Genomic DNA, 237336 nt, shown 5'->3' with positions numbered 1-237336 from the left:
TTGATAAGGAAATTTTTGTGACCTATACAAATCTGCTGTTAATGATGAAAGTTTACAGATGGATCAGAGTATGCTGGAACTTGCTATGCACAAATTTTCAATCAGTGAATGTCACTGAAAGTCATATAGTACTTGGTATGTAATTTTGGTTTGTATTAAGAAAGTTTGTTTATAATATTTCTTGCCATAGTGATACATTTGTCCTTAATCATGCCTATTTGATGGTACTAGGAAAGAAAAGGGTAGAGATTAATTCTTGCAAAGTATATGCAACAGTGGAACAAACTATGCCATTTACCTCTTACCTCTTACTTTAAGGCAGAATTGCAAAACGTTTGAAATGGCTTTTCTGTACTACTCTGCTCTGATGAGAGCTCATTTACCACAAGAAGCCTTATAAAATATATTTTGTAACAACCTCATAAATACTGTACCTAACAAACATGATTTGTATTAGCTCTGTATAAAATATTTTTGTGGCTTAGGGTTTTTTTTTTTTTTTAACATACATCTTTTTATAACTTTCCAAGAACTAAGCACATTATCTGATAATTGTAAATTTTGTCAGTGCTTTAGTTCAGGATGGGCAATAAATTATTTTTAAAGGAGGTCTAAAAGTGGAAAGAATGGTTCGATTTTATAAAATGAGTTGCTAGTTCATTACAGCTTTTTCCTTTTGTACATATTTTGCAAAACATTTGCCTCTTGCTATTAATATTTGCTTTGTAAAATTTACCGACATTTAATAAACATTTGTAAATGATTCAATACTACAACGTTATTTAAACTAACAGTTTGCTACTGTAAAGTGTAAAGCAGATGCTGAAAGTCTGAAAGCAAAAGTTTTATCGAGGGACTGACTTAAGACACAGAAATCTACTTCAGCAGAATCCCCAACAACACTTGGCTTGAATATTAGTCTAGAAACTTCTTACTAGAAATGGAGATGTGGACTTCTTCCAAAGAAGTACTCAGACACTTAATATATTTTGACATGGGCATTGGGAAAGAGAAACTGCTTGTTTTTCTCTTTTAAGGTCGCTGAAGCTGTATTAGGGTATACCTGAGCTTAGTTCATCCAGCTCAGACAGTATTAATAATTCTGTTATGTCTGTTGTAATTAATGTTTGAAGACAAACCAATGTTTACCACTCATCTTTTTTAAAAAAAAAATTTAGATTATGATTTACAGAAAAATTTCAAGACAGTACAGAGTTCCCCTATACTCCACACCCCTTATAATAGTTCCCATAATTAACATCTTGCATTAGTTCGGTACATTTGTCATAATTAATGAACCAATACTGATAACGTTATTTACTAAAGCCCACACTTAGTTCCTATTTCCTTAGTTTTCCCCTGACGTCTTATTTGTGTTCCAGGATCCATCCAGCACACGACTTTACATTTACTTGTCATGTCTCCTTCAGCTCCTCTTGGTAAATTAACAGATTTCTGTTTTTTGATGACCTCGGCAGGTTTTTTTTTTTTTTTTTAAGACAGGGTCTCCCCTGTCGCCCAGGCTAGAGTACAGCGGCCCGATCTCGGCTCACTGTAGCCTTTGCCTCCCAGGTTCAAGTGATTCTCCTGCCTCAGCCACCCAAGTAGCTAGGATTACAGGCGCATGCCACCACACCTGGCTACCTTTTGTATTTTTAGTTGAGATGGAGTTTCTCCATATTGCCCAGGCTGGTTTCAAACTCCTGAGCTCAAGTAATTTGTCTGCCTCGGCCTCCCAAAGTGCTGCGATTACAGGCTTGAGGACTTTGGCAGTTTTGAGGAGTATTAGTCAGGTATTTTGTAGAATATCCCTCTGTTGAAATTTGGTGTTTTTCTCATGATAGACTGGATTATGGGTTCGGGAACCACAGAGATAAAGCACGATTCTCATCAGCTCGTATCGGGCGCACCTTGTGTGTTTACTACTCAGCGTTTCCCTTTACACTTTCCGTTAAGTTAGCAGTTCTCAAATCACTTTCGGCATGTTTACGCCTTTTCTTAACAACTAGCATGTATAGAAACCTATGGCTGCATGCAGTGCCTCACGCCTGTAATCCCAGCACTTTGGGAGGCCAAGGCTGGCGGGTTACCTGAGCTCATGAGTTTGAGACCAGCCTGGGCAACATGGTGAAATCCCATCTTTACAAAAATTAGGCAGGCATGGTGGCATGTGCCTGTAGTCCCAGCGACTCGGGAGGCTATGGAGGTTGCAGTGAGCCAAGATGGCACCACTGCACTCCAGCCTGGGTGGTAGATCCAGACCTTGTCTCTAAATAAATGATAAATAGATAAAGCTGTGCTTATACTTTTAGTCCCCTAAACAGAACGAAGGGCTTTCTCTTGGTATTGCAAAGCAGGTGTCAGGAAATGTCTGGAGATAATGGTTGTACTCCTGGGCTGGTTTGTCTCCAACCTCTCTGGCAAATCAAAATTCTTTTCCAGGGCCTCACCTCTAACATGTCAAGAAAAACTGGGATAGAAAATTTGGACTTTGAGTCTAAATATTAATATCTAAAAATCTGTGACTTTGGAAAATGGTCATTAAATTCTGGGAGACATTTAAGATCTCTAAAAATTGAAACTAGACTCACTTGAGCATTTGAATCCCCAAACCAAGAGGTCATTTAAAAAACAAAAACAGCCTTTCTTATGCTATTGTTGGAGCAAAGGAATATTTCTCTGTGTAAAAAGAAACAGGTGGGTGGATCACCTGAGGTCAGGAGTTCAAGACCAGCCTGGCCATCATGGTGAAACCCCATCTTAAAAAAATAAAAAATAAAATTAAAAAAAAAACAAAACAGAACACAACTATTTGTAGCAAAGTGTTTTGGCACAATCCTGGTTAATTGGCACCATGGAATGTCATGTCGGTTCAGGATGCTCTCCCAAAATGACCTGTTTCACTCCCTTCAGTTCATGTTCCCTCTCCACTTCACCAGCTGGCAGGAGCAGAAAATCAAGCGTGTCTAAAGCTGCAGTGTAGGTCATTACGGAAGAACCATCGACTTTAAAAAAGACTTGATAGCTTCTGTTTTCCTATCACGAATCTTCCTGGGGAAAAGAAAAATCAACATACTCCTCCACTAAGTATAAATGTCAATTCTGGACACAGCTTCCCTCAATATTCCAGGAAAGGGAGACTTTTCGGTCCTAAGAATGTAGGAAACAAGGTCTACAGGTTAAACCGGAGGTCTGTTTTGGTGACTCGGAAAATTTGGCAAATCCTCAACAGATGACCCAGGGCAGTGTTTTAAAATACATACTGTAGGCCTCACATGGTGGTTCACGCCTGTAATCCCAGCACTTTGGAAGGGTAAGGTGGGTGACTCACTTGAGGTCAGGAGTTCGAGACCAACCTAGCCAACATGGTAAAACCACATCTCTACTAAAAATACAGAAATTAGCCGGGCCTGTGGCGGGCACCCGTAATCCCAGCAACTTGGGAGGCTGAGGCAGGAGAATCGCTTGAACCTGGGAAGCAGAGGTTGTAAGCAGTAGACCAAGATCACACCACTTCACTCCAGCCTGGGCGACAGAGCAAGACTCCATCTCAAAAAAAATTAAAAATAAAAATAAAGGCCAGGCATGGTGGCTCACATCTGTAATTCCAGCACTTTGGGAGGTCGAGGCAGGCAGATCACCTGACATCAGGAGTTCGAGACCAGCTTGGCTAACACAGTGAAACCCTGTCTCTGCTAAAAATACAAAAATTAGCTGGGTGTGGTGGCATGCACCTGTAGTCCCAGCAACTCAGGAGGCTGAGGCAGGAGAATCACTTGAACCCAGGTCAGGGAAGTTGGAGTGAGCTAAGATCGTGCCTCTGCACTCCAGCCTGGGCAACAGAGTGAGACTCCATCTCAAAATAAACAAATAAAGTACACGCTGTAATTCTTCCTCAGAAATTAGTGGGGCCTCTGAAATAGGTTATTGTGATTGGAGTAAGGGCTATCCATGAAAATGCCGCTGCAAGAATATTTTACAAGTATTCCTTTTTCTTTGAAGCACACCAAGAAAACAAAAGGCTCAAACAAGTATGTGATACAAATTAGCCATTCAATGAGGCTGTGTTAGGGTCCTCTGTTTGCCACAAGAATACTGAGGGACGTTGTGTCCAGAATTGGCATTTATACCAAGTGGAGGAGTATGTTGATTTTTCTCTTCCCCATGAAGGTTCGTGGTAGGAAAACAGAAGCTATCAAGTCTTTTTTAAAGTCTATTATTCTTCCGTAATGACCTACACTGCAGCTTTAGACACGCTTGATTTTCTGCCCCTGCCAGCTGGTGAAGGGGAGTGAGAACATGAAATGAACCGAAGGCCAAGCACTGCTGACCTTGGAGAGAAAAAAATCGTCATTTCATTTTACTTTCCTGTTGTTCTACATGGAAAATCCCCAGTTCTTGTAAGCTTTGTGAGATTTAACTAGCTGATTTCACCATCAGACTTAATTGAAACTTTATTCTGAATAAATGAACCTCGCTGGGTGCTGGTGGCTCACGCCTCTAATCCCTGCATTTTGGGAGGCCAAGGCAGGTGGATCACCTGAGGTCAGGAGTTCAAGACCAGCCTGGCCAACATGGTGAAACTCTATCTCTACTAAAAATACAAAAATTAGGCGTGGTGGCACATGCCTGTAGTCCCAGCTACTCGGGAAGCTGAGGCAGGAGAATTGCTTGAGCCTGGGAGGCGGAGGTTGCAGTGAGCTGAGATCGTACCACTGCATTTCAGCCTGGGCAACAGAGTAAGACTCCAACTCAAGGAAAAGAAAAGAGAAAAGAAAAGAAAGAAAAAGCAAACTTGGCTCTATTAATGAAATTACAGATTAAAGCTAATTTTCTGCAGGCAATCCTTGCATTTGTAGCAGGTTATAGTTTGGGGGAAGATGCCATACACTGATATAAAAGGGGAATACGGCCGGGCGCGGTGGCTCAAGCCTGTAATCCCAGCACTTTGGGAGGCTGAGGCGGGTGGATCACGAGGTCAAGAGATCGAGACCATCCTGGTCAACATGGTGAAACCCCGTCTCTACTAATACAAAAAATTAGCTGGGCATGGTGGCGCGTGCCTGTAATCCCAGCTACTCAGGAGGCTGAGGCAGGAAAATTGCCTGAACCCAGGAGGCGGAGGTTGCGGTGAGCCGAGATGGCGCCATTGCACTCCAGCCTGGGTAACGAGCGAAACTCCGTCTCAAAAAAAAAAAAAAAAAAAAGGGGAAATACAATCTAGATGAAGAGCTGATGCCCAACTTAATGGAAATGAGAAGCATGAATCTAACACAGGAATATCGGATATTATTCCTTTCTGTAGTGCATGTGACAGAAGGGTGTTCAAACCCCCTGTATGGCATCCATGCCATTTAGGATCCAGCATCCTTCCTTCCTTCCTTCCTTTCTTTCTCTTTTCTTTCTTTCTTTCTCTTCTTTCCTTCCTTCCTTCCTCCCTCCCTTTCTTCCTTTCCTTCTTTCTTTTCCTCCCTTCCCTCCCTCCCTTTCCTCCTTTCCCTCCCTTCTCACCCTTCCCTCACTCCTGCTCCCTCGTCTCCCTCTCTCCCTTTCTTTTTTTTTTTTTTTTTTTTGACAGTCTTGCTGTGTCACCCAGCTGGAGTACAGTGGCACGGTCTCAGCTCACTGCAACCTCCGACTCCAGGGTTCAAGCGATTCTCTCACCTCAGCCTCCCCAGTAGCTGGGATTATAGGTATTCACCACCACGCCCAGATAATTTTTGTATTTTTAGTAGAGACAGGGTTTCACCATGTTGGTCAAGCTAGTCTCAAACTCCTCACCTCGTGATCCACCTGCTCAGCCTCGCAAAGTGCTGGGATTACAGGCGTGAGCTCTCGTGCCCGGCTGCATCAACCTTTTTCTAACCAGCCTTCCCCTCCAGCTTCCTCCACACCAACTAAACTAGATGGCTCCTTTGCCCCACACCTCTTCTCTCTGGTTCTGTTGGCCACGTGGCAAATCCTATTCGTCCTTCAAGGCTCAGTTCAAAGGATTTCCCAATTGCTACCCATCCTGGGCTAGAAGCAGTTCTTTCTCTGAGTGCTTATCCCATGTTACTGCTTTTTCAGGGCACTTAAATCACTCTACATTATTATTATTATTATTATATATTGAGATAGGATCTCACTCTGCCACCCAGGCTAGTGATTGCGCAGGGGCACAATCATATCCACTTCCATCTCGACCTCCCAGGTTTAAATGATCCTCCCACTTCAGCCTCTCAAGAAGTAGCTGGTACCACAGGCATGCACCACCACACCTGGCCAATTTTTTTTTTTGGAGCGATGAGATCTTACTTTATTGCCCAGGCTGGTCTCTAACTCCTGAGCTTAAGCAATCTGCCCACCTCAGCCTCCCAAAGTGCTGGGAGTATAGGTGTGAGCCACCTCGCCTGGCCTTTCTACCTTATTTTGAAGCTATCATATTGTTCATAGATTCTCAGCTCCTTTACTCCACTGTGCTGTGAACTCCACATTGCTACACAGATGCTCCTGTTAAGCTCTTTGAGTGCCCATCGGACTCATCTAATTCAATTCTCAATCAAATTGTGATGAGAGGCTGGCTGTGGAGGAGTGGAGAGAATGCCACCCCACCAGTATGGAGTCTGGTTCTCCAGTTTTATAGTATATGAATTATATCTCAATAAGCCTGTTAAAAGAATTTGAAACTTCAGGCCGGGCATGGTGGCTCACACCTGTAATCCCAGCACTTTGGAAGGCCGAGGCAGGTGGATCACGAGGTCAGGAGATCAAGACCAGTGTGGCCGACATGGTGAAACCCTGTCTCTACTAAAAATACAAAAATTATCTGGGCATGGTGGTGCATGCCTATAATCCCAGCTACTCTGGAGGCTGAGGCAGAAGAATTGCTTTAACCTGGGAGTCAGAGGTTGCAGTGAGCCGAGATCACGACACTGCGTTCCAGCCTGGTGACAGAGTGAAACTCTGTCTAAAAAATATATATATATTTAAAAAAAAGAATTTGAGACTTCAGTCACTCCACAAAGTTAGCAAAGAGACTAGAAGTAAAGATGGCAAAAATGTTCGCTTTTCTGAGTTATGGGAATCACAAAGTATTTTGTCTTCTTTACACTTTTCTGTTTTCTAAATTTTCTACAAAGAGCATTGGTTTCTTTTCTATGAAGAAAAAACTTAATAAACATTTAGAGGCCAAAGGTGGACCCTGCATTTGATCAGCAAAGAGCATGCCTCTCCTTGCTTGCTTTACAGGAGCTCACCTGCTGCGTTGATTTCAGTCATCACACGTGTAACTGTTTTCCAGTCTGACTTCTAGATTAGATTGTTAACTCCCGGAAGTCAGAGATCACTCTATTTGTCTCGCTCACCTCTGAATCCTCAGTCTAACAGCTCGATGGATATATATATATATAAGTGCTCAAAAAGTGTCTGTAGAATTTAACTGAATTTGTCAAATGTCTACTACATCACCCATGTGCTGGACACTTTGGGTGATAAGAAAACAATCCGCATATGGAGTTGAATTAAGATGCTTACAGTCCAACAGGGGAGAAAATATAGGTGCACAAATACTTAAGCCAAGATACCATTTGAGAGGATTAGATAAAATGCTCCAAGCCTTCAGCGAAAGGCAATTTCTTCCATCTGGGTGGAATCAGAGACACTTTCTTTTTCTTTTTCCTTTTTTGAGACGGAGTTTCACTCTTTGTTGCCCAGGCTGGAGTGCAATGGCACGATCGAGATCTCGGCTCACTGCAACATCCGCCTTCTGGGTTCAAACGATTCTCCTGGCTCAGCCTCCCAAGTAGCTGGGACTACAGGCGCACGCCACCACGCCCAGCTAAGTTTTGTATTTTTAGTAGAGACGGGGTTTCACCATGTTGACCAGGATGGTCTCAGTCTCTTGACCTCGTGATCCACCTGCTTTGGCCTCCCACAGTGCTGGGATTACAGGTGTGAGCCAACGCACCCAGCCTTTTTTTTTTTTTTTTTTTTTTTTTTTTTCTGAGCTGGAGTTTCACTCTGTTTCCCAGGCTGGAGTGAAGTGGCAATGATCTCGGCTCACTGCAACCTCCACCTCCCAGGTTCAAGCAATTCTCCTGCCTCAGGTTCCCAAGTAGCTGGGATTACAGGTACCTGCCATCACACCTGGCTAATTTTTGTATTTTTAACAGAGATGGGTTTTTGCCATGTTGACCAGAGTAGTCTCAAACTCCTGACCTCAGATGATCCGCCAGCCTTGGCCTCCCAAAGTGCTAGGATTACAGGTGTGAGCCACTGTGCTTGGCCTTTTTTTTTTTCTTTTTTGAGACAGGGTCTCGCTCTGTCACCCAGGGTGGAATGCAGAAGCGGGATCACAGTTCACTGCAGCCTCAACCTCCTGGGCTCAAGTGATCCTCCTGCCTCAGACTCCCAAGTAGCTGGGACCATAGGTGCATGCCACCACACCCAATTAATTTTTTTTTTTGAGAGTCAGGGTCTTGCTGTGTTCCCCAGGCTGGCAGAGATACTTTTGTGGAAGAGAAGGTGTTTGGGCTGGAGCTTTAAAGATGTCTTAAATTTACCTAGATCTAAGACGCAGGAAAGGCTGCTTGCCAGATGGTGGAACATTGTCAGTAAGAAAGCTAGGAGTTCTTTCATTTATCTAGCTTTGATCAAGCACCTTTCATTGAATAGCCTTCTTTTTTTTTTTTTTTTTTTTGAGATGGCGTCTCACTCTGTCACCCAGGCTGGAGTGCAGTGGTGCAATCTCGGCTCACAGCAACCTCCACCTCCCAGGTTCAAGTGATTCTTCTGCCTCAGCCTCCCGAGTAGCTGGAATTACAGGCACGCACCAACATGCTAAGCTAATTTTTTTGTATTTTTAGTAGAGACGGGGTGTCACCATGTTGGCCAGGCTGGTCTTGAATGTCTGACCTCGTGATCTGCCTGCCTCAACCTCCCAAAGTTCTGGGATTACAGGCATGAGCCACCGTGCCCGGCCTGAATAGCCTTCTGTAAGGTGATGAGGGTAAGGAGGAAAAACAGTCCCCTGATCCCCACCTGCCAAAAGTTTAGTAAGGGAAACAAAAATATGGGAGACTGTGATACAAGAGGAGTCAGACACAGGTACGGAAGGGAGTCCTAGACAGAGGGTATTGCATGTGCAAAGGCACTGAGGCGTGTGGGCTTGCGAGTTGGGTGGCAGCAAGAACCCCAATCAGCTGGAAGATAGAAAGGTGGTGGATGAGTAGCAAGAGGTAATGCCAGGAAATGTCAGGGAACATGTCATGGAGGTCCTCACGTGCCAGATCAATGCCCGTGGCTTTTATCCCATGGGCATAAAAAGCCAGTAAGCATTACAAGAAGTGGAATGAGGCCGGGCGCGGTGGCTCACGCCTATAATCCCAGCACTTTGGGAGGCCAAGGCAGGAAGATCACTTAACGCCAGAAGTTCAAGACCAGCCTGGCCAACATGCTGAAACCCTGTCTCTACAAAAATACAAAAACTAGCCAGGTGTGATGGTGGGTGCCTGTAATCCCAGCTACTTGGAAGGCTGAGGTGAGAGGATCGCTTGAACCTGGGAGGTGCAGGTTGCAGTGAGCTGAGATCACACCACTGCACTCCAGCCTGGATGATAGAGCAAGACTCTGTCTAAAAAAAAAAAAAAAAAAAAAATTAGCCATGCATGGCACACTCCTGTAATCCCAGCTACTTGGGAGACTGAGGCAGGAGAATCATTTGAACCTGGGAGGCAGAGCAGAGGTTGCAATGAGTTGAGATTGTGCCGCTGTACTCCAGACTGGGTAACAGAGGGAGACTCCATCTCAAAAAAAAAAAAAAAAAAAAAAAAGAAGCAGAATGACATGACCTCAGTGATGTTATGGTAATCCCAGTGAGGGTGACAATTGGCCAGAGGCAAGAACTAAATTTACGGCTGCCGAGGTACAGGAAAAGCAAGATGCCTGAGCTTATATATTAGCAATGGAATTAGAAGGAGGTGAATGTAAAGGATACTTCAGGAAGAAAACTGGACAGAGCACTTGGAAGCTGCAGGTGGAAGGAATGAAACCTAGCAGGCTCCCCAGGTTTCTGGGGGAGCAACTGGGTGGAGTCATTCCTGAAATAGGACTTCTGGGGGGAGAAACAGCTTTGGGTGGGCCAGGTAGGCTCTGAGGGAAATGCTGAGTCTGAGGTCCTTTTGGGGTATCCAGCTGCAGCTGGATCTACAAATCTCAAGCTCAGTGGAGAGGTTGGATAAATAAAAGCACAGAATGTAAGCTACACGCACAGTGGCTGAAGTTGTGGGTTGGAGGGAGATTGTCCTAGGGCAGTGGTCCCCAACCTTTTTGGCACCAGGAACCAGTTTCGTGGAAGACAATTTTTCCATGGACCAAGTGGGGGTGGTGGATTTGGGATGATTAAAGCACAATACATTCATTGTGCACTGTATTTCTATTATTATTACATTGTAATATATAATGAAATAATTATATAACTTGCCATCATGTATAATCAGTGGGAGCCCTGAGCTTGTTTTCCTGCAACAAGGGTTCCTGTCCCATCTGGGGTTGATGGGAGACCGCGACAGATCATCTGGCATTAGATTCTAATAAGGAGTGCGCAACCTAGATCCCTCAAATGCACAGTTCACAATAGGGCTTGCACTGCTATGAGAATCTAATGCCACCGCCGATCAGACAGGAGGTGGAGCTCATGGTAATGCGAGAAATGGGGAGCGGCTGTAAATTCAGATGAAGCTTCTCTCTCTCACCCACTGCTCACCTCCCGCTGTGTGACCCGGTTCCTAACAAACCATGGACCCATACTGATCTGTGGCCCAGAGGTTGGGGATCCCTATCCTAGGGGACTGACTGCCTAGAGTCAGGAGAGAAGTGGGCTAGCAGGAAACCTTGGCTTCAAGAGTAGGACGGAGAACTGTCCAAGTAGGAGCAGCAGAGAGGCAGATGCTCTCGGAGGGAGGGAGGGGTATCAAGGAAGCCAAGGAGGAAGTCGAGGAAGAAAGACAGAGACAGAGAAATAAAGCAAGTGACAAGATATTAATTGTTCGTTATTCTATTCTTAGGTGTTCCTGATTCTCTTCTTTCGAATTTTGTGTAAGTTTGAAGCTTTTCATCATAAAAAAGTCAGAAAGAATAGAGATCATGCCCTTATTGGGGAAAGGTTGTAAACGTAGTCAGTTTCAAAGCCTGGACTTGAGTAGGGTCCACGCCAGAAGGCATGAAGGACTGAGTTATGCGGCTCCATGACATCAAGAGCTTTCATCTCAGCCAGAAGCCCCTCGTGGCCTCATTATAATGAAGCCCTGCGGGCCAGCGCTTTCTTGCCAGCCTTACTGTGCTCCATTTCTTTAATGGCCTTTTTGCTCAACAATAAAAGAGATCCAAACTGCTGATTCCAGCATAGGACATAACTCACTACATTTTTTTCACTCAAGCTTTCAACTCTAATGGATTTTCTTTTTCTTTCCTTTTCTTTTCTTTTTTTCTTTGAGGCGGAGTTTTGCTCTTGTAGCCCAGGCTGAAGTGCAGTGGCAGGATCTCAGCTCACTGCAACCTCTCCCTCTTAGGTTCAAGTGATTCTCCTGCCTCAGCCTCCCGAGTGGCTGGGATTACAAGTGCCAGCCACCACACCTGGCTAATTTTTTTGTTTGTTTTTTGATTTTTTTTTTTTTTTTTAAGATGAAGTCTCGCTCTGTCACCCAGGCTGGAGTGCAGTGGTGTGATCTCAGCTCACTGCAACTTCTGCCTCCTGGGTTCAAGTGATTCTTCTGCCTCAGCCTCCCGAGTAACAGATTACAGGGGTGTGCCACCACGCCCAGCTAATTTTTGTACTTTTAGTATTGATGCAGTTTCACTATGTTGGCCAGGCTGAACCTTGTTGGCCAGGCTGGTAATTTCTGTATTTTTAGCAGAGATGGGACTTTGCCATGTTGGCCAGGCTGTTCTCAAACTCCTGAACTCAGGTGATCTGCCCGCCTTAGCCTCCCAAAGTGCTGGGATTACAGGGGTGAGCCACTGTGCCCACTAATGGATTGTCTAGAGAATTGCTGTGCTGCTTTTTTTCTTTTATTTTGTAAGATTCTTTAAGGAATGAGTGCTTCTCTAATTGGTAAATTTGGGTGATTATTTTCTTATCACCAAAAGGGTGCTTCTAAAATTGGTAAACATGAACATGGACTTTAGCATAAGAGGGACTTGGATTCATCCAGGCTCTGTGTTTACTAAGCTGTGTGATCTGTAATCCCTGCTACTTGGGATTAGCAGGTGTACACCTGTAATCCTGTCTACTAGGGAGGCTGAGGCAGGAAAATTGCTTGAACTTGGGAGGCGGAGGTTGCAATGAGCCAGGATGGAGCCACTGCACCCCAGCCTGGGTGACAGGGTGACACTCTGTCTCAAAAAGCAAAAAAAGAAACCAGAAACCAATGTGTGAAATTCTCGGCTGTAGCATCACCTTTGCCACCCTGCAGTGATAGTTGAGCTAAAAGTCCCCCGAGAGAGAAGTTGTGTTGATGATGTTTGGAGAGGGAGGGTGGAAATGGAGAAGTTCAGCCCTATATTAATTGGATCTGTCAGTAAAATTCACAAGCACCCAAACCGTGTGGTTGGCGGAGCACCACAGGTGTAAATTATTATTAACTCCATGCCTGACAGAATTCAGCTCTCCTCTGTTTTTACTATAGGAAAACACACAATAGCTGGTTTTTTCAATTTTAATTTTTTTTCTTTTTCCCTCTGTGAGTCAAGTAAAGAGAAATAGCTATTTTTTAAAGATAGCATTGTGTTCATGCAGGTAATAAACATTCCTCAACGATGAGGGTTTTAACCCTGCCCTCCCATCCCCTCTCTTTTCTTCTTTTTTGAGAGAGTCTCACTCTGTTGCGCAGGCTGGAGTGCAGTGGTGTGATCTCGGCTCACTGCAACTTCCGCCTCCCAGGTCCAAGCCTCAGCCTCCTGAGTAGCTGGGATTACAGGTGCCCGCCACCATGCCCAGCTAATTTTTGTACTTTTTAGTAGAGAGGAGATTTCGCCATGTTGGCCAGGCTGGTCTCGAACTCCTGACCTCACGTGATCCACCCACCTTGGCCTCCCAAAGTGCTGGGATTACGGCATGAGCCACTGCACCCAAGCCTTAACATTAATCTTTCAACACTAATTCAGGCAAGATTAATAGAAAGAAAATAGGGTCCCAGATTGCCTGGCCCCAACCCCATCTTCTTCTTTTTTTTTTTTTTGAGACGGAGTCTCACTCTTATCACCCGGGCCAGAGTGCAGTGGCTCGATCTCCGCTCACTGAAACTTCCACCTCCCAGGTTGAAGCAGTTCTCTTGCCTCAGATTCTGAGTAGCTGGGATTACAGGCACACACCACCATGCCCTGCTAATTTTTTGTATTTTTAGTAGAGACCAGGTTTCACCATGCTGGCCAGGCTGGTCTCAACCCCATCATCTTTTGGCTTTTGGAGAGCGAAAAGGAGGTTGTGCTGTGGTCTCCGCCTGAAGCTGGCTCACCAGGGAGCCCTCCTGGACTCATAAAGGAGGAGAACAAACCCTGGCAAACCCCACTGGCCAGAGTGGATTTGCTAGAGTGACAGGCAGCACAGTTAATTCAGTAAGGCATTTGTAAGCATATCACTTCGCAAAGGAATAAACAATGCAGGAATCTGAACACAAAGATGCCAAGTGAAAGGATTGGGAGTAGACCTGCCTATTGTGTACATTTGACTCTGTTTTGTGCCCTAAGAGTTACATGAGAGGCTGACTCTTCCACGGTGAGAATGGAGAATCCAGGGAGGCTTCCTTCAGGATGAAGAGTGAGGAGGGAAAGCTGCCAGGATGCAAGGCTGCTCTGGGGACAGGGTCTTCTCTCCTGCCCCCCACTCCAGCCCTGTGTCTCTTTCTCTGTTGTCCAGTCCTCTACAAATTGTCCAGCCCACTGCAGGAAGACAGTCTGATGGATTCAATGCTTTGCCCCATTGGAGGAAGTCCTCATGGGCCACCCATCAGCCAATGGACTTGTTCTGGTCACATGTCCTCCCCTGATCTCCAGTGACCTAGGAGGTGCCCAGTCTGGCTTACCCGGCCACCTTCCACCTCTGGAGGAGGGCAGGCATCGTGCATGTGTTTGCAAAATACATTTGATTTTATAGTGTAATTCTGGACAGTGGTCTTGGGACTCTGTCTTCAATAGCAAGGATCATGTGACCAAGCCCCCATTACTTTTCACATTTCAGCTGCCTAATTTACTCCTAAAATGTACTCTGTGTGCTGAGTGGGGAAACTCTGAACTGGTTTCTGAATCTGGGTCTAATATCAGGGGACCAGCCTCACAACTTTGAGCAAGCTGCCACTTCTTAGGGTCCCAGTTTGCTCCCCTGTGGCACAGCGGGGTTAGGAGGGAGGAGCGCAAACTAATGTGCCATCATCTTGTGACTGAGTTGGGGTTTTGAAAAGCTGCCCACGCGTCACCTTTCCAGCCCAGGTTCAGCTCCCCGTCCTGAGACTTCCTACTTCCGCCCACGGCGTCATCATCTTCTCCCCACCCTCCTCAGAACTGTCTTGACCCTTGACACTCCTCTTTCCTGACGCCACCCTACCCACGCTTTACATCAGTCACCAAATCTCAGCATCACAGTCTGAGCGAAAGGGAAACTTCTCATCTGACTCCTCTGATGCACAGAGATGGAGCTGAGCCATAGAGAGAGGGGGTGACTTGCTGGGGTCACATGGTGACTTCATGGCGAGGCTGGAGACCACAGTCAGGCCCCTGGGATCCACTCCTATCCTGACTGCCCATCAACAAAATGCTTCCTGAGGATGAGGCTCTCTCCATACTTCCGTCCCTTCCTCAGTCCTGCCCTCGTCTCCCCTCCTCGGAAGGCTGCAGAAGCCTCGTGGACCTTCTCCAGCCAGCCTCTCTGCCCACTTCATTTGGGTCATCCCTGTGGAGATAGCTTCAATGTTTCCCAGTCACCCAGAAGCAAAGTCCATCTGTTGGCAAGCATTTATTGAGCATCTATTATTATATGCTAGCGGCTGAGGAGTCGAAACTGAACCAGGCACAGGCCCAGCCTTCAAATCAGTCTGGCCCATGTGCTGCCTTGGCCTGGCATTCACATTTCTTTTTCTTTCTTTCTTTCTTTTCATTTTTTTTTTTTTTTTTTAGACTGAGTTTCTGTCTTGTTGCCCAGGCTGGAGTGCAATGGCTCGATCTCAGCTCACCACAACCTCTGTCTCCTGGATTCAAGTGATTCTCCTGCCCCAGCCTCCAAAGTGGCTGGGATTATAGGTGCCTGCCACCACACCTGGCTAATTTTTGTATTTTTAATAGAGACGGGTTTCTCCCTCTTGGGCAGGCTGGTCTCAAACTCCCCATCTCAGGTGATCCGCCCACCTTGGCTGGGATTACAGGCGTGAGCCACTGCGTCCAGTGGTATTTTTAACATTTTTGTTTTTCAAGTTTAATTTAATTTTTATGTATTTATTTTTTTGAGACTGGGTCTCACTTTGTTGTCCAGGCTGGAGTGCAGTAGTGCGATCATGGCTTACTGCAGCCTGGAGCTCCTGGGCTTAAGTGATTCTCCCACCTCAGCCTCCCGAGTAGCTGGTACTACAGGAATGAGCCACCACGCCTGGCTAATTTTTTTTTTTTTAAGTAGGGTTTTTCCCTATGTTGTCCAGGCTGATCTTGAATGCCTGGGCTCAAGTGATCTACCTGCTTTGGCCTCCCAAAGTGTTGGGATAACAGTCATAAGCCACCGCGCCCGAGGGCTTGTGTTTTTACCAGACGTTACTCTCCGTGAGTCATCCAGCACTGTGCCCTGCATGGCGACATGTTTGCTGTTCGTGTGGTATGTGTCTTTTTGGCATACAGAATTACCTTTCTTGGCTTCTTGGAACTGCGTATAGGTTACATGAGCAATCATGAGGCCACCACCACCTCCACCAGTTTGGAAATAGAGAACTAGGATTTCCTTCAGAGAGAGGGTGGTGAGGGTTCACAGTTAAAAATACAGGGTGCTTAGTTAACTAGAATTTCAAATGAACAACAAATAACTTTTAATATAAGTATATCCCATAAAATGTATGGCACATGCTTATACTAAAAAATTACTCATTGTTCATCTGAAATTCCAATGTGACTGGGAATCCTGTATTGTTCTGGCAATTACAAAACTGTAAAACTGTAAAACCAATGCATACGGATTAGAAGAAATATAAAGTTCTAATGTAAAGAAATGTAAAGTTACCTTAAGAGATCAGAACGTTCTTTAGCAAGACTTGGTTACAACTGGAGTATATAAAAAAAGGCATATTTACAAAAACACTTCTAACCTCTTTTAACGTATCTTAAGAATGTGGCAATCAGAAAGGGGGTTGGACCGGGCATGGTGTCTCACACCTGTAATCCCAGTGCTTTGAGAGGTCAAGGTTGGAGGATCACTTGAGCCCAGGAATATGAGAGCAGCCTGGGCAACATAGTGAGACCCTATCTCTACAAAAAAACAAAAATTATCTGAGTGTGGTGGCCTGCCTCTGTAGTCCCAGTTACTCAGGAGGCTAAAGCCTCAGAGTCCGGGAGTCTGAGGGTACAGTAAGCTATGATCATGCCGCTGCACTTGAGCCTGGGTGACAGAGCAAGACCCTATCTCAAAAAAAAAAAAAAAAAAGGAAGGAGATTGATCAACAATAGAAAATGAAAGGTAAAAGAGAAAAACAACTTTGGGCTGGGTGTGGTCGTTCACCTCTACAATCCCAGCACATTGGGAGGCCGAGGTGGGTGGATCACTTGAAGTCAGGAGTTCGAGACTGGCCTGGCCAACATGGCAAAACTCCATCTGTACTAAACACACAAAAATTAGCTGGGTGTGGTGGCACATGCCTGTAATCCCAGCCACTCAGAAGGCTGAGGCATGAGAAATTGCTTGAACCCAGGAGGCAGAGGTTGCAGTGAGCTGAGATCGCACCACTGCGCTCCAGCCAGACTTTGTCTCAAAAAAAAAAAAAAAAAACTTTGGTCATTCTCCTCAACACCATATGTGAGCACCAACTTCCAGGCGGAGATGGCTCGGATCTTATTGTGGAGATGGACTTGCCAAGTGTCTTAGTCAGCTTGGACTGCTGTCACAGAGTATCATAGGCTGCATGGATTACACAACAAGCATTTATCATTCACGGCAGAGGCTAGGAAGTCCAAAGTCAAGTGCCAGCATGGCTGGGTTTCGGGGAGGCTCTCTTCCCGGTCCTCAGATGGCCAACTTCGTGTTGTGTCCTCACACGGCTGTGAGAGAGAAAGAGGACGCATCAAACTTTGAGGGGTAGGGACCATTATGGTCATCAACTAATTACCCATGTTTACCAAGAAAACTTATTATAAATTGGCTTCCCAGCTGGGTGTGGTGGCTCATGCCTGTAATCCCAGCACTTTGGGAGGCTGAGGCAGGTGGATCACCTGAGGTCAGGAGTTTGAGACCAGCCTAGCCAACATGGCGAAACCCCGTCTCTACTAAAAACACAAAAATTAGCTGGGCGTGCTGTACTTGTAATCATGTGTAATCCCAGCTACTTGGGAGGCTGAGGCAGGAGAATCGCTTGAACCCTGGAGGCGGAGGTTGCAGTGAGCCGAGATCATGCCACTGCACTCCAGCCTGGGCAACAAGAGCAAAACTCTGTCTCAAAAAAAAAAAAAATTGGCTTCCCATGCCTCCTGGGAGTGAAGGTGCTGATCTATGAACCTACGTCCCCAGCCCTCTGAGGGTGATAATTCAATACAAAGCCATTGGGGTTTTTCTATGGCATTCTCTCTATTGATGTTGATCCATTCTTTTATTCTTTTTTTTTTTTTTTTCCCAAGACAGGGTCTTGCTCTGTTGCCCAGGCATGGGCAGTCCAGTAGCATGATCTTGCTTACTGCAGCCTTAACCTCCTGAGCCCAGGCGATCCTCCCACCTCAGCCTCCTGAGTAACTGAAACCACAGGTGTGCACCACCACACCTGGTTAAGCTCATCCATTCTTGCTGCACTGGGTCACCCCCAGGTGACACTCAAGGTCAGTAAGTCATGTTTCATTCCAACAACTACACTTGGTTTTTCTGGATCACTACAGCAAATGGCAGATTCCACTTCTTCAGGGTGTAAGTGCGTAATAAGAACAAGTAGCATTTATTGAGTGTTTACTGTATCTTATGTAATCCTTATTACAAAAAAAAACCTCTATCCCAGTTTTAGAACTAAAGAAATAGATTCGGACAGGTTTCATAATCCTTTCTTCCCGGTCCCACAACCTAAGGGGCACAGCTGGGACTCCATCCCATGGCTTTCTGATGCCACAGTGCCTGTGCTGCTTACCGTTATGCCTTAAAAGCATGCAGAAGAACTTTAAATGTTGACAACTATCTTGAAAATTTAGAAATCAAGCCCAAGAAGACTCCAGATAAGCAATCCAAATATTAAGGAGGAAAAAAGATTTAACCTTGAAAGAAATATTATTACACCCTTCTCAGGCTTTTGTTTGTTTGTTTGTTTGTTTGTTTTTTGAGACAGGGTTTCACTCTGCTGCCCAGGCTGCAGTGCAGTGGCATGATCTCAGTTCACTGCAACCTCCGCCTCCCAGATTCAAGCAATTCTCCTGCCTCAGCCTCCTGAGTAACTGGGATTACAGGTTCGTGCCACCATGCTCAGCTAATTTTGGTATTTTTAGTAGAGACGGGGTTTCAGCATGTTGGCCAGGCTTGCTTTTCAGTTTTGAAGCCACTTTATAGCCATTCACATTAAGCTGAATCTTCTCATGTTTGTGTTTTATGATAGAATCAAAGTTATTTGAATTACCATTACAAATATTTTACCCTGGCTACAGGCCAGGCCCTGAATCAACAGAGGTGCATACATAAAACAAGAGAATCTAAATGAGAGATAACGTAAGAGAAGAGCTCCAAGGAAGCAAAAAGGAAGAGGCTCATCAAGTTATTATTTTTTTTGAGATGGAGTTTCGCTTTTGTTGGCTAGGCTGGAATACAATGGCGCCATCTCGGCTCACTGCAACCTCCGCCTCCCAGGTTCAAAGCAATTCTCCTGCTTTAGCCTCCCGAGTAGCTGGGATTACAGGCATGTGCCACCGTATCTGGCAAATTTTGTATTTTTTTAGTAGAGACAGGGTTTCTCCATGTTGGTCAGGCTGGTCTTGAACTCCTTACCTCAGGCGATCCACTCGCCTTGGCCTCCCAAAGTGTTGGGATTACAGACATGAGCCTTAAAATTCTTTAAGTGTCTGGGTGTGATGGCTCACGGCTGTAATCCCAGCACTTGGGGAGGCTGAGGTGTGTGGATCACTGGAGTCCAGGAGCTCAAGACCAGCCTGGGCAACATAGCAAGACTCCCTCTCTAGAAAAAATATTAAGATTATCCAGGTGTAGTGGCACATGCCTGTAATCCCAGCTCGGTGGGAGGCTGGGGTGAAAGGATTGCCTGAGACCAGGAGGTCAAGGCTGCAGTGAGCTGTGAGTGCACAGCCTGGACAACAGAGTGTGACCTTGTCTCTTAAAAAAAACCAAAAACCAAAACAAAACAAGTCACTGCATTGTTTTAATAAAAATATATGTATCTTATGGGCAGCTCATGCCTGTAATGAGCCAGACAACTTTGGGAGGCCAAGGTGGGAGGACTGCTTGAGCTCAGGAATTCAAGACCAGCCTGGGTAATCTAGTGAGACATCTGTACTACAACTCAGAACGACAACAAAAGATGAGCTGGGCATGGTGGCGCAGTCTTTGCTGCTGGCTGAGGCGGAAGGATTGCTTGAGTCCAGGAGGTCAAAGTTAAAGCGAGTCCTGACTGTGCCACTGCACTTCACCATGGGTGACAGAGAGAGACCTTGTCTCAAAAAAAGAAAGAAAGAGATAGGTACATAGAAGGATAGATATATCTGCAAATTATTCCTAGGAGCAGCCCAGGCCTAGACAGTTAAACCACCCAGAGTGACTCACATCAACAGCCCCTTTTGTCAGCCGGCATTTCCGTAATTGGAACTTGTGACCAACATGTCCAGCCACGAGGATCTATCACAAGCACTAGTCTCCAGAGCTGGTTTCTGAGGAAAAAAAGAACCTGTTAAATGTCAGGCTTTGTGTTTTTGCCTTTGGGCTTTTGCCATGCCTGGTTATTGGGCACTTTCTGGTACTAAACAGTTAGTCGAAAGGAGCTGTTCCAATGTCTTATTTAATTCCCTCATTAACCCTGTGGCCAGAGGTTCCTATTGTCCATACTCCTGGATAAACGCACTGAGTCCCAGGGAGGTGAAGTGCCTTGGCTGAGGGCCACCTGGGAGCTGGTAGTGCCTCAGCTTCAACCCACGTCCGTGGACTGTGGAGTCTGCGTTCTCTCGCCGTGGCACACAGGCCTGAGCCTTGGGAACGCTGTGAAGTAGGTCGGCTTCCCCCTCTCGGAGCCCCCACTGGGCAGAGCCTCAGTCCCTCAGGGCCCCTCTAGGTGCCTGCTTGGCTGACTGGGCGGCCTGGAGAGAAGAGTGACCCAGAAAAGCAAGAGGAGAGTTTCCAGGAGGACAGAACACAGGTGCTATCAGGTGCCAGGAGCAGCGTACGCCACACTTGGCCCTACTCTGCTGTGGCTTTGTGTCTTTAGTACGTGCTGTGCCCTCAGCCTGGGCTTCCCTGAACTGGCCGTTCCTACCCCTCCAGGACTTAGCCCAAAATCTTACTTTTTTTTTTTTTTTTTTTTTGAGATAGGGTCTCACTACATTGCCCAGGCTGGAGTGCAGTGGCACAGTCTTGGCTCACTGCAACCTCCATCTCCCAGATTCAAGCAATTTTCCTGCCTTAGCCTCTCGAGTAGCTGGGATTATAGGTGCCCACCACCATGCCCAGCTAATTTTTGTGTTTTTAGTAGAGACGGGGTTTCGCTATGTCGGCCAGGCTGGCCTTGAAGTCCTGACCTCAGGCGATCCAACCACCTCAGCCTCCCAAAGCACTGTGATTACAGGTGTGAGCCACCATAGCTGGTTTCCAAAATACTAATTTTTCCCCTAGAATGGAAATACAATTATTATTCAAAATATAAGAGTAATATTAAAAAATAAAAAATGTTTTAAAACTTTTTATATACATGTGTAAAATTTATATGCATACTATATATATCAAATGTGTGAATGTATGTATTCTTATATTAATAAACACTTAAACTAAAATATGTAAATTTATGTATAAAATTATAAAATATGGACACGATATCATACTATGTATATGTTTTGTAACCCTCATTTTTATTCACTAGAAAATAAGTGTGTTTTATATGGTAAGTATAGATTTACATGATTTTTTCAAGGTAAATAGTTTAAAAATATAAAACTAGTAAATGCTCACTGCAAAAAACAAATATTGCTAAAAAATATCAAGAAGAAAGTAAATAGCACAAAAAGTCCTTTTTTTTTTTCTTTTGAGACGAAGTCTTGCCCTGTCACCCAGGCTGGAGTGCAGTGGCACAATCTTGGGTCACTGCAACCTCTGCCTTCCAGGCTCAAGGGATTCTCCTGCTTCAGCCTCCTGAGTAGCTAGGATTACAGGTGTGCACCACCATGCCCAGCTAATTTTTATTTTTTTATATTTTAGTAGAGACAGGGTTTCACCATGTTGGCCAGGCTGGTCTCGAACTCCTGACCTCAAGTGATCCACCCACCTCAGCCTCCCAAAGTACTGGGATTACAGGTGTGAGCCACGGCTCAAATTATATATACAGTTTCAAGACTTTTAAAAAAGTTTCAGCAAGATCTTGGGGACATCTTTTCATGATAATACGCATAGCAGGAGATGGATCTTTTTAATGACTACATAATATTTTATTGTGAGACCATAACTTTATTGAATTTATTTGTAAACATTAGTGGTGAGCATCCATTTTTCAGCTGTTCAGAATTATAAACAACACTGTGATGAACCACTCTTATACATGTATTCTTTCTGAAGTAAGAAATAAATGGACTGAAAAATCAGAATGTACAATTCTAGAGGTCCCACACTGTCAAATTATGTTGAAAAATGTGCACCATGAAAAAGTCTAAAAGTTCAGCCAAGGTTCACATGGGTTATTTCTGGGCAAAAGGACCAGGCATGACTTTGTTCTTTTTCTTATTCTTCTGTCCTCCTCAAATTTTCTATTATAAGTTTGTCCTTCATTATGTTGATGCAAGTTGGCATTTTTACATTGCACAAGAATATATGGTGTTAAACCACGCAAGTGTCGCCTCTGATGACACTTTCTTTCCAGTTCCTCACTTGCTCTCATCATCTGCCACAGGGCTCTCAGGGACCCACCAGCCCTGTGCCTAAGTTAGCACCAGCAGGAACCCACAGGTGTTCAGTGGGGAGTCACTGACTGCCTTGGAGAAGTGAATATGAGACAAGGTGTTAATGGCTCATGGTCCTAGGGTAACCCCCCTCGGCTGGCACCTGCATTTAGCACAGAGGTGAGCCAAGTGGTTTCCAGCTTGTGGGAAAGAAGCCTTGAGGGGTCCTCAAGGGCAAGGAGGCCTTGTCCCGCTCAGTTCGATCAGATACCTGCTGCGGCTGTGCTGCTTCTGGCCATAGGTCCCTGTCTTTGTTGGTTCCCTGCACTGACCTGGCCAAAAGGAAGCTGCTTGCTTCTGGGCAGCAGCTGTCCCCTCCCTCCCCCAGAACATCTAAAAGGACACAGAGGACGTCTTCAGTATTTCCGTAGAGGTCACAGTGAAGTGGGCTGCTGTTTGGTTGGTGCTGAGACACTTCCTCTTTCATTTATGTCTTATTCAGGCCGCCTCCTCCATCCCCCTTGGAGACTGAAAAAGGGGAACTTGAAAGAAAAACTGAAAATTTCAGCCCAAGCTACAGTGCAGGAAACCATGCTGTCATCTTGAAGCGGAGGCTGGGGTGGTCACCTAGAGGATCACGGCATTCTCCAGGGGTCACTGAGGCCACCGACCCAGGCTTTCTTTTTCTTTCTTTTTTAATATAGAGATCAGAGTCTTGCTAGGTTGCCCAGGCTGATCTCAAACTCCTGAGCTCAAGCAGTCCTCCCACCTCAGCCTCCTGAAGTGCTGGGATTACAGGCTTGAGTCACTATACCGGGCCTGACATGGGACCTTCTTCCTCTCCTCATCTGAACTTTCTTAACTCCCACTCAAGTCTTCCTAAATGCCACGTGGTATCCTTGGGACTCCTAATTCTTATTTGTTCAGGAAGTGAAATGATATTCTTAAAGTAAAACCCAAAATCTGCTTTTGCTCAATTCTTTGACTTTACTATATTTCTATGCCGTGTGTGTGTGTGTGTGTGTGTCTGTGTGTAGAGAGAGAGAGAGAAAGAGTGCCTATATACACACATATGTATAGACATACACACATACACATCGGATTGTGGTAGCTTTTGGAAACTCTGAGGCACAGAAAGTAAGTTGCCTGACAAGACATCAAAGAATTGCAAAAGAGGCCACAGCACCAAAGGCCTTACTGACTGCTTTGCGATTTGTAGCATGACTGCTGATAAGCATCTATTTGCTTCAGTAAATAGAAGTTGAAGTAGAATCATAATATTTGTTCCAGGAAACAGTAACTGAAGTCACAAATCATAAATAATAAAGCATGAAAAATCTTCTTTTAACCTAATGGACTAAAAGATTTCTTGCTTTTTTCATTTCTAATGGCCTCTCTCCCTTGGCACCGCCAGAGCTGGCCCATTAAGGGTGAATCGAGCCTCAGTGTGCAGGCAGGACATGGTCCAAAGGATCATTTGTAAGTTGGTTGTTTGGATCAAAGAATGTGTTTTTCCCTGGAAACCATTTTTCTCAGGGTGACTGGGTTCTCAGGTTCGCTTGCACAGTACTGTTCAACTTCTACTGAAGCTGAGCTCTGGGTGGTTGAGGGCGGGTTCTCTGCAGTGCAGGAGGGAGAAAGCAGGTCAGCTGCTGCTCCTTTGCATAGAGCCCTGGCTCTGAGCACAATTGAAGCAAAAGTAGTTTTCTTTTCCACTTTCTCAACTCCCTTTTGGCATCCAGGTCCAGGACCCTAGTCCCCGGATTGCAGCACCCTCCTCTAATGTGCCTTACCCACCTCTGGGCAGCTTGCCTGCTGAGGGGGGCCTGTGACCCCAAATTACCTACTTGTTCCTGCTTCCTGACCAATCAGACTTCCATTTCCTCAGGGTAGTTGATATCAGCTAAGGACCAGAGGATAAGTAAAAGGAGCAGCTATGAATTCACACTAGCATGTGAATCATGGAGAATCTCTTAACCCTCTTAATGTCTTCTCATGTTAAAATGAATTAGTTGTGAGGCTTGAGAGTCCTTGTGGGGCAGTGTGGGTTAGGGATAAACGAGGTAGCTAAGGATTCAGAATTCACACACACATTAGTGGGACTCTTAGGCTCTTTACTGCACCTGTTTCCAGAACACTGACAGTCAGTTAAGAAATGATCCTACTCTGGAAAAAAATAGGAGGGTCATAGAGAAGAAACTTTCAGGTTCAGACACGGGAGACTCCCCTCAGTGAATAAGCTGGTTTTCTGCTGGATAGCCTCTGAGAATAAGCCACATTCAGGCACACAGAACCCCCCACCAGCTTTTTGTACCTCATAATGAAACCTTAACAGATAGCCGAAGATTACCAGATGTTTATGGAAAGTTCTAACATGAAACAGATCAAAACAGAGGAAACAACAGAACAAATCTTCAAAAGTAGTACAGTTACTAGCTATAGAGAAATAAGAAAAGACATTTTATCCATGAAATGAGAGGATGTATTTTAGACTGTTTGGGATGCTATAACAAAATACAATAAACTGGATGGTTTGTAAACAACAGAAATTTATTTCTCATGGTTCTAGGGTCTGGAATCCAAGATCAAGGTGTTGATTTGGTGTCTAGAGAGGGCCTGCTTTCTGATTCAGAGATAGTGTCTTCTTGAAGTGGCCTCATGTGGTGGAAGAGACCCACTGGCTCCCTTGGGTCTCTTTTATAAAGGCACTAATACTATTCATGAGGGTTCCATTCTCATGACCTGATCACCTCCCAAAGGTTCCCATCTACATATACTATCACATTGGGAGTTAGGTCTCAACATAAATTTTGGGGAGACACTGACATTCAAACAATAGCAGGGTGAAAAATAAAATAATCATAATAGGAAAGGGATTTTGGCTATGAAAAAGCAGAACAGTTGAAAGTAACTATTCAAAAGAAAACATAGAAAATAATTGATTAAAAACTTCAGAACATAGTACAAAAAGATGAAAAAACGTGAGACAGAAGAAAATTTGAGGATCTATTCTGAAAGTTCAACATCCAGCAAGAATGGAGGGAAGGAAATTATCAAAGAAATAATACCAGAAAAATTCTCAGAATGAAAGGATAAGAGCCTCAGTATCGAAGGCCCCGATAAGTGAGACACAAAATGAATGGGAAGAAAGGCTCAGGCTAAGGCACATCTTTATAACCCTTCAGAATTCTAAGGATAAAAAGGAGATCCTAAAATCTTCCCAAAAATGGATAACATACAAAGGACTAGGAATCAAAATGGCATTGAACATCTCAGTAGCAACATTGGAAGTCAGAAGACACTGGAGCAAACTATATAATTCTGAGGGGAAGTGATTTGCAAGCTAGAATTTCACACCAACCCAGATAAATTTTCAGCCAAGTATGACGGCAGAATAAAAACATTTTCAGAGGGCAAAGATCTCAAAATATTTTCTCTATATACCTTTATTCCAGAAGGTTCTGGGGATGTGCTACCGAAACCAAAGGAGTAAGCCAGGAAAGAGGAAGACACAGAATTTAATAATTTAAGAAGCAGGGGATCCAACAGAGCAAAGTGTAGTTGCAGTCATAGGAAAAGCTATGCAGCAAGCCCACTGATGACCAGTATAGATAGGAATGGGGAGATGAAGGTACCCAGAAAAATGTAACCAGTATGCATGGGTCATGTAGAGAAGCATTAAAAAAACAAAGTAAAGAATCAGAGAATCATAAAAAATGAGACACATGAATATTATATAATTTTTTTAAGAAAATAAATAATAGAAATCAAATGATGATTAACTCCAGGCAAAAATAAAGAGGTTCTACAAGAAAAAAAGTATGGTTATAGTATACTACTTGGCTCTGCAGTGCACAATGTTTGCATAAGCATCATAATGTAAACACTGACCACCAGAATCAACCAAAATTTGTGATATAATCACAAGAGGAATGAGAGGTAGAAAGTATGATGTATGAGATGTATGTTTTCTCTCATGGCAATAAACAGATGCTACCTAAAATTAAAAGATCAAGAAATCATCCAGGTGTGGTGGCTCACGCCTGTAATCCCAGCACTTTGGGAAGCCAAGGTGGGTGGATCACCTGACAGGAGTTCGAGACCAGCCTGGCCAACATGGTGAAACCCCGTCTCTACTAAAATACAAAAATTAGCTGGGTGTGGTGGTGCGTGCCTGTAATCCCAGCTACTCGGGAGGCTGAGGCACAAGAATCGCTTGAACTCAGGAGGTAGAGGTTGCAGTGAGCTGGGACTGCACCACTGCATTCCAGCCTGGGCAACAGAGCAAGACTTCGTGTCAAATAATAATAATAATAAAAAGATGTTCTCTAATTGTCTACATTTTACAAACCAGTGAAGAAATGAAAAAGAGGTCAATTAACTGGCACAGGTCCCATGAGTATAAGTGAGGGTTTTGGGGTTCAAGCACAGAACACCTTCACCTCAGGCTGTCGGGAGATAGGCACCCAGTCAAACGCACATGTAAGAAAGCTCACGACTTCTTAAGCACTGAAGCAGGAGTTGGTGCATCAGTATTCTCAATTTCAAACTTTGAGAACAGTCATGGTACGAAAGCATTTTATTAAAGAGTGGGTTCAGGTGAGAGTGGATATGGGCACTGTGTTCAAAGCACACATTTGGAGATTTCAAGATCCAGGAGGGAGAACCAATAAGGAAGGGCTGAGGAGATCCTCGAAGTTGAAAGGTTCAAACACACAGAGTTAATATCCTCTAAGGAGAGCCAACAACGGGTTAGGAGTGGAGAAGATAATAAGATAAGTGCTGAAGACATCAAGAAAATGTGCCTGTCTTTCCCGGAGACTGGGAAGGAGAATTTGGAAGAGGAAAATCCAGAGGATGGTAAAATGGCCTGACTTCAAAAGAACTGAGACCGGGTGCGGTGGCTCACACCTGTAATTCCAGCACTGTGGGAGACCAAAGTGGGTGGATCACCTGAGCTCAGGAGTTCGAGACCAGCCTGGACAACAGGGTGAAAATCTGTTTGTTTGTTTTTTTTTTAAGAGAGGTTACTTTTGTGGCCATAGAACAATAGCTGGAAAATAAATACAGGGGCTTAGTATTTTTCAGGGAAATGTGGGAGGTTCTACAAGAAAATGTGGGAGGTTCATTTCAGGGAAATGAAGTGGTGTCCAGGGAAGGAAACTGGATGTCCCTTAAGGTGAGGTATTGAAAGTGAACCAGTGGGAGGTTTGGGGAAACAGGTCTGTAATGGAATTGGGCTTCCTCAGGGCTCCTTTGTAGGAAGCTGCTAGGACCAACAGATCATGGCATGAACTGGTGAAGAAGGAACTGAGTTGGATAGGAAGGGAGGTGTGGGGGTAGAGCCGTTTAGAGGTCCACAACTTCAAAGGGAGAGGGGACGCTAGTTAGGTGGCGATTTGTAACTGGGATCACTCAGTGGCATTACCCAGCCTGGCCATCTGCCGTGTCCTAAGGCCTGATGGGCGCTGGGATGCAGCAGGAGCTGTACGCGGGAGTGTCCAGGGACTGTGAGCTTCGATCCCTCACATTCCCAGGGCCGAAAGGGGTCCTCTCCTCTTTCAGATGACAATGCCAATGCACTAGGTCCGGGCGCGGTGGCTCATGCCTGTTATCCCAGCACTTTAGGAGGCCAAGGCGGGCGGATCACTTGCGGTCAGGAGTTCGAGACCAGCCGGGCCAACCTGATGAAACCCTGTCTCTACTAAACATACAAAAATTAGCCCGAAGTGATGTTGGACACCTGTAGTCCCAGCCACTCCAGAAATTGAGGCAGGAGAATTGCTTGAACCCCGGAGGCGGAGTTTGCGGTGAGCCGAGATAGCACCACTGCCCTTCAGTCTGGGCTACAGAGCGAGACTCGGTCTCAAAACAAAAACAAAAAGAAAAAAAGAATAGCGAGGCCCAGAGAGGTTGAACGTCCCACCCCAAGCCACAGAGCTAGCTAAGCCCAAAGGCCGGTCCCGTGGTGCCTTTTCGACCTCACGGCCTCCCCTGAGCATCTAGGTTTCGACCTCGGAGCGCCAGAGGCGTGCCCACACTTGCGTGTCTGGGTTTCAGCCTCCGCCGCCCCCAACAAGTAAAGAGGGGAAAGTCCTGCGGGTGACGTCCCCGGGGAGTGCTGCGGCTCTACGTCAACCTGAGGTGGCCGCCGACTCATGTGGGGCCACCCTGGTTGCGTTCGTCACGCTGGGGACGCCTCTCAAACCCGCAGCCCGCCGAGCACGTTCCCACTTGTGCGACCCCGGCGACCGGGACGCGTGTAGGGCTCTCGAGAATCGGACCGCGAAGCCTCCGCGAGGGGCAGGCGGGGAACTGGCGACTGCGGGGGCGGACAGCGGGGGCGTGTAGTTCCCTCGCAACCCTCTGCTCTGGAAGAAGCAGGCCACAGCCGCCAAACTCTGCGCCTGCCCGGCGGCCTCGCGCTACGGGACGTGGCGCGAGAGGGTCGTGAGCTGGGCGGGCCCACAGGGCGTGCGCGACGGAGCGGCGCAGAGCGTGGCGCGAAGGGGCGTGGCGCCGGTGGGCGTGACGAGGCATAGTGCAAAGGGACGCGATGCGCACGCGCATGAGGGCTGCCGCAGGTGGGTGGCGTCCAGGCCTGTTGGGTGAGGGCGTTTCGCGGGTGCTGTCAGAGCTGGGCTGGGGCCCCTAGGCAGGGCAGCCGGGTCGTAGAGGCGGGGGCCGGTCGCGGTCGGTGGAGAGGGATGAGGATGTGGGAGGGGACGACGTGGCGGAAGCCGCGGGGACCGCGGGGGCGGAGTGCCTCTGGGGAGCCAGGGAGGGCCTTTCCCGAGAGTCCTAGGGGAGACGAGGCGAAGCGAGAGTCTCCGGGGGAACCCCCACTCCACCCTCAGCCGGAGACTGGGTCGTGCCTGCATGGGCCAGAGCCCACAGTGCGAGTTGCCATAGGCAACCAGCCAGGGTGGCCAACTCCTCCGGGTTTGCACGGGATGTTCCGGTTTTGGGACCAAAGCATCCCAGGCCTCCAGCCCACTGCAGTGACTGCATCGTGCGCCCTGTGCCCGTCTTCTCCCACAGCGTCCCTAGATTAGGCTTGGGAGGCGAGAGGAGGCCTCCTCACCTTTCACTCTGACTTTTTAATATTAAGATGAAGGCACACTCCGTAACATCTTTCCGGCCAGGCCCAGACGTGTTCGTCCTTGTAAGATAAAAGCTTCCATGGGAGCCTTCCTTCCTAAATCAAGGTAGGTAGACTACAGGAAGGTACATCTTGTTTTATAGTTTGTCCTGTAGAAGTCAGCTTTCAGCCCAGTTGTGTAGGGGTGAGGATAAGCCTATGTTCCTATGAGAGCTTTGAGTACAGAGACATTTGATCTGGAATTTCAGCCATCCTTGTCAACCGCAGAATTCAGAGGTTCAATCAGAACACATTAGCTTAGGTTTTCCCATTCATTGTCTACCATTAAACTGGGAAAATCTAGATAATTAGGAAATATGACAGAGATGATCCAGACAGATGTTCAGTTTTTTCCTTGTCTAATTAAAAAAGCCTCGTGGTGGAACATCTGACCCATTCAAGAGGAAGGATGAAAGCGCTACATAGGAACACGATGTGAATGGAAGAAACCTGTCATTGTGAGTCTGGCTTTTGATTAGTCATCTGATGTCTTCCCTCATGTGACGTGACTTTGAGGCCATAAACTTCAGTGGCTAAGCTGTAGCTTCTTATCCTGCAGTTAAATTACAGAAATGATGGGGCTTACATTAGTTTTGTTTTTATTTGATGTTGAAGATCCTTGAGTCATATTAGAAAGGGTGAGTAGTATTTTTCGTGAGGCCCTAATGAGTTAACTCATAGTATTATTATTCATAATTAATTTTTTTTTGAGACAGAGTTTTGTTCTTGTTGCCATACTGGAGTGCTGTGGCATGATCTCAGCTCACCATAACCTCTGCCTCCCAGGTTGAAGGGATTCTCGCCTCAGCCTCCCAAGTAGCTGGGCTTACAGGCATGTGCCACCATGCCCAGCTAATTTTGTATTTTTAGTAGAGACAGGGTTTCTCCATGTTGGTCAGGCTGGTCTTGAACTCCCGACCTCAGGTGATCCACCCACCTCGACCTCCCAAAGTGCTGGGATTACAGGTGTGAGCCACTGCACTCGGCTAGTATTATTTTTTTGAGACAGGGTTCCTGTTGCCCAGGATGGAGTGCAGTGGCACAATCACGGCTCACTGCAGCCTCAATGTCCTGGGCTCAGATGATCTTCCCACCTTAGCCTCCCAAGTAGCTGAGACTACAAGTGCACATCACCATGCCCAGCTAATTTTTTGTAGATATGGGGTTTTGCCATGATGCCCAGGCTGGTCTCAAACTCCTAGGTTCAAGCAGTCCTTCTGCCTTTGCTTCCCAAAGTGCTGGGATTATAAACGTGAAACACTGTGCCAGGCCAATACTATTATTCCCCAAAAGAAGGAAATTGGGTGTGAGGTCATGCTCCTGTGGTCACCATGAGGTTTTTTGTGTTTGTTTGTTTTGGACTCTTGCCCAGGCTGGAGTGCAGTGGCACGATCATGGCTCACTGCAACCTCAAGCTCCTGGGCTCAAGTGATTCTTCTGTCTCAGTCTCCCTGGTAGCTAGGACCACAGGTGTGCACCACTGTGCCCAAGGAATTTTTAAATTTTTTGTAGCGACAGGGTCTCACCATTTGTGCAAGCTGTACTTAAACTCCTGACCTCAAGCAATCCTCCTATTCCAAAGTGCTGAAATTATAAGCATGAGCCACCACGCCTGGCCACCACTAGTTTTTGTATGGGAGCAGGTTTCATATAGGATGGAGGAATGGATTTTATGATTTTCTTTTTAATTTCTTAGATCCCCAAGAAATTGATTTGACATGAGGAAACCACTCTAAGTTTGACCACTCTAAAGCATTAGCAGTCAGTCATCTCATTCTAGGGAGAAATCAGAGCTGTATATGGAAGACAGTTAAAGTCCACAATATGGTTATGTATTTTTATATTTGACTACTTGTGTTTTTTTTTGTTAGATGCAGATAGTACGGCACTCTCAACAGACACTAAAAACAGCTCTCATCTCAAAGAACCCAGTGCTTGTGTCACAGTATGAGAAATTAGATGCTGGGGAACAACGTTTAATGAATGAAGCCTTCCAGCCAGCCAGTGATCTCTTTGGACCCATTACCTTGCATTCTCAATCAGATTGGATCACCTCCCACCCTGAGGCCCCCCAAGACTTTGAACAGTTCTTCAGTGATCCTTACAGAAAGATACCCTCTCCAGACAAACACAGTATTTATATACAGTCCATTGGTAAATACTGGTAATGTGCTGGTTTTGGTTTGGTATTGCAATGGTGCTGTTGTCAGGAATAGTCCGGGCTATTGGTCTGATTCAGATGGGCAGTTTTAGGATTATTTTTCATATTCATTGCAATGGTACAAGTTTTGTAGCCAAACTGACTGACAAGAGAGCATTTTGTTTCTTTTTAATTCATATCAACACCAATGAATGATAAAGATGTATTGAAAATTTAGAGTTGTATTTGTTTCTAATTTGAATCCTCTTCCTCATAGACTGGGTATAAAGACTGAATAATCATCTTAAAGTCTGTCTTTAAATGTTCTTCCATATTACAGGATCTCTAGGAAACACCAGGATTATCAGTGAAGAATATATTAAATGGCTCCAGGGCTACTGTAAAGCATATTTCTATGGCTTGAGAGTAAAACTCCTAGAACCAGTTCCTGTTTCTGCAACAAAATGTTCCTTTAGAGTCAATGAGAACACACAAAACCTACAAATTCATGCAGGTGAATTACACAACTTTGCGATTTGAACTCAGTAAAGGAAGCATGTGTATATAATATGCACGCATACATATATATATTTCTTTTTAAATAGGGGACATCCTGAAGTTCTTGAAAAAGAAGAAACCTGAAGATGCCTTCTGCATTGTGGGAATAACAATGATTGATCTTTACCCAAGAGACTCCTGGAATTTTGTCTTCGGACAGGCCTCTTTGACAGATGGTATTCTTATTGTTGTTAGGAATTTCTTCAAATTGAGAATATTTGAAGATGTCAAAAGAGGGAAAAAAATTCCAACCAAGAATCATTTTGATATTTAAAACTGTATAGTATTTTCAGTTGAGACATCATGCCATAATGAGAAGGGTGCTGTTGGTAGATTCTGATAATCTACGTTCCAGTTTGCCATTCACTACCTACATGACCTTAAAGGTAACAATAACCGCCCTGGTGCGGTGGCTCACACCTGTAATCCCAGCGCTTTGGGAGGCCGAGGTGGGCGGATCGCCTGAGGTCAGGAGTTTGAGACCAGCCTGACCAACATGGAGAACACCGCCGCCCCCCCCGACTAAAAATAGAAAATTAGCTGTGTGTGGTGGCACATACCTGTAATCCCAGTTACTTGGGAGGCTGAGGTAGGAGAATTGCTTGAACCTGGGAGGCAGAGGTTGCAGTGAGCCGAGATTACACACCATTGCACTCCAGCCTGGGTAACAAGAGTGAAACTCCATCTCAAAAAAAAAAAAAAAAAAAAAAAGGTAACAATACAATACCCACATCATGGAGTCATTTTGAGATAATTTACATAAAAGTGCCTGTACATAAAAAGTGTGTCTCAAAAAAAAAATGTATATATATACCTGGCATATATATAGGCATTCAGCATAACAGCTAGTAAATGTCAGTAATTCAGTAGCAAGGTGAATTAAACCAATTACAGTTTGAACTATCATTAATGGATATGAAAATCTTGCTAATTGTTTTTCAATTCTTTTCATAGTCATCTTGCACAGATAGAACAGCCATAGACTAAGTGCATGCTTCTTCCTCATCCTACAGCGTTTGTTTTTTGTTTTTTATTTTTTTTAATTTTTTTTTATTTTAAGAGAGAGAGAGAGAATAGGAAGGAGGAAAAAGGAAGAGAAAGAGAGAGAATGGGGAGGAGGGAGAGGGAAAAGAAAGAGGGAGAGAGAATGGGAGTATTGCTTTCTTGCTCAGGCTAGAATGCAATTTAGTAATGGGTATTGAAAGCCTCTTTTATACTGATAATTATACTTAATGATGTAGTCAGGAAGGAATAAGGGAAGAAAATAACAAACAGCCAACCAATATTTCATTTAAACCTATGAAATGCTATGCGATTACTGAGGAGTGATTTACTTCCAATTATATAGTCACCCTTGGAATAGGTGTGAGGTGGTAATGTATGTTTTGTGTATTTGAAGTGGAGAGTTCTATAAATGTTTATTAAGTTTACTTGTTCCGGGTCTGAGTTCAAGTTCTGAATATCCTTGTTAATTTTCTATCTCGTTGATCTATAGAATCGTTAGCTCTTCTTGTTGCATTGATCCTTTTGCCATTATGTAATGTCATTCCTCGCCTCTTTTGATCTTTGTTGCTTTAAAGTCTACTTTATCAGAGGCGAGAATTGCATCTCCTGCTTTTTGTTTTTTAGTTTATTTTTACTCTCTGTTTGATTGGTAAATCTTCCTCCTTCTCTCTGAGTCTTTGTGTATTGTTGCATGTAAGATGGGCCCGGATGCAGCATACCGATGGGTTTTGGCTTTTTATCCAATTAAAATACATATAAATTTAATACCGGCGTTTGATGCTAGCTGGCTGTTTTGCCCATTAGTTGATGTAAATTTTTTATTGTGTTAAAGTTCTTTGCTTTTTGATGTATTTTTGGAAAGGCTGATATTGGTTGTTCCTTTATATGTATAGTGCTTCTTTCAGAAGCTCTTGTAAAGCAGGCCTGGTGGTGGTGAACTCTCTAAATACTTGTTTGTTCGCAAAAGATTTAATTTTTCCTTCACTCATAAAGCTTAGTTTGGCTGGATAGGAAATTCTGGGTTGAAAGTTCTTTTCTTTAAGGATGTTAAATATTGGTCCCCACTCTTTTCTGGCTTGTAGGGTTTCTGCTGAGAGATCTGCTGTAAGTCTGATAGGTTTCCCTTTATGGGTAACCTGACCTTTCTCTCTGGCTGCCCTTAGTATTTTCTCCTTCATTTCAACCCTAATAAATCTGGCGATTATGTGCCTTGGGGTTGGTCTTCTTGAAGAATATCTTTGTGGTGTTCTCTGTATTACCTGGAGTTGAATATTACCCTGCCTTGCCAGGTTGGGAAAGTTTTCCTGAATGATATCCTGAAGAGTATTTTCCAACTTGGATTCATTCTCTTCATCACATTCGGGTACACCTATCAAACGTAAATTAGGTCTTTTCACATAGTCCCATATTTCCTGGAGACTTTGCTCATTCCTTTTCATCCTTTTTTCTGCATTCTTGTCTTCTCGTTTCATTTCACTGAGCTGGTCCTCGACTTCTGATATCCTTCCTTCTGCTTGATCAATTCGACTGTTTAAACTTGTGCATGCTTCGCGAAGTTCTCGTATTGTGTTTTTCAGCTCCATCAATTCACTTATATTCCTCTCTAAATTGTCCATTCTCGTTAACATTTCGTCAAACCTTTTTTCAAGGTTCTTAGTTTCTTTGCATTGGGTTAGAACAAGTTCTTTTAATTCACAGAAGTTTCTTATCACCCACGTTTTGAAACCTGCTGCTGTTATTGGAACACAGGTGTAATCTATTAAGCCTTGTTCCGTTACTGATGAGGAATTGCAATTCCCTGTAGAGGGAGAGGCATTCTGATTTTGAGTATTCTCTCCCTTCTTACGCTGGTTTCTTCCCTTCATTATATATTTGTCCGTCTGTCGTCTTTATAATTACCGACTTTCTAACTGGGTCTCTGACGTCCAACTTGTTGATTCCCTGCGCCGAAATCTGAGCAATCCACTGAGCCGGCCAAAACAGCGGTGTTAAGATTGATGGTGTTTTTCTGCCCGGGAATCTCCGGACTCTGCACCAAGAACTGGCGTGCTAAGGCACCAGCAAAACCGCCACGCCGGCCACAAGAGTCGCCCTGGCGACCCGTGGAGCTCCTCCACTGGAAATCTCCTGGTCCGTGAGCAACTAATATTCGTCTGAAAGTGTGGCGTCCTCTCGTTCTTTGCACTTTCACTGGGAGGTACGTGCCCGAGCTGCTAATCATCAGCCATCTTGGATCTCTCTTGTTTTTTGTTTTTTAATTTAAAAAGTCAAAACTTCCATCTTTGATTTGAGATATGTAATAAACCTTGACTCATTAGGAACTGTACATGGTAATATTGAGCGTGGGAAAGGTTCTGGAAACAGGTCATATTTTTAGCCTTTTTTTGTCATCTCTCTGCTTATCTTCGCCTCTCCCCTTCATTTTTGCTCTTCTCTAATTTCATCCCCAAGAATCCGAGACAGACTTGAAAGGGAAAAGGCCCCCAAGGGCAGTGGTCCATTAGTGTTCTGGGAGTGAGGAGTAAGTACCAGGGACTATCCTGAGAGTTAATTGTCTGTCCAGATGTTGCATTCACCTTAGGATTTATGTGGGGTGGTAAGCTTTTTGGGACAAATGTTTCTACTAGTGGTGGGGACCGTAGGGTTATAGAGCCTCTTCCCTACTCCTTTATTCTATTCTCCATTTACATAAGGTTTGTTGTTGCCCACCCTCCTCCGTGGTCCTACCAACATGCACTCTTGTAGACATGGGTCACTACTCTTACTGATTTTGGTGGTGTGAGGTAGCTTTTTATCATAAGTTTTCTCTTTTATTATTAATCTTATGGAAACATTAAAAAATAATTTATCTACCTTTTATTTTTCTTTTGAGACAAAGTCTCCCTCTGTCACTCAGGCTGGAGTGCAGTGGTGTGATCATGGCTCACTGCAATGTCAACCTCCTGGGCTTAAGGGATCCTCCTGCCTCAGCCTCCCGAGTAGCTGGGACCACAGGACCACTATACCTGGCTATTTGTTGTTGTTGTTGTTGTTGTTGTTGTTGTTGTTGAGATGGAGTCTCCCTATGTTACTCAAGCTCATCTCAAACTCCTGGGCTCAAGCGATCCTCCCGCCTCAGCCTCCCAAAGTGCTTTGATTACAGGTGTGAGTCACCACACCCAGCTAAAAAAATAATTTTAAAGTCATATGCTCATTTATCTAGCTATTGCTGGCTAATTTATCTTATATATTTGAGAGGTCAGGAAACATTTCCCCCAAACTGTTTTTACTTTAATTCTTTTTTTGGTAAGTTTCTTAAATATTACATGATGCAAAAGATTTAAACAGGAAAGTAGCGGGAATAGGCAGTGATAATATCTTAACACAAATGGTCTTGTTTTTTCCAAGTTTACAAAGGTTGGTATTTTTAAATTGAGAAGCATTGACTATGAAAGAAAATAATCTTCTATTTGTAGGATTATTGGAAGAAAGACATGTCCTTGCTAAAAGTATTACTGTAGTGAAATATGCCCACACTTGATTGGCCAGAGGAGGTTACTTGTGATACATGAATAGATTCAGTCTTTTCTTAACATGAATAGATTTAGTGTTTTCTTAACTTCCAGAATGCTATCTTAACCTGATTTTTGAATTATCAGTCTACACTTTTTGGGTAAAGGGAGGTGAGGAAGTTGATTTTGGATCAAATTAGATTGGACAAACCTACTATGGGTTTGTTTTCTTTAAAAATGTATTACTTTATGCTAGGATTACAGGCGTGAGCCACTATGCCCAGCCTATAAAAAAAATGTATTACTTTAAAATAACTGAACTAGAGGCATAAATAAAAGTGAGAATGTAAACGAGTCAAATTATGAAGCCGAATACCCTGTAGAGTGAGTTATGTATCAAACCGCGTTCCCTGTGCTTGCAGAGATGGTTGTTATAACTCTAAATGTAACACAGGAAGTCAGTTAAAAGGGTATTTATTCTGGTCACCAGACACTAGTGACATAATAGAGTTGTGCTGTTCTTTGAAAAGGGGATGGGGGTGGAGGCAGGGGAGGAGGTTATTCTGTCTAAAGCCATGGTTTAAAGCATGGCCTACAAGACATCAGGGGAAGTTGTCCTTAGTGTTGTGTGAGGGAAGGCCAACCCCTCCAGACAAACGTATAACAGATCCATTTAGTGTGTCCTTAAAGAGTGAAATCATCACTGCCTGTTGTTCATGTGATTCTTTTGTTTTTTTTTGAGATGGAGTCTTGCTCTCTTACCAGGCTGGAGTGCAATGGCACCATCTTGGCTCACTGCAACTCCGCTGTTTGGGTTCAAGCCATTCTCCTGCCTTGGCCTCCCAAGTAGCTGGGATTACAGGCACCCACCATCATGCCCGGCTAATTTTTGTATTTTTGTAGAGACAGGGTTTCACCATGTTAGCCAGGCTGGTCTTGAACTCCTGATCTCAGATGATCCACCTGCCTTGGCCTCCCAAAGTGCTGGGATTACAGGTGTGAGCCACCACACCCGACTCGTGATTATTTTTTATGATTCCGTTTTGAGTACTTGATTTGGAGTACTTACTACTTTCAGAAAAAGACTTCTTTTGTGGGAAAAGACTCTCTGAAACTTCAGTTTCTCAAGAATTTGACCTCAAGTCCATTAAGTTTTACAGGGCAAGGCAAAGTGGATAGCAGCACACGATTTTGATAGGGGAATCTGGGGCAAAAGTCTTTGTTGGCAAACTGTAAGTACATCAGATGGTGTGGACACAGTGACACAGAGGTGCACTCACTGGCCAGATGGGCCAGGAGGCTCTTCTTTCTTTGGTCTTTCCTCAGGGACCTTACTCTCATTCTGTCACCACTTGTCCTCTTTTTGTAGGTGTGGGGATATTCAGCTTTGCCAGGTATGGCAGTGATTTTTATAGCTTGCGCTATGAAGGCAAAGTGAAGAAGCTCAAGAAAACATCTTCAAGTGACTATTCAATTTTTGACAACTATTATATTCCAGAAATAACTAGTGTTTTACTGCTTCGATCCTGTAAGGTAAGTTGTTAAAATCTGACAGGACCATGTTTTAAAAGAGATCTTTGTTCCCTAAATTGGATAGTGTCAGTCCTAAGGCAGTATTATAAATGAGTTTGTGTCATTTGTATAATTTTGGTGCATAGTGCTTGACTGAAATGATCAGTAAAACAATTTAAATGGATACCTTCATATTGAAATTTATAATATCAGTGCCAGGTTCTTGTACTAATTACACACAGCCTTGGCTGTACCCAGGTCCTCTCTATTAGTGTAATTCCTGAATTCTGGTGTGAGCGGGTAACCTGCTTTTTCAAGCTACTGTGGTCATTGGGCAAAGCTGCCTTCCCCAGGCCTTTGGAGGACCTCTGCTCTCTGGCCTCTCTGGGAGCATGGGCCTTCCTGCCCTGGGCTCCAGGATACCCTGGACTGTAGTTGTCCTGGCAGTTCCTGATCTCCCCAACTCGGTTTTTTCAAAAGCCTATCTCCCCTTTCTCCAGAGCCAGAGAGATAGGCTTTTCCTTTAGCTAGATAAATTCGGTTTTCACCTGTATTATTTGAGAACTACATTCTCAAAGTGTGTTCCATGGGCCCCTGTGTCATTGTCACCTGATGTTCTCGTTAGCATTCAGATCAAGCCCCCTTTCTCCCAGACCGACTGAAATCAGCATCTCTAGGGGAAGGGCCCCAGAATCTGTATTACAACGAGTACCCTAGTTTAGATCAAGGTTTCTCAACTAGGGGTGATTTTGCCATCCAGGGAATATTAGCAATTTCTGGAGACATTTTTGATTTTCACAATCAGGGAGGGAGTTCTGTTGGCATCTAGTGGGTAGAACCAGGGATGCTGCAAAGCGTTGTGCAGTGCACAGGACAACCTCCCACAACCTGGTATTATCTGTCCAGCATGTCAGCAGTGTTGAGGTTGAGGAAGTGTATAGCAAGAAAAGCAATAAGACATTTGGGAAAATGAGGGATTATTAAGTCTTTGAAGGTTGGACAGGGTGAAGTTTTTGGTGATAATGTAAGAGAGTTGATTCCTGTTTTTCTTGGAAAAGCAAGAAAAAGAAGAGATGCGTAGCTTAATGTGATGGTGGTCTTATAACGCCTCAACGTGATTGTGCTGCAGACTTTAACCCATGAAATTGGACACATATTTGGACTGCGACACTGCCAGTGGCTTGCATGCCTAATGCAAGGCTCCAACCACTTGGAAGAAGCTGACCGGCGCCCTCTAAACCTTTGCCCTATCTGTTTGCGCAAGTTGCAGTGTGCTATTGGCTTCAGCATTGTAGAAAGATACAGAGTAAGTTGGGGGCTGGACAGTGTAAACGGGGGGAAGTGGTTATCTCAGTAGCAAACTGACATTTCTATTATATCCTTCTCTAGAGCTATAATTTATCAGAGGAAATTAGTGTAAAGATTAGCAGGAAGCTGCGGTTTAAAAAAAAACAAATGCAAAGAAATGCCCTTCTGAAAAACTTCAGCTTGCCTTTGAGTGATTTATGCTAACAGTTCGATGAGGAGTAGTGGAAGAAGTTTCTCTACTTCTCTTCCATTTAGGGCAAGAGAGCTTGACTTTGCAGAAGAGAATAAATACAGATACGTGTGGCAAAGTTCATTTTTTAAACCCTGTAAGTCTGTGCACAGGATTTATCTTTCCAAATATGGGACAGAGGTATGATGTTCATTAGGAGAAAAAAATGATTTTCTTTAAAAAGGAAGAAGGAAAGTACCTAATCTCAGTGTGCGTGTGTGTGTGCCCACACATGCCCACAAACATTAGTGTACATTCATGTGGCTACTCATGGGTATGACTGCACATTCAGGTGACTGCACAGAAATGTCTACACACGTGGTTTCACGTGCATATGTCTACCCATGCCTGTGTGTACACTTACATATGTATATATGTACATATCAAATTAATATCATGCCTTGTGGAATACTTAGCAAGTTGAGAAAAAATAATATCCTATCATGCTAGGAAAAAAGGGTAAGAATTAGTGTATTTCTTTTCATGTTTTTTCAGTGCATACTTTTGACATAATTTGTAATTCTGTGTGTATTTGGTAGGTGCCCTTTCACTCAGTTTATCATCAGCATTATTTCATATTCATACCATAATTATCAAATGCAGCATCTCCTTGGGGTAATATGTCACCCCATGATCTAAAAGCCAATATTCTTCTCTTGCCTGATCTGTTTTGCTGCGGTTTGTTAGAACGCACGTCTGCTGTGTTTTCCCAGGCACTGGTGCAGTGGATTGATGATGAATCTGCTGGCACACCTGGAGCAACTCCAAAACACAGTCGTGAGGATAATGGGAATTTACCGAAACCCATGGAAGCCTTTAAGGAATGGAAGGAGTGGATAATAAAATGCCTGACTGTTCTCCAAAAATAAGGACCTTCAAATAGGAGTGATTGAAATAAATAACTACTTGCATGTAATGCTTCCATTTGGGTGGAATACTTCATTGGAATAAACTACTGATCTTGTGCTGTGTCAGAGTAACAGAATAGAACCTTCTTTCAGATGCCTGAATTGAAATGAAACTCATTTTGAATAATAAAAACTCTAGAAACTCTTTGTCTTCTCATCTTACTAACCTGGTCTGTGGCAGCAAGCATATTATTTCCATGCTCCAAATCTGTGTATGTCTCACAGGAAAGCTGGCACTAGTGGTAACGAGTTAAGTGAATAGCTTGAAAAATATATGTCCCAAGGAGCCAACTAGCATCATTTCCAGGGGGTGATTTCGATTTTAGAAGAGGTACTCCCCTCTGTTAGGCCCAGCCAAATCACATTTTTGGACAGCCATGGGCTGTGACCTTCTCCACCCACAGCCCTCCTCCTCTTCCGTGAGCCTTCCTTACTCTCTGGAGTGCATTACCTCTTTTTTTTTTTCTCTTGCTGGTAGTCACCTTATCCCTGAAAGAATTAACAGCTTGTATCAATTTTCAGCAGCTTAAAACATGACCTTTCGGGAACATGTGTAAGTGAAAATAACAATGGTGCTTACGCAACCACAACACTTTTGGTGGTGGGAGTTCCGTTGCAGTTCTCAGCTATAACAGTCATTTATGAGGGATCTTACAAATAGTTTGTAATGGTACTTATATTTGTGAATATTGTACTTTTTCTATAGATTGATAACAAGTTTCAGGTTTATTTCAGTAATAATGTCTTTCTCACCTTCTTACATTGTGAAGTGTTTACTTGCAGGAAAGAGTTTAATGGGGTTATCTGTTGGGGTGCTATGAATGCTGATGACGGCTTGCAGGGTGTGAATATCAGCCCCATTGCTGCCGGGGTGGACAGGTGGAAAACCCCAGACTTGACAGACGACCTCTGCCAGGTAGATGTATCTTAGAAATCTAGAAATTACAGTGAATATTTCATGGAATGCCAGTGAGCAGACAGCATTTCCTGCTTTCCTATCTTATCTTGAGGGTAAGACTTAAAGGTATTTTTTTTTTTTTTGCCATTTGAAATCTAGATTATTTCATTGTTTCATGTATACAGTATGATGTAAGGCACACTTTATACCTGAGTCAGCGGCTTCCCTTGGATTCATTCTCCTACTTGATTAAACCCATTTAAGTCATTTTAGAAAATGGTAGTTTGCTATTCAAATTAATTGGAGAGAATACTTGGTCATTCTGTTGCCAAAAAGAGACTCTGATGGAGCATGGTGTTTTATGGATTCTGTTACTGATTTCCTCCTTGAATAATGTACTTGAAAAATTATTGTCCATTTGATTACATTTTCTTTCTTTCTTTTTTTTTTTTTTCCGCTGTAAGGTAAGCACGGTTTTAGTCCTGTAGGTCAGCTTTTGTCACAAACTCTTTTGAACCAAGATTTGCCTAGGTGAATAAATCGGGGATGACAGTTGGCTGGAGAACATATAAGGTCCATTTGTGTCTACTTTGCACTGTGAGATTAGGAAAAGAATCATCTAACAAATCGTTCACTCTTGCTAAACATTGAACTAAACAAATTGTATATGATGCATTTATTCAGCAATCATAAGTGCTGTGTATATCGTATATATTTTTGGACAATTTCTTAGGGTTAAGCTTAAAACTATAATTTGTCTACTGCAACTAAATGTAGTTTTTCTTTTTTCTTCACTAATGAATGGCTGTCAGTATGAAAATCTTTGTAGTTTTAAAAGATAATTTTCACTAAAATCCAAGCAGATCTTGCTCTGCAAATGCTGAATGAACAAAGTATTAAGCTAATAAAGAGGATTAATAATTTTCTACTGTCTAAATACTCTTATATCAGTGAATTTGGAATGCTGTTCATTTATGTCATAGATCCTAATCCCGGGCACCGGTGGAGTTACTGTCTCTCCAGTCAAGAGATTTTTTTCAGGCCTCAGGCTTTTCACGGGGAGGATTAAATAGGAGAATTTGGCGAGGATTACCCGTCAGTTCTTGTCCACATTCCCCTGTTTGAAACACACATTCCCCTGATATGAATAATTTACATTTCAAGCCCTAAGAGGGACAGAGGGCCGCGTTGCTCCCCCTTGGGAGCAGGAGTGCTAAAATCGAAGCAGGCAGCTGCGGGACCGCTATAGCCTGCCCTGCGCTCGGGCCCTTCCCGGGCAGGAAGCGCGTCGCTGTTCCCGGCTGCGTCCAGGCGTGTGCGAGGGCGCGGGCCCAGCAGCTGCGAGCTGCCGGCGCGCCACCTGTTTCCGCGCCCGGGGACTTCCCCCCGCGGGGCTTAGCAGTGTGGGGTCGGTCGCTTGGCTTCCCCTGGCGTCAGCGACCCAGAGTAACCTTCTCCACTGCAGCCTGACGTGCGGGCCCGCCTGTGTGGAAGAGCCACGTGTGCCGCGCTCTGGGCATGGCCTTGGAAAGTCAGGACCGCGACGGCAGCAGAGCAGTGAGTGGAATCATCTCTCGGGTAGAGCATTTAAAAAGCGCTTCATTGAAGAGTTTGAATCACAGTCTCTTTCTAGGTGCTGATATCTAGAGTAGCATTGTCCAACAGAAACATAATACAAGCCACATAGGTAAGCGTAATTTTTCTAGTAGTCGTATTAGCAAATGCATAAAGAAGCAGATGGAGTTAATTTTAATAGTATATTCTGTAATCCAATGCATCCAAATACGATTTCAACTTGCAATCAATATCAATGCTGAATGAGTTATATCCTTTTTTTTTTTTTTTTTTGGTACGTCTTCAAATTCCTGTGCGTATGTTACACTTGCGGTACATCTTACTTCCAATTGGCCACATTTTCAAGTGCTCAACAGCCCCATGTGGCTTGTGGCTACTGTATTGGACAGTGCAGCTCTAGACCAGTACCCAACTCTAGTCTACCTGGAAAAATGTACCCAGGATATTGAGTTACCAGGAGACGAAGGCTTATTTCAGGAAAAGGTCATGCACGTCTTCTGGTAGTACAGCCAGTGCTGACATTCAAGTTGAAAGGGTGTAGACACTGTAAGGGCCTCTGGCTTCAGTGTTAATTCGTTTCTTTAAAAGCTTGATACTATTCTGTTGCAGATTTTTTTTTATTGCATTTTTAGGTTTTAGGGTACATGTGAAGAACATGCAAAATTGTTGCATACGTACACACATGGCAGTGTGATTTGCTGCCTTCCTCCCCATCACCTATATCTGACATTTCTCCCCATGCTATCTCTCCCCAACTCCCCACCCCCTGCTGTCCCTCCCCTATTTCCCCGCAACAGACCCCAGTGTGTGATGCTCCCCTCCTTGTGTCCATGTGTTCTCATTGTTCAACACCCACCTATGAGTGAGAACATGTGGTGTTTGATTTTCTGTTCTTGTGTCAGTTTGCTGAGAATGATGGTTTCCAGGTTCATCCATGCCCCTGCAAAGGACACGAACTCATCGTTTTTGATGGCTGCATAATATTCCATGGTGTATATGTACCACATTTTCCCTGTCCAGTCTATCATCGATGGGCATTTGGGTTGGTTCCAGGTCTTTGCTATTGGAAACAGTGCTACAATGAACATTCGTGTGCATGTGTCCTTATAGGAGAACGATTTATAATCCTTTGGATATATACCCAGTAATGGGATTGCTGGGTCAAATGGAATTTCTATTTCTAGGTCCTTGAGGAATTGCCACACTGTCTTCCACAATGGTTGAACTAATTTACACTCCCACCAACAGTGTAAAAGTGTTCCTATTTCTCCACGTCCTCTCCAGCATCTGTTGTCTCCAGATTTTTTAATGATCGCCATTCTAACTGGCGTGAGATGATATCTCAATGTAGTTTTGATTTGCATTTCTCTAACGACCAGTGATGATGAGCATTTTTTCATATGCTTGTTGGCCTCATGTATGTCTTCTTTTGTAAAGTGTCTGTTCATATCCTTCACCCACTTTTGAATGGGCTTACTTGTTTTTTTCTTGTAAATCTGTTTTAGTTCTTTGTAGATTCTGGATATTAGCCCTTTGTCAGATGGGTAGATTGCAAAAATTTTTTCCCATTCTGTTGGTTGCTGATTCACTCTAATGACTGCTTCTTTTGCTGTGCAGAAGCTGTGGAATTTGATTAGGTCCCATTTGTCTATTTTGGCTTTTGTTGCCAATGCTTTTGGTGTTTCGGTCATGAAGTCTTTGCCTGCACCTATGTCCTGAATGATTTTGCCTAGGTTTTCTTCTAGGGTTTTTATGGTATTAGGTCTTATGTTTAAGTCTTTAATCCATCTGGAGTTAATTTTAGTGTAAGGTGTCAGGAAGGGGTCCAGTTTCTGCTTTCTGCACATGGCTAGCCAGTTTTCCCAACACATTTATTAAACAGGGACTCCTTTCCCCATTTGCAGATGGCTTTTTACCTTCCCCTCTTCGTTTTCAAGGGCCTGGTATTGTCTTCAAATGCATTTCCATGTTTGGAAAGTGGAGTCACAAAGCATTAATAATGTGGAGATTGTTTAGTCCATTTCATGGAGGAGGATGCATGCCTGCAGCAGCCGAGTAAACTTGTGTGTCATTTAACCAATGGCAAAAATGCGATCAGATCCCAAGTCTCCCTACTGTTGAGTTATTCGTTGTTTTCACTGTGCTACATGACCTCATTGAAGTAAAATATTACCAGCCAGAACCTAACCACTTTTTCCCCCAGGTTGTTTACACAAGGGGTTATACACGATTAAACTTTCAATTTCTTTTCTGTTCAAGTGGAGTCGACTGAGGTTGCTCAAAGTTCGAGAAATCAGTCTATGTACTTCTGCCTTAGTACCAAAAAAGAGAGGTGTGGTATTTATTTATTTTTGAAATAGGGTCTCGCTCTGTTGCCCAAGCTGGAGTGCAGTGGCATGATCACGGCTCACTGTGGCCTCGACCTCCCTGGCTGAAGTGATCCTCCCACCTCAGCCTCCCAAGTAGCTGGGATTACAGGTATGCACCACCATGCTTGGTGTATTTTTTTAATTTTTATTTTTTTAGAGATGAGTTTTTTCCATATTGTCCAGGCTGGTCTGGAACTCCTGAGCTCAAGTGATCTGCCTGCCTTGGCCTCCCAAAGTGCTGGGATTACTGATATGACCCACCGTGCCCGGCCAAGAGTTGCAATATTTAGTTAGTAAAGCTCTTGCAACTAGTTGAGGTATTAAAATAAAGTATTATGAAAAAAAAGTCTACTGGAAAATAGTTTAGTTAAAACAAAATCTATTGGGGCAATATGTTAAAACTCACAAACCTCCATGCTTACCCCAGTATTGATTTCGTTCCACTGTCTTCTTTAGGGTCTCTTATGGATCAGTTTTTGCTTCTCTACAGCTGAGCCACCCGTATAGGATGATACTGCTGGACACTCTTGAGACCCATCCCTCCTCAGATGCTGAACCGGTGGGTTCTGAGCACAATGCGTTCAGTGTCCTATGGTTATCCAGCTGTTTCATAGCAGCACAGACTCTCTTGAGCTGTAACTGTCAATAGATACCATTTTTTTCTCTTGGGCAACTAAAGGGGAAAGAAGTCTATAACTTGTTCATTCATTCATGTGTTTTTTCTTTCAACTATTTTCATAGAGTACCACCTACTGGGTGCCAGGTCCTACTCAAAGCCTTAGGAATATAGCAGTGAACAAAGAACCCCTACCCTAAAACACTAGTGGATGATACAGAGAGTCAAGGAGTAAACAGATGCTTTATTTTATTTTTTTAATTTTTTTTTTTTGAGACGGAGTTTCACTCTTGTTGCCCAGGCTGAAGTGCAATGGTGCGATCTCGGCTCACTGCAACCTCTGCCTCCTGGATTCAAGCCATTCTCTTGCCTCAGCCTCCTGAGTAGCTTTGATTACAGGTGCCTGCCACCACGTCTGGCTAATTTTTGTATTTTTAGTAGAGATGGGGTTTCACCATGTTGATCTGGATGATCTTGAACTCCTGACCTCATGATCCGCCCGCCTCAGCCTTCCAAAGTGCTGGGATTACAGGCAAGAACCACCGTACCTGGCCTTATTAATTTTTTTTTTTTTTAAGACAGAGTCTTGCTCTATCATCCAGGCTGGAGTGCAGTGGTGTGATCTTGGCTCACTGTATCCTCTGCCTGCTGGGCTTAAGTGGTCCTCCCACCTCAGCCTCCCAAGTAGCTGGGACTACAGGCATGTGCCACCACACCTGGCTAATTTTTGTATTTTTTGTAGAGAGGGGTTTTACTATGTTGACCATGCTGGTCTCAAACTCCTGGGCTCAAGCAATCTGCCTACCTTCTCCTCCCATAGTGGATGCTGTTATAACCTAATATCAAAGTAAACAGATAGAAACAAGTACCATTTTGAACAGGATAGACAGGAATGCCTCCTTAGGGACGTGGCATTTGGAAATGATCAAATCGAAGGGTCACCTTGCGTACACATCTCAGGGAAGGGAGTACCAAGCAAAGGGAACCACAAATACTGGTGCCTAAAGCTTGCAACAAAAAGAACAATAAGAGAGTTCAGGCGCAGTGGTTCACACCTGCAATCCCAGCACTTTGGGAGGCCAAGGGAGGTGGATCCTGAGAGGTCAGGAGTTCAAGTCCAGCCTGGCCAACATGGCAAAACCTCGTCTCTGCTAAAAATAAAAAAAAATAAAAAAAATTAGCCAGGCATGGTAGTGGGCGCCTGTAATCTCATCTACTTGGCAGGCTGAAGGAGAATCACTTGAACCTGTAGGTGGAGGTTGCAGTGAGCCGAGACTGAGCCATTGCACTCCAGCCTGGGCAACAAGAGCAAAACTCTGTCTCAAAAAAAAAAGAAAAAAGCCAGTGAGGCTAGTGTGGCAGGAGCAGAGGGAAAAGGAATAGCAGCAGGCAGTTCACACAGGGCCCATTGCTAAGGATTTATGTCAGGCTTGTGCTGTAAGAGGATTACTGTGGCTGCTGTGTGGAAAATTAAGGTGGGGGTGGCATGTTGCAAGAGTGGAAGCAGGCAGGCCAGCTAGAAGACTACTGTAATAATCCAGCTAAGATGATATTGGCTTGGACCAAGGGTCCTGGTGCAGTTGGCAGAAGCAGTCAGCTCCTGGATATATTTAGAAAGGAGAGCCAATTGCATGTGTGGAGGAGTGGGTTTGAGGAGGAGGATCCAGAGTTCTGCTGAGGACATTTTAAGTTGGAGATGCCTAGTTTATATCCATGCCCTGCCACGCAGACAGGTGTAAATCAGGAGGTCAGGGACAAAGTTGGGACTAAGAATGGGAGGTACCGGTGCAGAGAAGGTACTTAAAAGTTTTGGTTGAATTCTAGGGTATATAAGTTGTTAGGGAAGTTAGTATGCTTGTTCTTGAGTTGCTGGGAAGGCATATAAATGACACAAATGCATGGCCACAATATGTATTTTCTCAATAATATTTGGTGAAATGTTCTGGGCGTGAGGTTTGGCATCTAATTTTCCCTGTAGGAAACTGATAGTCATTGAAGTAGTTTTGATTTGGGCGTGAGTTGTTACATGGAAAGCGAAGTTGTAAGTTCTCTTGCCACTTTTCTTGTACTGCACCTTTAGAGAGTCATTACGAGAACTGAACACTAGGGGGACCCAGTTTCCTTACTTATGCAACCAGCTGTAGGCTATGGTCACCCTCCCTTAGGACACATGCAATATAAACACAAATCTGAAAACAAGGGCCGCTTCTCTTTTCTCAATGCAATGTATACTTATAGCAGTGATCATTTTGCGTGTAACATGTCTGAATTCCTTAAATAGGTCATTTTAAGTAATGTGCATAACCATTACAATTTTTCTGAGACAGGGTCTCACTCTTTGCCAAGGCTGTGTGCAGTGGTGCCATCTGGTCTCGCTGCAACCTCTGTCTCCTGGGCTCAAGTGATCTTCCCACCTCAGCCTCTAGAGTGGCTGGGACTACAGGCCTGAGCCACCATACTTGGCTAATTTTGGTTTCGCCATGGGGGCCAGGCTGGTCTTGAACTCCTGGGCTCAAGCAATTCACTCATCTTGGGTTCCCAAAGTGCTGGGATTACAGGCATGAACCAACATACCTGGTCACCATTTAAAGATTTAAAGGCAATGGCTTCTAAACTCTAGTTCCCTATTTGTGAGCTTTATATTTGCCACCTTGTAAAAATAAGGATAATGATTCCTTTTTTATTTCTTTTTTAATTTTAATTCTTTGAGATGGAGTCTTGCTGTGTCGCCCAGACTGGGGTGCAGTGGCACAATCTCGACACACTGCAACCTTCACCTCCCAGGTTCAAGCAATTCTCCTGCCTCAGCCTCCTGAATAGCTGGAATTACAGGCATGCACCGCCATGCCTGGCTAATTTTTGTATTTTTAGTAGAGCCAGGGTTTCACCATGTTGGCTAGGCTGGTCTTGAACTCCTGACCTCAAGTGATCTGCCTGCCTTGGCCTTTCAAAGTGTTGGGATTACAGGGGTGAGCCACCATGCCCAGCTAATTTTTGTATTTTTAGTAGAGACGGGGTTTCACCATGTTGGCCAGGATGGTCTCGATCTCTCGACCTTGTGATCTGCCCACCTCAGCCTCCCAAAGTGTTGGGATTACAGGCGTGAGCCACTGCGCCTGGCCATAGAATCAATTTTCTATTTTATCACCAGGCATTAAGCTAAGGGAAAGGCAGATAAATGCTCAAAAGCTGTATTACATGTTATTGGAGTATAAAATGTATAACTTTGTTAAAGGGTTTGGATACATTTTGCATTAGTTACAGATACACAGGTCTTAAAAGAGTAGATGATCTTAACTCATTTTTATAACTAGAATAATTTCACTTCTGGGGAGAGAAAGTCTACACAAGGTTTGTACGGAAACTTTTTGAAAGTCAACAAGCTTAAAGCAGAATCTTTTTAATCAGGGGAAATGAAAACGTAATTAACAAATGTGTTAACTATAAGGCTGGGTGTGGTGGCTCACGCCTGCAATCCCAGCACTTTTGGAGGCCTAGGCAGGCAGATCACTTGAGGTCAGGAGTTCGAGACCAACCTGACCAACAAGGCAAAATCCTGTCTCTACTAAAAATACAAAACTTAGCTGGCTGTGGTGTTGCATGCCTGTAATCCCAGCTACTTGGGAGGCTGAGGCAGGAGAATTGCTTGAACCTGGGAGGCGGAGGTTGCAGTGAGCTGAGATCGTGCCACTGCACTGCAGTCTGGGTGACAGAGCAAGACTCTGTCTCAAAAAAAAAAAAAAAAAAAAGGTGTTAGCTGCTTGTTCTTTCCTCTTTGGGGGCAGTTATGATCTAAGAATTACTTTGACCACAACGAATCATTTCCCATGGGTCAGGACTGTTAGTTCTCAGAGTTTTGCTTCTGGTGATACTGACCTGTGCCTGTACAGATGTGTGGTGAAGGGGCGGGAAGCTGTGGGCCACAGGCCAAATTCAGTCCTTTATTTATTTATTTATTTTCAGTTTGAGAGCTAATGATGTGTTTTTTTTTTTTAACGTTTTTATGTAATTAATATAAAAAATTCCTGTATGAAAATCTTGTGAAAGTCACATTTCAGCATCCATAAATAAAATTCCATTGAAACACTGCCATATTCATTCATTTATATATTGTCTGTGGCTGCTTTTGACCCACAGTGGCAGAGTTGACTAGACCGAGGTCTCATGGCTGCAAAGCTTTAAATATTTACTATCTGGACCTTTACAGAAAAAGTTTGCCAGCCCCTGGCATGTAGAGTTTGTGCTGTTTACTTACAGGTTACAACAGTCTGTAGAACGATTCTGTAACAGTGTCGTCTTTAACTATTAGGCTTACTCTACCATGATATCATTCCATTCATGTATTTCTCATTAATAATTAAATTCCATTACTGCTTTCATTCTTATTTCAATTCTTAGATGAGAATATGCTTCATTTGATTATATTGTTTTTTATTTCCCTCTCCTGTTATTCATTACTTAATACTTCCCTTGAATTAGTTAGTCTTTTTTTAAGGTGCTTTAAAATAATTTGTATGAAAGACTCAACATAAAATAAAATTATCCTGCTTTCAATGACCCAAAAAATAAAAAAAGACATAAAGTTCAGGCCATGCACGGTGACTCACGCCTGTAATCCCAGCACTTAGAGACCGAGGCAGGTGGATCACCTGAGGTCAGGAGTTTGAGGCTAGCCTGGCCAATGTGGTGAAACCTCATCTCTACTAAAAATACAGAACATTAGCTGGGCATGGTGGTGGGCATCTGTAATCCCAGCTACTCGAAAGGCTGAGGCAGAAGAATTATTTGAACTTGGGAGGTGGAGGTTGCAGTGAGCTGAGATTGTGTCATTGCACTCCAGGCTGGGCAGTAAGAGCAGAACTCTGTTACAATAAATAAATAAGTTCAGCAGATACTTCTTGGGAAACTGTATGCGTCTCTAGTAGAGTTAAAAGGTTTTGCAAAAGATAAACATTAAAAAATTATTTATTTGGAGTGAATCTTTGGTGAGATTTTATAACTTTAATTGCATCAAACACGGAATGCTGTGAGAGTCAATAAGAAAATCTTGTAACAGAAGAAAATCAGTCTCTTTAAATAAAAAAGCCATAAATTTATTGCAAATCTAGAAGTACCAGAATGTCACTAATACAGAACAAATCAGCAATCTCGTTTTCATTTTCCTCCAAACATTTAAAACCTTGGTTATTGACGTACTGAAATTGGCATACATTTTGTTTTCATGCAGATAACAGAATAGACATGGAGCAGATCCCTCAGAAACAGTTATAAATATTAAATCGTATTGAACATTCATAGTAAAAAATATGTTGTAAAGTGCTGAAGTCATGTAAGTCTGCAAAACTGCCACAAGCTCAAAGTTCTTCTCAAGCAGTGACAGAGATTTGCTACATCCACCTTGTTTTAGGTATGCCTGTTTTTGACAGACTCTTTGTCATTTCCTCCCCCACCCTCCCAAAGTTTTATAGATTGTCCTATTTCTATGGCTGATAAAATGCTATACAAAATGTAGCAGGTGGTGATGAATTATGCCACTTTCATTTCAGTGCAGAGAAATATTCAAGCTTGTGTGTACCTGTAACCAAACTAGGCTTGTTATGTTTTCCCCCTGAGTTGTCATAAATTAACATTAACGATGAGTAAAGATGGAGCAGCAAGCATTGACCATCACCTGCAGGGTGAGATTGCGGTAAAATAGGTGAGTAAAAAGTCACCTATTATCCTGACACTTGCCCTCTTTACAGAAAACTGCTAATGTGAGAAATACTATACATGTAGTGTAACTCCAAAAAAAAAAAAAAAAAAAAGAAAGAAAAAATACAACAAACAATGACCACTTACCCGATACCTCTGGCAACTTAGAACAATCAAGTCAAGTGTTATAGAAGATGTAAATTGCAACTTGTAACTCACTATTACATAAATGTCTCTGTTCCCCCATGTGAAATACAGAAATGCTTCAACAATTAGATGTTTTTTTCTTTAAATCAGAAATGCTTAAACAGTTTAATGAAATATAATTCTGATCAAAGAAGTTCCTCAAGTATTCTTCGATGATAAAACACATTAGTTTTGAAAGCTAAGGCGATTTGCTATCCATTATTTTTTCCGCTTTAAATGGCACATGTTGCCCTTAATCAAATGGAAGAATCATGACAACTTGGCCTTTTATGAAAGTATTTTTACAAGATAAGATGTATTCTGTGAGGCATTTAAAGGATTGCAGAAAGGAGGTAAAAATGATGTCTCAGATTTTATTTCTTTTGCTTATTTTAATCATCCTCGAATAACTTAATAATAAATAGTGGTTTAAATTAAAGACACTACAGTCACATATTTCTGCATAACTAAAAGCAACAGGAAACACATTTTTAAATGCCGTTTTGTATATTCTGTGCTGAAATACTTCTGGTAAGGACTGGCCATACAAAGAAGTGGTAATCTTCACATTTATAAGTTCAAGTTATAGAGACTTAAAATTTGTTTATTCGTAAAATATTTGGTCTTAAACTGTACTTCATTTCCATGTAGTATGTGGAAAATTCAGAGGCTGTTATTTGTTAATGGGAACCGATTGAAGTCTTCTTTTTTTTTTATTTTTGGCTGGCCAATTTCATTTCAATGACCTAGGCTAGATGTTGTTTTATTCAAGATAGTAGTTGATTCAGACAAGACCATAGGAAGGGAAAGAAGAAAAAGAAAATCATTTATCCCATGTGAAAGCTTTTACAACCACTTTGCCAGTTCATGTCACTATTTTAATATCGGAATGTGAACCAGAGTCTTTTTACATATCTTTCGTATTGCTACTGAATACAGCCAGATTTATATATGGAAGAGTGCTTGGTTGTTTTTTTGTTTTGGCTTTAAAAACAAGCAAAAAGGAAAGCTTAAAAAAAAAAAAAGATGTTGGTAGTGCTCTCCACATACACATTCCCTTTAAAATGCAGTTTTGAAAGTAGAGTGGAGGGGTTGGCTCCTTTACCTGCTGTGTTCCCGCTGGGCCCACCCCACCCCTCTCCAGCCAGCAGTGGCTGTTGTTGTAAGAGACTGTGTCATACTGGCTCCATTTGCACCTGAACTCTGTGCTCATTTTTTGCAAGATCCATTTCCAGAAAGTCTTCAGGTATGTCCTCTAAAGTCTTCCCACGATGGCTCACTACCTTTGTTTCACCTGAATGAGGATGCTGGCACAGTCCCACCTTACATGGTCTCACCAGGGCGAGGCACACAGCAGCCAGGGCCATGCCAGCTGCGCAGGAGTAGAAGGCCCTGCTGTAGATCTTACTGTGGTCCACCAACAAACCTGGAAGAGAGCATGGCACCTGTTAGCAGCGTCCTTCCTAGACATAAGCCCTCTCACCCAGGCGACCATCACATTCAGAAGCCTCTCTGTTTCATGGCCTTCCTTGTTTTCTTTTGTGTTTCTAAAGAAAAATGGCTGTTGGCCGGGTACAGTGGCTCAAGCCTGTAATCCCAGCACTTTGGGAGGCCGAGGTGGGTGGATCACAATGTCAGGAGTTCGAGACCAGCCTGGCCAATATGGTGAAAACCTGTCTCTACTAAAAAATTAGCTGGGCGTGGTGGTGCCTGCCTGTACTCTCAACTACTCAGGAGGCTGAGGCAGGAGAATCGCTTGAACCTGGAGGCAGAGGTTGCAGTGAGCTGACATCATGCCATTGCACTAGGCGACAGAGCAAACACTCTATCTCAAAAAAAAAGAAAAAGAAAAAGAAAGAAAAAGAAAAATGGGTGTTAAAGGCAGAAATCTTTGCTAGACTGGAGAGGAGAAAGAGACAAACAATATACTTGTTCTTCTTGGGCTAAGTCTGTCCTACCAGAGGATCTGAAACCTGGGACATTTAGATGCATGCTTATTTAAAAAGGTAATATTCTTCGGTAGGAAGGAACTGTATTATTTTCACTTGAGTTCACTTTAGGTTTTTTTTTTTTTTTGGGACGGAGTTTTATTCTTGTTGCCCCGGCTGGAGTGCAATGGTGCAATCTCAGCTCACTGCAACCTCTGCCTCCCGGGTTCAACAGATTCTCCCACCTCAGCCTCCCAGATAGCTGGGATTACAGGTGCCTGCCACCATGCCTGGCTACTTTTTGTATTTTTAGTAGAGAAGGGGTTTTGCCATGTTGGTCAGGCTGGTCTGGAACTCCTGACCTCAAGTGATCCACCCGCCTCAGCCTCCCCAAGTGTTGAGATTACAGATGTGAGCCACTGCACTTGGCCCACTTTAGGTATCTTTTAACAGGGGGTAAGATTTCTAATCACAAACACTTTAAAAACCTATTTGGGATCTAAGATATGAAACATACCTATGTCCCTCCTACAAGGAAATATCTGTACAAATCAATTAGGTATTTACAGAATGCTGCTATCAATCCCCAGATACCTTTCCTAAGAAGGGAAGGTGACTTACAGAAGCCCATTCTATGATTCCAAAAGTCAGGCGGGCTATGAAGGTGATAAATCCATGAGTTCCTGTGTAGCATGTAAGAAGGCAAGGTGATAGAAAAGACCTGCGCCAATCTGAACTACAGGCACAGCTTCCAGTCTTGATTCGACCACTAATTTACCATATGAGCTTTGACTTCAATTCTTTGGCCTTCAGTTTCCCCATATTTAAATTAAGAGGGCTGGCTCAGGTAATCCCTAATCCCTGACAGCTCTAAAATTCAATGGAAGTATAAAATAGCAGTAAGTTTTTATATGGCTTCAACGGGAAGCTAGCACAATTCCTAAGGGAAAGTAGACAAGCATTTGTATTTTGTGTATTTAAATTACCTGCAAGGGGCGGTCCAGCCAGTCCTGATATGCTCTGAATGAAGATGTAGACCCCAGCTGCAGAAGACATCTTCTCAATGCCCACGACATCGTCTTCAGCAAGCAGTGGAATGTGGGTTCCTCCTATTGTTCCAACCATAAACCCAAAAAATACACTACAGGACATTAGACCCCAGAATTCAGTAGCAAACGTAAAGGCAAACAGAGACACAGTCAGTAAGATGACACAGATGAGCTCAATGTAAATCTTACGAATGGGCTCTCTGTTGAGGACAAAACCAGCTCCGATCCTCCCGAAAACTTCTGCGATGGCCATCGTAGATAATAAAAAAGCAGCGCGGTCCTGGTCGATGCCCAGACTAATGCCCAAAGGAATGATGTACAAGGAAGGTGCAAAGAATCCCAGTGTTGCAAAGAGACCAAATAATGCATAACAAATAAAACTTTTCTCTTTCAAAATGGAGAAGTCTAATAGCGGGGCTTTCTTTTCACTTGGCTGGGGGCTGGCCTTCACCAGGACCTGCTGCATGTCAGCCTTCAGCTCCAGTTCTGTGTTAGTGTGGCTAGGCACATTTTTAGGTGAGGTAGTTAGTTCTACTCCTGAGTCAATGGAGTCTATTGAGGTTCGCGTTTTCTCATTTTCAAGCATATACTGCGCTTCTTTCCGATTTTCCTGGACGACTACTTTTGGTGACTCTGGTGCTCTGATGATGATTGGTCTGAGCAGTGCTCCGAAGACGACGATGTTTAACTGTAGCAGGCCCACGAAGAGGAGGCTGTATCTCCAGCCAATGTTCTCCTTCAGAGCCATGATTGCTTGAATAGGCAGGAGTGAAGAAGAAATAAAATCTAAGGTCAATAATGGACTCAAGACCCAGGAGAAACCATCAAGAAGAAATATGGATCTAGATTTCATTATAAGTTTTGTGGAAATTTATTATACTCAGCAGTATGAAGGTACTCAATTTTTTTTTTTTTTTTTTTGAGATGGATTCTTGCTCTGTTGCCCAAGTTAGAGTGCAGCGGTGTGATCTTGGCTCACTGCAACCTCTACCTCCTGGATTCAAGCAATTCTCAGCCTCCCAAGTAGCTGGGATTACAGGCATGTGCCACCATGCCCAGCTGTTTTTTATGTTTTTAAGTACAGACAGGGTTTCGCCATGTTGGCCAGGCTGGTCTCGAACCCCTGACCTCAGGTGATCCGCCCACCTCAGCCTCCCAAAGTGCTGGGATTATAGGTGTGAGCCACGAAGGCTGCCTGGCCAGAGATTTTGTTTTGAGATGATCTACACACAGATAAGAAGGCTGTCTTGGGAGAAGTTTTCAATTATTAGCAATACTCGCACCTCGGATAAATCTCACTGGCTACGATACTGCCACTGCGCAAAGTAGAAGCCTGTCTTTATTAGCATAATCTAAATCCACATTGAATGTAGCTCTTTTGAAAAAGTAGAGGACATGACAGGTGTAAACAGTTGCAAATCATTAGATTATTCTGGAATGCATGTGTCCAGAAAGCCCTACCATTGCAAATGTGCCCAGTTAGGAATTCAAACCTATTATTAAGGTGGTCTGAATTCCTAAAGTGGGGGTTAGGGAGGACAGATCCTAAACATGAGCTGGAGAAGAGATGGTAAATAACCTCTCCCTATGCATACACTTAAAGTCATCCATACTGTTGGCAAAAATTGCTGCAGCAAGACCACCTGAGTGGGGTCCCTCACCACATGAATCCTTTGACTATTGTAGTCCACCTACCTGGTGCGAAAGCAAACACAGCGAAACATTCTCCTGTGGAAGCAACCGCAGTGACGATGGAACGTCTTTTGCCAAAATATTGTGACAGGATGGTTACAGTTGGGAGAAAACTAAAGCAGTATCCCAAACCTGTGGAGGAAAAGCCACAAAAGCCAGTGAGCCCCACACACTGCCAGAGACTGGAAGGAAGCATTCAGAGATCTGGGACTGTCACTTCTGCTTTTGAATCTATGTTCTGGGAGCTAAGTAATTCATTCTGCACAAAGGTGATGTTGCAGGGAAAAATGGGCTCCATTAAAGGCCCGAATAAACTGCAGTGGTTGTTTCGGGATACTAAAAGGATAGAAACTTTTTTTCAAATATATATAATTCACAATGGATGAAACTATTATTGCATGAAATTTTATATAAGATTTGTATCTAGAAAGAAATAAGTCATTTCATATGTGCAGATACATAGGAAAAATTTAGTCTGCAAATCTTAACGACTGTGTGTGTGTGTCTATTATCTATGAGGAATATATGGCCTCCTTGTACTGTTCATTTCACTTTATTTTTTTTTACACACAGGGTCTCGCTCTTTTGCCCAGGCTGGAGTGCAGTGGTATGATCACAGCTCACTGGAGCCTTGATCTCCCAGGCTCAAGTGATCCTCCTACCTCAGCCTCTAAGGGAGCTGGGATCACAGGCACACACCACAATGCCTAGCTAGTTTTTTAGTTTTTGTAGAGAAGGGGTCTCCCTATGTTGCCCAGGTTGGTCTCAAACTCCCGGGCTCAAGCAATCCTCCTGTCTCAGCCTTCCAAAGTGCTGGAATTATAGGTGTGACCCACCATGCTGCTACTCCTTTTAAATGGAAAGAGGTTTTCTTAGGCTCCCAAGAATAAGTCTGGCATGTTGCACTTCCCCTTCAGCCCTGGATACTTAGACACTGATCTGAGAAATACTGGCTACAGAAATTCATCTTACTTTGTAAAAGTGACATCTTTTGGCTGCAAATACAGCAAAAGAGAAGTTATCATCATCATTGGTGAAGATCAAACAAAAACTCTTGGGCACTTGAGAATAGGTTCCCAGGTCCCCTGAAGTCCATATTGCTCAGTTCAAAACTACTGATCTGAGACACTGTTCATGTTAAAGAAAAAAAAAAAGAAAGAGAAAGAAATAATAGTTTGGCTTTAATTTCCTCCTTCCCCTTCCTTGTTCTTCAAACTAAGAACTAGTTCTAGAGAACTTCTGAGCCAAAGAGGAACACTTACCAGAGATGATGCCGATGGCGACATACATATGAGAAACTTCTTGTGAGAAGGAGGCGGCCACCATCCCGGTGCTGACGAGCAGCCCCCCCAGCATCACCACCAGACGGTGTCCGAAACAGTTGCTCAGGACTGTGGCGAGGGGAGCTGCCGAGAAAGAACAGAAAGTGGTATTTTAACAAGCAGGCTTTAGGGTTACTTCCATCCATAAGACTCCTTCCTCTACGTCTTGCATGTGGAGAGATGATGTCAAATATAAATACAGCTGGGCATGGCGGCTCATACCTGTAATCCCAGCACTTTGCGGGGCTGAGGAGGAGGATCACTGGAGCCCAGGAGTTTGAGACCAGTCTGGGCAACATGGTGAAACCCCGTCTCTACAAAAAATACAAAAATTAGCCAGGCATGGTGGTGAGCACCTTAGTTGCAGCTACTCAGGAGGCAGAGGTGGGAGGACTGCTTGAGCCCAGGAGGCAGAGGATGCAGTGAGCCAAGATTGCACCACTGCACTCCAAACTGGGTGACAGAGTGAGACCTTGTCTCAAGAAAAAAACAAAGCCAAACCATAATACATTTCATGCAAAGTCAGTGCAGGAATTATTTTATTATTTGTTCAAATTCAACACGATTTGTCAGGCTCCTGAAAGAAAGCCAGACTAACAGTGTAAAACTTTTACCTATATTTTTAGATGACTCTGACTCACCATGAGCATCTATAAAATTAGATATATATTTAATTTATATTATTCTATGATAAAAATTGGTTTTCCTATGATTGCTTGAATCATTATTTTTTCTCTACCCTAATGCTTTGGATTCTTTTTCAAAAGCTCCATTTGGGGTCAGATTCTAGTTAGTTTCTTTACAGGATAGAAGAATGTGAATACTCAGTTATGCACTCCTGAAGGAGAATTGCTATGGGATAGATAATTGAAAGTGAATCATCATTTGCTCAGCTTCTATAAGCTGTATCCCCCGGGACATTGAAATCTGGCAAATTAGTTTCCTAGTTATAGGTTACTTAATATTAACTTGAGAACACTGACATAAGTGAGCCATTGAGAGCTGGGTCGAAGAATAACATGATAGAAGAGGAAGTGGGTAAAAAGGATGCCATTTTTTGGCATTAGTCCATGTGTATCTACTATGTTAACTATTAGAATACAAAGTAATCTTGGATGTAGCTCATAATAAAAGCACACTCATCGTTTTGAGCCAGGATGTTGGCTCAAAGCATTAACAACTAAAATAATAGCATTTGGAAGAATTATCTTCTGGTATAATAGTATTCAATGGAAATTTTGCATTGACTACATTTTTATTTTTGTTTATAAAAGACCTAAAACTTAAGCTTTGGGATTTTCTTTTTATTTAGATTGCCAAATATAACATTTTAGTCCTAATTCATTTAAATTATCTTTCTGAGAAGGTAATTAAGTATTCCACAATTTAAAAATTAAGATATATTAACACTTATTAAAAAAAATTTTTTTTTGAGATGGAGTTTCTCTCTTGTTGCCCAGGCTAGAGTGCAATGGCACAATCTCGGCTCGCTGCAACCTCCACCTCCCAGGTTCAAGCGATTCTCCTGCCTTAGCCTCCCGAAGAGCTTGGACTGCAGGCACCCGCCACCATGCCAGGCTAATTTTTGTATCTTTAGTAGAGACGGGGTTTCACCATGTTGGCCAGGCTGGTCTTGAACTCCTGACCTCAAGTGATCCACCCACCTCAGCCTCCCAAAGTCCTGGGATTACAGGTGTGAGCCACCATGCCCAGGCATCAGCAACTTTCTGATATTGCTTCTTAGACAGTGACTATATCCTCACCTCCTCACAAAAGGGGATTGACTGCTCTCCTCAAAGGAATCTACAGAATCCTAAGAGATTGCAGACAGCAGATGTTTAATACATGTGTGTTAAATTGAAGGCTGTCATAGCTGGCAAATAAGGCTTTTTCCTTCAGTGCCTTTTATTTCTTGCCAATCCTCAATGCTCTGAAACCCCTGTTAGTTGAGGCTAGGAAGGACCAACTATCATATCCGGGAATGAATGCATCAATCACACCAACTACCATTACCTAGGCAGGCAAATTAAAAAGGGTCTGCACTTTTAGGTAGGCTGAGAGATGTACTAACCTGAAAAGGTTAAGACAAACACACAGATTGAGATTATCCATGAGATTCTGCTGTTGGATTCATTAAAACTGTCCATTAAGTCATTAAAGAAGACACCAAATGTCTTGATGATGCCGTAGGTGAAGACTTCAACAAAGAAAAATGAAACAGCTACCACCCAGCCCCATCCTCCATCAGGCACTTGAGTATACACGTTGGCTTTGGAACAAAGCTTTAATTTATTTTGGGTCATTCTTAATCTGAAATAAAAAGTTAAAAAACAATTCAGATCAGCAATAGCATGAGGGTTGATGATTCTCATACTCTTTAGCAAACATGACAGATAAGAACTACTTACCCCATTTCTTAGGTTGTTGAATCTATCTTATCTATCTGTCTATCTATCTATCTATCTATCTATCTATCTATCTATCTATCTATCTATTTTCTGAGACAAAGTCTTGCTCTGCCACCCAGGCTAGAGTGCAGTAGCACGATCTCAGCTCACTGCAACCTCTACCTCCTGGATTCAAGTGATTCTCCTGCCTTAGCCTCCCAAGTAGCTGGGAGTACAGGTGTGCACCACCATGCCTGGCTAATTTTTTTTTTTTTTGAGATGGAGTCTTGCTCTGTTGCCAGGCTGCAGTGCAGCTGCATGATCTCAGCCCACTGCAACCTCTGCCTCCTGGGTTCAAGCAATTCTCATACCTCAGCCTCCTAAGTAGCTGGGATTACAGGTGCCCACCACCACGCCCCACTAATTTTTGTATTTTTAGTACCATGTTGGCCAGTCTGGTCTTGAACTCCTGACCTCAAGGGATCCACCTGCCTTGGCCTTCCAAAGTGCTGAGATTATAGGCGTGAGCCACCACACCTGACTGGTTGTTGAATATTTCAATCATGTACAAGTAGTGTAAAGCCTTTGGATAATTTTATGCATATATACATATACACGAATCTTGGTATTGTACATGGGACCCCCTAAAAAGAAAGTTAAATGTGAAAGACAAATAGACATGAAGAACCAGGGCAGAATATTTAGAAGCATATTGGAGGACACTGAATGGCCTCCAGACCAAGTATTAATGTTGACCTTGAAGGAGTCAACTTAGGCAAAAAAAGACTGCACTGACCATAAGGAATGTTGATCAGAAATAAATCCTAGAAAATGGAGGCTGACGGGCATGGTAGTGGGCGCCTGTAGTCCCAGCTACTCAGGAGGCAGAGGCAGGAGAATTGCTTGAACCCAGGAGGCAGAGGTTGCAGTGAGCTGAGAGTGAGACTCCATCTCAACAACAACAACAACAACAACAAAAAAAAAAAAAGAAAAAAAGAAAAGAAAATGGAGGCTGAAGAGCAAACATTAGCCATGCATCCAGCAGCTTCCGAGTGTCTGTGATACCATATGCATCTCTGCTTCATATCCCTGGACACTGCGATCACCCAGCCAACTCTTCTTCCCCCCATTTCCCACTCAGTAAGCAATATTCTGATTATGATTTGGTGTCCTATGTGCAGGTTCCTACACAGACAAGAGTGTCACTATAAATCAAAATGTGGGCATTCTGTCTTCTGGGAGTTTGTTAAGCAGGAGTAATTTCCTCAAAGTTGACCACCCCTTGGTGTAGTAGGAATCAAATTTCCAAGTTCATGATGATACTCTAGAATACGGTGTCTAAATAAAGTACTATTAGACAAACCATCTGGGCACCAATTAACTGGGTTACCCCTGACCTCACTGTGCCTCTCCATTCAAACTGCAACAAATATCAGAACAAGCAAAACTGTACCTAAACACCACTAAGAAGACACTGACATTGACATTGGTTCATCTTAAGTCTTCTGGATTGGTCTCTAGCACATGAATACTGTCTTTTTCAAAGCCTCTGTAATTACATATACTTTGAAATGGTCGTGTATTTTTAGCCTAACTAAAAACCAATGATACCTATAATAATCAGTGAGTCCATGGTCTTAGAGTTCTCAATGGAAACCAACAACCTCAAGTTTAAGAATTCTTTACATACGACCCAAAGCAATCTACAGAGTGGATTCCTCTCAAAATACCAATGACATTCTTCACAGAAATAGAAAACAAAAATCCTAAAATTTGTTTAGAACCACAAAAGATCCTAAAGCCATTCTGAAAAAAAGAACAAAGCTGGAGGCATCATACTAACAGACCTCAAAATATATCACAACACTACAATAATCAAAACAGCATGGTACTGGCATAAGAACAGACACACTGACCAAAGGAACAGAAGAGAGAACACTGAAACTAATCCATATATCTACAGCCAACTGATTTTTGGCAAAGTGCCAAAGACCTTCATGGGAGAAAGTTTAGTCTCTTCAATAAATGGCAATTTGAAAACTGGTTATCAATACAAAGAATTAAACTAGCCCCCCACCTTTCACCCTATACAACAATCAACTCAAAATGGATCAAAGACTTAAATATAAGACCTGAAACTATAAAACTACCAGAAGAAAATATAGGGGAAACACTTTAGGACATTTGAGGAAAGATTTTTATGAATAAGACTGAAAGAACACACACAACAAAAGCAAAAATAAACAAATGGTGCCTGCCTGTAATCCCAGTTACTCAGGAGGCTGAGGCAGGAGAATTGCCTGAACCCAGGAGGTGGAGGTTGCGGTGAGCCGAGATCACGCCATTGCACTCCAGCCTGGGTAACAAGAGCGAAACTCCATCTCAAAAAAAAAAAAAAAAAAAAAAAAAAAAAACAAACAAAAAAAAAATTAGCCGGGCGTGATGGCATATGCTTGTAATCCCAGCTACTGGGGAGGCTGAGGCAGGAGAACTGCTTGAACCCAGGAGGCAGAGGTTGCAGTGAGCTGAGATTATGCCACTGCCCTCCAGCCCGGGTGACAGTGCAAGACTCCATCTCAAAAAAAAAAAAAAGAAAATTATCGGGGTGTGGTGGCACATATCTGTAGTCCTAGCAATTTAGAAGGCTGAGGTAGGAGAATTGCTTGAGGCTGGAGGCTCGAGGTTGCAGTGAGCAGTGATACACTACTCCACTCAGGTCTGCGTGACAAAGACCCTGTCTGAATTTTTTTTAAAGTTGGCAGGCGTGGTGACTCATGCATGTAATCCCATCACTTTGGGAGGTTGAGGTGGGTGGATCCCTGGAGGTAAGGAGTTCAAGACAAGCCCGGCCAACATGACAAAACCCTGTCTCTACTAAAAATACAAAAATTAACTGAGCGTGGTTGTGCAAGCCTGTAATCCCAGCTACCCAGGAGGCTGAGGCACAAGAATCACTTGAGCCTAGGAGGCGGAGGTTGCAGTGAGCCGAGGTCACACCACTGCACTCCAGCCTGGGCAACAGAGTGAGACTCTGTCTTAAAAAAAAAAAAAAAAAAAAAAAAGAGGCCAGGTGTGGTGGCTCACGCCTGTAATCCCAGCACTTTGGGAGGCTGAGGTGGGTGGATCACTTGAGGTAGTTTGAGACCAGCCTGGCCAACGTGGTAAAACCCAGTCTTTACTAAAAATACAAAAATTAGCCAGGCATGGTGGCACACGCCTATAATCCCAGCTACTCAGGAGGCTGAGGCAGGAGAATCGCTTCAACCTGGGAGGCGGGATTAGAGTGTGAGTCACCGCACCCAGCCTGCTCAGACTTTTTCAATGGCTTTCCTCTTTCTGAAGGATAAAATCCACTCATTAAGGACAGGTTTGGTGACTCACACCTGTAATCCCAGCACTTTGGGAGGGTGAGGCGGGTGGATCACCTGAGGTCAGGAGTTTGAGACCAGCCTGCCCAACATGGTGAAACCCCATCTCTACTAAAGATACAAAAATTAGCTGGGCATGGTGGCACATGCCTGTAGTCCCAGGTACTCGGGAGGCTGAGGCAGGAGAATCACTTGAACCTGGGAGGTGGAGGTTGCAGTGGGAGCAACCTGGGAGCTGAGATTGTGCCACTGCACTCCAGCCTGGGTGAGACAGCGAGACTTCATTTCAAAAAAAAAAAGAAAAAGAAAAAAAATCCACTCATTAGTCTGACTTTCAACGTTCATTGGAACCTATCTATGTAGCCTTATTTCTTCTGGTTCTAAGACTTGACTTACCTGCCATGGTCAAAGCCGCGTCCTCCTGGCCCTCTAGTCTCTACCCACCTGGCTGTGGCCATGCCCTCTCCCCACACTGAGACCCTGCTCCGTGACATCCTTCTTTCCTCATAATGCTTCTCCAACCAACTCCATCTAAGGTCTCTCTTCTTCAGGCGACAGATATCATTTAATGATGAGGTATTATTTACTTTTATGTATCTTACTTGCTTGATAAAATTATATACTCACAAAACCTGAGATCTATTTCTCTTTGTACAACCCCATGCCCCCGGACCCTGCCTGTACCTTGTACACAGCTTGTGTTTATTTTTGAAACAAAATACCTATCAAGTGCCAGGTCCTCTGCTTTCACGGTACGGACACTACAGCGAAAAGGCTAAGAGATGGTCCCTGCTCCATGGACTGAAATATTTGCTGATGATAATGCTAAGGAAAATTAATGCATCTGAAACACATCCTATTTAAATGATTCATCCACAGCTTGCCAGAGTTCAGCACATTTTTGACAAGCAGTCAGGACTCAGTGGGTACTACATCCAAGGTCAAATTGGCACAATTGTTCTAACCCAGAAAGGTGCCCAGAAGGTCTGAAGAGTTTCAGTGGAGGGCTCAGGACAACCCTGAAACAAAATGTATAGTGATACAATTTGATAAAGGCCCTAGAGAGATGTGGAGTGCAGTGGCACAGTCATAGCTCACTACAGCCTCAAAACTCCTGGGCTCTTGGCACGTCCAAGAAGTGAAAAAAAGAAAGAAAAAAAAAAACAAACTCCTGGGCTTGGGCTGGACGCACTGGCTGACACCTGTAATCCCAGCACTTTGGGAGGCTGAGGCGGGTGGACTGCTTGAGGGCAGGAATTCAAGATCAGCTTGGCCAACAGGGTGAAACCCTGTCTCTACTAAAAATAAAAAAAAATTAGCCCGGTGTAGTGGCGTGCACCTGTAGTCCCAGCTACTCAGGAGGCTGAGGTGGGAAAATTGCTTAAACCCAGGAGGCAGAGGTTGCAGTGAGCCGAGACTGTGCCACTGCACTCCAGCCTGGGTGACAAGAGTGAGACTCTGTCTCAAAAAAACAAAAACAATAAAACTCCTGGGCTCAAGTGACCCTCCACCTCAGCCTCTCGCGTGTCTGGGACTAGAGGTGTGTGCCACCATGCCCGGCTAAGTTTTAATTTTTATTTTTTATAGAGACAGGGTCTCACTATGTGGATGTGGATTGCATTTAGATGAGTGGGACAGATTGCAGTTTTTGTATGAGCCGAGATTACCTGCTGTCATCAGAAGGCTCTGTCCGGCCAGCACTGAAGTTCTGGTGCTAGCTGCTGCCTTCCTGTCTTCCCTTGCCTGTGTCATCAGAGGTTTACACGTGCAAAACGGATGGGGTTAGGATCAATCTGTAACCCCCAAATGGAGTTAGAATTACTGAATGTTAAAGCTGAAGGAGAAATTTGAGTTCCTCTTGTTCAATTTCTCTTTGTAAAATCTTACTCATTTTGCAAAATAGGAAAACTGAGCCTTAAGAGGTGAAGAGACCTGACTGAAATAGTCCAGTATTGAATCTCCTGCCTATCCAGGGCTCCCGCTATACAAGCCTACAGGAGAGCATTTTATTTTTTATTTTATTTTATTTTACTTTTTACTGCATGATTTATATAAAGAATTTATTTTATTTTGAGATGGAGTCTTGCACTGTCACCCAGGCTCATTGTAACCTCTGCCTCCCAGGTTCAAGCAATTCTCCTGCCTCAGCCTCTTGAGAAGCTGGGATTACAGGCACCCACCACCGTACCCGGCTAATTTTTGTATTTTTAGTAGAGACATAGTGCCTGGCCCCTCCCTGGTGTTTAAAATGCTCTCCAGGCTGGGTGCAGTGGCTCATGCCTGTAATCCCAGCCCTTGGGAGGCTGATGGGCAGATCACTTGAGGTCAAGAGTTGGAGACCAGCCTGGCCAGCATGGCGAAACCCCGTCTCTACTACAAATTCAAAAAATCCAGCTGGGCGTGGTGGCAGGCACCCATAACCCCAGCTACTTGGGAGGCTGAGGTAGGAGAATCACTTGAATCCAGGAGCTAGAGGTAACAGTAAGCCAAGATTGCCCCACTGCACTCCAACCTGGGCAACAAGAGCAAGAATCCATCCCAAAAAAAAAAAAAAAAAAGCCAGAGAAGGAAGCGTTTCACATAGAGATTGTGAAGAAACTTTTTTTCCCAAAGAGAAAAGCTCACTTGACCCCCATGAGTAAAGAAGTCTGTAAACTGTTTTGCCATTTACCTGTGTGACCTTGAGAAAGTCACTTCACCTCTCTGGGCTGAGTTTCTCATTAGTCAAATTGGAGGCTGGCCTGGCGAATCACCCTTGACAGCTGATACTTTTGCATTTAGTACTGAATTCTATTAATCAAGTGATGGCTCAGGTGAAGCCTGGTGGCCCAAGGAAACTGAGGTAGGAGAGAGTGTAAACGTTAGATGGTTCCTGCAAACATAGGTGTAAAGTAGCTAGCTGGTCATTGCTTAGCTCTATTCTATGACAGCTGCTTCGAAGATGGTGGACTTTTCTTTTTCTTCTTCTTTTTTTTTTTTTGTATTCTGTTTTTGTTTTTTGAGACAGAGTTTTGCTCTTGTTGTCCAGGCTGGAGTACAAAGGCATGATCTTGGCTCACTGCAAACCTCAGCCTCCCGAGATTTTTAAATAAATAGAGATTTATTTTTTAAAAATACCTATTTTTTTTTTTTTTAAAAGAGATTATAGGCACCCGCCACCATGCCCAGCTAATTTTGTATTTTTAATAGAGATGGAGTTTCATCATGTTGGTAAGGCAGGTCTCGAACTCCTGACTTCAGGTGATCCGCCTGCTTTGGCCTCTCAAAGTGCTGGGATTATAGGTGTGAGCCACCACGCCGGCATTCTTTCTTTCTTTTTTTTTTTTTGGAGACAGAGTTTCACTCTTGTTGCCCAGGCTGGAGTGCAAAGATGTGATCTTGGCTCACTGCAACCTCCACCTCCTGGGTTCAAGTGATTCTCCTGCCTCAGCCTCCCAAGTAGCTGGGATTACAGGCATGCACCACCACGCCCAGCTAATTTTGTATTTTTAGCAGAGACGGGGTTTCTCCATATTGGTCAGGCTGGTCTCGAACTCCTGACCTTCAGGTGACCCACCTGCCTCAGGCTCCCGATGTGCTGGGATTACAGGTGTGAGCCTCCGCACCCAGCCTCTTTCTTCTTTTTAAATAGAGATAGGGTCTCCCTGTGTTGCCTCAGCTGGTCTGGAACTCCTGGGCTCAATTGATTCTCCTGCCTTGGCCTCCCAAAGTGATGGGATTAAAGGTGTGAGCCACCTCGCCTGGCCAATGGTGGACTGTTTATTTTTCTTTCTGTTTCCTTTCTGAGCCCCTGGTGGGTAGTTAATTCCTTTGCTTTTTTAAAAAAAAAACTCTGCTTTATGTCTGTGCTATTCTACTCTAGCTAGAGCCACATATAACTTTTACCTGCATTCTTGAATTTTTGGACAGAAGCTTTCTTTTCTTTTAATAACTGAGATCTCCATCAAGGAAAGACCCTGAACCCAGTCCTACCCCAAGGTTTACGCCTTTATCATCCTAAAGCATTCTATGTCCTATCATATTTAGCTTTTAAGATAAGACCAGGTCGGGCGCAGTGGCTCACGCTTGTAATCCCAGCACTTTGGGAGGCTGAGGCAGGTGGATCACGAGGTCAAGAGATCGAGACCATCCTGGTCAACACGGTGAAACCCCGTCTCTACTAAAAATACAAAAAAATTAGCTGGGCATGGTGGCACGTGCCTGTAATCCCAGTTACTCAGGAGGCTGAGGCAGGAGAATTGCCTGAACCCAGGAGGCGGAGGTTGCGGTGAGCCGAGATCGCGCCATTGCACTCCAGCCTGGGCAACAAGAGCAAAACTCCGTCTCAAAAAAAAAAAAAAAACAGATAAGACCACAATATAAAGTAATAACAGGATAACCTAGTTTCTAAGCCTTCCTAGGTAATTAATATCTGCACTTTGCATTTAGGATTGCACAGAGAAGGTACTTACAGGGCAGTTATCAGCTCTTTCCTGACCCAGTCTCTGGCTCAGCACTTGGCACATAGTATGTGCTCAATAAAAGTTCACTAAACAAAGTATGAGTTTTGGGGAAACTGTTGGTATTTAGGAGTACCTAAAGTAATGCACAGATACTCATGCCTTATAAAACTGAGTCATAAGGGGAGGAAGTGCTTGGTTGCAGAATAAACCCCTTCCTGGGCTCCTTTCTTTTTCTTTCCATTCCTTCAGCAGAAGGCCAAACCGTCTACCTCTGCAAACAAAGCAACTGAGGCCTGAATTTTGAACTCATTTATGTAGAAGCCTCTATAAGTTCCAGGATATGAAAATTTATGTGTCCACTTTGGTTCTGTGGCCATGTGAATTTATCCCTCCTGGGTAGGGATATTTTTCAGCCGTGTGGGGATCTAACTGGTGAGGCAAGCTGAGTTATCCTGCCAATCAACCCCTGCTTTACAGATGGTGGAATCTGGGCAGATCGCTTCTCCATTTTCAATGTCAATGTAAAATCAAGGTAAATATAAAAAAGGGAGTTGAACTAGACTCTGACGAACTTAGATCTCTTCCTGCCTTAAGAGCCTATACTTCTATGATAGCCTTTGACCCTCACTTGCTTTAATCCTTCTAAGCCCTTTGAAGGCAAGGCTCAAGAGCTGGTCTTCTTAAAGCTCTTAGGCCATTATTCGTTCATTTCTGTTTACCATTAACTGGCCGTACAATGTTATGGAGACCACTGAATCCCAAACTTCTATCATCTATAAAGCACGGGTTGTCAGGGCAGTGTCTCAAGCCTTTTACAACTTATAAAACTCTACAGTTCTGAATGGGGGTTCCTGGCAGCCATCTTCCCTTCACCCTAGTGTTCTTCTGGAGGAAGTACAATGACAGAATCCACAGGCAGTTTGGAGGATTTCCTAGTAGCATGTGGTTATCGTTTTTGTTTTGTTTTGTTTTTGTATATTCTTTTTTTTCTTCTTCTTCTTATTTTTTTTAGACGGGGTTTCACCATGTTGGTCAGGCTGATCTTGAACTCCTGACCTCAGGTGATCCGCCCGCCTTGACCTCCAAAGTGCTTGGATTACAGGTGTGAGCCACCACGCCTGGCTGCATGTGGTTATCTTAAGTGTCCCCTTAACTAAATGGGTATTGGCTGGGTGTGGTAGCTCATGCCTGTAATCCCAGCAATTAGGGAGGCTGAGGCAGGTGGATTGCTTAAGCCCAGGAGTTTGAGACCAACCTCGGGAACACAGTGACCCTATCTCTACAAAAAAATTAAAAAATGAGGTGGGAGGATTGCTTGACCCCAGGAGGTTGAGGCTGCAATGAGCAGTGATCACGCTACTGCACTCCCATGATGGGAGTGAGACCCTGCCTCTAAACAAATAAATAAGTGGGTATCTTGCCAAAGGCTTGGAAATCTGCTATCCTTGGGAATTTCACTGTGATTTAATTTGTTGAGAGAAGATTTGGCCTGAGGGCACGAAAAAATTGGATTATTGTAGACCATCAGAGTGTTATTCTAGGGTCACTTCAGAGCAAGGCTCAAAATGCAGGCTCTGGAAGGAAATGGGATGGCTACTGGTGTAGGCAGACCCCCCAGCGAACACACCGCGGATTTCTTTTCTTCTTAAAGGCGTAGCCTGGAGAACGGCTTTGACAAGTTGTTTCTGGCCCAAGTTGTCAAAACCAGTCTGTATTCGGCTAAAGTTCATTTGCATCCTCTATTTAAAAAAAAATTCCCAACCTAACCTGGATGGCTGCCTCACGATGTTGAATCACTGGCTACAACCGAGTCACCATTTTATAAGACTATGGTGTTGAAACCTGAAACCCTAATTTAAGTGTCCTCCTCAGGAGTTCCACTGAGGAAAGTCCCTTTTTGGAAACCACAGAAGGAAAACTCAGGGTTAGGGGTACTCATTAAGCTGGAAGGAGCTTTTCCACTTGACTGCATTGTTTATTTACATACTGCAAGTTCCTATCTTGGACACCCTTCCTTTCCTTATGAGAAGAGGTGTTTCTATTATATCATCTGACTGGATGTATTGGTTGACCCCAAAAATGCCACGTAACGGTGCTTGGGACATGGGGCGATGCATCGTTTAGAGATTTCAGCATAGGCACTTGCCATCTCTCTCTCTCTTTTTTTTTTTAACAAACAAGACACCTACCTTACCATGATATGCAAAAACAATCAGATCACTGAGAAATCTCATTCTCAGTGTAGAAACCATCTCCTGCGAGAAGGAGCTGGCACGAAGTGTCTAACCGTGCAAACAAAACCGGCTTCCAGGTTGACAAGTTGAAATTGCTCTTCCCCAGTTGGCTCCGGGGAGCTTTTTCTAAGACTGACGCCCCCCGTGCTTGCTGACATTTTATAGACCCACCTAACAAACTTCTATGACCTGTCTTGCTAGGGTTGGGGGAATAAAAAGACGACAACACCCTGGAAGGAAAGAACCCATTTCCTCTGCAAAACCATCTTCCCTTGCTACAGAACTGCTCGGCGACATCAGCGCTTCCCCGCGGTTTGCAGCCCGGGGAACCTTGAAGTTGCGCGGGACCAGCCGTCAGCCGCTGACAGTTGTGACCGTCCAGGTGGAGGACCCGCGCTCTGCCGGGAAATCCCTGCCTTCCATCAAGGGGGCAAACGGTGGCCGCCCCAGGGAGTGCTGTGTTTGGGGGTCAGGGGAGGCAGGGAGCCCCACTTTCCCTCGCGCTACCTCAGTGGCCGCCCTGCGTGCGCGCGCCAGCCTGGGGAAGGAAGGTACCTCTGACATTTCGCTCCTGCGACGCGCAGGCAACTTCATGCGGAAAATTCGCGGAGGGGCTGAGCCCGGAGCCCCCGACTCGCCCGACGTCCCGGAGCCCCCAACCCGGGGCAGGGGCACTCAGAGGCCATGCGTGCCTTTAGGTATCTTCCGGGACCCAACTGTACCAGGGTCACGGACATTCAACTCTCAGCTACCCACACCGGCGAGAGCGCGTCATCCCGGTGGTCCTGGGCATTCCTAACTGTCAGAGCGAATATTTTTGGGAATAACCTCTCCAAAATGTGAAGATGTTCAGTGGTCTCCTCCGCCTCCCATCCCCAAAAAAAGGCCCCAACACATATTTTTAAAAAAACAACCCACACCCCACAATCAAACTTTTAACATGTAAAATAATAAACCAACTCACCAAGTTAGAAGGGAAGAGAATAAACCCCAAAAGGCTCCCAATAAGGCGGAGGCTTGGCCTCCCCCTCCTTATAAGCCGCTCGGTAACATGAGAAAAGGATTAACCCCTTAGGGGGCGGCCCAGACTCTAGCGCAAGTTGGCTCCGGCTGGCGAGGCCGGAGCGCCGGGGCCCTCCACCCACTCCCGCGACTCGGGCACCCGAGCCACACCCTCCCCCCGCCCCCCACCCCGGCCGCCTGCGCCCCAGGCCGTGCGTGCTGCCGCCCGCGCCCCGGCCCCGCGTCGCTGCCTAGCTCTTATCCTATACCGGCTGCAGCCGGTCTCCGCCGGCCTCGGGGGCGCGCCGCCGCCGACCATGTGCTGCGAGCGCCGAGCGCAGCCAAGGAGGGGGCCGGCCTGGCGCGCGCGCGCCGGCCCACGTGGACCCGGGCCGCGCCGGGCGCGCGCCCGCCCGCCTGCCGCCTGGGCTGGGGGTCACGGAAGGTAACCGCGTCGCGGTCGGCGGCCGGGCCGCCCCCGCCAGCGTCGTCGGGGTCCTTGGCACAACGCCTGGCTCTCCCAACCAGGGCGCGTCTCTGCGCGCGTGACCCGCCCAGACCCCGGAGCTTTGCTGCAACGCTAGTAGGAGCGCGAGTGTGCAGGGGCGTTAGGGGCGCCTGCACCCTGTCTCGGCCAGGCGCCCGCGCACCGGTACCCCTTCCCAACCCCGGGCGCCTTCCCGGTGAGCCCACCGCCCAGTCCAGTCCGCGCCCTGAGGATTTAGGGATTTAGCGGGGAGGGGGAACGCGCGCGCCGGGGCTGGTCCCGCGCGGCGCTCGCGGCTGCGGCGGCTCCGCGCCCGCCCCGGGCAGAACAGGTTCCTTCCAGTTTGGGTGTGAGCGGCGCGCGCGGCGCCTGAGTTCCTCCTGCAGCGCCCACTTCCCCCAATTTCGTCAACTCGCGCACCCCCACAGTTCCCCTTCCGGCGGTGGGGAGGGAGTGCCGCAGTGGGCCTCAGGGAGAGAGCGGCCAGGCCGCTGCGGGTGCCTTGCGTCCCCGCGTTTGCTGCACCGGCATCGGCTGCAGCAACAGCATCAGCGTTGCGCGAAAGGAATGTGAGCAGCCGGGCTGAGTCAGCATCCCCGGCCCGGGGCGCGCGCGCACCCTCCAGGCAGAGGCGGCGTCGGCACAGGTGCACGGCTCCCAAAGCCGCGGGGAGCCTTCTGTAGAGGGCCTGAAGGTTTAGAGAGTCCGTGCCCCTCATCCCGAAGTCCCCGACCCCAAGGTCACTGTGAACTAAGCCGATGATGCATGCGAAACCTCAGTTAGAAGCTCATGGGGACAAAGCATGTGTCAGATCCTAGACATTTCAGAGCCTGCGGGGGCGCAAACTTAGCTTCTTGGTCTCTACCTCACATCCCGAGGGCAAATTTGGAAACTGCTCGGAAGCAAAGGCCATGTTATTCGCCTTCCTCTGCAGACTTTGGCACCGGCTGCTGCCTTCATTGGGGTTCGGAGAATGTGATTCTGATGTCAGAAACTCGAGAGAGCAGAGTTTGGGAGTGCTTGCACGGAGGGTCGCCACCGGGAGGAGTCGGCGATCTGAATTTTAATAAAAATCCTTCCTTGCTCGCTGATTTTCTCTCACCATTTTGGGATAGGCTCTCCTGGGTTAAATGCCGTACTTTGCTGTTGACAAGCTCTGGTCGTGTAAGTGGGGAGAAGATTCGTTGGTACAGGGTGCCAGTACTGGCCAGTACTGTACAGCCAGGGGTCTGCTGAGTAGTTTTGCAACCTTGTAAGCGTAATTTAACTTCATCGAGCGTTCATTTCTCCAGATCTGTAAAATGGGGATGAAGGTGGTCTTCCCAGAATTGGAGGGTTTAATTTATGGTACTTGTCAGGTGCGAATCGCAGTGACTGGCATTTGGTAAGGCCTCAGTACCCATTAGCTCATGCTGCTGTTACGATTTATGCTTTACCAAGGCAATTAATTGCTGACTCCACACTCCCTGTGAGAGAGCCTTTTTTGAGTTGTTCTTCAAAGAATCCACATGTAATGATATTTAGAAACTGATTTGAACACTTCATGCTAATGCAGGGCTGCCTGTAAGATGATCTTTGATATTTAGGATCTTAGACTTTAATATTTAGGACCTGTTATTGTACTCGGGATGGAAATGTCATGTGTAACACGACAACATATGACAGCATATTCTGTACATCTTAGTCTAAAGGTGCGGGCTGCCATTTATAACTGAATGACTCAAAACAAGTCATGTAAAATCTCTGTACTTCAGCCTCTTGATTTTAAAAATTACACAAATTATGCCTAAAGCCTTAGGAGTGAATAAATGATTGGGAAAATCACATCTGAATGTTTGAGCAAGTGAAACCTGGCTTTTGGGGAGCATGATTGTAATAATAATGGATTTTTGTTACTACTAATGTATTGCTATTCTTATATTTTATTAATATTAATATTGTTTGTTACTGTTTGCTTTGTCCTCAGCACTGTATTAAGAGCCATACATGCGATGCAATTTTAACCTCATCAGTAACCTTCTGTAGCTGACACTCATTATTCCCATTTTACAGATGAGGAAAGTTGAGGCACTGAGCCTGGAGGGATTGACCTAAGGTTACACCATGTTTATAGGTACACACCAGTGCTTTTTGCAACCAGAGCTCATCCCAAGATGACATTTGCCATCTGTGTTTGAATAATGGAGAGGTGGCTGGAAATCCAACCTAAGAACAGCCTTGCTAGTCACAAAAAAGTAACGCAACATGACTTTTGCCCACCCTAGTTAGAGGCTGGCTTCACCTTGTTCCCTCAATCCTAGTGAGACCAAGCATGAAAACCCCTGCTTTTTTAACTTCTCCAGAGAAAGCACTGCATTGCCATGCTAATCAACACCCCCTCGCCCCCAAACAAAACTAACTCTGTTTAGTTCTAAATAAGAACAAAAGAACCTTTGGAGTCTGGAGTACAAGACCAGAAAAATCAGGAAATCAAGTGAAGGGCTCGGCTCCCCTCTTAGCCTCTCCTGTTGTGTCTGCCTGATCCCGTGTGGCAGGCAGAGCCCCCCCAACCCCCAACCCCCACTTTCCTTTACAGTGGGCAAGGCCATCATGATGCCCTTAAGAAGTCCCCCGACATCTTCCTGGGGAAAGAATTGGCTCTTCAGAGCTGTCCCCAAGGCTCCCTCTTCTAGCCCTCTTGCTTAGGGTCATTTGCATAAGAACAGATTCTTTTGTGCAAAGTTGGCCTGCCTGTTCTCTGTCCACGTTTATAGTCCTTCAAGTCTTCGTGTTGGGTTGCTAGGCAGATATGACCCTGGCTTGCAAATAAGCTCACTGCATTTACTAGCCTGTGAGAACTTCAACTTGGATAAGTAGATTGAAAGGAATCTGGTCTGGAGCTCTGAGAGGAGGGTCCTGCAAGCCTGCTTTTGGGGGCTGACTCTTCAGGGCAACCATCAAAGAGGGAGAGTACGTAAAGGGGGCTTCTGTGGGAGGCTTCAATGGCCCACCCACCCTTCCACTCTTCCTCTTCCAGTCTCTGTTCCACCCACCGTGCTCCCACCCAAGGGCCTGTGTTCTGGGCAAGTGACTTGCATGCCGTCGAAGCAATTTCTTGCTGTAAAACTTTAATATCTGCTTCTCCGGTTGGCCAGGAACTTTACACTCCGTCATCTAGCAACCTTTCCAGTGAACCGCTGGTCCAGGTAGTTCTGCTAGGTTTATTTTGTGATTTGGGGTCCTCCCCTGCAGCTCCTCGCCCCGCAAAAATTTCATAGTTTGTAGGAAGGCAGGGCCCTTCAAGCTGGCAGATGCACACTTCTGGGATAATTTAAAGATTTGCCAAGGGGTTCTGAGGCACAATGATGAGATGATAATAATAATACTACAGATTGTGTGCATGGCTTAGTACTGTTGCTAAGTTAACCGAATTAACACATGCAAGGGGCTTAGCGCTGGGATTGGCTTATGGTGAGGTTCCCTAACTCTTGGCTGTGACTCTTTCAACCTGTGATTCCTGGGGGATTGAGGAGGATGGCAATCAGGAAAGCCTTCAACAGGCAGAGTAGACCTTGGGAGGACTGGCAAGTGGGTACTGAGCCAGGGGAGGGGTGAACAGCATCAGAGGAAGGTAGGAGGTGGGTGAGACCATTTTGTATTTGGGGACAGTGAGGTCACCTTCCCATCCATGTGTGTGGGGGTGGGTGATGATTGATTTCTGTCATGCCCGTTGCCATTTGGTGTAGTATCGATGTATCGCTGGGCGTCTGTCATTAACTCTGAAGTAACTTTTACTTGATCAGTACTGAACTTTGTTCCTAGGCTTCTCAGTCTTCATAGTTGACTGTTCCTCTAGTGTTGCCATCTATCACTGCTTAAAAAAGAAAAATAGAGAACATAGCTTCTGGGAGGCTTCTATAAAGTATCTGAAGCCTGTTGCAAAAGTCCTAAAAAACAAACCCAGGCTGGGTGTGATAATCCTAGTGCTTTTGGCACCAAGGCAGGAGGATTGCTTGAAGCCAGTCTGAGACCATCCTGGACAACATGGCAAGACAACGTATCTAAAACAAATATTTTTTTTTTTTCAGATGGAGTCTTGCTCTGCCACCCAGACTGGAGTGCTGTGGCACGATCTCAGCTTACTGCAACCTCTGCCTCCTGGGTTCAAGTGATTCTCCTGCCTCAGCCTCCCAAGTAGCTGGGACCACAGGTGTGCACCACCGTGCCTGGCTAATTTTTGTATTTTTAGTAGAGGTGGAGTTTCACTGTGTTGGCCAGGCTAGTCTTGAACTTCTGGTCTCAGGTGATCTACCTGCCTCGGCCTCCCAAAGTGCTGGAATTACAGGCATGAACTATCTGCACCCGGCCTAAAAAATATATTTAAAAAAAAATTAGCTGGGTGTGGTAGTGCTGTCACGCCACTGCACTCCAGCCTGGGTGACAGAGTAAGACCCTGTCTGCAAGCAACTAACTCAAAATCTCAGAACAAAATTATTTAAATCACATCACATTTAGGAGTGAATGCATGTCATATTAAACTGATGACGCAGTTGTGGGTCGTGGAATCTCATTGGCAATATTGGGAAGGGCTGTGTATGGGACCAGTGGCTTTTGCCCCGATGGAGTCAAGCTTTCTTTGGATAATTGAAGTTGCTCCACTTGCCCTGTCCTCAAGGCCCAAGGAATAAAAACCTGCTCATCTGCTATGTTTCTTACCTAAAGGGAGATGCTGACTTTCCCTATCTTGTCTAAACCTGTACTTCCTGTCCTGTGCTTCTAGCTAGGTTCCTGGGAACAATAGGCAATGTGAAGCTTCCATTTTAACCCTTTAGGACCAGTGCCTCTATGAGTTTCCAGATGGCTAGGGGACAATGTGAAGACACTACAGGGATGTTACAGGATTGTGTTGTGGGCAGGTGGGGAGGAGGGGTCCTGCCCTGCTGTGATCAGTGGGAGGCTGTGGAGATAAGTGAGCTTTTGTTGGGATACACACCAGGACCGGGTCCAGGGAGCACCCAGCCCTCCATCCTTTCCTCCCATGCCCATCATCCATCCGTCCATCCAACCATCCGTCCATCCAAGCAGCCTGTGCTCATCCATATCCCAATTCGTGAGCACTGACAAGGCTGTTGCTTCTCAGGCCACAAAACCACACCTCAGAGGATGTGGTTCCTTCTCTCATAGTGTTTATAGTTTAGTTCAGAAGGCAGGACATGTGTGGTTGTTACCTAAAGCACCATTTGAGCAAGTGCAATTTTACAAGTGAGAATTACAAGTGAGTGTCTTCCAAGAAAGAACTTAGAAAAGTCATTTAAGTTTAGGGGAATGATGAGATGAAGCTGGCAGGGCGGGGCAGAGCAGGCTGGGTTGTTGATGTTCATGTTACACGCACTCATTCAGCAAATACTGACTGAATAACTTCTGGGCCAGGTGCCAGAATTATGCAGTGCATGTATACAGAACATCCCTGCCCTTATGGTTTCTGCCCTGGAGTTGTGATTCTTTCTTGCTTGAGCACTTAGCTAGCAAAGCATCATGGAGAAAGAGTTCTTTTGAAATGTTTCTGATATGGAATTGTAACTTCCATTTTCAATTAGTTTCAACAAAGGGGAGATTCCCCTCACACCCACCCGACATCTTGACCTCATATATTGTCCCAAACCAGATTTGCTGGAAGGCAGCATGCTCCAGGGATGCCAGCTGTCACTAGAGTCTGCTCGGCTGAAGGAACCTGGCTCAGGTTTAGCCAAGATGGCACAGCCAGCTATGGGATTGTGTAACAAGGAACCATAGTTTGGAACTTTGAAAGTGCAAACTGGAATCACTCTTTATTTCCTCTTTGCCTTGTTTGTGACTATGGTGTTGTGTTTATAGCGTCTGTGTTCTCCAGGTTCGGAAACCAGCATCAGAGTTTGCTAACAAACAGTTCTGGCAGATTCAGCCAGTAGCTGCAGGGAGTCTGGATTTTGTCTTCTACACTCAGAATAGTTATGTTTTATTTTTTTTTTTAATTAAATTTTTCTTTTTTCTAATAGAGATGGGTCTTGCTGTGTTGCCTAAGTTGGTCTGGACCTCCTGGGCTCAAGTGATCCTCTTGTCTTGGCCTCCCAGAGTGTTAGGATTACAGGCATGAGCCCCTGTGCCTGGCCATTATGTTTTATTTTAATGTTAGTAAAGCTTTGGGCTTGCATAGCACATTTTTGGTGTGTTCTCATATTTATTATCCCTTTATCCTCAAAACAATAGTAGCCAGTATTTCTTAGCACTCATTGAGAACTTGGGTTGGAGTATTTCATTCTCACACTGTGTTTGGGATTGAGAAAGTTTGCTGCGGTTCTGTGTGTTTTTTATTTTTTCCTGATATCTAATTTCAGGTCAAAGCTCCATTTTTCAGGTAAGGGAGGAAACTGAGGCACAAAGAGATGCTGTAACATATCCACAATCACACAGCTAGCAAATGACTGCTAAATCCTGGATACATACTCTTTTCCAAATGAGGCAACACATCTCAAAAGTCAATTCCCCAAGAGGCAAATTTGCTAAGTCACTGCTTTACTAATGAGTTTTTTTTTTTTTCTAAATTTGGGTCTTACCCCTATTTCTGCCCCTACCTGAGCTTCAGAGATTCCCAGGTGAAAACTTTAGCAGGAATCTGTTTTGGGATGCTCAGGATGCCATAATAAAATACCATGGACTAGGCCGGGCACGGTGGCCCACGCCTGTAATCCCAGCACTTCAGGAGGGTGAGGCGGGCGAATCACTTGAGGTCAGGAGTTCAAGACCAGTCTGGTGAAACCGTGTCTCTACCAAAAATATAAAAATTAGCCAGGCATGGTGATGCACGTCTGTAGTCCTAGCTACTTGGGAGGCTGAGGCATGAGAATTGCTTGAACCCAGGAGGTGGAGGTTGCATTGCGTTGAGATTGCTCCATTGCCCTCCAGCCTGGGTGACAGAGCGGGATCCTGTCTCAAAAAGAAAAAAGAAAAATACCATAGACTAAGTGGCCCAAACAACAGAAATTTATTGTTTACAGTTCTGGAGGCTGGAAAGTCAAAGTGCTGGCCAGTTTGGTTCCTGGTGAGGGCTCTCTTCCTGGCCTGCAGGCTACCTTCTTGCTGTGTCTTCATGTGACAAAGAGAGTGAGCAAGCAAGTTCTCTGATGTTTTGTCTTGTAAGAGCACTAATCCCATCACCTCATGACCTCATCTAAACCTTATTACCCTCCAAAGGCGTATCTTCAAATATCATCACACTGAGAGTTAGGGCTTCAACATACAAATTTTGGGGGACACAAACTTTCAGTTTATAACAGAATAACATATTTCATTGAGGAAATAGAATGGATCCAGGGCAAGGATAAATCTACAGAAATAGAAAAGATAACACAAAGCACTGTTTTTCTTAAGAGAAAATTGGAAATGACAAAGGGAAACAATGGAACTTTTTTTTTTTTTAAGATGCTCTGTCACCCAGGCTGGAGTACTGTGGCACTGTGTCAGCTCACTGCAATCTCTGTCTCCTGGATTCAAGCAATTCTCCTGCCTCAGTCTCCCGAGTAGCTGGGATTACAGGCACCCACCATCATGCCCAGCTAATTTATATATATATATTTTTTATTATTTATTTATTTTAAGGCAGAGTCTCGCTCTGTCGCCCAGGCTGGAGTGTAGTGGCGCGATCTCAGCTCACTGCAACCTCTGCCTCCCGGGCTCAAGTGATTCTTCTGCCTCAGCCTCCCATGTAGGTGGGACTACAGGCGTGTGCCACCATGCCTGGCTAATTTTTTATATTTTTAGTAGAGGCGGGGTTTCACCGTGTTAGCCAGGATGGTCTCGATCTGACCTCGTCTATACCATAGACTAAGCGGTTCAAACAAGGGCCACTTTGGCCTCTCAAAGTACTGGGATTACACACGTGAGCCACCATGCCTGGCCAATTTTTATATTTTCAGTAGAGATGGGATTTTACCATGTTGGCCAGGCTGGTCTCGAACTTTTGACCTCAGGTGATCTGCCCACCTTGACCTCCCAAAGTGCTGGGATTACAGGCAAGAGCCACCACACCTGGCCGAAAAAATGGAACTTTGACAGATAAACCACTGATCAGGCTGAACATGACAAGGGGAAAGATACAATGCGTGAGGAGGGCCTGCCAAAAAAATACTGAACCTGGATCGGATCTCACCCTATATCTACAAACCAGTTTACAGGGAAACCAAGGGTCCAGGGAACATTTCAGTAGGGGATACAATGAGCTAAATCCAAAGTTTGAGAAATGTTTCAGGTCAAATAACGTGATTTATTTTCAAATCTGTTGCAGAGAAAGGAGGAGGGGAGCCATAAATGAAAAGAAAAGAGACACATGAACCAAGTGCAGTGTGTTGTGAACCTTGTCTGCATACTGAGTAGAACAAACCACCTGTTAAAAAAAATACTGATGAGACGATGGAGGACATTTGAATTCTGATTGCATTTTTGATACTAACAAATTGTTGATTTTTAGAAGGAGGGAATTATGGAATTGTAGTTACATGTTAAGAATTAACTTTTTTTTTTTTTTTTTTTTTTTTTTTTTTTTTTTTAAGAGACGGAGTCCTGCTGTATTGCCTAGGCTGGAGTGCAGTGACATGATCACAGCTCACTTGCAGCCTTGAACTCCTGGGTTCCTGCCATCTTCCCAGTTCAGCCTCCCTAACAGCTGGGACTACAGGCACATGCCACTATACCCAGCTATTTTGTTGTTATAGAGTGATGGGGTCTTGCTGTGTTGCCCAGGCTGGCCTCTAACTCCTGACCTCAGGTGATCCTCCTGCCTCAGCCTCCCAAAGCACTGGGATTACACATGTGGCCCACCATGCCTGGCCTGGGGTTTACTTTAAAATAATCCAGTATATGTGGAGAGGAAGGCAAAGAGAAATTGAAGGAGACAGCCAGTCTGACCATGTGTTGATAATTGTTGAATTGAGATGTTGGGTAAGTACATGTGAGTTTCTCAACTTTTGTATGTTTGACAACTTCCATAATAAAATGTTTAATAAGTGATAAGTAAATACAGCTTTGTAAAATGTTTAAAAATGTGGAAAACAGGCTTCCAGGGAGTGAATTTCAGACAGCTGACCTAGAGCTTTCTTCCTGATCACATCCCTCAGGATTTTTCTTCTCAAGTGGAGGATAGACTTTTAGAAAAAAGATGTTATTCAGAGGTTCATCTCCTCTCTCTGATCTGTGAGCCAGGACCCAGAAATAATTTCCGCGGGGCTACTGGGTTTTTAGATGCATGGCTTGATGCCACCTAGACTCTCTCAAATTGGCTCCTGCAACATGGCTTTCTTCTGTGACCATCTCAACAGGTGATTTGAGCCTAAAACTAGGCAGGATGTCATATGCCCCCTGTGGATTGGTTTCCTGCCATCGTTGGGTTCTCAGAAATGATACTGCCCCAAACGGTGTCTGGCATGAGGTCTCCAAGCTTTAAACAAAACAAATGGGGAAAAAAAGCATTTTAATTACCTCAGTGAAATTGCTCTCCAGGACTGGATAGAGGCATTCAAATATGTCATTTGCATCCTCTGTGGAGCTTAGACTACTGCCCTTTGGTCCCCACACTCTAAAAAAGCAATCTTTCCAAGTTGGGCCAGCCTCAAAATTACATGTCGGGGTCTAGGGGCAAAAGAAGAAGACGCGAGGATGTTTGATATGTACAGATAATAAAGAACCCTTTGTTCTAGCTACCTTGATAACTGGGTTTTCCTTTTCTCCTGTGTGGACTAGGGTGAGGCAACATGTAGGGAAGCGCTCACTGCCCAGGTAGTGCCAGTACAGAGTGTCCCCCCGAGCGAAGGGCCGCCTCCCGACATTTTGTGCCCTAGGCATTTTGCTTGTCTCACTCTAGCATTGTCTCCCACCTGGACTCACCTGGACCCACGCAAGGGACTCCTAACTCAGCTGCTTCTCTCATCTGCTGCGCTGCAGGGCATTTGTGTATTCTCAAAAGGGCAGGGATTCTGTTACAATGTAAACCAGAGCCGGCTGCTCTTGCTCAATCCCTCTGGCTTCCCATCTCTCGCAGCAAAAGCCTTTCTTTCCTCTCTGACTCCAATCCCTGCCCTTCCTCTTCCCATTGCTTCTGCGGTGGCTTCTTTGCCACTCCTTGCTTGTGCCAGACCTTTGCCTTTCCCAGTTTCTCTATCTTTCCTGCATGGCTTCCTGATGGCAGCGTAGCTTTCTCCCTGACCTCCTGCAGATCCTTATCCAAATTGCACTCAATGAGATTGTCCCAGACTGCCCCCTTTAACTTTGCAGCCCCCACCCCATGCCTGAGCTCCTTCTTTGTTGCTCTCCATGCTACTTAAATTTTATTGATTTCATTTCTCCCCTCACCCTCAAAAAAGTAAGTGGTGTGAGGGCAGGGATTTTTGTCTGTTTCATTCACGGCTGTATGCACCATGCCTGGTTTAAGACCTGTCAGTACACATTTGCTGGACAAATGACAGAATGCATAGGGGAGTTGCTTCAGATAACACGTGGGCAGTTGGTGCCCAAGGCCCCCTCTGACAGCCCCCAATGGCTCCTGGCCCCCATCCAGCATACAGACCATGTTCTGATTTGGGGAGTAAAACAACAGGACTCTGCCTCCCAGAGACCTACTCCCCGCTCCTCTTTTGTCTTGTTTGGCCTCAGCTCATCAGATGCTTTTGTCTCTGGAAAACCAACAGAACCCTCTGCCAGAAAGGTCTGCCCGACCTCCTTGTTATTTCAGCTGTTTTCAAGGTTCTCTAGGAGGATGCTTGGCCACAGGGAGGCCCGTGGGGAACCAGGATCAGGTGATGGAGTGAGTGGCTCAGGAAGCCCAAGGACTTCAGCTGTGCGTTTTCAGACACTGCTCAGCAGATCTTCAGGTTGCTGCATTCCATTCGCCTCTCAGTGCTTCTGGCCCACAGCCTGCCTATGGGTCATTTGGCTGTTCATTGGTGTCTTCACCCCTAAGCAAGCCTGGAAACTGAAGGGAGGTCAAACTTGAGCACACTTAGTGGACCTGCTTTAAAATGGGGGTCGTGGAGAACAGGAATCACGGGTAAAGCTGATTGTCAACTGAAGTTCACTCTACTCCTGCTTGGGAGCATGAGACATGAGAAATTGTTTGTGCTTGTGCTCAGCAAGGATCTTTCATAGTCAGTTGTACTCTGACGGAGCAGACGGGCCTTCGTCTTGAGATTTGTTGAGTGAGGTGGCCGAGTACCTTCCACCCCAGTGGAAGGAGGGGTAAACGCTATATTTGCCAAAGACTCTGCCTTTATTTATAGCCAGGAGGAGTGCTCCTTCTCTGTGTCTACTCCTTTCTGAGAGTGATGGAGAAAAAAAAAGCTGGCAAAATAACATCAGATAAGATCTGAGGGCAGGAAGCAAGGCCATTTTCTTTTTTTCTTTTGTTCTAAGAGCTAGATGCAATCAAGTGCTTGGCTTATATAGCAGTTGTTTGAAGGTATTGTTTTCAGAGACAGGGTCTTGCTCTGTTGCCCAGACTAGAGCACCATGGCATCATCACAGCTCGATACAGTCTTAAACTCCTGGGCTCTGATGATCCTTTCACTTCAGTGTCCCAAGTATCTGAGACTGTAGACATGCACCACCATGCCTGGCTAATTTTAAAATTTTTTTGTAGAGATGAGGTCTCGCCATCTTGCCCTGGCTGATCTCCAACTCCCAGGCTCAAGCAATCCTCCTACCTTAGACTCCTGAAGTACTGGGATTACAGGCATGAGCCACTGAGCCTGGCTATGGGACCATTTTCCTTATATTTTTGTTTTGTTTTTTTGAGACATAGTCTCACTCTGTCACCCAGGCTAGAGTGCAGTGGCGTGATCTTGGCTCACTGCAACCTCCACCTCACAGGTTCAAGCAATTCTCATGCCTCAGCCTGCCGTAGCTGGGACTACAGGTGCGTGCCACTATGCCCGGCTATTTTTTTTGTATTTTTAGTAGAGATGGGGCTTCACCATGTTGGCCAGGCTGGTCTCGAACTCCTGACCTCAGGTGATCCACCTGCCTCGGCCTCCCAAAGTGCTGGGATTACAGGCATGAACCACTGTGCCCGGCCCCATTTTCCTTATAGCACTTGAGCTCAAAGTTTGAGCTTAGATCTTAATCAAAGTCTGTACCTGGTCATCTGAGTGTCTGGTCTGCCTTTTCCATTTAGTTTAAAAAAGAAAAGTGGGGAAAGGATTAAATGTCTCCCTGGAGGTGTGGGTGTGAAGAATAATGCAATGGTGTGCTGGCTAGATTCACTTATTTCCATTCTATGAAAATTTAAAGTAATGATTCTCTTTGAAAATCCTCAATGGAATGTTTCATCATGGAACACTGAAGAAACACAATCTGTTTATTTATATTCCCACCTTAATTTTAGCTTCTTTCTTAAGTGATTTTTTTCCCCTGAAGTCTTGTACGTTGGATCCATTCTGAAATGGATTATTGACCAGGCACGAGGCTGCTCTAGTGTTCCAAGCTAAGAAGCTTTAAGAGAAAAAGTCTCTGGTATCTGTTTCACATGGTCAAAAGCCAATAGAATGAGCTCGGAATCAAGCAGCAGGTCCACAGGCATTTGTTAACCATCCTCCTTGTGCTGAGGCTCTTTCTCCTACAAAGGGAGATGTCTTTGGAGCCTCAAGATCAACAAATACCAGTTGAATCTAATTGAGTTTGAGATAATACATCTCCTTTTGCGAAACAGAAGAATTTGCATTTCTGAACAATTGGTTCATTGGCCTCCAGATGACATGACTGTTTACTTGGATTTCCTTTTATTTTGATTAAGGACGTATTTGCCCGTTCTTTTGGTTTTTATCTAGGTCTTCCAGAATTTACATACCTCCAACCACCCCCATCCACGTGGATTGACCAATTGGGTTGGCTGGCAAGGATGTACAACTGGAAAAAGCGTCTGTCATAACCCCAGCCCTACACATTGGTTCTCCTTTAATCTGCTCCATACATTGGGTGTTCAACTGAAGCTTTGTTGTTGTTGTTAATTTTAGACTAAAAAAAATAATAGAGATAAGGCCTCACTATGTTGGCCAGGCTGCTCTTGAACCCCTGGCTTCAAGTGATCCATCTGCCTTCACCTCCCAAGGTGTTGGGATTACAGGAATGAGCCACCATGCCTGGCCAACTGAAATTTTTATTTGGTCCACAATTTCAACTCTGTTTCTCCTTATTAAACTTGCAAATTGGCTAGAAGTGGCAGCTCATGCATGTAATCCCAGCACTTTGAGAGGTGAGGTGGGAGGATCACTTGAGCCCAGGAGTTCCACACCTGCCTGGGAAACATAGTGAGACCCAATCTGTATATATATAAAAAAATAATAAATTAGCTGGGTGTGATGGCATGCACTTGTAGTTCCAGCTACCCGGGAGGCTGAGGCAGGAAGATTGCTTGAACCCAGGAGTTTGAGACTGCAGTGAGCTGGGATCTGTCTCTTTAAAAAAACACAATAAATAAATAAATAAACACATAAACAAACTCACAAATTTAGGCCTTTTAGGGCTTTTATGTGAACTAGGGCTAATCTAATTTTATCCTTGGCTCTATTTGCAACCTGCAACTTAAAGTATAACCTTCAGTTCCCGCCTTTCAAAACTCCATCTGACTTGTCGCTTTTGTTTGTCCACTGAAGTTGAATCATCAGTTAGATTAAGCAGTTTCCTTTTTCTTCTTGTGCTAGACTCGTGATGTTTTTTGTTTTCCAGCACCTTGCTACTTAAAAGTGTGATCCAAGGACGAGCAGTACAGGCCTCACATGGGCTTGTTAGAAATACAGATCCCAGGCCCAGCCTAAACTACTGCCTCTGTGGTTTCATAAACATAAAATCCACAGCTGATTCATATGTACCTCCACATCTAAGCTGTACCACTGGTTGAACATGTCTTTAGATTTTCTTATTAAAATTACATGGCCAGGACGCAAAGGGACACACTTCCATGAAGAAAATTGTTTTGAACTTTTTTCTAACATTTTATTATGAAAATTACAAACATACAGCAAAATTAAAAGAGTTTTATAGTAAGCACCCATATATACTCTACCTAGATTCTATTATTAACTTTTCAAAACCATTTTCTTTTCCCCTAAGTTAACTTCTATCAAGAATTTTAGCTGGTGCTGGGTGTGGTGGCTCACTCCTGTATTCCCAACACTTAGGGAGGCCAAGGCCAGCGGATCACTTGAGGTCAGGAGTTCGAGACCAGTCTGGCCAACATAGTGAAACCCTGTCTTTACTAAAAATACAAAAATTAGCTGGGTATGTTATGGGCACCTGTAATCTCAGCTACAGGGAGGCTGAGGCATGAGAATTGCTTGAACCTGGGAGTAAGAGGTTTCAGTGAGCCAAGATTATGCCACTGCACTCCAGCCTGGGTGACAGAGTGAGACTCAGTCTCAAAAAAAAAAAAAAAAAAAAAATGTTAGCTGGCTATGGTGGCACATGCTTGTAATGTAGCTATGTGGGAGGTTGAGGCAAGAGGATCACTTGAGCCAGGAGTTCAAGACTAGCCTAGGCAACATAGCAAGACCAAAAAAATTTTTTTAATGTAGAATCATTAGGTTATAGCATGACTGTTACAAATAATCATGTCTTGGTAATAAGGGTCTTACCTCTTCTTCTAGAATTCTCAGTGGCACACTGAGAGTTAGCAGTGTTGGGGGGCTGGTCCTGGTCACACCCAGAACACTGGGCCTCAGTATCCTCATCTATACGGTGAATGGGTTGGCAGAGATTGTCTCTAATGCTACTTCCAACCCTGTAACTGTAGGTCCATTGCGAATATTATTATCATCACTATTTTTCAGGTGGAGAAACTGATGAACCAGTTAAATATTTGAATAAAAAGGAAAACATCTGTTGGCATGGAAAAGTGATTATTTCCTAAGCTACTGAGTAAAACACAGCTGCACTGGCAGTCTTAACTCTGTTTTCTTGTCAATTTCTGTTCTTTCAGGAAACCTTACAGAAACATGAAGCCCTCAACCATCTGGAACTGAGAAACTTATTCGGGGCTGACTGCGGCTTCTAGAACATCCAGGTGTTCTGCAGATGTGAGAACTCATCCTATAGTCACCAGATGGAGTCTCAAACAGCTGTAAGGCCTGTGCTGTGGCTTTAAGGCCCTGAATACAGAAGAGTCACTTTCTTAGTGGCTGAAGAGCAGTTGCTGACATTGATGTCTAACTACTGAACACAATCAGTCATTTTACTGACCATAGAAGATCAAGCCAAATCAGGGATTGCAAATTTCCTGATTCTCTTGAATTAGGATTCCTGATGGAGGCCTCATTTCTATAGCCCCCCACATCCCTGTAGCTGTTATCACTGCCATCACCACCTGCCACCAGCATCTTCTTGCAAACTTCGCCCTTGCTCCCCAGAGACTTCCTGCATTGGAAGTGAGCAGAAAGGAAACTCTCAGAAGCATCTCTAGTGGTGGCTGCCATTGCTCCAAACAATCGGAATCCTGCCTTAACCACCATGGGCTGGCTTTTTCTAAAGGTTTTGTTGGTGGGAGTGAGTTTCTCAGGATTTCTTTATCCTCTTGTGGACTTTTGCTTTGGTGGGAAAACAAGAGGCCAGAAGCCGAACTTTGTGATTATTCTGGCCGATGACATTGGGTGGGGTGACCTGGGAGCAAACTGGGCAGAAACAAAGGACACTGCCAATCTTGATAAGATGGCTTCGGAGGGAATGAGGTGAGTCTTGAGATGCCAGGGCAGCCTGTCTGTCTTCGGACATCTTACTCCTGTTCTTGAGAGGGGAAGGGGCTGTGCAAAGCACTTGAAGAGCCATTGATGGACCTGTGCTGATTTAATTAATTTATTAATTAATTTGGTTTGGAGCCAGCATAGCATCCTGAAGCAATCCAGCCATCTAGCACCCATCCATCTGTCTGGTAACATGTAATATGTGTTAGGAGCTAGGAATTCAGAGGTGAACAAGATAAAACATTTTTGCCCTCAAGTTATTCATTGTCTGGTGGAGGAGACAGGTTAAGAGGAAAGTAAGGGGCTGGGTGTAGTGGCCCATGCCTGTAATCCCAGTGCTTTGGGAGGCTCAGACAGGAGGTTTGCCTGAGCCCGTGATTTTGGGACAAACTTCTACAAAAACTAAACGCAAATTAGCCAGGTGTGGTGGCACACTCCTGTGGTCCCAGCTACTTGGGAGACTGAGGTGGGAAGATCACTGGAGCCCACGAGTTAAGTCTGCAGTGAGCTGTGATCGTGCCACTGCACTCCAGTCTGGGTGACAGAGAGAGACTCTGTCTCTTAAAAAATAAGTAAATAGGCTGGGCGCAGTGGCTCACACCTGTAATCTCAGCACTTTGGGAGGTCGCGGCGGGCGGATCACCTGAGGTCAAGAGTTCAAGACCAGATGGTGATACCCAATCTCTACTAAAAGTACAAAAATTAGCCAGGTGTGGTGGCGGGCACCTGTAATCCCAGCTACTCAGGAGGCTGGGGCAGGAGAATCGCTTGAACCGGGAGGCAGAGGTCACAGTGAGCCGAGATTATGCCACTGCACTCCAGCCTGGGCGACAAGAGCAAGACTCTATCTCAAAAAAAAAACAAGGTAAATAAATAAGTAAATAAGTAAACAAAGAAAGAGAAGTAAGAATTATAAGTAAGTAGCTTCTGAGCCCACATTCAGAGTTTTTGGAGAACAGAGGCGAGGGTGTGGAACACAATCCGGGGTTTCAAGGGAGGAGATGGCCTTTAGAGAGCAACGTGGAGTCTGTGAGGCCTGGGAGCTGTGACTCACTTGTTTATGAGAGGCGTGGCTTAGGTTTAAGGCATACTGAACTCTAAGGGACCACAAAAGAGGAGCGCCTATGCATCTGATGAGTCGAAGTGTTTAGAAGACAGCTATTGCAGATTTTTGTGAAAACGCCCAGCTCTGTTCCCTACTTAGATGGAGAACAAGCATCAGAGCTTTCAGAGTTCAGGGTTTTCTTCTTGGGCTAACGTTGGTCTGATTGTCCAGCTCGGATCCTGTCTGCACTGGGCTAAACTCCTCCATGTGGTTCAGGGGGCATCGTTCCAGCTCACTGCTCAGGGTGATGCATGGGGCATCTCCACAGAGTTTTGGCCACTTGCATCCTGAGATATGCGCCCTTGAGGGCTGGCGGTTTCTATGTCTAGTCTCACTCAGTTCTTCCTCACCTCCATCAAGGTGAACTTTGTAGAAATACTCTTCTGCTTCCACTCCCTCAAAGACATTTTTCAACCCTAAGGATAAAACCCAAACCCCAAACTCGTGTTCGGCTGGGTGGGGTGGCTCACACCTGTAATCCCAGCACTTTGGGAGGCCAAGGTGGGTGCATGACTCAAGTGAGTGAGTCATCACTCAAGTGATGCCAAGGACAGGAGTTCGAGACCAGCCTGGCCAACATGGCGAAACCCCATCTCTACTGAAAATAGAAAAATTAGCCAGACGTGGTGGCACATGGGAGAATTGCTTAAACCTAGGAGGCAGAGGTTGCAGTGAGCTGAGATTGCACCACCGCACTCAAGCCTAGGCAACAGAGTGAGACTCTGTCTCAAACAAACAAAACCAGAAAACCCCCAAACTGGTTTCTCTACCGCCCCTTCTCTCTTGCAGTGGTCTTCAGGTGAGCCCTCCCCTGTGTGGGCCTCATCTGTGTGATGGGTTCATCTTGGTGCACTTACTTCCTCTATTTAATTAGTTTCTACTTACTACTTAGGTCTCGGTTGCACGTGAGGGCCTCAGGAAAGCTTTCATGGATGCCTCGGGAGTTCTAGGGTTGAACAGCATCCTCCTAAAATTCATGTCCATCCAGAGCCTCAGAACGTGACCTTATCTGAAGATAGGGTCTTTGCAAATGTTACTAGTTAAGGATCTCGATGATCTCAGAATCAACTTAGGGTGGGTACTAAATCCAGTGATGTTTTCTTATAAGGAGAGGAGAAGACACAGAGAGATGGTGAGGTGAAGATGTTGGCAGAGGAGATTCAAACCATGCCTCTACAAGCCAAGAATACCAAGGACCACGGGCAACCACCAGAACCAGGAGAGAGGCATGGAACAGATTCTCCCTCAGAGCCTCCATGAGAAACCAGCTGGGCTGACATCTTGATTTCAGACTTTTAGTCTTCTGTTCTGTATTTATGTGTTTTTTAGTCAGAGTCGTGCTCCATCACCCAAGTTGGAGTGCAGTGGTGCGATCTTGGCTCACTGCAACCTGTATCTCTCGGGTTAAGTGATTCTCCAGCCTTAGCCTCCCGAGTAGCTGGGATTACAGGCATCTGCCACCATGCCTGGCTAATTTTTGTAGAGATGGGGTTTCACCATGTTGGTCAGGCTGGTCTCGAACTCCTGACCTCGAGTGATCCCGCCTTGGCCTCCCAAAGTGCTGGGGCTGCAGGCGTGAGCCACTGCGCCCAGCCTGGCCTATTGTTTCAAGCCACCCAGCTTGTGGTAATTTGTTATGGCAGCCACAGAAAACTTACACACTTCCGTCCCAGCTCTTGACTTCAGGAAGAAAAATGCTTCGTCTATTCTTTCCTGTTTATATTCCTAGCATGTAGCACAGTGCCTAGTACGTAGTGGACAATTAATAAATATTTGTTCATCAATAAATAGGCTCTAGGAGCTCAAGATGCCCTGGAATCTCACACCAAATTTTGCATGTAGGAATATTTTCCTGGGGAGGGAGTTCATCCATCCATTAGCATTTGCCAAATTCTCAAAAGGGCCTGGCTTGCCAAATGCTTAGGAGCTTCTGTTTCAGTGTCTAGCAGGTTAGTGGGGAAATATTAGTCCCATGATTTAAGCTGAGATGTGCGAGGCCTACCCATTTTTTTTGGCTTTATCATGTTCTGTCTCTACCGTCATACTCTCATCTTGAGCAGAAAGGGTGATTCGGGGGTCGGATGCCAAATGTGGTTCGCCAGGCTCTCCTTCTCCCCGCCTCTTTATGAAAGTGTTTCTCTCAGGCCAGGCACGGTGGCTCACGCCTGTAATCCCAGCACTTTGGGAGGCCAAGGCAGGTGGATCATGAGGTCAAGAGATCGAGACCGTCCTGGTCAACATGGTGAAACCCCGTCCCTACTAAAAATACAAAAAATTAGCTGGGCACGGTGGCGCGTGCCTGTAATCCCAGCTACTCAGGAGGCTGAGGCAGGAGAATTGCCTGAACCCAGGAGGCGGAGGTTGTGATGAGCCGAGATCATGCCATTGCACTCCAGCCTGGGTAACAAGAGCGAAACTCCGTCTCCAAAAAAAAAAAAGAAAGTGTTTCTCTCTATCTGAGCCTTGTGACAGTGGCCAGGTGGATGGCCCTCTGGCCCGAGGTCGACGGCTTTTCATTCTTCTTTGTTGACAGGAAAGCCGGACTTCCTGTGAGGCCATGAACTGATTCATCGCTGGTTTCTCCCACTGCCTAGTCACGGCCAGCAGGGAACTGTAACTTTCAAACACAAACTCATTGCCCAACAGGGTCTGGGGTGACTGGCTGGGACTGCACGCTCAAGCCACCACCCCTGGTTCTATTGTCTCCTTTTTATTCATGCATGAATTTCCTAGGGCTGCTGGAACAAATTACTCCAAACTGGACAGCTTAAAACGTTACTTTGTTGTTTCACGGTTCAGAGAGTCAGAAGTACAGAAATGAAGGTTACGCTGAAGGCTCTGACAGCATCCGTTCCTCACCTCTCTCCTGGATTCTGGTGCCTGCTGGAATCCTTGGCCTTCTGGGCTTGTAGACTCCTGTCTCTGCCTTGGTTGTTACGTGGAGTTCTTTCATGCCTGTGTCCAGACTTCCCTCCTCCAATAAAAATACCAGTCATTGGATGTAAGGCCCACTCTACTCCAGTGTGACCTTATCTTAAATTGATGACATCCATGAAGACTCTGTTTCCAAATAAGGTCATATCACAGGTTCTGGATTGATAAGAAATTTGAGGGGAACACTGTTTAGTCTGGTGCAGTTAGCCATATTACATCTATTACGTCTCTCTCTCTCTCTCTCTTTTTTTTTTTTTGAGACACAGTTTCATTCTGTCATCCAGGCTGAAGTGCAGTGGCGCAATCTTGGCTCACTGCAACCTCTGCCTCCTGGGTTCAAGCGATTCTCCTGCCCCAGACTCCTGAGTAGCTGGGATTACAGGTGTCCACCACCACACCTGGCTGATTTTTGTATTCTTTGTAGAGATGGAGTTTCGCCATGTTGGCCAGGCTGGTCTTGAATTCCTGACCTCAAGTGATCCACCCGCCACAGCCTCCCAATGTGTTGGGATTACAAGCGTGAACCACCGCACCCAGCCTATGTATCTCTTTTTCCTCTGCTTTTTAACGCAGTCTGTTTTGTGTAGGTGATCAGTCCGTATCTGTTGCACTGAAGACTAAATGTCATGCTTAAGAGGGCAGGAGCCAGAGAGCTTGAGCTCAATCAGATTCCAGCTCTGCCGCTTCCTATTTGTGACCCGGGCAAGCTGCATCGTCCCTTGGAGTTTTCCTTTCCTCTTCTGTAAGTGGGGATAATGATAGCCCTCTACCCCACAGGATGTTGTGGGGGTTAAATAAAGTAATCCGTAAGTCAGGTATGGTGGCACACATCTGTGGTCCCAGCTACTCCAGATGCTGAGGCAGGCGGATCACTTGATGCCAAGAGTTCGAGGCTGCAGTGAGCTATGATCACGCCATTGTACTCCAGCCTGGGCAACAGAGTGAGATCCTGTCTTGTAAAAAATAAAAAATTAAGTAATCTATATAAGCAGTTAGCATAGAGCCTAGCATACAATAGATAGGGTATGTTAGCTGGGTTATTTTTGTTATTGTTATTAGAAATGTTTATATGTAATGTTAGTGTGAATTGACTCATCTGCATGATAAAAGATCCAATAACAAAACTTGGAAGGATGAGGTGGAGTTCCAGTGACAAATTCCTGTTAATCCCTGTGCTGGCCGTGCATAGGGACCAACACCTTTATTTGAATCAACACAACAGCTGCAATAATAACTAACCCTTATCAAGTGCTTGCAAGGTGCCAGGCTCTAGGCATCACCCTGTTCTTCGTACCACCCTACCTTTCTCTCTCTCTCTCTTTTTTTCTTTTTTTCCTTTTTTTCATTACCTCCAGTGATGGCTATAAGCAACACCCTACCTTTCTCTTATATCACAGATGAGGAAGTTGAAGTTAAGTAACACACCCAGAGTTGGTAAGTGGCCAAGCCAATGTTCAAGCTCAGATTTCCTCATTCTAGAGCCTTACTCCTTCAGGGCTGGGCAGAATTGGGGAATTAGCAAAAATAATCCATCAAAGTTTGGGCCAGCTTTGCCATATGGGTGTCAAAGAGGCGGAGGCTAGGTGTGGTGGTTCACACCCGTAATTCCAGTTCTTTGGGAGACCGTGGCGGAAGGATTGCTTGAGCTCAGGAGTTCAAGAGCAGCCTGGGCAACATAGCAAGAATCATCTCTACAGAAAACCAAGAAATTAGCTGGTCGTGGTGGTGTGGTCCTACCTACTTCAGAGGCTGAGTCAGGAGGATCACTTGAGCACAGGAGGTTGAGGCCACAGTGACCTATGATTGCATCACTGCACTCCAGAGTGAAACCCTGTCTCAAAAAAAAAAAAAAAAGAGGAGATTGGAATCTCATCATTTTTTTTTCCCTTTGTTGCTAATGAAGGATTTTTTTTTTTAATTTTTTTTTTTTTTTTTAGACAGAGTTTTGCTCTTGTTGGCTAGGCTGGAGTGCATGGTGTGATTTCAGCTCACTGCAATCTCTGCCTCCCAGGTTCAAGTGATTCTGCTGCCTCAGCCTCCCGAGTAGCCGGGATTACAGGCATGCAGGCATGCGCCACTATGCCTGGCTAATTTTGTATTTTTAGTAGAGACAGGGTTTCTCTATGTTGATCAGGCTGGTCTTGAACTCCTGACCTCAGATGATCCGCCCGCCTTAGCCTCCCAAAGTGCTGGGATTACAGGCGTGAGCCATTGTGCCTGGCCTAATGAAAGATTTTTGTGCTGTTCAAGCATAACAGGCAACCTGAGAAATGGGATTTTATTTTATTTTATTTTTTGAGATGAAGTCTTGCTCTTGTCTCCCAGGCTGGAGTGCAGTGGTGCAATCTCGGCTCACTGCAGCCTCCACTTTCTGGGTTCCAGTGATCCTCCTGCCTCAGCCTCTCCAGCAGCTGGGAATACAAGTGTGCACCACCATGCCTCGGTAATTTTTGTATTTTTAATACAGACAGCATTTCACCATGTTGGCCAGGTTGGTCTCGAACTCCTGACCTCAGGTAATCCACCCGTCTTGGCCTCCCAAAGTGCTGGGATTATAGGTGTGAGCCACTGTGCCAGGCCAGAAATGGGATTTAGATGTCAGTCATCAAAATGGTTGATGTGACCTTTGTTCAGGAGGCTCACCCAGCTGGGGATGTGTGATGGCTGCAGTTGCAGGTGCCTGAGATCTTATCCCGCCTACTCCAGCTTCATCTCCAACCCTCTCATGTTCCTCACATTGCACTTGTTTCTGTTCCTTGAACGTATGCTTTTCCCTGCCTCAGGGCCTTTGCACTGGCTGTTGCCCCTGATTGGCGAGCTCTCTCTTCAGCCTTCAAGCAGCTGATCCCTTCTCATCCTTCTGGCCTTCACTCAGATGCCATGTTCTCGGAGAGGCCTTTCCTGACCATTCTTTCCAACATTGCCTTCCTTCCCCATGCACGTCTCCTACCTGTTCTCCTGTTCTTTTTCCGTGACCTCTATTGAAATGATCTTGTTTATTTATTTATTTCCTCTCTCTCCCATTGGAATATCACCTTTTTACACGAGTGACCTTATCTGTCTTATTTATGTCTTCAGTGGCTAAAACAATGCCTGGTACATGGTAAGTGCTGAAACAATAATTGTTCAAGTAGTTGGACTCCTGGATCTAAACTTCTGGGCATGAACACATGGGTTAACACGAGCATGAGAGCTGGAACCTGACTGCCTGGGTCTGTTACTTGCTAGCTCTGGGACACTGGGCTAGCTATTAAACCTTGCTGGGCCTCCGTTTGTTCATCTCTGCAGTGGGAAAATAATGGCACCTACATCACAGACTGTTGCCAGAAGGAAATGAGTTAAGTCACATAAGGCAGTAAAGAGTCCCTGGCACGTATTGGTGCTAGCTCTTATGATTCCCTGTGACACCAGCCCTGCTGCCCTATTCATTACATTTCCTCTGGCTGGAGGGTCAGGCCTGTTTTCTCAGCTTCTGTTCCAAAAGCACCTTGCTCTATGCCAGACTCTCACCCTTCCCCAGGCTGAGCTATAAGACTCATCTGTCTCTTAGAATCTGCTTGTTTCTTCTCATTCCTACACCAATCCCCAAGTCAACACTTAAAGGTCTCAATAACATTTCCCTTTTACTTTGTGGCCAGCACACACTATTTTTTTTTTTTAATCTTTCCACATTGAATTCCTGCAGGCACTATTTGTTTTCTGTTTGTTTTTAACCTGGCTATAGGAGATGCGATTTGCCCATTTTGTGCACAGAAAGGGCACCATCCATACCACAATTATGATGTCATTATTTGTTAAAGGAAAAAAAGGAATCCTTGGGGGAAGAGAAGTGGAATCTTCCAGTGCCTTCGTATTTTGGTGTCCCTTTTCAGACTTCTAAACTCCATTTACATGGAGATAAAATAGGGATGGTGGCCTAAAACCCCACAACCTTAAGCCCATTTACAGTAGACTAGGTCAAAGAGCATTCATGTCACCGTATCCCATAGGGAGAAACTGAGGCCTAGAGAGAGGTGAAGTGTTTTTACTATTACAGTCAGTTCTCCGCCATGTGGGTAGATTGTCTGCTTTGTGAGTTTGCTAGTTTAAAGACTGAATACATGAAAAATAATGATGAACATTTTTTTTATCTGTATGTGAGAAATCCAGAGCTACTGCTAATCAGCAAACAGCTCTTTATCAGAAGGCGTTGTTTTCTGGGGCTCCCCAGTGTTCAGAGATTGCTCCTGTACCCACCGCAAGGCCCCAAGTTCCCCTGCACATGTCCGTAGATTAAGCCGCCAACTTATTTTGCCCTTGACCTCTTGGGATATCATTTTGCCAATGTCCTGTGCAGATCTGAGCTGGGCTGTGCTGTTGAACACTAACCAGTTTAAAAATAAGATAGACAGAAGATAATTGAAATGAAATTTAAGTGAAAATGTCAGGGACTTTGTAATCAAATAAAACTTAACAATTTTAAGCAATTGCCCAGGCGCGGTGGCTCACATCTATAATCCCAGCACTTTGGGAGGCCAAGGCGGAGGATCACTTGAGGTCAGGAGTTTAAGACCAGCCTGACCAACATAGTGAAACCCCATCTCTACTAAAAATACAAAAATTAACTGAGTGTGGTGGCGTGTGTTTGTGATCCCAGCTACTCGGGAGGCTGAGGCAGGAGAATCTCTTGAACCCAGGAGGTGGAGGTTGTAGTGAGCCAAGATCATGCCATTGCACTCCAGCCTGGGCGACAAGAGCAAAACTCTATCTCAAAAAAAAAAAAAAAAGAAAGAAAGAAATTTAAGCGATTAAAATGGGAGATGAAAAGCAACTTGCATTACAATAGGGGATAGAGGGATGAATTGCTCGTGCTTTAAAAAACAGAATGGGACAAACACATTCTGTTGGCACCTTTTCCAGCCCTTCACGCACTCTGAAAATATTTATGACACTCTGAGAGCCCAGTCAATAAGCCTGATGATACAATGCTAGTTTGGTTGTTGCTGGCGGCACATCTCACACCCAGGGAAAGCCAATGCTGGTTTCACCTGTGATGTATAAGTGACATTATTTCTTGAAAATTCTCAGACTGGGGAAGTACCTTGCATACGACTCCTGGCTGGGTGGCTGGATTCAGGCAATGGCCTAGGATTTCTGAATGGGGATTTGAGCTCCTGGGCAGTAATGACTCACAGATCTTTTGGGAGAGAGAAGGAGAATGCCCAGTGATCATGAGAGAGAGAGGTGGTCACAGCCAGCGAAGCCCAGATACTTCACACTTGCTTGAACTGTCTGCCAGGCTGGCTCAGAAGTGCAGATGACAGCACACTGTAATCATGTTTACTTATGTATGTTGATTTGCAGTATGTTAACACTGCACCTTGATCTCGTTTCTTCCCTGCTTTCCTCCTTCTCTCGCCCTACTTTAATTTTGAGTCAGATCACTGTTGCTGCTGCTGCTGCTGCTAGGAGTTACAGGCAGTGGCTTAGCTAGGAAATCAAAGATCAATATTCGCCACGGGAAGGTCAGGGGCTCCCAGGGACTTGAGGCTGTTTCTAAAACGGGCCTCGGTGAGCAATGAATTGAGCTGTCAATTTAGTTGAACACTTGGTTTGATTTATGTTCTCAGAACTGGCTTTTTGCAAGAGTTCATGCACCCTGCTACCTCTCAGACGTCTTTTTCTCAGCCACCCTGCTGCCTTGGGGATTTGGCAGTAACCTAATGGAAGATGTGAACCAGGCTGGCAGTCACACCGCAGGGGCTTGTGATGAGATCTTGATGTCTGGTGGACAGTATGGAGATGAAGGCAGAAAGGACATTCTAAACAAGACCAATATTCTAAACGAGGACCCTTCCTCTCTCCTGTAACTCCTTTTAAGCTCTATTCCTACCCCTGACACAGTAACTCAGATTTGGGGTTGGGAGGACCTTCACTGGGGAGAAATCCTCTTATCCCATGACCTTCACCATTATCTCTAAGATGCCTGCTTTGGGAGGTCCCATCCTGACTTTTCTTTGTAAGCTCTTGGCATCATGGGACAGGTGACTTTATATTTTTGTACTTGGGTAAATAGGTCAAATAGACATCAAAATCGTGTCAGGCCCACCTTTCAACTGGGGCCAGGTAAGTGCTGAACAAAAGGGATCGCAGGTTTTTACCTCTTGGCTCTGTTTAATAGATGGGGACAGGCAGGAACACAATGACCTAGATGGTAGCCAATCTTAGAGAGAAGCAAAGGAACTGAAATATTAACCAGTGGGGCCTTGGTGCCAGCCTGCTTAACCAACTGCAAGTTCAAAGTAGCCTGTCCAGTCACTATTAATAGTTCCTCTTTTAAGCCTCCCAAAGACAGTCATTCAACAATGAATCTCTATGAAGAGCAGGTCATGAGACAGATGCTGGGAGACCCTAGCCAGCTCTGCCCTTGAGGGATCGATGGCCTGATGGCAAATAAGAAAAGCAGCCTGTAGGATGCAGAAAGGTACTGTGCTGTGAGATTGGAAACCCCTGGCATATCTCCTGCTCCTGTGCTTTTATAACATGAGATGGATGTGTCTGAATTGACAGCTTAGGGGATGGAACTAGCGTATCACTTATAGACTGGTCTCAGTCAAGAAAGAGAAAAGCCCATTGCAGGGCTTTTTACCTTTTAGGTGATAAAGCTTGCAGTGAGGAATCCTGTTAAAGATAGTGCCGTGGGGGCTACAGGAAGATAAAGTTCATTTCTCTAGAGCAAAGTCAAGAGGTCATCAATAAAGGTTATCTCTTAGGACTTGAATGCTGAGACTTAAAATGAAGGGAGAGGAGTGTGTTGTAGGCAGAAGGGAAGATAAGAGCAAAGACCCAGACCTGATTCTAGGGCCTCCCTGGGGCACTGTCCCAGGTGCTGGGAACACAGCTGTGATCCAGACAGCCAAAAGCCCTCACTCTCCAGGGAGTGTTGCATTTTAGCAATTGAGTATGGCTGGGCCAGGTGCATGAGGCTGGATGGAGGGACTGGACATCTGGTACAGCGTGTCATGTACATGTTTACAAGATTCGACTTAATCCTGCAGGCTGTGGGGACCCTGAATGACTGAAGTCATCAATCTGCATTTGAGATGGGATGTTCGAGCTTATCAGGATGGCCCACATGAGTGGCTGGAAGGGCAAGTTCCAGCTCAGTCACATTGCGGGGATATTCAGATGGCCCGACTTGGAATTGTGGCAATGGAGAGGGATGTCAGATTCAGGAGGCACGTAGATGCCTGTGTGTCTGTCACACTGTCATATACCTTGTGTGTGTGCTTCCTTGAACGTGAATGTGCATATATGTACAAGATTGTGAAAAGGAAAGGAGAAATTTACCAAGGACCATGACCAAGCTCAGTTGCCAGAAATCCTCTCTGGAAAAGAACAAGAGGCTGGATGTGGTGACGTGGCGGCTACTTGGGAGGCCACCCAGGAGGCTGAGACAGGAGGATCACTTGAGTGTGGGAATTTGAGGCTGCAGCGCAGTATCATTGCTTCTGTAAATAGTCACTGCACTCCAGCCTGGGCAACATAGCAAGACCCCATCTCAAAGAAAAGAGAAAGAAACCAGAACAAGAGTATAAACGGATGAATGAATGAATGAGTCAACAAAAGGCACCAAGTTCGCTATTTGTTGCCACATTTGCTTGTAGCTTACAAAGGGCCTGCGTATCCATTAGCTCAATAATCTCGCCTACAACCTTCTGGGGAAAAAGTCAGCTGTGTTCTCACTCAACAGAAGGCAACGTGGAGTCTGAGCTGCACTGGTTTTCTAAGTCGTAATTCAGCCACTTTCCAGTTCCCATCTCCCAACCCTGTCCCCCTACACACAAAGGCCACAGAAGATTTTCAAAACCTATTTTCACGTCCATGCCTTTAAATTATGAATGGAGCAAGGGCAGTTTTTATTCTAGTCACATAGCAAAGTAGAGAGTTGCCACAGAATGCCTCATCATCTACTTTAAATTCCTTGCAAATGAAGGCTGGACACGCTTAACTTTGCGACGTTATGTCTCTCCAGGGCTTTTGTGGCAGCCTTTCCAGCGCTCGCGTTCCCTGGTTCTAACACACGTAATTTATGCAATGGCAAGTTGCTTTGGTTTCTGTCTGGCTGTGTCTTAATTTGCGTTGATTTTCTTGTTAACAGGCTGCTGTAATGTCTGGCTCTGTATTTCCAGCTTTGCTTTACAACGTATTTTCAGACTTTAATTAGGACCCCTGATGGTGAACTGGCCTGAGCCTGCCCAGATAGACTTGGGAGAAAAGAAAGCTTTCCAAATAACAAGGTCATTTTATTGCTTATTAATTAGTCCAACCAAAGGGAGACAGTGGCCCGGAGAGGGGAAAGAGGTGACGTGCAGGCCAGTTCATAAAGCTGCATTTTTAGGGGTGGGTACAGCCTCTCCAAAGAATTGCAAATAAAGGAAATGAGATTGTTTCTGAGAGTTAAGCTATGAACTTTAACACGCCGTGAGGAAGGAATTAAGTCCTGAAAGCATCCGCTTAAGTGATTACGTGAAAAATGAACTGACATGTTTTTTCCAGTCAAACCACCTGAGTTTCTCCAAGTCGTGTTTGTTTGTTCACCAGATATTGCTGGGGCGGCCCTGCCCCACCAAGGTGCTGTGCTTGTGGCTGGAGTTACAACTCTAAGCTGCATCGCATGAAACCCACACCAGGCAAGGGAACTCAAAGCTGCATGCTGCTGTAGAAAATGTACGGTAGCTGTTCCCAAGATAAGGATGTTAACAAGTCCAAGGGGAGATTGCATTTAGGGCCATCGCTAAAATTGGGCAAGCAGGGATAACATTCAGGCAGTGTATTTTTGGCACTGACCAGCCGTATTTGTCAGCTTGGGTTGCTGTAACAAATACGACAGACTGTATGGCTTAAACAGTAAATGTTTATTTCTCACAGTTCTGGAGGCTGGAAGTCCAGCATCAGGGTACTAGCATGGTCAGGTTTTGGTGAGGGCTCTCTTCCTGGCTTGCAGATGGCCTCCTTCATGCTGCATTCTCACAAGAAGAATACAGTTCAAGGCCAGCCTGGGCAATACAACAAGACCCCATCTCTACAATAATAATAGTAATAATAATAAATTGGTGAATAAGAGAGGGCGGTCTCTTTCTGTCTCTCTCTGATGTTATCATCCTAATTACTGGAAGACATGGAGGGTCTGGGATGAGAACTGATTTCATTTTTTTTTTGGAGTGAACAGATTTCTAATGAGCATCTACTTAGTGCCATATCTTATCAATGTGATTTATAAATTCTCTCATTTGATCCTTGCAGGGACTTTATAAGATTAGCATTATTATCCTCACTTACATAGGAGTAAAATGAAGTTCAGATAGTTTGAGTCACTAGCAGACTCTAATTTATAAATTATCGGTCTTGGAAGTCAATGAAAACGGCTCAAATTAACTTGACGTTACTCTGAAGCCACAGACATACTTAATGAGAGAGACAAAGGACCGTCTTATTAATTAATGAATTACTATTATTGTAAAGATGGGATCTTGCTATGTAGCTCAGGCTGATTTTGAACCCCTGGGCTCAAGCAATCCTTCTACTTCAGCTTCCCCAAATGCTTGGATTATACATATGAGCCACCACGCCTAGCCAAGCCCTCTTTTTCCAAATGCACTCATCTCATCATGGAAGCTGTCCCCTCATTACCTTATCTGAATCTAATTACCACCTAAAGGGCATGTGTCCACATACTGACACTCTGGAGATTAGGGTTTCTACATATGAATTTTGGAGGGATACAAACATTCAGTCCACAGCACCAGGTAAAAGGAAATGGTGGCTCAGAGCCTTTGAGTATCCCAGACCCACGGTCCAAGGTCAATCCACAGACTGGGCACCGTGGCTCACGCCTGTAATCACAGCACTTTGGGAGGCTGAGGCGGGTGGATTACCCGAGGTCAGGAGTTTGAGACCAGCCTGGCCAACATGGCAAAACCCCGTCTCTACTAAAAATACTGAAATTAGCCAGGTGTGGTGGCAGGTGCCTGTAATCCCAGCTACTTGGGAGGCTGAGGCAGGAGAATCACTTGAAACCAGGAGGTGGAGGTTGTAGTGAGCTGAGATCGCGCCACTGCACTCCAGCCTGGGTAACAGAGCAAAACTCGGTCTCAAAAAAGAAAAAAAAAAGGTTAATCCACAGTGGAGAAAAGGCCCTTAAGCTTCACAAAGTAAAGGTCTTTTTTGATGATCCATATGAATTCTGTTAGCATTAATGCAATCCAAACTCACTAAGGCAAACTTCAGATTCTGATTTCCTGTGTAGCTTGTGCACAGGAAGAAAACATGTTGACCACACTGACACTCTGGTTCCTGTGCCCATCCTTGGAAGTCAGGTGGGTCAAGGGCATTCCTACATCTTTCTTGGGCTCATGTGGTTTGTGTGGATGTGAGTCAGGCTCTTGGGGCTGGCACCACCAAGCGTGAGTCTCGGGACCTTCCCAGTCAAAGATTGACTCCTGTAACACAATGACCTAGTTAACGTGGTACCTCCTGCAGACTGGCCCAGCTCCAGCCAGCCTTCCCTCATGTGGCTGTAGTGGAAAGAGCATAGGAATTTGGGTCGGAAAGTCCTGGGTTCAAATTCTGGCTCTGCCATTTCCTAACTGTAGGGGTCTGCAGTCTTCAATATGGCACAATGATGAGACAGGTCTTGGCGTAAGATGCATTGAGCTCATACCAGCTAAGTAGTCATGGAAAGCTATTTAAACTCTCTGCCTCAGCTTCCTTCTCTGTAGAATGGGAATTTAGATGCCTATTTTACAGAGTGTTTTAAAAGTTAGACATCATATGTGTAACATGATTAGAGTAGTAGCCACTTGGTACGTGGTAGACATTTTGTTACTATAAGACAAATAATGCTAATGCCTATTTATACCTTAGGTCGCGGCTTACACATAACTTGTTTTGATAAATGCTTTCCCAACACATAGGTATACATGCTTGGTACATTTCAGAACATCCTGTGCTTAATGTTTTCCAAGTCCTCTTACATAATGGAATTATCCATCTCCCTCACTGACCAGTGAGCAGATTGAGGGCTGGGATTTTTTTGTTCATTGGTATATCCTGGATCACCTACAGCAGGAGTTCCCAACCCCCAGGCCACTGGTATTGGTCCATGGCTTGTTAGGAACCGGGCCGTACAGCAGGAGGTGAGCAGCAGGTGAGTGAAGCTTCACCTGTATTTACAGCCACTCTCCATCGCTTGCATTACTGTCTGAGCTCTGCCTCCTGTCAGAACCAAAGCAGCATTAGATTCTCACAGGAGCTCATGCCCTATTGTGAACTGCGCATGCGAGGGATCTAGGTCGCACGCTCCTTATGATAATCTAATGTCTGATGATCTGTCACTGTCTCCCATCACCCGCAGATGGGACCATCTAGTTGCAAGAAAACAAGCTCAGCGTTCCCACTGATTCTACATTATGGTGAGTTGTGTAATTATTTAATTATATATTACAATTTAATAATAATAGAAATAAAGTGCACAATACATGTAATGCATTTGAATCATCCTGAAATCATCCTCTGCAACCCTGTCTGTGGAAAAATTGTCTTCCATGAAACTGGTCCCTGGAGCCAGAAAGGTGGGGGATAGCTGACCTGCAGTATAATAGCCAGGATTCTCTGGTTGTAAGTGACAGAAACCCAACTTAATCAGCCTAAGCACAAAAGAGGCACAGGTTGGGCTCGTGACCTAAGCCCCGAGAGCCTCTGTTTTTCCTCTGTGCTTCTGAGCCAATTGGCCCATTCTTTCAAGTTCCTCCATGTGACAGTCAAGGAAGCCCTTATCCCTCTGAGGTTGCTTGCTAATAGCTTGAGATTCCATATGGGGAAAAAAGAGCTGTTTCTCATTCTCTAGTTCAGAAAATTCCAAGTTTGAATTCACAATATCCCTGCTTGGCTCATGGGCCATGGGCCAGTTTGCTGAAGACAGAGGGTTGTGGCAGTGTGATTAGATTGCAGTGGAGTCCTGGATGCATATTGGGGTGGGTTGTAGTGCATCAGGGAACAGGTATCAGCAGCCCCATGAGTCATGTGGAAGGAGTAGCTGGAGAAAGGGTGGATGCTCCACAGTCAAACACAACCGATGGCAGTAATAGCGCTCAGACAACAGGTGGATGTCTACATTAGACATGAAAAGGCTGCGAGACAGTTTCACGTGCCTCTGAAGTCAAAGTCAAGGCCTATCCTCCCGGAGGGTAAGGAAAGACTTTGTCACAATAGTAGGTTCTGAAGGAAGGGTGGGAGTTTGAAAGGGCAAGAAGACAGTAATGTATTTTTTAGCAGAGATACAACAGAGTTAACGTGTTGAGTTGGAGAGTTGGGCGGGGCGTGAGGAAGGGAGGGATTCCAGATGTTCCAGGAAAAAGAATCCTGTTGAGCTGGATCCTAGGGACACACAGGGAGGTTTACTCATTTCTGAGGCCTGCTGTAACACAGGACCACAAATTGAGTAGCTAACAACCACCAAAATGTATTATCTTACAGTGCTGGAGGCTAGAAGTTCAAGATTAAGGTGTTGGCAGAGCCACATTCCCTCCAAAGTGCTAGGAGAAGTTCATTCCTTTCCTATTTCAGCTTTTGGGAGCCCCAGGCATTTCTTGATTGTGCTGGCATCATTTTCGTCTCTGCCTCTGTCTTCACATTTTTTTTTTCTCCCCATTCTTTGTCACTTTTATTCAGTAGTAGGTTTTTCCTCTGGGAGTCTTCCCTCTGGGAGTCTCTTTGTCTTCACAGCATTCTCTTCTCTGTATCCCTGTTCTTCTGAAATAAGGACAACAGTTACATTGGATCAAGACCCACTCTACTTCAGTATGATTTCATCTTAACTGAAAATTACCCTGCAATGACCCTGTTTCTAAATGAGTTCACATTCTAAGGTACTAGGGGTCAGGACTTCAACAGATCTTTTGGGGGGATGCAGTCTGACCCATGGCAGGCAGCCATAGCTCAGAGCCTGATAGGTAGGTTGAGCCAGAGCATAATGGATTATGGAGGCTGAGACTTGGGGCTGCAAAATGGCGTGACCAGTCGGCATGCTAGCATGGATTACAGGAAGTGCTTCTGGTGAGCGACAACCACCATTTTGATCTTGGGTGATGTCATTGGGAATGAGGAGGATCTGAAGGATGCAGGAAGTGGCAGAGAGACTTGAAGATAATGCCTCAGTCTCCACTGCCTCAGTGGCATTGCTTGACTGGGAGGGGGTGGACACAAGCTTTTGGAGGGAGAATGCAGAGCTTGTTTCTGTGTATGTTGAGTGTGAGTTGACATGTGACATATGTGTGGCAGTGAACATGATGCCAGGTTAGCACCAGCAGCAGCCAAGTGCCACTCACCCCTAGAGTTCCATCCACTCACAACCTGCTCGCTTATTGCCCCTTCCCACACTGAAACGTTCTCTTTCTCCCCACCTAGCTGGTGATGGCAGTAATCAAATTGCCTGCCATTATGTTGGAAACAGATGCTCAGTGCTGCAAAGAAAAGTCAGCACTGAGACAAAGGCTCTCTAAGCAAGGCAATCTTTACTTCCTGCAGAAAGGGTACCCTTGCCAGCAGTCTTGCCACGAGAGTATAACACACAAAGAAAAGTGGGACATATTTATTCCTTATGCATTTGGGGTAGTCCTTACTGCTGTATCTAATCTCTGTTGGTTGGAACCAGACCTCACAATCTAAAACTGAACCTGATTGGCTGATAACTTAAAACTTTCTTGAATAGGTAAAGACAATGGAGAAGTCCAAATAAGGAAGGGTCAGGAAGTTGCTTGTGAAAGGACTTAGAAAAATAATAACATAAATATCTTGGTTAAAGTACAAGGACATAGAATGTACTACGTGCCTGTGAGCATGTCTAACATAGGATAGGCCTTAACAAAGAGTTATTAGCAAAAATCAGGAAGGCTTTGAAGAAAATCTTTGAAACAAATTATTATTTTTAATAATTGTGATTTATTCTTTAACAAGAAAGGAAACTGAAGAGGAACTTTTCTACTTCCTATACATGAATTTTAAAAACCAACTTTGTGCTCGATGCTTTGCTAATTACTTGATGTACATCATCTCACTGAATTCTTCAAATAACTTAGTGAGGTAGGTCTCATTATGCCCATTTTGGGAAGAAGATAACTGAGGCTTAGATTGAGTTACTTGTCTAGTCTCACACTAGACAGAGTTGGGGCCGTATTTGGCCTCAGGCTTGTTTTTCCATGCTTTTAACTTTCTTATCACTCTGCTTCCCATAGCATTTTCTTTGTATTTTTCAGATAGGGCTCATCTTATTTTCTCCTATTATCTATGTATGGCAGTTCTGCTAGAGTGTAAGCTCTTTGATGGAAAGGGCTGTAGCTCCCCAGCTAGCTCTGTTGTGGTTGGTTGAACTAGACCAGAAGCTTGTAGGTGAAAGGTTTGAGATGGCAGGTGATATGCACGTGTTTTTTGGGAGGCAGAGAGATGAACAAAGGGAGGAATGTCCCATGGTGCCTTCAGGTCCACATACCTAGTTGCTGGAGGGATGAAGTCATGGTGCCTGCAGAAAACCCAGCTGAGGAAGCTGGTGTCCATACGGACTATGGCTTTCCCACCAGACTGGAAGAAACAGGTCTCACCAAGTAGAGTGCAGGACTGGAGCTGCTGATGGTGGAGAAACAGTGTTCCTGAGGTCTGGAATTATACCCCAGGGCAGTGACTAGGCAGACACACCTCTGATAAGGGAGCCAGCAGCAGCAAGAAGACAAATCTCTCAACAAGATAAAGTCAGATACGATCAGGGTGAGGGACAAGCTCAACAGTGCTGCTGTGGGTGTCACTGGGTCAGACAGACCTCCCCAGGAGGCGAAATGAGAGCTGAAGTCCAGCTGACCAGGACGGGCCAGCCCCGTGGAGACCACAGCAGAGTGATCAGGATGGAGTGAAGGGCCTGAGGCCAGAGCCAGCTGGGGGTGTTCTAGAAAAAGCAAACTCACCTTGGCTGGCTGGAGGGGAGACAGCTTGGGGAGGAGGGGCTTGATGCCACCAAACAGAGTCCGGATCACTGGGGTGGCGACTTCCCATGTTTCCCGTGCCATGTCACACCTGGAAACTAATATTTGTGTCCCTCTCCAAGATCCTCCACTGAGGCTGCCAGTGGAAGACTCTCCGCATTGTGCTATAAGGGGACTTCTTTTCCCGGAGCTGGGCAGGGAACAGACGGAGCCCACATAGGACAGCTCTGGTGCCTCGAGTTGCCCCAGGCCCCACCTGGCTGCCCCAGGGGCTGAGACAGAGCACAGTTTCAGAAAATCTATGGCTCATTTGGGCCTAACTGCTCCAGCTCCCCTACTGGGAAGCTGTGATAAAGGACCTGTAGACTGTGGTGACTTTGAATTTGCTTTGACTGATTTGCAGTAAGAACCCATGAAAGGGTTTCCAGCCAGGGACTAATTGCGGGGCTGTCTAATCTTTTGGCTTCCCTGGGCCATGTTGGAAGAAGAAGAATTGTCTTGGGCCACATATAAAATACTCTAACATTAATGATAGCTGATAAGCCTTAAAAAAATCACAGAAAAGGCCGGGCGCAGTGGCTCACGCCTGTAATCCCAGCACTTTGGGAGGCCGAGGCGGGTGGATCACGACGTCAAGAGATCGAGACCATCCTGGTCAACATGGTGAAACCCCGTCCCTACTAAAAATACAAAAAATTAGCTGGGCATGGTGGTGTGTGCCTGTAATCCCAGCTACTCAGGAGGCTGAGGCAGGAGAATTACCTGAACCCAGGAGGTGGAGGTTGCAGTGAGCCGAGATCGTGCCATTGCACTCCAGCCTGGGTAACAAGAGCGAAACTCCGTCTCAAAAAAAAAAAAAAAAAATCACAGAAAAACTCAGCGTTTTAAGGAAGTTTAAGAATTTGTGCTAGGCCGCATTCAAAGCCATCCTGGGCTGCATGTAGGCCATGGGCTGTGGGTTGGACAAGCTTGTACTTGTGCTAGGTGATACACATTTTAAAGAGGTTGGGTGTGGTGGCTCACTCTTGTAATCTCAGTGCTTTGGGAAGCCAAGGTGAGCTGCTTCCCAGCTAGCTTGAGATCATCTGAGGTCAGGAGTTTGAGACCAACCAGGCTAACATGGTGAAACCCCGTCTCTACTAAAAATACAAAAATTAGCTGGGCGTGCTGGTGTGCGCCTGTAATCCCAGCTACTTGGGAGGCTGAGGCAGGAGAATCGCTTGAACCCGAGAGGCGGAGTTACATTGAGCTGAGATGGTGCCACTACACTCCAGCCTATATAGCAGAGTGAGACTCCATTAAAAAAAAAAAGAAAAAAGTTTAAAGATTACTTTGGCTGCCCCATGGAAAATGAGCAGAAGGGGAGTTGCAGACAGGAATTGGAAACGGGCGGGGGAGTAAGTAGAGCTGCGGCTTATAGCTGGGGAGACTGTACCTTGCTCACCTCTGGACTGTGGTATGAATGGCGTCCCCTAGGATTGTTCAACATGATGGCCCTGGGGTCTGGGTACAAGATGATGGTAGCTTGGACTAGGACATGAGCAGATACGTGGAAGAGAAATTGATATATTCTGGATATATTTGGAAGTTGAGTTGATAGGACATGCTAATAATTTACCTGTAGAGAGGGAGAAGGGAATGAGAGCAACCTTGGATTACTGTGACCTGAGTGACAGGGTGGGGGTGCTCTTTACTGAGATAGGGAAGACTGGTATGGGAGTAGCTGGTATGTAGGGAAAAATCTAAAGAAGATACAGATAAACTTGTGGAAACTTGTATTTTAGCAGAGGCAGGGTTTCACTACGTTGCCCAGGCTGGTCTCGAACTCCTGAGCTCAGACAATCCACTCACCTTTGCCTCCTGAAGTGCTAAGATTACAGGCTTGAGCCACTGTGCCCAGCCTGACCCTGCATTTTCATATTTCACTGGGTTCCATGAATTACAAAGCTGGTTCTGTTGTGATGGATAAAGAGATGACACCAGTAAGCTTGGGGCAGCTTGTACAGAGCTACAAATTCAGACCAAAGTGAAGCCAGGGGCAACAGAGGCTTATGCCTTAATGCATGTGAAGTGCTTGGAAAAGTGCCTGGATTATAGTCATAATAACTCATAAGTGTCGTAACTCATAAATGTCAGCTGTAAGAGTAAAAAGAGTTGTTATAAGGAACGTTTAGGAGTGTGAGCCAGGTGGGTCTTTGTGCTTCAGTCTCAGGAGGAAGAGAACAGAAAAAGCTGGATAGAGATGAACATTTGGGGAGCAAAGGTGTGAGCAATAGCTAGAACTTGATTTGGATATCTAAGGGTAGCAGTTACTAGCTACCAGCCACATCAACGTCCTGGGCTCAGAAGTTTGGTGTCTGTGGTCCCAGTATGTGTGGCTGCCAGGGATGCTTTGAAAAAAACCTGTGGCTGGGAAATTTTACCCAAGGCCCCCAGTGATTGAGGGAAGAAAGCCTGCAGTGTTTCTTCCAGCCCCCCTTCCAGGGGACTCATGGTCAGGAAGGAAGAGCTGGCAGGGGTGGCGCCAGGAGCTCCCTGAGGCTCCGGAGGGAGGACCTCACCCAACGCGTGCAAACCCGCCGGTGCCTGTTGGCGCACACACCTTCCCTGCCCTCATTCTGTCAGACAGAGGGATCAGTGGCCAGCTTCCAAGACTGTGGTTTCAAGGCCACACCAGGCCTCCAGATGGGCAGGGCCGGGATCTCACAGTGCGATTTCACTGCTCTCTGATGATGTCCCTTTGCTGTTTGTCGCCTTGAAAAACAGCGTCAGGGAATGAACCCATCTTCTGGGACTGAGGCCCAGGTCTCTTTAGCAAGCCTTGTCATGTGGTACAAAAGCAAAGAGGATAGTGGCGTCATCTAAACAGCGCACATTTGGTAGCACCCCATTTATTCTTTGCTGTGCTGGGGACTTCATAGTGAACCAAACATTATCTTATGAGAGACACAGACATTATTCTGGCTGTGTATTGCTGAGTAACAAACCAATCCCAATCTTAGGTTCAAACAACAACCGTTTTCTTTCTCTTAGAGCCCATGTTTTTGCGGTGAGGAATTCAGGCCCTCCTTGGTTGGGCAATTCTTTTCCACTTGGTGTTGACTGACGTCCCTCACGGAATGTAGCAAGCAGATGGTCAGGCTGAGAGGTCTGAAATGGTCTTGCTCTCATTTTGGACATCTCCACGGGGAAGGTCTGAGCTGGGGTCACCGGCTGGAGCACCTACAGATGGTCTCTGCAATGTGGTGGTCTCTGGGTGGTTCAGCTTCTTATATGGTGGCTCATAGAGTGTTGCCAGACAGGAAGTAGAAGCTGCCAGTCTTGTAAGGCCTGAGCCCAGAAAATGGCATAGGGTCACTCACTGCCACATTATTCTATTGATCAGTGCAGTCACAAAACCCACACAGATTCAAGGGGAGGGGACATAGACCCCCACCTCTCAATGGGAGGCATGTCAAAGCATTTGTGGCTATCTTTCATTGATTGATTGATTCAGAGTCTCACTCTGTCTCCCTGGCTGGAGTGCAGTGGTGCGATCATGGTTCACTGCAGCCTCTAACTCCTGGTTCAAGCAATCCTCCCGCCTCAGCCCCCTAAGTAGCTGGGACTACAGGCATGTATCACCACACCTGGCTAATTTTTAAATATTTTGTAGAGACAGGAGTCTTCCTATATTGCCCAGGCTGGTCTCAAACTCCTGGACTCAAGCAATTATCACTGTTGTGGTTGAGTGTTATAAGAGATATGCTGAATGATATATAATTACATGGAGAAGAGGGACCCCGATTCCGTGCTGGTATGGGGGCGTGGCAGATAGGTTGCAGGAGGAGAGATCAGGGAGGATTTCATCGAGGTGCTAACATTTGAACATTTGATCTAGGCCTTGAAGACAGCTGGGATTTCCCAATCAATGGAAGTTAGGATAGTGGGGAGAGAGACATTCCCAGTGGTGGGAACTGCACGTGCAAAGGCACAGATGCATGGGAGCAATGTGTTGTGTTGGGAGCATAAGATGTTCAGGGATCAGGGCGGCAGATAAGCCCAGAGAAGCAGGAAGAGCACGATCGTGTTTTTGTTTTCTTTTTTTGAGATGGAGTCTCACTCTGCCACCCAGGCTGGAGTGCAATGGTGTGATCTTAGCTCACTGCAACCTCTGCCTCCCAGATTCAACCAATTATCCAGCTTCAGCCTCCTGAGTAGCTGGGACTACAGACACCCACCACCAGCCCAGCTAACTTTTGTATTTTTAGTAAAGATGGGGTTTCACCATGTTGGCCAGGCTGGTCTCGAACTCCTGACCTCAGGTGATCCACCTGCCTCGGCCTCCCAAAGTGCTGGGATTACAGGGGTGAACCACTGCACCAGGCATGTTTTTCAGTAAGGGATTGGTGTGATCAAATTTGCATTATAGAAAAACATTTGGGTTGGGCACTGACTCATGCCTGTAATCCCAGCACTTTGGGAGGCCAAGGCGGGTGGAACACTTGAGGCCAGGAATTTGAGACCAACCTGGCTAATATGGCAAAAACCCATCTCTATTAAAAATATAAAAATTAGCTGGGCATGGTGGCATACACCTGTAATCCCAGCTACTCAGGAAGCTGAGGTAGGAGAATCACTTGAACCCAGGAGACAGAGGTTGCAGTTAGCTGAGATTGTAGCATCACTGCACTCCAGCCTTGGCAACAGAGTGAGACTGTGTCTTGAAAAAAAAAAAAGAAAAAGAAAAATATTTGTATTAGTGTGGAGTGTGACGTGACATGAGATGACCGGAAGATTAGGCTTTTGTAATAACTTTGCCTCTAGCTCCTAAGGACCTCTATGGAGGCCGTGCTAGTGGGTGGCAGAGTGGAAAGGCAGGTCTGGGAGAATTGGTGGAACTTGGTGACCACTTGACATGGAGAATGAGTGGGAGTGTAGCATCTAGGCAGGCCTGATGGGTTCTCTGCAGGGATGTGGGGTGGATGGTGGTGGCATTGCTCCCTGGCTGGCAGGTGGGAGCAGGGTTTGGAGGGGAAGACACTGAGGGCAGCCCTGGATTATTGCATATAAGGTGCCAAGAAGAGATGTCCGGGAGGGGAGGAGAGGGGTCTCCACGTGAAATCTGAGCTGGAAATACAGATTTGGGGATCATCAGCTTTTAGGCATTAGTTTAGAGTGGGGCTATCTGAGACTTCCCAGAGTGTGTGAGTGGAGTAGAAGGAAAAAAAAGGGCTATAATTCCAGCACTTTGGGAGGCTGAGGCGGGTGGATCACCTGAGGTCAGGAGTTTGAGACCAGCCTGACTAACATGGTGAAACCCTGTTTGCTAAAAATACAAAAATTAGCCGGGCGTAGTGGCAGGTGCCTGTAATCTCAGCTGCTTGGGAGGCTGAGACAGGAGAATCACTTGAACGTGGGAAGCGTAGGTTGCTGTGAGTCAAGATCATGTCATTGAACTTCAGCCTGGGTGACAGAGCAAAACTCCCTCTCAGAACAAAAACAAAACAACAATAACAAGAACACCAGAGAGGGCTGGGGAGGGAGCCTGGGCACATCTAACATCTTAGAGATGGACAAAGGAAAACAGGCCCACAGTGGAGGGAGAACAGGAGCCATCAGGGGGGCCGAAGGAGGATGAAGACGGGTTTCCTAGAAGGTGAAGGAGGAAGGTTTCCAGAAGCAGGGCGCCGTCTGGATGATCATGACCCTGAACGGGCACCTGGTGATTAGGAAGCTAAGCAGCAGTTCTTTTCTCCAAAACCATGCATTCCTAGAATCCTGGCAAGCTTGCTCCCGGAAACTTCTGTCTTCAGGCAGGTCTCCAAGGAAAACCCCCAGGCATTCAGGTGCCGGGTTTTTCTCTAGATGGTTTTCAAGGTACAAAAACCTTGCAAAACCAGCTTCCCTGAATAGATCATTCCAGTGTTGTGTCATCTGATTTCATGAGGCCTTCCCCATGCCCAATTCGTACTTTCCTTAGTTCACATCGAACTGTTTTTGAAGATGTGCGTGCGTGCATGCATGTGTGTTGTCTACATGTGTTTGTCTGTGTGTGTGTCCCACACCTGTCTTTGGATGGTTAAGCCTCATGGCCTCTTCTCATGCCCAGGCCAAAATCATTTTTCTCTCCTCCCTTACATTAGGCCTGGGGGACTGGGCACACTTTCCTCTCTACTTTAAAACTTCACTTTATCTCTTGTGGGTTTCCTCCTTCCAAGATTAGCTGTGGAGTGGGTGAGTCTCCCCTGCCCCTTCCCTTCAACTTTCAAGACAAGTGTCTGGAGTTCTTAGTAGAGGCAGCATGGATTAATGACACGTGTGTAGGATGTGGAATTGGATAGGCCTGAGTCCCAGGGTGTGCCCTTGGATACCTGACTGCAGCGTGCCAGGGCCAGGAGCATGGACTGGATTTGCCTGGAAACAAATTGTGGCTCTACCCCTTCCAGCAGTGTTAGGCAAGGTCTTTTCTTTTCTTTCATACGGAGTTTTACTCTTGTTGCCCAGGCTAGAGCGCAATGGCGTGATCTTGGCTCATCACAACCTCCGCCTCCTGGGCTCAAGTGATTCTTCTGCCTCAGCCTCCCGAGTAGCTGGGATTACAGGTGTGCACCACCATGCCCAGCTAATTTTGTATTTTTTTTTTTTAGTAGAGACGGGGTTTCTCCATGTTGGTCAGGCTGGTTTCGAACTCCCAACCTCAGGTGATCCACTCACCTCAGCCTCCCAAAGTGCTGGGATTACAGGCGTTGAGTGACTGTGCCCAGCCAAGGCAAGGTCTTTAACATCTCCCTGGCTCGTTTCTTCATCTATATATGGGAATCCTTATATTAGCCCATCCTAGAGCTCTCCCATAAGGGGCATTTAATGCCATTAAATGACTTAGCACATGTAAAATGCCGTGTTCATAGTTCAAGCTAAAAAATGGCGATAACTATTAGTTGTAAAATGGAAATGACTTCCTTGGACTTTTGTTTGAAATTGAAATGGGAAGGTCATTGAGAATAGGGACCTTTTCTTTGCTTCCTTAACATGGATTACAGGGTCTGCCCTTAGTAGCTGTTGCAGCTCAGTAAATATTTTTGGAATGGATGAAATGATAAATGAACTCCCTTGTTATAAACCAGTAACTCTCTCCCCTGAAGACCTCCTGACAGCCAGCTTACCGGGCCAAGGCCCCTTCCTAAGAGGTTCTCTTTGGAACTTTTCCTCTCAGTCTGTAGGATTTGTTTAAAAAAAATTCAAGTGATATATACATAACATAAAATTAGCCACTTCGAACTGTTAAGATCAACTCAGCGACATTTAATATATTCATAATATTGTGCAACCACCACCTCCATCCAGTTTCAAAACATTCTCATCACTCCAAAAGAAAACTCTGAACCCGTTTAAGCAGTGACTCCTCATTTCTCCCTTTCTCCAGCCCCTGGTACCCACCAGTCTGCATTCTGTCTCTATAATTGACCTATTCTGCATCTTTCATAGTAATAGAATCATACAGTGGCCTTTAGTGCCTGGCTTCTTTCACACATGATGATGTGTTTGGGGTTCGACTTTGTCGTAGCATGTAACAGTACTCCAGTCCATTGTATGGGTATGTTACAATTTGTTTATTCAGTTCATCTACCAATGGGTATTTGAGTTGTTTCCACGTGTGGGCTATCGTGAATAGTGCTGCTGTGAACATGCCTGTGTTAGTATTTGTTTGAGTACCTGATTTCAATTGTTTTTGTGTAGTTCCTAGGAGTGGGATTGCTGGGCCATGTGATAATAATTGTTAAATGATTTTGCCTTATGCTCTCTGGGCTAGAATGTAGTATTTTTTTTTTTTTTTGAGACAGAGTCTCGCCATGTCACTCAGGCTGAAGTGCAATGGCACAACCTCGGCTCACTGCAACCTCTGCCTCCCGGGTTCAAGCAAATCTCCTGCCTCAGCCTCCCGGGTAGCTGGGATTACAGGTGTGTGCCACCATGCCTGGCTAATTCTTTTATGTATCTTCAATAGAAATGGGGTTTCACCATGTTGGCCAGGCTGGTCTCGAACTCCTGACCTTGTGATCTACCCACCTCGGCTTCCCAAAGTGCTGGGATTACAGGCGTGAGCCACCGCGCCTGGCTGTAATTTCTTTATCTAAAGGAAAGAGACAACAAAAGAAAGAAGAGCAAAGGAAGCGATCTACTTTGTTGCTTTGCAGACATCATTGCTATCCAGGGCCGTCACCTTGGCAGAGGCCAAGGTCATGTACAGGGCACAGTCTGCAATACTGACTTTCCTGCTCACTGTAACCATACAGAAAGCATCTCCATGGGGCATCTTTGAGGAGTGTGAACACATTGGAAACTCACAGGGCCACCAAGTATGGTGGTTTATGCCTGCGATTACAGTACTCTGGGAAGGTGAGGTGGGTGGATCGCTTAAACCCGGAGTTCAAGACCAGCCTGAGCAACATGGTGCAACCCTGTCTCTACAAAAAATACAAAAATCATCTGGGGATGGGGGCATGCGTCTGTAGTCCCAGCTATTCAGAAGGCTGAGATGGGAGGATGCTGGGCCCCTGACCACCCGCTCTGTCTGTCATTGCCCTATTCATTATAGAATCCAGACCTTATAATTTAAAAAACTTTTTAATATGAAACGCTTCAAACCTAAAGAAAAATCAAAAGAATAGTAAAATAAACATCAGCATACTCCTCCGTTGTTAAAATGTTGCTGTTTTTGCTTATATTTGCTCCATCTATAAACCTTTGTTTCTCTGAATTATTTGCAGGATACAAACCTCGTGACCATTATAAATACTACAGTACGCATCTCTTAATAATATTCTTGGCCAAGCACGGTGGCCCATGCCTGTAATCCTAACACTTTGGGAGGCCAAGGCGAGAGGATTGCTTGATCTCAGGAGTTTGACACAAGCCTGGGTAACATAGTGAGACTTCATCTCTATAATTAAAAAAAAAAAAAAAAAGATTAAAAATAAAAAAGAGGGGCCAGGCGTGGTGGCTCATGCCTGTAATCTCAGCACTTTGGGAGGACGAGGCGGGTGGATCACCTGAGGTCAGGAGTCCAAGTCCAGCCTGGCCAACATGGTGAAACCCAGTCTCTACTAAAAATACAAAAATTCGCTGGGGATGGTGGTGCACACCTGTAATCCCAGCTACTCTGGAAGTTGAGGCAGGAGAATTGCTTGAACCTGGGAGGGGGAGGTTGCAGGGAGTGGAGATCGTGCCACTGTACTCCAGCCTGGGTGACAGAGCGAGACTCTGTCTCAAAATAAATAAATAAAATAAAATAAAAAGAAGAATATTCTCCCATATACCTGTAATACTATGATTATACTCAGAAAATGAACAAAAATTCCCTGATATCTTACATTGGGTCTGTATTAAAATCCCCTTAAGTATCCCCAAATGTGCTGTCAGTTTATTTGAATTGGAGTCCACTCAAGGATCACATATTCCATGTGGTTTTGTCCTTTAATGTAAGTTACAACCCACCCCAATCCCATTTTATCCCATGATACTGACTTCTTGAAGAGACTAGACCCGTTGTCTTGTAGAATATCTAGATACTGGTTTGTTAAATTATTTCCTTGCGGTGTCATTTAATTTGTTTTTCTATGAAGCTCTGTTTCCTGTCACCTGGAAATTAGATCTAGAAGTTTGATTAGATTCAGGGTAAATGCTTTTGGCAAGAATCCTTGGTTTTATAAATTTCATCTTGCATCCCATCAGGAGATGGACAAGGTCAGGGTACCTGATGTGCGTGACACTAAACTTAATCATTTTATAAGGTGGGGATCGCCAGCTGTGTCCGATTTATGACGCTCCAAGGTTGACACTGTGAACAAGCACTCCCGACACACCCACTGATCATCAGTTATTAGCTGGGGGATGGGTGGGCTTGGCTGCCCCAAAAGAGGAAAAAATAGATGAGGTTGGATTGGGTGAGGTGGAGGTGGAGTTGCAAAAATGGTGATTTCCTAAGGCTGCCGTCCCTTCTCTGCGTCCAACTGCCTGCTATGCTTCTGTAAAAGAGTGCTTTCCCACATCACCTACTGATGACTGTGGCCATTCTAAAGTGTCAAGATGAACGTTTAATTACGAATTTTTAGGGCGTGGAGTTGGCATGACATTCTTTTCTAATGGCAAATGAGTTTTTCTGAGTGTCAGTATGGACTAATGGATTTTTATTTATTCATGGCTTACAATCAATTACACTAATTGTTCTTTTTTTTTTGAGACTGAGTCTCCCTCTGTCTCCCAGGCTAGAGCACAGTGGTGCGATCTCACCTCACTGCAACCTCTGCCTCTCGGGTTCAAGAGATTCTCGTGCTTCAGCCTCCTGAGTAGCTGGAATTACAGGCATGTGCCACCATGTCCCACTGATTTTTTGTAGTTTTAGCACAGACAGCATTTCGACATATTGGCCAGGCTGGTCTCAAACTCCTGGCCTTAAGTGATCCACCCACCTCAGCCTCCCAGAGTGCTGGGATCACAGGCGTGAGCTACCACGCCAGGCCTAATTGTTCTTTTTAATGCCCACATTGTCCCAAGTTTGGCCAGCAGGAGCCCCTCAAAGCTGGCTCTTGGGGCTTCGCTTCCTGGTACACACAGATGTCCCAGACTCCCCTGGTTCTTATTCCTCAAATCTGAAATTAACTATTTCTCCAAGGAGATCTGATTCCTTTTATTGCAGAATGGTGTTTAAAACAATGATAGGGGTGTAGCATGCTCATTGCTACCGGGGTGTCAATGATTCTAGGCCCTTTCAGCAGATAGTAGCTAGGAAATGTTTATTTTTAAAAATCATGAGTTCATAATGACTTCTATATTAATTTTAACATTACAGGTTTTTCATTATCTTCTTTTATTTTCTATCTTTACCTTTTGCACTGGAAATCTTGGTTACTGATTAGGAACATTTATATAATGACTTGTTTGCTTTACTCTACCATATCACGTAAAATAGTTTGAAAATCCTGAACCCAACGTTGCTACCAATGGAACAGCTACTGAGTAAAATTTAAGCTTTTTTGTGTGTGGTTCTCTTTGTCCTTACGTTATATCCCACTAATGTTGAACAGCCAGAATACTGCGTGCTAATATTACTTGAAATGAATCTTTCCTCTGTGTGGTCATATTCCTGTTTGTTATATGGTTGGATTTGTTTGTTTCAGTGTTTTGTTTATTTTTTAATTATAGGGTCCGCTTTTTTTCCCTTGTGATTTAATTGTACTTTTTGACCATATCAAACAGTTACAACGTGCAAAAGTCAAACTGTATAACAACATATTCCAGAGAATCTTGCTGTCCCCCTCCACGTACCGTTTCTCCCTCCCTTTTTGGGAAATCATTCTTTCGTTAGCTTCTGGTGTATCCTTTCAGTGTTTCCTTTTGCAAAAGTAAGAATATTCTGCTCTTCCTCCACCAGGAATGCCTGTCCTTGTGATTTTTGAAGTGTTCATAACAGTCTCATCTTTTCGATTGATTCCAACCTCTGTGCCACTTCATCTGTAGAGATTTCTCTAATCCTTGGACCATCATCAAGTTCTTTCTCTGTATCTCAATCCTAGAGCATTCCTTATCTCCATTTCCTGTGCTCTATCCATCTATTTGGGGGTCTTAATTATATACCATTGTACATTGTTGTGATTTAAATTTGCTCATGTCTTGTCTCTCAGTGTTTTGTTTCTGCCTGTTCCTTGAGGGTGGGATAATGGTTAGACTTCTTTTGTATTTCTCCACAATGTCTAAAAAAGGCCTGGGCATACAGTAATAGCTAATAGATTCAGTCAATTCTTTTTTTTTAATTTTTTGACACAGACTCTTGCTCTGTTGCCCAGACTGGAGTACAGTGGCACAATCTTGGCTCACTGCAACCTCTGACCCCTGGGTTCAAGTGATTCTCCTGCCTCAGCCTCCTGAGTAGCTGGGATTATAGGTGTGCACCACCATGCTTGGCTAATTTTTGTGTTTTTAGTAGAGACGGGGCTTCACCTTGTTGGCCAGGCTGGTCTGGGACTCCTGACCTCAAGGAACTCACCCACCTCAGCCTCCCAAAGTGCCGGGATTAAAGGACTGAGCCACGGTGCTGGACCTCAGTGGATTCTTGTTATTGATAATGTTCCATAAAGCCACTGTGAGTAATGAATTAGGAATACTGACTCTTTTGCTTCTAGGGAGAATATGGGGTTAGCTTCCTGTGAGAATCTAGTCACAAAATTTTCATTCACTAATTAAATTAATACATAACTGTGTTTTGTGAATGTTTCTGTGTAAATACACCTTAATATATATATAATTTTTTTTGAGATGGAGTCTTGCTGTGTCGCCCAGCTGGAGTGTAGTGGCGCGATCTCGGCTTACCATAGCCTCCGCCTCCTGGGTTGAAGCGATTCTTCTGCCTTGGCATCCCGAGTAGCTGGGGTTACAGGCACCCACCACCACACCCAGCTAATTTTTTTAAAAAAATGTTTTTGGTAGAGACGGGGTTTCACCATGTTGGCCAGGCTGGTCTCGAACTACCGACTTCAAGTCATCCACCCGCCTTGGCCTCCCAAAGTGCTGAGATTACAGGCACGAGCCACGGTGCCTGGCCTTAACACATACATTTTCTCTGTAAGGCTCATCAAAGCCTTTGAGCCTTTAGGAACCCTGCACAGCATCTACATCTGTAGGCACTACATCTGGGGGCCATTTTCTACAGTGAAACCACCGACATGAAACACAAAAATGCAAAACTGTGGCTCTAAATAGACTGTGTGGACATTTGTTTACAGCGTGATGTGAGAGCTGAAACCAGAAGGGAGAGGGTCATCTTGTTCAGTGTCTACTGAGAACGTGTGCATCAAAGCAACACAAACTTTTTGCAGGTCTGCCCATATCCGTGAATGACCCTAAATGGCCTCAAGTCTTGATTTTGGGATTAAAAAACTACAACGTTAGTAAGTAGGCACACTGGAAATGTGGAACCTTTGAATAAATAAGACTGACTGAATTTGTTGGATTGAATCCATTTGAATGGGTTGTACAACCCTGGACTACTTGTGTTACTTCTCTGGGTTTCATTTTCCTGAAACCCAGAAATCCTATTTCTTTTTTTTTCTTTTTTCTTTCTTTTTTTTTTTTTTTGAGATGGAGTCTTGTTCTGTCACCCAGGCTGGAGTGCAGTGGCACAATCTTGACTCACCACAACCTCTGCTTCCCGGGTTCAAGCGATTCTCCTGCCTCAGCCTCCTGAGTAGCTGAGATTACAGATGCGGGCCACTGCGCCTGGCTAATTTTTATGTTTTTAGTAGAGACGGGGTTTCACCATGTTGGCCAGGCTGTTCTCGAACTCCTGACCTCAGGTGATCCTCCCACCTCGGCCTCCCAAAGTGCTGGGATTACAGGTGTGAGCCACCACGCACGGCCAGAAATCCCATTTTCTGACCTGTCCCATGACTGGGTGATCTTTGATCTTCGAGCACTGGCATCCCAGGAACTGCATGGGCATTGCCTTTTCTCTTGCTCTCGCCTCCTGTGATTGGTGAGGTCCTGACCACTGTTCCTTTCTGTGCAGGTTTGTGGATTTCCATGCAGCTGCCTCCACCTGCTCGCCTTCCCGGGCTTCCTTGCTCACTGGCCGGCTTGGTCTTCGCAATGGAGTCACGCACAACTTTGCAGTCACCTCTGTGGGAGGCCTTCCACTCAACGAGACCACCTTGGCAGAGGTGCTGCAGCAGGCGGGTTACGTCACTGGGATGATAGGTAACTTGGTGCCGTCGGCCTGTTGCATTTCCTGCAGTGGCAGCTGCCTTGTGTTTGCAAATCCCCAGCATGCTGCCTGCCTGCTTTCCTGTTCATGTCTGCTGTGTGAGTTAGGGATGCTCTCAGCTATGAGGAACTGAAAAGACCTAACAGTGGATTAAAACATGCATGGAGCTATTTTCCTCCCATCACAGCAAGTTTCAAAGTAAGTGGTTGCTTTCATTAGCTCAGCTGCTCAAAGATGCTGCCGGGAGCCAGGTGCTCTCACTCTGCCATCCTTAGCACGTTGGTGTTTGGTGTTTGTCCTCATGCTTGCTGCCTCATGACTGCCATTCAGCAACTTCAGGCCCCTGAACCAGGATTTGGCTAAAGGAAGGAAGAAGAGAAGGGAGGAGGCTCAGCTCCGCCCCCACCCCAAGATTTGCACTTACATCTTATTGGCTAGAGCTGGGTCTTTTGGCCACGCCTCGCTGCTGCACTCCCAGATTGAGAAACTGGGGACAGCAGTGACTGACTTGAACTTGGGCATGCTAATCTTCCACACTTTGAACAAAGCCACAGTTTTATTAGCAGGATACGTGGGGGCATGGGCATTGGTGGGAGACCAGCAGCGCCTGCCACATTGTCCAATGACTTCCTCTCCTTTAAAACATTTTTTTTTAGGCATCTCTTACTCAGCATTTATTATGTGCTAGGCACCGGGTTAAATGCTTATTGGCATGAAGATTATTATTTCCCCCATTGTATTGGCAAGAGAACTGAGTTTCAGGCTGGTGAAGAGAAGTTGCCTAACCTGAAGGGGTGGAGGCCAGGTCTAAACAGGTATATCTGTTCCCAGCCTTGCCCTGACGCTCTGCCTCACTGCCGATCTCCCCTCCAGGAACCAAGACAACCCAGTATTCCCAGAAGCATCCTCAGCTGCCTGCGTTTGTTAGCCTAACTCTCAAAGAGCTGGACCCTTTGGGATCCCTGCCTCTCTCCACCATACAGGAAATTGCAAGGGAGGGTGCGACCACACGCGGTTGGCCCTTGTGTGTCTTGGGTGTCTGAACTGTGTAAACCTGTGGGAGGTTATTCCACCCAGGGCTGGTGCATCTGGTATTGGCCCTCTGTCCCACTCTGGGTTAAAGAGCCTGACATTCTTTTACGGAAGCTCAACCTGGCGCACAGCATTCCTTATCTCAGGAGGGGATGTCCCAGGCTGCAGGAGAGACCAATTAAGGTCCAACCCTTCTCTTTTTCCAATCCCTTTCTTTCCATACTCCAAGAAGTCATTATGTTAACAACGTCAACACCAAGACACCATTTTTGAAACTCCCTCTGTGGGCTGACTTTCCCAACTAGGCCAGTTACATGTGTCCATGTAAACCTCATAGCCGGCTGAATGAGGTGGCTCACACCTGTAATCCCAGAACTTTAGGAGGCTGAGGTGGGAGGATCCCCTAAGCCCAGGAGTTCGAGACCCGCCTGGGCCATAGTGAGACCCTGTATCTAAAAATAAGTAAATAAATAATAAACCTCATAGCCAGGAAGGGTTTGGTCCCAGGGCAGTCCCAGACTCAGTCCTTACGCTGCAGTAGGGGGCCTGGCTTCTCCTGGAGCTGGATTTGATCTCATGCCCCTTCCTTTTCATGAATTTAAACTCTAAGTAACCAATTGTTTGCAGCTTGACTGTTTAGCTGCCATTCCTTACCCCCTCACCACTCACGACACCTTTTGCATGTCCTGGACAGGATATTTAAGCATGCCCACCTTTTGAAATTATGAAATAAAGCACACTTTTATGAAAAATTAAAGACCCACCACAGGAATATCAGATCCATTTGTAACACTCCCACTGGTTTTTTTTTTTTTTTTGAGACGGAGTCTCATTTTGTCACCTAGGCTGGAGTACAGTGGCGTGAAATCAGCTCACTGCAACCTCTGCCTCCTGGGTTCAAGCGATCCTCCTGCTCAGCTTCCTGAGTAGCTGGGATTACAGGTACGTGCCACCACACCTGGCTAATTTTTATATTTTTAGTAGAGATAAGGTTTCATCATGTTGCCCAGGCTGGTCTTGAACTCCCGACCTCGTGATCCACCCGCCTCAGCCCCCCAAAGTGCTGGGATTATAGGCGTGAACCACTGCCCCCGGCGTCACACTTTGCTTCTAATCTTGGTCCATGTTTATGTGTTTTTGCCTGGTTATGCACATGTCACTCGGCTCCACTTTTCCCCCTTCACATTATTCTGTGTTTCCATGTGATATAATTTTACATATTATAATTTTTATGATTAAACAATAATTTTCATAATTTTAGTAAGTCATATTCCCATGTAATGTTTAATTGAAGTATTCCACATAATGCTTAATCCATTTCTCTCAATTTGTTTGTTTGTTTGAGACAAAGTCTCACTCCATCACCCAGGCAGGAGTGCAGTGGCATGATCTTGCTCACTGCAACCTCCACCTCTCCTTCCTCAGCCTCCCGAGTAGTTAGGATGGCAGATGTGCACCACCACACCTCGCTAAGTTTTGTATTTTTAGTAGAGATGGGGTTTTGCCACGTTGCCCAGGCTAGTCACAAACTCTTGGCCTCATGTGATCTGCCTGCCTAGGCCTCCCAAAGTGCTGGGATTACAGGCGTGAGACACTCAATTGACAGCCCATTTCTCTCCATTTTTTATTAATCTTTTTCTCAATCCTATAGAGCAGTTGCAGGGAGGGGATAATGGGCTCCCATAGGCTTTTCATCTGGCTTTACCGATTCTTAATTTTTGCTACATGCATTTGTCTTGAAAAATAGTTTGATAATATCTTATGAGACCACATCGAATGATGTACTTAGACATACTCCTGTGGTTGCCTGTCAGTCTCTCTCCTTTGAGTGGTTTAATGCTGCCAGAATCTCGATCTTTGTACCACATTCTTTTCTTTGCCCCCTCACCATGGGGGTGACGTCCCTGGGGTCTACTCCTCAGAGCGGAAGAGCAGATCAGAGAGTTCTGACACTGTTAGAGCTCTGGCCACACATTGCCCAATTATTCCCCTGGATTGAATGCAATTGCAGACCGAGGAGCAGCAGGCATCTGAGTTTCCTCATTTGCTGCCCTGTAGGTGTCTCGGTGCTTGAACTGCAGGCTGCTGATGTTGGCCAGAGAGGAAGATGATGAAACCAGGCAGGAAGCGAGCATTTCTGAGACCACGTGGGGAGGTGCACCTGCACCCTGGGCTGCCTGGTGCCTTTGCAGGGCCCCAGTGCAGGAGGGCAAAGTGGAGGGGGTGATGACCCATTCGGGGTTGCTGTGTCTGCGGAGCCCTCTTTGAGGGGCAGAGGCGCAGCCTGCTGGCTTCTCTGGGCTCCTGGTGATGGCCCATCTTCCCCTTTCACTGTGGTTTCCTGTGTGAGTCTGGAGTCATCCTTTATGTGTCCCTGTGAATGCCATCTCGGCCTCAGAGAGCAAAGCCTGGCTTGTACACCGCATTGCAGCCTCTCTCTGCTTGTCCACAGCACAAGGCAAAGCCGATGAAGAGTTGAGTGTGTGATCAGCTCCTCAGGGGGTTGTGGTACCCCTAGGGGGATTCCTCTGAAAATCTCTTTTGTTTTCCTACAGGCAAATGGCATCTTGGGCACCACGGCTCATATCACCCCAACTTCCGTGGTAAGAATTCTTTTGGAGATTCGTTACCTGGGAAATAGAAAATAAACATCTCTGTGTGAGATTCCATGAACAGCTAAGCCATCCTGTCTGGGGGCAACCTTGAGTTAGGACATCTTTGTTAATAAGGTCATTTGGGTGCATTTGGGGTGCCAGGGCTCCCCCAGGACCATACACCCCACTTGGTGGCACCTTCCCTGGCTCTGCTTCCTTGGTGCCTGTTTGCCCTTCCAGCTGCCCCATCACAGGCCCATCAGCTTTTTTGCCATCTCCCGGTTCTTTACACCTCAGGGAACCTTCCGCCCCATGAGGTCCAGACTCGGCTAATCTGGGAAGAACAAAACTGACTGATGGGTTCACCGAAGCAGGAAACCTGGCCATAGACCCAAACAGGAGATGCTGCCTCTTGGCCTCTTCCTGCAGCCTTTGCTTCCACACCCGCTGGCCTTGGGGAAGTAGGCCAAGATCAAGCTGCCAAAGCCGGTTCTCTGAAAATCACTTTGCTGAAGGGCGGATTCTCCAAACGTTCAATTCACTGAATTATTGATGGTTTTTCAAAGTTGTAATTCGTGCCACTGCGCTTTCCCTGACCTCTTCCATTTCCTATGGGAAGCCATGGACTTTCTCCTAAAGGCAGTCAACTTTAGTGGCTTCTCCTGTCCCTGGCCCTACATTGGGTCCCCTTCCTCTCCTGCCATTTTATAAGCAAATGTGCTTCTCTGTTTTGCAGACTTCTCCCCTCCCTGGCCCCAGTATCTCTCCCTATCACTGTGGAAAAGGGCTGAATTGTTCTGCCCTAGACCTGGTGGAAGGTTTGCATCTGAAGGTCTTTGCATTTGGTGAATGATTTTCAGAGGGTTGGCCTGGAGCTCACCTTCAGCGGGGGCCCCAGTGGTCAGTAGCCCCATTGGCTGACATCTTCTTCAATGCTTATCTCCCCTTCGATGCCCGTTCCTCTGCCTCTCCTCCCTAGGGCCCCTTTTCCCAATTGGGCATTCATGGCATCGTCCATATATGCTTTTAAAAAAATGCAGATGGGGGAAGTGGAGACCTGGCTTTTGCACTCACTGAAAATTTCTCCACAACTTATTTCTTCCTTGGTCTTCAGTTTTCTCACTTGGCAATTGGGGGTTGGACAAGATCAGGTATTGGCACCTAGAGGGCACATTCCTGTGCTGAGGGGATACTGAGACCAGCTCCTATGCAGCAGGAAGTGGTGCCATGAAGGATCTGCTGTCTGCTGTGGGTGCAGGAAGTGGGAAGAAAGAGTATCTCCTACCTATTTGCTGTCTTTAGACCAGGCAATTCCAAAAAGCCCTCTGGCATGGACACTCTGAGGTTTCCTCATGCTCACATCCAAGTTCACTCCTCTTCCCTCCTGCCTCTTACATCTTCTCTGTGGTGCACTGTCCTGGTTCTCATCAGCGTCCTGGCTTCCCCTTCACACATGCCCTGGGTCATGCCAAGTGCACTCACACATTCCTTCTAAGCGCCCAGGCTCCTCTTGCTGCCCTGGGCTATTCCTCAGGTCAGGGCTTCTGCAAACACAGCGCGGCCTTTCTAACACTGGGGTATGAGGATGTCTGTGATCTAGCTCAGTGGCTAGCCCAGACCTGTGGTTCAAATCCAGTATGCTGCCTGATTTTGTAAATAAAATTTTGTTAGAAAACAGCCAGGCCGGGCATAGTGGCTCATGCCTGTAATCCCAGCATTTTGGGAGGCTGAGGAGGGTGGATCACCGGAGGTCAGGAGTTTGAGACAAGCCTGGCCAACATGGTGAACCCCTGTCTCTACTAAAAAAATACAAAATTAGCTGGGATGGTAGTACATGCCTGTAATCCCAGCTACTTGGGAGGCTGAGGCAGGGGAATCGCTCGAACTCAGGAGGTGGAGGTTGCAGCAAGCTGAGATCATGCCACCGCATTCCAGTCTGGGTGACAAAACTGAAACTCTGTCTCAAATAAAAAATGAAGAAGACAAAGAAGAAATAAGAGTTGAGTGGCCTTAACAGAGACCATCTGACCCACAAAACCTAAGATGTTTACTATTTGGCCCTTTCCAGAAAAAGTTTGCTGTCCCTCGTGGAGACTCATCCTGATACTGGATGCAATGACATTTTAGAGCCATGTTGTGTACCTAGGGGGTAGCCAAATCCATTTGTACAAACCAAGTTAGCATGAAGGTATCAATTTTTAAAAAATACAACAAACAAGCTGGACTTGGTGGCTCACGCCTGTCATCCCAACACTTTGGGAGTCCAAAGCGGGTGGATCACTTGAGGTCAGGAGTTTGAGACTAGCCTGGCCAACATTCTGAAACCCTGTCTCTACAAAAATACAAAAATTAGCTGGGCGTGGTGGCGGGTGCCTGTAGGCCCTCTGTTTGGGAGGCTGAGGTTTGAGAATTGCTTGAACTCAGGAGGTGGAGGTTGCAGTTAACTGAGATCATGCCACTGTACTCCAACCTGGGAGACAGTGAGAATCTGTCTCAAAAAGAAAAAAAAAGTACAACATACATTTACTAGTTATCCTACGTACACCACATATTGGGTTGGCAAAGATCTAATGTTTTAACTGAAGGAGTGCATCACTAATGGGGAAGGTGGTATTACCCAGATGATAGAAAGTCTGTAGGCTACACTAGGAGAATGAGTCGAATGCAGGGTCGTGACAGGTAGGATGCAGTGAGGAGCAGGGAAATTCTATAGGCAACGTCCCACTAAAACTGGGCTGGGAAGTGCTAATGCAGTTTCACCTGTGAGAGACACAGAGCAGAGAATTCCAGGCAAAGCCACCGAGGCCTCAAGGCATGACGCTCACGGGGAACTGAAGGGAACTTACTTCGTTTAGGATGTGTGGTTATAGAGAGGGCCAAGAGGCATTTGGAGGGGCAGGAGTTGAAGCTGAAAACCCAGCTCTCTCTGTTCCTCGGCCTGGAATTTGAGGCTAATGAGAAATAGCAATTATTTGTGAGATTTGAATTCTGTCTCCCTCTAGAGAAATAAGGAGAGCCGAAGCAGTTGCCTGGGCAATTGGGGAAGGTTTCCCTTTTCCGGAGAATTTGTGCATTCTAGTTGCATACGTAGCTATAGCCTTTGATTAAAAGCTTGGGTTGGAGAAGAGATAGAATGAAGGAGGAACTCAGAAAAAAACTTCAACACAAAGACTTTGGGTCTCAATGCTCACACCCTTCCATCCTTCACCTTCACGCCTCCACTCTAAGCCCAAATTCTGCCAGCCTTTTGAGTCCCAGCTGAAAAGCAGTATCTTTCAAGGAGAATTTTGAGATTCCTGCCCCTACCCCCATCACCATCTCTATCGGGGGCAGCTTCCTCTGATCACTCTTGTTGGCTCATCTATTCATCTTTTATTGCTTAATCTTTATATCTTATTTTCTCTTCACACGAAACATCTCTTGAGGACAGAACTTATTCTTTCTGAAAAAAGTTTTATAATTTTTTTCTCTGTGGTTGTAGCATCTAAGAACAATTTGTTTATTTATTTTTTATCCCTTAACACATCATGCGTGTAGTAGGTTTTCACCCAATACTGAGTATGTCCATAATTTCACTGAAGGTGTTAGGTGTTCACTAATTCTCACCACTTCCTCCCAAACTGGGTTAATTCTAATCACAAGATGTTTTGCAAATCTAGTCTAACAGCCAGAACCCAGCAAAGTGATTTTCTATGCATACTACAAAGGGATATTAATCAAATCCTCTTTTAATTACATACTCTCTAGCACTGCAGTATTAAATCATAGGAAATTAAATTTTTGCCGTGGGTGTACGAAGGCAAGCACATGGAGCCACAGCCACGTGGGAGTGCTTACCACTTGCTTCTATTCCAGGTTTTGATTACTACTTTGGAATCCCATATAGCCATGATATGGGCTGTACTGATACTCCAGGATACAACCACCCTCCTTGTCCAGCGTGTCCACGGGGTGATGGACCATCAAGGTAATGCTGCCTGACACATTTGTGATAGGCTTCAGGACAAGGCAAAGTCCCAAGACTGTGGTCCATCAGGAATGAATAAAAGATTCAGACAGGAAACAGTTAAGACAGCAAATAAGATAGATGGTACATTCTGTGCAAATTTAAATGTGTTATTTGCAGGGAGTGCAAGAAACCTTTCAATGATGAGGTCCACAACATTCTTCTATTGAAATTTTCCAGGTTCCTTGGACTATTGAGCTCAGCTGGGGAGAGCCTTGTGCTGCCAGGGTCTCACACATGTGGGGCCTCCCTCCCACCTCCTCTGCTTGCTGGCTTTGCTTCTAGCCCAGGCACTGAACATAAGGAGGGATAGAGAGAGAGAGAAAAAAAGTACACAGAACCCCTTTTGAGCTTCTCCCACTGTGGACAAGTAAGCCAGCATTCTGATACTGGAATACCAAGCAGGCACCAAACAGGATGTTTCGAAAAACATTTAATGAAATGGGAAAATGTTCATGATATAATAGTAAGTGAAAAAAAAAAAAGCAGGAAGCAGGTCATCAATAGTAAGATCTTAATGGCTTCTGTAGCCGTATCTTTGTAGTCCTATCGACAGAGACTCAAAGGAGTTATGCTAAAATGTTATCAAGGGAGCTCTCTGGTCCTGGGACTCAGGGTTTTCATTTTTTTTCATTTTTTTTTTTTTGAGATGAAGTCTTACTCTGTCACCCAGGCTGGAGTGCAGTGCTGCGATCTCTCTGCTCACTGCAACCTCTGCCTCCCAGGTTCAAGCGATTCTCCTGCCTCAGCCTCCCAAGTAGCTGGGATTGCAAGGCGCCTGCTACCACACCTGGGTAATTTTTGTATATTTAGTAGAGACAGGGTTTCGCCATGTTGGCCAGGCTGGTCTCAAACTCCTGACCTTAGGTGATCTGCGTGCCTCAGCCTCCCAAAGTGCTGGGATTACAGGTATGAACCACCATACCCAGCCAGGGTTTTCATTTTCTTCTTTCTCATTGTATTTCCTAAATATTTTGTGATATATTTATGATCACAAAAAGATGATAAGCCTTACTCAGATAATAAAACAGTACAAACCACGTGTTCCCCTTATTCAGACAGTGCACTGTGGTTATTTCTAAGGCCACAGGTGTCTTAGCCACTTGGGAAAGGTGAGTCTCAGCTGCTCTATAAAAAAATAATTAATATAATAATGGTTACTTATTGAGAAATCGTTACATTCTAAGCATGTCCATATTTATCTGTAATCCACATGAGCACTGTGTGAGGTAGGTATTTCTTAGGTTGGTGCGAAAGTAATTGTGGTTTTTGCCATTACTTTAAATGGCAACAACCTCAATTACTTTCGCACCAACCTGATGCCTGATTTTACAGATAAGGAAGTTTATGTTGCCCAGGTTACGGTAGAGCTGGTAAGAGGTGGGAATGGAGATTCCAATGTGGGTTTCTCTGAGTCCAGAGCCCATGCTCTTTCTATCTTTGCTACTTATAATGTGGTCACTGAACCAGCATGATGGATATCACCTACATACTTGTTAGAGATGGACAAATTCACACCCCACCCCCAGGTCTGCCTTTTAACAAGACTCATGCCTGCAGCGAGCTATGATCGCACTGCTGCACTTCAGCCTGGGCCACAGAGTAAGATCCAGTCTCAAAAAATAAATTAAAAATTAAAAACAAAACAAAACAAGGCTGGGCATGGGTGGCTCATGCTTGTCATCCCAGCACTTTGGGAGGCTGAGGCAGGCGGATCACGAGATTAGTAGATCTACCCACCTAGGCCTCCCAAACTGTTGGGATTACAGGCATGAGCCACTGCACCCAGCCTTAATTTTTAATCCATGTTAAAAATCTCCTGTTAATCTAAATTAAAAATCCATGAGTATGAATCCTCCCTAATGTTGCTGAAAAAAAAAAAAATCCAATAGAAGGCTAGATTCAGTAGGTCACTCCTGTAATCCCAGCACTTTGGGAGGCTGAGACGGGTAGACCGTGTGAGCCCAGGAGTTTGAGACCAACTTGGTCAACACAGCAAAACCCCATCTCTGCAGAAAATAAAAAAATTAGCCGAGTATGGTAGCCTGTGCCTGTAGTTCCAGCTACACAGGAGACTGATGTGGGAGGATGGCTTGAGGGGAGGTGGCAGTGAGCTGAGATCATGTCACTGCACTCCAGCCTGGGTGACAGAGCCAGATCCTGTTTCAAAAAAGAAAAAAAAAATTAAACAGAAAATAATGAGTGGCTTAGGAGAGAAAAAAAAAAAAGGAAAGAATGTAAATGACTCATGGAGTTGCAATGATTTAATAAAAAGCTGAAAAATTCAACATAGATATGGGATTAGTGTTATAATGCCCAGCATGGTGATAATTCTTTTCCTCTTTTAAAAAATTTGTGATGCCTGTAATCCCAGCACTTTGGGAGGCCCAGGTGGGCGGATCATTTGAGCTCAGGAGTTCCAGACCAGCCTGGCCATGGCAAAACTCCATCTCTACAAAAAATAAGAAAATTAGCCGAACACGGCAGCACACACCTATAGTCTCAGCTACTCATGAGGCTGAGATGGGAGGATTACCTGCACCCAGGAGTTTGAGACTGCAGTGAGCTGAGATTGTGCCACTGCACTTCAGCCTGGGTGACAAAGTGGGACCCTCTGTCAAAAAAAAAAAAAAAAAAATTGTGGTTTTTGACAATTATCTACGCAGTCTGACCATATCTCCTATATTTCTATAATGGGGTGTGTGTGCATGTAGGTGTGAAGGGGATTTTTGATTTCTTCACAAATCCTTCCCGGCACTATTAGAAGGATGTATTTGCCTAAGAGGATTCCATTTACTACCCGTTCTGTCTCCGTTGCTCTCAGCTTCTTTCTTCGTTTTCTTTGGTGACCAGAACTGAGAGCTTGAGTTTTTTTGGTTTTTTTTTGAATTCCTAATACACTGAAGCTGTGTGCAATGCACTAACCATTTATTATCTCTTTTAGACCACCAGCACCGCTGTAAGGATGGCACAGGCCGCCCCATGCTACAGATAAGGACATAACTCTGGGAGCTTAAGTAACTTGCCAGAGATCATGACCAGACCATGACTCAGCCATATTGATGGGCAGCCGTGGCTCAGATTCTTTTCAATCTATAAGACCAAATCCTGAGATGATTTTGTTTGTTTGTTTGCTCGTTTTTTTCTTTCTTTGAGACAGAGTCTCGCTCTGTCACCCAGGCTGGAGTGCAATGGCGCAGTCTCGGTTCACTGCAACCTCCGCCTCCCAGGTTCAAATGATTCTACTGCCTCAGCCTCTCGAGTAGCTGGGATTACAGGTGTGCATCACCATATCCGGCTAATTTTTGTATTTTTAGTAGAGGCAGGGTTTCACCATGTGGCCAGGCTGGTCTCAAACTCCTGACCTCAAGTGATCTGCCAGCCTCGGCCTCTCAAAGTGCTGGGATCACAGATGTGAGCCACCAAGCCCAGCCTTATATATTCTGTCCTATTGTTATACCTGATATTACATGAAGTCCCGATTGTGGACTTCAGAAAACACCAAGTTGCACACTAGACACAGAGGCTGAGATTGAAGTGAGATAGCAGAGAAAGCCAGCAGTGGGGCTGTTGATTGGCTGTGGGACTCTGCTTGATATAATTTAGCCTCTTCAGACCTGAGTTTCCCTTTCTGCAAAATGGGAATAATAAAAAATAATGTCCCTAGCTCACGAGAGTCTCTGTAAGCTTTACAGAGTGGTCAGCTTGTCCAAGGAGCATAAACATCTATTCAAAGGGAATGGAAGAAAGTATTATACATAGACTTTTACACTGGGAGGAAATGGCCAACCAGAAAAATCATTTGTGGCCAGAGTGTTGTATTTATGTGCATGTGTATTGTTGCATTAAGGCATTTAGTTTTCCTCCATGAGTACGTAGGAAATGAATACGGTCTGTGGTTTCCATGCAGGAACCTTCAAAGAGACTGTTACACTGACGTGGCCCTCCCTCTCTATGAAAACCTCAACATTGTGGAGCAGCCAGTGAACTTGAGCAGCCTTGCCCAGAAGTATGCTGAGAAAGCAACCCAGTTCATCCAGCAGGCAAGGTGAGGAGCCTCCCTTCCTCCCCAGGGCCTCCCCCGACTTCCACCTTCCCCTGCACACACACCATGTCTCTTGGCCTTGGCACTCTCGAGGCTGTGGCAGAGTTTTGCTGCTCAGCAGAGAGGGATGCATACATGTCTCCTGTAAATAAAGCTGGAAAACAGCACCTTCTGGAAATCCCCAGTCCTGGGTTAGAAATTCCTCAGGTAGGCCGGGCACGGAGGCTCACGCCTGTAATCCCAGCACTTTGGGAGGTCGAGGCAGGTGGATCACCTGAGGTCAGGAGTTTGAGACCAGCCTGGCCAACATGGTGAAACCCTGCCTCTACTAAAAATACAAATTAGTTGGTCGTGGTGGGGTATGCCTGTAATCCCAGCTACTGGGGAGGCTGAGGCAGGAGAATCGCTTGAACCCCGGAGGTGGAGGTTGCAGTGAGTTGAGATCACACCATTGCACTCCAGCCTGGAAAACAAGAGTGAAACTCCATCTCAAAAAAAAAAAAGAAAAAAAGAAATTCCTCAGGTATATTCCTAGAGTCCCTGGGGCTTATCCCTCTATTGGCTTTGATCATTTCGGTCATGTTCCACTGTCATGATCATTTTGTCCTCTCCTTCTAGGGCATAAGCTCCTCAAGGGTAGGGCCTGCCCACTGTACTCTGGGCACTCAAGGCATTTGTTGAGCTTACTAGCTGGCAGGGTGTATGACTTTTCTATTGCTGCTGTAACAACCAACCACTAATTTAGTAGCAAAAACAATCGTAACTTACTCTGCTACAGATCTGGAGGCCAGATGTCTAAAATGAGTCTTAGGGGACTAAAATCAAGGCATCAGCAGGGCTGTTTTCTTGGGTAGTCTCTAGGGGAAAATCCCTTCCTTGCCTTTTCCAGCTTCTGGCATTTCTAAGCTATGGCCATGTCATTCTCACCCCTAATTCTGTTGTTCACTTGCCATTTTCTCTTTAGTCAAATCTCCCCTCTGGCTCCCACTTATAATCGCACTTGTGACTGCATTTAGGGTCCACCAGGAGAATCCAAGGTGAGCCCCCTACCTCAAGATCCTTAGCATAATTCCACCTGAAAAGTCCCTTTTTCCATATAAGGTAACATTCACAGACTCCAGGAATTAGACCCTGTGTATCTTTGGGAACTATCCTTCATTCTACCAGACAGAAGTCACAAATTCCAGCATCTAGAAGGCACAGATAGGTAACCTTAAAGAGGGAAGGAAGCAGGATGAATGCAGAGCATTAGGGAGTGGGGGTCTGCAGAGAACCCATAGCGCATGGCCCATCTACAGAGGGCAGCTAGTACCTCACTCCAGCTGCTTGTTGCTTCTTTGTGAAAATGTGAACCTGGTATATCAGATCTTTTCATGTTACAAGAGAGATAGGATACCTGGCTTTTATGTGAAATCTCCTGATCTTGAAATGTTAGAAACTACTAATTAACAAAAGGCTGGGGGTGGTAGCTTACACCTATAATCCCAGCACTTTGGGAGGTCGAGGTGGGAAGGTTGCTCGAGTCTAGGAGTTCAAGACCAGCTTGGGCAACATGGTGAAACCCTGTCGCTACAAGCAATACAAAAATGAGCTGGGCATGGTGATGTGTACATGTTGTTCCAGCTACTCAGGAGGCTGAGGATGGAGGATTACTTGAGCCTGGGAGGCATAGGTGGCAGTGAGCCAAGATTGTGTCACTGAATTCCAGCCTGGGTGACAGAGTGAGACCCTGTCTCAAAAAAATAAAAAGTAAAATTAAATAAAAGTAAATAAGAATAACAAAAAGTGGGCTGGGTGTAGTGGCTCACACCTATAACCCTAGTGCTTTGGGATAACACTGGGTAATCTTCCCAGGTGGGAAGATTGCTCAAGGCTAGGAATTTCAGACCAGCCTGGACAACATGGTGAGACCTCGTCTTTACAAAAAATTTTTAAAAATGGTTGGGCGCAGCGACTCACGTCAATACTCCCAGCACTTTGGGAGGCTGATGCTGGCAGATCACCTGAGGTCAGGAGTTTAAGACCAGCCTGGCCAACATGGTGAAATCCCATGTTTACTAAAAATACAAAAATTAGCTGGGTGTGGTGACACGCATCTGTAGTCCCAGCTACTCTGGAGGCTGAGGCAGGAGAATTGCATGAACCCAGGAGGCGGAGATTGCTGTGACCTGAGATCGTGCAACTGCACTCCAGCCTGGGCGACACAGCAAGACTCTGTCTCAAAAAAAAATTAATAAAAGTTATTAAATAGCTGAGCATAGTGGTGTGAATCTGTAGTGCCAGCTAACTCGGGAGGCTGAACTGGGAGAATCACTTGAGTCTAGGAGTTCAAGGCTGCAGTGAGCCATAATTGCATCGCTGGACTCCAGTCTAGGTAACACATTGAGATCCTGTCTCTTAAAAAAACCCCAAAATCCCAAAAACAAAAAAGCGAAAACAAAACCATACCACATTGTATCTCTAACAAATCGTATATGTGTGAGGGTTGCTGTCTTACAACCTCGGTCAGCTCAGATGTCAGGCAAAGAATGGACATTGTGAAATAGTGGACAGCTCCCAAATTGTGCACACTTATCTGGAGTGCACACCTATAGACCTTGGGGTGCGGGTGGATACACACACATGTACATGCACACATGCACACACAGTCACCCTCCCCGCCCCCTTCATAACTGCCTTGTGCTGCCCTCTAATGATCCCAGATATGTTCATCTTATCTTCCTCCCAGGATTATACACTCCTCGAGGATGATGGGCTCCAAGAAACTGGGCGTCTTCTACAGCCTTAGCCTAGGTGGGCCAGGAAACACGTGCTGCACGGCTGTCTACTTGGGCAGAATTAAAAAGGGACTACCTGTGGCTAAGTGATCACAGCAGCCCCTTGAATATGCAGGAATCCCCCACCCCTCAATCAGCCATATGGGACTTTTTTTTTTTGAGACAAAATCTCGCTCTGTCACCCAGGCTGGAGCGCAGTGGAGCAATCTCAGCTCACTGCAACCTCCGCCTCCTGGGTTCAAGTGATTCTCCTGCTTCAGCCTCCTGAGTAACTAGGATTACAAGCATCTGCCACCACATCTGGCTAATTTTTTTGTTTTTAGTAGAGACAGGGGTTTCACCATCTTGGCCAGGCTGGTCTCAAACTCCTGGCCTCAGGTGATCTGCCCACTTCGGCCTTCCAAAGTGCTGGGATTACAGGCATTAGCCACCGTGCCTGGCCCACATTGGACTTTTTTAGAGAGAAGCTCAACAGGGAGGGTAGAGGCAGCAGTGCAGGAGATCCAGGCATCCTTTTTCTTGGTAATAAAATCTATTAAGGTCTTAATCTCAAAAGCAGCTCCTAAGGGCTTCAGAGATTTCACCTTAGGGGTTTTTCAGGGCCTTCTGAGTTTCTGTAAAACTGTTGTTTTATTTCAGATTGTTGATAGTAGAAAGGGCAGAGCCTCTTCTCCCATCTGAAGGGTTGAGGGTCTCCCAGCTCCCTGGATCTTTGGGATGGTTTCAGGGCCCTGTGCCCCATGGCACATGGATGCTTCAAGGCTGCTGGGGACAGTCTTTTCTGCTTTTGCAGTGGATCGAACAACACTGTGTTCTTAGGGGAAGGAATGGGGACTCCGGGGTGTTTAACACCCGCTTTGAAGTGGACATGGGGCTGGGACATCCACCCATTAATTAATCAGTTAAAAGGCAACTCAACCAACAGCCTCCTTACTATACATAAAAGGGGAACACTTTGTTAATTCATTAACTGGTTATTAAGTGAAAAGTCATGAGTCCTTTTGGCATTTAACTTTACCGAAGGAAATCCTCAGAAATACTGGTTTCTTTGGGATTGCCACGTGCCAAATGATTTTCTGAGCATTAGCAGAGAAGGCCCCCGGGTCCATGCCCATCCTCCTCCATGACTTCATCTCCTGCCTCAAGCCCCTCCCCCAACTTGGACCTGTTTGTCAAACCCACCAGGTATCCCTTGTATGTGGCTTCTTGCTCTTCCTTGGCAAGGAGGTCCACCCTAGGGCTTAGGGAGTTTTTAGTTGGGTCTTTAGTTGGCTTTAGTGTCTTACCCAAGGCTCTCCACATAGTACTTGAGTATCACTGCTGGTCATTCAGTTTAGTTGACTTTAGCCCCTTAATCTGGTAGCAATGCTGAATTCTAATGCTTGATTTTAGCTTTTTAAGCAGAAGGCAGAGCTCTGAATAGGACAAAGGACGGGGTAGAAGGCATGGGGCCTTAGATCCTAGAGTTAGCTGGGCCTCTGTTCCCTACGAGGTCTGGGACTGTGCATTGCCCCTATAAGGAACACAGGGCTTGATAAGCAGGAGTGTATCGGGCATCCGGGTGAGCAGTAGCCCAGGGTGTCTGAAATCAGACATTTCTCTCTTTTTTTTTCTTGAGACTGAGTCACTCACTCTTACTGCCCAGGCTGGAGTGCAGTGGCGCCATCTCGACTCACTGCAACCTCTGCCTCCCGGGTTCAAGCAATTCTCTTTCCTCAGCCTCCTGAGCAGCTGGGATTACAGGTGTGTGCCACCACTCCCGGCTAATTTTGGTATTTTTAGTAGAGACAGGGTTTCACCGTGTTGGCCAGGCTGGTCTCAAACTCCCGACCTCAAGTGATCCACTCACCTCAGCCTCCCAAAGTGCTGGGATTACAGGTGTCAGCCTCTGCGCCTGGTCTGAAATCAGACATTTTAAACAAATCAGTATTCCATGGTATCATGGACTACACGTTGAAATCCTAACTCTTAATGGGATGGCATTAGGAGGTGGGACCGTTACGAAGTAATTAGATTTAGATAAGGTCAAGAGAGTGAAGCCCCCATGATGGGATTAGTGTTTGTATTAAAAGAAGAGAAAAAGACTAGGGTGTGCTCTCTCTTGGCCACGTGAGGACACAGTGGGAAGGCAGCTGTCTGTTAGTAAGCCAAGAATCAGCCCCTTACCAGACAGTGGACTTCCCAGCCTCTAGAACCGGGAGACCTAAAGCCAGGCCTGGAGGCTCACGCCTGTAATCCCAACACTTTGGGAGGCCAAGGGTAGGGGATTGCTTGAGCTCAGGTGTTCAAGACCAGCCTGGGCAACATAGTGACTCCACCATCTCTACAGAAACAAAACAAAACAAAACAAAAAAACAAGGTCCTTCTCCGTTCTAGAACTTGGAAAAAGAAAAAAAGAGGCCATGCACAATGGCTCATGCCTGTAATGCCAGCACTTTGGGAGGCCAAGGTGGGCGAATCACATGAAGTCAGGAGTTCAAGACCAACCTGGCCAGCATGGTGAAACCCCCATCTCTACTAAAAGTGCAAAAATTAGCTGGGCATGGTGGCACATACCTATAATCCCAACTACTTGAGAGGCTGAGGTAGGAGAATGCTTGAACCTAGGAGATGGAGGTTGCAGTGAGCCGAGATCGTGCCATTGCACTCCAGCTTGGGCAACAAGAGTGAAACTGCATCTCAAAAACAAACAAACCCAAAAAACAGAATTGGGAGAAGTCAATGGTTGTATCCTAAGACACCCCAGGAACTGGTATTTTGTTACACCAGCCTGAGCAGGCTAACACACAGGTCCTCAGGATGCAGAGATGAAAGACATGTTTCAGCCTTCCTGAGCTCACCCCTAGGATCTGCAGAATCCTCTCTTTTACTTGACTCACTACCTGCCTTCAGTGCTGGCCCCCGTGCTTGTCTAAGTGCCCCTGCTCTGCATCCCGCCTCTCACCCGGCTGTGTGTGATGACCACGTGAGGCGGAGAGCACGTGGTCACTGAGGCGGAGAGCACACGTCTCCTGGGGGAGACGTTCGGTACGATTGCATCGCTATTTGTTAGTTTATTCTCTCACTCACTAGAGATTCATCTCTACACTCAAATAGGAAAAAGGAGAAAGATGGGTTGTGGGTGTGCGTGGTCTTTGGATCTGAACCCGGATCCCTGACGCTGGTTGTGTTTTCCCTTTTCCAGTCACCATTCCATTTGTTTTCCCCCACAAAAAACGTGTGTTCCCTTTAGAAATCTTGGAAAACTGAGACAAGCAGGCAAACAAACAAACAAAATCACCCTGAATTCCACATCCCAGAAATAACCTGTTGTTTTGTGTGTGTGTGTTGTTGTTGTTGTTGTTGTTGTTTTGAGACAGAGTCTTGCTCTGTCACCCAGGCTGGATTGCAGTGGCACAATTTCGGCTCACTGCAACCTCTGCCTCCCAGGTTCAAGTGATTCTCCTGCCTCAGCCTCCTGAGTAGCTGGGATTACAGGCACATGCCACCACGCCCAGCTAATTTTTGTATTTTTTAGTAGAGACAGGGTTTTACCATGTTGGCCAAGCTGGTCTTGAACTCCTGACCTAGGTAATCCGTCCACCTTGGCTTCCCAAAGTTCTGGGATTACAGGATGAGGATCATCTGTTTTAATAGAGCTGAGTATGTTCTAGCCTCATTCTATGCTGGTGCCTAAACATATGTTTCCTGGTTTTATTAAGGTATAGTTGAAATGAACATGTTTTAAAAAACAAAAGTGGAGTCACATTGTGTTATAATCAGCATTTTTTTTTTAAGCACAAGGTATACCCACTCTATTTTCCATTCAACACAGCTATATAATGAAGAGGTAGCTTGCGGGACAGATGCCTCAGGGGACTGGTCTATGTAGGCTCTGCCTGATGTCATCTTTTGGAATCTAGCCTGGCATCAGGATGCAGAGAGAGAGGTACATCCTTGGGCACCATTTATACTTACTACTGCTGGCATGTATTCAACATTATTAACAAGAAAGCGGCTGGGCATAGTGGCTCATACCTGTAATCCCAGCACTTTGGGAGGCCAAGGCAGGCAGATCACTTGAGGTCAGGAGTTTGAGACCAGCCTGGTCAACATTTTGAAACCTCATCTTTACTAAAAATACAAAAATTAGCAGATGTGGTGGTACATGCTTGTTGTCCCAGCTACTCAGGAGGCTGAGACAAGAAAATCCCTTGAACCTGGGAGGCAGAGGTTGTAGTGAGCTGAGATCACACCACTGCACTCCAGCCTGGAAGACAGAGTGAGACTCCATCTCAAAAACAAAAAACAAAAAGCAAGAAAGCTCCCATTTACTACATGCTTAGTGTGGGAAGTTATACAACAACTCTGCTGGGAGGTCTGATTGTCCCCATTTTGTAGATGACAGAGGTTAAGTTAATTGTCCAGGGCTACATAGTCTTGAAATAATAAAAAATCCAGACGTTTGGATGCAGGATTCTCGAGCTCTTCACCAGCCTGTGCTCTGCCGTCTCTTGTAACTGCCCATCTCTGTAAAGCCTCTGGCTTAGGGTGCTAATGTGACTTTGATAATGGGTGAGTTTGGAGGATGATGATGGGTGGTGAAGGGTGGACAGCGGAACCACCCCTTGTCCACACGCATGGTGAACTGGTTTCTAAGAAAACAGCCACAATCGGTAGCATTTGCCAGTTCCTGGGGTGTCAATACTCACTCTCGCCGTGGCTGGTTTCAAGCTATGGAGATGTCACTGAATGTGGCTTTGAGACATGATGGGCAGTAGCAAGCCATTGTGTGTTATTTCCACCACACAGATACCACAGATGTAAATAATCCCGTGAGCATGCATAATAGTAGAATGTAATAATTAGGCAGTGATAAATGGTGAGAATGTACTATCTTTTTAAAAATATAATTTATTTATTTTCTTTATTTTTTTTGAGACTTTTTAGGGTCTTGCTCTATCACCCAGGCTGGAGTGCAGTGCACAATCTTGGCTCACTGCGACCTCCGCCTCCTGGGTTCAAGCAGTTTTCCCTGCCTCAGCCTCCCGAGTAGCTGGGATTACAGGCACCTGCCACCACACCTGGCTAATTTTTGTATTTTTTAGTAGAGATGGGGTTTCGCCATGTTGTCCAGGCTGGTCTCAAACTCCTGACCTCAAGTGATCCACCTGCCTCGGCCTCCCAAAGTGCTGGGATTACAGGCATGAACCACTGTGCCTGGCAAAAATAATAATAATAATTTATTTAATTGTAAACATATAATTCAGTTTTTAGCAATGGCCATGTTTAACAACTGGTTTGAAAAATTCTTGAAATTTGAGCCAGCGCTAGGCACCACTGCAATGTGGAATCTACCTGAAAATTAAAAAAAAAGATACCCCCTCTGGCTAGGAACTGCCCTGTGCAGCATACCCAGCCAGTAGATTGTAAGCTGGAAATAAGGACCCATTCACTCAGCAGGATGTCCTCTTGCAGGCCACAACCTGCCCAACCGTACATGACCGTCACTGGGAGAGTGGGCCCAGGCACTGCGAATCAGTGCTGTGCGAAAAAAACTCAGCAAGGCTGGAGATGTGTTCTGTCTGCACTGTCCAAGCTGCTGGCCTCTAGCCACCTGCTGCTGCTGCTGAGCATTTGAAATGTGGCTAGAAGTGTGAATGTGTGTGTGTGTGTGTGCGCGCGCGCGCGCGTGTGTATTTGTGGATGTGTATATATACAGATATATAGAATCATAAAATTTTACCATCTTAACCATTTAAATGTAAAGTTCTGTGGCATTGAACATTCACTTTGTTTTGCAACCATTACCACTATCCATCTTCAGAACTTTTCCATTTTTTTCTAACAGAAAAATAAACATAAACTCCCCAATTTTTCTTCCCCGCAGTTCCCCGCCACTCACCATCCCACCCTCTCTCTCTGAATTTGACTATTCTGGGTACGTCATACAAGTGGAATCATACAGTATTTGTTTCTTGGTGACTGGATTATTTCACTTAGTATAATACTCTCCAGGTTCACCCATGTGCTAGCGTGTGAGCCATGGAACTTTCAATATGGTTTAATTTTCATTAATTGAAATCTAAGTAGCTACACGTGGCTTGTGGCTGCTGCTCTGAACAACACAGCTGTAGCAATGTTGCAGGGAAAGTGTGGATTTAAACAGGGAAGGCAGAGGCCCCTGTCTTGGGGCTTGTGTCCAGGGTTTTATGCCCATCAAAGAGAACTGAGTGTAAGCACAGTCCCGGGCAGCAGACCCCGGAAGCCAGGATGCAGGGGGTTTGAGAGCACAGTTGACTTATAGAACAAGGCTGTGAGGTGGTGTAAACCAGGGTGAGCTAAGGAGAACCCTGGGGCCAACTGAATCTCTGGGCATGAAAGGCGCATGCATCTACCACACCCGCTGTATGTGGTTGACTGTGCTCTCTCACTACCCTTGCTTGGTGTCCTCTGAAAGACCCCCCATGGATGGGCCTGTGGGAGAGGGGCCCCCTGAAGGTCCCTGCCACCACTGTGATTCTGCAGCTGCTCTTGCCTGGGAGTGGGGCTGGGACCTTTGCTTGGAGGCTACCCCAGCTCCCTCCAAGCCTTTTATTCTACACTTTCAAGGGAATCAAGATTAGTAGAGGCGGCAGAGCACCAGGGCCTCTGACAGAGCCCTGAACTAGATGTTATCTGGTGGTCATATGTGTTCTTGGAATTTCCTGTGATCAACTCAAGACAACCATTTATCTCTTAGGAACAAGCTGGCCAGGTGCAGTGGCTCACACCTGTAATCCCAGCACTTTGGGAGGCGGAGGAGGGCAGATCACCTGAGATCAGAGGTTCAAGACCTGCCTGGCCAATATGGCAAAACCCTGTCTCTACTAAAAATACAAAATTATCTGGGCATGGTGGCGGGCACCTATAATCCCAGTTACTCAGGAGGCTGAGGCGGGAGACTTGCTTGAACCCAGGAGGCAGAGGTTGCAGTGATCTGATATTGTGCCACTGCACTCCAGCCTGGGTGACAAGATTAAGACTGTCTCAAAAAAAAAAAAAAAAAAAAATGGAATGAGGGGCTGAGAATGGACAGGATAGTCTGGATGCTGCACAATAAAATTTAAAGGTGTGTGTGCCTTAGGCTTTAGAGTGCAGCAGTTAAGAGCAAGATTCAGATTCACGTAGCTAATTGCACACCCTGGGGTAAGTCCTTTAATCTCTAAGCTTCTGATTCTTCATCTGCAAAAGGGATCTTGGGGGCTACGATGAAGGTGAACTCGAACTCCTAACCTCAGGTGATCCATATACCTTGGCCTCCCAAAGTGCTGGGATGACAGGCATGAGCCACCGCACCCAGCGATTCTCATTTTTAATTGGCTAACCAGATTGCTTCCATGATTTCTTGGAAGGTTAGGAATAAACGTGTCCTTCCTGAGCCCACGGGACAGAAGGAGCTTTGGGGATTTTCCTGGAGGAGAGGGAGGATCCCTGAGACACCAGACGAGCCAGGAGAGCCTTCTGCAGAGTCACCTCTTGATTCTCCTGTTTCAGCACCAGCGGGAGGCCCTTCCTGCTATACGTGGGTCTGGCCCACATGCATGTGCCCTTACCTGTGACTCAGCTACCAGCAGCCCCACGGGGCGGAAGGTTGTATGGTGCAGGGCTCCGGGAGATGGACGGTCTGGTGGGCCAGATCAAGGACAAAGTTGACCGAACAGCGAAGGAAAACACATTCCTCTGGTTTACAGGTAAAGTAATAAAAGCCAGCTAGCCTAACTACCTTTTAATAGATAACCTTGCACATTCCCTGTGAAGAGCAGAGTCTGGCCCTGAGATCCTCTTTCATAGGTCAGGGGGCTTGCTTTGAACTAGAGGCCCAGGTAAGGCTTGCCAGCCTGAATGCTGGACACCTGTCCGTTGGGGCCCCCAAGGCCAAGTCCCTGGGAAGGTTTGCACACACAGAGCAGGCACCTTGCTGGCGCCTTGTGTGTCAATTGGGGCTATCTGGGTATTGCTCTTAATTGCCGCTGAATGATGTTGACATTGTGAGCTTGTGTAGTCCTTGAGCAGTTCTAAGATTTTCCTCTTCTCCATCCTCCCTGGTCCCAAAAATTCTGGTTGCTGCCACTCCCCGTGTCACGTCTTTTGGCTGAGTGGCCTTAGTGGGCTGCACTAGTGGCCTCTTTAAAAGCCACACACATGCACTGCGTGTTTTGGTTTCCATCTGGAACGACAGCAGCGGTTAAAAGCACTGCTTTTGCCAAGCATGGTGGCTCATGCCTGTAATCCTGGCACTTTGGGAGGCCGAGGCAGGTGGATCACCCGAGGTCAGGAGTTTGAGATCCACCTGGCCAATGTGGCAAAACACCGTCTCTATAAAAATACAAAAATTAGCCAGGCGTATTGGTGCATGCCTGTAGTCCCAGATACTTGGGAGGCTGAAATGGGAGAATCGCTTAAACCTGGGAGGCGGAGGCAGAGGCAGAGGTTACAGTGAGTTGAGATCATGCCACTGCACTCCAGCCTGGGCAACAGAGTGAGACTCTGTCTAAAAAAAAGAGGGAGGGGCACTGCTTTTGGGTCAAGTAGAGACCCAAACCAAATCCTATAGGGTTTGAATCTATACGCTACTGTTGCTCCAAGCCTCCTTTTCCTCATCTGCAAAATTAAGCTAATAACAGAATCTACTCCATAGCATGCTGGAGGGTTAGGAGATGATGTATGTGAAACACTGAGCATATAATAGATGCTCAATAAACAGTCGCTGGGCTGAGGCTGATGACAGTGGCAATGAGATTGTTGAAACCTTACAAAAGGGCAAGGGAATAGAAGGCAACGGACTCACGATGGGGCTGGGCTGGGACAGGAAAAGACCACCTGTGTCTGAAAGCCCAGTAGAGACAGGCCTCATATCAAGGGTTGTTCTTCATGAGTGGGAATCATATTTGTATGTATGTTTGTATGTATTTATTTTTTGAGATGAAGTCTTGCTCTGTCACCCAGGCTGAGCGATCTCGGCTCACTGCAGCCTCTGCCTCCCGGGTTCCAGTGATTCTCATGCCTCAGCCTCCAGAGTAGCTGGGATTATAGGTGCCTGCCACCACGCCCAGCTAATTTTTGTATTTTTAGTAGAGAAGGAGTTTCACCATGTTGGCCAGGCTGGTCTGGAACTCCTGACCTCAAGTGATTCACTTGCCTCCCTCCGCCTCCCAAAGTGCTGGATTACAGGTGTGAGCCACTGTGCCCAGCCCATATTTGTCTTTATAAGTCCTTTTCCTGTCTGGTCCCTGCTCTGCACAGGGATGTAGGGCCTGAGTGGGAAAGTCAGCAAAAGTGTCCAACCAGCCTGGTGACCATTACGCTTTTTCTGGTTTCTAGGAGACAATGGCCCATGGGCTCAGAAGTGTGAGCTAGCGGGCAGTGTGGGTCCCTTCACTGGACTGTGGCAGACTCGTCAAGGTAAGGGGCTCAGGTGCGGTTGATGGAGCCCACTGCAATGCTCAGCCCAGGCTGGGGTGTGGGATTCTGCCTCTGGGAGGGGACAGCTCATATCTGGGCTTTAGGGGCATCATCATGAAACAGGGACACCTTTGCTCACCAGCCACCAGCACCCAGAGAATAAGGAACAAGTTGTGACGGAGAAAACGTCTGCTCAGTTTGGCCCATCCCTGTCTCTCCTTTCCTTCTAGAACTTCCCAAGGCGACCAGCCCTCTCCCAAGGCAGTTGTGAACTTTTCAACAAATACACTTTGTCTTTACTTTCATCCCATTCCCTTGCTTCCTTCTTCCTTTTTCCTTTTCTTTTTAAAAAATGTATCCCTCCATCCATTCAACCATTAATTTATTTCAGCCATTCAGGAAAAGGTTAGTGCACAGCTCCGCAAGGTCTTTAGTGCACATTGTCTCCAATTCTTATAATAGTGGAAGGGTGGTAGTCATAAGCTCCATTTACAGATGAAGAAAGAGAGAGGCTCAGAGAGGGTAAGTAATTTGCCCAAGGTCACACAGTTTGTGAGGAGGGAGCCAGGTTTGCCACTGAAGTTCAAGTTGGCAAAGACAGAGGCAGCTGTGAGCAGCAGGATGGCCCTGCTGTACTCCCACCTCAATCTCCGTGTAGCTGGGGTTACAGGTGCGCACCACCACGCTCAGCTAATTTTTTGTTTGTTTCTGTTTTTGTGTTTTTAGTATGGTATAGCAGTATGGCCCTGCTATACCATACTGCTTCTCACAGCTGCCTCTGTCTCTATTTCAACATCTTTCAACTTCCAACTCAGCTCCCATCTGCTCTGGGAGAGCTTTCCCACAAGGACCTCACTTTCTGAGAGTGCAGCCACGCTGGGGACAGTTTGACATGTGGACCAAATGCTTGAAAAATGTGCATGTCTTTTGATGCATCAATTCCTCCTGTAAGAATTTGTCTTAAGGAAATAATTAGGCAAGTGCTCCATGACGTACGAAAAAGGATGCTCATTGCAGTGAATTTTTTTTATACTGGACATAACCCAAGTGTCTAGTAAAAATACAGTGCTTAAAGAAATTATTATTCCTCCATTTAAAAGAATAAAGAACCACTAAAATGATACATATTTATTGACCGGAAACATTTACATGAAATATTTTTCAATGAATAAAGCAGGTTCCAAAACAATATGTAAAGTATGATTTTATTATATAAAAATAACTGGGGGCCGGGCACGGTGGCTCACGTCTGTAATCCCAGCACTTTGGGAGGCCGAGGCGGGTGGATCATAAGGTCAAGAGATCGAGACCATCCTGGTCAACATGGTGAAACCCCGTCTCTACTGAAAATACAAAAAAATAGCTGGGCATGGTGGCGCATGCCTGTAATCCCAGCTACTCAGGAGGCTGAGGCAGGAGAATTGCCTGAACCCAGGAGGTGGAGGTTGCGGTGAGCTGAGATCACGCCTTTGCACTCCAGCCTGGGTAACGAGCGAAACTCCATCTCAAAAAAAAAAAAAAAAATAATAATAATAATAATAATTGGCCAGGCATGGTGGCTCACACCTGTAATCCCAGCACTTTGAGAGGCCAAGGCAGGTGGATCACCTGAGGTCAGGAGTTCGAGACCAGCCTGGCCAATGTGGTGAAACCCTGTCTCTACTAAAAATACAAAAATTAGCCAGGTATGGTGGCGGGCGGCCTGTAATCTCAGCTACTCAGGAGGCTAAAGCAGGAGAATTGCTTGAACCCGGGAGGCGGAGGTTGCAGTGAGCTGAGATCGCACCACAGCACTCTAGCCTGAGCAACAAGAGCGAAACTGTCTCAAAAAAAAAAAAAATCATATGTAGTCTCATAAAAATCTTGAGAGAGTCAATAAAGGGTAACAAAACAGCAGAAATTACCTCTGGGCAGAGGAAGGAGAGTTTAAGGGGTGAATTTCCCCCCACAATTAACTGATATTATTTGTTTCATAAAGAAATTACAATGTTTGTGTCCAAGGGGTTCAGAGGTGGGCCTGGCAAGATTTCCCCAGTTGAGGAATATGTGGGGCAGAATTTTAGATCTGGGACTGTGTATTAGTCCACAGACTAATATCCAAAAAGGTTTGTCTATCTATCTATCTATCCATCCATCCATCCATCCATCCATCCTATCTATATCTATCTACCTATCTATCTATAGAAACACCAATACTCCAAGAGATCAAATAAACTCACATTGCTCTAAAGAACTACCTGAGACTGGGTAATTTATAAAGAAAAGAGATTTAATTGACTCACAGCTCCATAGGCTATACAGGAAGCATGGCTAGGGAGGCCTCAGGAAACTTACAATCATGGCAGAAGGTGAAGGGGAAGCAGGCACATCCTTAATGTTTGGAGCAGGAGGAAGAGAGGGAAGGGGAAGGTGCCACACACTCTTAAACAGCCAAGTCTAATGAGAAGTCACTCACCATCATGAGAACAGCAAAGGGGAAATTCGCTCTCAAGATTCAATCGCCTCCCACCCAGCCCCTCCTCCAACACTGAGGATTACAATTCGTCACGAGATTTGGGTGGGGTGCAGACCGTATCAGGCTGTTTTCCCTGCTGTCAAACTCAGTCCTCAGCTATGGCCCTCAGCTGTCTCCAGGGGTCTCCACTAACACTCCCTTCACCATATTAGTCTGGCAGGATAGTTGTAGTTACCTAGAAACTGATGCATTTGTGCACTTCGAGTCTCGTGCAGAGAAGGAAATGCTGATTACTTATTTATTTATTTATTTATGAGACAGGATCTCACTCTGTCACCCAGGGAGTGCAGTGGCATGATCTTGGCTCACTGCAACCTCTGCCTCCCAGACTCAAGTGATTCTCCCACCTCAACCTCCCGTGTAGCTGGCATTACAAGTGCGCGCCACCATGCTCAGCTAATTTTTTGTTTGTTTGTTTTTGTTTTTGCATTTTTAGTAGAGATGGAGTTTCACCATGTTGGCCAGGCTGGCCTTGAATCCCTGACCTCAAGTTATCCACCCTCTTCTGCCTCCCAAAGTGCTGGGATTACAGGCATGAGCCACCATGCTCAGCCATGATCATTTTTATTTTTCCACTTTAACCTGATATCTCTTGGATCAGACATCCCGAGAACTTTAGGAGCAAGTAGCTACTGGACTGTGGCCATATCTCGTGTCTGGAAATTTGAGTCAGGGGTCAGGAGAGCTGAGTACCGCCTCCTACTAACCTTCTCAGTGACCAGACTATTTTATCACTTGGAATATTGATGTTTCTCACTCTCTCTCTATATATATATATAGATCTTTTTGGTTCTCTTCCGTTCAAAAATGCTGTGATTTAGTTCTGATTTCTGGAGAGTTGGATCAAGAGAAGATGCTAAGGAGGACTGGAGGTAGATGGAGGTGTGTCAAGAAACAAGAGCCTAGAGAAATACAGCATACACTGGGAATGGTTTGTTGTATTAGCTGATTACAATTCCTCCTTTCTGTACCTAGGACACCCTTGGGCCAGACCGCCATCTTCAGTGATCAGTTAGAAAGCCTGGAATAGGCCGGGTGCGGTGGTTCACACCTGTAATCCCAGCACTTCGGGAGGTTGAGGTTGGGTGGATCACCTGAGGTCAGGAGTTTGAGACCAGCCTGGCCAACATGATGAAACCCCATCCCTACTAAAAATACAAAAATCAGCTGGATATGGTGGCGGGCACCTGTAATCCCAGCTACTTGGGAGGCTGAGGCAGGAGAATCAGCTTGAACCCAGGAGGCAGAGGTTGCAGTGAGCTGAGACCGTGCCACCTCACTCCAGCCTGGGTGACAGAGCGAGACTCCGTCTCAATTGAAAAAAAAAAAAAAGAAATAAAGCCTAGAATAGCCTGGTCTCAGAAGCCCCAAGGTTAAAATCCAGAAGGTGTGAAGACCATGGATGTAGGGGGAAAGATCTGTAAGTAAGGGGCTTCCGTGTGGGGAGCTGTGACTTGGAGAAAACCTGCTGATCTCCTATCTGAGAATTTGCCTTATTGATCTTTTCTCCCCTTATGAGGCAGCTTCAAAATAGTGAGTCAGGTTTAAGGATGTGGACTGGGCCCCATTCTTTGAAGGAATAATGAGAAATAAATTTACTAGCTGGCCAGGTTCAGTGGCTCATGCCTATAGTCCTAGCACTTTGGGAAGCCAAGGCAGGAGGGTAGCTTGAGGTCAGGAGTTCAAAACCAGCCTAGCCAACATGGTGAAATCCCGTCTCTACTAAAAATACAAAAATTAGCCAAGCATGGTGATGGGCACCTGTAATCCCAGCTACTCAGGAGGCTGAATTAAGGGAATCGCTTGAACGTGGGAGGTGGAGGGGGTTGCAGTGAGCTGATTACACCACTGCACTCCAGCCTGGGCAACAGAGTGAGACTCTTGTCTCAAAAAAAAAAAAAGAAAGAAAGAAAAATACATTTAATAGCTGTGCAACCTTCATCTCTTTTCCTTCCTTCCTCCTGCAATCATTTGTTGAGCGCCTACTGTTTTCTATTCCTCCTATTTGTTGAGCACCTACTGTGTACCAGGAGCTATGCTCAGTGCTGGTGATACAAAGATCAACAAAGCCCTGACCTCAAGGAATGACAGTGTGGAATAGTGTTTCTTTGATTTTAATGTGTAGACAGTCCCCTGGGAATCTTGCTAACATACATTTCTGACCCAAGAGGGCTGGGCTGCTGATGGGTTTTGCATTTCTAAGATGCTCCTAGGTGACGCTGATGTGGCTGGTCGAGGGACTGTAGTTTGAGAACCTCTAGTCCAGAACATCTACATTCAGAATAATGAGTCTAGAATCATCTGAGTCTAGAACTTTCAACTTTAGATCAATGGTTATCAAGTGTGGTCCCCAACCAGCATCATTAGCACCACCTGAGAAATTGTTAACAGTACAAATTTTAGGGCTTCACCCCAGGCCAAAAGAATAAGAAACACTTGAGATGGGTCCCAGCAGTCTGTGTTTTAACAAGTCCTTTGGGTGACAAGGCAGGTTAAAATTTGAGAACCGGCCAGGCGTAGTGGCTCATGCTTGTAATCCCAGGACTTTGGGAGGCAGAGGCGGACAGATCACGAGGTCAGGAGTTCGAGACCAGCCTGTCCAATATGGTGAAACCCCGTCTCTACTAAAAATACAAAAAGTAGCCAGGCATGGTGGCACGTGCCTGTAGTCTCAGCTACTCGGGAGGCTGAGGCAGGAGAATTTTTGAACCCAGGAGGCGGAGGTTGCAATGAGCCGAGATCTCCCTACTGCACTCCAGCCTGGGTGAAAGAACAAGACTCCATCTCAAAAAAAAAAATTTTTTTTTTGAGAACCACCTGCCTAGAGCTACACAGTCTGGTATGCCAGGCACTAGCCACATATGACTATTTAAATTAAAATTAATACAATTCAATTAAAATTTAATTCCTTGGTCATCAGTCATACTTCAAGTCTCAGTAGCTATATGTGGCTAGTGGCTACCATCTTGGGCAGCAAATAGGCTTCCTTGGGGGTGATTTGCATTTTGAAGAATGAGTAGGAGACAGCCAGGGATTGGCAGGAGAAGAGCCTCTGGGCGAGGGCAGCAACCTGGGTAGGGGTGGGAACAGCAGGGAGTAGGAGCTGCTCCCTGGAGCTGTCCCCGTGTCTATGAGTCTGGAGTTTGTGGGGACCAAAGAGAATAGCAAGAGATGGGGCCAGCGTTCAAAGGTCTTTTCAGTTCGGCTTTTATTCTAAGGAAATGTGGAACCGTGGAAAGATTTTAAGAGTGAGAGGGACATTATTTAATGTTAAATATTGAGGTGAAATTTACATCACATAAAATTAACATTTTAAGTTGTACGGTTAAGTAGCATTTAGCACTTCCCAATATCGTGCGATCACAACGTCTGTCTGGTTCCAAAACACTTTCATCACCCCCAAAGAAAATCCTTTATCCTTTAATTAATTTATTTATTAATGTTCTAGAGATATGGTCTTGCTCTGTTGCCCAGGCTAGAGTGCAATGGCGTGATCATAGCTTATTGCAGCCTCAAACTCCTGAGCTCAAGAGATCCTCCCACCTCATTCTCCTGAATAGCTTGGACTACAGGAGTGGGCTACTGCACCCCCGCTGCTACATTTTTTTTTTTTTGAGATAGGGTCTTGCTCTGTTGCCCAGGCTAGAGTGCAGTAGTGCCATTATAGCTCACTGCAGCCTCAAACTCCTGGACTCAAGTGATCCTCCCACCTCGTAACTGGGACCACAGGCATGCACCATGCCTTTTTCTTTTCCTTTTAAAATTCTTTTGTAGAGACAGGATCTTGCTATGTTGCCCAGGCTGTATTGAAACTCCTGCGCTCAAGTAATCTTCTTACCTTAGTTCCCAAGATGTTGGGATTACAGGTTCACGTGAGCCACTGCACCTGGCCTATGCTTAGCTTTAATATATATATGTATTTATTTTATTTAACCCCATATCTTTTAAACAGTTGCTCACCATTTCCACTCCCCTCCAGCATACTATTCAATTTTTTAAAAAGATTCCTCTCATATCTGGGAACTAAGAACAAATAGAAGGGCAAGTGCCAGTCTCATTTCCACTGATCCAAAAATGACCAGTGAGAGAAGAGCCAGTGACAAAATCTCCAGGAATATTCCAAGTTCAAAGAATGCCAAAATTGGAAAAGATCTCGGCCATCTTTTTCTTTTTTTCGAAAAAAAGTCTTGCTCTGTCATGTGATCTCGGCTCACTGCAACCTCCACCTCCCAGGTTCAAGTGATTCTCCTGCTTTAGCCTCCCTGAGTGGGATTACAGATGCATGTCACCACGCCCATCACCATGTCAGGTATTTTTATTAGAGACAGGGTTTCACCATGTTGACCAGGCTGGTCTTGAACTCCTGACCTCAGGTAATCGGCTTGCCTCAGCTTCCCAAAGTACTGGGATTACAGGCGTGAGCCACTGTGCCTGGCTGACTTTAGCGATCTTTATTCCAATCACCTTATTGGACAAATAAGGAGACTGAGGCCAAGAAGAATGGAGGATGTCCCCAAGGCCAGCCAGCAATGGAGGGGCCCACATTCTCTGACCATCACTGACTCATTCCCCAAGTCACATGACTGCTCTTATGGACACTTTGTTATATCCAACTGCTCAGCCACCTGGAAAATTCTATCTTGCACCTTTGAACCTGATAATTGTCCAGGAAAAAGTCTCTAGCCCTTGTGACAGTCTGAACCTTTCGGTATCTCTGGGAGGCAGGGAGGCTTTGGAATCTCAGGCTGGGCTTGAATCTTGACTCAGCTCAGGGCTTAGCATCCTCTTCTTGTCGGGTGGGGTCGTGGACCATTCTCCATGGACTGTTGGGAGAATCAGTGGGGGTACTGCCAGGGAGGCTCCCAGCTTTGCACCTGGCCTCTGCACCTGGTGGATAACCTCCATTATACTCAATTTCTTTATTCCTGGCCTGACAGGATCCCACCCATAGAAGCATTAGAAGGGGATCGGCAAACACCCTGAAAAATATTCTCCCGCTAAAGGACCGGGCAACTTAAATCACATACAGATAATTTTAAAAGTGTTCAGGGTTGGCCGAGCGCGGTGGCTCATGCCTGTAATCCCAGCACTTTGGGAGGCTGAGGCGGGTGAATCACAATGTCAGAAGTTTGAGACCAGCCTGGTCGATATGGTGAAACCCGTCTCTACTAATAACACAAAAAATTAGCCAGGCATGGTGGTGCGCGCCTGTAGGCCCAGCTACTCAGGAGGCTGAGGCAGAAGAATCGCTTGAACTCAGGGGGCAGAGGTTGCAGGAACCGAGATCACGCCACTGCACTCCAGCCTGGCGACACAGTGAGACTCTGTTTCAAAACAAACAAACAAACAAACAAACAAAATATTAGTCGGGCATGGTGGCATGCTCCTGTAATCCCAGCTGCTCGGGAGGCTGAGGCAGAAGAATTGCTTGAACCCGGGAGGCAGAGGTTGCAGTGAGCCGAGATCTTGCCACTGTCCTCCAGCCTGGGCAACAAGAGCAAGACTCCATCTCCAAAAAAAAAAAAAAGTTGTTCAGGGTCTCTTGGGAAACTTTGTTCTGAAGCTGAATTTCAGGCACCTCAAGATAACATTCTTTTTTGGAGCAAGGCCTTCCCACTAACTTCCCACTAACTGATGTGGGATCTGTGGGTGACAGCACTTGAATTCATGATGGGGCTGGGGCTAGAGGCCATTCCCTTCTTTTCTTGGGAGTTCGAAGGTGAACTTTGCCTGAAAGGCTGCTGCCTGGGGTTAAACACTTCCCCTTCCTCATTCTCCAAAGCAGCTTCCTGTCACCTAACTATTCCTCTCTGCCTGGAATGCGGCTGGGGCTCTGGGAAGCCAGGACCCGCATGTAGCTCGGCAGGTGGCCACATCCTGTGAGTCAAGGGGGCTGGGGTCCCTCTGGCCACCGGCTCCTCTTCGCCCAGTTTCCCATCAGTGGAATGTCTGCGCGGCTCATGGTACGGGGGGCCAGACTCAAGAGCAAATGAAAGAGAGAAGGCGGTCAATGTTTTCGCAACGGATTAGGACAAACAGTACCCGGAGCCCTGCAACTTTCTCCCCTAAGCCAGGCTGCTGCGTCAGGCCACGCGCTGTCTTCCCTGTTCTCAGGGCCCCCAGACCCCCCTGCTTGTCTTCCCTTTCCTTTCCTGGCCAAGCCGCCCAGCTCAGCTGATGGGATGAGGCAGCGTCTCCTGGAGTCATCTTTTCACCCCGTGCGTGTGGACTGAGAATGCTCCACTTGGCTTGTGCCCTGCAGGGACGAGGAGACACGGAACAGGGGCGGGGGCAGAGCAAAGCAGCCCTGCCTTCTCCCAAAGAAGGGCATGAGTCAGACACCCCTGCTGCGTCTGAGCCCGCAGCCTGGTCCAGGAGGCCTGCGTCCCCCCACAGCCACCCTCCCTTGTCCATGTCAGACCTGTTTCCTACCCGGGACAGAACCGACACCTTGTTTTTCCCTTCACTGACTGCTCCTCTGTCTGGACAATCTTTTCTTGTTTTATTTGAAGAGCAGAACTGTTCCTTCCTCCCCCTTGGTGATGAGGAAACATTCTGTTGAATTTGGCATTCCGGCTTCTGGGAGACCTTGGTTGTTTGTAATCTGATGCTATCAGGTTGTTGCATAACCTTTCCCACTGGGAAGCAGTCTCTACATCCTGGGCCTTCTGTCCAGTTTAGGGTGGGGGGTGGGGTGGGGAAAAGTCAGAGGTGCTGTGGGGTGACAGAGCAAGGGATAAAGGACTCTGGCTGTTGGCCCTGGCTGGGGACAGGGCCCACTGATAGGGACCCAGAGGAAGTCAAACTGTGTCTCTTTCTGGGCCTTCGGCCACCAGGCTTGGTGGAATGTCCTCATCCCATACTCAGGGCCACTCCAGGCCAGCCAGAGTCCTGGGTCTGAATAGAGGCCAGGCTGCCCTGTGTTTCTAGAAAACGAGTACACTGCAGGCATCCTTAGCAAGGGGACATACTACATTTAGAAACAAAGCCTACTTCCTTCTTTTATTTTTATTTCATTTTTGTAGAGACAGGGTCTCACTCTGTTGTGCGGGCTGCAGTGCCGTGGTGTGGTCATGGCTCACTGCGGCCTTGACCTTCTGGGCCCAAGCAATCCTCCTGCTTCAGCCTCCCTAGTAGCTGGGACTATAGGTGTGTGCCACCGTGCCCGAAACTTAAATTTGTTTATTCTTTGATACGGGGCAGAGAGGTCTCTTTTGTTGCCCAGGTTGGTTTCGAACTCATGGCTTCAAGTGATCTTCCTTGCACTGGCCTCACAGAGTGCTGGTATTACAAGTGCAAGCCACTGCACTGGGCTGAAAGCCTGCTTCTTTAGAAGGTTGTTAGAATGTGCACTCCTCGGAACAGGCACTCCAGCCAGTCACAAGTGCTTTTGTGGGCCAGGAGGTTGACATAAAGGAACAAATGTTGGTTTTTGTCAGTCATGGCAGTGTTAAGAACTCAATAAACTGGAGAGAGGGCTCTGTCTAATGACATTCAGCATTAGTTAAAAGAAAAATACTATGCATGCCAAACCAAACTGTCAGAGGTTGTGATCTCTGCTATTTCCTCCTTATAGGTAATTTGATTGGCACTTCTCTGGCAGGCATTATTCAGAAGTCCCTTGCTTAAAGCTTTATGTGCACTATCTTAGATAACTGTTCCCACAACCCTATAAGTACAGTTGACCCTTGAATGACATGAATTTGAGCTGTGTGGGCCCACTTAATACATAAATGTTCTTCTGCCTCTGCCACCCTGAGACAGCAAAAGACAACCTCTCCTCTTCCTCCTCCTTTTCCTTAGCCTACTCAACGTGAAGACAACCAGGATAAAGACCTTTATGATGATCCACTTCCACTTAATGAACAGAAATATATTTTGTCTTTTTTTAAATTTATTTTTATTTAAGCCTACAGCACCCGGTATCCCAGGTGTTCTCCCATCCAAGTACTAACCAGGCCCGGCCCTGCTTAGCTTCCGAGATCAGACAAGATCCGGTGCATTCAGTGTGGTGTGGCCATAGACTATATTTTGTCTTTCTTCTGATCTTCTCTCTTTCCTTCCTTCCTTCTTCCTTTCTTCCTTTTTCTTTCTTTCTTTCCTTCCTTCCTTCTTTCTTTCTTTCCCTCCTTCCCTCCATCTCTTTCTTTCTCTTTCTCTCTCCCTCCCTCCCTCTCTCTTTCTTTCTCTCTTTCTCTCTCTCCCTCTCCCTCCCTCTCTCTCTCTTCTCCTCTCTCTCACTTGCTTGCTGTGTTGCCCAGGCTAGAGGGCAGTGATGTAATCAGAGCTCACTGCTGCCTCAACCTCTTGGGCTCAAGTGATCCTCCCACCTCAGCCTCCCAAGTAGCTTGGACTACCAGCTAGGACTCCCAAGCTGCTGGAACTACCACACCTGGCTAATTTTGTATTTTTTATTATTTTTTGTAGAGACAAGGTCTCATTATGTTGCCCACGCTGTTCTCAGACTCCTGGGCTTAAGCCATCCTCCTTCCTTGACCTCCTGAAGTGCTGGGATTGCGGGTGTGAGCTACTGTGCCTGGCCAGGATTTTATTACTGACATTTTCTTTTCTGTAGCTACAGTTTATAATACAAATAACATACTGAATATGTCTTAATTGATTGTGTTATTGATAAGGCTTCCTGGTCAACCTAAGGATATTAGTAGTTAACTTTTAGGAGAGGCAAAGGTTATGCCCAGATTTTCAACTGCTCGGGAGTCAGTACCCTAATTCTTGTGTTATTCAAGGGTCAACTGTACAATCACTTCTCTGCTTCCCGGTGGAGATGATTGAGACTGAAGGAGATTTTGAATTCTGCCCAAGGCCACATGGTTGGCAGGGGTGGCACTGGAGACCTGCCTGCCCCCAAAGGCATCCTCCTAATTATTCCTTGAATACTTCTTCACCTCTGGTTTTCAGACCACTGACATCAGAATTACCTAGAATCAGAGCCCTACCCCAGACTTATTAAATTAGAATTCTTGGGGATAGGACCCAGAAATCCATATCTTAGATGAGATCTCTTCTGGTGATTCTTCTGTATGGAGAAATTTGTGAATTTCCTTGTTCGCTGCATTGCCCTTCTGACTCAGTGAAACGTGGTCCTTGGATCCCAGCCAAGAAAGGCCACTGTTCCTCCGCGTGGGCCGTGGTGAGTCTTCCTCGGCCTGCCCCTGTCTTGATGCATCATAAAATACCACTTCACTTCCGTACCCAGAGAAGCACAAATAAGCAAATTCATGAATCATGGTTTTGTTTATATTTTGGTTGCTGTGGCTAAATATTTATTGCTTTAAGTAAGAGGTTCTGCTTTAATTAGAGTCATAAGTAACCACAAGTGCATAGAAATGCATTCTCATGGCTATAAGACATGCATTTCTCGACAGAAAGCCGAAGGCAACTGACACTTCTAATGCGCCAGTGCCTGATCAAAGTATGGAGGCTTATCTAAATGAATGAATCGTGTTTGAAATTGAAAAGTGATTACAAGTTTCATTTATGGACTATCTATAAGGTCATATTTATGATGCTATGGCATAAAGGTATAAAGGCATGGGTAACAGAAAGCCTGTGGTTACGACGACCATAAGCTACATTTCACTTTGAAATGTGCTGTGTTCTCTTCTGGATCTTGCCCCTTGCCCTCCTTCTTTGGGAATGGGTGCTCTCCACACTAAATCCCCAGGAGAGTTTTAGAAGATATTGATGTCCAAGTCTCACTGCAGGCCGATTAAATCACAGTCTCTGGGAAAGAGACCTTGGCATGGGCATTTTTTAAAAGCTCGCCTAGTGATTCTAATATATATTCAAAATGGGAACCGCTGCCCTAGAAGGTTTAGCGAGTGAGGGTGCTGGCTGTGTAGTCAGACTGGCATTCAGATCTTGGCTCTATTATTTCCTAGCTATGCGACTTTGGGCAAATTACTTAGCCTCCCTGAGCTTTGCTTTCCTCATTGAAAGAATGGGGATAACAGCGCCTAACTTGAGAGGTTGTCATAAGGATTCAGTGAGATAACGCCGGAAGCATGTATTATTATGCTTAGGAGCACTTAACCTGGTACTTAGTAACAGCTGGATAAATAGGGGATGTTATTATTGCTCTTATTATTAATATGTTTAACTTCAAATAACTATCCATTAGTGGGAGCAGGTATCTCTGAAGACTGTTGGGGGATCAGGAGTAGCTATGCTAGAATTCAGCCTTTGCTGGTGCAGGTAAAATACAACAGGTCTGTTTGATACAAGCATATGCGTCTCATAATTAGACTACACAACCCTGGTCAGATCTTTGTAAGCTTTGTCCGCTGCTAGCAGTACCAGTGAGAATTTGGGATTTATAGCAAGACGGTATCTGTGTTATGGGTGATACATAAATAATGTTTATTCTTGTTCACACTCTAGACTCTTTTAAGATAAATCCCTTTAGAATACAAGGTCTGTGGGCTGGTGATCATTTGCATGACTGGCATATATAATTGTGTCTTCCCGTGAAAGCCAGAACCCAGGGTGTAGCCTGCACCAGCCGAGTAGTCTCTACAGCAGAAAGAGGGAATTAATTCTTAAGTGACCACACTGGGGGGCTTCTCTCAGCCAGTCTTTTTCTTTCTCCTAATTCCTGAATCTTTTGCAAGGAGATGGTCTGCTTTGTTGACCATACCTGCTTTATAACTAGCCAGATTCCTCCAAACCCCTCCAGCTTTCAATCCTTTGCTGAAATAAGACAAGCACATTGAAATGTTTTTCTCTGAAGAATGCATTAGGAAAGTCAGTCACCTACAAGACAGCAACACAAAAGGTTGTGGCGAACAGAAAGAATCCCTAGTAGTGAAGGCCGATTAGCAAATTTACTAATTAAAGGTCAGTTTACCCTTCTGGAAACATCCTGGAGGCAGAGACCAAATCCTGTGTCCAACCCTGGTGTCATTACCCACCCCAATGCAGACCCACAGCTCCTGCCTTCTGGTTGACAGGCAGAGCTAATGGCTTGTTTCCTGGAACTAAAGCCTTGATCTTTCCTTAGCATCTGGCCTTAAAGGTTAAACAAGACTATTTGAATATTATACAGCATGGTCATGCATGTAAACAGGCTCCCTGTTTTCACCCACCCATACCCCAAACTTCTCCAAAGATGCCCCCATGGGGGTGGAAGTATCCACAGAGCCCCATCACATGCCTTTGAGAGGATGCTTCCTCCCTGCTCTTTGGCCCTAAGCTGAAGCGTAAGTCATACATTCCGAAGCCACGTGGAAATGCGTTTTATGCTTGCTGCGGTTCTGGGTTCTTTGTTCCAAGTGTGCAAACACATTGGAGGGAGCGATATGTACTTATGGGAGACGTGGCTCTCGATAGGAAGGATGTACTTGAGCAATGCTGGGCTAGATCAAAAGACGTCTCACTCAGCCTGTAGAGACTCCAATTGGTTTTTCGAACCCCACGCCCTTAAATATAAACAGTCCATAGGATGTAAGTTATTTTGTGTTTTGTTTCTTACTTCAAAACTTGAGGGACTCCAAAGCTGGTTATGAAAAAGTCCCAAGAATGCTGAGCATTTCCGGTGTGGTGTGCTGGGCCAGGGACATCAAAGGTTCCGTTTGTAGCAGTGCTGGTACAGGGCGACAGAAGCCTTCATCTTGTTCCTCCCCACGCTCCTCCCCACATAATTGCTTTTATTATTCACACCAGCCAAACAAAGGGAAGTTGCATGACCGCAGTGTGTGTGAGCCACACACAGCACTTGCCTTGGAAAGGCTGTGCACACGCTAAGTTTGTGGGATCCTTGGCCCTTGGCTCAACCAGGATGAGGGTGGGATGTGTGTGGGGGTGGTGGGATGGTCGTGGTTAATGCAACCCAACATGTATTCAGGATGTTTCCATCAAACATGACCTCATCTCTTCCAGCCCGCTGGCCATCATTATACTGGTGGTCACTTTTGACTTAATGGTTACAAAAATAATTCCTTTAATTGCCAAAGTGGAAATTCATAGATTGCACGTAGTTGGTTCTTACCTCCCCCAAGAGGCAAGAGGTTGGAGCTATTACGGACACCGTCTCCATAACATCGGAACAACTCATTAATTCAAGGAAAAACAAAGCAAAGCAAAACAAAATAAAGCCATAAAATCCATGCCAGGTCGGTTCTTGGATGTTGAGCAGATCAAATAGCTGGAGAAGTTTCCTTCTTCTTTAATAGTTGTATTTCTTCATCCTAAACAGACAGTCACATTATGATCACTAGGAGGAGAAATTCACTTATTCCACAAAGATTTTTTTAAGCCCCTCTATGTCTTAGGTTCATGAGACTGATGAAGTCTCATGTGTTGAGACACACAACAAGCAAATCAATAAACAAAAATAATTTACAGTGGGGAAGGTCTTATGAAGAAAATAAAATGTGGTGATTCAGTAGAGTGAGGCAACTTTTTACATCTGAAGTCCAGTAAAATAAAAAGCATATATTGAAATATACTAGCTAGTCAAGGAAAATAGCTGGTTACCAAAAAGTTATTCCTTTGTTGGGGTTATTGGAAACTCAGAGAGGCGTTCTCCCAGAGACTGTCTCCTAGCTGAAAAGAAGTTTCAAGTTACCACCATGGATGAACCAGCTATCTCCCTTCCTCTCACAGGGGGAAGTCCAGCTAAGCAGACCACCTGGGAAGGAGGGCACCGTGTCCCGGCGCTGGCTTACTGGCCTGGCAGAGTTCCAGTCAATGTCACCAGCACTGCCTTGTTAAGGTATGAGACCCAAACTACCTTGAGATGTTGGGGTCCAGAGCAAGAAAAGTCATGGAGGCATGGGTGGCTAGAAGCCTCAGGAAGGTCATTCATCACTGGCCTTCGCCAGGCATTCCCAGACACTTCTAAGACTCTGATTGTAGAAGCTATGAAAGTAATAGTGAAGTGGGGCCAAGTGTGGGGACTCACTTCTGTAATCCCAGCACTTTGGGAGGCCGAGGCAGGAGGATTGCCTGAGGCCAGGGGTTTGAGACTACCCTGGTCAACATAGCAAGACCCTATCTCTAAAAAGAAGGGAAAGGAAGAGATGGCAGGGGAAGGGAGAGGAGGGGACAAGAGAGGAGAGTAGGGAGAAACAGTGAAGTGGGACTCAAGCCATCTTCTGGGAATAATGCCTGAGTGGAGAAGGGGTTGGTTAGTTTCACATACATCAGCATTGGGTCCTGGCTGTGTGAGAGAAAGCCACAGAAAAGATGGCAGCAGCAGCATCTCCCCTCTCAGCCTGGGCCAAGCTGACAGAGGGAATAGATCATTTGAGCTCTGATTATCCAATCCTTGGGGTTAAGGCATGTGTCTTAGGGGTGACTGTGAGAAGTCAACTAGTCTCTAGCAATCAGATGGGCCCAAGAAAGGAGTCCAGATGTCCACTTCCCCAGGAGGAGGGTGGAGCGGAAAGGTGGCCCCTCTAGGCCATTAGGGAAAGAATGAATCCTTAGGTGAAGACATTCTTCCTACTTCTGGCCATGAAGCTTCTCAATGAGCTGAGTCTCTGGGTGCTTCCTTTATTAGAAGGAAGCTCTCTGTGTAACTCATGCAGACCCATCACATCAGGTAAATGTGATGTCTCACCATGACTCTTACTGCCGCAGTAAGGCAGATGCAGGAGGCCATCTCCATTGCAAAGAACTTGGCTGTGCAGCGTCTATGTGAAAGCAACATCTTCCCAGCTGTGGAACCATGACTTATGCTGGGGACGTTGCACTAATTCAGACAGGACCTTCCTCTCTGGGTTCTGCCCTGTGTTCACTAACAAGGGGGACCCTCCGTAGAACTGTGTGCGCATTCCTGTGCTAAAAAAATTGGTCTGGTTAAAGACCAATTTCCTAATTCCAGAGGTTCTTTGCCATTAGCCCAATGAGTTCTGGTGTAAAGAACACAGCTGAGTAGAGGCAAGCAAGCTTCATCGGCACCCTCTGACTTCCCTAGATCCAACGGGGAGGAGGGGAGAGACTCAAGCCCAGGAGAAAAGAGTAAACAGCTCTGAGGGCCAAAGTATAGGGTGGGTGGGCATGATGCCTGGCAGCCTGTGGGGCCCCCAGGAATTCCGGGTCAGCCCTGTACAGCCAGGAGGGGGCAGCGTGCTGTCAGCGGGTACTAGCAGGTGTGACAACAACAGCGGAGCCTGGAATCTGTGATGTCAGACTGCCTGGGAAAAGGGCCAGGCAGGCTGCTTTTTATAGGGCTGACTTGGTGTAGTCAAAGTGCTTATCAAGAGGGGCCAAGTGTTCACGGCTGGACTGCACATGCACAGCCAACTCAGCCATCTCTCAAGCTACATCACAGACAGCCAAGCAGTGGCTTCTCATTGGAGAATGGCGTTTGCACCTACAGTCAACCATGATCAAGCGGACTCATCTTGTTGATAATGTAGGGCCTTAGAGGAGATACTGACTGAGGGGATGGTTTGGTGGCCCAAAGGCAGTGAGTTCTGGGTACAAGGCAGTGTCTGCCTGAGGGCCCCTGGAATTTGGCCAGGACAATACCAATACACCATATCATGGCTCTTGGGAGATACATTAGGTTGGTGCAAAAGTCATTGTGGTTTTTGCCATTACTTTTAGTAGTAAAAACTGCAATTACGTTTGCAACAACCTAATATATGTATATATGTGTTTGTGTGTGTGTACACACACATATTACACATATATATATATAATTTTATTTATTAATTTTTTTTAAGAGACAGAGTCCCACTCTGTCGTCCAGGCTGAAGTGCAGTGTGAAGATCATAGCTCACTGCAGCCTTGAACTCCCAGATTTGTGTAATCCTCCCACCTCAGCCTTCCAAGTAGCTAGGACTACAGGCATGCGCCATTATGCCTGGCTAATTTTTTAACTTTTTGTAGGGACAGGGTCTCTTTCTTTTTATTTTTTTTAGTTTTGAGACAGGGTCTCACTCTGTTGCTATGGAATGCAATGGTCTCGGCTCACTGCAACCTCTGCCTCCTGGGTTCAAGCGGTTCTCCTGCTCCAGCCTCCTGAGTAGCTGGATTACAGGCAGCCACTACTATGTCCAGCTAATTTTTGTATTTTTAGTAGAGACGGGGTTTCACCATGTTGGCCAGGCTAGTCTCCAATTCCTGACCTCGTGATCTGCCCGCCTTGGCCTCCCAAAGTGCTGAGATTACAGGTGTGAGCCACTGCACCTGGCTGGGATGGGGTCTCTTAATGTTGCCCAGGCTGATGTTGAACTCCTGGTCCCAAGCACTCCTCCCTCCTGAGCCTCCCAAAGCACTGGGATTACAGGCTTGAGCCATCACACCCAGCCACGGATAGCTTTTGGTTAAATTAGGCTGGATTTCAGCCAGCCAGTTTTACCTCAATAGATTTACCCTCTTGCTGTTTCCCATGTTAATCCATGTAAATCAAATTTGGGCGGAGTTTCTTTACTGCCTGGACAGGCTGTGTGTGTGCGTTTCTCTTTCCCTTGTGGTGTTATGATCCAAATTCAAGAAACTGATGCTAATGCTTCATGTTTTTGGGAACCCAGCCTGGCACCCCCTGCCTAGACTGCATATCACCTACTCTCATTTTATTTCTTGAGGAATAGAGATCTTTCAGATCAGAGATAAGTCCCTTAAGCCCCTAAGAGCTAAAGCCAGAGTCCCTTAAACCTATATCCTCAAGGCCCTGAGGAATTATGAGCATCAGAGAGTAGTCAAGTGGATATAAATATGAATACAGAAAAGTGAAAGAGAAAGTGTGGGGGATCCATTCACATTGATCCCAGTGGTTTTAGAGATAACCAGTGTTAATATTCAGTGTGCATCTGGGTTATGTCATAAGATGAGAGAAAGGCCTTGCACATGACCTGCCTCCAAAGACACAAGTACAGAATGGGGAAAATGCATTTATTCAACAAATATTTATTGCCGTGTCCAACTATGGTTCAATCGTTACTCCAGGGACTGGGGTGGTGGCAGCCACAAGCAGACTAGGCAGAAAGCTTTTTGTTTAGGGGCTCTCTTACCTTCAGGAGGGCGGGGCTTTGGCGGCACATGTGAAAACGTTTCAGAAATTTTCACCTAAAACTGCGATTGCAGGCTTTCCCAACCGTGGCGTGGTCAGCATTTGGGGCTGGATCATTATTTGTTTTGGAGGACTGTCCTGTGTGCATTATAGGATGTTTAGCAGCAGCCCTGGCTTCTACCCATTAGATGCCAATCGTGTCCCCACCCCACCTCCTAAGTAGTACAGTCAGTATGTTTCCAGGCAGCGCCAAATGTCCTTGGGGAGGATGAACTCATGCCGGCTGAGAACTATGGCTTTAGCGGAAGCCCTCTTAGCCATCTACAAGAAGGGGAAGGGCCTGCTCTGCCTCTGAGCTGGGAGACCCCATGTCTGCTCCAAATGAGGATCAATCCTTCAGAGATGAACCGGGGTAAGTATGAGGTGACCAGAATGGCAAAAAGGACTTGAAACAATCTCATGTGAAAAACAGCTAAAGCTGCTGTGTAGCCAGGAGAACAGGTAATCCTCCGGGCTACCTCGTGGCTCTCTGAAAGACAGTCAGGTATATGGAAGAGGGATTCACCTGGTTCTGGCCTGTCTCAAGGCACAGGTCTTGGAAGTAGAAGCTGCGAGGAGGCTGTGCTGCTCACAGCAGTGTTCTGTGGTTTTGGTGTCACCTCCAGGCAGGGCCTAACCACAAGTCCCCTTTCTAAGCCCTCTCCTCCTACCTGGATCTGGGAGTGCGTGGTGGCGGTTGGGGGAGGTGGGGAGGTGGTCTCACCCCCACCCCTACTGTTTGCAACTCTCTTTACTTTGTAAGACGTGCTTGGTTTGCTGGGTGGCATCCCCTGATGCTCTGGGACCCCTGGGACCCCAGTTCTCCCTGAAACCAGTGTGGTTGGGGCTATGCTGGCTTCTAAGAGGGACCCGCGTGTGGATGAGGGTGCCAGGGAAGCTGCCCATCAAATGTGAGCATAGGCTTGCCCCTCACATCTCCACGGCTGAGACCAGGAAGGGGTGGGCCCCTCACTTTTCTCGGGGATAATGACAGGGAAGAACAATGCAGGAAAAAACTTAAAACTAAATGCAGAAAGAAATTTACAGCTCAGTGCTAAGAAAGAACTGCTCTCATGGCCGAGGGATGATCCCTGCTGTTCCCTGTCCCCTCCTCTTCTTCAGAGGAAGTTCTCTTGGCGCCCTCACTCGGGAGACGAACACAAAGCCTCCCTCTTTGTCCAGGTCCAAGTGCCTCCAATCCATCCCTGAGCAACCCCCTCCTGCTTCTCACTTCCTGTCCTCAGATCAGATCTATCTTTTTTCCAGATAAAATGCTTTCAGCTTCTAGGAAATACCCTTCCTCTCCATCCCCTGCCTTCATCCTGGGATGCCTTCCACCCCAGGGCTGCCCAGCACAGCACCTCGGTTCCCATTCTATGTGTCCTGAAGTCCATGTGGGTCCCTCTGGAAGGAACTCTTCTGTGGATCTTCCACTCCCCTTTCCCCATCCCTTACCTGCACACTTTGGGGTCCAGCAGGCCAGGCCTTTTTTTTTTTTTGAGATGGAGTCTCAAGGCTGTTGCTGAGGCTGGAGTGCAATGGCGTGATCTCAGCTCACTGCAACCTCCACCTCCCAGGTTCAAGTGATTCTCCTGCCTCAACCTCCCGAGTAGCTGAGACTACAGGTGTATACTATCACACCCAGCTAATTTTTGTATTTTTAGTAGAGATGGAGTTCCATCATGTTGGCCAGGCTGGTCTTGAACTCCTGACCTAAAATGATCCACCCAGCAGGCCAGGACTTTCTGCATCCTCCTCGCCACTGCCCCCATCTCCACTCCTAAGTTGCTTCAGCAACTCTTTGGATAAGAACACAAATATACACCCTTTCTACAAACAACCTTCAGAGTCTGGGTTGGCTGGAGCCATAGGAAAGAAAAAGCAATCTTTTTTTTTTTTTTTGAGATGGAGTCCCACTCTGTCACACAGACTAGAGTGCAGTGGTGTGATCTCGGCTCACTGCTATCTCTGACTCTTGGGTTCAAGTGATTCTCCTGCCTCAGCCTCCCAAGTAGCTGGGGTTACAGGCACCCGCCACCATGCCTGGCTAATTTTTTTGTAATTTTAGTAGAGACAGGTTTTGCCATGTTGGCTAGGCTGGTCTCCAACTCCTGACCTCAGGTGATCCACCCGCCTCAGCCTCCCAAAGTGCTGAGATTACAGGGGTGAGCCACTGTGCCTGACCCTCTTTAAAAGAAAAAAAATAGGCCAGGCCTGGTGGCTCACACCTACAATTCCAGAACTTTGGGAGGCTGAGGCAGGTAGATCATGAGGTCAAGAGATCGAGACCATCCTGGTCAACACGGTGAAACCCCGTCTCTACTAAAAATACAAAAATTAGCTGGGCATGGTGATGCGTGCCTGTAGTCCCAGCTACTCGGGAGGCTGAGGCAGGAGAATTGCTTGAACCGAGGAGGGGGAGGTTGCAGTGAGCCAAGATCGGGTCATTTCACTCCAGCCTGGGTAACAAGAGTGAAACTCTGTCTCAAAAAAAAAAAAAAAAAAAAAATGAGGAAAAAACCCATGAAGGCAGAAGTGCCTAGGTCCCATGAAATGTGGCTCTGCCAAAAGCCAAGCAAATGAACACAGGAAACTTCAAAGTATAGGTTTCTATTGATTTTATCTCTTTCTCCGAGGTTTTAAAGACTCCCAGGCCCAATTGCTTTGGTGGGGTTTGAGGTTTGGAGTAGCTGGGGTGCCCTTGGTACCCTTAGTAGGGCAGATGCTTTCTCCAAGTTCACACGTAGGCTGGGGGCCCAGCCCTGGGGTGGCATTGGGCTGATTGTGCCAAGGACCATCTCCCCTTCCAGGGCTAACCTCAGGGTCTTGGCTTTTTCTGTTACTTAGGGAAGGACTATTTCATAGCCCAAGCTTGCCAAATCTGGACGGGGCTGCCTTGAGTGGCCTGAGTCACCGGACGTACTGAAGCTTTTCTCATGGGCGAGAGGTTTTCTTTGTGCTCCGTGTGGACTAGGTACCTCTGAAGTTCTTGCCAAAGTCTGAGACATTAGGATTCCGTGAACATTAGACTCAGTAATATATAATTAGGATGCTAAACCTCAGGATAGAGTAGTGGGGAGAAATCACATGGAAAAAGAAAATATACAATACTTTCCAACATTGAATGCAGATCCTGTTTCTCTTGCTGACTGATTTGACCCATCTGTGACGCTGATCTTTCTCAGGGGCACAATTTCGAGAAAACTCGAGCAAACAGCTCCAAACCACCGCAGCCTTTTCAGACTGGTTTGTGGTCCTCTTTGCTTTCCGGGTTGTGGCGGGAACCTTGGACTCTGGACAGGTTTCTGGCCTGTTCCATGCTCTGCGAGTGCTGAGTCTGCATTCTTGACTTTGCCTTGGAGTAGAATGCCAGGTCTTGGAGCTTGTATCTCAAGAGATAAGCCATCAGCTCCAAGGAATGTGAGAGCCAAAGGCAAAGAGAAACACTCTGTACTGTAGTCAATGGAGAGATTCTGCCTGAGGTTGTAGGTAGAGCCCTGGAGAGCAGAAGTAAGTGGCTAACAGGAGACAGAGCCTCAGGGAAGGTCCTTTCTGCAGCCCTCCAGATATCAGACTGAGGAAAGTGGGGATTTGTCGCCCTGGAGGCTTCCCAGTGGATGGTGCATGCAAAAACCTCAAGTCAGCTGCTGCGCGCAGCCTTAGGGCAACCAGGGCCTCTTTCGTGGGGAAGTCCAGCTTCCCATTAGCTCAGCCCTCCTGCCTTCAGTAAGCCCCGCTGACTTCCAGTTGGCCTGGTCATCAGATAAATGGTTCTGTTGAAGGAGCAGCCTCTCTGTTCTTGCTGAAGACTTTTGTTTTCCCCCAACATGAGCACAACAGGCTGGAGGAAGATGTGCCGTAGGTAGAGTAACCTTGTACCGTATGAATTTTAAAAAATCGCATCAACAAAATCCACTAAAATATGAACAATGGCTGCCTTTGGGTGATGGACTCAGTATGGTATTCTCTCTTTTATATTTCTGGATGCTCTCATTTTTTCTACCATAAACATTCACTTTTTTTTTTCTTTTTGAGATGGAGTCTCATTCTTTCACTCAGGCTGGAGTGTAGTGGTGGGATCTTGGCTCACTGCAACCTCTGCCTCCTAGGTTCAAGCCATTCACCTGCCTCAGCCTCCCAAGTAGCTGGGATTACGGGCATCTGCCACCACACTCAGCTCGTTTTTGTATTTTTACTAGAGACAGGGTTTCACCATGTTGGCCAGGCTGGTCTCAAACTTCTGACCTCGGGTGATCCACACACCTCGGCCTCCCAAAGTGTTGGGATTAAGGCGTGAGCCACCACACCTGGTGGCATTCACTATTTTGTAATGAACTAAAAGAGCTAAAATAAAGATAGTGGAATGTTTCACATATCATGGCATTTTGAACAAAAACTATATCTTTTATAATATGGAGATCCACCCAATGGAAAATGCAGTGAATATTCTCTTGTGGACACCCGTCCCACACTGTTTCCTCTAAGCGAATGGCTGTCACCAAGCTGGTGACAGGTAGAACCCCTCAGTTCTTAGATGGGCTTGCAGGGATTACCCTTGTGAATCATTAAAACACAAACATCGCCGGGCGCGGTGGCTCACGCCTGTAATCACAGCACTTTGGGAGGCCGAGGCAGGTGGATCACGAGGTCAAGAGATCGAGACCATCCTGATCAACATGGTGAAACCCCGTCTCTACTAAAATAAATACAAAAAATAATAATAATAATAAAACACAAACATCCAGTGAGTACTTCCTGAGTGCCAGGTCTTCTCTGTGCCTTACATGTGTGTTTCATGCGTACAGCCACCTGAAGCTGGCACCAATGCTGCAGTCCTCCTTTATCCATGGTTTCACTTTCTGTAGTTTTAGTTACCTGTGATCAACCATGGTCTAGAATTATTAGATGAAAAATTATAGAAATGAATATAAGTTTTTTGTTTTGTTTTTTGAGATGGAGTCTTGTTCTTGTTGCCCAGGCTAGAGTGCAATGGTTTGATTTCAGCTCACTGCAACCTCTGCCTCCCGGGTTCAAACGATTCTCCTGCCTCAGCATCCCGAGTAGCTGGGATTACAGGCAGGTGCTACCATGCCTAGCTAATTTTTTGTATTTTTAGTAGAGATGGGGTTTCACTACGTTGGCCAGGCCGGTTGTGAACTCCTGACCTCAGGCGATCCACCTGCCTCGGCCTTCCAAAGTGCTGGGATTACAGGTGTGAGCCACCGTGCCTGGCCGTAAGTTTTAAATTGTGCACATTCTGAGGAGTGTGGTGAAGTCTTGCACCGTCCTGTCCCGTCATACTCAGGATGAGTCATCCCTTTGTCTGGTGGGTCCACACTGTATACACTACCTGCCTGGTAGTAACTTAGTAGCCATCTCATTATCAGATTGATTGTCGAGGTGTAGAAGTGCTTATGTTCCAGTCACACTTATTTTTACTTACTAATGGCCCTAACGTGCAAGAGTAGTAATGCTGGCGATTTGAATATGCCAAAGAGAAGCTGAAATGTGCTTCCTTTAAGTGAAAGGTGAAAGTTCTTGACTTAATAAGGAAAAAAGGCTGAGCCCAGTGGCTCACGCCTGTAATCTCAGCACTTTGGGAGGCTGAGGCAGGTAGATCACTTGAGGTCAGGAGTTCGAGACCAACCTGGCCAACATGACGAAAACCCATCTCTACTAAAAATACAAAAATTAGCTGGGTATGATGGCATGCACCTGTAGACCCAATTATTTAGGAGACTGATGCAGGAGAATTGCTTGAACCCTGGAAGCAGAGGCTGCAGTGAGTCAAGATTTTACCACTGCTTCTCCAGCCTGGGTGACAGAGCAAGACTCCTGTCAAAAAAAAAAAAAAAAAAGGAAAGGAAAAGAAATTATGTGCTTATTAAGATCTATGATGAGAATGAATCTTCTATTTTTTTGTCTTTTCTTTTTTTTTTTTTTGTTAGAGATGGGGTTTTGCCCTATTGCCCAGGCTGGTCTCAAACTGGCCATTGTTCACATGGCCATAGTTCAGCCATTATTCACATTTTGGTGGATTTTGTTCATGTGAGAACAAAATCAAGTGATCCGCCCCCTTGACCTTCCAAAGTGCTGAGATTACAGGCGTAAGCCACCAAGAATGAATCTCCTATCAGGAAATTGTGAAGAAGGAAAAAGAAATTTGTGCTAGTTTTGGTGTTGCATCTCAAACTGAAAAAGTTATGGCCACAGTTCATGGTAAGTGCTTAGTTGAGATGGAAAAGTCATTACATTTGTGAGTGGAAGACATGAACAGAAACGTGTTCTGGCTGGGTGCAGTGGCTCATGCCTGTAATCCCAACATTTTGGGAGGTCGAGGCAGGAGGATCACCTGAAGCCAGGAGTTTGAAACCAGCCGAGGCAACATAGCAAGACCTGTCTCTACAAAATAAAAATAAAAATAAAACAACAAGAAATTATGTAGGCATGGTGGTACATCTTGTAGTCCCAGCTACTCTTGGAGTCAGACAAGAATTGCTTCAGCCCAGGATTTCGAGGTTACGGTGAGTTATGATCACATCGCTGCATTCCAGCCTGACTGACAGAGTAAGACTCTATCTCTAAAAAAATAATGAATAAACATGTCTGATTTATGGTAAGCAGATTCGGTACAATCCAAGGTTCTAGGCATTCAGTGGGGCTCTTAGAACTTGTCTCTCTCTGATAAAAGGGGGAACTACTATATTATTAAAATATCGTACCCATTTTAGAGAACTGAAAACAGAGGCATTGAGAAGCTAAATATGTGGAAGAGCTGGGATTTGAGCTGGGTGCTGAACCGCTGCACCATTCCGCCTCTTGTAGGAGCAGAAATCCAGGTGGAACCTAAAGGAAAAACAGGCAGGTAGAGAAGGTGAGCCAGGCCATAGGAGAGGCTGTTGGTGCTTGCTCTGGGCCGGTTCAGGTGGGTGTTGACAGAGCAGGGTCAGGGAGCCAGTCAGAAGAGCTGGGGCCAACTCAGTCTTTTTATTTCTGCAGCGTGCTGGACATTTTTCCGACTGTGGTAGCCCTGGCCCAGGCCAGCTTGCCCCAGGGTAGGCACTTTGATGGTGTGGATGTCTCCGAGGTGCTCTTTGGCCGGTCACAGCCTGGGCACAGGGTAAGTGGAGGAGGTATGTGCCCACATGAGGCTCTTTAGGAGGCTGGGCTGCTGCCTGTCACCTCTGTGCAGATAGAACCATCCTCAGAAGATGCAAGCAAGTGGCTGGTTCCAACCTCATTTGAGATGAGCCTCTTTCTACCCCCAGACCCCCATCCAGATTTATATTTAACAATTTGGCTTAGGGTGAGTGTATGTAGGTTCTCATTCCCTATAATGGGCATTTTTTTTCCTGCATGTTTTTAATTTAATGACATAGCTACCCAGCATGTTTTGTTAGATGAGATGACTGACTAGTGTCTACAACATGTTTATTGTGAGCCTTTTCCTCTAGAATGGAAGCTTCTTGAGGGCAAGAATGTGAGCCATCAAGTTCAGCTCTGAGTTCTCACTGTCTTCAGTCAGCCGGCATTCAGTCCATGCAAACTGGATGAACCAATAATGGAACAAATGAACAAATGAGTGAAAGACCCTTTGGACAGCAGGTCCAGCAAGGGCTTTACATCCAACATTCCCCTGGCTCCAGAGGGCTCAGCACATGCTCTGCAGCCTATTGTGGTTTTCTTTTTTTTTTTTGAGATGGAGTCTTGCTCTGTCGCCCAGGCTGGAGTGCAGTGGCACGATCTCAGCTCACTGCAACCTCCACCTCCCAGGCTCAAGGGATTCTCCTGCTTCAGCCTCCCGAGTAGCTGGGATTACAGGCCCATACCACCATGCTTGGCTAATTTTTCTATTTTTAACAGAGATGGGGTTTCACCATGTTGACCAGGCTGGTCTCGAACTCCTGATCTCAAGTGATCCACCCACCTTGGCCTCCCAAAGTGCTGGGATTACAGGTGTGAGCCACCGTGCACGACCTGCAGCCTGTTCTTTACCAAGCAGTCCGTGACAATGGCTTTGGGTTTCCACTTACCAGCCTCACCTCCTCAATGTCCCCTCTTTGCACTCTGAAGCACTCATTGGCAGTGACAGCCAGGAAATGTCAGGCCTCATGGCCTTTCCTTGTCATTTCCCTGTGTTTTCCTTTCCCCAAATGGAAGAGGAAGCAGGAAGAGGCAAGGAGGCCAAAGGAGCAGCGAGTCCCCTCTGCAACGCCCTGCAAATGCATGACTTCTTGGTGAGGGACCCACACATCAAAGGGTCTATTTATGTCTTTGCTAAGGGTCACATGGAAGTGACTCAAATGTACACAAGTGTCCTGTGGCTGGTAGTTACTGAAGCTGTTCTTCCCACCCAGCCTCCCCCAGTAAACCAAAGCACGGGTCCTTTGTGGGCCATCGGTGCCTCTGTGCACATGAATGCAGTTTTTAGGGGTTATCGGATGAGGCCTGAGAGGTCTTCTGAGGTCCTGCTTCTCTCCAGAATATCTGCCTGCTAGAGCTGCAGACCCTTCCAGGCCTAGCCCTTCTCCCTAAGCAGGAGCGGCAAGCAGGAAGATGGTTTCCGCCTTGAGGTTGGAAGTTAGCAGTATGTGACCCTGGAGGGTTGTCACAGACGTCACTGGAGAGGTGCTCTGGAGTGTTTATTACCATGGCTGCTAGGAATAACTGGGGTCACCAGGAAGTGCTTCAAGGACTGTGGTCTCCTTGACGTTGTTGGTACTGCCTGCCAGCTCCTTCGTGTGCTAACTTCCTTTCTCAGACGAGAGAGCTCTGCTCTGCTCTAACTATAGTTTTGCGCAGGCTCACAGAGACCCCAGCCTAACTAGTGCCCAGCAGGATTAGGCGCAGGAACCAGATTGGGAAACCAGATACAAGTCACAGCATCGTCATGGGGATGTATGATGGCGTGGTTAATGCAGCTGGAGTCAGGACTGACTTGCTCCCTAACCACACCCCGTGGCCCAGAAAGAAACAGCCACACTTACTGCCTGTGGGAAGCAGCTGATGGTATCTTCAAGGTTAAGAGCACATGGGGCTGGCACCCTGCCTCCCAGAGCATGCCTGCAGTGTCAGTGAAGACATCCGAGAGAAGACTGAAGTTTGAGGACAACGTGGGTAGTTGCTGGACCTGAATTTCAGTTTGGTCTTCTCTGGTCAGTCCTCTCTATTGAAGCAAAGTAATAGACCTAAAGAAATAAGAGTAAATTGTCTCAAATTTGGAGTAGCTATGGGGGAGACCAGAAGGTAAGAATATGAGGAATGATATACACACACAAACATGCTATACATACATACATGTATACATACACACATGTACAGACGTGTGGATGTGTCTATACATGTGTATCATACATATGCATGCATATTCTAGACATGTGTATGCATATGCATGTTTTATTTTATTTTATTTTATTTTATTTTATTTTATTGTGAAGGAGTCTCACTCTCTCTTCCAGGCTAGAGTGCAGTTGCATGATCTTGGCTCACTGCAACCTCCACCTCCTGGGTTCAAGCGATTCTCCTGCCTCAATCTCCTGAGTAGCTGGGATTACAGGCATGGCGCCACTATGCCCGGTTAATTTTTGTGTTTAATAGAAATGGGGTTTCACCACGTTGGCCAGACTGGTCTCAAACTCCTGACCTCAGGTAATCTGCTCACCTCAGCCTCCCAAAGTGCTGGGATTACAGGTGTGAGCCACTGTGCCCAGCCTGCATATGTATGTTTGCATACCATGCACATGTATGTATATACACATGTATGCATATACACATGTCGGTACACATGCATGTATAAATATGTATGCATATGTGTGCTTATACATTGCATATGCATGTGTCTATATACCTAAACATATATACATGTTGATGTTCAAACACTATACATGTGTACATAGGTATGTATATGCATGTCTGCACATATATGTATACATTTGCATGCACACACATGCATGTATACATATGTATATGTCCAGGCATATACACAGAGATATATGCATATATTTATGTGCATGCCTATGCACATGTATACATGTGTATATGCATATATCTACACATACACACATGCATGTCTGCATACATGCAAACATACACAGATGCATATGTCTATACACACATGCATATGTGTATACATATGTAATTTTAAATAAGCGCAATTTGTGTTCACTCTCAGATACATCCTGGGCTTACAAGGATTCCAATATGGGTTAGTTTAGAAATAGTTTCAGTTCTAGAAGTTCAAAGTAACTCCTGGATATTCAGCTGAAAACAATATGTCAATGCATCTTAGCAATTAGGTTCTTCCCTGTTGCAAACCAAGTAGCCAAGAGTTAAGCAGAGAAGCAAGAGAGTTGAGAGGTGTTGCGCACGTAATGAGCTACCAGTTCCCACTGGATGATGTTCTCACAACGCACTTCATCAGCCTCTAGGGACATTGTGTCTGTGATGTTCAAAGCCACGGCAGCTGACACCATGCTGCGTGTTCTTGCATCAGCCCAACCTCCTGCTTCTGATCTTGATGCATCTGCGTCTAGGCAGTGAAGGTCACCAGGAGAGAGATGAGGTCTGCACAGCCTAGAACCAAATGTTCCACTTGGTGTTTCCGGACTCCCACATGGCAGCTGAAGGTTGTAACATCATCACTGCTCAGGTTGTACCTTAGCCCCAGGTTGTCATGATCAGGTCCAGAAATTGTCCACGAAGGAACGTTTTCCCCAATAGCTCTGCATCTGCCTAGCCCAACACTGTGTGGGGCTGCTGTGGCTCATCAAATGCTTGGCACACCCCTAGAGGCCGTACAGTGAGGAAACAAGCTGCCTTGTAACGTCCAGAATGCGGATCGCTTCTCTTAGGGAGGCCCCTAGTGGCGAGAGACGTCATCTGGAGTGGGTGGCAAACCACTGACCACCCCATCTGCCCCCTTTGGGGGCTGTGCATCCCTACCTGAATGGTGAAGAAACCCACCTTCAGGGGATGCTATATCAGCACCCTGTAGGACCTAAAGTAAGGGAACACTTGTGCTTAAAAAAACACAAGAAGATAAAATAGAGCAAGAAAGGCAACCAGGAAGGCAAAACAAGTTTGCATAAGATAAAGACATCTTTGAAATTTGAACCAGGCATCTGGAGAGCTGTGATTCATATGTACTTTTGACAACTTCCTTCCTATGTTGATATAAACAAGAAAGCCATAATGGGTCAGCTCAAACGAAAAAAAAATGCATAGACAAGTCGTCCAAAGTCCATCTATGTTTCTGAGAATGAGCCATCCCACAGCGTTGCTTCCTCTTGGATTTTGGAAGTTGCCTCTGGTAATGCCACATAAATAGTGGGAACAGAGCAGCCCACCCTCATGGAGTTTCTGTGATTGCGACCCAAGTACTGTGAATGACCTGAAGCAGCAAGCCTTCACTCCCATCTTCTGCGTGTCCGAGTGCATCGTCTATCAGTTGACAATAGATTTTCCAAGTCTCCCGCTTCCTGCTGTCTCAAGAAGGAAACAAAACAGTCTCCTGTGGTGAAGAGGCTTGGCTTTCTGCGGGGATGGAAGAAGTGAGGGTTTTCAATTACGACTTCTTTTCCTGTTTGGAAGGAACCTGCTGTCATCACGCGCGCCCTGGGTATGTGCGGGGATTGTCATGAGAACCTGGAAGCAGCAGGTGTGGGGAAGAGACCCACCTCGGCGGCATCCTCTCAGAGTTGTGAAACTCGGGGGTACAGCTGTTTACTGCTCCAACAGATGTTTCTCATTTTTTTTAAAAGTCCCGTGGAAACTTTGAATCATGTAAGTGCCTTTCCAGCCATATATACAGTTGTGATTCATACCAAGGCAATGTCATGCTTTTAGCCCAGACCCACCAACCTACCAAGGATGCTGGCCTTTTATTTTCTTTCACATCCTTCCCTTGAGAACCATGAATTAGGTGTTTCCATTCTGTAGGGTAATTCTTTTATCTGTGACCTGAGGAGGAAAGATTTCCTCAGTCCAAATATAGTCGGATTGAGTCATAGCTGTGGGCGTCTGTGTCCAGAGGCTGGGCTGTGCCTGGTTCTGGGGAAATCAAGGATACCTTCTTTTGTACCATCTCTGCTCAAGAGAGAGTTGGAAAATTGACTTGATGCTAAAGAAGCCTTTCTTCCAAGAGATTTGAGGGTCACCTGCATCAGAATCCCTGGAAATATTTGTAAAACAAGTAAGTCCCCAAGGCCCATCCTGACGCTGAGGGGTTGGAACTCAGGCAGGGTGGCCTTGTAGGTCTGTGACCTGTGCACTGCACAGAGCCCTGCACTTATAGAGACCCTGCACTTGATTTTAAGCTCTGCCATGGTCATTATGATATTTTAAGTTTGTGTATAAGGTATCCCTGATTTGCATTTTGCAGTGGACTTTGCAAATTACATGGCAGGTTTCAGGCCTAGAAATCTGACCCACCTAGTGAGACCTTTTGCCTACTCTTCCAGAGTTGTAACCCACTCGCATCAATTAACCAGCAAAATAACTTCACAGGCTCCCTGGCGTTGCCTGGTGTGGACTCCAGGCTTGTGTCTGTCAGTGTGTGTTGGGGTGCAGGGATAGGGAAAACAGACCCTTAAAAAGGCAGTAATATTTTCCAGGGAGCATCCAGCATCATCTAGCATGTTTTATTTTGTTTTGTTGTATTTTTCTGAGACAGGGTCTCACTCTGTCATCCAGTCTGGAGTGTAGTGGTATGATCATAGCTCACTGCAGCCTTGACCTCCCAGGCTCCAGCAATCCTCTCACCTCAGCCTCCGAGTAACTGGAACCACAGGTGTGCACCACAATGCCTGGTTAATTTTTGTATTTTTTTGTAGAGAAGGGTCTTGCTGTGTTGCCCAGGTTGGTTTCAAACTCCTGGGCTCAAGCGATCCTCCTGCCTCAACCTCCCAAGGTGTTGGGATTACAGGTGTGAGCCACCGAGTTCCCCCAATTTTTCTGTTACTAAGCTCTGCCACTCTTTCCCAGGTGCTGTTCCACCCCAACAGTGGGGCAGCTGGAGAGTTTGGAGCCCTGCAGACTGTCCGTCTGGAGCGTTACAAGGCCTTCTACATTACCGGTGAGTGAGGGGCCCCCTAGCCCTGCCTCCCATGTGCACACCTGCACGGGGACCCTGCGGACTCTCACCCAGGCCTCTGGGAATGAGCTGCCCTCCTTTCAGGGGGTTCTCCGCATCTCTTGCCAGTGTCTCCCACAAACCCAGGATCCCTGCACAGGCTCTCTGGATCCCCCATATGCAGATAAGGTCTTCATGCTGTTCACCTGATTTCTAGTGAGCTGGGAGCTCTCAACACATTTATTTAGCTCCTTTTCACACAGAGAGTGTTTCCCATTATTATGCTTTAAATGCCAGTTTGGATGAACATTAAATGGAAACCTAGAGATATTTTTAAGTATAATTTACTTAACAATAGACTGTTTCAGAAAATAGACTTTAGAGGACTAGTTAGCAAACTGACAGAAGCCTCTCTGCTTCTTGGTTCACTGTGACTGTCCGTCTCTTAGATGTATATTTTAGAAGCGTCACACTGAATCAGGACGGTCCTCAGGGTCCTCTGATGGCTTCTTGCTGCCAACTGAATTCAGACTCTCACTCCTGAGTCCTTTTGTCTTTCCAGCCTTAGTTTTCCACAAACAAGCCTCTTCTTCCTTGGTCTCCATATTTAAATCCCCTTCAGCCTTTTTTTTTTTTTTTTTTTTTTTAAGATGGAATCTTGCTCTGTCGCCAGGCTGGAATGCAATGGCGCAATCTCGACTCACTGCAACCTCTGCCTCCCGATTCAAGCAATTCCCTCTGCCTCAGCCTCCTGAGTAGCTGAAATTACAGGTGCGCACCACCATGCCCAGATAATTTTTTGTATTTTAGTAGAGAGGGGGTTTCACCATGTTGGTCAGAATCGTCTTCAACTCCGGGCCTCATGATCCACCCACCTCAGCCTCCCGAAGTGCTGGGATTACAGGCATGAGCCACCGCACCCAGCCCCCTTTCAGCTTTTAAGGCCCAAGTCAAATATCACTTTCACAGAATTCTCTCTTATCTTCCCAGCTGGCTAGGAATCCTGGAGAACTCTGTTATCTCACTTTCTGCTACGCATGCCAGTCATTCAGGTACATGTTTTATCTCCTGTACTAGTTTTAAGCTTTCTAAATTCAGAACTTTTTCAGTGCTTTAATCTTTGTTGTCTTGAAGTGCTTAGCTACAATTTTTTTTTAATGAATGAAAAACAAAAACTGAAAAAAGGAAAACCTGTGACCTAATGCAGATTCCAACTTGATTCAGTTATTTCATGTTGGAGCTTTTCAAAGAATTAGATAATAGAAAAATTATTTTCTCTGGGTGTAAATAAGTGATCCTGAAGAAAACGTGGCATAAAAACAAAACATGACTTGAAGGGTATTAAACATGTCACAAAAATCTTTGATTCCCTAAAACCTAAAACTCAAAACAGTCAGATATTTGTTATGTTTTCAGATGAAAAGTTTCTAGATTAGAATCCTTGTATTACATTATCTAAGAGGTATGGGACTTCCAGACTGAGTTAATTTCACAAGGAATAGTCCTGCCAGAAAGCCCTTGGCAGCACAACGCTGGAATCATACATGTTACTATGAAGTAATAGGGCTGTTTAAAATGATCACAATCGGATAGGAATTATAGCACCCAGGGGAGGTCTGCTCTTCTAAGGAGTCACCGAACTCCCAAGAGAGTCTGGATAGGGAGCACTAAACTTTTAATCCATCAGTGAAAACTGGGAATAGGATGAAACAGCAGTATGTTCTGATTCCCCCTTCTTCTTGCTTCTAACATTTGCATCCCAGTTACTCATAACTGCTTTTGGATAAGCTAGATGAACTGACATCTACCACATTAGATTAGAGAAAGATGTGTGCTTCTATGACGAGGATACCATGTTATGGTCACACACTGGGAGTGGCCTTAGAAAGACAACCAGTCTGTTTTGGCATGTGGCCTAGAATTAAGGTACCTTGTTGTTTTTCATTTTAAAAAGCAGATAAGGCAGCTGTGATGGCTCACGCCTGTAATCTCAGCACTCTGGGAGGTTAAGGTGAGTGGATCCCTGAGGTCAGGAGTTCGAGACCAGCCTGGCCAACATGGTAAAACTTCATCTCTACTAAAAATAAAAAATTAGCCAGGTGTGGTGGCACATGCCTATAGTCTTAGCTACTCAGGAGGCTGAGGCAGGAGAATCGTCTGAACCCGGGAGGTGGAGGTTGCGGTGAGCCAAGACTGCACCACTGTACACTGCACTCCAGCCTGGGCAACAGAGTAAGACTCCGTCTCAAAAAAAAAAAAAAAAAAAAGAAAAAAGCAGTTAAGGCAAGCTGTACACATAGTGAGAGGCCCCAGATATAAAATGTATAATTTGGTGAGGTTTTATAAGTGTAGATACCTGTATATGCACTCTTTTAATGGTGTGAGTTCCATTGCTTATTTTTGTCTTTTTCTTTTTCTATTGATTGATTTTCAACTGTTAAGCCAACTTTGCATTTCTGGATAAATCTCATTTAGTCATGATGTATTGCACTTTTTATATCTTGCTGGATTTGATTTGCTAAGACTTTATCTGTAATTTTCCTTTCTTGTCTGTGTCAAGGTTTGGGATCAGGATTTTTCTGGCCTTATAAACAAGTTTAAAAATATTCCCTTCTCTGTTTTCTGAAAGGGTTTGTGTAAGATCAGTATTATTTCTTTCATGTTTGATTGAATTCATCTGTGAAATGATTTGCCAAACTCAGTATTGTGAAGATTTTGTCTTATTTTTAAAAAGAGTGTTAGTATTTTAGGTCTTATATTTAGATTTTGGATCCATTTCCAGTTAATTTTTGTATGTGGCATAAGGGAAGGGTCCTACTTCATTGTTTTACATGTTGACATCTAGTTTTCCCAGCACCATCCATTTGTTGAAAGACTGTCCTTTCCCCATTGAATGGTCTTGGCACCCTTGTTAAAAATCATTTGATCATACATGTGAGGGATAATTTCCACTGTCTATTCTTTTCCATTAGCTATATGTCTATCCTTCTGCCAGTACCACACTGTTTTGATTACTGTAGACTTGTTGTAGTTTTGAAATCAGGAAGTGTGAGTCCTCCAGTTTTGGGCCTTTTTTTTTTTTTTTTAAGACTGTTTTGACTATTACGGGTCCTTTGAGATTCCATGTGAATTTTAGGATGGATTTTTCTATTTCTGCAAAAAAACATCATTGAGATTTTGATAAGGATTGTACTAAACCTGTAGATTACTTTGGGTAGTGTTGACATTTTAACAATATTAAGTCTTTCAATCCATGAACATGGGATGTAACCATTTATGTCTTCCTTAGTTTCTTTCAGCTATATTTTATGGTTTTTATTATACAAGACTTTCATTTTTTTGTGTTAATTTCTATTTTATTCTTTTTGGTGCCATTGTAAATGAAATTGTTTTTGCAATATTCTTTTTCAGATTCTTCACTATTAGTGTGTAGAAATCTAGCTGGTTTTGTGTTTTGAATTTCAATCCTGCTATTTTGCTGAATTCCTTTATTAGTTTTGCTTTTATGTGGAATCTTTAGGTTTTCTCCATATAAGATTATATCATCTCTGAAGGAGGTCATTTTACTTCTTCCATCCCAATTTGGATGCTTTTATTTCTTTTGCTTGCCTAATTGCTCTGGCAGGAATGTCCAGTACTATGTGGAACAGAAATGGCAAAAATGGCATTGAAACTTTTATTAATATGTTACGTCCTTCTCTTTGTCTCTTATAACCTTTTAAAAATTTAATGTCTATTTTGTATGATATTAGGATAGCCACTCGTGCTGTCTTTTGATTATTATTTGCATGGAAAATCTTTTTCTACTGTTTCACTTTATTTATTTTTTTGATGGGTTATTGGGGTACACATGGTGTTCAGTTACATGAGTAACTTCTTTAGTGGTGATTTGTGAAAATTTGTTGCACCCATCACCCAAGCAGTATACACTGCACCCTATTTGTAGTCTTTCATCCTTTGCCCCCTTCCCACCCTACCTCCAAATCCTCAAAGTCCATTGTGTCATTCTTATGCTTTTGCATCCTCCTCATAGCTTAGCCCTCACATATCTGAGAATATACGATGTTTGGTTTTCCATTCCTGAGTTACTTCACTTGGAATCATAGTCTCCAATCTCATCCAGGTTACTTCAAATGCTGTTGATTCATCTGAGTTACTTCACTTGGAATCATAGTCTCCAATCTCATCCAGATTGCTTCAAATGCTGTTGATTCATTCCTTTTTATGGCTGAGTAGTATTCCATCGTATATATATACCACAGTTTCTTTATCCACCCTGTTGATTGATGAGCATTTGGGTTGGTTCCACAATTTTGCAGTTGCAAATTGTGCTGCTATAAATATGTGTGTGCAAGTATGTTTTTCGTATAATGAATCCTTTTCCTCTGGGTAGATACCCAGTAGTGGGATTGCTGGATCAAATGGTAGCTCTACTTTTAGTTCTTTAAGGAATCTCCACACTGTTTTCCATAGTGGCTATACTAGTTTACATTCCCACCAGCAGTGTAGAAGTGTTTCCTGTTCACTGCATCCATGCCAACATCTACTGTTTTTTGATTTTTTGATTATGACCATCCTTGCAGGAGTGAGGTGGTATCACATTGTGGTTTTGATTTGCATTTCCCTGATCATTAGTGATGTTGAGCATTTTTTCATGTTTCTTGTCCATTTATATGTCTTCTTTTGATGATTATCTGTTCAGGTGCTTAGCCTACTTTTTGATGGGATTGTTTTTTTCTTGCTGATTTGTTTGAGTTCATTGTAGGTTCTGGATATTAGTCCTTTGTCAGATGTGTAGATTGTGAAGATTTTCTCCCACTCTGTGGACTCTTTACTCTGCTGACTGTTCCTTTTGCCATGCAAAAGCCCTTTAATTAAGTTCCAGCTATTTATCTTTGTTCTTATTGCATTTGCTTTTGGGTTCTTTTTCATGAAATCCTTGCCTAAGTCAATTTCTAGAAGTGTTTTTCCAATATGATCTTCTAGAACTTTTATAGTTTCAGGCCTTGGATTTAAGTTCTTAATCCATCTTGGTTGATTTTTGTATAAGGTGAGAGATGAGGATCCAGTTTCATTCCCCTACATGTGGCTAGCCAATTATCCCAGCACCATTTGTTGAAAACGGTATCCTTTCCCAACTTTATGTTTTTGTTTGCTTTGTCAAAGATCAATTGGCTGTAAGTATTTGGGTTTACTTCTGTGTTCTATATTCTGTTCCAGTGGTCTATGTGCCTATTTTTATACCAGTACTATCCTGTTTTGGTGTCAAAAGGGTTGGTACCAATTCTTCTTTGAATATCTGGTAGAATTCTTCTATGGATCTGTCTGGTCCTAGACTTTTTGTTGGAAATTTTTAAATCTTGCTGCTTGTTATTGGTCTGCTCAGAGTATCTAATTCTTCCTGATTTAAGCCAGAAGTTGTATTTTTCCAGGACTGTATCCATCTCTTCTAGGTTTTCTAGTTTAAATGTGCAAAGGTGTTCATAGTAGCCTTGAATGATTTTTTGTATTTCTGCGGTGTCTGTTGTAATATCTCCCGTTTTGTTTCTTATCGAGGTTATTTGGATTTTCTCCCTTCTTTTCTTGGTTGATCTTGGTAACAGTCTATCAATTTTGTTTATGTTTTCAAAGAACCAGCTTTTTGTTTCATTTATCTTTTATTTTTTTGTTGTTGTTTCAATTTTATTTAGTTCTGCTCTGATCTTGGTTATTTCCTTTTGTCTGCTGGGTTCGGTTTTTTTTGTTTCTCTAGTTCATTAAGGTGTGACCTTAGAATGTCAGTTTGTGTTCTTTCAGTCTTTTCGATATAGGTGTTTAGGGATATGAACTTTCCTCTTAGCACCTCCTTTGCTGTATCCCAGAGGTTTTGATAGGTTGTGTCACTATTGTCATTCAGTTTAAAGAATTTTTAAATTTCCATCTTGATTTTGTTTTTGACCCAATGATCATTCAGAAGATAATTTCTATGTATTTGCGTGGTTTTGAATGTTCCTTTGGAATAGATGTCCAGTTTTATTCTACTGTGGTCTGAGAGGGTGCTTAATATAATTTCAATTTTCTTAAATTTATTGAGGCTCACTTTGTGACCTATGATATGGTCTATCTTGGTGAAAGTTACAAGCACTCTTTAATAGAATGTGTATTCTGCAGTTGTTGGATGGGATGTTCTGTATATATCTGTTAAGTCCATTTGTACCCAGGTATAGTTTAAATCCATTGTTTCTTTGTTGACTTTCTGTCTTGATGACCTGTCTAGTGCTGTCAGTGGAGTATTGAAGTCCCCCACTATTATTGTGTTGCTGTCTATCTCATTTCTTAACGTCTATTAATAACTGTTTTATAAATTTGGGAGCTCCAGTGTTAGGTGCATATATGCTTAGGATTGTGATGTTTTCCTGTTGGACAAGGCCTTTTACCATTATATAGTGTCTCTCTTTGTCTTTTTTAACTGCTGTTGCTTTAAAGTTTGTTTTGTCTGATGTAAGAATAGCTCCCTGCTCGCTTTTGGTGTCCGTTTGCATGAAATGCCTTTTTCCACCCCTTTACTTTAAATGTATGTGAGTCCTTATGTGTTAGGTGAGTCTCCTGAAGGCAGCAGATAGTTGGTTGGTGAATTCTTATCCATTCTGCAGTTCTGTATCTTTTAAGCGGAGCATTTAGACCATGTACATTCAATGTTAGTATCAAGATGTGAGGTACCATTCCATTCCTTGTGCTATTTGTTGCCTGTGTACCTTGGTTTTTTGTTTTTGCTTTTCAAATTGTGTGTTGTTTTTTTTTTATATATAGATCTTGTGAGATTTATGCCTTAAAGAGGTTCTGTTTTAATGTGTTTCCAGGATGTGATTCAAGATTTAGAGCTCCTTTTAGCAACTCTTGTAGTGTTGGCTTGGTAGTGGCGAATTTTCTCAGCATTTGTTTGTCTGAAAAAGACTGTATCTTTCCTGCATATATGATGCTTAGTTTCACTGGATACAGAATTCTTGACTGAGAATTGTTCTGTTTGAGGAGGCTGAAGATATGGCCCCAATCCCTTCTAGCTTGTGGAGTATCTGCTGTTAATACTGATAGGTTTTCCTTTATAGGCTACCTCATATTTTTGTATTGGTTTTCCTTTATAGGTTACCTGGTGATGCTTTGGCAATGAATTTCCCAGGTGTTCTTTGTGCTTTTGTATTTGGATGTCTAGGTCTCTAGTAAGGCCAGGAAAGTTTTCCTCAATTATTCCCCCAATATAGTTTCCAAACCTTTAGATTTCTCTTCTTCCTCAGGAACACTGGTTATTCTTAAGTTTGGTTGTTTAGCATAATCCCAGCCTCCTTGGAGGGTTTGTTCATATTTTCTTATTCTTTTTTCTATGTATTTGTTGGATTGGGTTAATTAGAAGACCTGTCTTCAAGCTCTGAATTTCTTTCTTCTGCTTGTTTCATTCTATTGCTGAGACTTTCCACAGCATGATGCATTCCTATAGTATGTCCCATGTTTCCTGAAGTTTTAAGTGTTTTTTCTTTAAGCTATCAATATCTTTGAATATTTCTCCCTTCACTTCTTTTATTGTTTTTTGGATTTTCTTGCATTGGGCTTTACCTTTCTCTGGTGCCTACCTAATTAGCTTAATAACTAACCTCCTGAATTCTTTTTCAACTAAATCAGGGATTTTTTTTTCTTGGTTTGGATCACTGCTGGTGAGCTAGTGTGATTTTTGGGGGAGTGTTAAGGAGCCTTGTTTATCATATTACCATAGTTGGTTTTCTGGTTCCTTCTCATTTGGGCAGGTTATTATTAAGTCTCAGTCTTTCAGTGAGCCTGTGTCCTTGGACTGTGAACTTCACAAGTGCTTCTTAGTCTTCCCCTTCCCTCCCCTTAGGTGGAACAGCTAGAGTGGCTAGAGCTGGCTATTTCCCTTCCCTTCAGTCAGTTAGGCTGTAACCTAAGTAATTTAAGCTCTGGTAGAAGAGTTTCTCCTGAGGGCAAGCCTTGTTAAGAAGAATAGAACGTTTTGGTATATTTAAAAATTACTTTTATCCTACCCCTCTTGGAAGGATGAGGGGATTTTTCTCCAACATTTACTGTAAGAACTTGCTGGAGGTAAAATTCACAAAAGTGTGGGTGTTTGTGTTGGGGGCGGGGCTTGATAACTGGGTCCTACTGGGGTTTTTCTCTCTCACACTTGTCCACCCTAAGCCTCCAGCAATTTGTCAATTACAGTTCAGGTTTTTCTTACTCCTGGCACTGGTTCCTGCAGAGGTTTCTGCTTGTGGGTTTCTGCTCTGGTAAGTTGTGATTCTTTCTATTTGCCTGTCTGTCTCTGATTTTGGAGGCAGTAGTTTGCCCTGTGACCTCACCTCTCTGAAAGAACTATTAATTGCTGATTTTTTAGTTTGTTCAGCTTTTTACTTGTTGTTAGAATGGAGTGATGACTGTCAACCTCCTTACATGCCAGACTAGAAACTGGGAGTCTCCTATTTATTTGTCCTTAAAAATTGTAAACTGGACATTGTTGGTGAAGCATTATAGTGATTTCTGTTATCTGAGATGTTGATTTTTGTTTTCACTGGCAGTTAATTAGTAGTCAATCCCCTTCAACTTATAAAGCCTTAGTTTTACACTTTGTTAGATGAGTCTTCCAGATTTTTCCCTTGATCTTAGGCAGCTCCCTCAGTCATAGGACACAGACTGTACTCCTAGCATGAACTGTTTGTTAAAGCTCATGTCACTGCCCTTTCCTGGCAATGAAGAATAATCAAATTCTACTCTAAACTCTAGGCAAAGATAACGACTATTAATCTCTACTGATCAACTGGACTCAGTCACAGGAAGGAAACCAGTAATAGAGGGTCGTCTAAAGGCTTTGAGATCTACTCATTCTCCTAAATATTTCAAATTTTGTTTCTGGCCAGATTGGACCAGAAGGCTGAATCTTTAGGTAGTATGGCTTTGCCCCTATAGATTTCCTTGTACTGAGTTGCACGTTGGCACCTGCTCTCATCGTATAGTAAAGGATGTGATAAGAAGTCATCAGTGGAACCATCCTAATCTCAGTTTTATTTTTCACAAGAATGCTATTGAGCATTCCATCCTCCAGGGCTCCTGGAAGAATTTCTCTCTGATCTTAGTGCCAGAAAAAGCTCTGCTTCTCCTGAGCAATTGATAAGTTTCTGTTTCATTAATGTTTGGCTACTGATAAGCTCAGAAGCAAGGTCAGTGTTTAGGAACTCTTGTATTTCTGAGGGCTATCTTTTGCCTTTATTCCCTTTGTTTATTTAATTATGTTATATTTATTTCCATCAGATACCTTAACTTACTTTTTGTATAGCAAAGGCAAAAGAGAAAAAAAAGTCATTGGAATCATGAAGAGCCAAGGAAGCTGCTATCATTCCAAAAATTTTTGTACTTCCTCTTTTGGATGGCTTTCATAGCCAGATTTGAATACATGTAAGTCTGTCATCTTCAACCCAAAGTGAAATTACTTACCTGCCTTTCCACTTGATTCACCAATTGGTATTCAAGAAATCGATTTTCAAAAAAATCAAATTTACTCCTAAAGGGCAGAGGTTAAAAATACTTTAAAAAATTACATCCTGATTTTGTGTCAATATAGATACTTGAATGAGTATTCTACTGGCTCTGAAGGCAAGCCCACGGAGAAGTTCCAAATCATTTTACTTTGGGTACAGTGGTTCCTGCTGACAATCCCAGTGTTTTGGGAGGCTGGGACAGGACGATTGCTTGAGGCCAGGAGTTCGAGACCAGCTTGAGCAACATAGCAGGACCCTGTCTCCAAAAAAAAAAAAAAAAAAGCTGGGCATGGTGGTGCATGCCTGTAGCCTCAGCTACTTGGGAGGCTGAGGTGGGAGGATTGCTTGAGCTCAAAAAGGTTGAGGCTGCAGTGAGCTAGGATCATGCTACTACACTCCAGCCTGGGCAACAGAGCCAGATCCTGGCTCAAAAAACAAAAACAGAAACAGAAATGAAAAAACAAAACATTTTGGACCACAGGATCATCATTGGAAGGAGCAAATAGATTCTCAAGGTAATTTCTTTGACAGAGAGCGCCACCATTGGAACATTTGGTTATCTGGTACGTTTGAATTAATGTATAATCACCCGCAGCTCTCGTCTTTACAACATTGGGTAACTGTCGGGGTTAGTGAGGTGTTTGTTGTCATTCCCTCTCTAGGTGGAGCCAGAGCATGTGATGGGAGCACCGGGCCTGAGCTGCAGCATAAGTTTCCTCTTATTTTCAACCTGGAAGACGATATCGCCGAAGCTGTGCCTCTAGAAAGAGGTGGTGCGGAGTACCAGGCTGTTCTGCCCAAGGTCAGAAAGGTTCTTGCAGACGTCCTTCAAGACATTGCCAATGACAACATCTCCAGAGCAGATTATACTCAAGACCCTTCAGTAACACCCTGCTGTAATCCCTACCATATTGCCTGCCGCTGCCAAGCCACATAACAGACCAATTATTATTCCATAAGGAGGAATATCTGGAAACTCGACAGGCAAGCTTGCTTCCAATTTTTACCCTCTTTACACACACACACTTTAGTTAGTCTTGGAATTTAGTTTTGCATGCACCACCTTATGTATCCCTTCAGTATCGTGTCCCTCCTCCACGCTAGCCTGAGAGAGCAGCTGAGCCGCACTGGCTCTGGGCAGGGAGTGTGCCCTAATGGGAAGCACACGGGCTTTGGAGTCAGGCCCAGGTGCCAGCTCCGGCTTTTGAACTTGGGCAATTATTTAACCTAATTTACAAGTTCATTTTGAGAGTTAAATAAAGGCATATGTGAAAATGCCTGGTGTGTTACCTGACATAGAGCAGATATTCAGTACATTTCAGTTTCCTCGTTTCTCTGGTCGTTTTGGCATGAATCCATTCTAATTAGTATCTGGGACAGAGCTTCTCTATTTTTTTTTCCTTCCTCAAACCAGTGTACTCATTGGTTTGCATCTTTAATATGCAAACGAATCAACTGGGATCTTATAAGAATCCAGATTCTGTCTTAGTAGGTCACAAGTGGAGCCTGAGATCTTACATTTCTAGCAAACAATACCTTGAAGAACACCGATTTAGACCAGACAAAGTTAGGTCTTTTTCCAGATCTCAGAGCAGACGAGTCCATGGATAAGTCTGTGGCCCAATCCGCTTCCTCTCCTTCTAAGGGTGAAATGATTGCATTTAAAAGATGTTAAAGAGTTCTTCCTGACCCCTAAAACCACCAGGAAATAAATAAAATGTAAAAATCGCAAAAATGTATTGCCATGATTTTATTATTAGTGTCCAAAATGGGACTCCCAAGTAATAAATGATTTATTCCAGTCACAGCAAAATGAAGACTTTGCCTGGCTAAAATAGTCTCTCTAAGTATGTAATATACAGGAAATACAATTCAAAGATATGTTCCTATAAGTACATTTTTTACACGGCATATATTTAAAAAGGAGGCCCCTTTTAATATAAAATTCCGGTTATATACCAATATGGTTAATCAGCATTTACACTATGGTTGAACATATTTTAAATAGCACGATGTGTATACGATGTCTCCCATACCCACTGGCAACCAGGGTTGCGGGAAGCTTGGTGAGGAGTTAACCACGTCCTGTGGTTTAAGCAGTGTAGCACCCGGGATTCCTGCCCCCCTTCCTGCTCACACAATTGTACTCCATTCTTCCACCTTCCTTGTGTTCTCCAAAACCACCTGATAGGGGATGTCCTGATTTCTGAGGTGTGCTTCTCATCATGACTGCTTCGTTTTGCCCTTCTGATTTCCACGGCACAAGATTATCTACCAAAATCAAAACAGAATGGCCTTACCTTCTCAGAAAGAGGCTGGTAGGCAGGTGCATTATCAACAGGTCTGTGCCCATGTCCAGTGAGCATGGGGAGGCTGGGCACTGCCAAGTCTTTCTGTCTGACCTCGCTCACGGCCACAGAACACTCACTCAGCTTCTTTAGGTTTAGACAAGTATGACACAGTTCTAGAAAATACTGACTGTATAAAAATGTCTGTGTGTGTGTATTTATATGTATAAATTTTTTAAAGGCTCATCTTACTTGTAAACATGGACTGCTCAATCACTATTAAAAAGTCAGTTTAGGCTGGGCATGGCGGCTCATGCCTGTAATCCCAGCACTTTGGGAGGCCAAGACAGGCGGAACACGAGGTCAAGAGATAGAGACCATCCTGGCCAACATGGTGAAACCCCGTCTACTACTAAAAATACAAAAATTAGCCAGACATGGCAGTGCAAGCCTGTAGTCCCAGATACTTAGGAGGCTGAGGCAGGAGAATCGCTTGAACCTGGGAGGTGGAGGTTGCAGTGAGCTAAGATCATGTCACTGTACTCCAGCCTGGGGACAGAGTGAGACGCCACCTCAAAAAAAAAAAAAGTTCAGGCTCATGCCTGTAATCACAGCACTTTAGGAGGCTGAGGTGGGCAGATCACCTGAGGTCAGGAGTTTGAGACCAGCCTGGCCAACATAGTGAAGCTGGGCATGGTGGCATGCCTGAAACCCCAGCTACTTGGGAAGCTAAGACAGGAGAATCACTTGAACCTGAGAGGTGGAGGTTGCAGTGAGTGGAGATTGTGCCAACACACTCCAGCCTGAGGGACAGAGTGAGACTCTGTCTCAAAAAAAAAAAAAACAAAAAAACAAAAAACTCAGTTTATACCCTTGGGCCTTATTTTCTTACTCTTGCTCACAAGATTGGGACTAGTCTCACAACATACACAGACTTGTACAGCTTGGCTTGTTCCTGAAACAAAAGCTTCTCATCCTTCTGAATGTAACAGCTTTCTAAGGTATCAGAAATGATCAGGTCTCTTTTCTTTCATTGCTCTCGGAGCAAAAGTAAATCCCAAGAAGGCGAGCATGAGCCTATGCAGGGAAATGTCAATATATGTTCTAAAAAGATCACTAGTGATGACAATGATTCTCCTGCCTCAGCCTCCCGAGTACCTGGGATTACAGGTGCATACCACCATGCCCTGCTAATTTTTTGTATCTTTAGTAGAGATGGAGTTTCACCATGTTGGCCAGGCTGATCTCAAACTCCTGACCTCGTGATCCGCCTGCCTCAGCCTCCCAAAGTGCTGGGATTACAGGCGTGAGCCACCGTGCCTGGCCTGGCCTGCATTCTTAAGGCAGCGGCATGACAATTCAGAGTAAAGACACAAAGAGGAAGTTCTCCCGTATCCCTCTTTGAACATTTCTGTCAATTCAGGTATGACTGAGATGGTCCATGTTGACAGAGCACCCTAGGAGCGCACATGCCTCTGGTCCTTACATGGTGAGATGGAGAAGCCTGCCTGCTATCACCATCTACCTGCGGGCTGGAGGGCAGGCTGAGGGGTTGGTGCTGCCATGACACCCAGCCCTGCACACAGTGGCTGCCCGACACTCACAAGGATCTAACACCCGTTCTAGGGACCTTGTTTGGTGACCACTCACTGGCAGGAAGTATTTCTTGTATATAAATAAGAATTCCTGATGCAATTTCAACCAGCTTTCACTCATTTGGTCCATAGGAGGGATAAGAAACAATTGTCTCATGCCCAGCTTCCTGGCACCGAATGGGCACACAGGCCTCAGGGCAAACTTTCACACTAGTTCTTCAATTAAGTGCCTCCCCTTTTCCTTTTTACCCCAGACAGACGATCTGCACAAGGTACCTATTATTTTATACACGTCTTCTTTGGCAAGGGACTACCTCCTAACTGCCAATATCCAAGCTATCCCAATTCTGTAAATATACGAGGTTGCAGGCTTTGCTGTGATTACAATTAAGAATCTGATAATCTTTGATAGTAGTCACAGACTTTTATCAAAGTTCGTGAAACGGAACCTAGTGAGTGTCTGGATGCTCTGAACCCTGACGGAGTAGAATAGTCACATTTGTCCCCACAGTGTCTGATCTAGAGTGTCCTGGTTCCTGGAAGACTCAACTTCAAGTAAATAACCACTGCCTTTTGAGGGTACAGAAAAACTCCCTTTAAGGCCAGCTGGGGCCATGAGAACCCAAAGACAAAACAACTGGTTTATAGTTAGGAAGCATGCCAACAGATGTTTTGAAGTTTATAATTTGTGTGTGTGTGTGTGTGTGTGTATATATATGTGTGTGTGTATATATATATATATATATATTTTTTTTTTGAGATGGAGTCTCACTCTGTTGCCCAGGCTGGAGTGCAGTGGCACAATCCTGGCTCACTGCAATCTCTGCCTCCCAGGTTCAAGCAATTCTCCTGTCTCAGCCTCCCGAGTAGCTGGGACTACAGGCGTGTACCACCAAGCCCGACTAATTTTTTGTATTTTTAGTAGAGACGGGGTTTCACCATGTCAGCCAGAATGGTCTCGATCTCCTGATCTCATGATCCTGCCTTAGCCTTTCAAAGTACTGGGATTACAGGCATGAGCCACCGCGCCCAGCCTATAATTGGTATTTTTAAGAACAACTGCTCTCTGCCACTACAATAGAAACTTCACTTGCCAGCCATGTCTCTGACAACCTGCCTATTGAAAGCCAGAAATGTAAAAGCTCAAGCTACGATCCACAGAGCCAATGTGGGAAATTGCAAACACCACCTCCCGGCCCTGCACAGAGGGTACCCACGGCAGCTTTGTTTCCTAAGCCAAATGTGCTCACTAGATGGTTCTACAGATCTGTGGGAGAAAGAAGCAAGACCTGCGCTCCATCCTTTTACAATTGGAATCTCAACTGATACAAAACAATGATCAGGAGACATTTCCATAACTAAGCCTCATGGGCATTGCTTCAGTGCCCAAATGGCGACTCCTCTCTGGCTCTAGGAGTTGATGCTTCAAGTCTTGGCCCAAACACTACTTCCAGCTGGGCGTGGTGGCTTACGCCTGTAATCCCAGCAGGCCGAGATTACAGGAGGCACATGGATTATGGATTACAGGAGGCACGAGGCAGGTGGATCACTTGAGGTCAGGAGTTCGAGACCAGCATGACCAACATGGTGAAAATCTATCTCTACTAAAAATACAAAATATTAGTCTGGTGTGGTGGTGCATGCCTATAGTCCTAGTTACTCTGGAGGCTGAGGCAGGGCAATCGCTTGAACCCAGGAGGTGGAAGTTGCAGTGAGCTGAGATCACACCACTGCACTCCAGCCTGGGTGACAGAGCAGACTCCATCTCAAAAACGAAACAAAACAAATCACTACTTCTATCTTGAAATGATTTCAGGTTGACTATTGAGGATGCTTTCTGATGGAAGCTCCCAAGGGCGGTCTGTATGTTATTCCAGATTGGAGCTTGGAGAATCAGAAGTTAAGGAAGCCCTGGCAGCCACCCAGGAGAGAATCTTTTTAGTTGCAGGTGCTGGAAGAAGCCACGCCCAGCACCCAGCCAGCCCCAAGGGCCGTAGCTGTGGGAACAGCCTGAGCATGTTGCTGGGAAACCCTGCTAAAGGTGTTCGGGTAAGCTCCCGCCCTGCATTTCCCACCCTCCACAGAGCACACAATTGTTTTTCTTTTCTTTTCTTTTTGAGATAGGGTCTCACTCTTTCACCCAGGCTGGAGTGCAGTGGCACAATTATAGCTCACTGTAGCTCCGACCTCCCAGGCTCAGGTGATCCTACCATCTCAGCCTCCTGAGTAGCTGGGACTACAAATACATGCCACCATACCGGCTAACTTGCTTTTTTTTTTGTGGTGGAGATGGGGTTTTGCCATATTGTCCAGGCTGGTATCTAACTCCTGCCTGGGCTCAAGCAATCCTCCAGCCTTGGACTCCCAAAGTGCTGGGATTATAGGCATGAGCCACTGCGCCCAGCCAGTTGTCTTTCTTTCTTTTCTTTTTTTTTTTGAGACGGAGTTTCGCTCTTGTTGCCCAAGGTGGAGTGCAGTGGCGTGGTCTTGGCTCACTGCAACCTCCACCTCCCGGATTTAATCAATTCTGCCTCAGCATCCCGAGTAGCTGGGACCACAGGACTGCAGGCACGTGCCACCACACTGGGCTAATTTTTGTATTTTTAGTAGAGACAGGGTTTCCATATTGGCCAGGCTGGTCTTGAACTCCTGACCTCATAATCCACCCACCTCAGCCTCTCAAAGGGCTGGGATTACAGGTGTGAGCCAGGGCGCCCTGGCCCCCTGGCCAGTTGTTTCTTAATGAGTATCTGCAACTGCTGGAGAGATGCAGGTCTGCCCAGCCAGAGCTGCAGGTAAGTGAGGGTCAAGCTCGCCCGCAGAGTGCAGCAACCTAGCTCAGAGTCCTGAACACACAGCGCAGCCCGCTGAAACCATCCCCTCCAGCACAAGGAAGGCAGCCTTCCGCAAAAGCATCCATGGGAGCCTCAGGAAAATAAGTGTTACACAAGGCACATGTTCCTACCTACCAGGCAGCAAAGTCAGTGCTACAGAAGCAAAGGAAGTGATCCTAGGCCTCTGGCTGGAGATAGACTCCCTGGATTAGTATTCAGTGACTCTAATGCTGTCAGGGTTTAGCTCGGCACCTAAATAAAGGCTAGTCTGCAGGATTAAAAGCACGTAGTACAACAAACATCCTATGGTTTTCTGAATACTAGAGCAGAGGATTAGTTGTTATAGACTAGAAAACAGGGAAAGGGACTCCGCCTCTCGTGTGAGGCTAGCGTTTCCTTCTAATCACACAGACTGAACCACCCAGTTATGGGTTCCTAATGCTCACAGGAGGGAATTCATTCTCATCATCAAGACACACTGGTCCCGTCGCAAATTCATGTTCAGGAATAACTTCTCCTCGCAGTGCCCCGCCATCCTCGGAATAACCTGGAAACCAAGAAAGAGACATGAAACAAGCCCTGGGATCTGCTTCTATGCCATGACCTGGCGGGGCAGGGGACTCATATAAAGGGGCAGAGGAAGCAGGGAGGCTGTCTGTCTTTGCCCTGGAGGGACTGTGCCTAGGACAAGTCACAAGCCTCACACCTGCCATCTTTAAGCCTGACCTGCCTTTCCTCTTCAGATGCCCGAAACATCCCACCTCTTTGAATTTCTTTTCGGTGGGGAGGGTGTCATTATGCTGCCCAGGCTGGTCTCGAACTCCTGAGCTTAAGGGATCCTCCTGCCTCAGCTTCCCAAGTGGCTGGGACTACAGGCTCTTTGGAATTTTTAGTTTAGTTTTTATTTTTTGAGACAGTCTCACTCTGTCATCCAGGCTGGAGTGCAGTGGTGTGATCTCAGCTCACTGCAATCTCCGCCTCCTGGTTCAAGCTACTCTCCTGCCTTAGCCTCCTGAGTACTGAGATTACAGGTGTGTACCAACATGCCTAGCTATTTTTTTAATTTAATTTAATTTTTTTTTAGTAGAGACGGGGTTTCACCATGTTGGCCAGCCTGGTCTCAAACTCCTGACTTCAAGTGATCGGCCCACCTCAGTCTCCTAAAGTGCTGGGATTACAGGCATGAGCCACTGTGCCCAGCCTCATTGGATTTTTTGAAGAGGCAAAGGGTTAACACCAGTTGTTAGGAAAAAGACGATCTTGTGCGATGCCTTGCCAGGTTAAGGGTCCCAAGTTTGAAGCTATTACCATGGCCTCACCTGTGAGGAAATGAAAAATTCAAGGAGAGCGCTCCACCCCTAGGTCACAGTGAAGGGAGAAGGACAGTGGGGTCACTGTTGGAGACACTCCCCTGTTGGCCCCATCTCCACCCACCTGGCACCGTAGAGGCTGAAGATGCACTTGGTCTGGCTACAGTTGCTGCGTAAGACTGAGGTAAGGAAGGTCTGAGGTCATTTTCTTTATTCTCTTCTGTTGTTCCTGAGCCAAGCAAGCTACTTGTGACAAGAGGGGGTGAAAGAAAAAAGAAATCATCATATATCTAGGACAGTTTCCAGAGGAAAAGCATGAGGAAGCTCGTGCTCAGCTCTGTGGGTTGGATGATTGGTTATTTATTTATTTATTTATTTATTTGAGATGGAGTTTCACTCTTGTTGCCCAGGCTGGAGTGCAATGGCACAATCTCGGCTCATTGCAACCTCCACCTCCCGGGTTCAAGTGATTCTCCTGCCTCAGCCTCCCAAGTAGCTGAGATTACAGGTATGCACCACCATGCCTGGCTAATTTTGTATTTTTAGTAGAGACAAAGTTTCTCCATGTTGGTCAGGCTGGTCTCGAACTCCTGACCTCAGGTGATCTGCCTGCCTCAGCTTCCCAAAGTGCTGGGATTACAGGCATGAGCCGCCATGCCTGGCTAGTTATTTTTGATACAGGGTCTTGCTCTGTCACCTAGGCTGGAGTGTAGTAGCATCATCTCGGCTCAGTGCAACCTCCACCTCCCAGATTCAAGCAATTCTCCTGCTTCAGCCTCCCGAGAAACTGGGACTACAGGTGCCCACCACTGCACCTGGCTAATTTTTTGTATTTTTAGTAGAGATGGGGTTTCACCATGTTGGCCAGGCTGGTCTTGAACTCCCGACCTCAGGTGATCCACCCACCAACTTTGTGGGTTTAAATTGTGGACCTACCCACATGCTGCTGGGCCAGGATGACCTGAAGTGACCTGAAACTACCAGGGGCAGTCACACACCTTCAAAATGGCCCCTTTCTCTTATATTGACTAAACAAAGGTTGGTCCTCTGCTCTTCCCAATGCACTCAGGTGAGGACATGTGAGCAAGGAGAGTGACCACGGGTGAGGGGCAGTGGCAGCTTGTGCCCTGGCCACAGCAAGAGCTCAGTCTGTGCTTGTTCACAGAAGGCATGAGCACTTTTCATTTGTTTTTTCTTTTCTTTTTTGAGACAGGGTCTCACTCTGTTGCCTGGGCTGCAGTGTGATGGTGTGATCCCAGCTCACTGCAGCCTCGACCTTCCTGGGCTCGGGTGATCCTCCCACCTCTGCCTCCCGAGTAGCTGGGAATGTAAGGCATGTGCCACCACACCCGGCTAATTTCTACCTATATCTTTTGTAAGGATGGTGTTTCACCCTGTTGCTCAAGCTGGTCTCCAACTCCTGAGCTCAAGCCATCCTCCCTCCTTGACCTCCCAAAGTATTGGGATTACAGGTATGAGTCAAGGTGCCTGGTAGAGCACTTTTCAATTCAATGCAGGGAACAATTTTTTTTTTTTTTTTTTTTTGAGAAAGGGTCTCACTCTGTTGCCCAGGCTGGAGTGCAGTGGTGTGATCATGGCTCACTACAGCTTCTACCTCTTCAGGCTCAGGTGATCCTCCTACCTTAGCCTCCCGAGTAGCTAGGACTACATGTGGGTGCCACTACACCCGGCTAATTTTTGTATTTGTTTTTGGTAGAGATAGCGTTTCATCATGTTGCCCAGGCTGGTTTTGAACTCCTGGACTCAAGCCATCCACCTGCCTCAGCTTCCCAAAGTGCTGGGATTACAGGTGTGAGCCACCATGCCTGGTGGCAGCAAATATTTCTGAACACCCACTATGAGCTCGGGGCTACGTCAGGAAGACAGGCCGAGGGGGAGACCATCTCGTGTATTATTAATTGTGGCACTTTTCCAGGTGACTACCTCAGGCCAAGGGCGCCTGACACAGAGGCCAGGGCAGAGCAGGTGCCCACTAGAGGTTTGCCACTGAGACTGCCAGTGAGGAACAAATCAAAGCAAGGGCACTGAAGCTTGTTGTTCTTGGCGAAGAGACAACTCTACACAACTGACTCTCAAAAGGCTGTCTTTTGAAAAGCAGTATCTTCACCTGTGGGTTTTGATTAAGACACACTCTCCTCCGTCCTGAGGATCCAAATTGTAGATATAAAGGTGTCCGTCAGATGATGCAACTAGCAGCCGTGGCAACTTCTGGATCCTAGGGGCCAAGGAAAACATAAACTGTGAGGACGACGAACGTGGGTGACGGATTCGCTTCCAACGACAAAGTCCCCCTCACCCTAGCTGTCACTAGATTCTGCCTTTGACAAACCCTTAGCCCACTGATTGGGTCGGGGCTTCTGGCTGTTCCTTTGCATTCTTGGGATCTACTTTCAGGATTATTTCTTGTCTTCGAATGTCATAGTGTGGATGAGGCAAACGAGTATAGATGCTGTGACCCTGTGAACAGCAGTAGCTAGCAAACACATCAGCTCCCGACATGGGGCGCAGTCTCCCTCTGACATGTGTCTCAGCCCTCAACCGAGACAGAAGTGGGGGAAATGGATGATTGGCTCACTGTCGTTGCTGGTTAGTTTTGTGAAATTTTAAAAATGTTTAACTTTTGAGTAAACTCCTTTAAACTTCTTAAAACATCTGTCAGCACCACAGACCTGGAGGCTTTTTACATAATTCCATAAAAATAAGAATTGTTTTTAGGACATTGTCATTATAACCGGAAGGTTAAAATTCCCATGCCAACTTCTAGCTGCCCCCTGAGAATCTATATTGAAGTCAGATAGGAAAAGCAGGGGTTTGATTCTATTCACCCTTCCTTTGGGGCAAGTGGTTTTTTTGCTTTTTTGAGACAGAATCTCACTCTGTCACCCAGGCTGGAATGCAGTGGCACGATCTTGGCTCACTGCAATCTCCACCTTCTAGGTTCAAGCGATTCTCCTGCCTCAGCCTCCCGAGTAGCTAGGACTGCAGAAGCATACCATCACACCTGGCTAATTTTTGTATTTTAGTAGAGATGGGATTTCACCATGTTGGCCAGGCTGGTCTCAGACTCCTGACCTCAGGTGATCTGCCTGCCTCAGCCTTCCAAAGCGCTGGGATTACAGGCGTGAGCCACCATGCCTGGCCTGGGGCAAGTTTTTTTTGTTTTTATTTTTTTTTCTTTTCACATTTGGGGATTTTTGTGCTTTGGAAAAATAAACTGATGAAAGCATGCTCTTGTTTAGAGTGGGTGGTGTACGTACGTTGAGAGTGTGCAGATGTTCCTCTGCCCGGAGAAGTTCAAGCGTGCAGTGGCAAAAGCCCTGTCCTGATGCATCATATCTGACACCTGGGTGGGGAGGTAGTTGGTAGCAGCCATGAACATCTTTCCCATGTAGCCACTCCAGGTCGAAGGCTCTTCTGGTCGACTAGGGGAGTAATGCACAGGCAACAATGGGACTGGGCTGTAGGCCCTGCTCGCACCCAGTAAACTCCACACCCAAGCGCCATTAGCCGCACTCTCACCGCCGCAGGGAGAGACTGTGCCTTAGCATAATGTTCTGCCCACTGAGAACAATCCAGGACCTATTATTCTGGCAATAACTAAAGAGCATCAGGGGCCTGTTTGTTCTTCAGAAGAGCCACTATCAAGCTGTTAAAAGGTTCCCAATGCTACCACTTTCCCCTATTAAAGAAGGCGGATCTGACGATTAGTCTGATGCTGAGATTTCCAAAAGAGAACTAAGGTAGAGAGTGAGATGGACTTGATATCCGGGTGCCATTAAATAAGCTCGGGATGGAGCTGGGCTCATGGAAGAACAGACAGATCTCAATGTGAAGGCCTCCTGAGCCAGACTGAGTGGGCAGCAAACCTCCGGGCAAGACATTTTGGGTGGTGTCTGATGGTAGATAGCCCTGGAGTCACCCAGGTCCAGCATGCATAATGATGGAGATCACGCACAGGGATGTGGGAGGTCTCCTGCAGTCATGGAACTTCATCTCAAGGCCTCTGCCAGACGAGGGGGTGACTGTTCCATTGGTGAGAGACACTCCCCCAGCTCTGCCCCACACAGAGGGTGACACATTGAGGACCAGGGCTGCCATGTGAGTTCCCAGGAGCGGGCGCCTGCTGAGAGGCTGCTTGTCTGCAGGATTGGTCCTGGTGGGAAGCTGACCCTGCAGCTCAGGGCTCCGGGAGTCATTCTTTTTCTTTTCTTTTTTTTTTTTGAGACAGAGTCTCGCTCTGTCGCCTAGGCTGGAGTGCAATGGCACGGTCTTGGCTCACTGAAACCTCCACTTCCCGGATTCAAGTGATTCTCCTGCCTCAGCCTCCAGAGTAGCTGAGACTACAGGCACGTGCCACCACACCCAGCTAATTTTTGTATTTTCAGTAGAGACGGGGTTTCACCACATTGGCCAGGATGGTCTTGAATGCCTGACCTCATGATCTGCCCGCCTCGGCCTCCCAAAGTGCTGGGATTACAGGCATGAGCCACCGCACCCGGCCTGGGAGTTACTCTTTACTATGCTACCAATTGGCTAGGGGGTCTTTGGACAAACCTCTCTGGGCCTTGATGTTCTCATCTGAAAGTGACTCTGCTAGGTGCACTGCTATGATTCTGTGATCCGAAGCATCCCGAGACATCCCTGTACTGACTGTCCCACAACCTGTGTTATGGTCTGGGGTTTACAAAGAGGTATATAATGCAGACCCTGCATTCCATGTTGAGAGAGCATGGGATGTATACAAAGAGAAACAATGTGAGTGGTGAATGTGCAGTGCTGCATAGATGGTCCAAGCAGGAGCTAGTCCAGGACCACAGAGGAGGGGAGAGATGGATGAGGTCCTTAACATTTCCATTTCCAGGTTTCCTCATTTGGGAAACAGGAATCCTCATCACAACCTTCCCGCCAGGGTTGCTGGGAGAACTAAGGAGGCTGAGCCTACAGCCTGGCACACGGCACGTGCTGTTTTATGGGATGTTGTCCCTGGCTCGAGGGAGTGAGGAGGTTCTAGGGGTGGTAGCTGCTGGGCTCAGCAGCAGGTCTGACTCAGGGGGACAGGGAGGAGCTGGGACTTCACTCCCAAGGTTAAAGGGGAATAAAGGTGTCTGAGGAGGAGGTGTCATGTTCAAAGAAGAATTTTGAGAAGATTAATTAGCAAGATGATGTAGGATGGATTGGTATTGGTTAAAAGAGTCTGGAAAGAGTCAGACCAAATCTAAGAGTAATGGCTGGACCTGCACGAGGTGCTGAAGACATGGCTAAGGGCCCCGGCCAGCGAAGCAGGGCTGAGTAGGCACGTGTGAGTCGTGCCGCTGGGGACATATGAACACCCCATGGACAGGCTGATGGGAGGCTCATGTGAGCTGTAACCACTGGGGACATATGAAAACCCCCTGGACAGGCTGATGGGAGGCACACGTGAGCCGTAACCACTGGGGACATATGAACACCCCGTGGACAGGCTGATGGGAGGTACACGTAAGCTGTAACCACTGGGGACATATGAAAACCCCGTGGACAGGCTGATGGGAGGTACACATAAGCTATAACCACTGGGGACATATGAAAACCCCGTGGACAGGCTGATGGGAGGCACATGTGAGCCGTAACCACTGGGGACATATGAACACCCTGTGGACAGGCTGATGGGAGGCTCATGTGAGCTGTAACCACCGGGGACATATGAACACCCCACAGATAGGTTGAAGGGAGAACCCAGAACAACTTGGAGATTCTGCTCCTGGTCACCTGTGCTCACAGACAGAAACAGGAGAGCCTGAAGTGGGAAATTAATCTCTGATGATAAATCCTGGTGGAGACAAGGCTGCAGCAGCAATTGGGATCACTCACTCTTGGAACCTCGGGGTTGAACGGCATCTTAACAACTCAGCCGCCCTCCGGTGCTCAAACCCATGACAAAAGATGATGAATTAAGGCTCCCAAAAAGATCGGGGCTTAAGAAGCTGTCTGAAAAGTGAAAGAAAAGCCTAAAAAGTAGATATGATATGTAGGGAAAGAGTAAAAAGAACCTCAGGGCGAACAATGAGCTTTGGGTTACACCTGTGCAGAAGAGGGGTGGGAAAGTTCTGGAAAGATGGAGGAACAAGAAGGGAGCAGCCCCCAGTGTTTTATACACCATGGGGTGGGGACAAGGATCCTAGAGATGAGGAGATATCAGTCCCATGGCTGTGATATGTGCTATGGCTCAGGTGACCTCAGGCAGCGTGGGCTTGCTCTAATCACACATGCCTTTAAAAACAGCTTTCTGGCCAGGTGTGGTGGCTCGTGCCTGTAATCCCAGCACTTTGGGAGGCCAAGGTGGGTGGATTATGAGGTTAGGAGATGGAGACCATCCTGGTCAACATGGTGAAACCTCATCTCTACTAAAAATACAAAAATTAGTGGGGCATGGGGGCGCGTGCCTGTAGTCCCAGCAACTTGAGAGGCCGAGTCACGAGAATCACTTGAACCAGGGAGTCGGAGGTTGTAGTGAGACGGGATCGCGCCTCTGCATTCCAGCTTGGCGACAGAGAGAGACTCCATCTCAAAAAACAAAAAACACAGAGCTTTCTCCAACTGTATGTGTGTGTATCAGTGTGATATGGTACCCAGCCTCTGTCATGTATGTGTTAGCATGTATCAGTGTGATAGGTGCCTAGCTTGTGTTATATATGTGGTAGCATGTATCAGCATAAGATGCCCAACCTCTGTTATGTGTGTGCATATATCAGCATGATGAGGTGCCTGGCCTCTGTTACGTATATGTGTCTATCAGCATGATCAGTGTGTATCAGCGTGATAAGGTTCCCAGCCTCTGTTATGTATGTTAGCTTGTATCAGCATAAGATGCCCAACCTCTGTCATGTGTGTGCATATATCAGCATGATGAGGTGCCTGGCCTCTGTTACATATGTGTGTGTATCAGCATGATCAGTGTGTATCAGCATGATAAGGTTCCCAGCCTCTGTTACATATGTGTCAGCATGTATCAGTGTGATTCAGTGCCTGGCCTCTGTTATGTATGTGTGTGTATCAGCGTGATAAGGTGCCCAGCCTCTGTTATGTATGTTAGCATGTATCAGCATAAGATCCCCAGCATCTGTAACATATGTGTTAGCATGTATCAGTGTGATATGGTGCGTGGCCTGTTACATATGTGTTAGCATGTATCAGCATAAGGTCCCCAGCGTCTGTTACCTATGTGTTAGCATGTATCAGCATACGATCCCCAGCATCTGTAACGTATGTGTTAGCATGTATCAGTGTGATGTGGTGCCCAGCCTCTGTTACGTATGTATTAGTATGTATCAGTGTGATATGGTGCCCGGCCGCTGTTACGTATGTGTTAGCATGTATCAGTGTAATGTGGTGCCCAGCCTCTGTTACGTATGTATTAGTATGTATCAGTGTGATATGGTGCCCGGCCTCTGTTACGTATGTGTTAGCATGTATCAGTGTGATATGGTGCCCAGCCTCTGTTACGTATGTGTTAGCACGTATCAGCATGATAAGGTCCCCAGCATCTGTTACGTGTTAGCATGTATCAGCGTGATGTGGTGCCCAGCCTCTGTTACATATGTGTTAGCATGTATCAGTGTGATATGGCTCCCCGCCTCTACACCTCCATCTTCTGAAACTCCATCCAAGGGTACCAGCAACCAATCCCCCAAATACAGTAAGATTTCCATCCTCATCCTGCCTTTCCCCTCAGGTTGGGGCAACATTTTCAAAGTGCTCTTTCTCTAGAATCCTTGTCCCCCACCCCTATGGTGTATGAAACACTGGGGGCTGCTCCCTTCTTGCTCCTCCACCTTTCCAGAACTTTCCAACCCCCATCCTGCACAGGTGTAACCCAAAGCTCACTGTTTGCCCTGAAGTTCTTTTTACTCCTTCCCTAGAGATTTTATCCACTTTTCAGGCTTTTCTTTCACTTTTCAGACAGCTTCTCATGCCCTGAGAAATTGCAGGTGCTTCCCAAGCACTCAGCGGTAGCGCTGGCAGCGAAAATAAATAAACATATTGCTATATTTACAGCTACATCGGCTAACACTTCTTAGTGCTTACTACATGCAAGGCATGATACTGAACACTTTAGATCCGCAGACTCATTTAATCCTCGCAACCAGCCTCAGACATGTATACTATTGTTACGTTTGTTTTGCAGATGAGGAAACTGAAGAACACAGATCTAAATTATCTTCAAAGGATTTCATGGCTCCTGAGGGGCAGAGCCGGGACATGAACTCACCAGGATGGTTCCCAGTGTTTTGCTTGTGTGCAATATGCCACGAAAGTTTTGCTAACACACACTCCATCACTTAGGTGAAGTCCCAAGTAAAGGCAACATTGGGGTGTTGAGAAGGAAGAGAGATCATTCATGCCGGCAGAAGAGCCAGGGGCTGACCCCTTTCGTTTAACGAGCGTTTGGCGCCCCAATGCAGTACTTGCCTGTTGGTGACCTGTTCCAGCTTGAAGATGTGCACCGTCTCGGTGTTACTGGAGGCGCAGAGGAATTGTGAGTCCATGCTGAACACTAGAGAGCTGATTGTCACATACCTAGAAGCACAGCAACACATGGGTCAGTGAGTAGGATAAATGAGTTACAGCCTTAGAGTTCTGAGATCAGCTTCATAAGAAAATTTGATGTATCCTGAAGAGCCTAGGTAGCCCCAAATCCCTTAAACATTGTGGTCCTCATGTTTAGAAATTAATGTCAGAAAGATTCCCAAAGGGTCATAGCCTTTTTTTTTTTTTTTTTTTTTTGAGACAGAGTCTCACTCTGTTGCCCAGACTGGAGTGCAATGGCGCACTCTCCACTTTCTGCAACCTCCGATTCCCAGGTTCAAGCGATTCTGCCTCAACCTCCCAAGTAGCTGGGATTACAGGTGCCCACCACTACACCCAGCTAATTTTTGTATTTTTAGTAGAGACGGGATTTCACCATGTTGACCAGGCTGGTCTTGAACTCCTGACATCAAGTGATCCACCTGCCTCAGCCTCCCAAAGTGCTGGGATTACAGGCATGAGCCACCATGGCCAGACCATAATAGTCTTATTTATGTGAGAAGAAACAAGGTACAGCCCCACCTCTTCAACAGGAGAGGAACTGTGCCTTCCTGGCATCTTGGAATCTTCCAGTTGCTCTGTGCACCGATCTGGCTGCAAACCTACATCTGATAAGATCCTAAACAGTCATACTTTACATCATCCTTTATTTTCATGGAAGGAAACCAGAAATTATTTTTGGATTGTGACTCCCTGGCTCTCTCATTTCTCCTGTGCCGGCCGCCCATGCACACGTCAGAAAGGGACTCTCATAGCTGAACTGTGTTAAAACAGCATCTCGGCTTTCAATTTTGCTGAGCCCTGAGTAAAGCCTGGAAGTCAATTACCTGGGAGAGTAGTTACACTCCTCCAGGTGAGTGAAGAGACAGAGCCACTCTCTGTCCTCTCCCTAAGAGAGCTGCCAGCAGCCCCTGTGGGACTTCTGCGGGGACTTTAAAATGGGTTTGACATTGAACACAGACCTTTTCATCCCTCTCCGGAACTCATAGACCTTTTGCCCATCAGGGACGGAGAACACTCGGATGACCGTGCCCTGGAAAAGAAAGCAGGTGGAAATTTCATAACCATTAATGGCTTCACACAGAGAGGTCGCTTTATAGAGGAGTTTGTTGTGTTAGTTTTGAATGTCCATCTCAAAGGAGGAAACACACGGTGTCGGGCACAGAGGCATTTTTATTTAGGTGCCTATCAGCAACTCTTGGAAAAGGGTTTAAGCACCTTCTGTCTCCCTTTCCCTTCCACCTGTGCCCAAGGCTGTGTGTGTGTGTGTGTGTGTGTGTGTGTGTGTGTGTGTGTGTGCCTGTTCACCCAACTGCTCTGGTTTCTTAGCATTTCAATTTGAGCCCAGGCACGGTGGCTCATGCCTGTAATCCTAGCACTTTGGGAGGCCAAGGCAGGTGGATTGCCTGAGCCCAGGAGTTCAAGACCGGCCTAGACAACACAGTGAAACACCGTCTCTACGAAAATACAAAAAATTAGCCAGACATGGCAGCATCTGCCTGTAATCCCAGCTACTCGGGAGGCTGAGGCAGGAGAATCACTTAAAACCGGGAGGTGGAGGTTGCAGTGAGCTGAGATTGCGCCATTGCACTCCAGCCTGGACAACAAAGCTAGGCTCCATCTTAAAAAAAAGAATTTCCATTTGATCACTTTCTGTGATTATTCCAGGCAGAAGACATCACTCTCTCTAAATAGCAAAGCAAAGCATTTGGTTTGCACTGTACTGTGTTTATAAGGTATAGCATCTGTCTGTCTCTACGGCTGATGTGTATGCACATTTCTTAATAAGATCACGAGTTTTCATGCAAACCGTCTTGTATCTTGCATAGTATAAGCTCTGGTCTATTGAATTAACAAATGCATGAATATACCACACATGCAGAGGCCAGAAATTCTCCATCTGAAACAAATTCTGAGTGGGCCCAGAGATCAGTCAGCCTTCATGTCACCAGGCTCGTTCCACCACATCCCTGGGCATGGCAGGAGCCATCCAGTGAACCCCAGGCAGAGGCGTGGGTGGGAGTGGACTCACTTTTTCAGATGCACTTGCTAGTTTGGAGCCTGAGGCATTGAAGGTGATGGCAGCCAGCGTCCCCTCGTGGGCAGCAATAGTGCAGACTGTTTTCTGTTGGTGAAAAGGAAAAATGGATATTGATGGTGCGGAAGAGGGAAGATAGATTTCCTCTCTCTCCCCTCCCTGTTTTCTCCTTTCTCCCTCCTTTCCAGCTCCCTCTGTCTCTTCCTCTGTCCACCGGGCCACTTGTATGTAAGCTGTGCATCATTTTCTGATGAATCAAGATTCAGCTTCAAAGGCCACTCCATTTACATCCCTTTTCCTGCCCTTGGGAAGGTGGCCACAAACTGAGCACCCAGTGCAGTGCGATGCCGTTGCAGGCATGCCTTGCACACATTTTTAGGGAACTTCCCTCAGCAATCCTGTCCTGCTCAGGGAAGCCTGAGAGACCAGAGGGAAGGGAATACAAAACACCTGCATACAGTCTCAGGCTGTGGCATGGGGCAGGGTGACACATTCAGTCAGCAACTGGCCCCCTGCTGGTGAGTGATTTTCATTATGCTGCAGATGTCTGACTTGGCCTAGCCTGCTGGCTTATGGTGATATTGACTGACGGCACCCCGAGGGCAAATAGCATCACCTTCCCTTGAACAACTCCCCAGTACTGCTTACCCCCACCGCCTCCAGCCCTCTGCAGTCCGGCGTCCTTATCTACTTCCTTCCATGACCACACAGCCAAGGCAGGCAGGGTGGCTCAGCTGGGTCACTGTCAACTTACCAGGGAGTTTCCATCATAAAGCACAATCTCGCCTGAAGTCAGGCTTCCAGGATAGGCCAAGTAAGAATTGGAATGGTTGATAGAGAGAGCACATAGACCTGGCAAAGAAGAAACAGGACATGAGAAGCCAGGGACCAAGGGAGAGACTGCATGGCTGGAGAGGGCATCTGAAAACAGTACAGCTACAGTGCCACCTGCTGGCAAGGGGATGAATGGCTCTGTAGACAATTGCTTTTTGCTGATTATTCTTCTAATCAAAGGGTTCCAATAAAGCAAATTCACAGGGGGAGACCTCTTGATTTAACACTGGGTGTGTCCTCGCTACAGTGAAACAATCAGACTTGCCGGGTGCAGTGGCTCACGCCTGTAATTGCAGCACTTTGAGGCGGGCGGATCACTTGAGGTCAGGAGTTCCACACCAGCCTGGCCAACACGGCAAAACCCGTCTCTACTACAAATACAAAAATTAGCTGGGTGTGGTGGTACGTGCCTACAGTGCCAGCTACTTGGGAGGCTGAGGCAGGAGAATAGCTTGAACCCAGGAGGCAGAGGTTGTAGCGAGTTGAGATCACGCCACTTCACTCTAGGCTGGGCTACAGAGTGAGATTCCGTCTCAAAAATTAAAAAAAAAATTACATATGTGTGTATATATGTGTGTGTGTGTGTGTGTGTGTGTGTGTGTGTGTATATATATATATATAATGCTTATCATTACATTTTACTCAGGACTCTGAAATAGCAACTACTTCTCTTCTAATTCCATTACCCTCTAGGGCTACAAGACAATTTACTCAAAACTGAAATAAATCTTCCTATTGTGAAAGGTCAGTATATGTTGGTCTTTCTTCAGATGATTATATACTGTTGTCCAGTAATTTCAAGTTGGAGAAGAGGAGCTGCCAATGACCTATTTAGAAATTGAGCAATTTCAGGCTGGATGTAGTGGCTCATGCCTGTATACCCAGCACTTTGGGAGGCTGAGGCGGGTGGATCACCTGAGGTCAGGAGTTCGAGACCAGCCTGGCCAACATAGTGAAACCCCATTTCTACTAAAAATAGAAAAATTAGCTGAGCGTGGTGGCAGGCGCCTGTAGTCCCAGCTGCTCAGGAGGCTGAGGCAGGAGAATTGCTTAAACCCAGAGGAAGAGGTTGCAGTGAGCCAAGATAGTGCCACTGCACTCCAGCCTGGGTGACAGAATGAGACTCTGTCTCAGAAAAAAAAGAAAAAAGAAAAAGCCAGCAGTTTCTGAACCAACTGTTCTGGCTTGATAAGGCAAATGGGCACCTCTGGAGGCGGGAGTTTATCGGAGGTCTCCATCTTCAGTCAAGATGGTGCACCTAGACATTGAGACAAAGTAAATACAGAGGACATTTTGGATTGAAGATGCTTCAACAATATTCTGGAAGAGTAAACAGCGCATCAAACCATTGAACCAACATAAGCTGTTTTTATTTGTAAGGGGATTCAAGGAGGGAGGACATCTCAATAGCATTTAAGTAAAGGATTTTCAAAACAATGGCTTAGATGAACAGAGGCGCACATGATAGGAGTGAATTCAAGCAATTCCATAGAAACCAAAGTGTTACCGGAAACTGAGATCATGCAAGAGAGACATCTTTCTAAATAAAAAAGGTGACTGATGTCTCTTACAAGTTAGTATGTTAAGTGGATTCTTATAAAAGTATCAGAAAAAACTTGAGGTCAGATTGAAACATACCTTAACTAATCTGCTGAGGAAGGAGAGCAAAGGAAAAAAAAAAAATCAAACATTTAGAATTGGATCTTAGGTCTCATTTCCTGCTCTGGCTTTGCTGAGTCCACAGCGGGCTGTCCTCTTATCACTTGCATGCATAGCTACGGGAGGAAGTGGCCGAGCCCCAGAACCTTTAACTGCACATTCTGGCAGCCCTGCCACCCCTTTGGCTATACAAGGTCAATCCTGGCTCCAGTCTTAGAAGAGGCCACTTGTACAACTTGTACATTCCCAGTTTTGCTCTGGAAACCCCAACTCCTCATCCTTTCTGAGTTGTTTGCCATCCAAATGCAATTCCAAGAACAGCTAGGCAGGCAGAAGGCATTCTAGTCTTGTGAAAGTGGGGAGGGAAGGCAGTCAGGAGATATGGTTGGCTTGCATGCTGGGTTCCCATAGAGGCAGCTGGCAGAAAACATGTGAAGACTGTGGAAATCTTAGATGGACTAGAGTTCCAAAGTAAAGAGTTAAGGCCTTAGGAATGCGGTGCGTGACTACTGAAGGTTTCTCAGTGTGTATGTTTTGTTTTGTTTTGCTTTTGAGATGGAGTCTTGCTCTGTTGCCCAGGCTGGAGGTACAGTGGTGTGATCTTGGTTCACTGCAACCTCTACCTCTTGAGTTCAAGCGATTCTCCTGTCTTAGCCTCCCCAATAGCTTGGATTACTAGTACTTGGATTTTTAGTAGAGACGAGGTTTCACCATGTTGGCCAGGCTGGTCTCAAACTCCTGACCGCAGGTGATCCATCTGTCTTGGTCTCCCAAAGTGCTGGGATTACAGGGGTGAGCCACCACGCCTGGCCTAGCACATATGTTTTTTAAAGAGCTGTGTTAAAAACATGATGAGATACCACCGTACAACCACCAGGATGACTATAATAAAAGAGACAGATAAATGTTGGCGAGGATACAGAGAAACTGAGACCCATGCACCGCTGGTGGGAATGTAAAATGGGGCAGTGCTTTTAGCAGTTCTTCAAAAGCTAAACGTAAAGTTCTCATATGACCTAGAAATTCCACTCCTACATATATACCCAAGAGAAATTATAACATATGTCCACACAAAAACTTGTATATGAGTGTTCATAGCGGCATTATTCATAAGTCAAAAAGTGGAAGTAACCCAAATGTTTATCAACTGATAAATGGATAAAGAAAATGAGGCATATTCTTATAATATTATCCAGCAAGAAAAATAAAGTACTGATACATGGACAAACCTTGGAAACACTAGGCTAAGTGAAAGAAGTCAGTTACAGAGGAACCTATGTTGTATGATTCTACTGGAGTAAAATGTCCAGAATAGAGAAATCCATAATCTAATAGAGAGAGAAAGTAGATTAGGGTTTGCCTATGGCTGGGGGCATAGGGAGTGATAGCTAAGAGGTACAAGGTTTCTTTGGGGGGCGATGAAAACGCTCTAAAATTAATTATGGTGATGGTTACACAATTCCCTGAAATATACGAAAAGTTATTGAATCATGTATTTTAAACAGGTGAATTGCATAGCGTGTGAATTATATCTCAATAAAGACTTTCAAATTTTATTTTAAGGCAGTATTTCAGGAATATTTATCTTTTTAGAGACAGGCTGAGGACATTGGTTCAAGACTGGGATCTGCCATGTACTGTGTAACTCTGGCCGAGTTATTTGTGGCTTTTCAGGCCTGTTTCCTGTCTGGGAAATGAAGGCTACTGTGACCTAGAGGTCTTTCCAGATTTAACATTCCATGATGCCAGGCCTTCGTTTCTTACTTCTTCCCTCTGAAAATACTGGGCATGTCTTCAGGGCAGAGAGAGCGAAGAGGTCTTGGAGCAGAAGGCTTGGATACATACTTCCCATTGTGCTGCAGAGTTTTATGTTAAAATAGAAGTATTCCCGGAAGGGAAGAAAGGTTTAAACTTTTTAAGCTAACATTGAACTTCCTGTAATACTTATAGAACTGGATGACACTAGATGCTAACGAGAAAGGGACCAAGGAGCAGAGCGAGGGCAGGCTACTCTGACACACACTGCTTATTTGACAGTTTGCCTCTAGGCTCGTACCTCTACCAATCCATCTGAATTTAGACAAGGAATCCTGCCTTCCTAGCCTTATAATCTTAATGAAGGTCCCCGGAAAAGCTTACTGTGACTTCCTTATGCTCCAAGTGTCAGAGAAATCCAACCAGCTACATGAATGTATCTTCCTATCTTGGGAACCACCCAAGGTAAGCAAGAAGAGTTTTCCTCAGCTTAGCTCTTGCCATTCTGCCAGTCTTCTCTCTCTGTTACAGGTGTCACATAAGCCTTTTTAAGGAAGGAAATGGGCTTTAAAAAATATTATTGTATAATAGAAAAGTGATGGTGTAGAACATTTGCAAAGCCTAGTAAATGGAGAGAAAAAAATCACCCACAATTCTAAGACCCAGAGGCTTTTCACTGTTCTGAACATCTGAGCATATTTTCTTCGAGTCTTTTTTCTACATAGGAATAAGGTTCTGATTGGGGCTTTTGGACTTGTTATAGACTTGACACATATTTTCGTAAGTCACTGGCAGCTGCAATTTCACTGTAATTGTTTGGCTGTAATTCTTCTATAGCTGGAAAAGAAGTGCCTGCTCTCAACTCAAGAACCAATGGCAAACTCAAAACCTAGCAGAAGACAAGAAATAACTAAGATCAGAGCAGAACTGAAGGAGATAGAGACACAAAAAACCCTTCAAAAAATCAATAAAAGCAGGAGCTGTTTTTTTGAAAAGATCAACAAAATAGACAGACCACTAGCCAGATTAATAAAAAAGAAAAGAGAGAATAACCAAATAGATGCAATAAAAAACGATAAAGGGGATATCACCATAGATTCCACAGAAATTCAAACCATCATCAGAGATTATTACAAACAACTCTATGCACATAAACTAAAAAACCTGGAAGAAATGGATAAATTCCTGGACACTTGCCTCCTCCCAAGCCTAGACCAGGAAGAAGTCGAAACCCTGAAGAGACCAATAACAAGGTCTGAAGTCGAGGCAGCAATTAAGAGCCTACCACCCAAAAAAAGCCCAGGTCCAGATGGGTTCACAGCCGAATTCTACCAGACATACAAAGAGGAGCTGGTACCATGCCTTCTGAAACTATTCCAAATAATCCAAAAAGAGGGAATCCTTCCCAAATCATTTTATGAGACCAACATCATCCTGATACCAAAACCCGGCAGAGACTCAACAAGAAAAGGAAACTACGGGCCAATATCCATGATGAACATAGATGTAAAAATCTTCAATAAAATACTGGCAAGCTGATTGCAACAGCACATCAAAAAGCTTATCCACCATGATCAAGTAGGATTCATCCTGGGGATGCAAGGCTTGTTCAACATACGCAAGTCTATAAATGTAATTCACCACATAAACAGAACCAAAGACAAAAACCACATGATTATCTCAATTGATGCAGAGAAGGCCTTCGACAAAATTCAACAGCCCTTTATGCTAAAAACCCTCAATAAATTAGGTATTGACAGAACGTATCTCAAAATAATAAAAGCTATTTACGACAAACCAACAGCCAATATCATACTGAATGGGCAAAAACTGGAAGCATTCCCCTTGAAATCTGGCTCTAGACAAGGATACCCTCTCTCACCACTCCTATTCAATATAGTACTGGAAGTTCTAGCCAGAGCAATCAGGCAAGAAAAAGAAATAAAGGGTATTCAAATAGGAAAGGAGGAAGTCAAATTGTCTCTATTTGCAGACGACATGATTGTATATCTACAAGACCCCATCGTCTTAGCCCAAAATCTCCTGAAACTGATAAGCAACTTCAGCAAAGTCTCAGGATACAAAATCAATGTGCAAAAAATCACAAGCATTCCTATACACCACCAATAACAGACTTAAAGAGAGCCAAATCAAGAACGAACAGCCATTCACAATTGCTACAAAGAGAATAAAATACCTAGGAATACAACTAACAAGGAACGTAAAGGACCTCTTCAAGGAGAACTACAAACCACTGCTCAAGGAAATAAGAGAGGACACAAACAGATGGAGAAACATTCCATGTTCATGGTTAGGAAGAATCAATATCATGAAAATGGCCATACTGCCCAAAGTAATTTACAGATTCAATGCTATCCCCATCAAGCTACCAATGATCTTCTTCACAGAACTCGAAAAAACCACCTTAAACTTCATATGGAACCAAAAGAGAGCCCACATAGCCAAGTCAATTCTAAGTAAAAAGAACAAAGCGGGAGGCATCACACTACCGGACATCAAACTATACTACAAGGCTATAGTAATCAAAACAGCATGGTACTGGTACCAAAACAGAGATATAGACCAATGGAACAGAACAGAGGCCTCGGAGGCAACACAACATATCTACAACCATCCGATCTTTGACAAACCTGACAAAAACAAGCAATGGGGAAGGGATTCCTGTTTAATAAGTGGTATTGGGAAAACTGGCTAGCCATATGCAGAAAGCAGAAGCTGGACCCCTTCCTGACACCTTACACTAAAATTAACTCCAGATGGATTAAAGACTTAAACATAAGACCTAACACCATAAAAACCCTAGAAGAAAATCTAGGCAAAACCATTCAGGACGTAGGCGTAGGCAAGGACTTCATGACCAAAACACCAAAAGCATTGGCAACAAAAGCCAAAATAGACAAATGGGACCTAATCAAACTCCACAGCTTCTGCACAGCAAAAGAAACAGTCATTAGAGTGAATTGGCAACCAACAGAATGAGAAAAAATTTTTTCAGCTTACCCATCTGACAAAGGGCTGATATCTATAATTTACAAAGAACTAAAACAGATTTGCAAGAAAAAAAACAAGCCCATTCAAAAGTGGGTGAAGGATATGAACAGATACTTTACAAAAGAAGACATACATGAGGCCAACAAACATATGAAAAAATGCTCATCATCACTGGTCATTAGAGAAATGCAAATCAAAACTACATTGAGATATCATCTCACGCCAGTTAGAATGGCGATCATTAAAAAATCTGGAGACAACCGATGCTGGAGAGGATGTGGAGAAATAGGAACACTTTTACACTGTTGGTGGGAGTGTAAATTAGTTCAACCATTGTGGAAGACAGTGTGGTGATTTCTCAAGGACCTAGAAATAGAAATTCCATTTGACCCAGCAATCCCATTCCTGGGTATATATCCAAAGGATTATAAATCATTCTACTATAAGGACACATGCACACGAATGTTCATTGCAGCACAGTTTACAATAGCAAAGACCTGGAACCAACCCAAGTGCCCATCGATGATAGATTGGACAGGGAAAATGTGGCACATATACCCCATGGAATATTATGCAGCCATCAAAAATGATGAGTTTGTGTCCTTTGTAGGGACATGGATGAACCTGGAAACCATCATTCTCAGCAAACTGACACAAGAACACAAAATCAAACACCGTATGTTCTCACTCATAGGCGGGTGTTGAACAATGAGAACACATGGACACAGGGAGGGGAGCACTACACACTGGGGTCTGTTGGGGGGAAATAGGGGAGGGACAGCGGGGGGTGGGGAGTTGGGGAAAGATAGCAAGGGGAGAAATGCCACATATAGGTGAAGGGGAGGAAGGCAGCAAATCACACTGCCACGTATGCACCTATGCAACAATCTTGCATGTTCTTCACATGTACCCCAAAACCTAAAATGCGATGAAAAAAATAAATAAATTAAAAAAAAAGAAGCAATGGCATCATCAGTGGAATTAGAAGGAAGTCCTGTGATTCTAAATGATTCTCATATTGGTATTTACAGTATTACATGTCAAATTTTAGGTAAGTGTTTATAAAATACAGTTCCCTCTGAGTTGATTAATGTCTCAGACTACACGTTCCAATTTTCAAAAATGGAAAGGAAAGAAATCTTCTTTGTGCAGCAAATGTCCTATGCTCTTACAAAAGGGAACCATCTATACCACTTGTATTACTATTTTCAGAAAGAGGTCTTGCTGGGGAAGAAACCATGAGTTGTTCAATGATCTGCATTGCTGTGTGGTATAGAACGCTCCCTCAATATTCCGTAAAAGGTGGTCAGCTCTGTGACCACCCCCTCCACTGCAAGGTCTGCAGTTGGCAGGACTTTCATGGAGATTTCCACCCTTGACTGCTCAGAGCAGACTGCTGTGCTGGCAGGAAATTAACTTGGAGCCCCTGTCTGGCCAAGCTCTTTAAAGGAAACAGCCTGCAATCTCTGACACAACAGGAATAGGCATGACACAAACACAGACAGAAAGGAGGAAATTTACAGCTGCGTTAGATGCCAAATGTGAGACAACAGGAGAACTCTGGATAGCTAATTTATTTGTAGTTTATGAAGTCAAAATGCATTCAGGATTCGCATGCCAAAGACCATTAGCCAAGTGATTCTGTCTTCCTTCTCTACCTAGCAAGGATTTACAAAATTGACAGCCCGAGTTTCCATATTATTTCTTTGTTCAGAAAATAAACTAGAGGATAGAACAGATAAGGTGACTCCTGGCCTCTGGGGAGTGTATATTCATGATTTTGACAGTGCAGAGTCCTCTGAGGGTTCCCAAGTGAGGACCTGGTCGTGTCACTGAATTGCAGCTCTTACCTGTGCAAGGCTGCCTTATGGGACAGAGTGGATTGGTCAGTGAGCCTAACTGACTGTGGGCATGGACAGGGTGGACCCACCTTTGCCCACCCAGGCCATGACCTCAGGTAATGCTCTCCATGGCAACTCTGGAGGCTAAAAATGATCGTCTTCATTTTACTGCAGTAGAAAGGGAGCTCAGGAGAAGTTGAAGTGATAATTACAAACGTGAGCATTTGAAACATCTTGGGCTACATCTCCAAAGAACGTTGGAGGTCTAAAAACACACAATTTGGTTAACCTGCTCCTGGTCTTTCAGAAGAAATGCTCGATTTAATCCTGGATGCTTTCATAAGGAGACATCTTTTTATCTGAGACAGAAAAAGTACCTGCCATCGTTTCTAATTTTTCTTGAGATTAAAGTGATTTTCTTTACAAACAATATAAACACTAATAGCCCTGTACTTATTTTCTCTCTGTTTAAGCTGCAGTAAGTAAGGCAACCAGTGAGTTTTCTGAATGACAAAAAAAACAACTATATTTGCTTAAAAAAAAAAAAGAGTAAACGGTGGCTGGTCATGGTGGCTTACACCTGTAATCCCAACAGTTTAGGAAGCCAAGGTGGGCAGATCTCTTGAGGACAGGAGTTCAAGACCAGCCTGACCAACATGGTGAAACCCTATCTCTACTAAAAATACAAAAAATTAGCCGGGTGTGGTGGTGGGCACCTGTAGTCCCAGCTACTTGGGAGGTTGAGGCATGAGAATCACTTGAACCTGGGAGGCAGAGGTTGCAGTCATCTGAGATCACACCACCTCACTCCAGCCTGGGCAACAGAATGAGACTCTGTCTTAAAAAACAGAAGAGTAAATGGGAATAAACATGTGTTTGCAAGGGAGGGTGCTCGGTCCTGAAGCAACCCTGTTCCTTGGGGGTCAATTGTGCAACAGGTGTGAGGAGTAAGTGGCATTTGCTGTGTCTAACTCCCCTCTCTTCAGAGAAGCTGAAAGCCACAGGCAGCTTGTAGCTATCTGCATGTCTGACGTTCCTTCCCAAATCCCTGAAGGCCCAGCTCAGGCCCTGCCAGTCTCAAGCTCTGCACAGATGCAGGGGCCTCTCATTCCCTATCAGAAGAGTGCATGCTCCCTTCAACTGTGTCTACACCCCAGCGTTAAACATGGTTCCACTCCTGCCAAAGGCTGCTGGCGCACCGGTCTCGGACCAACCCAGAACAGACTGTTTGAGGGAACTCATGACAACTAGATTTTGGGCTCCTAGTATGTGGTTGCCTAACGGTGCCTACTGTGGTGCCAGGCACAAAGAATGTCTGCAATAGATACTTGTCCAGATGGTTTCAGCCTCTCCTGTCTAAAGGAAAAACTTACCACCCGCAGCTTCTTCATGTACCATCTTCCATTTTGGAAAATATGCTTCAAAGTCATTATCTCACAGAACTCCTTAACGGCCTCAATGGCCTGGTTCTTTCTTTCTTTATTTTTAATTTATTTATTGTTTTTTGAGATGGAGTCTCACTCTGTTGCTCAGGTTGGACTGCGATCTCGGCTCAGTGAAACCTCTGCCTCCCGGGTTCAAGCAATTCTCCTGTCTCAGTCTCCCAAGTAGCTGGGGTTATAGGCGCCCGCCACCACACCCAGCTAATTTTTGTATTTTTTTAGTAGAGGTGGGGTTTCTCCATGTTGGTCAGGCTGGTCTTGAACTCCTAACTTCAGGTGATCTGCCCACCTTGGCCTCCCAAAGTGCTGGGATTACAGATGTGAGCCACCACATCCGGCTGGCTTTGTTCTTTTAAAATATCCTTTTGCCATGGCTGAAATGTTAAAGCACTGAAATCAACAGCCAAGGGCCATTTATAGAATTGAAATGAAGAGAAGACACAGGAAGTATTTTGTGCATGGCAGTTCCTGTGCTGGTCACTTTCACAAACATTACCTTGTTTAATTTTCAGCCAATCCTGGGAGATGGGTATCATTCCATTTTACAGATAAGGGAACCAAGGTTCAAAAAGTCTAGGTGACTTGGGTGGCACCCACATAGATCTTGAAATTCAGTGAAAGGCAAAGAACTAAGAAACAGTACATAGAAGCAGTTGCTCAATGATACGAAACTGGAATATAATCTGCAAATATTAATCTAGACTCATTAAATGCACAAATTGTTCCAATGTGATGACTCCTCAACCTACCACACAACAAAGGAATTCTTTCTTGTTTACTCCTAGCTCAATGAATTCATATAATGTCATCTGCTATTTCAATATAACAAATCCAACCATTCCTCTTCTCATACACCCGGAATGTGTTGAATGGTGTTAAATTCCGAGAATTCAGTAAGGTTTAATATCCTAGCATATCACCAAAGTAGAGATATTTATTTGTAATGTAATAAAACACATTATCTATGGTTCAGATTGTCTTTCTGCTGGCTACGAAGACACACCAAGTTGAAACCTGCTTCTAATTATTACACCTACTCTGTACTGAACAAACCACAAAAAACAATTAGGGATAAACACCTTTCAACATCAGATGCTTGAAATCTTTTACACATCCACCTTACGTGCCTTGACACATTTGCTGATATGGGTCCCAGACGAAGGGTGTTGTTATTCTTGGACTGCAATGAAGGCCACACAGCCCCCTTGCAGGGCTCAAGGCCTGACACAATTTGAATCTGCCACCATTAAGACGAAGCCTCCAGACAGACCTCACTAAGACTCAAGAAGCAAGTACACTGCTTCAGGTTTGCCATTTAGAGGAAAATAAAGCTTGGGAAAGAAGCACCTGGACATGAGATTTGAAGGGCATCTGTTCCATTTGTGGGGCTCACCTGTTGGGTTTGCAGGAACATCCAGGAGAGTCTTCAACAGCTTCATGTCCTTAATGTTGTGAATATAAATGGACTCTTCTAGGCAAACCAGCAGCCTCTGGAATCACACAGACTTGTCAGTCTACTGAACTGTTCCTTACAGAGGCACTGACCAAATCCAAATCACTCATCTTTCATATGAGTCCTAACTTGATTCTAAGCCTAAAGGAGAATTTTGATGATGCACTTTGAAGATTGTGTTTATGGATGCATGCACGTACACACATCATTATCCACCTGAACAGAAGCATGGAATGCAAGATCTTAAGAAATTTTATTAGAAATTGTTTTTATTTTTCTCTCTTTCCTTCTTCCCTCCCTCCATTCCTCCCCGCTCCCTTTCTTCTCCTTCTCTCCTTAGAACAGGCATTCCTGAACCCCTACCCCCTCCTTTTTTTTTTTGAGACAGTCTCACTCTGTTCCCGAGGCTAGAGTGCAGTGGCACAATCTCAGCTTACTGCAACCTCCACCTCCTGGGTTCAAGCAATTCTCCTGGGTCAGCCTCCTGAGTGGCTGGGATTACATCAATGCACCTCCACACCTGGCTAATTTTAAAAATATTTTTAGTAGAGATGGGATTTCACCATGTTGGCCAGGCTGGTCTCGAACTCCTGACATCAAGGGACCCACCTACCTCAGCCTCCCAAAGTGCTGAGATTACAGACCTGAGCCACTGCGCCTGCCAGGATTTCTGAACATTTTCTGATCAGACCCCCCGTGCCATGTTAAGACAATTTCATGTACCCTCTCTGGTTTTCATTGCCGTCTGACAGGCTGCCTTTCACTCTTTATAATAGAGTTCTCCTTCCTATACAAACATAGGTTTCTTTGCTTTCTCTCCATCACCAAATCTTAGCTTTTACCCCTCTCTGAATAATTACCAGCTCTAACTTCTTGCTACTCAGACACTCCTCCAGGCCTGCTCTTGGGCTGCTATCTACAGCCCTGGCAAAGGGAACAGAAGGGCTTCAGCCCTCATGTGAACACCCCAGCACCCCACATCCCCTTTGGCTCCCCTGGGCTCCTCTCTCTAGTGCTGCTCTCCCCAATGCTGTCGGACCCTTCTCTTCCTCTCCAAATGAAAGCTTGTCAGGTTCAGAGCCTCTTCCCAATGGCTGTGCTCTCAGCTAAGTGAAAGCAGGCCACAGGGTTGATGTGTTGGGTGTTGAAAGGAATATAATGAGTAGCCCAGTACAAGGGCAGACGTCGGTGCTGGGGAGGAGCTGTCAGGAAGGTGTTTCTGGTCAGGCAGCTCCTTGCACATTTGATCAGCTGCTGACCACCCCTGCACATGGCTGACGTGGCTTCCCCCAGGCCAGTGTTTCTCAGACCTGGATGGGCACCAGAACTGCCCCAGGAGCAAGCCCTGGACTCCCCTTGGAGATTCTGGTTTGGGAAGTTTTTAGACGAATACCCAGGTGATTGTGACGTGCACTGAGGTTTGAGAACCACTGCTCTCAGGCCAGCTCCTTTTATTACAGGGAACACCAGCGGGAAGGGAAGGTACTAAAATATACCACACAAAAGGGGCAGGCTCTGCTCCTGGGAAAAGCCCGCCCTGCTGTTCTCCCAGGAGGACTCTCCATGGCTCAGAATGATGAAGGTCATCAGTGTTAACCAAACAGAAAAATAACATTTAAACACCTTTCTCAATTTTTTTTTTGAGACAGGGTCTTGTTCTGTCACCCAGGCTGGAGTTCAGTGGTAGGATTACAGCTCACTGTAGCCGCCTCGACCTCCGGGGCTCAATCCATTTTCCCACTCCAGCCTCTGGGGTAGCTGGGACTACAGGTGTGTGCCACCATGCCCGGGTAATTTTTTGGTATATTTTGTAGAAACCGGGGTTTTTCTATGTTGTCCAGGCTGCTCTCTACCTCCTGACCTCAAGAGATCCTCCTGTCTCAGCCTCCCAAAGTGCTGGGATTACAGGCATGAGCCACTGCGCCTGGCCCTTTCTCGGTTTTACCTATTAGAGATCTGAGACTGAGGGTTAAAAAAAAATTCTAACAGGGTCTCGAAATTGGTGACAAATATAAGCGTTCCTCCATGAAACATGCTCTGACTTATCCAATCACTGTGCCTTTTTCCAGCACATGCCATGGTTTGAGCAATGTGGTTCTATGCTTGTTTCTGTTCTGAGGTTTCTGATGTAGTCACGTCCCCTCCCAGCCCCACACGCAATCCCCGGGATAGCGGGGCCTCGACATAAGCCTCTCGCAGGAACAGCATCTACATCTCGCCTGTCTGATCTGATCTGCATCATTTCCCACGAGCTCTAACGGCACCATCTGCTCTGTGGCCCACTCAGCTGAATTTCAGGTCACTCCCATGCCGGCTGCAGATAAGACTAAACACAGAGGGAAACAGAGAGAAAGCCCTGGGAGGGAACGAGGAGGCACTGTCTTCGTTCCTGTGAGAGCACGCTTCTGGGGTGCAACGACGCTGCTAATTGCTTTCTTAAGAATCAGTTTTCAGCCCCCACAGAACCATGGCCTTGCCTTCAACTCAGCTCCTTGTCTGCTGCTTTGACTTTCATCTACTTTTCTAGGTTTTATAAGTAGTAACTCCTTTTATCAATTACAAAATGTTTATAGCATCTACCCTAGAACACCATAAATTTGGCCTCAGAGGCTTTGATCCAATCAGCCTCCACCTGGATAGCAAGGGCCCCTCGGAGCAGATGGCAAAAGAACTGCAAAAGTTTGCAAATCTAAATATGCCATAGAGCTGGTTTATTGTCATAAAATATATTTCCTGAGTTCAATAGAAGAGAAATAACATTAACTAAAAATGAAACGTGACAATTCCTAAGTGTTCCTTTTTAAAATTTAAAAATTTTTATTTTTTATAGAGACAGGGTCTCGCCGTGTCACCCAGGCTGGAGTGCAGCAGCTTGGTCATAGTTCACTGCAGGCTTCAACTCTTGGGCTTAAACAATCCTCCTGCCTCAGCCTCCCAAGTAGCTAGGCTCATGGGCACGCACCAGCATGCCCAGCTAATTTATTTTTATCTTTGTAGAGACTAGGTCTCGTTATGTTGCCCAGGTTGGTCTCAAACTCCTGGGCTCAAGCAATCCTCCTGCCTTGGCCTCCTGAAATGCTGGGACTATACAAATCTTTAAATTTGTTTAATTTTTATTTATTTATTTTTAGACAGAGTCTCCCTCTGTCGCCCAGGCTGGAGTGCAACAGCATGATCTTGGCTCACTGCAACTTTCGCCTCCCGGGTTCAAGGGATTCTACTGCCTCAGCCTCTTGAGTAGCTGGGATTACAGGTACACACCACCACGCCCAACTAATTTTTGTGTTTTTAGTAGAGAAGCGGTTTCACCATGTTGGTCAGGCTGGTCTTGAACTCCTGATCTTGTGATCTGCCCACTTCGGTCTCCTAAAGTGTTGGGATTACAGGCGTGAGCCACTGCTCTGGGTTCTGTTTTTTTTTTTAAACTGTGCTGTCTGAAGACCTGAGGGAGTAGCAGAGTGAGTGCTATAGAACAGGACACGCTGCTCTTGTGCCTTTTCCATCTTCCCAGAGTGGGCAGTCCCACCGGGCACCCCAGAACCCCCACCTGGCAAGAGAGGCTGCAGCAGCTGAGTTGCTTAAACTAAAATTTAAGTCCCCAACCTGAAAGTTTTAAGAAAAGCAAACTCCCAATACTTCCCAGACCTGTTTCAAGTCATTCTTGTCGGAGAAGAAATGCTAAAGGAAGGGGCAATTGTTAGATCTTGGTTCCGATGAACCGACGTTCATCTTGGTTCCAATGTTAGATCGTGGTTCCGAGAACTGTTAGCTCTTAGTTCATGGCTTTGCCATGAATTGCTGACAGTTCTCGGCTCACCAACGTTCTTTAGAAGGTGCGGGGAGGAGAACCTCACAGTTAATGAGTATTACATTAAGGAGAGGCTGGTGCCTAAAGGTTAACAGACTTGGACGCTCAAATAGTCCTTCCTTGTCCCATTTGCTAACGAATATACCAGACAGAAAGAGAGAAATCATATAAGCAAATACAATAGATGCTATTTGAGGGTTCTGATCTTTACAGATCATTTGCCTAAACAATGTTAAAAAGATCATCAGGTGCCAAAAACAGATGTTTAACCTTGTATACTGATTACTACTACATGCAAGGATAAAAAGTTTAGCGGCGAAACTTAATCTGCTACCAAGAGATTTCAGAGAAAACACCTGAGTCAAGAATTTCACCTGAAAGCCTTCAAGTAGAACACTCTCAAACTGGCTTTCCCTCCTTTGCCAAGAACTCGGGTTTCTTTTCTTTCTTCCTCCTGCTACTCCCCATTTAAACGCCCCCACTTCTCTTTCTCCAGCTATTTTTCACCGCACTGCTTTAGACGGACTTAAGTGGATTTTCATTTGAAAGAGCTGATCAACTCAAAGAAACAATCTCTTCTCATAAATTTAAAAAACATTGCATTTATCTCATCTGCTAAAAAAAAATTCTTTAGCACTTAAGAGTTTAGATACAAAGACAGAAGAAAACATTGTCCTCAATGAATGCAGCAACCTCTCTGGGAATACTTAATTGAATAGATAAATCACGGTCACACAAAGAATATCTTTGTTTATTTACTTAGTTAATAGTCGCTCAGGAAACAGATATTTATGAGCCTGTATCTACCAAGCACAGTCCTTTCTATCACGTATCTACCAACATGGTCCCTGCTCTCACAGTAATATGGCTGGACCTGGTGGCTCATGCCTGTACTTTCAGCACTCTGGGGGCCAAGGAGGACCCTTGAGCACAGGAGTTTGAGACCAGACTGGGCAACATGGGGAAAGCCTGTGATATGGTTCAGATCTATGGTACTTCCCAAATCTCACGTCAAATTGTAATCATCAAAGTTGGAGGAAAGGCCTGGTGGGAGGTGATTGGATGGGGGTAGAGTTCTTATAAATGGTTTAGCACCATCCCCCACCTTGGTACTGTAGAGTGAGTGAGTTCTCACAAGATCTGGTTGTTTAAAAGTGGGTAGCACCCCCTTACTGCCAATCCATCTCTTGGTCCTGCTCCTGCCACGTAAGATGCCTGCTTCCACTTTGCCTTCTGCCATGAGTAAAAGCTCCCTGAGGCCTCCCCAGAAGCAGATGCTGCCATGCTTCCTGTACAGCCTGCAGAACCATGAGCCAATTCAACCTCTTTTCTTTATAAATTACCCAGTCTCAGGTAGTACTTCATAGCAAGGTGAAAATAGACTAATACACTCTGTTGGCATTTTAAAAAATACAAAAAAAAAAAAATTAGCTGGGCATGGTGGTACACACCTGTAGTCCCAGCTACTCAGGAGATTGAGGTGGGAGGATTGTTTGAATCTGGGAGATGGAGACTGCAGTAAGCCAAGACTGTGCCACTGCACTGCGGCCTCGGCAATAGAGCAAGACCCTGTCTCAAAAACAAAAACAACAACCAAAAACGAAAACCTGGTAATTCAAAAGGAAATCTGCTAACACCCCCAATGCTTACTGAATAAGAGTTTATATTTTAAAAGAGAACATATGACTGGGTGCAGTGGCTCATGCCTATAATCCCAGCACTTTGGGAGACCAAGACAGGTGGATCACGAGGTCAGGAGATCGAGACCATCCTGGCCAACATGGTGAAACCCCATCTCTACTAAAAATACAAAAATTAGCTGGGTGTGGTGGCATGTGCCTGTAGTCCCAGCTACTCAGAAGGCTGAGGCAGGAGAATTGCTTGAACCCAGGAGTTGGAGGTTGCAGTGAGCTGAGATCATGCCACTGCACTCTAGCCTGGGCAACAAAGCAAGACTGTGTCTCAAAAAAAAGAGAGAGAGAGAGAACATATTGCCATATTGCCTAATTGAGATTGGACTAATCCTTCAACAAAGGAAATGCTACCAAAAAAAAAAAGGCTTCAAGGGTTAGCTGAGAAAAAGAAAAATGGAACCCAAGGCTTAATAGCGGGCCTTCCAAGAGAGCTGAGGATGTGGCGGGAGAGGGGCCATTTTCCTGACCCAAGGAGCCCCCACTTCACTCTCAGGCATCTCCTGCTCAGTGGCATTGCCATCATCTGCAATGAATGCCATTGTCTGGGGCAAAACTGGAAGAGTCGCTCCTCTGGTTTAAGGGGCCCTGCAGTGGCTCATGGAACTGTTCAAGCCAGAGCTCTGACCCATCCCTGCAATGCCTAATCTGCACCCTAGGGAGAGGGTGCAGCCTACCCATCAGGGGCCAACATTCTGCAAACATGAGCCAGAGGTCCAGGAAGACCACACTGCAACAAGCACGTGGAGTAGACTCTGCTTACAATACCCCCGGGACACCAGGTCTGAGCGTTAAAATTCTCTTTAGAATTGGACGCTTGTTTTAAAGACATTGATCTTGAAAGACGTTCATTTTTTTCTTTGGCTCCCATTAGCAGAAGCTTTGAAACCCTGAGGGATTTCCCCCCACTTACTTGCCGGTTCAGCCTTATGGACAAGATGTTGCTGGAGTAGCTGTAATTACAGATCTCCGTGCCTTTCTTGAAGTGGTACACGTTCATTTGCCGGGGTTTTGTGTGACTGACCACCACCACCAGGCTGCTGGAGAAGAGGCGCTCCACGATGTAGACGTCCGGGATTTCATCTGGGAGGAAAAGCAGCCAGGAGGTTCCAAAGGCTCTCCAGGTCTTGCTGGCCAGGTGCCTTCTCTGAGCTTGCATCTACAGTGATCCACCATGCCCCCCACCTTGTCGGGCAAGTTCTAACCCTCTCCCCAGGGAGCACTTTCAGAGTCCTTTCCAAATATCTAAAGTAAAGAAAACAGCCCCGCATGGTGGCTCAAGCCTGTAATCCCAGCAGTTTGGGAGGCTGAGGTGGGCGGACCACGAGGTCAGGAGATTGAGACCATCCTGGTTAACACGGTGAAACCCTGTCTCTACAAAAACAAAAACAAAAACAAAAACAAAACAAAACAAAAAAAACCCCAAAACCAAAAAACAACAACAAAACATTTAGCCAGGCATGGTGGCACATGCCTGTAGTCCCAGCTACTCAGAAGGCTGAGGCAGGAGAATTGCTTGAACCCAGGAGGTGGAGGTTGCAGTAAGCCAAGATCACACCACTGCACTCCAGCCTGGGCATCAGAGCAAGACTCCATCTCAAAACAAAAACAAAAACAAAAAAACACTAGTGTTCTGGCACAGTGGCTCACTCCTATAATCCCAGCACTTTGGGAAGCTGAGGGGGGAGAATCAGTTGAGGCCAGGAGTTCAAGACCAGCCTGATCAACATGGCAAAATCCCATCTTTACTGAAAATATTTTAAAAATTAGCCAGGTGTGGTGGGGCACAGCTATAATCCCAGCTACCTGGGAGGCTGAGGTATGAGAATCACCTGAACCCGGGAGGTGGAGGTTGCAGTGAGCCGAGATCATGCCATTGCATTCCAGCCTGGGCAACAGAGTGAGTTTCCATCTCAAGAAAAGAAAAAGAAAACACTAGGGGCTGGACTGCAAAGTCAGAGTTTCCAGAGCTGCCTCTGATGCTGTCTGCATGGAAGAATCTCCGCTCCAGACCCTAGGGCTCCACTGTTTGCTCTGTCAGACATGTTTGGAAGGTTTGAACAATCTTCATCTACCCTTTCCCTGAGAGACTTCTCAGTTGAGAACCTCTGCTTCAGAATTCTCCTAGTCTTGCTAGAGGGGTGTGGATATGGGAGGGGACAGTAACAGAGTTAAATCTGTATTCCTCCCCACACCCCATCTTGTTGTGCTCCCCAGATCTCCTTCCTGCTGAAAACAATCTGGACATCAGTATTATGATGAGTAGAGTACTTCTGTACTCTGAAAGAGGCAAATTAATGACCCCCCTGAGCACAAAGGTTACAGCCTTGGTATCTTTCTGAGCATGTTCTTTTCATATGTGTGCCTTTCTTGCACTTGGACAAAGCCCACAGGGAACAATGTGGGACAGATACAGAGCAAAAAATTCACAAAAATGGTATAATAAAAATAACATCTTATGCCTGGGCACAATGGCTCACGCCTGTAATCCTAGCACTTTGGGAGGCCAAGGTGGGTGGATTGCTTGAGCTCAGGAGTTTGAAACCAGCCTGGGCAACACAGTGAAATCCCATCTGTACTAAAATACAAAATAAATTAGCCATGTGTAGTGATGTGCACCTATAGTCCCAGCTACTTGGGAGGCTGAGGCAGGAGAATTGCTTGACCCTGGGAGGCAGAGGTTGCAGTGAGCTGAGATTGCACCCCTGCACTCCAGCCTAGGCGACGAAGCCAGACTCCATCTCAAAAAAAAAAAAATCTTACAAATAAAGTAGGAGCCCAAAATATTATTTATTAAACCACTTTCTTTCCAGGAAACTGAAAGGTTGTATATTTTTCACTATTATGATGGCATAAACTATCACTCTGAGAAAATAAGGAATTACATTTTTAGTTTGAATTATTTACAATGTTCACTAGATGTTCTTCAACACCGTTGACATGAGCTATGTAAACAGGATGGTGTTGCCTTCTTCAAACAAATACTTCCATGACTGAATGAATGTTATCAGTATCTTACAGTGCTGATATAATGGCAAAAATAAGTCACAAGTAGCTGAGTGTGATGGCTCACGCCTGTAATCCCAGGACTTTGGGAGGCCAAAGTGGGCAGATCACATGAGGTCAGGAGTTGGAGACAAGCCTGGCCAAAATGGTGAAACCCTGTCTCCACTAAAACTACAAAAATTAGCTGGATGTGGTGGTGGACACTTGTAATCCCAGCTACTCAGGAGGTGGAGGTTGGAGAGAGCCAAGATCGTGCCACTGCATTCCAGCCTGGGTGACAGAGCAAGACTCCGTCTCCAAAAAAAAAAGTCACAAGTGACCTTTAGGTTTGACAATTATAAAAATTAACAACTGTGCATATATATGTGAGAAAGTCTCAATCATATGATTTCACACAAATAATTTCTTCATATAAAATGAAAATGTTACTTAAACTATTGCCAGATCTTACTAAGTGCTTGTGGTTTTAAAGCAAGTAGTGGCAATGATTTCTATTTAAATCTGAAAAATCCTGACTCCCTAAGTTTGATGGTTAAGGAAGGGAAAGATAGGCAGCTTGGTAGCACCACAGATTAAAGTCAGGAGGGATGCTCTGGTTCTCCTGCAGATCCTGAGGTCTCTCTCACACTTACTGCTTCCATGGACTTGATCCAGATGCTCCACAGAACTCAGAGAAAACAGCTTATACCCGGCTTTAGTTCCAATTGCTAGGGATCTGTGGAGGATATTAACAGCGTGGGAATGATGACAGGTATTCTAACAGCAGATCTACCTGAAAATAGATGCCCTTTGCCCCCTAGCCTCAGGGGTACAGGTAAACAAGCCTCTGCAGGAGCTTAGATCCTTGATAACATCCTAAATGGTGACACATGCCTTGACAGGCAGAAATAGTAAAAGAAAAGAAAAAAAAAGTCAAAGGCAACTTAAAAAAAAAGTCAAATGGTCAAGGGACATGAAACTACATGAGCTCTGTCATCCAACAAAATGTCAAATCTACCAGACATGTTTTTCCAACTGGGCAGATAATAGGAAAAATGGAATGTTTAAGAATATTCATGATAGTTCAGACCTTTACCTCCAACATAATGAGAGTATCTTCTTGATGTCTGAGAGACATTTTACCAGGTAAATCATTTTTTCTTTTCTTTGTAACTTTGTTTGTTGCTTATAAGAAGAAATACGGTTTTCTTTTTTCTGAGATGGAGTCTCGCTTTGTCACCCAGGCTGGAGTGCAGTGGTGCCATCATGGCTCACTGCAACCTCTGCCTCCTGAGTTCAAGGGATTCTCCTGCCTCAGCTTCCCGAACATCTGGGATTATAGGTGTGTACCACCACACCTGGATAATTTTTGTATTTTTAGTAGAAACACTTTTCACCATGTTGACCAGGCTGGTCTCAAATTTCTGGCCTCAAGTAATCCACCTGCCTCGGCCTCCCAAAGTGCTAGAATTACAGGTGTGAGCCACCATGCCCAGCCTGAGAAATATACTTTCATAGTAGGCATAGTAGATAAAATTTAAGAGATGCTTCCTTTCATCAGTTTCCAGGAAACTGTCCCAATACTTTACACCAGTAGCTCTCACTCCTGGATGTACATTAAACTCAATTGGGAAGTTTAATTGGATTTTCTTTTAAGTTCAAGTACTCTAATGAGCAGCCAAAGCTGGAGAACTCTGCTTTCTACTACGTCCTACAAAGCAATCATCACAACCAACAAACAAAATAAAAACTAAAGATTTATCTGGGACAATCAAAGTGTCTTTTAAAAAAATCTGGTTTTGTTAATTTTTCATTTTTTCAATGAGGAGATAAAGACAGGTTGTAAATCCAGATTTTCTTGGCCTTGTGTTGAAAGTAAACATCAAAGTCAACTTTGTTCAGCAGCTGGGAATCCCCACCCAGCTCCTTCCAGCTGTGCCCTCCCCTCCACACCTAAGTGATGAACAGAATCTGACCTGGAGCCTACTCACAGAAGTGTGCTTCTCTGGAAGCCCACCTTGGAAAAAATGGGAAGTCAGAGCTGAATTGGGCCTTAAAATGGTTTAGTCCACCCTCCTCATTTAAAACAAATATACGCCAAGGTGAGATTCATTCTTTACAGGGACACGTATACTAAAATAAGCAACTTACTACTACAAGCCTGGATGGCTAAGGCTCTTGTTTCACTAGTCTAAAAAAGAGAAGGTCACATGATTTTCCCTGGAACTTTTTTTCCCTACCCAAACATTTCTTCTTCCCTGAGACACAGGGATAGGGCAATTACAGTAAACTTTTAATCAGCAAGGTAGCTGGTGATGTCTCCTAGCCCTCCAACCTGCTAAGCAGCTGAATTGGTGGGCTAGACATTTGCAGTTGTGCATTTAGGACTGGCATTTAGTAGCTAGACTGAGGTATTAATGATGACAAACAGCAACTGGAAAAGTAAGCCTAGAGCATCTTAAAACTTCAAAATGTATTTTGTAGTGATTATTATTTTTATACTTTCTTCACATAAACTTCTTCACATAAGTAAAGATGTGTTTGGCTGCAAATTGAGGTTTGTAAACCTTGCAAGTAAGGAAAGAAATGCTGTAACTAGAGTCTTATAACATTAATGCAAAGTGATAGCAATTTAAAGTAATTTTCAAACATAAGCCCTCTCCTGGATCAGAAGAATTCTACATCTGAGAAAATCACAGAGTGATGTTTTATGTGATGTTTTAGATGATTGATCAATGGCCACAAAATACTCTGAATCAAGGAATTTAGACTTAGACCTTATTTCATCCATAAAGTCTCTGTAGAAACAAAATTCTAATCACTACTCATGGAAACAGAGTTTGGGACAAATATTTATCACTAATCAAATTTAAATGTACCCAAAGTAGGCTGAGTGTGGTGGCTCATGCCTGCAATCCCAGGATTTTGGGAGGCCGAGGTGGGTGGATCACTTGAGGCCAGGAGTTTGAGACCAGCCTGGGCAACTTGGCAAGCCCCTGTCTCTACTAAAAAATACAAAAAAATTAGCTGGGCATGGTGGTGCATGTTTGTAATCCCAGCTACTTGCAAGGCTGAGACAGGAGAATCACTTGAACCCTGGGAGGCAGAGGCTGCACTGAGCCAAGATCGTGCCACTGCACTCAAGCCTGGGTGACAGTGAGACTCTGTCTTAAAAAAAAAATAAAAGTACCCAAAGTGTATAGCACAGTGCCAAGCATGAAGTATGAGTGTAGGAGACGGGTAAGGGTTTGCTGTTTTTAACCCACCTTCTTCAGAAATACTAGATCCTGAATTCAGCCTATATTTATAGAAGAAGACATGGCGATACACCTCAATGTATTCAGCAAGGGGCTTGGCTTATTTTAAAATCCAGTGTCATACCCTCTGTGGCTCAAAGCAACTGACTGTGACAAGAAATTTTATTTATAGGCGAGGCAGAGCTGCCCAGTAGAGCCTTCATCCAAGAAAATAAGACTAACAGTAGGGAGTAAGGAAATTAACTTTCAAAGCACCCTACAGTTTTGAAAATAACATTCTTATTCAATTGCTGTAGAAAGCTGGGACTTTGCATTATTTAATGACTAGAGTATAAATTAACACCCCCCCTCTTTTTTTCAAATCTAGTAATGTTACAAAGCAGAATTTAGAACATTTACTACTTATAAGCAAACTAACTCTCCTTCTTAACTTGTGTTCAATTGGGAAGGAAAACATCACCCAGGCATTTCAACAGCCATACCCGCTTGCAAAATGTTTCTTACAAAACATCAGGATTTTATTTATACCAGCATTTTTGTAAACTGCAGGTCCCAACTCATGAGTGGATCCTAAAACGCAATTCAGTGAGTCACTTTTTCTAAGCAGCTTAGAAAAAAAGATACATTCACTATTTTGTGAATAGTATATGTGTTATGGGTATTGGGTGATGTTGCAATATGTATTTCTTATTGCGGGTCACAACCGCAATAAGAAATTGCAACATCAAGAAAAACTTGAAAATCACTCAAATAATCAAGCTGTAGAGCTACTCGATTACATGATTACACATACGGTTTTTTCAAACAAAGGCATATTGTTCAGCACTGGGTGTTTTTAAACAGAAACACAAAGGGAATGGAAGTCAGGGTGGCTAATGGTACATGATGGCCTTAATTACACCACTGAAAGATCAATATTAGCATTTCTCAGTCACCAGCAGCCAAGGCACAGAAACTGGTACAGCAGGAAGTGGGAAACCGGGAAGCGGTCATCCCTGCCTGATGCTCAGGGTGCACATTCCAAAAAGATGATTCCATATGGTCCCCAGGGCTCACTTCCAGGAAAAAAGGGAAAGAAACAGGCGTTTGCCTCTCAGACACAGAATCCTGCAGATGCCTGAAATACACTTTAGCAAGTCCCAGCTCTCTCTCAAAGCCCAAATGTGAACATCAAAGTAAAACATTAAAAATCCACTCAAAAACAACAGGGCGGAGCTCCAGTTTCCTGGAGAGAAAGCAGTCTGTGCCCTGGAAAGGACTCTTGGACTCCGAGAAGGAGATCCTGCCTGGCTGGGTGGGCTATGTGAAAACAGCCAAAGAAATCCAAAGGTTTCTTCCATCCAGAGAGTGCAGGCAAAATGCCCTGAGCCCGGGCTGGGACAGGGGCTGGCCTGGCCGCAGGGATAGGCTGCCTGTTTGTCCGAGGCCCTGCCCAGATGCCACGTTGAGATGCTCAAGGACAAATGGGAAAGTTTTCCTGTACTCTCATCTTCCTGGGCCCCAACTACAGAGTCCTGGGTCAACTTGCAACTTCCTCTCCCTTCTCATCTCTTTGTTTTGGCCACTGTCTCTCTTCCCCAGACACCCACTTTGGTTACTGGCTTTCCCACCGCCCTGCTCCCCGCATATTCCGCGGCCTCCGCAGCCCCACTCCCTTTGGGAACCCCCTGCTTTCACCCTTGGCCCAACCTCCTGGCTCTCGGAGGACACTTGGGGTGGGGTGGGGCAAACCCCACTGCAGGGGTACGGGGTTGACCCCAACGCGTCCACCGCAGCCACTGGCCGTCCCGCCGAGGCCCCTTCGAGGAGCAGGCCACAAGCTGCGCTCAGGACGACACCCTCTGGTCCTGACACTCTGTCCCCACCTCCCTAGCAGGGGTCTCGTCGCGGCTTACGTGCAGTCCTGGTTGAATGAGAAGCAGCTGAGCGCCGACTCGACCCCGCCCGGGGGAGCGTCCGCGACCTCGGCCTCCATCGGGGGCTTGGCCCGGGAAGCTGCAGCTCGGAGCCGGCGACAGCCACCTCAGCAGCCCGCCGGCGCCGGCTCCACGGGCCGGGCCGCGGGTCCTGCCCGCCCCTTCCCCGCCCCTTCCTCGCCCTGGCCCGAGCTTCGCCCCGCCCCTCCTCGTCTCTCCAGCGGGTCCCGAGGACCCGAGCAGCTGACAGGGCGGGGCTCCTGCCTCCGGCCGCCATTGGCCACGAGCCCAAGCCGCAGTGGGCGGACACCGCCCCCTTGGCCAATCCGCGGTGGCTGTGGGCGGACCCGCCTGACTGGCGACCCGCCTCTGGCTTCGTAACGCGGCTTTCCATTGGACAAAGGCACGTGACACAATGGCAACAGGCCACGTGGTGGTGTTTTCATTGCCGGAGCCGCCCAGCTGGGAGGGAGAAGGAACGATGCGTACGGCTGGGGCGAGACCTGCTGGTTTCAGTCCGGCATCTGCGTCCGGGCCGCCACTAGGAAGAAGGGAGGACGCGCTAGTTCCCACCCCGCCCAAACCCTTTGCCAAGTGTAACTCTGCCTATTAAACTTACAGAGTTAAGTAGAGAGCGTTAGACTCCAAAGCCCCGCCCTTTTGTAGAGTCCTCAAGCTGCATTGAGAGAAGCTCCTAAAATGGGGCTGCTTCAGCCAGAGAGGTAGCAAGTTATCTTATCTATTGCCGAGCGGTTGAGAACCTTCACTACTTGCCAAGCGCCGTACTATGTATGTTATCATGTTGAATTCTTATAAAACTTGTATGGAAAATATGATTGTGCTCAGTATACAGAAGAGGCGACTGAAGCACGAAAGCTAAACAATTTGTCTAAAGTAACAGCAAATGGTAGAAAGTGTGTTTGTCTGCTTTCAAGACTTGTGCACTAAATAACTGCTAAACAGTTATTTGGCAAGACTTATCTGATCCGTAGCTGAAGAAAATGAAAGTGTGTATAGGGTAGTGTAGTTTATGAAAGGGGTGACGTCTTGAAGATATAGCACAATTCAAAACTCACATAATTCGAAATAAGCCTTGACAAAGGGTCTCTTTTTCCAGGCTAAGTACTGTACATATTTCCATGCGGAATTATTGTCGGTACGGTTTATGAATCAGGAGCTCTGCCAGCTTTGGACTGTATAATTGCTGATGGATTTTTAATTCATTTTTCTCAAATTTTGAGATGATATTTTAATTATTGTTACATGACACTGTCTCAAATCAGCATAATTCAAATTTATTAGGTTGGTGCAAAAGTAATTGTGGTTTTTGCAATTTTTTTAATACCTGATTTATGACAAAGCCATATATGTGTGTGTGTGTGTGTGTGTGTATATATATATATATATATATATATATATATATATATAGCCTTGGACCTAGAATAGGTGAGCAAAGGGCACTATTTCACCTAAACCTTTCTGGTTGGATTTTTGGTTTGTGTTTTCTGAGATGCAAATATAACAGTCTCTTTTCTCAACTTTATTATTTTTTCTCTCCAGTGATGTAAAAATAGTTCAGCTCATAGATTCACAGATGTTATTGCTCTTCTGCCTATTGTGAGGTGTTGTATAAACTGTCAGGAATGAATGGATCCTTTTAGTATGGATACTTTTAGTATCCATTAGATACATTTGTGTACATTTGTATACATAACAAAAATGGTACAGAGTATCTAAACAGTAAAGATACTTTGTACCATTTTTGTAGATATACAAATGTATCTAATGGATAAACAGTATACTTTTAGTATACTGTTTAGCTACTCTGCACAAATTTTGTAACCTTTCTTATCAAAGCTACTTCCCCCCAACTCCCAGCTCTATCAAATGCTACAGTCCTTTCTGTCCTGTTTAGAAACATGAAGTGTGCCATAAAGCATTTAAAGTGTAATCTGTTATTATCAGTTTGTTATTAAGAGTTTGGACTTTACCGGGTAGATGTGGGAGCTGGTGTTACTTTTTGAGTAGGAGTGTTTCATGATAAAAGCAGTGTCTTTGTCAGATAAACGTGGCCAGGGTGTACAGAACAAATTAGAAATGGGAAAAGGCCTAGAAGTCTTTAGGGGATGAATGTGAAATTCTGGGTGTGAAGTGACAGGAGAGACTAGGCTAAAGTGATGAAAACAAGGCCAGAAAATTAGACCAAAGCATAGAGATGCTTTCAGGCAATGCTGTCCAATAGATAGAGTGAGCCCCAAATGTGAACTCCACATGTAAATTTCAGTTTTCTAGAAGACACATTTAAGAAGGTAAAAAGAAATAGGCAAATTAATTTGAACAATATTATTTATTTAATCCAATATGTCAAAAACATCATTTCAATATAAAGATAATCAATAAAGTTACTAATCAGTTAATTCAGATTTTAATTTTTTTAAGAATGAAATATTTTAAATCTGGTGTGTATTTTTCACTTACAGCATATCTCAGTTCACATGAGCCACATTTTAAGTGTTCATGTAGCTGGTGGCCACTTTATTCTCAGTGGAGTCTTGAGGAACTAAATGACAGGCATGACAACTAATGGGAAAGGGGGAGAGGCAGAGAAGAAGAGGGAAGAGTCAAAGCTGATTTCATGGTTGGGAAAGGGAAGCCCATTGGGTTGCTTTTAGAAACTAGATATTCAGTCAGGTATTCAGGAAGATGTATTTCATTTCAAACACATTTCATTAGCAGCAGAACTGCATGGTTACTGGAATTAAGATTTGGATCTGGAGATACGGCGATAGGAGAAAAATTGCTACCTTCCCAGCCTCACCCTTCCTGTGAATGGTCCCCCTTAAATGTTTCTTTCCAGTTTAATGGTCCATTATGCCACCATCCATGTGGAAATAACATCCCAGAGCTGCCTCATCTGATTTCATTTTTCTCAAGACAATACATAAGTCTATATTTTTATATAAATCTACATTTATATAAATTTATGCCTATTTTATTAAAAACCTGTATTTTTAGGTAAATTTTAAAAGTGATGGAAACTAATTCTTATTTTCAAAAAGTACCTTGTGAGCAAAACTAAATACATCAGCTGGCTGGGTGTGGTTTGTGGAGGGCTGGTTTGTGCTTTCTCTTAGAGGTGTAAGCAGCCACTTTGAAGAGCTCCATGCTAAAAAAAATTCCCAGAAGTCCATTCATGTAAAAAGCAAAGACAGAGTTATAAATAACTTAACAGGTGCTCAATTTATTTAATGTCAGGCTGATTTTTCTTTTTTACCATTCTTGTTCTGGGTTCTGTGGGAGAGGGTATTCTTGATTTGAATGTTGGGCTTATGGACATCCTAATTCAGCAATTTCACTACTAAATAACATCAGCAAAAGGTAATGGGGTAGGTGGGATGGGGGACAATGCTTTGTTGCAATGGGAACAAGATTTTGGCTTTTTCTCCTTCCAATTGAAATTCCCAAATTTCTATCTTTCCCCTGTGTGTGTGTCGGGGGGGGACACTCCATTATTTCTAGGAAAACTTACTAGTAAGTAACTAGTATGTTACTTACCAATCAGAAAAAACTGGGGTAATAAAGCTGGGCTCTGGGAATTAAAGACATGTTTGGTAATACAAAATTGCAGGCCACCATTCAGCTAATGGACTGAATTCTTATTTGTGTAACAATCAGGTTGTAATTTTAAAATGCTGATTAGGGCATGTACAGGGCATTAACAGGGGAAGCTGGAAATGAGACATCCTGTCTGATGCAACACTCCTGTCACTCCATACGGCCGTTCATCGCACCCAACCATCTATAATTACAGTAACTACTAGGTGAACAAACACCACTCCTGTCCTGTTCTTCTTTTTATAAAGTCCATTCTATTTTTATAAAACCAAGTTACAGGGAATAATCTGCTTCTTCTTTTCTGCTAAGGGGCAACACTCGGAACGTGAACTGAAAAAGAGTTGAATCCTACTGGGCCAGTGTATAGTAGCCCTTTGAAAAAGGGTAAAGGAAGAAGGGCCTTGGGACAATGGAGACAAGAGGGAGACGGAGGGAAGGGAGTGGGTGTCAGTACATGTGAGTACGTGGAGGAAGCTCAAGGAGTCAGCCCTACATTGCCAGAGTAGAAGGGAAGGGGTTGGGCTGTAGGGCGATTTCTGGGAAAGGAGATGATCAATCTGATTGGCAAGCAGGAAATCCCAAGCCAGAGGTCTGGCTGAGCAGCAGGTGCAACTGGGTGTTTTGTTTCTAGTTATAGACAGTTTGTGTGAGATAGCATGGCTGCAGTGAATGAAGAGTTCCTATCAAGTGCCCTTGCCCCCCATATGGAACCATTATTTCTGGATTTATTGATTAAAAGGGGGAGAGACAGGGAGCAAAAACTAACGACACTTCTAATATTCCTTGACTTATATATTCCTTCCCATGAGTCAGGAAAAATGTTATTTCACTAAAGAGTGAATTGGTGTCTTAATCTTCATTTTCTTCCCTCATCTGTCTTATTTTTGCCTCCAGAATAGCCTTCCTAAAACACCAAGGTGAATCAAAGGTTTTCAATAAGTCCTTGCTGATTGGCGGATGATCAGGAAGACAGTCGCTTTCTAGGAGTGCATTTGCCAATGTCCTTTGAGCTGAGAGTCTATCACCCATGCCAGCACAGAGAGGTTCAATCAGGGTGTTTTTGTTAACCGAGGCATCCTCAGACTGGCCAAGGATACAGAGACGGGTTCAGCAGGTCAACCGATCACCCTGCCTTAAATTTTAGAGGATAATTATAGGTGATACCTGAAAATAGAAAACCAAGCTTTATAGAAGGCTTGGTTTGGAGCATCATACAACTTCTCATTTAACACTAACCACATCTGTCTGGTTGAGAAATGTTGATCCCCATCGGGCAGCTGCATAAGCCAAGATGGAGACTACTGAGTAAGTTGCCAAAGGCTCTGAGACAGTTTATGATGGAGGTGCAGTTTGGACTCAGTCCCTTCCACTGGATGCCTAGGTTGCTAGTCCATGCTGTCTCCCAGACTGCTTTGGCTCAAGGCTGGAAATAGAATTGGCATCTTGACCTGTGCTTCATCCTATGAAGGGACAGAGAAGCGAGGGGTGGAGAGATAGAGGAAGGATTGTGCCAAGAGGGCCACAGGCCAAGTACAAGGGCGAGAGTGTGGAGTCCTGAGCGCTTCGAAGGTGACCAACTCTTTGCTACATTTACCAAGGATACATCTAGAAATATTCAAAAATGTCCTTTGACCAGGCACGGTGGCTCAGACCTGTAATCCCAGCACTTTCGGAGGCCCAAGTGAACAGATCACAAGGTCAGGAGTTCCAGACCAACCTGGCCAGCATGGTGAAACCCCGTCTCTACTAAAAATACAAAAAATTAGCTGGGAATGGTGGTGCGCGCTGGTAATCCCAGCTACTCGGGAGGCTGAGGCAGAATTGCTTGAACCCGGCAGGCGGAGGTTGCAGTGAGCTGTGATGGTGCCACTGCACTCCAGCCTGGGCGACAGAGTGATACTCCATCTCAAGAAAAAAAAAAAAAAGTTCTTTGCTCCTAGGCAGAGAGTTAGCCTGTGTTCCTGGGTGGACGTGGCTTGTTGGAAAGTGCTGTACTACTTTAGGTTTCTTTCTAGTCTAGCAGTGGTGTAGGGAGTGGTAACCATTTCTTAGAATCCATCACCCGCTGGGAAGAAGGTGGATTCAAAGGCTTTAGGATTGGGGTGAGAAGGGAGTGGCTAAGAATCCCGAGATTCTTGGTGAACAGTGCCATCTAGTGGTCTGTATGATTTAGTTCTAGGATGGTTGGGTGGACACCTCAGGAAAAACTGGCTTGAGTGATAAGATATGGGTAGCCAGGTCCTAAAGCCCCAAAAGAAAAGTCTGTGAGGCTCCCTTGTGTATTCTTCCAAAACCTCTTTACTGTCTATAAATGGAAAACATGGAAGCCTCCCCCACCACTTCCTCTGAAGGAGGAGAAGTTTGGAAGGAGTTTGTATATTCATTCATTCATCCATTCATTCATTTGACCAATTTTTATCGTGTGCCTGTCGTGTGCCAGCCATGGTTCTAGATTCTAGGAATATGAAATTGTCCAAAATGAATAAAAAACCCCTGCCCACCTGGGCAGAGAGACCATCAACAAGAAAAATTAGATGTATAGTATCTTAGATGGTGATAAGTGCTAAGAAGAAACATACAGTGAAAGCGTGTTTGGGAGTGTGGGGTGTGGGGAGGAGAAATTTCCATTTGAAATTGGAAGAGACGGGAGCAGGTTATGAAGTCATGTGGGAAAAAGCTCAAAGAGCGGTGAGGAGGCAGGGCTGCCGGAGAGTGTGGAGAACTGCAGGCAAAGAGGTCACAGTGGCTTGGGAATCCACGGGAACGTCTGACTTACATCGGAATAGAATCACTCAGGCAGCTGCATTGAAAAGAAATTGACGATGTCTTGGGAGATTCACAATTCACTTTAGTATGTTCAAGTCTCCAGAAAGCCCAGCATTATGTTTATTTAACATCGTTTCACAAGTACTTTCCAAGCTTATTTAAAGATAGATCCCTGTCTTCCAGGAATACACACTACTTCATGTGAGACCTGAGAAAATGGAAATCAGCTCGGATGAGCAGACTGGAACGTTCCCGACAGTCATCAACAAGGTCAGCACAAGGCCAGGCAAAAACACTGTTTATCCCAAGGCCACACCACAGCTGCAAAATTACTGGCACTGGAGTGTCTAATTCTTTCATATCAATGCCTCTCCCAGACCCACTCGATGTCTCCCCTTGCTCAAGGAAAAGTTTCTGAGCTACCCAATTATGAAACCGCCCTGCTTCATGAAACATCCATTCCTGACCTGATTCCTATTTCTTCTACTTTTCCTTCCCTAGCATCACTTAACACAAACCCAGCAAAAAAGCCCTTTCCCACAGCCTCTTACTGAAGCTTCGTGGTTCACTTGATGTGAACAACACCCTCTTGCTGCAGGAGATTAATAAAACTAACACTGACAAGGTTCACTCCTCTTGTACTCTACCTGTAGGTGTTACCAGAGCCTAGCATTTCTAAAACAAGGTGTAAGAACAGCTGGACAAAATGATTACTTCCGGTTATGAAATTCTGAGTCTAAAGATGAGACATTGCACCCCCTAAACTGTCTTGTGTACCAATTGAAGACAGCATCTTAAGAATGAAGAGCGTGAGGACTGTATTGTTAAATATTTAAAAATAGGAAGTGTGGATTATTTTTATAAGTTGCTCCTTGTCTATCTGGTCCCTTCTGCTGCTAACATTTTTGGCTGAACATTTGTACTATGGGACCTCTTGGCCTGATGAAGATTTAATACGCTTCTCTCCTGCCAGGAGCCTCCTTGGACTTTTTCAGCCAATGCACAGATGTCTGGAGGCAGACCAGATTGGTTCTAGGCAAAACAAAAGATATTGTCTCAGCTTTCTATTTTTTTTTTTTTTTTTAGATGGAGTCTCATTCTGTTGCCCAGGCTTGAGTACAGTGGTGCGACCTCAGCTCACTGTAACCTCCACCTCCAGGGTTCAAGCAATTCTCATGCCTCAGCCTCCAAGTAGCTGGGGTTACAGGCATGTGTGACCACGCCCTTTTGTATTTTTAGTAGAGACAGGGTTTCACCATGTTGGCCAGGCTTATCTTGAACTCCTGACCTCAGGTGATCCACCCACCTGGGCCTCC

The 237336-nt window shown here is 45.3% G+C and overlaps 4 protein-coding genes, 1 non-coding gene and 1 pseudogene across 17 annotated transcripts; 2 read left to right on the top strand and 4 right to left on the bottom strand.

The window, feature by feature from the left end:
* The first annotated feature begins 28777 nt into the window (after positions 1-28777).
* On the top strand, positions 28778-40712 carry AMZ2 (archaelysin family metallopeptidase 2). 4 transcript variants are annotated; one of them, XM_012453843.2, is made up of 9 exons: positions 28781-28859; positions 29387-29483; positions 29789-29874; positions 31288-31570; positions 31897-32070; positions 32162-32290; positions 37980-38143; positions 39252-39428; positions 40373-40712. In XM_012453843.2, the coding sequence occupies exons 4-9, from the start codon at positions 31288-31290 to the stop codon at positions 40526-40528; spliced, it is 1083 nt and encodes a 360-aa protein (XP_012309266.2). In that variant the 5' UTR covers positions 28781-28859; positions 29387-29483; positions 29789-29874; the 3' UTR covers positions 40529-40712. The 4 variants fall into 4 exon arrangements, with proteins under 4 accessions (XP_012309267.2, XP_012309266.2, XP_012309265.2 ...); XM_012453842.2 differs by having other exon boundaries at positions 28820-28883; XM_012453844.2 differs by lacking the exon at positions 29387-29483 and having other exon boundaries at positions 28778-28859.
* Positions 40713-42925: 2213 nt separating this feature from the next.
* Positions 42926-187070, top strand: ARSG (arylsulfatase G). Of its 5 annotated transcripts, XM_064369321.1 has the most exons (13): positions 43037-43152; positions 80381-80768; positions 86791-87535; positions 120141-120328; positions 123923-123970; positions 127817-127928; positions 131878-132015; positions 142305-142501; positions 144132-144212; positions 159352-159460; positions 169748-169868; positions 175730-175820; positions 185998-187070. In XM_064369321.1, exons 3-13 carry the CDS (start codon positions 87318-87320, stop codon positions 186270-186272), a joined length of 1578 nt encoding a protein of 525 aa, XP_064225391.1. In that variant the 5' UTR covers positions 43037-43152; positions 80381-80768; positions 86791-87317; the 3' UTR covers positions 186273-187070. The 5 variants fall into 5 exon arrangements, with proteins under 5 accessions (XP_012309261.2, XP_064225392.1, XP_064225391.1 ...); XM_012453838.2 differs by lacking the exons at positions 43037-43152; positions 80381-80768 and adding an exon at positions 42926-43022; XM_064369322.1 differs by lacking the exon at positions 80381-80768 and having other exon boundaries at positions 43022-43043.
* On the bottom strand, positions 50981-71388 carry SLC16A6 (solute carrier family 16 member 6). 6 transcript variants are annotated; one of them, XM_012453835.3, is made up of 7 exons: positions 71292-71359; positions 66323-66488; positions 59968-60206; positions 57837-57980; positions 56578-56706; positions 54820-55635; positions 50981-53331 (listed from the first exon to the last, which is right to left on the bottom strand). In XM_012453835.3, the coding sequence occupies exons 2-7, from the start codon at positions 66370-66372 to the stop codon at positions 53081-53083; spliced, it is 1629 nt and encodes a 542-aa protein (XP_012309258.1). In that variant the 5' UTR covers positions 66373-66488; positions 71292-71359; the 3' UTR covers positions 50981-53080. The 6 variants fall into 6 exon arrangements, with proteins under 6 accessions (XP_012309258.1, XP_012309259.1, XP_064225787.1 ...); XM_012453836.3 differs by lacking the exon at positions 66323-66488 and having other exon boundaries at positions 71292-71388; XM_064369717.1 differs by lacking the exon at positions 71292-71359 and having other exon boundaries at positions 65319-67042.
* Positions 56072-56210, bottom strand: LOC135271765 (U4 spliceosomal RNA). Its single transcript, XR_010339893.1, has one exon. It is a non-coding gene; the product is annotated as a U4 spliceosomal RNA (small nuclear RNA).
* LOC135271752 (5S ribosomal RNA) lies at positions 154635-154752 on the bottom strand (annotated as a pseudogene).
* WIPI1 (WD repeat domain, phosphoinositide interacting 1) lies at positions 187071-229773 on the bottom strand. Its single transcript, XM_064369323.1, has 13 exons — positions 229619-229773; positions 225120-225202; positions 222395-222564; positions 215923-216019; positions 204741-204838; positions 203981-204073; positions 202911-202981; positions 201832-201939; positions 196641-196805; positions 195491-195598; positions 193487-193605; positions 192499-192599; positions 187071-187606 (listed from the first exon to the last, which is right to left on the bottom strand). The coding sequence occupies exons 1-13, from the start codon at positions 229696-229698 to the stop codon at positions 187559-187561; spliced, it is 1341 nt and encodes a 446-aa protein (XP_064225393.1). The 5' UTR covers positions 229699-229773; the 3' UTR covers positions 187071-187558.
* Between the last annotated feature and the right edge of the window lie 7563 nt (positions 229774-237336).

Source organism: Aotus nancymaae, unplaced genomic scaffold (genome assembly GCF_030222135.1).
Source record: "Aotus nancymaae isolate 86718 unplaced genomic scaffold, 86718_ANA_hifiasm-v0.15.2.pri h1tg000089l, whole genome shotgun sequence".
Lineage (NCBI taxonomy): Eukaryota > Metazoa > Chordata > Mammalia > Primates > Aotidae > Aotus > Aotus nancymaae.
The sequence above is the reverse complement of the archived record's forward strand: the minus strand, read 5'-3'. Positions and strand labels throughout refer to the sequence as shown.

What these genes read in the sequence shown, in the direction of transcription:
- AMZ2 (XM_012453844.2), top strand. Translation starts at nt 31,288, where the DNA reads ATGCAGATAGTACGGCACTCTCAACAGACACTAAAAACAGCTCTCATC. An exon ending in TATTTATATACAGTCCATTG is followed by an intron (nt 31,571 to 31,896) that starts GTAAATACTGGT and finishes TCCATATTACAG; the next exon opens with GATCTCTAGGAAACACCAGG. An exon ending in ACAGGCCTCTTTGACAGATG is followed by an intron (nt 32,291 to 37,979) that starts GTATTCTTATTG and finishes CTCTTTTTGTAG; the next exon opens with GTGTGGGGATATTCAGCTTT.
- SLC16A6 (XM_012453833.3), bottom strand. Translation starts at nt 60,268, where the DNA reads ATGAGAATCATCAACCCTCATGCTATTGCTGATCTGAATTGTTTTTTA. An exon ending in TGTGTTTGCTTTCGCACCAG is followed by an intron (nt 55,636 to 56,577) that starts GTAGGTGGACTA and finishes TGCCTATTCAAG; the next exon opens with CAATCATGGCTCTGAAGGAG. An exon ending in GGCTGGACCGCCCCTTGCAG is followed by an intron (nt 53,332 to 54,819) that starts GTAATTTAAATA and finishes GCTCTCTTCCAG; the next exon opens with GTTTGTTGGTGGACCACAGT.
- ARSG (XM_012453838.2), top strand. Translation starts at nt 87,318, where the DNA reads ATGGGCTGGCTTTTTCTAAAGGTTTTGTTGGTGGGAGTGAGTTTCTCA. An exon ending in ATGGCTTCGGAGGGAATGAG is followed by an intron (nt 87,536 to 120,140) that starts GTGAGTCTTGAG and finishes CTTTCTGTGCAG; the next exon opens with GTTTGTGGATTTCCATGCAG. An exon ending in CAGTTCATCCAGCAGGCAAG is followed by an intron (nt 132,016 to 142,304) that starts GTGAGGAGCCTC and finishes CTCCTGTTTCAG; the next exon opens with CACCAGCGGGAGGCCCTTCC.
- WIPI1 (XM_064369323.1), bottom strand. Translation starts at nt 229,698, where the DNA reads ATGGAGGCCGAGGTCGCGGACGCTCCCCCGGGCGGGGTCGAGTCGGCG. An exon ending in CTGGAACAGGTCACCAACAG is followed by an intron (nt 196,806 to 201,831) that starts GCAAGTACTGCA and finishes TTACTCCCCTAG; the next exon opens with TCGACCAGAAGAGCCTTCGA. An exon ending in AACATCTGCACACTCTCAAC is followed by an intron (nt 195,599 to 196,640) that starts GTACGTACACCA and finishes CTTGGCCCCTAG; the next exon opens with GATCCAGAAGTTGCCACGGC.